The 218,674-nt window shown below is 37.8% G+C and overlaps 3 protein-coding genes across 11 annotated transcripts; all 3 read right to left on the bottom strand.

Moving 5' to 3' along the window:
* Positions 1 to 1,745: 1,745 nt before the first annotated feature.
* Positions 1,746 to 36,427, bottom strand: GALNT3 (polypeptide N-acetylgalactosaminyltransferase 3). Of its 3 annotated transcripts, XM_087949801.1 has the most exons (12): positions 36,193 to 36,427; positions 35,315 to 35,491; positions 27,122 to 27,709; positions 26,040 to 26,212; positions 24,572 to 24,721; positions 21,867 to 22,101; positions 20,705 to 20,822; positions 20,147 to 20,347; positions 10,250 to 10,381; positions 8,856 to 8,957; positions 6,005 to 6,157; positions 1,746 to 3,750 (listed from the first exon to the last, which is right to left on the bottom strand). In XM_087949801.1, the coding sequence occupies exons 3-12, from the start codon at positions 27,631 to 27,633 to the stop codon at positions 3,628 to 3,630; spliced, it is 1,899 nt and encodes a 632-aa protein (XP_087805927.1). In that variant the 5' UTR covers positions 27,634 to 27,709; positions 35,315 to 35,491; positions 36,193 to 36,427; the 3' UTR covers positions 1,746 to 3,627. The 3 variants fall into 3 exon arrangements, with proteins under 3 accessions (XP_087805927.1, XP_087805928.1, XP_087805929.1); XM_087949802.1 differs by lacking the exon at positions 35,315 to 35,491 and having other exon boundaries at positions 36,210 to 36,313; XM_087949803.1 differs by lacking the exon at positions 35,315 to 35,491 and having other exon boundaries at positions 36,193 to 36,227.
* Positions 36,428 to 43,944: 7,517 nt separating this feature from the next.
* Positions 43,945 to 87,602, bottom strand: TTC21B (tetratricopeptide repeat domain 21B). 3 transcript variants are annotated; one of them, XM_026674494.2, is made up of 29 exons: positions 87,454 to 87,602; positions 85,540 to 85,669; positions 83,599 to 83,709; positions 81,911 to 82,077; positions 79,586 to 79,708; positions 77,716 to 77,873; positions 76,238 to 76,322; positions 72,559 to 72,657; positions 70,501 to 70,693; positions 69,813 to 69,910; positions 66,946 to 67,146; positions 65,684 to 65,813; positions 64,905 to 65,062; positions 63,797 to 64,015; positions 63,089 to 63,327; positions 61,764 to 61,836; positions 60,209 to 60,319; positions 59,244 to 59,382; positions 58,429 to 58,535; positions 57,195 to 57,383; positions 56,979 to 57,089; positions 54,067 to 54,148; positions 52,016 to 52,166; positions 50,488 to 50,649; positions 49,497 to 49,692; positions 48,213 to 48,437; positions 47,395 to 47,515; positions 44,634 to 44,701; positions 43,945 to 44,464 (listed from the first exon to the last, which is right to left on the bottom strand). In XM_026674494.2, exons 1-29 carry the CDS (start codon positions 87,472 to 87,474, stop codon positions 44,387 to 44,389), a joined length of 3,945 nt encoding a protein of 1,314 aa, XP_026530279.2. In that variant the 5' UTR covers positions 87,475 to 87,602; the 3' UTR covers positions 43,945 to 44,386. The 3 variants fall into 3 exon arrangements, 2 of the variants coding, with proteins under 2 accessions (XP_026530279.2, XP_087805926.1); XM_087949800.1 differs by lacking the exon at positions 44,634 to 44,701 and having other exon boundaries at positions 44,269 to 44,464; positions 87,454 to 87,574; XR_015746523.1 differs by lacking the exons at positions 47,395 to 47,515; positions 48,213 to 48,437 and having other exon boundaries at positions 87,454 to 87,574.
* Positions 87,603 to 94,012: 6,410 nt separating this feature from the next.
* Positions 94,013 to 194,436, bottom strand: LOC113416487 (sodium channel protein type 1 subunit alpha). Of its 5 annotated transcripts, XM_026674375.2 has the most exons (27): positions 193,927 to 194,436; positions 160,592 to 160,907; positions 154,179 to 154,297; positions 150,036 to 150,125; positions 149,169 to 149,297; positions 147,752 to 147,843; positions 146,472 to 146,732; positions 144,737 to 144,800; positions 143,386 to 143,527; positions 143,032 to 143,238; positions 139,589 to 139,888; positions 138,021 to 138,401; positions 136,513 to 136,645; positions 134,911 to 135,149; positions 131,040 to 131,213; positions 129,913 to 130,269; positions 128,415 to 128,897; positions 124,778 to 124,895; positions 124,073 to 124,227; positions 123,459 to 123,632; positions 122,193 to 122,315; positions 110,004 to 110,285; positions 107,997 to 108,050; positions 107,611 to 107,748; positions 101,148 to 101,252; positions 100,271 to 100,541; positions 94,013 to 97,225 (listed from the first exon to the last, which is right to left on the bottom strand). In XM_026674375.2, exons 2-27 carry the CDS (start codon positions 160,853 to 160,855, stop codon positions 96,051 to 96,053), a joined length of 6,030 nt encoding a protein of 2,009 aa, XP_026530160.2. In that variant the 5' UTR covers positions 160,856 to 160,907; positions 193,927 to 194,436; the 3' UTR covers positions 94,013 to 96,050. The 5 variants fall into 5 exon arrangements, with proteins under 5 accessions (XP_026530160.2, XP_087805922.1, XP_087805925.1 ...); XM_087949796.1 differs by lacking the exons at positions 147,752 to 147,843; positions 154,179 to 154,297; positions 160,592 to 160,907; positions 193,927 to 194,436 and adding an exon at positions 147,943 to 148,034 and having other exon boundaries at positions 150,036 to 150,120; XM_087949799.1 differs by lacking the exons at positions 147,752 to 147,843; positions 154,179 to 154,297; positions 160,592 to 160,907; positions 193,927 to 194,436 and adding an exon at positions 147,943 to 148,034 and having other exon boundaries at positions 138,054 to 138,401; positions 150,036 to 150,120.
* Positions 194,437 to 218,674: the final 24,238 nt, after the last annotated feature.

Below are 218,674 nucleotides of genomic sequence, written 5' to 3'. Positions count from 1 at the left end.
GAACTGTAGTCCCAATCCATCTAAATTTCAACAGGTAGGGGAAAACTATAGACCAATCAGCCTAACATCAATACCCGGGAAGATACTGGAAAAGATGATAAAAAAACAGATCTGCCAACATCTAGAAACAAGTAAAGTAAGAACTAGCAGTCAGCATGGGTTTGTTAAGAACAGATTATGCCAAACCTAACTCATTTCATTCTTCAACACAGTGACTAAATTAGTAGACCAGCAAAATACTGTGGACATAATGTATTTAGATTTCAGCAAGGCATTCGACAAAGTAGGCCACAATCTACTTCTTAGTAAGCTAGAAAAAAGTGGAATAGATAGTACCACCACTAGATGGACTCGCAACTGGCTGGCAAACCATACTCAATGAGTAGTCCTTAATGGGTCTAAGTCTACATAGAGGGAAGTAAGCAGTGGGGTGCCACAAGGTTCCGTCTTAGGCCCAGTACTCTTCAATATCTTCATTAACGACTTAGATGAGGGAATAGAAGGGGAACTTACCAAATTTGCAGATGATACTAAGCTGGCAGGAATAGCTAACACCCAAGAAGATATGCTCAAGATCCAGATGGATCTTGACAGACTAGAACACTGGGCCATATCTAACAAAATGAAATTCAGTGTAGAGAAAAGTAAAGTCCTACACTTAGGCAAGAAAAACCAAAAGTATACATATAGACTGGGTGAAACCAGGCTCAATAGCAGTAACTGTGAGAAGGATCTTGGAGTCTTAGTGGACAACCAGCTAAATATGAGCCAGCAGTGTGCAGCAGCAGCCAAAAAAGCCAATGCAATCCTAAGTTGTATCAACAGAGGGATACAGTCAAGATCAAGGGAAGTACTAAAACCACTCTATAAAGACCACACCTAGAGTACTGCATCCAGTTTTGTTCACCACATTATAAAAAAGATGTTGAGACTCTAGAAATAGTACAGAGAAGAGCATCTAGGATGATTAGGGGACCGGAGGCTAATACATATGAAGAACTGTTGCAGGAACTGGCCTTGGCTAGTCTAGTAAAGAGAAGGACCAGGGGAGACATGATAGCGGTCTTCCAATATTTGAGGGGCTGCCACAGGGAGGAGGGGGTCAAGCTATTTTCTAAAGCGCCTGTAGCCAGACAAGGAATAATGGATGGAAACTGAACAAGGAGAGATTCAACCTGGAAATAAGGAGAAACTTTCTGACAGAGACACCAATCAACCAATGGAACAGTTTGCTCTCGGAAGTTGTGGGAGCGCCATCACTTGAGACTTCCAAGAAGAGATTGGACTGCCATCTGTCAGAAATGGTGTAGGGTCTCCCACTTGGGCGGGGGGTTGGACTAGATGACCTACAAGGTCCCTTCCAACTCTGATTATCTATTAAATGATATACAGGTAATCCTTGACTTAGCTTTGGTATAGAATTGGAAAATCTGATTTATTAGATTTATTGTATTAATATATTTAGTATTGTGTTTTAATTCCTATTCTATTCACAGCTTTCAGGAGACTCCTTACGCTTGTTCTCTGACTTAATATGCAGTGAAAATATTCAACTACATCTGAATTTACCTTGCAGAACATCAGCTTAGAATTGGTCTCAGCACTAGATGCCACAGGTTGTTAATGTTTTGTCATTAGTTTTTATTATCCTCTTTTCAAGTGCCTTGAGCACTATGTTGTTTTCAATATTTGGGGATGCTCGGATTAAAGACACAAATACAAGAAACTACGATTCCAAAGTTAGCTGATGTTAAAATTGTTTTTATTATTGTTACAAAACAGAATTAAAGAAGCACAATATATTACACAGAAGTAAAAACTGTTAGGAGTACAAAAAAAGAATTAACACTCTATCCTAAATTCACATTTAGACAGATATAAAACCACTGAGAAGGCAGTAGCGGAAGAACAAGCCGATTCTGGTTCTTGTGATAAAAATGCCACAATGAAATACTATGAAGGCTAATGATAGCCTCAGTTTATGGTTTTGGTTGAAAAATTCTGGAACTTCAAATGTGGAAGAAGAGAAAATAGTACTTAACTTTCTGACTTAAACACTGCAACAAACAAGAAGGAGAGTTATATAAATAGAAAACCATAAAACACACTTGTAAATAAGAACAGTGCTCTCATTTACACATCTGGCAAACCTCAAAATATATTTCTGCAAACTTCATCTAAACAGTAAACGTCTTTACTGTACTTGCAGAGCTGCAATAGATACTTTTTTTGTTGAAATACGCATGTATCTATTTAAAAAATATAGTTAAAAATCTTTTTATCTTCTGAAATTGCAAATATAATGGTATTTTGGCTGAAATATAAACACATTCTCTGCTTTCACACAAACACAAGGTTGGCAATGACCAACTATGAATCTGGTTACAGCTAATTTCATTTCCATAGTGAACCTCTGTGACTCATCCTAGACAACCACTAGGACAATGAGAGTGGAAGACATAAAGCTGCTGTTCTCAGGAAAAGCATTCCTTTAGGAGCATAATTGGGATGGGGCAAACTTAAAGTTTATCCTTGTTTTTGCAATACACTTTTGATACCATGCACAAACAAGTTTGTTTTTAATTTTGGTATAACTCATTTTAATGATACCTTTTCTCAGCAATTTGCCCCTCACAATATAGCAGAACAATTGAGCCAGCTGCATATGTTACAACCAGCAAAATTTAGCTATAATTTTTTGCATGTTGAAATAACTGTGTATTGTGCGGCTCAATTAAAATAAAAAGTGCTCCATCCTTTTGACGGAAGAAATTATTTGAACTTGCAATGTTCTTATATTAGCCCTTTATCATATAAAGTTCATATTTGATTGAGTATACAACAAGAAAATTAAAGAGGTAGGAATTGAAACTGAAAACACAGAAACCTAATTTGTACATAATACAAAAATAATGTATTTCTATATAATTATCAAACTGGTAATGTATTATTTCAAAAGAAATGCCGGACACTTTTTCTTCAGCAATGCAAGCCTTTTATAATCGGTTTTAGAATCTTAAAGGAATGAACGCTACCCTTTCAAACATAGTGAACAAAGACACAGAGAAATGGCAACAGAGAATTTCAGAGCTTGTTTCATTCTCAAGCTCCAAAAATAACTTAATCTTTTCAGAAGTAATGTTTTAAACAAATATACCATAGATTATAGACATGCTAAATAGTTAAAGCAACGAACAGGAAAAGGAAAAGGAAATAACCACAGTTTAAAATTATAAACAACTTCTATTAGGCACTCTTTGTCTACTACATAAAAAATATTTAAACCTTCATTGACAATTTTGTTTAGTTACTAACAAAAAGAATGTGTGTGTGGCTTTTGCCATGTAAAATATATGACAGACACATTGATCATCAAAACATAAGAAATTACATCCTGAAGATAGATATTTCATTAAAATGTATACTGAAAATGTAATTTCCAGTATTCTGTAAACATATTAAACAGTTAAGAAACTAACATGTTCTTCAGATTTATGCCGGGGGTGGTGGTGGTAAACTCCTTAGAAATGTTTTATAATTCAATTGATTCAACGTAAGTTAAATCAGTTAAATCTTGGAAGAACTATTGTAATTCTAATTTTTTGGTTTCATTATCATTAGCAGTACCTAATTTTCATGGCCAAAAATCCATTTCTGAAATAAGTCTGTGGGATTACATGATACCATACTTGGATGTTCTCTGTTTCCCGTAAGGCACATATTAGATGCTGCATTATACAACAACTGATCCTAGAATATAAAAAAATATCAATTTTAGTCTATTTTCCCTAAAGAGATTAAAGAAACATGTATAGTTTATCACCACAATTCACTTTTATATCAAGTAAGTATTTGGGGAAATTTGAACTTTACTGTCATACCTGCATGGGTAGTCCTTGGCTTATGACCATTAGTTCAGCAACTGACTGAAATCACAGTGATACTGAACTAAGGGACTCATAACTGGTCCCCAAAGTTATACCCATTGCACTATCCTCTGGTCATGTGGTCAAAATTCAGGCCCTTGGTAGCTCACCTGCTCTTACAAGTGCAGGGAGGCTTCAATTCCCCTATCTATGTTCTTTTGGCCCCTCTATAGTCCCTGCCCCTCCCCCAGCTGACATTCGCTAACTTCTTGCTCTGGCTGCTGACCAAGCATACTACCGCTGCTGACTGCATGCTTACCCAGGTTGCGGACAGCAATTTCTACATGTGACCTGGGGAAGATTCATCAGTCTGGAACCCACATTACGTATCTGATATTAGCACAATTGAGAAAGTCCAGAAATATTTCACAAGAAGAGTTCTCCACTCCTCTACTCGTTGCAGAATACCTTATGCCACCAGACTTGAAATTCTAGAACTAGAAAACCTTGAATTACGCCTGCCTTCGGTCTGACTTAAGCATGGTATATAAAATCATACATTGCAATGTCCTACCTGTCAGTGAATACTTCAGCTTCAACCATAACAACACAAGAGCACACAATAGATACAAACTCAAAGTAAACCGCACCAAACTTGATTGCAGGAAATACGACTTCAGCAATAGAGTGGTCAATGTCTGGAATACTCTACCCGACTCTGTGGTCTCTTCCCAAACCCCAAAAACTTTAACCTTAGACTGTCTACTATTGACCTCACCCCTTTCCTAAGAGGTCTGTAGGGGCGTGCATAAGCGCACCAACGTGCCTACCGTCCCTGTCCTATTGTTTCTCTTATTCTTCTTTTATTTTTCTTATATGTACCCATTTCATGTATTCACAACTATGTATACACTTATACTTATTATCTTGTAAACAATTGGCAAATCAAATAAATAAATAAATAAATAAAAGATGGCCTCACGTGCCCAGCAGCTGCCTCGTGAATGATCAGCCAGACATCAGGCGGAGCAAGAAGACAGTGAATATCAGCTGGGGTAGTACAGCATGGGATGGCAAAGGCCTCAAAGTGCAGGGTGGTAAGGGGGACCATGGCTGGACTGGGCAGCTGCAGCTTCCTGGGATGACAAGTAGCCCCTTTTGTGCTGAGCTGCCGATCCAGACTGAGGCTGGGCTTTGTGCTGTGGTTCAGGGGCTTCTTGTAGCCCAGAGCTGTGGCAGACCGAGAAGCTCCTTTCACTGCACTGCTGAGCTGTGGCTTAGTGCTGTGGCTAAGGGGCTTCTTGCAGAGCCAGATCCACAGCAGACCAAAAGGCCCATGAGCTGTATTCTTTCCATATCCTACATAGGCTAGCACACATGCATTCTCTTTCCCTGGCTTCCTTCAACAAGCATCACACTGCAGCGACACCTGACTTGTGTGCAGCCTGCACACAAGGCTCCCCAGGGCACCTCCAACCCCATCCCCCCAAAGCTTCCACTTCTGGGAATCCCCCTGCTTCTCGCTTAATGATCTGGAGATCTGGAGTTCTGACAGCAACCGGAATCAATGTTCCTTATGTAGTGCAATTCAGTCACATGATGTCAGGCTTACTACCATATTGCTCAGCAATGGAAATTCATTCCCAACAGGATCATAAGTTGAGGACTACCTGTAATGTGCTTCCTAGATTCCCTCTGCTCGAGATTTTGTAGGCTTAGTGCTTGTTTGAGTGCCAAAGGAGATTTGGGCAAACTCCAGTTGCATACAGCCCCAGCAGCTTCCACGCAATCTGTGAACAACCTTTCACTGGATCACTGCCTAGCTTTTTTGGAAACAGCTGAAGAGTAGACCAACCAGTAGAACTCTTGGCTTGAACAAGGTTAGAGGGGAAAGGATGAGTACATGAGTAAGAAGAGATGCATTGTGGTTGTGTGCATTTTTGCTTACAAGGATGAGAAAGTTGTGGATGTGAACCTTGAGGGATGCCCAACTCTGTCGTCTATTGTGTCCGATGGTGGGGGTTATTTAATTCTTACATAAAGCATCTCTACAATTTTGGGACAGCCACCTCGAGAATGTTTTCATAAGGCAAGTTTTGCACTAAATAAACATATTATTTTGTAGGGAAAAAAAATACCTTTCGAAGCTCCCATTTCTCTTCTTCAGGAGTCCTGCTATTCTTTCCTTTGAAACCGCATTCATGAAGTTGTGCTACTCCTTGAGAACTATGTAGGCATAGCTCCTTCTGAATATTGTGTCTAATTTCATGGTGTGCAGTGTACTCAAAATACTGTATAAACAAATGTCAGTCATCACTCAAAAGAATAATGATACAAATTCATTGCTCTAATTTCCAAAGAAATGTTAATCAAACTCCAAAACTGCATTTTGTAGGTTGTGTATTTATGTCACCAAAGAGTCATGATAAATAGAAAGGGTTAACTGCCTATAACATAATCCAGCCTTTCTCAACTGTTTTACACTGGTGGAGCCCTTGAAATAATTTTCAGGTTTCAGGGAACCTCTGCTTAAAGATTGCCAAAATAAGAAAACTTCAAAATACAATCCAGTTCTAACCTATAAAATTCACGCTTCACAATATTTATAACAAAAAAGTGGCAGATTGGCAGCTGAGTTGTTGCCTGTAAAAATTCTCACCACTGTAAGCACTAGAACTGAGTGGTGCGGTGTTTAAAAATATATTGTGTAATATTTTTCAAACTTGTGGAACCCCAGTTGAGAAAGGCTGACATCCTCTATTAAAAAGATTCTGTTAATGCTAAAATATAATTTATTTCAAGATACGCAAAGCAGAGAACTATGGAGAAGTATATATGTATCAATGGCATTATTCCCAAGAAATTTATTTGTAGAGAACAGAGTTAGCCTGAAAGTCAGTGGAATATCTAATGATTCTATAATTAACAACCTTTAAAATATAAACTTCAGCAATTTCAGAAGGAAATTTAAGATTTACTTATTGCTACTGAATTCTGAAAAAAGGACTGAGTTTTGCCAAAACCAGAGTGAAAGCCTTTTATAATACAATAGCAAACCAGAAGAGTTGGGGTTTTTTTTGGCTTTGATATTTAGCAAATGCTTTAATAGAATAATAAGGAACACTCTCATCAGGTTTCATTAGTGCAGCATATTGACACATTCATTTTAATATATTATATAATTATACTGCTCTTCAGCTTTTAACAAAAGCTGGCTGTATGTCCAGGAATGCTCATTAGATATTCACCCAAGACTCAAAATAGGAGGTGGTTTTTACTACAAGGAAGAGCTCTCTGACCTCTCAGCATGAGGTTTTAAATATGACAGGACAGATGACTCGGGCCTGGTTGTTCAATCACATAGTGGCTCTCTCCTTGACAGCAAAAACTTCTAGAGGAAAGGAAAAAAAAGCAGAGAAGGAAGAGTCAAGGTTATCAAGTTTAGAAGACAGGAAAGACAGAACAGAAAAAAGGCCAGAGTGCTGTAGAGACAGAAGCACAAAAGGAACTAGTGGTAACATGGTCAAAAAGAAATTTAAAGAAATCAGAATCAAAGCTATTAGGGCAATTATTAGAAGATATGTATTTGCTCTGGAACTACCCTGACTTAGGCAGCTAAGGGGAGTAGTATACTATATTAGACCAAGGTACCTTAAAGACTGGATTCTCCCAGTACTTTCTCCCTGTCCAATTTGGTCTAGTAGACTGGGAATGCTGTGGGTTCCATCAGCCAAGGAATGTCAGCTGGTGGGGACCAGGAGGCATTCCTTCTCAGAACAAACCTCTGCCCTTTGGAACATTCTTCCTTTGGAGCTCAGGATGGCCTCCGGCTTTTTAGTTTTTTGTAAAGCTTTAAAGATCTGGCTATGTGCCTGAAACTGAGGTCCTGAAAGTGTTAGTGGTCTTGTTACCTGGTTGCAGTGTTAATTGTTTCATAATTATGAAGAGAACTTTCAGCTGCCCATATGTATAATTTGTAACTGTTTTTGTGTTTTAATTATTGTGATATTGTTTGCCGCCGAGAGTCAAATGGTTTGACATGTCCACTATAGAAACTGATTAAATAAATACTTTAGGTGTATGGAGGTGTGTGTATATGTGTATGCTTTGCTACCATTTTTGGACAGGTGCAATACACAATCTCCTAGTTAACAAAAGATTGCCACCTATCATTTTGATTTTTTTCTGGCATGACATATTATTATTAAGAAATGGTGCATTGTTAGTTCATAAAAGCATTCTGTGGGAAGCTCAGGGTGTCCAGAACTCCTCAGGTGATAAACTCTCTTGACTTCTTTGCTAGTCAAGAAAGAAATGGGGGCTCCCCATACATTTTAGCAAAGCGTTCAGCAAAAGCCATTAAAAAATCCTTTAGCAAAGCCTTCATTAAATGACTATCATTAAAAAATCTACAACAGAATCTTGACATGTTTGCTATTATTTAAACATTTTAAAAGCATTATTGTGTTAATTACAATATCTAAACAATGGTTTACCCATGGTTAAATTCTGTAGTTCAACTAACCCAATTTTCTGGTTCACACTGAATCGGGAACTAACCTTGCCACCTGGAGTTAATGCAATACATCAGACTAAGATGTAGATGGTGAGTTGGTAAGGGATGCAAAGATGCTATTGTATAGGTAAAAATGTAATTGCATACCAACTAAGCATACGAAGTAATTTGACAATCATTCCCTATCCCTTGGGAATCCTTTCTACACCAACTTTTTTACTGTGTTCCAAAATATTCTAAGGTTGTTATCTTAACGGATAGCTTGAAGGATTTTCTGGACAGAATAGTTACTGGTTTGACTTAAAAGAGCACTGAAGACCGATACTATTGTGTCTACAGCACTGGAAAATACTTGTTTCTATAGATCTTGTGGTAACCAGACAGTGACAAGTTTAGAAAAGTACAGAAAGAGTATAAAGTTGTATGTACTATGTAGACACATACACATACACACACGCATAAAGTAATTTTACCTGGTTTCCTCCAAGCCCATGACAGGTATACATTATTAGTGGCTTGCCGCCTGAATTATTTTCTCCAACATCCAAACATGCTCTTCTTCCAACATTTTTTAGCTAAATAAAAAGTTGAAATGGAATCATATCACTAGGGTTAACTACAATACACAGATGGTTTCATCTGTGGGTGATGTGTTTCAGAGTAACAAAAGCTTGAATGAATGGAAATTGGATTTCAGAACTTATAATCATCCTTTTCTCCCCATGAAAACTTTCTTCCTCTTCCTCCCATTGAAAGTATTTGCATAATATACCTGTGTTTGCTTTTTCTTCTCCTAGTGTCTCAGCTTAGTCACAGGGCTCTACATGATTTCTGCATAGCAAATGATGCACTTATAGAACACTTTGTTTAACTGATGACTAAGAGTCTTCTCATTTGCACATGGTTCATGTCAGCTTATTTATTCTGTGTGACTCTTTTATATACTCAGTGAAGAGGCCTCTTGATTGTGCTGCTAGGCACTAGTGCTGCCTATAGCCCACACATAGCTAGCTCTGCACCATGCAGCCACTGGATGGAGGTTGAGCCATACAGCTGTTCCACAATCTTGATGGAGAATCTTCTTGATAATGCTGCTAGACATTAGTATTATCTGCAGATTACTTGCTGTTCCCAGTTATATGATCAGTTTGTGCACAATTCCAGCATCCAGTGGCATAATCAAATGAAGATCATGAAAAAATTGTGAGAAGTGAAGCATCCATGAGCATGAGTTCTGTGGGTGAATTCTTCCATTCCCAGAGTGAATCACTTTGAAGGTAACCAGCTGCTGTGAAGAAGCTACATGACTAAGCTTATCCAGTGACACTTGTGGTGACAAGCCAGGGAGAAGCAAATATAGTACGTCATGCAAACTTATTCAACTTAAAAAATTACACACACACCTAGATAGATAGATAGATAGATAGATAGATAGATAGATAGATAGATAGATAGATAGATAGATATAGATATATATATAGAGAGAGAGAGGTGTGTGTGTAATGTATGTGTGCATGTGTGTGTGTGTGTGTGTGTGTGTATGTGTATCTCTCTCTCTGTCCAATAGAAGAGGATTAAACTGTCAGATTCTTCGTGCTCTCTGAGTTGTTTGCTTGCAGACATTTCATTAGCTATCAATGCAAGTGAGTGTTGATGTTACTGTAAATTCACACTGATGTTTGTTAGTTGGGGAATGACATGTCTGCAAGCAAACAAGCTTAGAGAGCATCAAAAACTCCACTGTTTTCTCTCTCTCTCTCTTCTCTCTCTTTCTCTCCCCCCCCCACACACAGAGGGAGAGAGAGAGAGATCATTCTGTACCTTTTATATACAAAACAATAAAATAAATGCATAAATAAATACTCACAAATCCATGTAACACAGGATTCAAATCTGGTACATAGGCTTCAGGGAAAACATTGCTTAGGTACCAGGTAAAATTTTTACATTGTAATTGTTGTCTTAACTCGTATCTTTTTGAGAGATTGCCAAATGTTTTCTGTTGAAACAATGCTAAATAATTAGTATACAGAAAAAAATGATAATAAATTTCATTAGAAGTACTTTCTCCTTTATAAAAAAGAGATCTGTAAATTAAATTGGTTAAACAAATGTAAAAATACTTTCTAAGACCAAAAAGGGAGAAAATGATATAAACGAAGAATATAATAGTTAATTACCATATTTTAAGAAAGAAGTCATGGTCTTGATGGCCTGACGTAGCCTTGCTTTTATATATATATATATATAAATACTTAATAACCCTGACAACAGCCAATGTGAACTCTCTGAAGTCTTACAATTGGCCATGCCAACTATGTAATCCTGGAAACTTTAGTCCACAGATCCAGGGGTTGCAAGGCTGGGAAGCAGTCATTTCTAAAACAGGCTTCTTACCATCATGGGCCATACTCTTACTGTTTTTATTTATTTATTTATTTATTTTATTTCCTACCTTTATTATTTTTATAAATAATTCAGGTCGGTGAACATACCTCATACTCCTTCTTCCTCCTATTTTCCTGACAACAACAACCCTGTGAGGTTAGTTGGGCTGAAAGGAAATGACTGTTGCAAAGTCACCCAGTTGGCTTTCATGCCTAAGACAGAACTAGAACTCACTGTCTCCTAATTTCTAGCCTGGTGCCTTAACCAAAGAACAAATGAGATTTAAAATCACATAGTTTAGCTAATACTAACATGCTCACAATAATAATTCAACCATACTAGACAGGTCTCATCAGAGGAACTAGGTGAAGCGTGTCTCTCCCATAAACAATATGATGATGTGTGACTTGCAGAAATCTATGCCTCGGTCAACTAAGACTCCACTATGGGTTTGAGATCTCAGACATCTGGTGACAAATGGGCTGTAGGGCTCAGGACTTTGGCTGAGCAACCAGGCCCAGCAGCTACAAGACTGTTGGAAGAAAAATTGTCGCAAATATATAAAAATTGAAAATTAAAAAGGGCCAGAGATAAATTTTTGGGAAGAGCTAGCGAAGTTTAAAACTGGGGAAGACATCCAGCAAATACAGGGAGGAGGAAAGGGGAGAGGGAAAAGGGCAAAGACTCCCCCTTCCCCTTAGAAAAGAAGGTTGTTTCTGTATACATCTGGGCAAGAAACGATAGAAAACAACACAGACCACACACACACACACACACACACACACACACACACTATCTCTTTTCTCATTGCTAATGAGAAAGGGCCAGAGATAAAACTTTTTGGAATGGGGCAATGTGGCATCATTCATTTTAAGGTTGACTCTCTGAAGCCTTGAGTGTCCCCAAAGGGCCTTCAATTCAAATCCCTGGGTCGCACTGCAACGAGGGGGTGCACAGAGCTCAAGGGGTATTGGTGGGGAAGGTAAGCTGGAGCAAGGACGGAAGGAGAGAGGAAGCGAGAGACAGGGAGAAAGACAAGGAGGAGAGGAGAAAGAGATCCTCCCTCACCTCTGGCATTTAGCAAATTATCCTGAGCAATTAATTATCCCGCTTGGTGAATCTGCTGGGATGAGTTGTGCCACAGTGAATTGCCTGTGGGGGCAAACTGGGGAGTGGGGCCGTGGTGGGTCAGCTGGGGCAGGGGACCAGAGTGAGGAAGCTGTGGCCAATTGTCCCATTCCATCCTCATATCCTGAACCTATGCCATAAAGGCCCCTTTATTACAGACCCCTCACATCCCGGACATAAACTGTTTCAACTCCTTCCCTCAAAACGACGCTATAGAGCATTGCACACCAGAACAACTAGACACAAGGACAGTTTTTCCCCGATAGCCATCACTCTGCTAAACAAATAATTCCCTCAATATTGTCAAACTATTTACAAAGTCTGCACTACTATTACTGTTAATCTTCTCATCACTCCTATCACCCACCTCCTCCCACTTGTGACTGTATGACCGTAACTTTGTCGCGTGTATCCTTACGATTTACATTGACTGTTTCCTAGTATGATTTGATTGCTTATCGTACCCTATGAATATTATTAAGTGTTGTACCTTATGATTCCTGACTCTTGATGAATGTATCTTTCCTTTTATGTACACTGAGAATATTTGCACCAAGACAAATTCCTTGTGTGTCTAATCACGCTTGGCCAATAAAGAATTCTGTTCTGTTCTGTTCTATTCTATTCTAAAGGGCTTTAAAAGTAATGAGCTGTGAATTGCACTCAGAAGCAAACTGGCAACCAATGCAGCTCGCATAGCAGTGGAGTCATGAAGTTTCCATCAACTTATTTTCAGATATTTTAAACACGTTTTATAGCAAGTATAGTTACAACATTTTTCAATTGTTTTTTATTGGAGCATTCCTCCAGAGAAACGTCCTACAAGTTAAGTTACTTCTTTGTAATTTGGAAGTCCCATATTATGTTCTCCATGAGCAAACGTGGTTAGTTGAATTAAAGGCCCCTTTATTACAGACCCCGGGGAGGAGGGGGGGAAACGGGGCTTTCCATTTTAAAAATAACAGCTCATTCACAACTGGTACGCAGAACTTCTTGGTATATATATCTTCATAAGTTTATAAACTGATAAAAATTTATCTAATCCATATTATATTTAAAAGTTCTAGGAATTACAAAATATTAATGGCTTAGAGTTAAGATTTCAGAAAAACTCATTTCCTTATTTGCAGAAAGGCATTCTTGATTTACGCTGAATACAGTACTAAAGCAGTTTTTCTGGTTCCCAGTTTTGCTGATATCTTTTGTTTGTGGTATTGCTATTACCTGTCACTGCTACTGTTACTAAGGTATAAAACTTCTCCAAATAATGAAATAAATTCTTTACAATAATTTATTTCATTATTTGGAGAAGTTTTGGATTTATAATGAATACTAAGAATAGCTATTCCAATGTTTACAACTATCTTTTGTTTGAAGCAAACTGTTGCCTAATCACACTTTGATTAAAAACCACAAATTTACTCATTGTCTTATTTTAGAAAATCCTTACCTGTACCCTGGGACAGAAGAGAAATATGGAGGGAAATAGAATCTGAGAAAATTATAGCATCTAAAAATAACTATACAACTGAAAGTAGCTGAGTAATGAATGGCACATTGATAAAAGGAAAGAAAAATACAGCGAAACAGATTACTTTTTTCCTTACTTTCTCATATGGTATAGCAAGAATACATTTCAATTCTGTGATTCTTTCAACCAAATTTCCACTATCTAGGTCAGAGGTGTCAAACTCGCGTCATGGCAGTTTTACATGATGTATCAGGTCTTTTCTCCCCTTCACTAAACCGGGTATGGATGTGGCCAGCACATGACATATCCGGCCCACAGGCTGGGAGTTTGACAGCCCTAATCTAGGTTTTATTTATTTATTTTGACTTTATCACTGCTGATCTCTAAACATTGTTTGTTACAACAGAAACAAAAGCACATAATGCTCTTTTATAGTAGTACTAGCCTGATACCTGTGCTTCGTTAACAAACTATGTGATTGGGTTTAGTTTTTGGGGAGGAAAATAAGGAGTAAAATTGTGCCTCTGCATATCAGCATCCATTGGTATTCATCTGGCTAGCATCCTGCCAGTGTGTGAGAGAGTTGAGGGCTCCTTGGAACAGTATTTGCTGTGTGAACAAGAGGGAGACAGCAAGGAGCCTGGATGTGGCTTAGCTCAACTGTTCTGTACTAAAGCTGCTTGGTGCTGTGAAACTAAAACTGAAACTCCTCTCCTCTGCTTTGTGTTTTGCATTTGGAACAGATTTCTTTTCAGGTGGGGAGGGGGAGTAGAACTCCTTAGCATCAGAGCTGTTCATAATAATATACAAAATACTAATGCTCTGATAGTCATTTGGAAAAATCCTTTCTTAGTGAGCACCTAGAAGCTAAGAACAACATATGTGCCAAATTTCAAGTTTGTAGGCTTTGCAGTTCTGGAGATTTTGTGATGATACGTGGGAGGTATTTCACTTTTATAGAGAGAGAGATTCCAAAATGTTTGTTTGCAAATTTTGGTGGACGAGTCTAAATATCTAGATTAGCAATGAATATATAAATTAAAAACAGTGGAACCAGGATGCAGCCCTGCTTAATATCTCTGAAAATAGAAATTTCCTTAGCAATGGGTATTTCAAAAGATCCTTAAATATGAACTTTTACATAGTGTCAACATCAGGAGAAATAGGCAGTGATCGATTGTCACTGAAAACAATTTGTAGCTTGAGATCAGGTTAAATGCAGACTTAAAATAAACTGATGTTGCATACAGAGATAAATTTGGTTTATTTCTCAGCCAGATGGTTTGATATAAAGGCTGGGTGTAAAACAGAAAGCCAGGATGAAAGCCAAATTGTTGCTTTGCCAGGATATTTTCAGACTCCATCCAAACCACTAATCAACCATACAGATGTCTGGCATACAACCTGCGGACTATGCTCAGCAGGCTGATAGGACTACAATTTGGAAGTAACTTTTCCTCAACCTTATAAAATGTAGGGATTAATACTGCCACTTCCCAATCTTTGAGGACACGTGCAGTGTGGTTAATAAGAGCAAAAAGGAGTTAGAATTGAGGCCCACCATTCCCTGTTGCTCTTGATTGCTTTTGTTACTACAGTTGTGCTCATAAGTTTACACACCCTGGAAGAATTTATAATTTCTTGGTCATTTTTCAGAGAATATGAATGATAACACAAAAACTTTTATTTCACTCATGGTTAGTGGTTGGCTGAAGCCATTTATTATCAATCAACTGTGTTTATTCTTTTTAAATCATAATGATAACAGAAACTACCCAAATGACCCTGATCAAAAGTTTACATACCCCATTTCTTAATAATTCATATTGCCCTCTTTAACATCAATGACAGCTTGAAGTCTTTTGTGGTATGTGTGGATGAGGCTCTTTATCTTCTCAGATGGTAAAGCTGCCCATTCTTCCTGGCAAAAAGCCTCCAGTTCCTGTAAATTCTTCGGCTGTCTTGCATGAGGTCGAGACTGAGATGGTCACTCCAGAACCTTCACTTTATTCTTTTGTAGTCAATGACAGGTCGACTTGGCCTTGTGTTTAGGATCATTGTCATGTTGGAATGTCCAAGTACGTCCCATGCGCAGCTTCCGGGCATTCATCTTGCCATCAATTCTGACCAAATTTCCTGTGCCTTTGTAGCTCACCCATCCCCAAAACATCAGCGATCCACCTCCGTGTTTCACAGTAGGAATAGTGTACTTTTCATCATAGGCCTTGTTGACTTATCTCCAAATGTAGCATTTATGGTTGTGGCCAAAAAGTTCAATTTTGGTCTCATCACTCCAAATGACTTCGTGCTAGGTTTGAGGCTTGTCTCTGTGCTGTTTGGCATATTGTAGGCAGGATACTTTGTGGCATTTGCATAATAATGGCTTTCTTCTGAAGACTCGACCATGCAGCCCATCTTTCTTCCAGTGCCTCCTTATTGTGCATCTTGAAACAGCCACACCACATGTTTTCAGAAAGTCCTTTATTTCACCTGAAGTTATTTGTGGGTTTTTCTTTGCATCCTGAACAATTTTCCTGGCAGTTGTGGCTGAAATTTTAGTTGATCTACCTGACTGTGGTTTGGTTTCAACATAATCCCTCATTTTCCACTTCTTGATTAGTGTTTGAACACTGCTGATTGGCATTCTCCATTCCTTGGATATCTTTTTATATCCCTTTCCTGTTTTTTTTTCCTGTTTGACTACATTTTCCTGCAGATCCTTTGACAATTCTTTTTCTTTCCCCATGACTCAGAAGCCAGAAACATCAGTGCAGCACTGGATGCAAGATGCAAGGGTCTGTCAGGAGTCCAGGAACTCATTGACCTTTTATACACACAATTACAAGCAAACAGACCACAGGTGAAGATGGCTACCTGTAATAGCCATTCAAACCCCTTTGGGCTAACCCGTGTGCATGTTACCAGGCCAAAATCACCAGGGTATGTAAACTTTTGATCAGGGTCATTTGGGTAGTTTCTGTTGTCATTATGATTTAAAAAGAGTAAACACAGTTTAATATAATAAATGGCTTCAGCCAACCACTAACCATGAGTGAAAAAAAAGTTTTTGTGTTATCATTCATATTCTCTGAAAAATGGCCAAGAAATCATACATTCTGCCAGGGTATGTAAACTTATGAGCACAACTGTATGTGACTGTACCTGGTGGTTTTACCACGCTTTAGCTGCTTTACCAGCACATTTCCATACAGATTACTGGTGACTACTGGTCTGTGTATGTCCTTGTTTATAAATGGCTTCTTTGCCCTTTTTGTATAGTGTCTAATAGCATTTCTCTCATTTTGCTGCAAGATAAGGGAGTCAAATTGAGATAATTTTTGAAGTGAGATACAACAACACTACAAAAAAGTGCTGAATTTTCAGATTTTCAGTTGTAGTAATCAGCTCTGGCTAAGCCATCTTTGTAGCTTCCCTCATTTCACCTTTGAGCAAGTCTTTGATATTTAAAGTTCAGTGGAGAAAGGTTAATGGGTGACCTCAGTACACTTGGTATGTGTATTACAGGAAGTCTCCAGGTTATGAACCTCTGGCTTATGAACAATTCCTAATTACGAACAGGCTGCTGACCAGCATTATGAGATCTGACTCAAATGGTGGATGAGGCTTCCACCTTGCAAATTGAAGAGCCACCGAACACAGTGCCTCCATGAGAATCATGAAGTAGTGAATGAATTTTTAATATACTAAGCAAAGCGCTATCAGTGATTCCTGAAAGCACAGTGCAGCCTCAGCAAAACTTCACCCTGAGGAAAACACCGACTACTGTATCTACCATTTATTTGCCTATCATCTTCCCACATGGTTTATATTAGTGCCGAGTTGCTTTTTGCCATTCTTATATCACTACTTCCCATTGCAACCTTTCCCTGCCTTCTTTCCCTGCCTGTTTCTCTGAAACCAGTTTCTGCTATGACATTTGTTTGCAGCAGAAAACTAGACAGCAGGGGTTTTGTGGAGCTTAGTTTGAAAATGTAAAGTAAATGTAATGTATCTGTCCCTCTTACAGCTAAGCAGCATTGATTTAGGTCATGTCTGGGGGGCATGTTGCTTGCAACACCATGTTCTCTCACAGGAGACAGAGACTCTAGCATGTACTATAAGTGGTCTCCACTCTAGGTTTCATTCCAGGTTCTCAGAAATTAGAAATATACAGTTTTTCCTGGCTGATAGGAGCTTGGAATACACAAAACTTTTAAGTTTAAATAATTCAGTTTATAATCTTTAAAAATTTCCTAAGTTGCTTAAGACACAGCTTTTGTAAAAAAAAAGTACTCAAATAATAATTAAAAAAAACAACTAAATAAGTTTATAGGTTTGGCTTAAAACCACCATTGGGACCAGAATCAGCATTACTAAGCAAAGCGGTTGTTAAATGAGTCACTCCTGATTTTACCATCTTTTCTGTCACAGTTGTTAAGCCAATAACTACAGTTGTTAAGCGAAGTATGCTGTCTTTAAGAAGAACTAGCTTCTCCCATTGAATTTTGATGGTCTGAAGTCAGCTGGGAAGGTCGCTAATGGTGATCACATGACCCCAGGATCCTGAGACTATTGTAAATATAGGCTGGTTGCCAAGTGTCTGAATTTTGATCACATGATCGTGGGGATTGTTGTGACAGTTGCAAGTGTGAAGACTGGTTGCAAGTGCAAAGACTTTGTAACTCTGAATGGTTGCTAAACAATGTAGGTCAACTATTAAAGGCCCATAATAAACTCCTTCCATGGCAGTAATAAATGATTGCCACCCCAACTTCATTTGTTTAAAAGATGTGATGAATTGTCAGTGCACAATTCATCACATCTTGATAATACATTTTGAGTTTGTACAAAGGTCTTATACAAAATTCAGAAGCTTGATTTCATTGGGAGAGGAATAGCAAGGCATCTTCTCCTGTTTTTTGCCTTAAAAACTGGATCTATCCCTTTCTACTTGACTCACTGTTGTCCCATAAGCTTCCAATAACCCAAATTAGCAATGATACTTCCCCTTCTATATAGTTATCTCAAAAAATTCAAGCATGTTTAACCTTATCAAATAATCCAACATTCTTTATTAGACTAGAACACAACAGAATAGAATAAACAGAGTTGGAAGGGACCTCAAGGTCTTCTAGCCCAACCCCTGCTTAGGCAGGAAACCCCATACCATTTCAATGGTTACCCAATCTCTTCTTCAGTATTGGAGCATTCACAACTTTTGGAGGCAAGTTGTTCCACTGATTAATTGTTCTAACTATCGTGTTTCGCCAAAAATAAGACCCTGTCTTATATTTTTGCTACCAAAAAAAAGCACCAGGTCTTATTTTTCGGAGGGGAAATGTAGTCCACTGATTCACCTCACTTGCGCCCGTCACCCCTGGCCACCTTTTCACCATCCGAGGCCTTCAATAACTTCTTCTGCAGCCAACAAAGCTGGCAAGGCTTTCCTGAAGGCCTCTGCAGCCAATCGATTGATCTGGAGCTCTGTTATTGGCTGCAGAGGCCTTCAGGAAAGTCTTGCCAGCTGCAGAAGAAATGGACCCACTGTAAGGCATCCAGAAAGGCAGGTGTCAGGGTGTGAGAGGCCTAGCTACAACTGTCTGAAGGTAAGCAGTAGGGCAGCTCCACACCCCCACCCTAGCTTAATTTTTACCCGATATTGGTACACTGCTATCATGTCACCCCTAGTCCTTCTTTTCATCAAACTAGACGCACCCAGTTCCTGCAACCGTTGTTTTATATGTTTTAGCCTCCAGTCCCCTAATCATCTTTGTTGCTCTTCTCTGCACTCTTTCTAGAGTCTCAACGTGGCGACCAAAACTGGGTGCATTATTCCAAGTGTGGCCTTACCAAGGCATTATAAAGTGGTATCAACACTTCACATGATCTTGATTCTATCCCTCTGTTTATTCAGCCTAGAACTGTGTTGGGTTTTTTTGGCAGCTGCAGCACACTGCTGGCTCATATTTAAACGATTGTCTCCTAGGACTCCAAGATCCCTCTCAGAGTTACTACTATTGAGCAAGGTACCACATATACTGTACCTGTGCATTTTGTTTCCCTTGCCTCAATGTAGAATCTTTTTTCACCATTGAATTTAACTGAATATTGTACTTATATTGCAGCACTGAATATTGTATTTATCCAAAATACTTATAAACCATATACATAAACACACACACATAGACACAGATGCACACATGATGTAAATTTAAAGGCACCGAGCTAGAAACCAGGAGACTATGAGTTCTAGTCTCACCTTAGGCATGAAAGCCAGCTGAGTGAATTTGGGTCAGTCAATCACTCTCAACCCATGATATCAGACTTGGGCAATAAAGTTAGTCAATTCTTGTCACAACCAATGAATCAATACTCAGTTGATCCAAGAAAAGCAGAACCCAGACTTGTGGGAAGAATGCTAGGGGGAAAAAAGCATAGATCTAGAACTAGCTTTGTAATATTCATTCAACTGATTAGCTCTAATTTATTTAAAGCATATTCAAGTTTTCTCAGCTCTTTCATTTTGATATAATGAAATTCTTCCAAAAGATTCCTCCAATTCTAGTTGGATGGATAGACAGATGGGCCTGACTCAATCACTCAAGTTCTGAGATTATAAAATTTTAAGTAAACTATAACTGGCTATTATTCTATTCAATATTTTGCCAAGCAAAGCAAATAATACACATACATAGAGCCTAAATAAGTAATAATTTTTGCTCACCAAGAATTTCAATGAAGCAACTGATTTCTAATACCACCACCATCGCCACCTACTTGTTTAACAATTTTTGTTGCTTCTGTGTTTCTCCGATAAAATATATATTTATATTCGTCCATCCATACTTCTGCAAGGCGAACTTGATTCCTGGTAATCACTTGAGTCCCTTTTGGAAAGGTATGGGGGCTCTTGCTGCGAAACACATGACCCACAACTGAGCAAGGTATAATTTCCAACTGCCCCCCACACTGCCACACCTGAAAAATACAGAGCTGTACTCAATAAAACTTCCAGTAGCTGCTATCAGGTAAAGGTGCTGCAGGAACACGTATGTACTAAAAAGATTTAAAGTGTGGCGTTGCGACACAAATAATACTAAAACAAAGTAGTCTTTTTTTAATATGAACTAAGCATTAATTAATAATGTGTTGACCAAGCCACGGATACCACTCCTAGAATCTACACATTTTATTTTTCTAGGCTATCGTTATCACATGGTTAGGTTAATTTATCTGCTCTGTCTATAGAGTGGAGATAAACGTTTTAAGAAGTTTTAGCCTAATGCACACAGTCATGTTGCCAGTAAAGGACATGTGAATACTTTATTAACTTACTCGGAAAGACATTTCTAGATTTTCTCCTCCCCATATTTCCATTTCTTCATCATAGCTTCCAATTCTATAAAAATAGTCCTTTGATATTGAAAAGAGACCTCCTGCAAAAGTTGGTGTCCTGCCAGAGGGCGGGAGAGAAAGTAAGAGAAAGCTTTATGAAGCCAGGAACTTGTCCATCTGATTGAATAAATACACACACACACACACACACACACAAAACCTTAACCTTATCTGTCTTCAAATAAATCTAATCAATTGAACTAACACCAAGCAAATACATCCAATGTTACACAAGTGTAAAACCCCTCATACAATGAAATATCTTACTAATTATGTTCTTTTGCAGTCATATCCCAGCTTCTTGAAGAAAATTTGGAGTGTTATGAGAGAGCAGTGGAATTTATTCTATTCTAAGAAAACAGTATGTCAGTGAAATGACATCACTAAATATAATTATATATCAAAGTCAGCAACAGCAACCCATCAACAGCAGTGGAGCATACATTTATGAAAATCACTGACTGCTTTATGAACTTATGCTGTAATCTATTTCAAAATCAGAAACAGACAAGAGTTTCTCTGGGGTTAAAAATGAGGACTTTTGATATCTGAGGATAAATAATCTTAGCTGATTTGACATTTTTTCCAGCCTAACATAGTAATATTGCTACAGTAAAATTAAATCACTGAAAAGTCAACATGTTCCATAACTTTTCAAAAGTCAGTCATTACAAAGAAGTAAAATAAAATGTAAATTTCAAGTGAATATATATCTAGGATCCAATCTGGGTCAGAGGTTTAGACTTCCAAGTTTTCAGACTTACGTTGGAATTCAGCATGGAATTCTTTCAAAGATTGCATTGCAGTTATTCAGTTATATACCATCTTTATTAATTAAATTTATTTGCCACCCATTTTTCATTTCGAAGCAACTCAATTTTTACATTGAGTGGATAGAACTTATTTTTTGTTTTAATTTTTGCACACATTAAGTGGACCAAGCTCTCTTTAGGTGCAAATAAATATATTTAAGAGATGAAAATTGGATAGGCGGATACATCATATAAAAACATAGAACTTTTTATTCTTTTGTATTTTATTAAATTTTACAAATATAACAAAACTATCGATAAAAGCAATTAACTCATGTTTCATTACTTACTTAATAGGATAGGTTTCATCTTTCCTTTTTTTGTTTTCATGTTCTGGGAGAGATTCCCAGCCAAAGGATAAACTCCAGTCAAAATTTCCCCTGTTGTGGTTTTGACCATAAGGAGAAGGTTTATTAAACTCAAAAGTATTGAGGTCAATAGATGAAATATCAGGGCTTACAACACAAGTATAATTTTCAGCTATTCTGGCTAGTAAAGGTTCTAGCCATCCATAAAAGCACTCACCTAAAAGACAGAAACGAGCAAACAGTTTTATCACCTCCACAAGAACATTTCAAATATACTTCAATTATAAATACAATTTTAGTCCCTAGAAATTATTTTTAAGAACTGTTCTCCAGGATATTTTTTATCAATTTCATAAATTGATAAATTTAGTGTTATTTATTGATAATTGTTTATAAACTGTTGGTTTATAAACAATTATCAATAAATAACACTATATATGTACTGGCAACAGAAAATATAATTAATTTTAAATATTTCTCCTAGCCTGAAAGTTATTTGAAAGGGAAAAAAAGTTAACTGTGTCTGAAGCCATATATAGAATATGGTTAAAAAAAATCTTGAAATTTTAATTAACCCTGTGAATAAGCCAAATATTGTTTTATTATATTTATATTAAATTTATTCCTCAGTTTTCAAACTTAATACTGTTATTTTGGTAAATAACAGCCAACATATTAACAAAGGCACAAAGAAGGGCAAGAACAAAGATTTACACAGATATAAACAAATTCTAGATTCTTCTACATTGCTTTTTTAGTTTATGTAAGAAAATGGAGAATTAAATCTGTGAATAAACTTGGATACTTCTCTGAAATCTGCAAAGTCTAATTTCTCATTTTTAAGAACTGTTGCAGCTGCAGTTCTTTCAACAGCATATCCATCCACTGCAGAAATAGTTTCAAAATTTAAAAAGTTGTTCCAGGGAAATTTCACAAAATAATTCTATAGAAGTAGCTGCATATTCTTTTCATCTTTTTTTCCTTATACATTTTACAAGTAGATGAGTCTAAGTCCTGAGAAATGGAAATAGAACACCTTTGCCTACTACTGTACATAAAGGTAAGAAAGCAAAGTAGTAATATTAAATTACTAATTCTGTTTCCTCACACTTAACTCTCTTGTCAAAAGTCTAAGTACTCAAAAGAATAGTTCTAATACGGGTTAGATTTTTTTTTATTTCTCCTGTTTACTGGAAGGAATTTTGAATTACCTAGGAGGAACATTAATTTAAATTAAAATTGCCCTTTCAAATATAATGTTGTTTAAAATTTAGTGACCATACCTAGGAAAGAAGAAATTTTAAAAAAAGACTGTATTCCTTTTTTTGTTACTTGGGCTAATTAGAAATTGATATTCAGTCTAACCAAGATATCCTATTCTTTCCCACTTTTTTAAAAAATCAACTTAAATCTCAGAATACTCAGTATACTTCAACTTGTTCTTTAACAAATTCTGGCAATATTCACTGGTTGTTTTTGTTAAATTCTGGCAATATTTACTTGTTTTTGATACTATAAAATTATATTGGTTTAACCTTTTTTGGTGCTTGGAAGCAAACTGTTTTTGAATTTTAAATGTGCAAGGAATTGGGAGCCTGCTGTTATTCAAGGAAAGAAAAGTATTCCACGCAAGTTCAGAGATGTTTTTCTTTCCCTATTTCAAGATCCTGAGACTGGAAACGTACTCCTGGTCAGAGTTTATAAGTTTTAGAAGACCTGATAGAGCAATCACTTCTAACAAGTGAGCAGTCAGCAGCACTTGACATATTTAGGTGTTATTGGAAAGTCATGAATGGTTCTGAAAAGGGCAGAGAACACTTGTGTTTTCTAATCATGGAGATCCACAGTACCATTCACTGAGCACTGGTTTTAGTTTTATTCTAATGGATAAAAACAGGGTGAAGGAAAAATATACATGTGCTGATAAATATTTTTTATCAAATCACTATTTCTGTCTAACAATTCTCTGCCAAGAATTCACTTACTTATTTGGAATTACTCAATTATTAATAATTACTCCTTCTGAGATTTGCCTTCAACTCTATTAATGTTCAGAAGTGTACCTTTTAATTTCTGAATTGCTAGTAAGAAGTTATGACGGCAGCATCTCAATGTTCTCAAGTTTAAGAAGTAGCACATTAAATGATGCAGTGGGGGTATGGAATTCTAAATCTTGTCTATTTTCTCAGTTCTTCTGTAACACTATAAAAATCCCAACCATTTTATGCATTTTGTATGCCAGATTTTGTGATGTAACCCCATTTATTTAAATACCTACTTGAGAATCTATCTTTGACTTTTAAGAAACAAAAAACTATTTCCCATCCCAACAAGATGAAAGATGTCACCTGCAATGCTTCTATTACATTAAAAATAATTCAAAAGAAAAGCATACATTTACTATATATTTATTGTATTGCATTTCAGCATACATTTCATATTATGATTCCTTTAGAGACATGTAGCAGGTTTTGCGGTTAAAACACCTTGACCTCAGAATATTCATTCCAATCTGGAAAAGAGCTCACCAGAAGTAACTTGACCCTGAAAAGAGCTATAGCAGCTCTCCTAAGTCAATGCCTTCTAGTTTTAGATTAGATAGAAATTCAATGACAGAATAAGGATAATATGATCTCAAATTACTTAGTGCTCTTCTAGTGTTCAGTGAGCTATCTAGACATACTTACAGTGTGCATCCAAAAAAGTCAGGGTTTCTCCAGTAGCTACTGAAGCACCTAACAGCCGAGCAGTGATAAGGCCCTTTCTTTCCTTTTGTCGGACAACTTTAACTATTTGGAATTGTTTCACGTAATCATCTAGTTTATCTTTCAAGTAGTCTGAAAAGAGAACAAGTCATTTTCTATAACTTCAACAAAAACAATGTTAAAGTTTACTTTAGGATCAGTTCTTTAGTGAAGAAAATTGAAAATGATATAATTTTTCAATGACCATGGTTATAGTTCTAAAAGCTTCCTTACCATCTGATTACTAAAAAATGAACAAACCACAAATTAGGTACCACCTTAATTCAGCAAAACTGTAATTGTTGACACTTTCTAGTGAAGTTAAGCTTTGGCAAATTTTTGTGCTTTTGGAAAAATTGATTCATATATTTAGTTGGAATCAAATGAACATTATTTTGTATCGTTTAAAGAAATTTGGCTTTACAATCAATCACTTTATAACTGAATATTGTTACAGACAGGTGTTAACGTTTTAAAAGAAAAATTAAAGATTAGCTCATCCTGACTTAAAGAGACAATGGCCAATGCTTTAAAGATAATAAATTGTTGATGGAGAATATTGTTTAAGAAATATGTTCTCAATATGAATTATTTCAAGGCAATAACATTCCACCAAGTCCTATATATACGCAATCCAAAATGATAATCTTAGTTCACAATGGACTATACACAGGCACTTTTAGAATATTATTCAACTGCATGAATGGTTGCGGCAGTGTCATGCAATAGGAACAATCAGCAAGAAAGATGATGATGTTTTAATCAGAATGATGCTTTTAGAAGACAGAAGAAAAAACTGGACATGGACAACTGATATACTAGGAAAATACTTACCGATTAATAAGACAAAGAGGCATATCCTATGCCAAATTTTACTATGTATATGATTAAACATGTAATATCAGCTAGTTTTCCCCTTTGATAACAAAAACAAAGATATTGTTGATTAGCTCAGAACCAAGATAAATAACTTATTCGCCACATATACTCATTCTTCCCTTGTTTGCAGTACTGAGCCTCCCCACAATGGCTTTAATGGCTTCAGTTACTAGTTAGGTGACTACAGAAAGAATGTGGATCCTGTATTTCAACAATATGTTAAGCTGTAAAATAGCCAGTAATGGGTTGCTAAGAGCTCCAATTTTGACCACTTGACCGTGGGAATGCTGTAATGGTTGTGTGAAGTCACTTTTTCCATCATTGTTGTAATTTCAAGCAGTTGCTAAACGAATGGTCCCAAGTCAAGGATTATCTGTATGTGAATGTAGGTACAGTATATGGAAGGTGGATATTTCATCTCTTGAAAGGGCTGTTTCTTCTTTATTGAAGAAAAATGTGTATATTTCCAGGTTATATTAATTAGAAAAAAACCAAGTATGAAAATATCTAGAATTTATAGATAGCGTCTTACCATCTACACTGGCATCATCTACCAAAATTATTTCCTTCAATAATATTGCAGGGGAAGTATGCATCACACTATAAACTGTTCTCAGAAGAGTTGACCATGCTTCATTGTGAAACACTATGATAACACTTGTAGTAGGCAGTGGAGGACAGCGCTTAAATTTCTGTTCAATACATCTGGGGGATAAAACCATAGTTTATGGGAAAAAATGAATAAGACTTGTTAAATCTTAATTCTCATGGTACAGATAATGAGCTTTGCATGTACAGTAGAACTATTTCATCATTATTTAAAAAAATGCAATGAAAGTAACATGGCACAGGTTTCTAAGAATCTCATTCTAACAATAAAATGATAATCTATGTATACTGTGTGTAAAGGTATATGGAAATAACCTTGAGAGACTGAGCCCAAAAATGCTGTCTAGGGAATGTTCAGATATAAAGATTTAGAATAATTGCCCACAAAGCTGCATCATAATTAACAAATTATTCAAGTTTAAAATAGTTTAAACAGACCTCTGCTGAAAAATTGTGTTAATAGCAGCTTAATCAATGTATTGGAAGTGCTCATATCACACATAAATTTTTCAAGATTTCCTAATATTTTTTAGATGCATGATTTGCTACGATCAACTACTTCAGATGTAGGTATATATCGGTATGCTATACCTACAGATGTAAGAATCAGCAATTATTCTATTTATTTATTTTTATATATTAAAAAAAATATAGCCATCCTATTCACAGTGACACTAGGCAACTTACAAAAATAAAATCCCAATACAAAACCTAATAAACCCTTGTGACAACAATCAAACCAATCATGGGCCCCCTATCACTTTGGGGTCCCCAGGCCCACTTGCAAAATCATGTCTTCAGAAAGACTGAAGGAGAGTCAAGATGAGGGCCAATCTTATTTCCACAGGGATGATGCGACATGGGGGGGAGAACTATAATAACAATAGTCACAGTTCACATCTTAATACAGAAATGGAAGCTCAAGGCAATCTTTTTCAATGCTTTACATATGTTTAACCAAAAACTAGAATATTTGCTTTTAAATTCAAATACATTTCAACGTACTCAGGAGGTCGTGTGTCTGGTCCTAGATCTCGATGTAGAGAAATCCTATCACTTGCAAATGCATTAAAACAATGCTTTTCTTCGCCATGCTCTTTCTCTTTCCGTTCATCTGAGCTTAAACTGATCATTTTAAATGCTTTACCAGAAGCCCCTGGAGTATTAGGATCCTGAGGGGGACGCTCAAGGTAAGGAGTCAGTTCAGCAGCTGTGTAATATCCTGGTAAACAATGCTTCTGTTCAGCATTATGAGTCTGCCTAAGAGGTGCTTTAATTTGCATTTTTGGTTTTGCAGCTTTAATGTTGTTCACGGCATTTAACACTAGATCTAATACAGTTTTCTTTTCATCATGAGACGGCATTCCTGGTTCCTCATTAAATTCTTGAACACCTACTTCTCGTTGTAACAAAACCAAAAATATTAAGAAGACAAAAATAACGAAGGTAAACTTCCAAAGTTTCTTCTGGGAAAACTGTTTCATTATGAAGCGCCGCAGCATTCTCATATAAGTCATCGTGGAGAGTCGACATATAGAAGTGCTTCAGAAAAAGTTTTTCTTTGATACAAAAAAGTTCACAAAATGGGAAAACCTGCAAGATTTTTTAAAATGTTAATCATACTAATATATGTTTATTCATAAAAATAATTGCAACAATTTAAATTAATTAATTCACAAAGACACTACGTTTCAGGGTTATTGAAATAATGTTCATTTTCTAAACTTAGAGTATTTGAATCCCGTAAGAACCCTTATCTAACCCATCTGCCAATTTATTCTTATTCCTCGAGGTGCATTCTTTAATATCTTTTAGATCAGATCCTCTAAACATTTTAATTATTAGCCATAAACAACCACTTGGGGTTATGAATCTCAAGGGAGTTCACAATATTCTGTTACGTGTCCCTCAAACTTCAAAATGAGTCATTGTGTTTTGGAAGTGTTCCAGCTTTGTAAAGGTACTTCTATTTTGAGTGCTTTGGGTATGAACCAACTTTAAAGTAGTCCTTTTCAGTTAATGCCTGTTTCTCAGTTGATCACTTTTGGAACATTCCAGTGGCCCATTTTGGGGACTGAAAAGACAAAAGGTTTTGCACATCCCAAATTAAATTTCCATTTTCCCTTTCAGTATCCTATATGCATTTTCAGATATTTTTCTTTTTCAAATGAGACTTTTCTGGTTGTATTTTTGATTGCCAGGCAGTAGAAGAAAAACCTCTAGTTGCAGTATTAACCAACAGATTATTTATATCCAGTTCTATGTCATTTGAGAGGGCAGAGAGGTTAAGCTGCATTGCAATGTTATGCATTTATTTGACATGGTAGCAATTCTAATTTTCCAGATGGATGGATACTTACCAGTTTGTCACTCACATAACTTTTTTTTTTTTTTGCAATAATTTTTTTCTGTTACAACAAAAATATCCATGTGTGAATAGTGTGGTTCCATAGTCTTACATTTTGATACAAATATGACAATATTCCTCATTTAATATAGTTGACAATCTTTTAAAATTTGGTATTAATACATATATTTTATTAAATTATCAATCTTGATTATTCAATATTACAATGTTATTTTTGTGTCAATCTCTATATTCTTAATCTCACTCCTTTTACTTCCAATTATATAATCATATTTGCAATGTTTACCAGATTATATAGTTCTAATAACAATTCACAAATTTATATTAAATTATAATTTTCCACTGTTTATCCCCTTTTTAATTTCTTAATATGCCACTATTATATTTAAATCTCACATTACTTCTGAATGTGTTGATACCTGCTAGGCACTTTGCTTTGGAGAACAAGAACTATGTCTAAATCAGAATAGTATATACTATTTATTATTTGATAAGCATCTTGCCCAATCAAATATTAGAGATGATCTCTTATGTAGCACTGGAAAGAATATTGCTCTACAACAGATGTGTGCTAGCTCTTCAGCCATATGGCCTTATGCAAGCCTGGCAACCTGCTGTCTTAAATCTGTTTCACATATTAGTTTTTGTACAGCCAAAAAATCCGTCCAAACTGTATATATTCTTTACTATAATCAAATTATTTGAAGAGTTGCCCAATAGCCGTATGTACAAAATCTGTATCACCCTTCAGTATTATGTTCCATATTAAATCATTTTAAAAATTATGAACATGTAGGAAAATTCTAGTTCAGAAGTAGTCCGGAATGAGCCATACCAGCAAAGTAAAGTATTTTATATTCATTACTCAGATTTAGATTTAGATAAAGGCTCAGCAAGATGAGCAAGGGTCCAGATTTTCTAGACTCCCTAAACCACTGGCTCAATGAAAGATCACTGTGAATACGCTACTGCTCCTGGACAAAGATCTGTTAACACTACCCTTAATTTTTTTCCAATCCAAGGGAGAACATTGTTCCAGCCACACTTAAGCTCTTTCAGGCTGAAATGCTAGCTCAGCTTCTTTATGGGACTCTGGTTGCACCTCATCTTGTAGGATGTACCCTGGAAAGGGTACAATCTAAAATCAGAGCAGCTCTCCAGATACCATGCTGTATCTCAAATGCACATCTACAAATGGGGACACATATGATAAAACCTTAGTCAACTGTGTGTCTAGCTTTTATAAGCCTTTGGTTGAAATTCGATTTGTATCCTCAAAGGCTTAGCACCATTAATTCTCAAGGACAATTTTCAGTCCATTTGGATCGAGGCTGTTCAATATAATCTTTGAAATCCAAGGTTCTCTTCCATCAGAAAGCTTTCTCAACTGATCAACAGCAAGTGTGATTACCTCTATAAAAGCTGAAGTTTTAAGAGTTTACTGGTTTCCAGCATTGAGGTATGTGTTGATACAATACCAAAGAGAAAAAATATCACCAATGATCTTAAAGAAGCAATTGTTGCTGCCCATCAGTCTGGGGAAGATTATAATGATATTTCCAAACAATTTAAAATCCACCATTCTACAGTGAGGAAGGTTTATTCACAAGTGGAAAACATTCAGGACAGTTGCCAATCTTCCCAGGACTGGATGTCTCAGCAAATTCACTCTAAGATCAGATGATGCAATGCTGAGAGGTTGTAAAAAATCCAAGGGTTACATCTCAGAATCCACAGGTCTCAGCATATTCAATGTTGAATGTCTTAAATGTTATTTTGTTTATTATGCATACTGGTCTATGACTACAATAAATTGATTATTGACTAGATTGGAATGATGAAGTTTGGGGAACTTAATTAAAGATAGAAAATGAGATATGAACATAAAAGGAAGGAATTTAATCAGTTTATTAGATCCAGTTAAAAATAGATATGTTATTTCTAGTAACCATTACTGGACTTTTGCTAATTAGGATGGATGACACTTTAAAGATTTATAGAGAATGTGATGAGATGCGGGATGAAGAGATTGCTATATTTTAAGATATGGTATAAGTTGCTAAAGTTCTTTAGAATTTATAAAGGAGGGTGTTATTTTTTCTTCCTCTTTTTTCTTTCTTTCGTTGCACTTTTATCTTTTCTTGTTTTTTTTATAGTTTGTATTAGCTTTATCTGTATAATGTTACCACTGCAATCCTGACTAACAGAGACTGAAATAATCCATCCCATCTAGAACACTCTATAGCTGGAATCCAACCATTATCTCCACAACTTGTTCAAAAACAGCAGGTTGGAAATGGGGTAACAGTTACCCAAGGTGGCTGGGTCCAAATAACTTTTTAAGAAGGGACATTTAACTGCTTCCTTCAAGGTAATTCTTCTTGATCTTTGCCTTTTTGTGTCCTCTATGGCTGCTTGTATTATCCAAGAAGAGCAAGGATCTAACTTGCAGATGGCTGAGCTCATGCTAGAGGACACTGTCAACTTCTTCAGATATCATAGGCTTGAAAAATCCCAAATTGCCTGGCAAGACATTATTTCTGTCATCTCATCAGTGGCTGCACATCTACCAACCAACTGAGATCCAGTATAAGAGTGTAGAGAAGGGTGGAGATGGTCTTGAAGAAAATATACAACACCTATTGTATTATGTAAACACCAGCTTAGCCAAGTAAGATAGGAAAGGGTAAGGAAGAAATCCAGACTGATCCTTAGTATAAAACAGAGAGAGAAAAGCCATCAAGCTTTCACAATTCAATACCAAAAGAATTCTAATATTTATTGGGTGGTCCCAGCTTAGTTTACTTCCAAGAGAGAGAAAGTATCCTCAAAATGCTTAGAAATTGCTCAGATGTTGCTAGAGCCTCTAAGGGCCCAGTCATGCAATTAATACTGCTAGATGGCGCTCTGAGAATGCAGTAACCAACCATGGAAAAGTACCCATACTTCATTGCTCTTAGTGCCACAGAACAGGCGCAAGTGTGGACTCATGCCTGTGTCTGATCATATTTTACTCATCTTCTCTTCCTGTGTTCTCCCCAGTAAACCAAAGACCATCTTGAATCAGCAAGAGTGTCAGGTCACTTCAGAGCAGCCCCATCAAAACTCTTGCCTATCTTGATCCTCCATAGTTCAGCCAATCTATCCAAGAGTTATCTGCATGATGGCTGGGAAATCCCCTAAATGCCCAGTGAAAATAAAGTGGGTCCAGAAGGTGCTTGGAGCAGATCAATCCCCCTATGGAGATTGGTGCCGATTGTGAATTCCAGCAGCTGGACAACTAACTGATATTGATGTCCTTGACCTTCTGATCCTGAATTCCTCCAAGGTGAATACTAGTATCATGGGCGTACCACAATAGTTTGTGTCATGGTAACTTGGATGGATGGATTTGATTTAAGGGTGGATTTGATTTTGATTTAAAACAAGTCGATTTAAATATAATTTTTAAAGAGCAACTGTCATCTCATGCTCCTCCTCTGACCTGCTATTGACTCACCAACAATCCCAACATTGCAGAATATACAGCCTCATGCTATATAACTCAGCTCCATTTCATGCCGAATAAACTAAATTAATGTATTTTTAAATAGAAAACTATCTTTAGATAGATTTTAGTCCAAAAGCATTTTATTAAAACAAATTTGATAAAAATAAAAAAAATCCAATTTAAATTTTAAAAAATCTGATTTTTTAAAAAATTTTTTTAAAAAAACCATAGATTTTTATCCACCATGGTTGCCACGTATGCCACAAATTCCTGACAACTCATGCCTCCCATTCATGGAAGATGTCATTTCCCAGTACATAAAGAGCTGGGGAGCCAGCCACCAATGATTTTCACATAGTTGCTCTTACTTTGTTCATGTAAGTCATAATTTACATGAATAAAGTAAGATTTTTAAAACTGTAATTCATTCCTCTCATTAATAAAATTAAAATATTTCAAATATGTATATACAAATGCATATTGCATAACTGCATACAAATACTTTGCACTGCTTTTTAAGCCATTAATTTCTAAGCAACATTTAAAGTTGGAAAAATGTATGGTTGCTATTTTACTTAATAGAGATGTTACTCTGACATGCATATAGTGACATGCAGTGGTCTCTTGTTTTTCTGCTTAAAATATGTGCTTAAGACTAAATAAATTATATAACATCATTAAAATCTGCTTCAAGTCAGTTTAAATTTCAAGGCTCGTCTAATTAAATACATTAGCTTCTAGCAAAAAGATAACATATATTAAACTAGTGTGATCTTCCTCACAGGGTCTTCCAAAACTTAGAGCAGATACCAAGAAGGTCATTCTCATAATTCTGCCAGAAGTACTTTCACAGTGGCTGAGTAGAGAGCAACACCTCTCAAAGACCTTAAGTCATGAACTTTATAAAGCTAACCAATTCAGTTAAACAAATCCTTGTGATTATAGTACATTATACTAAGCTTGGTTAATTTCAATTATAGCTTTTTAATAGCCTACTGTTTTATGCAGACATTAGTGCAATTGCTTAATATGTGATTCAATGTATTGTGTGAACCAAGAAAATGGGATAAATGCAGTAGTAACTTGATCTGTTATATAAGAACTTAACTGCTCATGCAGTGATCCCAGAATACTGGATATTAAAAGGGGGGGGGGGAATGTCTGGACAAAGCATGGATTAGCTATAATTTTGAGCATAGCACTCAATTTTGCAGATGTTTTGTTGCAGATTCTACTTTTATATTACCATATTAATAACATTTCTTAAACTATTGGCTTTCTTTTAGTCAAACAGCACCTTACTATGCACACACAAGAGGGCATAAGAGTCTTAAAGAAAGCCCAAATTATAAAAATTCTTAAAAACAAAACTTAATAAAAACAAAATGTTGAAAGACTTCTAGAGCGAAAGTCAGATAGGAGGAGGAATGTAATCGCGCTGTGGATAAAAGTGATTGGAGCTATGGACAGAAAACTGCAACAATTGAAAGCTTCAGCTTTTAGGAAACAGAAAGGATCTGTTCTGTATGAATGAAGATGTACACTATTTGCATATTTTAATGAGAGCCTAACAGTTGTATAGTGATGACTGGTCTCCTGCATGAATTCTTATGATATCCCATGCTAACATCATTTTATTTACAATTAGAAGAATAATTTTTAAAAACTTACATTAAAAATGTCCAAGAGCTCATGTGAAAACAGAAATCTTTCAAGAGTAGCTATGTTTCTTTTTTAAAAAATTAATTTGATGTAAATGGATGCCATCTAGTGGCATGACAGATGCTATAGCCTGCAGGTATAGTATTGCATTACCGATTCTCAAGATACATATTAATAAACATTCTTAAGGGAATGAGCAGAAATACCAAATTGCTTCAAACTCTGGATGTTTTGGAAGAAAGCATTTTAAAATTATTTATTTCAATGTAGGATATAGATATCTTATTGTAAATAAACCAAAAATGGGGGACAAATTACTATGAATTCTAATCTCAATCCCATTTGTATAAATAGTAAATATAGTTGTCAATGCAGGTGGCAAGCCCATATGAATGGTTGAACAAGCAGCATTGACAAACACAATAAAAGTATACATGCAGAGATCCTATATGTTGGCTGTGAAACTAAATCCAAAGCTGTTGTATTGCTTCCTATTGGCATAATTTGTATTATGCCATAAGTATACACTATTCTAAAAATTTAGAGAAAAATTGCTTCAATTATACTTCTGGTTAAATTTGGGGAAGAGGAATGAGTGTTTTCAGCTATAAGAGTTCCATAAAATGTAGTTTATAATTGCTTTTCCAAGAAAAGCCTTCATTTACATTGGGAAACAATCATTTATTGTTTGAGTTCAACAGATGGGTAGAGAATGACTGAGTTATCTTGTTAAGCCTGGTGTCATTCTCCAGTTAGCACAAAAAGAAAAAAAAAGAAAGGGAAGCACAGTAGAACATCAAATCTATCTACATGGTACAATATAGGTTATAGAATACTGATAATTATTACATCTCATCATTTAACTCTTAGCGACCAGACTTATGAACAGAATACTGAGTATTGCCCTAACACAGAGGTAGACAATTAATTTCCCCCAGGACTCATATGAGAAACTGGGATAGTGGAGGGATGCTGGCCCACTCCACCATCACCATCCCCCACAGTGGACCAGACAGGGATGGAAGTGATCCAGTTCTTTGACATCTAATTTAATGAAAGCATTAATAACCCAATTAGAATGCTTTTAATAACTATTGATATGTTATTTTAAATTGTCAGATTAGGATCCATATGCATAACAAAATATTTCAAATTATATGGTTTTGGATCTGGATCCATTCAGGTGAATTATGGCCTGACAAGTACACTAGAAATGGTTTTCCAATGCTACTAGATCTGTAACAGTGCATATCAGAATGTTTCTTTAAGAGCAAAAATGCCTTTAAAGACTATGCCATAATACAGAAAATTGTGTGACTTATTATGCAAGACTTCATGATTTCTGACAGAATAGAAATATAGGATGAAGCATAGAAATATTCCCCTCTATATCTGATTCCAAATCATTTTCTAAACCTTCATATTTTAACAGAAAATTGTTTTCTATGTTGTGACCCATTATAACCATAGGGGAAAAAACATTCTGAAGATTTAAGTCTTCAATATATTTACTGATTACATACAAGGGAGATTTATGAAATCAAAAAGTTTCTTCTGCGTAAGCATTGCCATGATGTCAGTCAGACAAGTTTCAGTTAGGCAACAAAAGGAAATATTTATAGTAGTTTAGCATCAAATGTTTTGTTTTTTTAAAACCACATCTCAATGCCCATCATACCTCAAGCCTGCTTCAGATTACATCCCACATATTCCAAAATGTTCTTGCAAACCGAGCAATTGCACCTCAGACTTCAGGGTCCTACTAAAACACAGTAATCCCGAATACCATTGCACTTTGCTACTCCTCTCTTTAAGTCAACCTTCCAACCTTCCACATCACTCCCGGAAGCAGTTCCTGGAAAGATAAATGCAGATTAGACCTGCCCTCTTGCAACTTTTACATTCGCCTTCACTCAAAACCCAGAGGTTGCTGCAGACCGTAGGGTGCAAAATTTGGTGTAATATTTCATGCTAAGATCTCTCTCTGTGTGTGTGTGTGTGTGTGTGTCTCTCCCCCGTTTCTTTTACCATTCTAAAACCTATACAACTAAACATGATGGGTTTTGACAAGGCAGTGCCTGAATTGTTCCATTAAGGGAACATCTAGACGCCAAAATTTTACCTCACAACCAAGTGCTGTTAGAAGTAACCCGAATTACGAGAGGCTTCTGCACTTTTTAACAGTTTGGGGCGGCATGAAGGAATCATTCCGACGGGATAGACAAGCGCCAATGCGCGATGGCCCCCATCCCAATTCCCGTCCCTCAAAGCCTTTGCATAAACCACGCTACCAAACATGAATGCCTAAATACTGCCCGGTCTCTCGAGGTAAAAGCGAGAGGGGTGCGTGGGTGGGGGAGTCTTGCGAGGATGGGGCGCCGTTTGCTCTCCCCTCCGGTTCTCAACAGAGGCACCGCCGACGCGAACTACGAAAGGTTTCGCAGCAGCCCTTTAAAGTCTTCGAGAGAGTTGAGTGCGGGAAGCGGGCGAGAGAGGAAGAAAACAATAAAAGAAAACACGCCGTTCTTCCGAAGACAGACGCCGCAGAGCCCTTACCCCCCTTCCTCGCCTACCTGTGGCCTCGACCAGCCACCAGCGGGTGGGGAAAGCAACCTCGGGCGCTCGTTGCTGGGTGGTTTCTTCCTTCCCTTCCCCCCCTCCCGCGCAAGATCGGCGGTCAAGGGAAACGGTGATTGGCTGATAATCCGCCGCCCGCGGTGCCCAGGTGAGAGCCCAACCCGAACGCGACTACGCTCGCTTACGGCTACTCTTGGAAGTGCTCAGGTGAGGCGAGAGCTCCTCCTTCCGTTCTTTTAACGGAAGGCAAGGAGGCCACGTGCCGCTGGAGTGGCGGCGGGGGGCAAGAGAGCGAGGAACTTAAGAGAAAGTCGGAGCGCGCGGGCGCGCGCGCACCGGCGATAATTGCCGCCTTTGCGACGTTCCGTTTCTGACTCCCTGTAGAAAGCAGTCAATTACTACCGTAGACTAGGCTGGTTGTTGTATCGTGTTTTTAATACTTCCCAATTGCAAAGGCACCCTTTATTTCAGTTTGTCCCACCCCCCCCCCCGCCTGTTGAACTTGTCCCGAAATATTGCAAACTCTCCCTGGGCAAAAAAAAAGAAAAAAGGGGGTATTGATAGTTTGATGCAATCATTCGCCCCAACTGAGTCCTGGATCCCCCTGCAGGTTTTATCTTGGAAGTTAATCCAATAGCCCCTTTGGGTTACTTTGCTCTATTTCCATCCAGGTGAATGTCCCTCCAACTGAAAAGTAAAACCTATCGCTAAAGGTGCTTTCAAAAAAGGATCGGGTGCTTGGAAAAAGTCCAGGTATAAAATATCGGGATGTCATCCAATGCTTCATGGAAGACCAGGTTCTTCAATAAAAAAGGAAATTAAAAAAGGAAAAAGTGGTTGTTAAACGCTAAATTGATATGCCACCCTACTCCTAGTGACTTTAGAGTCTGTGTCAGTATAAAGATGTGTAAATCAGGTAAACTAAAGAACTCAGGCTTATGTCTACAAACTGTTTAGTCAAATCCAATTTTGGTCTCCAATTGTGGAATCGAAAATGACTTAATGGTACATAATAAAAAATTAAACACCTTTAAACATGTTGACATTTGACACAAATTGTAATTGACAAATTGGGCCCTAGGTGTCCTGATCCTTATTGCCGGATAGAAAATAGGTATAACTGCATGCCTTATCATGAGTATTGGAAAAGTCTCATAAGAAAGCGAGCAAACATGCTGCTGAACTCTGTCTTACCTTCTAAAGCCACTAGATACTTGCTGTCCACGTGCAGCTTGGCTTGGGCTTAATTTTCTTGTCCTTTTATTACCTGATAAAAATGGTGCTGCATTACTTTGTGGACATGCCAGATTGGGGAAGAGGGGTGCAATTTTCTTTGCAGTCCACAATTTCTTTGTTTTTCCTCCCCTCAGAAAAGTGGCGAACAGTTCTGTGGGCCAGCCAAAGAAGAGGAAGAGTAATTTCCAATGCTGCCTGCCAGCTTGAAAGTCACTCCCGTTCCTACTGCTTTTTGCTCATCCATGATCATTTTGTTTCTCCATTTAAATAAGGAAATACCATTAAAAGTATGATCCAACAGGTCAGGGTTTGTCTATATATAAAATTTGTGGATTTGACTCCGGATATACCTGTTGTAGACATGTGCCTGAGTTCTTTAATTTACCTGATTTACAGATCTTTACACTGACACAGTCCCCAGAGTCTCTGGGAGTATGGCGACATATAAATTTAATATATACTAATAATCCTAAGGATCACTGGCTGGCATTCTTCTTTCAGTTATTCTATTGATATAAGAGATGCATTAAAATTAATTTACTTTTCCAATCATTTCTTGGATTTGCTTATTGAAGATTTGAACTTGCTGGAGTTCTTACTCTTAATGTTTTTTCATTTGAATGGATTGGACAAGATTTTCCTGTTCTCCATTTTGTATCCTGATTATTTCCAATACACCAAATACCGAGTTTAATAAAAACTTATACCATGATTTTTTTTATTAGTCCCAATTGTATGGTATTTTTTTTATAAACATTATAATTTGTTTAGTTATTTTTCTGCTGAAATTGACAGTTCAATGAGTCATTAGAATCTTAATTTACATTCAAAAGAATGTAAAACACATATTTGCCCAGAATAAATTCTGACTAGTTTCATGTTAAATACTTTTAATGATGTGAACATGTTTGAAACCTTAGCCATTACTAGCTGGATTGTAACTATAGTATCTGTGATTTCCTTACTGTATTATGAATACTGAAAATCAAGAACACTAAAAAATAACAATAATATCAATATAAATTTGAGGAATCCATGGTGCTCTCTAAGCTTGCTTGTTTTCTTGCAGATATTTCATTACCCAAACTAGGTAACATCATTGGTGCCAGACTACCAAGCCCAGAGAGCACCAAGGATCCTCATTTCAACCCAGAACTACAAATATTCTGCTTTATCAGTATATATTTCCATGGTACTAATCTCCCATTCCCTGATTTCTTGAATAAATTATTTTATTGCACAGTGTCAGTTCCTTGCTTTATAAGGCACTGGAAATCTTTCTTTAGTATACAAATATCTGTATACAGATTTGTAATTCTAAAATATCTTTGTTTCTTAAGAACTCTGAAATCCATTCACCTGATTTCCATAAAGTAATTACATTTAACAGTTTAATTGGGATGGCATTAATTGTAAATGTGAGCATTATTTCTCATACTGATAAAAGTAATACTGTTATCAGAACAATTAATAGATGAGATTGTCCAGCTTTCACCAAAATAAAAGCCCACAAGTCAGTATGTTCAAGTATATCAAAATATACTTTTATATACTTTTATACTTTTATACTTATGGTTTTACAACTTTAGATTGCCTATATATTGCTTTATCATTTGAAAGTAAAATAGTTGCTGGAATTCTTATAAGCTTAAATTTCTTTTAAATTAGTAATATTATTCAGAGGCTATGGAAGCTGCTTGATGAAAAGAAAAATGACAGACATGGATGGAGTCACACTAATTATGAAAAAGTTCTTGGAATGCTGAAGTGAAAGACTCAGAAGTGAAAAAGTTATGCAAGAGAGTGATTGCTGCAAACAATGAGACAAAACTATTTTATTATGGGGATATAGAGAAAAAAGATAATTGCAAAGAATGTCAAAGAGAATAAGGGATTTAAGATTGGACACAGCAAGGAAAATATAGAGTGATATTGATAAAAATAAAAATCTATTTTGGAAGTAGGTAAAGACAGCTGAACAAGGACCTTCCACCAGAGTATTATTAAAAATAAAAAGGATTAAATGTATTTGTGTAAGGGAAATTTGTAATGACATTAGAGATGAATTGGTTTAGAATGTGAGTATGTATATGTTTGTGCTGTACATAGTGACGTTTTGCTGAATAAAAACCAAATGATTTGCAGTGACTGTTAATTATTTGTATGCAATTGAAAAAACACACAAAAACCTGTGTACTTTGTAGTTGAACTTGTGTACCTTAATTCAAGTTTTATTACAAATAGAAAAATGAAATTTTAATATGTGAAAATCCTGATAGAAACTTAATAGGCACTAAATAGTCTTTTGCAAGGAATGCTGCTGAAAGAAACCAAATGGCTGTGTATAAGAGCATGTTTCTGCCCAAAATTGTTGTTATATGGAAGCATGTTAGGTGAAATGTTGAACGTTGAATGCAATGGAATGGGGTAATTAAATGCATGTGGTAATACAAGAGATAGACATGAGAACACATAAGAACTGAATGTTTACGGAATACAAAAATAGGCAATCCATAAAGAGGTACAGGTAGTGCTTGACTTACGACCACAATTCAGTCCAAAATTTCTGTTGGTAAGGGAGATAAGTGAGTTTTGCCCCATTTTACAATCTTTTCTTGCCACACTTGTTAAATTAGAGACACGGTGGTAAAGTGAATCTGGCTTCTCCATTGATTTTGCTTGTCAGAAGTTTGCAAAAGGTGATCACATGACCCAGGGGTATTGCAACCATCATAAATGTGAGCCAGTGTGCAAATTTTGATCACATGACCATGGGGATGTGGCAACGGTTGTAAGTGTGAAATATAATCATAAGTCCCTTTTTCTCAGTGCCATTGTAACTTTGAACAATCACTAAATGAAAGATTGTAAGTGGGGGATTATCTGTAATATGTTGGAATGTGAAGGGAAAAACCCAAGAAAATTTCCTCTAGAATTGATGAAATTCTCAAAATGAGGGAAGTGACAAGTTTAAAGAAAAATAACCAACCATAAAGCAAGTTATGAATATTAGAATGTTTGCAAGAACAGAAAAGTGGAGACAGAGAATCGTGTTGATATGAATTATTTTCCTTGTTTCCTTTCCCTTTTGTTATTTCCTGTCTTTTAATTTCTACTCATTTGCGTCCAGATCACAACTTATTAGTGAAATGTTTTGAAATCCAGTTTCTAATTTGAATAAAGTAATATTCAGAAGGTATCCATATTGTGGCAGTTGATTAGCTGCTAACAATCTGATTAATTTTTCTTTTTTGAAGATAAAAATGGACACTTTTCAGGATTTTTTTCTTGGAAATACAAAGCAGTGAGAGCACCAAGGCTTTCCAAAAAAAACATTGCCAGCATCCAAAGTGTTAAAAATGGAAAGGGGATCCCTTGTTTTATGCGACTAGAGGTATGAAGAACTTAAATATTCTATGAAAACTGAGTGAAGCAATAGGAAATGGAAAACTGACTCCACTCCCTACTCCAAAAACAGAGTAGAAGGTGAGTTGCTAGGCAACCTCATATGGAACACTGGCCTTTTTCATGAAGATAACTGCACTTACCTCTCTGGCTCCCTCACGGGAGTTAATTCAAAGGCCATGTATTAGAAGGAAGGCTTAGGATATGAAATACTATTAAAATATTGATAAAAGCTCTAATAGAGTCTTTCTACTTCACTGGGCAGAGAGTAAAATCAAGGAAGGAAGAAAGAGATCCACTGTTCCCTCATGGAGACAGAATGGCTTCAAATGGCTTATCTGAATCCAACCAGGTGGAAATGTGGCTGAAAGGCAGGATATTAAAAGCTCTATTGGAATCAGAATTAGTGGCACAGTATCTTCCATAAATTTTTCATGCAAATTAACACACCGATGAATGGAATAAACCTTGGCTTTATTAGCTGTTAAACTGTTCTTCCTTCCTGTTTACATTTAGGGTGGCCGAAGAAAAGGGCAGGAGCTGAACGATAGAGGAACAAGAAGCCAGTCATGCTGCAATTTAGATCAATGTGAAAGATGCAGGAGATGTTGGTGTTCTCGTTGAAATCTAGCCCTTCTATCTACTTTTATGAATTATAAAGCAGTGTTACTTTTATCCAGTGCAATATCAGAAGACCAGAGTTTTATTAGCAATATCATTGTACGGGTCTGGAATATTGTCCTTCCTTTTCTTTCTAAAAACAGTCCACCCCATTTTAGTGGTACTTGGATTATTTGCTATGGGAATAAGAAGGATCCCACCTAATAACTAGAATAATCTTAGGCTATTTTCATCCGGCAAGTTATTCTTTAGTAGCTTTATTGCGCGATATCCCCTTAAGCCCTTCAATAGGAAGTTTCTGGGAATTACAAGTTTTAATCCACAAAAGAATTAAAATGCCTATTGTAACAGTAATAAGCAAAATATTGTACATAACTGGTCTTCCCACATATAACTAGACTTCAGTTCAGTGTCAAGTGAAGCAAAATTAAGTGCCTAAAATAAACATGTATAGATGAATGTAAATCTTGTCCTATAATGGTTACAGATAACAGTCTGAAAAATGGAGGGAGAATGTAAAGTTGAAGTAAAAAGTTACTTCCTTTGCTGTTAAAATCCTTGTTTAGGTATAGTTCGCATAAAAGGAAGAGTTTTTTAAAAAGCAAAACCAGCAGAACTAAATAAAGACTGTTGGTGTACTGTATAGCAACAACTGGTACAGCAACAGGATGTGGATATGACACACAAAAAGGAACCAACACTCAACCACAAGGATGAATCCTTAACATCACTCTTTGAAAATTGAAATTGGATTTAAGACAGGAAGTTGCAGGACCTAATCACAGAACCCACACTTCTGCAATAACTAAAAATAGATTTGAGAATCTATTTCTATATAATCATATACAGTAAATATTCACTTACTTTTCCAAAACAACAACCTGTAACACTGATTGATAGTTTTCAAACTTCATAAGATACCAATGAGAAAATTATTTAAATATTTTATACGGGGCCTGAGAGTTGGACGATGCAGATATAGGTACAGAGCTTTACATGGTATAGTTTTAATTCTGCTATTTCTCTTGTATTAATACCATACAAGATTGGTTAAAAACAAGACCATAAAGGAAGTAACAGTGGAATTTTCTGCTTTGCATTCCCCCTCCCTACTTCAGGTAGACTCACCTACATACCTCCTTTTATAAGAGGAGTGTCAAACTTGATCGTGTCACGTGACGTATTGTGACATTTTTTTGCCTTTGTGGAGCCGGGGTGGGTGCCAGTTTGACAGGCCTGTTTTATAGAACCACAGGCAGAATTGGCAAGTAATAACTATTTCAGGGCTAATGCCCACCTCCCCTGAAAGAACATTTAAACTTCCAGCTACTATACCCAAGATTCAAATTGTTGAACCTAGTAAACCTAATAGATGCACTCAGCTGGTTCCTTTCTGTATTGGGGCAACAGAAAAACAGTATAGCTAAAGGTTTTCATAGATTTGTCACATGTGGAAAGGTACAGACCATCAGTCCTGTTTGGTGCATTTCCCCAAAATGTTACAATAAACACTGCTAGCTATAAAAACTGTTTGATTTTAATATGTAAGCCTTAGAAAAATCCAAATGTGGCAAAAGGAAACATTGCAATGTGTACTACTTTTTTTTAAAAAAGCAATCTTACCCAACCCAGATTTTCCACAAAAAATGTAATAAAAACACTGGAAAAATGCATGATCAAGGAGCTATTCTTTCCCTTTAAAAATTACTGTATTTACCTTCAACTGATTTAGCAAATGGTTGGAAGAAAGCAGATTATGTGAACATGTTTTTGAGACAAAACAACAAAAATGGTTGGGTGGTGCATATATCCGTTTAAACTATAATATATTCAAAATAGCATAGGCATTCATTGGATCAGTAAAACCAAAGTTTCTCAGAAATAATCTTGTCTGGAAATTCTAAATCTAGGCAGGCAATAAATCACTTGATAGTTATTTGTCACAATAGCCCAAAGAATCAATTAATAGCAAGTATAAGAGCCTATTGTATCTTTACCAGAAGTGATAATAAAAAGACAGCACTATATTTACTCAGAGATATACATAACCATTTGGATGTTAATCCTTGTTTTTGATTTAAATGTTGGGCTTTAATGTAGGCAACTGAAGTTCAAATATCTCCTTAAGTTTAAGAACTCCATGGTAATTTTAGAAAAGGCTTCATTTCTTAGTTTAATCCACTTTGCAAAAGATGGAGAGATTGAACATTGTGGAAGGACAACAGAAAACAATACAGCTGTTAACATGGGGATCATCAGGAAAAGCCTGGCATAGAGATCTTTTATTTTATATCATATTCTTCATACTGTTGCATATTTATATGCAATATTGCACACAAACATGAAAAACTGAAGTCTTATTGCTATAGTAAAATAAATTTAAATAAGAATTAGGTCATTGCTTAAGGTTTCCAGAAAAGGATAGCTTAGAAAAACAAAAGTTAAAACGAGATGAGAGAGATACAAATATAACATTGTAGTATAGTACTTTATTTTCCCCTTTCTTGTTATTCCTGGGGATTCAGAGTAGGCCCTGTTTCAAAACATTGATTACACTCCAAATAAATCACCTCCACAATGTAGAAAGAGCAATAGACACAGCTGGAAGTTCTCTCTACAGATTTCTCTGCCACAGAGCGATCTTCAAAGAAAGTTCCAGCTGTGCATGTTGTTTCTTTTACTCAGTTTATCTGGATTGCAGCCAGTATCTACAGGAGGAAAGTGAGACACCAATGATCTTTTGTTTTTACTGAACCCTAAATACTAAAGCAGCCTGTTTTTAAAATAAATCTACAAGTAGTCTCTGCTGGTTTTCTCTGGGAACTAGTTGGGTGTGCAGCATCTTCAATTTTACAGATGACCTTAAAGCTCCTTTTATATTCCAAATTAACACAAATGCATTCATCAATGTTCAAGTCCTTAAAGAGGCACGTGCTTTATCAAGTATTTCTTTTTTTATCTTCGGATAATTTGGATGTGCTTCTAAAACCTGTTGAATAAAAAAAACTTGCATTGAGACTGCTTTTCAAGCTACAAGTTAACTTTAAAACAGATGTAACTATATTGTCTAGACTTGCTCCACCATAAGTTTATATGTCTGCTTTATTCTGATTCTTAACATGCAGCACCCCCATTATCAGATAGTCAGTGTAGTTTACCTTATGACAAATAGTGATAGCATCAATATGTCTCTTGGCTTTCAGATAATTAAAAGCTAGCTTGAAACCTGTAAAAGCAGAATGGTACAGATTTTGCAAAGGAATATTTTTAAAGAAATAAAGAACTAGGGTGATATGTGCATGTTTCTTTCTACAGTTTAAATTATGGTACAAATAGAAGATTTTAAAATGAGAAGGTAACCTACAGGTCTGTTATACGTGATTTCCATCTCAGTCAAAAGTTACTGTTATCCCTCAAGTTCAAAATCCTTAACAACACCAAACAGGAAAAGAAGGGACAAACTACAGTTATCAAACTCGCCGCATCATGTTGACATCACATGATGTTTCACAACCGTTTTCCCATTCAAAGAGCTGGGGTGGGCATGGCCTGCGCATGACATATCCAGCCTGTGGGCTGCCATTTTGACACCCCTGGGGCAAACCATAGGGACATTTTTCTTTTAATTTCCCACCACCCATCTCCTTTCATTCACATTTTCTGACTTTAAAAAGTTGCTTACTACAACACTTTCACTTCAGCTCACAAGCACATGATTTGAAAAGAACATCCCAATCCATTTCCCAGGCTCATCTGCATGAAATATCAAATCAAATATCTGTATCACTGTCTTTAACCAGCTTTTTACAATTTAATAATAATAAAATTACAGCAAAAGAAGGAACAGTTTAATATAACCATTAGGGAAGGGAAAAATGGGACAATAAAACAGCATGTCTAACTATACATTTTGCACAGTTGTATAACTTGGTTAAAAAAAATGGCCACCTGATGTGTAAGCATAGGGTTAGTTAAAAGATAATGAACATAACATTTATCTGATTGGCCCTTGTAGTTAGAAATTATTGGTGAAATCAAAGCACGTCTTGCGGCACCATAGAAGGGGCACCTTATTCACAGAGACGTTGGCCCTGTGGTTCTAGAGAGATAGAAACTTTCACCTACGTTCTCGTACTGTGCATGAAATAATCCTCAACAGGTCGTATGGAACTGAGGAAACCTTTGGATATAGCAAAATCAGGTATATTTATATTAACTTTGCTCAGGTTAGAAAGTGCTGAGCTATATCGTAAATGATAACAAGCTGGCTCTATGGAGCTTGGGCTTGGACAGACTCAGTACACATTATTTTTATGGAGTTCATTCTGGAGTTGATTACATTTCAGTAGTAGGTATGCAGCATTCCTCAGTGGCTTCATGGAATGAAGAATGTAACAACATGGATTTGAGCTTGAAGGCCAGGCAGAGGAAAAGGGCTTGTAGATTTAAGAGTTGAATACAGAAAGCTACACTCATCTCCCAAATTCAGGTGAATTTGCTCCTCCCAAGGCCTTACAGGTATCACAGAGGACTAGAATAAACAAGAGAAAGAGCTGAATTTCTACAAATGTTGAAGCAAGTGTCATTTTTCTCCTCTTGCAGTTTAAGAACTTTTGAAGGGATAAATGAGAGGAGAGCTTGCTGTCCTTGAAAGCATATTTGTTTCTATCCACAAGGAAATTAAGTAGCTTCCCTTCAACTAAATTCTACCTTAGTCAACCTGAGAGTTCTTGGAACCACACTGCTCTCTGCTGCCAACAATCTCCAATAGCATAAAATCAGTTACCATACATAACACTTAACCACATAAATTTGAAAAATGTAGGGGTCTTCTCTAGAAATCCAAGAAGTGATGTATCCAGGTATGTACTTTTCTATTTGGACACATGATGCCTGTTCTATGAATGCCTACTATAAGGTGTGTGTAGGGGTGTGTGTGTGTGTGTGTGTGTGTGTGAGACAGAGTGTACACATGCACAAAAATAGCAAAAGCAATAGATTTATATACCGCTTCACAGTGCTCTACAGCCTTCTAAGCGGTTTACAGAATCAGCATATTGCCCCCAACAATATGAGTCCTCATTTTACTGACCTCAGAAGGATGGAAGGCTGAGTCAACCCTGAGCCAGTGAGATTCGAACTGCTGGCAATTGGCAGTCAGCAGAATTAGCCTGCTATACTGCATTCTAATCACTGCGCCACCATGGCTCAAAAAGCTCTTCTGAAAAGTATAGTGTTCCAGGATGAAAACATGTAGTCTCCTTTAATTACATTACTGACATTCCAAATATTTTTAAAAGAGACAGGTACCAATTTTTATTTTTTATTTTTTTTTGGGGGGGAATTAGCAATTTTCTATTACATACAGAATGTTATTTCCATATGATATTACATTGCAATAAATACATGCATCATACTTATAAAAGGGAGGGATGGCATTTTTGTTTTCTGAATTACTGTTTTATGTTCTGTTTTGCTAATTTAACCACAGGCTGCCTCTTGATAAAATCAAACACAATTTGTTAGCCTGCAGCAGAGTGCCATATATACCTGCTCAAAAGTAGATTTCCAAGCAAACATATGTAGCATCTACTTGGATGACAGCATTGTCGTCTTCTAATGGGGTTGTTAATACATTTGACTAATTTTAGATACATTCAACTAGATTTCTACTATTTGAAGGAATGTATTTTCCAATTAAATTTATAATAGGCGTTCTAATACCAATTCCCTAATATTCTAATGCTAGGTCATAGCAGGTGAAAAATGATCTGGTGAAGAATAGGAGAACATATAATCTGACCTGATAGTAGGTGCATGTTTCCCATTTCCAAACTCTGTAAGATTAATAAATGATTGGCCGTGGCTGGTAATAATTATTGAAAGACCAGAAAAAGCAGAGGCCAAAAATAGACCTACCAATGGCTGGATTAGTTTGGTTCCCATATTTCCAGGCCATCTCATAGTTTAGAGCTGCATCTCTGTAAGCTTGCTCTTTTTCCATAATGTATCCCATATATTCATAAGCTTTGCAACAGGACTAAAAAATAAAACGAAACAAGGATGTTATTCCTAAAGTTAGAATCCCGTTATTAAAATAATAAGCTAGTTCTGTGGCTTTTCCTATAAAGTATTGTGTGGATGTTAGACTTAACCAGAACTTTCCCTTTGTTTACTAATACAGGTAGTCCCCAACTTACGACCTGAATTGAGCCCAAAATTTCTGTTGCTAAGTGAGACATTTAACTGAGTGTTGCTCCGTTTTACAACCTATTTTGCCGCAGTTGTTACGTGAATCACTGCAGTTGTTAAGTTAGTAACGTGTTTGTTAAGTGAATCTGGCTTCCTCGTTGATTTTGCTTGTCTGAAGGTCACAAAAGGTGATAACATGACCCCAGGACATTCCAACCGTCATAAGTATGAGTCAGTTGCCAAGCATCTGAATTTGGATCACATGACCTTGGGGATGCTGCAACAGTTGTAAATGTGACAAATGGTCATAAATCACTTGTTCAATGACGTTAACTTTGAAAGGTCACTAAATGAACTGTTGTAAGTCAAGGAAAGGAAAAAGAAATAACTTAGAAGAATTGCTTGAACAGCCAAGGACTGTAAGGAAACCTATTATGACCTATAGCTGTAGCCATAAGCCTCTTCCTCTTAAATGCTCCTTTCAAATCTCAAGAGATAAATTAACCAATTCATAGTTTTAAAATGGTTTCCGGTTTGCTAATTACCCTATTGTGACGAAGGCATCGCTTTAGTAATTCACTCGCCATGTCATATTTTGAAGACTGGATGTAAATATCTGCAAGCGAAAGCCAACTTTTTTCAAACTCTTCGGCATCAATGGGATTCCAGTTCATTTTGGAAATTCGCTTCAACTGGTTTCTGGCTCTTGGGGTTTGCTTTAAAATCATGTATGCTGTAGCCATTCCCAAAAGTGCTGGGACATGATCCTTCTGCAACAATAGATGGAACAGAGAAGATAAACTGAGAATGCTACAGAAAAATAAACTTTTGCCAACAGTGTAGATTGTGATGCACATTCAGTCCCAGTCTAAAGAGCTGTGGTGGCACAGTGGTTAGAATGCAGCACTGCAGGCTACTTCTGCTGACTGCTGGCTGTTCGAGTCTCCCCAGGCTCAAGGTCCCCAGGCTCAAGGTTGACTCAGCTTTCTGTCCTTCTGAGGTCGGTAAAATGAGGACCCAGATGGTGGGTGGCAATATGTTGACTGTGTAAACCGCTTAGAGAGGACTGTAAAGTACTGTGAAGTGGTATATAAGTCGAAGTGCTATTGCTATTAATGGGCAGTGTTCTCAAGAACCCTAAACATTTTTCTGTAAAACAGGTGCAGGAAAACAGATTCCTATAGTACGGTCTTTCTCAACTGTGGCAACTTTTAAGATGTATGAACTTCAACTCCCAGAATCCTATGCTGGCTGGGGAACTCTGGGAGTTGCAGTCCACACATCTTAAAAGTTGCCAAAGTCGAGAAACACTGCTATACAGGTAGTCCTCCACTTATGACCACAATTGAGCCCAAACATTTCTGTTTTTAAGTGAGATATTTGTTAAGTGAGTTTTGCTCCATTTTATGACTCTTCTTGCCATAGTTGTTAATCTGCAAGGGTTAAGTTAGTAACATGGTTGTAAAATGAATCAGGCTTCCCCATTGACTGTGCTTGTCAGAAGTTTTCAAAAGGGGATCCCATGACCCCGGGACCTTGCAACCGTTCTACGTACGAGCCAGTTGCCAAGCATTTGAATTTTGATCACGTGATGCTGCAACTATGTGAAAAACGGTCATAAGTCACTTATGAGCAAAAGACAGGAACATGGTTATCTATAACTGTGTTTCTCCAGAAGCCAGAATCTAACACTTGCAGCCACATGCCTGAAAGATGATTTGTATCCTATTTCCTTAAGATTCCCTCTAGCCACATCCCATCACAAAGCGCCCTTTTCTATATATTCAACTCTTAGATGTTCAACGGAACAAATGTTTTCAACAACTTACCTCATTCGTAACAATTTCTGTAAAGGCCTGCAGTGCTCGCTCAACGTTTGATTTTTGTTTAGTTGCCATTAAACAGTAATTTTCCATGATGCCAAGCTGAACATGACCTTGAGCAGTCTGGGGCTTCAATTCCTTTAGGAGTTTTTCTGCTGTTCTCACAGCCAGCTGGACTGATTCTTGCTTTTCTGTAGAACCACTAGATACAAGGGGAAAAAAATCCAAGCTTATTTTTTAGAATGCATTAGCAGCAGGCAGAAAAAGAGACATTCTTGCATGTATTTGAGATATAAATGCAAAAAAATAATAATAAAAAAATCAGAGCACTTTTCAGTTTAATGCATAGAGAAAAGGGGTGCCTCTTTTTGCAAGAATGTACCAGAATGCTCATATTGTACCAGTCCCTTGGCTCTTAAGCCCTCTTTTGAGGGTTGGGTGAAAATTGGTCTCGGAAGTAGAATTTGTTTTAGGGATGCTCCATCAGATACAATTCCACCCATAAGGCAAATCCACTCAGTCAAAAAGGGCAAGGCTACAACAGGCATCTCTAGTTCCATAATATTTCTTTTTTCTTTTTGTTCTTTGAATGTTTGGAAAGATGGATTTCAGTCTTTCTTGTTGAGCGTGGAAAAAGCAAAAAAAAAAAAAAAAAAGTTGACCAACAAAGTCAACAATTGTACAATTAGAGAAGTTATTTTCCCGTTTTATTGAATTAGCTAGATAAGCTTTGAAGCTTTTTAGACGTCTTCAGTGTAAGGTCGGACTGAAGTACAAAATCACCGTGTGAAAATTTAAGCCAGCAAACTTTCAGCATCAAATGCTTTTTATTAACACTGTTATCTAACAATCCACAGGATGACTTGTCAGAAAATTTACTACTACATCCTACACTGTTTGCACCCAAACACAAACTGGAGGGATTCTTTCAAATATGACTGATTGAATTCTTTGAACAGGATACCATCTTAAAGTAGTAGGAGTCACCATCACTTACTCTATGTCACCATCCAGATGTTCAAATACCTCACCTCCAATCGTTTCATTGTCAGGGTTTAAGCAAATTTCAATCATATTATATACTGCATTTTGTCCCCAATCATTATCCTTTCTTGCTTTGTTAAAATGTCGAAGGGCATCATTTGGTTCACCAATGTACCTAGCAAAAAGAATTAAACTTAATACCTTGTGTGGAAAGAATTTAAAAGAAAAGAAAAAATATTATTCCAAAGCTGCTTTTTCAGGAGGCAACTGGACTTTCGTGTTTTTTCTTTGAAGATGTTTCACCTCTCATCCAAGAAGCTTCTTCAGCTCTGACAGGATAGTGGGGAATGGAAGGATTTGCCTCCATTTGCCTCCTGAAAAAGCACCTTTTGGGACAACCATGACCTGGATAACTGAGAATTTCTACAGACAAAAAAGATTATTGTAGTTACTGTGTTTATATCTTTAGAAAATACGAAGTTCATATTTTACTATGATTTCATAGAGAGAAAATAGGCATAGGATAATGGTAAATACTAATATAGCTACTAAAGAAAATTAAATGCCATTTTGGTTAATGCCTCATTTAGTTCCCAGAAATTAAAAAGTAGCATGTTCAAACATAAGAGAAGACAAAAATATATTTGTAGATAAATGAAAAATAGGCTAGGGCATGAGACTAACAAAGCATAATGCAGTAAGATTACACTTGCTACTAAGGGAACTATCTTTATACACAGACGTGAGTCGGCTTTACATCAGATTCATTTTTTAAATCACATTTAGCAAATTAATTAGCTTATCTACGTAAAGCATGTGACATCCAATCTCCCTTTCAAATATGAAAATAGAATAAAAGTGCTAATTCTAAGATTGACAGGTAATCCTTTATAGAAGAAACATAATCTCTCCTACATCATGTCATTACCACCAAGAATAATCATCAAATAAAAATTTAAACATATGGGTCAACCACTCACATACATTTACACACTTATCTTCTATTAAAATATATATCCAATTAGCATTCGATTACAGCACGTCATTGTTTATCTTTACTTTGATCTGCAAAACCATGGCAATATTTTCAACCTTTTTACTAGTCTAATAAGAGTAGCACAATGTGTACTATATTATATTACTATATTACTATATTATATTACTATATATACTATATTATATTAATATATAACTCTTATATATTAATATACTATAAAGGGACACATTCTGCTACTGTATGTATAAACTCAAGAGTGGCTGAGTTTATCCAACACATTAAACAAACTTAAAGAGCCATAAAAACACCTAAGAGACAAGAGACTATGGAGGAATAGCAGCTTATAGCTCAAGGATATTGGAGATAGAGAAGAAGAAAACGTTAAAAAAAGCATACTTTGCTAGACATCAAGAATCAATCATGGTGCATATATGACACAGGTACACTAAATGAACTTGCTTGGCTAATAGTTCATAAAGGCAAATAAAAAAGACTTATTTTTCCAGATTTCTTTTATTTTTAGAACTTTTCTAGCCATACCTACCACAAATACAATCCTTTGCAATAATGAAAACCTGAATCAAGTTTTGTCCTTGGAGAATGTTTCTCAGCCATTGCAAGGAACCTTGGAACTTCCTCTAATTTTCCAGCTCTTCTCAACAGATCAATTAAACGAGAGAGTGTAGTATAATTGTCTAAGCACATGATAATGAAGAGTAATTGTTTATTAATATATTTTCAGATTACACAAGGCAATTGTCTTTTTTTAAAAGACATATGTATACAAACACACAGAACAAACCACAATACCAAAGAAAATTAATAAGAAAGCCAACATTCAAGTTATGCATTCTTTACTCTGTAAAAAAAGAGACAAGCCTACAATCATAGTCCTTGCCTCCTCCATCACACTCACACTTCTTTAATTTTGTTGCAGGGCAAGGGCAGGTAGGAGGAGAAGATGAGACAATAGCTCAGCCTGGCCTGTGCATCTAAGAACTCTGATAGCTGAAAGCAACAGAATTATAGGCACCAAGTTATTCACCTGCACTCTGTTCCTTTATACTGCAAGGGACCACCTGAATAAGGCTCAGAACGTTTGCAGAATGCTCCTAATGTATCGAACAATACCCACATCATCATTTCTAATGTACAAATATTCAGTGTATCTCTTTTTTAAAAAAGAATATAAACCTTCTTATTTTTAAAAAATAATATTTATCAGAACACACCTTTTAGCTTCCTATCCCAATCACCTTAATGACTTCAAGAATATATGATCCTAATGACAATAATGATGTTTGTATGTTAACACTTTGGACACCTAGAGCAGGGGTCCCCAACCTTTTGGACCTCAGGGACCACCAAACTCATAATTTTAAATCCAGCTGCTCCTCTATCTGGGTGCACCGGCCTGCCATGGACTGGAGAAGCTGCTTCAGGATGACCAAAGGGCCAGTCTTGTGACTACTGCGGCTCTGGAATATGGGACCGACTTTCCCACCAACATCAGCAAGCCACCCCGGGGCAGATTTTCCTCCCCCACTGGGTCTTACTTTCCATTTCCAGCTTGCGTGGCTCTACTCAAGGTAAGGTTTGCGCTCAGCCGAAGGGTGGGGGCCAGCGGGTGGGTGGGCCATGTGGGCAGCGCAGCCTTGTGTTCCCGCGCAGCCTGGATTAATTGCTTTGGGGGGATGCTTTGGCGGGGACATTTCTCCGTGGACCACCAAAATTTTCTCACGGACCACCAGTGGTCCCCGGCCTACCAGTTGGTGACCACTGACCTAGAGAGCACACTACTCAACATAGAAAGGAAATGTATGATATAAAACAATAAAAAATATTTTTTTAAAAAGAATTCATGGCAGTCCAGACTGTCTGCTACCAATGCAAAAAGATATTTATTTAGTAAAAAAGTTGCAAAATATATTCTCTTTTCTCCCATCTTCTTGTCCCCTACCCTTGGGGACTCTTGCTGGGAGCACCCCTTGATTCAGCCAAATATCTGACACTTCTCATACAGACTGTGAAAGTTATTGCTACAATAATTGTGCCAGCTTGCAAAGTGTCTGAATGTTCTTTGTTAAATTGACCCTAACATTTGAGTAATACATTGTAACACTTCCTATTCTGTTTTCCTGCAGTAAAGCAAATACAGGTGCTTTAAAGTTTAAACCAGGGGTGTCCGACCTTGGCAACTTTAAGACTTGTGGACTTCAACTCCCAGAATTCCTCAGCCAGCTTGCTGAGGAATTCTGAGAGTTGAAGTCCACAAGTCTTAAAGTTGCCAAGGTCGGACACCCCTGGTTTAAACAATAAAGGCCACGGAGGCAAGAAAAAACAGAATTTAGCTCTGCAAATTATGTAAATATATCCTCCATTCATCTACTTTAAAAAAATAAAAAATAAAAGTCCTTTATGGATTAGAAAACTTTTTCTCATTTGATCTTGAATACGGTACATTGTCCTATCTATGGAATATTTCATTTCTAATCATTTGTGGAAAAGAATCGGTTCCTTCAGCCCTTTCTCAAGAGTTGTTTGGTTTTGAACAAGGCTTGTAAGAAAAGAACAACAAAAGGCTTCAATGCTCACCGGGATGGCGATCCAAAAGCTGCTGGAAATGTAACACAGCCTGCTCGTAGTCCTGTTTCTTGAACATCAGGTCAGCCATCATCTACAAGGATTAAAGCAGCCAGGTTCGCTGATTGGAAAGCGGCACACGGCCTGCTCTGCATTGAACTAAACACCAGCCTTTCACAACAATGAGTAAAAGTTCAATTGGGCCAGATATTTCACCCAGCAAATGCTAGCGGCGTACCATAAATATTTAAGGGAAAGTAAATTACTCACTTTGATGGAGGGTCGAATTTAAATGAGGCCAATGCTGCATTTTACCACACGCCAGAGGAAAGAAAGTTAGCATCCCTTTCCCATCAATAAATCCCATTAAAAATGACCCCCCTAGCAATGATATAAATGGAATCTATTTGAAAATCTCATAGCAATAGAGGGAAGTTTTGTCCTTCATTTATTTTATTTATTTAATTATAGCTGTCCATCTCAATAAATGACCCTGGGAGGCCTACATCATAAAAATGATTAAAACAATACAGAATAAATATGTATGGTTGCTAAGTAAAACTACTGCCACATAGCCAAAAAAATGGGGCCCTTAACACACCTGGGGGCCTAGACCCAAGCACCTAACCAGGTCTTCGTGGCCTCACAAAAGACAAGCAGGGTCAGGGCCATCCTGATCTCTGAAAGGAGAATATTCCAGAAGGCAGGGGCTATGAAAGAGAAAGCCTGTCTCCCAGTCCCTGCCAGCTGACATATTTTGGTTGATGGGACCTGTAACATGTCCGTTGTCCAACCTGCTGGACTGAATTGCATGGACAGAACAACTGAGAGAAGAGAATTCCTCAGATAACTCAGTCCCAAGCCATGAAAGGTTTTAAAGGTGACAACTAGCATTTTGAATTGCACCTGGAAATGCACTGGCAACCAATGCAGCTCATGAAGTAGTTGCATTGCATGTGTCAAATATATGGTGCCATTCACGACTGTGCAGCCACATTTTGCACCAGTTGAAGGTTCTGAATACTTTTCAAGGTCAGCCCTATGCAGAGCACATTACAATAATCCAGGCAAGAGGTTATGAGGGCATGAATGACTGAGGAAAACCTCTGGATCCAGGTATGGGCACAACTGATCCATAAACTGGAGGTGTACAATGGCCTCTGAAGTCACAGATGCCATGAGTACAGGAGAACTCCTAAATTATGCACTAGGTCTGTCTCCTTTTCTTTCACCAACAGCCCTTTAGATGTCTCTTAGGTCTGTTTATTCTCTCAGTCCGGTATACCGGCCCTTCTGGGAACCATGGGCACGGAGGCGCCACTCAGGCACTTTTTGAAAAGCAGTGCAGAAAAAAACATTACTCTTGCCTCCCAAACAGAAACCAAGCTTTTAAATAACTTCCACTTCTCAAAATGCAATTTATTTTAGGATGAGAAGCGAAACATTTTCAAGGAAAAACAACGAACAGTTGCCTTTTGAAAAAGCACTTTTAGGATAACCAAGACCTGGATGACTGAGAATCGACATAGACATTTATTTTAATGCCTTGTGGAGAGGGAATTGTTTCAACTTCCAACTGAAGACCCTTTTTTTAGGGTTTCAGGATTGGGGGAGGGAATCTGCTCCTTCTTAGAGACTGAAAATCTCTAGAGGCCACAGGTTTCTAACAGCTATTGTACAGAATAGAGACAATTTTCTGTCTACTGTAGTTAATACTATGGAGTAGGAATAATACATTATAAGAGGCATTATAAATAGGCAGAGTCAGCCTGCAATACTAATTAGAATACAGTATTGTAGGGTGACTACCTACCGCCAAGAATTCGATCCTGACAGCTGATTCAGCCTTCCATCCTTCGGAGGTGGGTAAAATTAGGACCCAGATTGCTGGGGGCAATATGCTGACTCTGTAAATTCTTTAGAGAGAGCTGTAAAGCACTATGAAGCAGTATATAAGTCTAAGTGCTACTGCTACCTATTATAGATGCATTGTACACCAACAAAACTTTCCCCTCGTGTTCCTGCAAACTTCCAATTACTTGATTCTTGGACAGGTAGAAAGGATATGTCTACAATGCTTGGAAATCACTTGATGGAAGAAGTGGTGTTAATAAGCCTAGTGGTTAGTTACTAAGAAGACTATCTGCTAGCTAATTGTATATTAAGTCTTCATATATCTAATCTAATATCAGCACCTTAGCTTTGAATTGCCAGCTCTCCTCTTCCACTTACACATCCCAGCTTCTCACTGCTTTAACCCCTTTTCTTTCCAAAATACTCTCACATATTCTTCTGCATACCTCATGATCCGGGTTTCATTTCCATTGACCAAAAGACAAATTCCAACTTTCTCTTGGTTAGAAATGCTGGTAAATTCAAAATGTCATGCCCCTGGACACTTGCAATGCTAAATGAAGTGAAACTGGGGCCATGGATAGATCCATCCTTGTCCCAAACAATTACATGGCTTTCCAGCCCAGAAGATAATTTACTAATTGATGTGGTTTATGGTAAGGTTGTTGTGGGACTACTTTTGGTCAGAACAGGCCTATGGTAGCCTCTTTTCCATACAGCATAAAGGACTAACTTGTGATCAGTGGCTTTATTCTTGATGTATAATTGTAAAAGAGATTAGAAGTAGATTGTGGATACACATAGGTTTATTAATACCACTAAAAGTCCACCTACAATTTATTTTTCACTTTATGGCTACAGAAGTTTGTGGGATGAGGCTGGAAAAAACAGTAGCATTACATTTTTAAATGATTTTAAAGCTCCTAGGATTCCATTATGACTATTTGTATTGGTGGTCTGCCACTTTGAATATGTCTGAATGCAGAATATCCGCTGTGTTGGTAACAATGGAACAAAGGTTTACATGTTCATTAAAAAAAAAAAAACCACAAGAAGTCATTCTAACTCACTGTAGTGGCTGCCGCATTGTCTTGATCATTTTTTAGTAAGGCAGCACACTGGTACTGGCACGCATCCACTTCATCCAATGCAAGATATAGACGGGCAAGTTCCAGCATCACCTGAGAACCAAAGACAGATCCTTACTATTTGTCCAAATATGACCACCTCCGAGCCTTTTCAACCAAACCTGAGGAAAAAGTGGTTCAGCTTGGAGCTCAACTGACCTTGTTGTCGGTCTCACAATGCGCAAGCGCTTCTTTGTAAAATGTAATGGCTTTCTCGTAGCTCCGCTGGGTTGCCGAATGCTTTGCTATCTCAGCACAAATTTCGGCTGCCAGTTGCTTCTGCAAAGGAACGGCATCCGGCTGCTCAATCTGAATCCGCTTCAGGACCTTGGCTTGCATCTCTCGAGCCTGATGGAAAAGCCAAACAACAAACAAACACGAGCTTTTCAGTAGGAGATGATGAATAAGGACGTTGGGAGAGAATTCTGAACAGCTCTGAGGGTTTCTGTAACTTAAGATTGTACTCATTTGTGTTTTGAACACGGGTGTCAAACTTGCGGCCTGCCGGCCGGATGTGTCACATGTTGGCCCCGCCCCCACCCGGTTTAGCAAAGGAGAAAAAAGTCCCGATATGTCACGTGATGCCGCTGTGACAACACGAGTTTGACACCCCTGGTTTTGATACATTTGACACCAGCACTTGTGTTACGTTAGATTAGTGCTGTCTGTGACTTTGTACTGCCTGCAAAAGTGGCTCTCAAAGGTTCCAAGAAGGGATTGTTCTAAGCTTCTCCTCCGGATGCCAGGGATGGATCTTTGAACCTCAGGCACGCAAAGGGCACTTGATGCTGAGTCTTAGCTCTCACACGAGGGCAAAGTGACATGCAGTAGAACAGTCCATGAGGTTTCTGTAATGGGTCCACACTGAAATGGCTCTTGGGAGACCCAACTCAGCCAAACACCCCCCTTCTGACTCCCATTCCCCACCCCAAACACATAAAGAAACAATATTGTATTGACTTGACACCTTTTATGTACAATCTGCATTTACACCAGCAACTCATCCTTCTAATCACCTCAAGATTCTTCCCAAATTGTGACTTAACTGGAACCGTGATATATTGAAAAATGAATAGTCCAATTTTTCATCCAATTTTGGTGGAGTTTTAAACAACTACAGTAAAACCCTGAGAGTTTTCACACCTTTATAAAAGGCTATTTTTATATACTGTATTTACAAAAGTAAAAATCCTCCTTAAGACTGCTCCATAAAAGGGGCAGAGGAAATAGATTGAAAATTTATCCTCTCTAGGAACATCATTACGGCCATCCTCAAAGCATACAATACGTTTGGAACAGAAAGAACGAAAAACAAAAACTCAGATCATCATTAGAAAAAAAAAGCCAAGGTCATTTCAATTATATACTTTAACTGATTAAGGGTTTTATTTACTTGCTGCAATGAAAAAACAGCATCTTCAGTTCTCTCCATTTTGCTGTAAACCTTGGCAAGAAGAACCAGATAACGAATATCTTCCGTCAGAGAAGACAAATCATTGACTGTTGGAATACAAGGAGATGAAATTGAGATACATGTACACTACAGAGTGGGGCTTAAATGAAAATCAGGGTACTAAGGAAATTTAAGCAAGAGTTGGGAAAAAATTGGAGCCCTAAATAGCTCATTTAATTTGATTTGATTGAAAATGGGGTAACTGAAGTGGCATGGCAGAGGAAATTGTCAAAATCCCCTCAGTTATTATTTCTGCGAAACAGAAGGATCCGGTCCTTCTGGAGTAGTGGTGGGATTCAAATTGTTTACCACCGGTTTGGTGGGCGTGGCTTGGTGGGCGTGTTTTTCCTAACACCGGCGCACCGCTTTTCCCATACCAGCTGAGACCTGCAGCGCCAATCACCTGAGAGGACAAAGAAGAGAAAAGCGCAGGTGTGGGTCCTCTCAGCTGATGGAGGATTTTTTTTATTACCGGTTCAGTTGAACCGGTCCAAACCGGTACCATACCACCACTATTCTGAAGGCTTCCCAGGTTGGAGAAGAAAATCTAGCTATACATCAGACCACAAAGCTTCTCTTTTCTCTCCAACATCTGCTGAAAGTTTTTTTAAAATCTACTTAGCTGGTAACCATAAAGCGCTTACATAAAATATGCAATTGAAGCAAGCTGACTAGTCACATTTAAAATGCTTAAACAAGTTCTGGAAATTTTTTGCCACGTATACAAATCTGAAGCAAACAGGAAAAGGCCTTACCAGGTTCGTGATCTAAGGCTTGCCGAAGAACTTTTTCTGCTTTGTCATACTGGCTCAATTTTAGCAGTAGCTCAGCCAAGTCATGACAGAGGATATTCTGCTGTCCAGTTTTCAGAGCAGCTTCATAGTAACTGATTGCCTAAAAACCAAAGGTTTCATTTCATGTAAATGAAATTTCCAATGCATTTTTACAGATGAGCGCCAATGCCTTTTCAAAATCTCTTTGATACTTAAAGAATAACGTTATCCAACGACCCAGATATATTCTACTTTTCAATGTAGTCTTATTTTGTTCCAATTATAATTCAAGGCAATATGCATACAATAACTGTGAAAAAACAATATGTATATGCAGAAAGTGAGGGCCTGCAACAAGATACAAATGTTTACGTGTGAATTAGATCAGAGCTAAGAAACATAAAGCCCTCTCAGTATTGCAAAAGTACAACTACAATACAATTACGGCATTCGTTATCCCTGGCTGAGTAGCTGGCTGGTTGGCTGGCTGGGTTCCTGGGAGTTTCAGTTCCTCTGGATGAGGAAAGCATTATGAACTTCACCATGATTACAATCTTAAACTCCCCAACGAAGGATTTAAGATTTTAGTGCACTGTTCGCCAATCTTGAACAATGAAAAGGGTATGTGCTACTTACTTTGAAACTTTAAAAGCCCTGGGTGCTTGTGAAAAATGTACAAGTTATTATTTCTGCATGTTTGTTATATTATTATTTTTTCTTTTTATGACCCGTAATCCCTTGCTTTGGGGTGGAGTTGGGGCGGCTGAGTGGAGCTGAGCATTTATTGGCCGGATGCCCTTCCTGACGCCTACGCGAAGTTTGCAGCAGATGTTTTTTCTTTGTGCCCTGATAGAGAAAGCTCTGTTGCTGCCTAGGATTGAACCTTCTGAGTGAGAGGCAAGCATCTTCACCTCTAGGCTACCACACTCATGTTCTTCATACTATACCTTTGAATAATTGTGTGTCTTGACTAGAGCATTCCCAATTTTACGAGCCAAGGCTCCATCTCTAGGATTTTTCTTTAAAGACTGTTCATAAGCTTCTATGGCTTCTTCAGGCTAGAATTGCAATAGGTCAAAGTGAAAATTATGTATGATTGGACTTACAATACAACACAACATAACACAATTTCATAAAACTGCTATCAAACTCATTAGTCCACTCATCCCTGAAATAATTTTTCAAGAGATTCAAAAGCTCACAATTAACGCCTAATTAAAAGATTCATTAACATAGGGCATGTGTGACTCTCCAAATATTGATAAACTTCACTCTTGAGCATCTTTCACTTTTGGCTTTGCTGCCTGGGTTGCTGGGGGCTGAAACAACATCAGGACAGTTATAGGTTTGCCTTCCGCATGCTTGAAACACTTTTAAGACAAGTAAGCAAAAAAGCCCCCAAAGTCCACACTGACATTCTGGCAAAAGGGAGGGCAAATGCACACAGATCCTTTGATAATGTTTTTCAGGAACAATGCAGCTCAGAAAGCCAAGTATGACAAAACAACCCCACTTCATACCTAAAAATTCCTGCATTACTTGGATTAAAAAACAGACAACTCAGACTTTAGAGCAGGGTGTCAAACTCAAAGCCCGTGGGCTGGATATACGGCCTGTGATGTGGTCAGATCCGGCCCACGGGGCCGTCCTGGAAAATGTTAGAGGCCAGCCTACATCACTTTGGCCCAGACTACCCAATGCGAAGAGGAAACATGGGGCCAGCATGGCTTCAGCCCGGTCTATCCAATGCAAAGAGGAAACATGCCAGCAGTTTGGGGAATGGCGTCAAGTTGGCCACGCCCAGTGAGTGGCATCAAAATGACCCCACCCAACCCATTTGGCGACACCCAACTGGCCCCCCCGAGGTCAACCATAGCCCTGATGTGGCCCTCAATAAAATTGAGTTTGATACCCCTTTCTTTAGAGCATAAGCCATTTTAGTGCATGCACAGAATTTGCAGAATCTGCATATGAAGAGACACAAGAACCCATCTAAGTCCTTGCTAGCCATTATGAACTCTATACTTGTGTCACTTTCAAAAAATAGCATCATTTTACCATTCTGGGATTGTTTTGCCTTCTTACATATTAGATTTTTATGTTGCATGTTTCTAAAACTTATAAAACTATCCAATCTGGGGCTTAAAGCATCTGTGTCCAAAGAGACGCCCTTAGTATTGTTCCTCCACAGGGTTCAAAAGACATATATGTATCACCTATATGATTCACTTTACCTCCCAAAGGGAGTGACTTTGCTTGGGAACAGGAAGTCTGAGTGGCAATAGTTCAGGAACTAAAATCAACTCATCTGTCCATGCCAATGGGGAGAACAAGAATCTCTTCACTTTCATGCAGATATTTAGTGCTGTAGTATTGTGATAGAGTAGATAATCTCTTCACTTTCAGGTTACAACATTATCCTCGCCTTCTTTTTTTTTATAAATTCCCACTATCTAGCTAGCTTCATTCTAGTACTCTTAGCCTAAAATTGGAGAAACTTACCTCCTGGATATTCATATATGCATCACCAAGGAGAAGAAAGGTGTGGGAACTTGGCATTTTTTCCACCAGGTCTCTACAAAGAACAATATGAAACATTATGGCAAACATAACCAGAAACAGAAACTTTTACAAGGCGTTCAATAAAATAAGTTTTCTACAATCAGGGGTTGATCTTTAATAGTTAACCAGTAAATAGTTGCTTCTTCCTCGGAAACTTCAATTTTATAGGAATAAAGAATACTTGTCTTCTACAGAAAGAAAACTGGCATCAGATGATATCCCGGAGACCTTAGCTTTAATTAACATGCGTGGATCTGTGGGGAAGTATTTTTATGAAATGGCAGTAATTCAATGGAACATATTGAAATGGGATGAAAAGAACCCTAAAAAACATAATTCAGCCGGGGAAGATGAAGAGCGGTTTGGAAGAGTTCATCTCCAGTTTTGATTAACTATGCTAACCATTCTTAACTGAATTAAACTAAATCAAGCCAAGTTTTGGACTCATGTATGAAGCCGGTTTCTTTTCACAAACCATACAATTCATTTATGATAAAGTGCAACTAATCTAAACCGAAATACGCAGAGGAAGGTAGTGGATGGGATCACAAAAGCATAATTTTCATAACACGACTAGCTGTGGAGGCTTCCCCAGCTAATAATTTGGCCTCTGAATTCTGAATCAACAGGAGTTTCTCAGTTGCTTTTAAAGGCAACTCTGTGTAGAGTACACTGCAGTCATTCAATTGCATGGTGACCAAGGCATAACTTATTCTTACAAAAGATTCCAGGAGGCAAATCCTAGCTAGGCAAATCCTGATCGTGGCTTCCACTTGCCATTTCAGTAGGTACCATAATTCCAAGATGAGTAATGGACCATCTTCTTCAAAGCGAATGTGAAGCAACCACCATAACTGATATTTCTGGATAGGACAGATGTTTTTGCACCATTTTGGGAGGATTTAGTCTAAGCTTGTTTTCTAAATGTAGTCCCTAACAGCCTCAAAACAGGAGTTCAAGACTTTCACAGCCAAGGTCGTTGATATACCATAGAATTGGATGTCAACAGCAGATTGATAATATCTCACTAGTGATCGTTTTGTATGGATTTTTGATAAGATAAATGCCAGGGGCTCAAACCTTCATATTCTATGACTTCTGCTTGGAACTGTCCACTCAGATAGGAGCGTAAAACAATGCCCATCACTATGATTATGGTATCAATAAAGAGCAGAGAACTGATATATCAAAGTGGTTTCTTGGATATAAATTGACGATGCAATTTCTTTTGGGGGGAAAAAGATGTGGGCAATATAAGGTCTTACCTATAACAGCTTGCATACAGCTTCTTGTCTCTCCTGTACTTCAGATAGATCTCTGCCATCTTTTCTTTGGCTTGAACAAAATAAGTCTGCTCTGGTGTTATATTTCTGAACATGGTTAAAGCTGCTTCAACATCTCCTTGCATAAGAACTAAGTCTGCATTAGTAATTGTGACCCTCAGTTCTTCAGACGTACCAGAAAATTCATTGATGGCATCTTGGAGGATTTTAACAGCTTCATGCTACAAACAAACAAACATTTCGTCAAAATGCCGGCCATCACATTCATGCAAAACTTCAGCTCTCAGATTAAATTCTTTCAGGTTGTCTGCCAATTTAGTTAATTGCTAGCTATTAAGTTATTTAGTTCATTGGTTCAATCCTTCATTCCTTCCTTCATTTGATATAGCTGCCCATTTCACACATGTGATTCTGGGCATCTTATAAAGGCTTCTGTGTGAATCTTGAACAGGATATTATGGGAGCATTTTTAAGGATGATAATTGGTTCGTGCACCAAATTAGTCAAAAGGTAATTTATCCTTATTAAATTTCTTTCTCTGACTGTTAAATTCTTAGGGGCTCCTCCCACTGTCTGATTTGTTTCCCGATTGCCTTCCTTTTCCTCGTCCTTCAAGGTCATCCATACATTTAATTATAATTCATAACATTGCCATACTATTTGATATACAAATAAAAAATAAATAAATACCTGTTCACCGTTCAAACGATGAGCCTCTACCAGTTCCAGGTAGAGAGACAGACGATCGCGCCCATCAATTTCAATTGTTTTCGATTTAGAGGACGGTGTACTTGTTCTCATCCCTGGCAAATTCATTGCCATCTGCAAGGTTTTAATGGCTTCTGCTATCTCACCCATCTTTATCTGGGCTTGAGCTTTTACTAAGTGGTACACAGGATGTTCCCTAATCTGATGAAAAGTAATTTGAACAAATAATTGATATCTGCATTTTTTGACTGTCTTCTACAAAAAACATTTTAAAAACATTGAAAATCAACTATGTATTACTCAGATATTTTAAGAATACTCTTCGAGCAATTATCGTACTCATATAATTGCCAAGCTTTATAAATAATTCCCAGGAGTTCTGCCTTCAAATCATACAAGGAGGGTAACATTTGATTATTTTGAAAATCAAGAGTACAGAATACATTGAAAAGGAAAAATACTATTAAATACTGTAAAACAAAAATCAGGGTGACTTCTAAATGGCAGGCCAACTGTTATACCCACTGCTGGAAAATAAACATCTATAGAACAAACTATGGCCTTCAAATATCTAGGAATTACATTCCAATCCTCTGTAAGGCAACGACCAATACAATTTTGCTGATCCTCCTGTAATCGCCATTGCAGGCCTATATTTATCAAAACTTAAAATCGCCTGAAGTTTTCTGATCCAAACTTGTTAGATCTATCCTTTGAGCTCCTCCGTATGTATCTGGTGCTTTGCTATACCTACAATCTTCTCTTGTGGCCAGAGTAAAGTTTTGTTAAATTCTGATCTGAACTGATATTTAATTAGGAATTGTTCACCTATTTGACACTATTGGATAGTTTTAAATCAGCAAGGAGAAGAGAACTGAATTAGATCTTAGAAGCTACAGTCTACCAACCTTGCAGGCAAGGCAAGGAAGGAACCACTTTAGGGCATTAAAGGGCTAATTAACAATTCTGTGACAATCTGCAATCACCTCAGCACTCCCAAATAATAAACATCGATATTAAAAATTCAGAGACCCAATTTTAGATGACAGTCAATGGAGGTAGAGTTTCAGTACACACTCATCCAACTTGCCTGAAAGTTGTAACTTAGACAGAGCTCCAGGGACTGAGCACAGGGTTGGAAGTTGTTTTGTAGCAAATGGACTTGAGCCATAAGGAGATGAGCCTCAGCGTAGGAAGGATTCTGCTCCAGACAATGTTGTAAGATCCTCTCAGAGGCTTCATAGTTGCCTGAGCAGATTGAACAAATGAAACACAGTAGGTAGGAAAATAAAACCCCTCCAAGTTGTTTTAGGGAAGCATCTATAAAATAATTTCCCCCCTGACTGTGTACAAAATGTTTCCTTGTCTCACTCATCCCATACTAGCCAATCATAAAGGAATGATTCAATTTATTTTAGTCTGGATAGCCTGATTAGAAATTCACACACTCTCAGAATGAACATGCATGCAAAAATCCTAAATAATTTATGAGAAGATAATGCAGGCAGTACACACACAAATGCAAACATTATTTTGTTGCACAAGAAAACGCCAACCACTCCTATGGCCATTTCTGGTAACAGGGATGGAGAGAATCTCAGAAATCATGTTCTTCATCCTTTCCTTACCTTGTTTCTTCTCCAGGTGATTAAATACTCCAGGTCTACCTCAAGGCCAAGGCCGTTTTTAGTCTATTTTCAACCTAAAATGACCATTTCTCATTTATACTAAAGTTTAGCAATATATTCCTCAGAAAGTTTGTCTGTGGGGCAATGTAGCCTTCACTTTACCTAACTTCTCGGAAGCTGCCTTCTGAAACTGAGTGTATAATTGGAAAGAACAAAAATGTGTCCTTAAAGAAATTATTACCTGATAAATATTTCACTTTTGCAACCAAATAGGCAGCTTGTAAAAGACCAGGGACTGTTTTCATCACCGTTTCAAGGACGGATGCACAAGGCCTCAGAAGAGGTGAAGGAGGCTGCCCTACACCTGCAGGCTAAAAGTTAACACAGACTTCATAATTAAACATTACTGTATTCCAACTATACAACAGAGGCAGTTCAACATGATGAACACATTCATTCGAGTGAGAAGTAAAATCTAATCTGGTCTTGTTCTCTCAATGCGTAACCTTGGCATTGTTGAGGGTCTTTGCTGCTCTCTGCACTTGGATGTTTTCTTGCAGACATTTTATTACCAGACTAGGTAACATCATCAGTGCTCATCACGTTACTTAGTTTGGATAATGAAACGTCTGCAGGAAAACAACCAAGCTCAGAGAGCAGCAAGGACCCTGAGCTACAAATATTCCCCTTTATTAGTTGGCATTTCTGAATCCATCTGTTGTTGACGTCCAGCTAAGGGTACTAAGTACTAAGGGTATTAAGACAAGAGGGTGAGAAATGGACAGATCAGCTTCGTCATCTTGCTTGCCTCCAAAGAAAGCACTCCAAAGATAGAATCTTCCAAAGACAGTCTAACTCAAAAGGAGCTTTGGTAAATAAATCTTCCCGAATTAGGTTAGGATTAGGTTTCTTGCCAAATTCTTTTTTTTGTTTTACCTTATTTAATTGGCATCATTTAGGCTACACCTGCTTTCTCTCACCTCTAAATATGTTGGGATTATAACTCCACAGTTACTAGGCAGTAATTTTGTAAATAACTGATGTAAATTTCTGCTAAGAACTATAGAGGAAAAGAATATCAGAAAGGGAGTTGCACAAAACAGAACATGAGAGACCTTTCTTACTTCCTGTTTTGGTCCCAAGCAGAATAAATCTGCTTTCCATTGTATGTATCCATCGTACTAATTTGGTTCATGGCAATTTCCTCATTTATATTTTCAATGAAAAGGGTGGAAATGGTTTCAATAGTTAAAAATGTAAAAGTTTTCTCACAAATGAACTTATATCTTGTTATTTTCGTGATAACATAAAAGTACTAGCACTATCTTTTTGTCCTTTCAGTGGTTAGTCTACTATAAATCAGTGTTTACTTTCTAAGCATGGCAGGCTAAACATTTTAAGAATTGTTCTTTCCATCACTATGGAACTTTTTAAAAAGGAAGTGAAAAACAAAACATTCTATATTTGGATAACTTGAAAAATAAAATAATTTTAGCATCTTACCTGACTTGGACAAAAATTAAGGTACTCCTTAATAATTTCTATCAAAAAATCTGGGTTTAATTTTTCAAAATATTCTATACCAAGAGGTAAACCTTGGAGAGAAGAAAAATGGGCATCGAGTACATCATTCAACAAAGTAATAACTTCTTCTTGTCTTTTATTTTTCTTCATAGCCAATACCGCACGTAGATAAGACAGCTCCTACAAAACATGGTTTTTAAAAATACATGAAAATATTTTTCTATTCCATCAGTTGTTAGGCACTGATACTGACTGTTGTGGTCAAAAAATCCCTAGTAGAGATCTAACCTCTAAAGTCAAATTTGTAGCACATTCGTTCATATCTAAGTCTTAAATTAAGCGGATAAAAACTTTGAGAGTTCCATTCCGATTATGTCATATAGGTAGTCCTTGACTTAGGACCACAATTGAGACTAGAATTTATGTTGCTAAGCAAGGTGGTTGTTAAGTTAGTTGTGTCCAATTTTACAAGCTTTCTTGCTGTCAGCCTCAAGATATGCTGTCAGCCTCAAGATAGCAAGGGGAGGGGTCGTATGAATTCTTCTTTTTAACTTTCCATTTCTTGGCTAATTTCTATCCCTTTTGCGCAGCTGCGAAGTTTTATCAAAATATGTCAAGGTCAACGGACAGAGGCCTCATCACCACCTGAAGATGGCCACATGATCATATTCAGAACTTTTAATTGGAAGAGTCATTTGGACTTTGTGGGGTGGGAACAATTCCATTCCTTTGTATATGTGATCTGTGCGCCAATTCCTCAGATTCGGAATTAAATCTGTAGCTTCCACTTTGATTTCCAGTAAAAGGATAACTTTGCTCTAACCCATGGAGTCTGAGTATTTCTTTCTTGGATCTTGATGGGAGCACACACTGACATTATTCCTTAAGCTCCGCCCACCATCCCCAAACTAATGGGGCCTGCGAGAGGACTAACGGGGTGTTGGAGCAATATCTCAGGTGTTACATAAACTATCAGCAGGACAACTGGGCAGATCTACTGCCTTTTGCGGAGGTGGCATATAACAACTCTGTCCACAGCAGTACTGGGTTTACCCCCTTCAAAGTGGCAACGGGGCAAGATTTTGTGCCCATACCTGAACTTCCTCGTGAAAGACCCAATGTCCAGTCGTTGGACGACTGGATATCTCAACTCCAACTCAATTGGCCGATCGCTCGTAAAGCTTTGGACGAGGCGCACCAGTCTCATAAGAAATTTGCTGACAGGAAGAGAGCCCCACAGAAGTGTTATCAAGTGGGCGACAAAGTGTTCCTCTCAACTAAATATTTACAGACCACCCAGAAATCGAAGAAGTTGGGTCCTAAGTATGTGGGCCCTTTCCCTATTGAGCGGATTGTGAATCCTGTGACTATTCAGTTAACTGTACCAAAAACTCTTCGTTGTATTCATCCGGTTTTCCACGTTAGCTTGTTAAAACCAGAACATACCTGTACATTGAGACCGACCCAGACTGATCCCCCCGTACCATTGTTGATTGAGGGTGAACAACATTTCGAGATTAAAGAGGTTTAAGACTCTCGGAAATGGAGGGGTCGTCTCCAATATCTTGTAGCTTGGAAACATTTCCCCCCCTCCTATGCTGAGTGGGTAAATGAGAAAGACATTAGGGCTCCTGAACTGCTCAAGAACTTTTATGCAAAATACCCTGATAAACCATAGAAGTGTATGCAATCGTTAATATATTTTTATGTTATTCTCTCTTACAGGGACTAATGTCCTTTTTCTAGGGGGTCCGAATGTCAGCCTCAAGATATCTTCTACATCTTATATCTTCTGCATCCTATCTATTGCATCTTCTCTGCTGCTATGCTATGCTATTTCTTTCGGCTGTCATTAGCAACGGGGGGAGGGGGGAACTTGAAGGGGAAGAGAGCTGGAGGTGTTTTGCATTCCTTTGCTGTGGGTAGCAAGGGGAGGGGTCGTATGAATTCTTCTTTTTAACTTTCCATTTCTTGGCTAATTTCTATCCCTTTTGCGCAGCTGTGAAGTTTTATCAAAATATGTCAAGGTCAACGGACAGAGGACTCACCACCACCTGAAGATGGCCACATGATCATATTCAGAACTTTTAATTGGAAGAGTCATTTGGACTTTGGGGGGTGGGGTGGGAACAATTCCATTCCTTTGTATATGTGATCTGTGCGCCAATTCCTCAGATTCGGAATTAAATCTGTAGCTTTCACTTTGATTTCCATTAAAAGGATAACTTTGCTCTAACCCATGGAGTCTGAGTATTTCTTTCTTGGATCTTGAAGGGAGCACACACTGACATTTGCCTTGGTTAAGTGAAGTGGCATGGTGGCCTAGAGATGCAGACGCTCGCCTCACCCTTAGGAGATTGAGAGTTCAGTCCTAGGCAGCAGGAAATGTTTCTGCATCAGGGCACAAGGAGAAAGTATCTGCTGCGAACTCTATATAGGCATCAGGAAGGGCAGCTGGCCAGTAAATGCTTATTTCCATTTAGTTACCCTGACCCCACATGGAAGCAAGAGATTACAAGGTTGTAAATAGAAAATAAAATGCCATGGTTAAGTGTTAACAAACTCCAGTTGTTAAGTGAATCATAACAGTCATTAAGTGAATCTGGCTCCCCCCCATTGACTTAGCTTATCGGAAACCAACTTCATCCAGGCTGCAACCATAATAAATATTTGCTAATTGCTAAGCACCCAAATTTTGATCACACGATCCTCTCTCATGAAATCCAAGAGCTGGACATTGTAAGAACACGAAGACAGAACTGTGGCACAAAGGGCCTTATATCCTCATTAAGAACATGAGATTAGTATCAAATAGTTTTTGGGGAAAAAAATTACTCTCCACTTACTGCTGATATTCCAATAGACTGCTGAACTTCTTTCAGGAACTCCAACTGCTGCTCTACATCATCTAACTTCCCTTCCATTAACTGGCTTCGGATAATTCCTGTAATGCAAAGATGTTTCTCTTCAGCTTTATTCTCTGAAGTGTCTTCAGGGCACAGATCAAATTTCATAGATCACAGAAGGCATCAATGAGTCTTTTCTATCAAGAACTGGAGGCTAGCAGAACCTAGATCTGAAGAAGTCAGCAATAAAAAGGGCGTCACCTCTATTGCCAACCACATTGGGCTCTGGGGGAGAAATGGCCGTTCCTGGCAAAGCACTAAATCTGAATCTGCAGTAGGCAAATTCAGCCAAAGGTAACCTGAAGCAATGAAAATGTAATAGTGACTCAAAAACAAACTGGGAAAGATCAGCTTCATTCTCTTTCTCTCTCTCTCTCCCTCTCCCTTCCTTTCTCTCTCCCCCTCCCTTCCTCTCTCTTCCTCTCTCTCCCGCTCCTTCCCTCTCCCTTCCCTCCTCTCCCTCCCACTTGCTCCCTTCCTTCTTCTCTCTCCCTTCCCCTCCTTTCCTCTCCCTCCCTCTCCCTCTCCCTCCTCTCTCCCTTCCTTCCCTCCCACCCTCCCTCTCCTTCTTCCACTCCCTCTCTCCCTCTCTTCCCTATATCAATTATTCATTAAAAAAACCCCAAACCTGTTAGTGCAGGAACACTTGTCTCATCAAGAGCCATAGCAGTTTTGTAGCATTTCATAGCTTCCTTTATTTTTCCTTGGAAAAGCATCTGATAGCCCAGCTCCGTAGCAATGTCTGCATTCTGAGGAGCTAAGCTGAAAGCTCTGTCCACCAACATCTGGGTCAGCTGCAGGATGTCTGGATTGCGGCCACACTACAGTTAAAACAAACACCCCCCCCCAAAAAAAAATGTATTCTGAGTTATTTTTAGTTCTGAAAAACTATCAGACATAAATACAATATTAATTAAAAATGACCACCTTTACATCAAATCATTTAATTGCACCCATCATCGCATGCATCTATGGCCTGGTCGAAGAAACTCCCTGCAAGAAAGCTGTCCACAATTTTACTAAATCCTTTTACTAACCTCCCTATTCTGAGAGAGCAACATTTCAGAATGAGAAAAATGATTCTGGCCTGCTTATTTAGCCCATGCCCTTTGCTAGCAAGCAGCCCCCAACAAATTACTCCAAAAAAAAAAGTGTATTCCTTGACAGAGCAAGACTGACTAATGTATAGAGCAGGGGTCCCCAAACTTGGCAACTTTAAGACTTGTGGACTTCAACTCCCAGAATTCTCCAGCCAGCATAGCTGGCTGGAGAATTCTGGGAGTTGAAGTCCACAAGTCTTAAAGTTGCCACGTTTGGATACCTCTGGTATAAAGTCATCTGGAAAATATTCCTTGCATTAGTCAAGGTGACTGAAAATCATATTTTCCAATTCGGGGCAGCCAAAATCCAGAATCAAGGCCAGTAAAGGCATCCCTCAAGTTCATGAATTGCTCTGCCCCAAGCACCTCCATCTTGGACTGCTGACTGCTTTGGGCAAATGTTCTCAAGCCTCCATTTTTTACACCATTGGATGCCTCACATTTTGCTCAGAATCAGTCCTAAGCAAGTCTCTTGCCACAGAGAGCTAACCAACACAAATAAAGAGAGGAAGGGAAGGGACTATAGGAAGCCGCGAGAGGAAGAAAACTGTTCACTGTTCTTCAGGGTTGCCATAATGATAGAAATGACGAACAAACGTTATAGCTATCCCTTAATTTTGCATCCGAATAATGCTTTTCCAATTACAGTAATTTAGCATTTCTTGAAGCATACCTGGGCTTTAACTCGACCTACAACTGGTTGTTGGAAGTGGTTACTAAACAAATGGTTGTAAGTTAAGGATTACCTATAATAACAATTAGCCTTTGCCTTATCCTAAGAGGGCATGACCAGGACATAAATCGGTGCTTCTTATGAAAGACAAAGTTAGCATAGTAAAGATAAGACAATGTAATACATTACAATTGATTATAATGAAATGAATGATATTATGAATCGAGATAGGCTAAAAACTGAGATTTGCTCAAAAAGGATGACGTAATCTATAATTAAAGTCTAATAAGGAGTTTATAACAATATAATATAATATGAATATTTATGTAATATGAATTTTAATGTATTTAATGTATTTAGAAAGGAAGGACTGCTGATATTGTGCACGAGAAGATATGTACCGCCCGACACACTGTACAATGGAAAGAGGGTTTTATGTTTTGTGTTTATGTTTGTTATTAAAAAATAAAAAAGTTAGCATTATGTACATAGGTGAGATTCAAAAATTGTTTACTACTGGTTCTGTGGGTGTGGCATGGCTTGGTGGGCGTGGCAGGGGAAGGCTACTGCAAAATCCCCATTCCCTCCCCACTCCTGGGGGAAGGTTATTGCAAAATCCCCATTCCCTCCCCACCCCACTAACCTGCTTTCCAGCTCTGTTCTCCTGTGCAAGGCAATAAAAGAAGAGCCAGCCGATCAGCTGGGACTCGGGAGGCGGAGAATAGATGGGGGCAGGGGCAGTCAGAGGTGGTATTTGCCGGTTCTCCGAACTACTCAAAATTTCCACTACCGGTTCTCCAGAACTGGTCAGAACCTGCTGAATACCACCTCTGACAGAGAGCTTACCTGCTTTTAAATGAGAGTCATTGAATCAGTCATTACTGGCAATGAAAAAAAAATCTTTTCTACTTACCGTTCTGCTAAAAACCAAAGCGATCTTACAGAAAAGCGGAGGATTCTGTGGTTCCAACTGATCTAAAGCACTAATCAGATCTTTCAGCCTGGAGGAAGCCTAGGAGAAACAAAATACAGGTAGTCCTCGACTTACCACCACTGTTGAGCCCAACATTTCTGTTGTTAAGTGAAGCATTTGTTCAGTTGACTTTTGCCCCATCTTACGAATTTTCTTGCTACAGTTCTTAAGTGAATCAATGCAGTTGATAAGTTAGTAACCCGGTCATTAAGTGAATCAGGCTTCCCCTTTGACTTCGCTTGTCAGAAGGTCGCAAAATGGGATCACATGACCTTGGGACACAGCAATGGTCATAAGTAAGAACCAGTTGCCAAGCGTCTGAATTTTGTCACATGATCCTGGGGAGGCTACAAAGGTGGCAAGTGTGAAAAATGGCCATAGCTCACTTTTTTTCAATGCCATTGTAACTTTGAACATTCACTTAATTAAAAATGACCACCTTTACATCAGACAATAGTATTATAATTTAATTGCATCCATCACCGCATGCATCTATGGCCTGGTTGAAGAAACTCTCTGCAAGAGAGCTATCCACAATTTTACTAAACCCTTTTACTAACCCCCTATTCAGAGAGTAACATTTCAGAAGGTGTGTTGTCCAGACAGTTTAGAGTTAATGGGATTTGGGATAGTTAGTTAGGAATTGAGAGCTGTCCCCTTAAGGGAATGCATCATGGTAAATGTAGTTTAGGTATCCTGGGAAATGTAGTCCATGTCATGTGGTCACATCTGTAATCCTGACTGGTCACTGAACTGACCCTTGGTGGGTTGGGGGAGGTTTCTTCACTCACCCCATTGCTCCATCATTATTGGAATGAAAAGAGAACCATCCTTTTACACCATAAAGTCAGCTATGCAGAGAATTGGACATTGAGATGAATCTCAACGTAACCGTGAGTTATATTTGAGGATGCCTGATGAACCAATAAAGAGACTTTGTATGGATGCTTTTGTGGAGTTTAATCTGTCTGCCTTATAATCAGCTAGTGGTTGTAAAGGCCAGAACAGAAGGAGAAAAGGGTTCTGGCCTGCTTATTTAGGCCATGTTCTTTGCTGGCAAGCAGCCCCCAACAAATTACTCTTGAGAAAATGTATTCCTGGACAGAGCAAACTAAACAAACTGTTGTAAGTCGAGGACTACCTGTATATTGGTCTTATTATTGGGGAGTAAGGAGGAGAGAGCAAACACCAGCATTCAGGAAAGCTGAATACAAAGGCATCTGGGATGCAAAACCTGTGCCAGCAGTCAGCATCAGGGATGGGCTGCTGGAGGTTCGCAGGGGTTCGGGAGAGCCCCTAGCTAAGATTCTGTGCAGTTTGGAGAACCCCCCAATCCCACTCCTGGCTGGCCCCGCCCACTCTGTCCCTTCCCTTCCAGGAGTCCCCACGTGGCCCGTTTCGGATGCAAGTAAGTGCAGGGCGCATGCGGAGGCTTGGGGAGGGCGAAAAATGGGCCTCCCGGAAGTTTGGGAAGGCCGGAAATGGGCCCGTTTTCAGCTTCCAGAGAGCTTCTGGTGCCCGGGGAGGCCATTTTCACCCTCCTGGAGGCTTGAGGAAAGCAAAAACGTCCCCCCAGCCATGTTGCCGGAGGCCGATTAGGTCACACCCACCATGGCCACACCCACCCAGCAACCGGGCCGAGAAACCCGTCGCTAAAATTTTTGAAGCCCACCCCTGGTCATTATTTCTATGAACCTAGCCTGAAATGGTTTTATTAATGAAAGACAGTTTAAATATCTCCTTATAAAATGTTTTGGATGGAGCAGTACAAGAACATTTATATATATTTTAAATAAAATGCCCCGCAACCATTCATCTACAGACTTTTGAGTGCAGGCTAAACAATGAATGGCTATGGATTGAAAGCATGGATTTCTATGTTAGATCGTATTGAGATCTCTCAACCAAATTCTATTACAGTCCTGAAAGTGGCCATGAGCAGACGGTGTTCAAGTCCTCTATTCTCCAACCCAATGTCCATGAATTACAGAACAGAGATGTTTACATGTAGCTCTTCATGTAAAGTCTTGGGGACACGGTATTCTTAACAGAAAGGTCATCGGTTTTCAACATCAAATTAAGCATGTAAGGCTCCCCCCAACTGCTTCTGCGTGCCAGGTGTTCCTCCACTTTGGGAAAGGTAATGGAGTAGCTTGCAGGAACACCATCTATCATTGCTCTCTTCTGGCAGCCAGAAACGAAGTCAACTAAGAAAGGTTAAAAAAATTCTGCACCTGGAGGAATTTTCCTATCATGAAAATAGTTTCCTGGGAAACGCACTTTAATCCCTATGTATGTACCTACAAGCTAAATGCAGATTGTAAGCTATAGAGTTATGTTTTTCTAGACAAACAACAGCAGCAAAAGTAAAAAAGAGCAGCAGACAGAAATAGTGCTTAACTAGTTCACACAATAAAAGAAACCAGGTTTATGCTGAACACTAGTTAACTCTACCCTACATTTTTATAATGCAATTAAAAAACTCCTTGAAAAATATTAAGAGTTATAACTAAGAATCCCATTCTCAATATTACAGCTCCCCCATTCCTAGCAACCATATTTTGGCTTAAATCTTAATGGAAATTAAGAAAATACTTTGTAACATGCATAAATTGCTTATGTTTCATATAAAAAAACAAAGTTGATTCACTTAGATACTTATATAAGATTGATATAAGTAAAACATATAAGTATACTTATATGTTTTCTTTTAACTTGATTTAACATCTTGAATGAATCCAACGCATCTGGTTGTGTTAAAAACACATGGTTTTTAAACCATGGTTGCAGACATAGGTGTGCAAATCCAGCCAACAGTTTCATTGATTTTTTGTTTTTGTCTTTTAATGACCCCGTAATCCCTTGCATTGGGGTGGAGTCAGGGCAACTGAATGGAGCTGAGTGTTTACTGGCCGGATGCCCTTCCTGTTGCCAATGCAGAGTTCACAGCAGACATATTCTCATTGTGCCAGAGAGAGAAATATCTGCCTCTACCTAGACCACTGCACATTCAACAGTTTCACTGATAGCCTTCATTAAACACTTTCTGCAATGTGTAAAATCAATGTCCCTTTGGATCAATCTAGAATAGACTTTGGAGATTGTTTGTTATGGTATCAATCACAGACTAAGGAGTCTGTTGCATTGCGTCCAATTGCTACCTCCCACCAGCAAAACAGTTCAAATTCTTTTTGTAGCTTCTTGTGTGATGCCTGGATCTGCTCCATCCTGGCAGTATGCATTGGAAAGGTGATATCTTGTTCCACTAATGGCTGTTTGATAATATGATACTAGTAGTTTAAATTAGATCCATCATTTTACTGCATGTAATTCTAAAATACCTGTGTCAGGTATTTCCTGTGTCAGGGCTGTAATTCTCAAAAGACATTTTCCATCTGAAATTTTCCATCTGTTGACCTTAGAGTTAAATTAAATGGAACTTAGTTCTATATATAGACGAACAGGATTGCATTATTAAAACCAGTGTCATCCTTATCATCACTAGCAATTAGTTTACATGGAGCAATTATTTTACATGGAGGAAAATTCTGAGTAATTGTTTCCTATGTCTCTATATAAAATGCATCCAACAATGTGGAATTAAAAACTGAAGACTCACCTCAGGTATGTTTCCTTCCCTGCACAAATAGTGAACAGCCTCCATTTTTAAGGCATCTAGGTTGAGAGCATCTTTCTGCAACAGCCTAAAGGAAAATTAAAAATTCCCAGCAAAGCATTATATTTTTAGGTGTTTTCAAGGAAAATGGCTGAACTACAAGACACAGAAGCTACAAACAGAATGGCTATGTCAGCGTTCCAAGTAATGCACTCATAGAAAGCAGAACTCTGAGGCAGGAAAGTTCTTCAAAGAACAATTTATTGAATATATTGTATTGTCATAACTGGTGAAAGCCGACTCTAAACGTTCCCACAGCTTTCACCTAATTAAAAAGTAAACATTTCCCCTTTCTTCACAAGTCACCGGTCATGTGTCCAATCCAGGTGCTGGCCAGTTGCTTGGTTACTTCACTCCTCCTCTGACCAACCACCTGTGAGAATGTCCTTGGTTCCCACAAGAAAAAGTTATTGTTTTGGCTACATAACCCCATCTAACTTTCCCCCCACCCTCTATTGCGTGGCAACCTTGAAGCCTCCAAGATGGCCTCCGTCAGGTTCACTTCAGGGTTGACAGGCTAATAGCTGAGCTCCATTTGGAGAGCTTTCCTGCTTCTATTTTAGGAAAAACTTTAGGGGAGTTAAGTCTCTGGGACACTACTGACAATTAATTGCTTCTGTGGACAAATTAATTTGGGAATTTTATGTGCTTAGGACATCTTCTTGAAAATGTATTGCATTGCTTGGCATCTTTATGTCCCCCTCATCTCCAGCTTTCAAGGCAACTTAGAGAAATGGAAACAAGGCTACACTGTTCACTTTGGCAGCACGTTTATTAAAACTGAAACAAAACAAAAAGATTTGTATGGTCCCTGCACAAAGTTGGGCATACAAAGTTACATTACTTCACTAGAGCAGTAAACTGCCCATCCTTTAGTTCTCATATCATTCTCTACCCTCATTATATAAAATTTCACACACACAAGAAATCAGTGGGAACAGCTGATGCAGGCACCATTTACTTCCACTGGGTGTATGTATGTGTGCGTGCGTGTGCACAGAAAATGCTTCAGCCAGAATAGAAAATGTTTTAAGCCTTCACATATTTGGTTACCCACCATCAATCATGTACAATCCAATAATACTGAAGCAATGACTGAAAAAATGAGTTTCATAGCTACTGACTAGCTAGATCAAGACTGGGAAATAAATAAGTGAAAAACTGTATTACTCTTTTTTTTTTTTAGACCTTTTCCCACTAGTACCTTTGGCTGCTGTCACAGCATCTCTCAGCCATTGTTAATGAGATATAAAAATTTATCTTCCTTACCATCATTTTGGCACTACAAGGTTGGACGACTCTACAAGATGATCTAAGTCACCAGGGGGAGAAATCACCTTTGATCATTGTGCAAAAGCAATGCAGCTGAGATGATACAGCATTTTTAATGGATCCAGACAAGAGCAATTAGGTTGACTCACCTCTGGGCAGTCTCAACTGACTGCTCCCAATCCTGCAAAGCCAGCTGTAGCTTCATCTTTTTTATAAATGCCGGAAGAAAGCGTGGGAAATTCGCAATTATTTGATTCACAGTTTCCAAAGCTCCTGAATAATTCTGACGCGCTTCAAAATATTGGGCCTAGTGGACAAGAAAATGATCACCTGGACACTTTTGTCTTGCTTAAAAAAAAAAAAAAAGACTTTCCAACTAGAAAAAAAAAGTTTTTCTTAGATAATTCCCAGGCTGGTAGACACTGGTAGAAAAGTAGTCTGTTATAACTGCTTATCTAGAACCTGTTTCCCCAAATATAAAGATTTTGGAAGGCATATTAGGTAGTCCTTGATTTACGACTGGCTGCTTAATGACTATTTGAAGTTATGTCAGACCTCCCCAGTGGTATTTATGACCTGGTTCCAAAGTTATAACAGGCCACCCCTCTGACCGTCACATGACTGCATGTCAGGCACTCAGCAATTGCATTTACAGCTCTTTGCCACATCCCATGGCCATGTGATTGCATTTTATGACAGTTTTGCTGAAAACCAGAAGTAAATACTGACCCCATAGTGAACCATTGGTTTACTTAATGACCACAGCGTTAATGGAGTGTGATGGCTCATATGGTTAGGACACAGGGTTGGGGTTAGCAAGTCCATGTTCAAAATCCTAATGGTACTGCATGGCGGGGTGAGCTCCTGTCACTTGCTCCAGCTCCTTGATGGTGACATAAAAAGAGCCACCAGGGGCGTCCCCTCCGCAACAGTGATGTCACTTGCTAATCTTTTCAACCCAGAAGTGCCTTAAACAGTGCCTTCAACATAAACAGGATAGGGGGAGGGAACCACATTGTTTGCTCAACAACCGCCACAAAAACGTTCATAAAGTCAGGCCTGTTAGGTGGTTGGCCTTTCTTACAATTATTGCAACTTATGACCATGATAGGCAGGCTCCATTATGGTCACACAAGTCGAGGACTATTTGTATGTACTTAAAGATATCTTCCACTGAAGGTCATCTGTTTTAATGCTTTTGTATAAAATAAAGCTTTGTGACAAAATAGCAATATTCCTACAATATCCTATTATGTGCAACATGGTTTCTTTGGTCTCCATTTAGTGCGTTATGTGAATCTAGCCAATTGCTGTTTATTCAATAACTATGTTTAAACACATGCCTGAACCAATGAACTTATAACCAGGATTATAATGACTTGCAAAGCAAAACCATTCAAAGCAGTGAATATGCAAAATGCAAGTTTCTCAGCGGAATTTTTTTTAAAAATGCAGCAAAGTGATTGTAAACCTATTCATTTAAAATGCAATTCGTAGTAAGATTTTAAAAACAGAATACATTTGGCCAAATGTAATATTTAAGAAAGACCTACAAAGTTTCTTTTTAAGAAGAAACAAAAAGAACTATTTCTTCTCTACAGTTGCAAATGGTAAAACCCTTTATAGCATATATTTGATTCCCAGACTTTATGTAGATTGCTCTTCAATTCTTAAGTGTAGAATTGACTCAAAATACATCTTTTTGCTTTTCATTAAAGAAAAGCATATGTCAAAGCAAATACAAATAATTGATGATATGATGGCTAAAAGACTTACTCCGGTGAATCAAAGAACGAATTTTGACTTAACTCAGATTCTTAGAACCCATATTCATATCACACAAAATAAGAAATTAAGAGCAGAGAGAGAGAATAAATAGCATTCTGAATACAAATAAGGTTGCTTTGATCTGCTCCTTCATCCTGGTTGGCACTTGCATTAATCTGGGCAAGATCAGTCTGCATCAGCTGCAATGTTTGTTACTAATTAGGGGCATTTAAAAGCTTTTTATGCACTTACTTTACCCATCAAGGCAAAAATATCATTCCCATTTTGGAGCCCTTCATCAAAACATTTTCCGGCTTTTTTAATGCTTGCTTCTTTCCCACTAGTCACATCAAGCCATCCTTTTAGAATCCACCCCTGTAAGAACAAAGCAAAACATTAAATGCTGCAGCACTCTGCTGCTGTTACTGGATACAGGTTTTTTAAAAAAATAAAGTTCTATTTAACACAAATGCAATAATTTATACAATGCAGAAGACTGATGTAAGTTCCATGGTGTTCATACCTGCTGTTATAGCAATAACACTTAGACTTATATACCGCTTCACAGTGCTTTACAGCCCTCTCTAAGCAGTTTACAGAGTCAGCCTGTTGCCCCCCCAACAATCTGGCTCCTCATTTTACCAGCCTCGGAAAGATGGAAAGCTGAGTCAACCTTGGAGCCACTCAGGATCGAACTCCTGGCTGTAGGCAGTGAGTTTGCCTGCAATTCTGCATTCTAACTACTGTGCCACCATGGCTCATGGAATGGCATGGATTTAGTACTGAAAGCATTATGATGTTCCCTATTTATCCATCCCTACTAAGAGGCCCGCTCCAGATAGGCAGAAAGACAACTCTTAGCACTCTATAGCAGGGGTCCCCAACCACCGGGCCCCGGACCGGTACTGGTCCGTGGATCATTTTCTACCGGGCCGCCGGTTTGCTGGGTGCCACCATCTTGTTTCGACGAGAAAGTGCTTCCGGGTGAGCTTTTCCTGTTGGAAAGCGGCGTTTGGGTCCTGAAGGAATCCTCGCGGGGGGTGGCTTCAAACGAAGAGCCGTCCCGATGGCGGAGGAGATTAAGAAAGCACAAAAAGCACAAAAAGGTACAAAGGAGGAGTTGAAAGTGGTGGGGAGAAGCGGGGACGGCTGGCTGGCCGGTCGCTCGGCTCGCCTTGCCTTGTCATGCGTGCTGATGCCGGTACCGGGCCGCGGATCATTTTGTGATGCTGGTACCGGGCCGTGGCACAAAAGGTTGGGGCCACTGCTCTATAGCACTGGCACATTGATGAACTGCTCTAAAAGCTATTGTGAAAGCTAGAAGGACCAAAATCATGAGACCACAGAGACGTTACAGTGAAATCCATAGATGTTAACCGCTTCTTCCACTAAGAAGCAATCCACCTTTAGCCCATCCAGGTAGTCAGGCAGGAAGAGGAGATGTCAGGTTTGAACCTCAAGATGGACATACATAAATTTACATCTTGAAGTTTTATGGTCAGCACTGGCAAATTTTCTGTTCCAATTATGGCCTTCCTAGTATCCATAATAAAACTAGGTTATCAAACAGTGGAATCCTTGAATCTCACCCTTGGATTCCAAGTCATAATCCAGATGAAGCCTGGCATCTTTTCAAAAGCTTATGGAATATTAGCATAACAGAAGTTAATAATAAAGAAAATTAGTTGGTAAAGAAAGCATTTAGGATTTCAGGATTCTTCCATTTAAAATGGCTGGATTTTTTTTTTTTTTAAAATAACCCTTTATAGCCCCCAAGTGATCCAAGATATCTATTCCTGAGTGTTTTGCTACTCCTAAAAAATGGAATATGGTACGATACAGTGAGACAAAGCAACTTGGGAAAATCAGCAAATACATAGGGTGCTCCAAGTTGTGTGAATAGAAGACAAAACTACCACTAGTTACCACCCCTCCCCCTTATATATGCCACTAGATCTGCAGGGAACATAGCACTTGTAAGCCAAGTATGAAATAAGCAGTAGCAGAATACAAACATATTGTGTATCATTGGCTAATGTTACATTCCACTTAAGGAAACAGGCCTCCCAAACATTGAATGAAAGGAAAACTATCAGGCTATTTTGTAACAGTACCAGTGGTGGTATTCTACTGGTTCTGCCCAGTTCTGCTGAGCTGGTAGCGGCGATGACTGAACCGGTTCTCTCTGCCATTCACCTTTATCCTCTGCTCTTGAAGTGCAGCTGCTTAGCGCGGCACAGCAGAGTGCTGCGTGGCACAGCAGAATGCTGCGTGGCAGCTGCTGAAGTGACCAGGATGCCTCTGCGCCTGTGCAAAGTGCACATTTGGTGCGCGTGCGCATGCAAAGTGCGCCCACCAAGCCACGCCCACCAAACCGGTTTTTTGAATCCCACCACTGAACAGTACCAATATTATCCGTTTTCTTGTCATTTTTTTTTGTACTTCTCAAGTGTTCAGGAAGTTAGCGATAATCCGCTCTTGATATGAAAGATGACCGAGAGCGTCACAAGGCAAACCTGGGAGTGATCAAACCTTGTTTATAGCAAGTACAGCACACAACTACAGGGAATGGGTTACCTCTTTACTGCCATTTGAGATCTTGATCATTCTGTCGATGTATTCACGGGCTTTCTCATAGCGGCCTATATGCCACAAGAACAGTCCTGCAAAATATAACGCCTCCTGTCCTACTGTCTTACGATGCTCCTTCAACTTGGCATCAAGATCCATGATAACTCCCCGATCTAAAAACAAGGGAGAAGGAAGCAATAATCGTTTAGTTTGAAGGACCATCACTGAATGTTGATTTCGGCAGATTAGAGGCCTATTGCAAGATATTATATAACAGCAACCAAACCCTATTCAAAACAACAAAGTAAATGTGTTCTATAGAGACATAGAGCAGAAGAACAGCAAATGGTATCTGGTCCAACCAATGCAGGAAATTCACCAGCCTGGTGTCCTAAGTGCCCTACAAACGTCTGAAAAGCCCATCAATTTTTCACCATCATCTGCTGTTGAACAGCTGAGAGACATAATTTTAGCCATTTTTGAAGATGGCTTTTCATTTATTCTTTTCATATTTTCATATTCATATATTCTTTCCATATAATCATAGTCTCCAGAACCCATTCCATCTTTCTTGTTCTTCTTTGGACCTTTTCCATTTGCAGTATTCTTGAATGGTGTCATCCAATACTGAACACAGTGGTCTCCAAGATGTCTGATAAAGACACAGTTCCGTTTTGCTACGATGCTAGATCTATTAATCAAGCTTATACTTCCAGTAACTGGTTTGGCTGTCACACTGTATTTAGAAAACTCAGAGGACTGGGAGAAAACTGGGTCTCTGCAGACTAAAGAAGACTTTTGACCTGCCATTGTCCACAAGGAGATTTGGAAAAGCATGACAGAAATTAAACTTGAGCTTTTACCTATCTAGTGTACTGCAGACATCTCAAACTACAACTTCCATGCTTTGAATCAATGGATGTAAATTTTATTTCCTGGAAATTATGAGGGATAAAACATAGAGGGCATCATCTGAATCCAAATCAGGTAGCTAATTTAGTTAAATACACCATAAAACTGGCCAATGAGTAGTTTATAAATTGAAAATTATGAGATGGACTAGTCATCTTTACCCAAAACATCCATGTTAGGACCAAATGAAATGAAGTCATCTTCCAGGATTTGGAACCTTGTTCCTACTAATAACTGATAATTTACAGAAATCTAATTCCTAATTAGCCAATTATAGGAAGCTTATTTCATATACACTCATGCTAGAAACATAAGCTTTGCTCCTATACTGTGTGAATCTGGGCTTTATAAAGAAAAGATCTTTTTTTTTCAAGTTTGCAAAGGTAACTGGAAGCTATTAGAGGTCAGTTGCCAGAGACACCCAGTTCCTAGATGCAGTGTTGCAAAGACATTTGCTATGTTGATTGGAAAATAATGTTTACAAGAGTTCATAAAAGAATGGAGAACGCGGCGATGTAACTAATCAGCCCTCAAGGAACTTTGTGATAACTGAAAAAGATAAAATAATAATGGCATGGGAGAGAGGCCAGGGAAAAAAGAGCCTTGTTAGAAGAATACATGGTTGGTGGCTACCACAATCCCATCGGGATGGTGAGTTGTGAACATCTCTTTTGTAGCAGAGTTCCACCTGTACCTTCATATCCAAATGGAGAAATAGCATTATTACAATTCACCATGCACAAGTACAAAACTTTTCTGAGTAAAAATAAGTGAGACACTACCTGGATTTGGTCTTTTTTTATGGGCATAGATCATTGCCATCATTGTGCACAGGGACACTTCTTGTTTGTTTTTAATGGATTCAAGACTGAGAAGAGCTTCTTGGATGCGCCCTATGAGAACAAAAACAGTCAGGGTAAGTTGCATTCATTTGTGTAGCAGCCCTTTGCCTTCCCCACTGTGCCTTCTTCAATGTAATGCTGTAATGAACATGTTAGCGTGGGTGAGCAAAGTATCTTTCAAAACTTACATTATTGATTATGTAAACAATTTATGTATTTACAAAAATGATCACTTAACATCGAAAACGCAAAAATCAGGAGATTAAAAAAAGACAATACGGGTAGTCCTCGCTTAACGACTGGATGCTTAATGACTGTTCAAAGTTACGACAAGCTCAAGAAAAGTTATTTACAATCCATCCTCAAAGTTCTGACTGTCATACACAGACAGTGACAGCAGACACATAATCACATGTTTGGTGCTTGGTAATTGGCTCTATCTGTAACAAGTTGTAACATAATTTCTAAAACACTCATTCAGAAGAATGGATTCATTTAATGACCGTGTGATTCACTTCATGACTGTGGTGACTCACATTATGAAATAAAAAAGAGTCATAAAAGTGAGTCAAGTCACACAGTGACCTCTTTGATGACCACAACAACTTATGACCACAATTTCAGTGCCAACTCTGGTTGTTAAATGAGGATTACCTGTACAGTCACCAAAAAATATGCAGTGCTTTCCATACATACAAGACAATTCTGTGAAAGGAGATTGCAGAAAAAATATCTGACCACCTATTTGTCATCCTACAAATAACTTCAGATAATTTCTTGAATAGCATTAACATTATGTAATACTGCATTTGCAATTGGCATCCATTCATGAATTTATAAAACACTACTATTTTTACACACACACACACACACACACAAAATTCATTAATTGCAGCAAATACTGCATTTGGAGATTTAAAACAAAACCCTCACATTCAACCTTTCAAACACCTAAGGTAAGTCTCTTGGTTGACTAGAAAACCATGAATTGCCCAAATGATCCTAAAAGAGTTTATTTGAAGAAACAAATTACAAGGGTAATAAATCAATAATTCTTTTCCTTTGCAACAGAAATTGCAGAGACGGACCACATGGCACTTCAGATATTAAATTCCAACTAGGATACCAGATTTGAGTTGCAAAACTTAAATATCCACAAAAGATTACAGCTAGCGTGATTTTTCTGTGGTTCTTTGACATCATTAGTCTTCCCAAATTTTTCTGCCCAGATTTGCTAGCACTACCTTTACCCATCCATCACTACCAAGAGCTGAGGTTTTGCAGCATCCAGGACTCAAGACTAGTGGTGCTTTCAAATATTTTTACCACCGGTTTGGTGGGCATGGCTTGGTGGGCGCGCTTTGCATGCACACACACACTTTGCGTGCACGCATGCACCTAATGTGCACTTTGCGTAGGCGCAGAGGGTTTCTGAGTCATCTCCTGCAAGCCTGCACTCTCCCTGTCGGTTCAGCAGCTGCCACGCGGCAATCTGCTTGCCGCGCAAAGCAGCTGCGTTTCAAAAGCAGGACATAAAGGTTAGTATGTGGGCCCAACAGCAGAGTGTCGGAGTCAACCGGTTTGGTCCCTGCTGCTCATCAGCGCTACTGGCTCAGCAGAACCGGTAGAATACCACCACTGCTCAGTACCCTAAATTGTTTACCAGGCAGAGAAAGTGGCATGCATGTTTGACTTTAGAACTAAAAGATTTACTCACAGAAACTTTTAAATAATCTTTTAAGTAAGATTATTTATGATTGCAATTCTATGTGCCTCTTCCTGAAAGGAAGGCCCATGAAATGCGATGAAATTTACTTCTATACATTATCAGGTGAATAAATAACACCAGCAAATATGAAAGTATATAAAGTAAAGAATTACCTTCCATCAAAATGCCGTAAGAATGGTAGAAAAGAAACACTGGGTCATTGCCAAATGTCTTCAAGCCTTCATTGGCAATAGTCTGAACATGGCGAAAATAGCCTTCCTGACAGTAGTAATTAATTAAAGCCTGAAAGGAAATTAAGACTTGGATTTATACAAAGCAAGCAGGAGAATCACACTCCTAAAACAGAAAAGATTTAGGACTTCCAAAATCTGACAACAACCTCTTTTGCACAGCTTTTTGGTAGTTCCCTCCAAGCTGGTGCACTTCCCCAAGATGCTACAAATGCAGAATCCTCATGCAAAGAAAGAATTGATCCATGTAGTGCCTAGTCTTCTGGTCTCCTCAGTATTCAAGTATTGTAAAGTTTCTCTGAGTGGCTTGTTGATTTAGCGTATCACGTATTTTCCAAAGGCTGAGAAAAAGTAACTAGCCCAAAGTATAATTATTCCCATTGAACTTGAGTAGGGATTTTAACTTGCATCTCTCCAGCCCCAGTCCAATAACTCTAAACCCTGGAAGTTGGGAGTTGTGATCTCAGCACATTTGAAGGACAGCTTACAAAAGGATGGTGTAAGGAAGAAGCCAGTCTTGACTGATTGCCATCTGTTTCTCTGGCACTTGCCATTTATCTCTGCTTTACAAATATTGACCCCATCACAGTTTATGTTTTGCACATGCATTCTCCCCAAAAGCAAAGCATTCAAACACTTCTCTTTTCCCACAACAAAACACATGAATGCGACCAATAAGTACTATGAAGCGACCAATAAGTATGTCAGCGTCAGCTTTCAAAAACAGTTCAGACACAAACAGAAGCAATGTGGTGGTGGTGGGGTGTTTCATGCTCAGCGGCCTCCAAATTCACACACACCCTCCCGCAATTGCTGCTTCTGGAGCCCAGCAGATTTCCTCACTGACGTGCTCTTCGGATGTACAGTACATACAACTGGCATGACAACTTTCAGAATTTTAGCCAGGAATTCTGGGAGTCCTAGTTCCAAGGTAGCAGAGAGGAAAGGCTCTGTGTGTGTGTGTATGTGTGTGTGTTTTCTCGCGCAGGGGTCTCCAACCTTGGCCCCTTTAAGGCTTGTGGACTTCAACTCCCAGAATTCCTCAGCCAGCAAAAGCTGGCTGAGGAATTCTGGGAGTTAAAGTCCACAAGCCTTAAAGGGGCCAAGGTTGGAGACCCCCTGCTCTAGCGTTTCATGATGTCCTGGGTTCATGGGCCGAAGGGGTTGGACTCGCACATTCACTCACAGCTTCTTTCAAAAATCATAGATCTCTTCAGCTGGTCAGGAGGAAAACATGTCAGCGCTGGATTTTAAGGCAGAAAAGCGAAAGTGGGGTGGGGAGGAGGAGGGCAATTTCAAAGGCCCTGGAGAAAAAGAGCAAAGCTATTCTTTTCTTTCTTTCTTTTCTTTCTTTCTTTCTTTTTCTTTTTGCCGTCCGATGCGGGGGCCGAGGCCAAACCCCGCGGGAAGAGGACCCGCTCCTCCACGCAAAACCTCGGGGAAGGGGGAGCCTGCCAGGTCTTCCTCGCCCAGCTGCTGCCGGCGTTGTTTTCCCCGGAGCTTAGAGCCCTTCCCATAGGAAGGAGGAACACAACGCTGGGAAGGAGAAGCAGCGGAAAACGGGGATGCCATTTCCAGAAGGGAGGGAGGGAGACGCGAGGCGATGCACAGGGGCGAGGAAGTGGGGGAATAGCCGCGCGGTGGAAGGAAGAAGGGAGGGAGAAATGGGAAGGAAGGAAGGAAGGAAGGAAAAAGAAGGGAGGGAGGAAAGGAGGGAGAGAAGGAGGAAGGGAGGGAGGGAGGAAAAGGAAGAAAGGAAAAGGAAGAAAGGAAAAGGAAGGAATGAAGGAAGGAAAGGAGGGAGGGAGGGAGGAAGGAGCAGAATTTCCAACCAACCTGCAGGAAGGAAGAATCCATGGCCGCTGAAGAATCCAAGCGGTAGCAACACTCGTTGCCAGTGCAACAGGATGGCCCCCAAACGTCAGCAAAAGGTGGAGCTTTAAGCCAGGAGCGACGCTTCGCCTTTGAAAGGCCGGAGAGGCGGGTGGCGTCAGCTCCACCCCACCCCTCCCCTCCCCTGGAAATTCCGCAGTGCCTTTCGGCGGGCTGGGATTCGGCGCCTCCCGCAGCTTTTTTGCAGCCCGCAGCCAAAGGACGCGAGGCCGAGCTCCCCTCCACGGAGTCGTTGAGTGGGCCTGCACCCGAGCTCGGCTGCCTCGGAGCCGCGAAAAGCCCCCCCCCGCAGTCCATTCTGTGTGGACCGGATCCTCTCAATCCCGCCACCATGCCCCCCCACCCCCTCCGATAACAGAACGAAGTGGAGTCTTTCTCCCAGCTCTTCCCAGGGTTCTCGAACTCTGCGCGGGATCCTAACCCTGAAGGATGCGTCCGATGGGTTGCTGTCAGGATCCATTGCCTGATGGAGTTTATTCAGTTGGGTGCGTGTGCACACAAAGACGACGACGACACCTTTATTATTATTATTATTATTATTATTATTATTATTATTATTATTATTATTATTATTATTATTATTATTATTATTATATTTTATTATTTTATTATTTTATTATTATTATTATTTTATTAATAGCACTAACCTAGGTGATCTTGATTTCATGGGCATTTTAAAAGTATTGTTTTTAAATACAAACTATGTAAGAATTACGAAATGCCCTATCTTTTTCTCGCCTAAGAGGGGGCGCTGCATCCAAGCGGATTGATTGTGTTCCCTCAAGTCGTTGTCGATTCTTAAGCAGCTACACAGATTTTCTCCCTGACAATCTATTATTCCCTGGTCTGGTCCTTTCAACTCTTCCATTGGTGCCCCATTGAAGTTACATCTCTTTCATTCCGCCTTTCCCAGCAATGCAGCCTTTTCCAGAGATTCTCAGAATTGTCTGAAGTAGGATAATTTGAGTCTGATCATTTACATGCACTGTAAGCTCCCTTACTCAAAAGTAATTGTTCTAACTAAGCCAACTGATTGAAGCTGGAGTCCCAAACACAATGTCTGAGCATCTAATACGTGCCATCTACCTCTCCCTTGGCACACCCTTATTTCGATTCTTTGCCTAATATGCTGCTGATAAAATATTTTATTCTGATTAATTGCAAAATATAACCACTTCATAGTTACGAATTGCAATTTCCCCATTTGTTATTTTAGCATCCTCCAGAGATTTGCATGGCTCCTACTCCGCTGTTGTTCAGAAAATCTTTGAAAACCTATTTTTTCCCCTGGGTTTTATGTAAGAATGGCTATTAATTTCATTTAGGATTTTATGCCTGGTGAATGGTCTTTTCGGGATGCACACTGTTTGTGCTTTTAACTGTTTTATTATATTACTTTTTTGTAAGCTGCATGGAGTGGCATGGAATTGGGCAGCCTCTACATCTAATCAGTTAATGCACTTTGCCATATATACATTTATTTGTTTATTGGGGGGAGTTGATCTGGGTATTGTAAAGTTGGGGGGAAAGTGAGCTGATGCCACTGGTAGGGAATTTGTCCTAAGGGGCAAGGAAATCGCTTAAATGCTTAGAATCTAGGGGCCCAACTGTAGAAAGAACAGAGGGAAAGTTATGCAGTAAAGAAGGAGAAATAGAGGTTCATGGGATAAAAGAAAGAGGGTCTTCCCAGATCACGGGGAGATGTCAAGGAAATATTTATTGGGACCTTCTGATGAAAGGGGAAAGCCACCTACAGAATGGAGAAGAAGACAAAAAACTAAGAGTTTGGAAAACATGGAAAGATGTGAATGCAGAAACATATATGCAGACTTAGCGACTCTTGCTTCTCCCAAACAAGATTTGACCAAATATATGCCTTGAGTTATGAATGACCCTGAACAGGTCCATGGTTAACAAGGACGCCATGAATGTGTGCGCTGCCCAGATTCAATATCCGTTTTGGTAAATTAAATCCCCAAGGCCAAAGAGGGGCTATATTGCTTTTTGGAATTGAAACCAGAAACGGTTCAAGGAGGGATTATGTTTTGCAGCTGGAAGGACAGCGCAACAGCAGCAATCCCTATTGTCTCTAAGGCCCAACCCAACCAGTGTTACATCTGGTTATTATCTGCGAAGCAAAGCCTGTGACAGCTCTCAATGCCTTTCTCCGCCCTCTTCCCCACAGCTTCCCCTGGTCCTAAACCCATGTGAGCATATTTCTGAAAGGGGTCCACCCAGTTCTCAGTTACGCATCTCAAGTTGGTCACCTCGTCCACAATCAGATTATGAATGAGGTCAGATTGATTACAACTCCATTTGGCATTCAGAAGAAATAGCCATAGCCCAGGGCCACTGAGATCCAATAACTTGGTATAGAAGCAAATACTGAGGACCAGATCTCAAACAGCATCCCTGACCATTTAAGATTAAGGGAGGAACGGAATAAAGCTTTAAAGTGAGAGAAAGGTTTCTGGTTTTAAAAGGCTAAAGGCTATGAAAAGCATTCAGGAGAGCTAATAATAGAAAGATAAGCAAAAGCAAATGGATGATGGGTGAAGTTTTTTCTTTCTTTCTCCTGGTGTGCCTGTTAAAATTGAAGGGAGGTAGTTCATCAGGCAAGATCCAGGCCTTCCAGCAGTGCATTCGTTACCACTTAGTAACTGAGTCCATCCACCTTGCTGTTGGTTGTTGCCTTCTTCTGTCTCCTTCCCAGCATGAGAGCTTTTTCCAAAGAACTAGGTCTTCACACAATGTGTCCAAAGTAGGATAATTCAGGCCTGGTTATTTGTGTCTCAAGTGAGAACTTGAGTTGATTTGTTCAATAACCCATTGGTTTGTCCTTGGCTTTCCACAGTGGTTTTCCAGCACCAAAGTTCATAAACTACCTTGCTCTTCAAAGCCCAACATGAGCTTCCTTAGAGAGAGAAAGGTAATAACTCTATTAAAATAACACTAATGTCCTACAATAATTGCACACATAAAAGTTAGAGTTATTTGTCATGGAAAATTCAGAACAGCAGAGGACACTGAGGAGAAATAAAGTAGCTGAGCCCTAAACAATGGGAAAGGAAAAAGGTTTATGGAAGTTGATGGCCACAAGGTGGGAAACTTCTTAGCATTTAGGTTATACTTTTAATGTCCAGATGTCCACATTGACTGTATTGTAATAAATATATGAACATCTGTTGATGTCTTAGAAATATGTTAGATTTAAAGGCAGTTTATTGCCTTTTCTACAGTAGGTCTATGCTTTCTTTCCTAGGTTAGGGCTTCCCACATGTTACTTTTTAAAAAATTTATTATGTAGACCAGGGGTGTCCGGGGGGCTGGATCTGGCCCCAGGGGCTGCTTACGTCTGGCCCACAGTGCTGCTCAGGAAACAGCAAAGAACTGGCCTGTGGTGCCTCTGCAGAGGGTTGCAGGAGGCCATCGCAGCCAGAAATGGAGCGCAGGAGCCCGTTTTCGCTGGCAGAGTACTTGGGCCACCACAGGCGCTCCCGACACGAGTGACATAGAGCTGGCCACGCCCACCCTGGCCACGCCCACTACACACACACACATACACCAAGGTCAAACATAACCCTTACGCGGCCCTCAATGAAATCAAGTTTGACACCCCTGATGTAGACTGTTTAATTCACTGATCAATTCAATAAAGATTATCTCCCAACTACAGTGGCTGGAAATACAGTAATACAGACACCGGATGGCATCAAAGTGGAGAAGGCTGATGTAAACCAGGAAGGGTGCAGACATCTCTTGCACTGGAGCAAATGTATTCCTTCTCTCCTCCCCCACCAAAGCACATAACATAGTCTTCAAATTTGCCTTATAGGGTTGATGGATGCTCATTGTAATAGTAATAATGGGGAGAGGAAATTACCTTGTTTAATTCCACTGACGGACATAATTCTGGCTCATGGCAATGTATTCCTTAGCAAAGAAAAACAACAAGAACCCCGGACATAGAAAATCAAAATAATCTTCCTCCCCCCATGAATTTTCAATTGAGGGAAGTTTGTATTATTTCTTGGGCAGAGCAGAACTCCTGCTGCATGTGGTCTACAACCAGATTTTCCATCCTGAAAAGAAACCCCCATCAAGGAATGAAACTGTTTTAATTCATACTTACTGCAATATTTCCTCCCCGCTCCCCCAATCATTATGGAAATATGTTTGTCTTTGTTAATATTACCACACTATGGCCACTGCAAAGAAGGCCCAACAGCACCTGCACTTTCTGACGTTGCTGAAAAAGAGTGGTCTGGGTGAGAAGTTGCTGGTTACTTTTTACCGTTCTACCATTGAGAGCATTTTGGCATACTGTGTAACGGTGTGGTATGCAGGATGCTCTGCAGTGGATAAGAAGATGCTCCAGAGAGTTATAAACGCAGCACAAAAAAAATCATCGGTTGCTCTTTCTTTGGAAGAGATTGCGAAGTCCAGACTCCTCTCTAGAACACTAAAAATCTCCACAGACCGTTCTCATCCTGGACATTCATATTTCAAATTGTTACCATCAGGGAGGTGTTATAGGTGTCTTAAAATGAGGACTAATACATTGAGAAACAGTTTCTTTTCCAAGGAAGTAATTGTCTTGAATCAAACAGTGCATTTGTGTTTTAGTCCTATTATTATGATAATTATTTTAATTTTTAAATACTCTGTAGTGTGATTGTGATGTGGTGTTTGGGGCACTGTGCTGGAGTAGCTTTCAAGTTTCATTGTATTCATGGAATTCTATTAAATGGAATTCTATTCTATTAAAAAAAAAACTTTTAAAATGGGACAATTCCTCAGACGTATCTAGCCAAACAAAAATTGCCTTATATTTAATTTGCAAAGTGTTGCCCATTCTTTAGAGCATTTTTTAACTTAATAATTGTTATTTCCACAGTTCTAGTACAGGTAGTCCTTGACCTATGACCACAATTGAGCCCAAAACTTCCACTGTTAATGTTAAGCAAAGCAGTTAAGCCAGTTGTGCCCCATTTTATCTTTTTTTTCTGCCATAGTTGTTAAGGAAATCACTACAGTTGTTAAGTGAATCATATGGTTGTTAGGAAAATCCGGCTTCCCCCATTGACTTTGCTTATCCAAAGCTGGCAGGCAAAGTAGCCAATGATGATCGCATGATCCCAGAACATTGCAGCTATCATACATGCATGCCAGTTGCTGAGTCCCTTAATTTTGATCACATGACTATGGGGTTACTGCAACCGTTGTTTGAAAACCAGTCATAAGTTTCATTTTTCAGTCCTGCTGTAATCGTCACTGAATGGTTATATAAGTCAAGGAATACCTGTATGCTGAATAATAGCAATATATGGAGTCACTACTTTCAGGCAACCATTAAATTAGCTGTTGATATCTTGGCAAATAAAGTGAACTAGCTTCCAACACATACACAGAATTTCCAGCAGTCTCTGGCTAGGAAGAAAAGCCCTTGGTTTTCAAACCGCAATAACCATTTTTCTAAAAATCACTTTCCTATATTGCACATGAATTACACATTTCGGTTACGTATTTCACTAAACGTAGCCAAGCAGAAAAACTTAAGATAATTCAGTGGAACAGGTAGAAAATACATGATGACAAGAAAGGCATTTAATTAATCTCATACATTAGTCTCATATGTTGAATTTATGTTTACCAATAATGCTCCATCCCATAATTGGGTAGACCAGGTTGCCCTGATAGACACTGGCAACCCCCCCCCCACTTAATTAGTCTCAGATATAATGCACTGATACCCTTGTTCTAATACGTTTTGACACATTAAGCCCCAAGTCCCAAAAGTGCAGGATCCATACTCAAGTTGATATGATCTTTCTATTTTTGGGATTGATGGCCCAAAATCACTGCTCATGATGTTGACAGATACACATTTTCAGAGGATAATGTAGTGACCTTTCTCAATACACACCATATGCTTGAATTCTTGTCTGGATTTACTTTTTTTCTGGGGAAGAAAGTAGGATTACTTCTAAATTGGGCACAAATGCAAGCACCTTCCATTTTTATTTTCAAAGATGATTTTTGCTATCAGCTTTTCATTTAAAAGAACTTTTAAAACTTGAAGGTTGGGTGGTGCAAAGAGTTTGTGGGATGCCAAGAAGTCTCTTGGATAGGCTGGTATCCACAGGCACAAATGAAGGACCACAGAGATGATACAGCTTTCCATCTTGGAGCAAGTAAGTGGTGGCCTGGGACTGTTTCATGCTTGAAATGATGATCATGATCTGTGAAAATTGAATACAGCATCTCTAGCGTTGGATTCAGGGAACCACATACATGACACCAAATGCTGCCATGCCATTTCTGTGTTCTCTTTCGTAGCAAACTTTCTAATATCGGTGGAACTTTGTTCCGTGTAAGCATGTTTATTAACATTTTAGTTACATTCTTCTTTATGACAGAGATTGAATTTCATTTTTATTTTAGAGATGAAAAATAACCAAGGGAATTACAATAAAAAAGTAATCTTTATTATTTTTGCACATTGGTAATTATGTATAACATTATTGAGAATATTAGTAGCATTTCCTGCATGCAATTCAACAATACAATAAGTTGATAGTTTATTAAAAGAAAGCATCTATATTTAACATATATAAGAAACATAAAATTTCTGGATGTATTTGGTTATATAATTTTACTATTCTTTTCTGTGAAAAAATACCGATGTATTACCAATGTTTCTAAAGCATGGAATCAAATAAATATACACAGTTAGCGTTAAATAATTCCAGGAAAAACATTGTGTTTCTGAAAAAAAAAATTGCTACATTTTCTGATGCAGGCACAGCTAAAAATATTAAACCAAATCTTATATCCTTTTCTTACAGCAAAGAATAGCTGTTTGGAAGCTAGCAAAATTGGGATATTTCTTTCACAAATCATTGAATTATTGCATTTTGAAAATATTAGCAAGTACAATTTAAAAAGCAGAAAGCTACAATTACCCGTCTCTTCTTCATTTCTTGTTTTCTGATATTCTTTCATGAAAAAGTGCTATGGAAAGAATCTAACTTAAAAGGCTGCAACATCAACCTGAAGATAAAATTCTTTCTTATTTTATGTACATAATGCTCAAAAATAACACAACTTGATCTTTACAATATTTATATTTCCTTATAAAATTCTACCCACATTATTTTCAACAGGTTTAGGCATTTGCAGTATACTCTGTACAATTTGGCTATACATTGGATTTGTTTACTTAAAATGTTAAAATGTCAAACAAAAGAAAAAGATTTCTCCAATATTGCTTAATGATGGAAGGGGATGAGGTCTTGTTGAACTCTTTTTTTTCCCGCTTTACCTCTGACATTCGGCTCCCTGTATTTAAAATTCTGGCCAGTCTAAAGAAGAGAAGCGTAGGCAATATAAACATGCATTGATTGAATCCAAACTACCTATAATGGTACAGAATACATCGTTTTACCTGCTGAAAGCTTGCACACTAAACTTATTGTGGTACATACATAATGTGCTCGGATCGTTATTCATTTGCTCAAACGTGCACCACAAATAAAGGACTATTTACACAACAGAGGGCTCTTCATTAGACACACATGTTGGCAACCCCGCTGAGAGCTGAAGATGGCTAAACAATATTGCAGGAGAAAAAAAATTAAATATATTATAATGGAGTTGGGGGCCTGTTCGAGACTGGTGGGGAAGAGAGGATCGTTGGAGGTCACACTGATGTAAGTGACACCACACAAGATAAGACAAACAACCAGGACATAAACCAGTAATTTCCGACTCCAGTTCTTGTGAGATTTAATTGTCTGTGCAAAAACAATCCATTTGGTTTATTGTTGGTTAAGCACCTCAACATGGAACATTCCTTCAAGGTTAACAGAATTGTTGAAAACCTGTTGCTCTTTCTAACCAAATGCTTTCCCCCCACCCCCATGCGTGATTGAGAAATGCAGCATGCCTCCATGCAAATCATTTTGGTGTGCATATAAGAGAGTCATAACATAGAACACCTGGGCCTCATACTGGTAATTTACTACTTACCCCCTTTCCCAACATAAACCCCATTTACAAAAATAGTCACAATGTGTGAATTAGAAACAAAGAAAAGGGTGAATCCACCAACCCAGATTTTGTAAAAAGATGACAAATATGGCAGTTGAAATGCAAACAGTAGATACACTAACTGTACTAAGAGTTGTATGCTTAACACACACACACACACTCACATTCACACACGCACACACCAAAGAAAAGATAACTTTTTCCCCCTCAACTCCTTTTACTGGTCCCTACGGTCTAATTAGCCATTTTTTTCTCCTCTTCAGCAGTGTCAGCTGGTAATGAAAACAGTAACCTCCTGTCATTCTTTCTACATTTTACAGTTGTGTTTTGATAAGGGGTTGCTGTCTTGTTAGAGGCACTGACCTTAGGAATACAGTACATTTGTAAAAACTGTCTGTTTGGCAGAGACCACCTGGAGGAGTTCTGTTGACACAACTACATTACTCAACACAGGCTGTAAACAATTGGTCACCCAATCACATAGATTTTTATTTTTTCTTTTGTACATCTTTGCCTTCCTTTTCATGTTTTTCTTCAACTGGCTTGGTTACACGGTCATAGGATGGTGGGCAGATAGCTGTTGACATGGTCATGTCTGTCTTTTCGGTGTAAGAGTTTTCATTCATCTTGTCAACGAGGAATTCGTCTTTAATACGTTGGCTAGCCCCTCCTTCGATTTTGTTTTTGTTATTTAAAAATGAAGCTTGTTTTATTGTTTGTGCCAGACGATAACGCCTGTAAGCCCGTTGGATAATGACAGCTGATAGCTCCTCTTGTTTCCTTTTTAAGGTTGTTGTGATGGGCTCATAGGAGGCTTTGGATGGGTTTGACTGCATAAAGCGGTCTTCCATCTGAATGCGGAGAGCATCCATCTCTCCGCTTTCCCCCAGAACACGTTTGGTGAAAGCAAACAATATATCGAGGCAGTGAATTCTGTCACCACTTACCATGGGGAGGTCCATTGCAATAAGCTGAACCTTGTTTGGTTTAGGTAAGTGAAGAGGAGGCTCCAGAGCAGCTGCAAACTCTGAAAGTTTTTCAAATTCCATAAACTGTGTAGCGTCCGGGTCAAACTTTTCCCAGACCTCATAAAACATCTCAAAATCATCCTCGCTCAAAGGCTCAGCACTTTCTTCAGTTGCCACACCAAAGTTCTCCAAAATGACAGCAATATACATGTTGACTACAACTAAAAATGAGATGATTATGTAGCTGACAAAGAAGAAAATCCCAACCGAAGGATTGCCACAGTCTCCTTTGATGGGACTTCCTGGGTGGTCTTTTTTAGGGTCGCAGTCTGGAGGACTGCTGTTCAGGATGGGCGCAAGCAAGCCATCCCAGCCAGCAGAGGTGGTGATCATAAAGAGGCAGATCATGCTGTTGCCAAAAGTTTCAAAGTTGAACATGTCATCAATGCCAACTTCTCTCTTCACGTAGGCAAAGTTGGACATTCCAAATATGGCGTAGATGAACATGACCAGGAAAAGGAGGAGACCGATGTTAAACAAGGCAGGGAGAGACATCATCAAGGCAAAAAGCAGGGTGCGGATTCCCTTTGCCCCCTTGATTAGACGCAGGATTCGACCTATCCTGGCAAGTCGGATCACTCTGAACAAGGTGGGGGACACAAAGTATTTTTCAATGATCTCTGCCAAAAACATACCTGTTAAAACATTAAACAAAAGAATCAGAGACATTGTTTATCAGCATCAAACCTTATCTTCTCTTATTGGAAAGTCGTTGCAGAAGCTACCTTAAATTAAATTTACAAACAATTGGTTCCCAGTTTGGTTTGGGGGATAGAAGCAAGCCTTGATAACTTCCCTGGTGGAAGAATGGACAAGTAGTTGTGCCCCTTAGTCTTGGATAATCTCAGGGATATTTAAGACTATTGATCATGGCATTCTTCTAGATCAGGGATGTCAAACTCGCATCGCCACAGTGGCGTTATGTGTTAGGATTTTTTTCACCTTTGCTAAACCGGGCGTAAGCAGCATGTGACGCATCTGGCCTGTGGGCCGCAAGTTTGACAGCCCTGATCTAGATTATGCTGTTTGAGGCTGGAGTTTAGAAGGCTGTGACTTAGGACAGCCTAAATCCAGTATCAAAAGTAATGGTAGACTTCTGCTCTCCTGAAAGTATTTGGCCTGCGGACTATTACCAAGCTCTATCTTGTCTTTTATGCTACATTATTTAACATGTATATGAAAATACTACATGTTCATATGTATTTAAAAACTGGGAAAAAGTGTGATTCATCTACATCTAAATGTATTCACTCAATAGTTTAATAAATTAACATTCTAAGTTATGAAAAGGCATTTCATAACTTAGTTAATTAGCTTTACGTACTTAGATTTGTTAATATTTTTGTTTTGTTTTTATATTGTTCATATAAACTGGTCTAAACTATTTTATTAACCACTATTAATCATCTAGATCTTTATGCATTTTAATTTAAGCCCTGTAATCTCTCTCAAAAAGTGTACAAAATGCTTGTGTTAAAGATACTAACATATAATGATAATTTTAAAATTCAGCCCTCATGGAGCATGAGACTGTAAGCAGGAAAAATTGACTATCTCATAATAAACAGCAATGATGATTGAACAGAATTTGGCTATTCTTCGGACTATTATCTATGAAGTGTCTTGAAACAGGGTTGCCAGATCGCAGCTTGGCTCTGCGGCCAAACTCAAGTCAAAATACGGCCAAATTCGGCCAAATTATTTTCTCTCACGGCCAAATTTTCCGGCCAATTTTTTTTATGCAATATAACATGAGGATATATTGTTTTTTGAACTGTTTTTAAATAATCAAATCATAAAAAATAGTCTTTATTCGACAACGTGATGTGACGTCATGGGAATTTCTGCGTTTCTCTACTCACATCCAGGCTAGGCAGCTCACTTCAAATAACTGCTACTACCGTTTGGAAAGCTCAGGGCCAAATGCAGCGATCCTGAGGAGGGGGGAGCTAGGGCATGAGGGTTTTTAGGGGGATTCCCCCCACCCCCGATTGAAAAAATATAATCACTAAACAAATAAAACGACACAAAAATGATCTGACAGTCAAATTAGAGAACAAGAAGATAAACAATTCTATGAAGTTTGGGATCTTTTTTATCAATGGTTAGATAAAACAATATAATAATAGAATATATATATATTTTGGTTTTGATAATATTTTTAGAATATTATATTAAGATAGATTTGGTATGATTTTACGATTTGTTATAAATTAACTAAATTATAGTTATCTCGCTTAAGCATGAATTAGTTAAATTATAGTCAAATGATTGTTTAATAAGGATATTAGGATATATAATTGTTCATTGATAATATGAGTTATTATGTAATATAATTATTATGATGACTATGAAATAGATGCACAAAAAGAAGTGATAAACCAACCGATACACTGTCTGTAAATTTATGAAGAATGATGATGTTCTTATGTTATGTTTTATGTGTTTTTATTTGTTGTTAAAATCAATAAAACTTTTTTTTAAAAAATGATCTGACAGTCATTTTCATGCGAATATATTGTATTGAAAACCGGTATTCGGCCAAAATTTCAATTTCACAGCCAAGAAACTTTCATACGGCCAAATATATTTTTTCACGGCCAAACAGATTTCTGTACGGCCAGATTTCTCGAATTTGGCCGGAAAAACAGCCATATGGCAACCCTGTCTTGAAAGTGAAAAAGAATGAGGCAGGCATCTGTTTCCTTGTTACATAATTAAGTCTTTGTGGCAATTTAAATAAAAGGGGCAACCAAAGCTTTTAGTGATTTAATTTCCTCCAAGGCAGTTGAACTTATACAGATGTACCACTGAATCTCTCTTTCAAAAGACCCGAAGGTTAAGACTATCGGGTTAGTTAATGTCAAAACTCTTTATGTGTAGTGGGAACAAAATACTGGTATTTTGCCAATGTGAAGGGTCTTCCTATCATGCTTGAGTCATAATTTTTGAGGTAAAGTTTAGGCCTCACAGCACTCTGAATTGGCTTGGAAGGCCTCATGGAATATAAAATGGAATATATAAGAGCTAAAAGGACAAAGGTTAGACGGAAAGAGCCTGAGGCCAATAGATCCATTACAGAAATTATGCAGATCTGTCAACCACTTCTCTCACTGAGAAATGAACTCCTTTCAGTCCATTCGGACACATAGGAGGGAAAAAGATGAAAGATTTGAACCTGGGATACAGTCAGCAGTTCCTGGTTTTTTAGTTCTATTATGTCTCCTTCTATTATCCATAAAAATGATCTTATGCCAGTGCTGTGTTCCTGAGTCTTTGCATTTTACCTTTTGAGTTTGATTAATGGTTGGATAAACAAACACTTCTTGAAGAAAGCGGTTGGGGAATTTGTACTCTCAGATTGCCCCCGTTAATGTGATGCCAGATTTAGGTAATATGCTTAGGTTCCTCAAGCATATTGAGGAAAAAGAGTGATGGATATCTGATAATTTGAGATCTAATAACCTGTTTGGAATCTGCATCCTGGATTAAGATTACATTGCCAAAGGTATCATGATGAACTTTTTACTACAAATATACAAAAAAAAAACCACAGTACCCAAATAACAGGTATATCTATGTTCCGCAAGAATAATTTATGTAGGGAATTCATTTATCAGAAATTGAATAATAATAAAAGCTAAATGTGAGAAGATTCAAATTGTTATAATAGTTCTTACCTACAATGGAAAGGATGACAACCACAAAGTCAAAAATGTTCCATCCAATTGTGAAATAATAATAGCGTAGGGAAATTAGTTTGAGGACACATTCTCCAGTGAAAAGGACAATAAATATAAAATTAATGCGGTAGAGAATATCTTCTGTTTTTTTACTTTGATCATCTGTTTCTACCATCATGGTGATCATGTTAAGGCAGATAAGAATCATAATACTGATGTCAAATACTTGTTGAGTCACAAAATCAAACACCATGCCTTGATATTTGTTCTGAAGTATAGAAGAAGAAATAATATTTAATGGAGACTATGGTGGGCACATTTAAGTAGAATTTAATTGAAATAAGGAGCTATAATACAGGTAGTCTTTGATTTATAACAGTTTGTTTAGTGACCGTTTGAGGTTACAACGGCACTGAAAAAGTGACATGACTATTTTTCACACTTATGATCGTTGCAGCATTCCCATGGTCACATGCTCAAAAATCGGATGCTTGGTAACTGACTCATATTTATGATGGTTGCAGTGTCCTGGGGTCATGTGATCATCTTTTGTGACCTTCTCACAAGCAAAGTCAATGAGGAAACCAGATTCACTTAACGGCCATGTTACTAACTTAACAATTTCAATGATTCAATTAACAACTGTGGCAAGAAAGGTCACAAAATGGGGCTTATTTAACAAATATTTCACTTAACAAATATTTCACTTAATAATAGAAATTTGGGCATAATTGCCATAACTCAAGGACTACCTCTACAACAGTATGAGAATTAAAAAGCAAACAAACTAAATGTCTCCCCACTTTTTTCTCTGTCCATTAAATTAATTTAAAATTACTTTTTGGTTGTGTCTAGATTGGATCATATTACTTACCCCTGGCCTTGGTATAGGTTTCTGAGGCTTTTTAGACCCCAATTTTTTCATTGCATTGTAGTACTTTTTCTGTTCTTCTGTCATAAAGATGTCTTGGCCTCCAAAGTAATGGCACGAAATGAAAATTGGTTATAATCATGTTCTTGTGTATAGGTCTTAAATATAAATGCATTTACAACATATTACAAGCTAAAAATAAACATTGGGCCTAATTTATTTTTATAGTGAAAATGCTACATAATTTTAACCAGGTTTTAAAAAAAGTGACACATGTTCAAACTGCAGTGTATTTTTTTTCCTTACAATTTGTTGAATAATAAATGTACTTAATAACCAGCATGTTTCAATAGTTATTATTAAAGATTTTGTTTAGAGACTGCTGTGGGAAAACATTTAGGGGAAAGGAGAATAAAACAGTTCATAGGGAAAGAGGAGAACCCCCCCCCCCCCACAACCTATGGCAGTATTTTCTTTTATGTTTAAAGACAACTTTTATCTTGCATCCAGAAGCAGCCCAAGACAGTACAACAACATAAAACCACCACAACATAAAACAACCCATGAGGCCTTTCTATAGTTCATGGGATATGAATTTTCAGAAGATAATGATCATTGGCTCAGTAGGTCTGGTGTGGGTCATCCTCTCTGCATCTCTGGGCCTCCGTGGCTACTTGTGCTTTGGTTTACCTTTCTTGCACAGTATTTTTTTTTCTTTTGGGGGATACAGAGGTAAATGGCCAGGAACACTAGCCTCATGTGACTCCAAATGCAGGTGTTCTAGGAAATTGACATTCCCATTATTAAACAGAATAAAAGCAGGGGTGGGATTCTACCAGTTCACACCTATTCGCTAGAACTGGTTGTTAACATTCTAAGCAGTTTGGAGAACCGGTCGTTAGAAGAAATTACTGGCCTAATCCTGTAAGGAAGGCAGGAAGGAAACATTCTGATGTTGCTTACAGAAACTGCCTTTCTGTTAACCCTTAGTACATTCTTGGCTGGACTAGATTTCCTGTCTCAGAAACGTCTCTGGAGTTCTTTTCCCCTCCTTTGCTGGTACTTTGCTTGTGTGGAGTGACCATTCAAAGTAATAATGGCACTGAAAAAAAGTGACTTATGACCATTTTTCACACTTATGACTGTTGCAGCATCCCCACAGTCTTAAGAGGCCAGGCGAGAAGATGCGTGCCTCGATGTGAGTGATGTTGAGTTTGCCACGCCCAGCCAATAACATGACCACCAAGCCATGCCCACCAACTAAGCCACATCCACAGAACCAGTTGTTAAAAAATTTGAACCCCACCCCTGAATAAAAGCATTTTAAAAATTTTATCAGTCCAGTGAGGAATTGTATATATGGGTTCCTATCATTCATATACTGTTATTACTGTTCTTGTTGCTAAGATGACATTGAGTGGAAAAGAGAAAGATAGTGGGGATTCAGTTTAGAGCAACCAGTTGTTGCTCTAAAACTTCCCACATTATAGTGTGTAGGAACAACGACACTGACGAACCCTATTACCATGGCACAGTAAAGGTAGAGTATGAGCAGGGGTGGGATTCTACCTGTTCTGTTCAGCTCTACAGAACCGGTAGCTCTGAAGAGCAGCAAACACAGGAACCGGTTCTGTGTCTGCTGCTGTTTTGGGCCACCCGCCCGACAGGGCCCTTACCTGACCTTTATTTCCTGCTTTTTCAACCTCAGCTGCTTTGCGCGGCACAGCTGCGGTTGAAAAAGCAGCAAAAAAGGGCTTTTCCAACCACTGCACACCCGCATGCAGTGCTGCTCAGCTGTCCGGGCAGCTCAGCAGGTCATAAATTGTGCATGCGCATGCGACGCAGAGCAACAGAACCGGTAGTTGTACCAGTTGGATCCCATCCCTGGGCATGAGGTCAGTAATTTGTGTCAGGATACTTTCCTGTGCCTCAAGGATGGGACAAAAGTACCTTAGCTTGAACGACTTATCTCCAGAAGTTGTGGATGCTCCAACACTGGGAGTTTTTAAGAGGAGAGTGGACAACCGTTTGTCTGAAATGGTATAGGGTTTCCTGCCTACACAGGAGTTTGGACTAGAAGACCTCCAAGGTTATTTCCAACTCTGTTATTCTGAACAGGCCTAAGCAGTTATGGACAAATGCCCATCAACAGGAGTCTTTATGCAGCAGACCTTCTGCCGCTGATGGTTGAACACATGACCTTAGATTGTCGAACATCTAACATCACCACTAAACAATTCAGCATCAATTGCTGGACCACAAGGGTCTGACCCTTGCTAGAGGCAAACTGGGGCTGTTACTGTAACAGAACCTTAGGAGTATTCTGATAGGAGTTCTTATTACAACTGGCCAGGTAGATGAAAGAAGCTATGAAATGCCTTATAATAGTACATCATTAATGCATATTGTTATGCCAGTTTTTTATGCCTCTGCTATATACTGGACTTTTTGACAAACAGATCACAACATGTCAAGTTGAATAACTCCACTTCATCTACTATCACACTGAGTACTAGCGTACCCCAAGGCTGTGTGCTGAACCCCTTCCTGTTCTCTCTCTTCACCTATGACTGCAGGCCTGTGTATGGCTCTAACACCATTATCAAGTTCGTAGACGATACTACGGTGATCGGACTCATCAACGATGACGACGATTCAGAATACAGGAAGGAGGTGCAGTGCCTAGCTATGTAGTGCGCTGACAATTACTTATTACTTAATAGTAACAAGACCAAAGAGCTCATTGTGGACTTCAGGAAAAAGAATGGTCACACACACTCTCCTATATACATCAACGGGAGAATGGTAGAACGTGTCACCAGCTTCAAGTTCCTGGGGATCTACCTCTCTGAGGACTTGTCCTGGCAGATTAACACCACTAGACTGATTAAGAAAGCTCACCAGCGCCTCTTCTTCCTGAGATTACTGAGGAAGAATCACCTCTCCTCAGCTATTCTAACTAATTTCTACCGCTGCACAGTCAAGAGCAACTTAACTAGCTGTATCTCAGTTTGGTATGGAAATTGCACTATAAAAGAAAAAAGGCATTACAGAGGGTGGTGAAAACCACCCAACACATTATAGGGATTCCACTTCCTGCCATTGTGGACATTCAGAGGAAACGATGTCTGCGTAAAGCCCACAGCATCGTTAAGGACCCCTTCCATCCAGCCCACAAACTGTTTACTCTTCTTCCATCTGGGAGGAGGTTCAGGTGCCTGCAGTCTAAGACCAGCAGGCTAGGGAACAGCTTTTATCATACAGCGGTTTCCTTGCTGAACTCCTCAGTTCGTTTGTCCACACACATATGCTGATGCTTCCCTTGATAATATATGATGTATTTTGTATAATTCTCTGTGCATTTGTATTTATATTCAACGTGTCCATAAACATTTTGTACAGTTATATATGTTCATATATGTGCAGTCACACTTATCTTTGTGTGCTCGTGTACATACATTTTGTTGTGTTTTCCATTGACATATTCATAGATGCCTTGCATATTTGCGTACATATATTTATATTTTATTGTTGTTTTGCACTTCCGGTTGGATGCTAACTGCATTTCGTTGCTTGTATCCATGGCAATGACAATAAGGTTGAATCTAATCTAACCTAATATCACATGCAATGCCTCTCTTTGAAGCAGAAAAGATAAGGCAAGGCATTGAACATTGTTCCATATTAAATTACATATAAGCATACGTCTTATAAGTATTAAGTCTGGATGAGAAAAGAGGAACATTGGGCATCAAGCTGGCAATGCAACACCATTAAACTTTTTTTTTACTGAAACAATGAATATAATTCAACATGATTGAATTGAGTCTCATTTTGGTGTAGTGGTTAAGGTGGTGGCCAAGAAACCAGGAGATCAGGAACCAGGGCTCTCCTTCAGCTTGAAAGTTGGCTGAGTGACTTTGGGCCAGTCACTCTCTCTCAGCCCAAATTATTTCACAGAATTGTTATGGGAAAATAGGATGCCGGAGTATTAAGTGCCATCTGAGATTATTTATTAAAGTGGATCAAATATTGCTATTGTTGTTCTTGGAGTGCAATCAATGTCCAATGAATTTTACAGTATGGATGAATCTAAATAAGAATAGATTGGACAATGTTTGGAGAATCTATAGACTCAGATAAGCTGCTCAATTCAAGTTGTTTAGGCAAGATACAGAAGCTGACAGGGTGATTTAGAGATAGATTATTTAGAAAACCAGTAGAAAAGTTCAGATTAATTCTAGAAAAACCAAAGCATTGGTATGAATATCTAGGAAGACAAGAAGGATGAATATGAGAATTCCAAATATGGCATATTAGGGACCAGAGATGGCCAGAATTGGGTTTCATGTGGAAAGCTAGGCCTGGAGAATAGAAGTGGCATTATGGAAGGTCCCCAAAAGCTTGTTAGAGCTCCTAGATAGGGAATTATACAACATTTATAAACATTTTTTGAAAAACTCCCAGGCCTTGATAATTCTGACAATCCCCAAAATAGTTTTCACACAGAGAAAGAGAACATTACAAATGGTGAGCAGATCAGTGAGGCCATTTAGGAGGAAAGAGCTTTAGTTGTTGTTCAGAACTGTACAGCTTGAAAGATTAGCTGGTTCTATACCCAGATTTAAAGCTATAGCACTGAGATAAGAATGGTTGGATGCCTTTTCCTGTTTTGCTTTTAATTACCCTTTTCTTCCTGATGTGTTTAATTGTGGTCTGTTACCGCATGAAATATACTGAAGTGAAGACGTGCCTCGTGTTAACCCTCTAGCTTTCACAGATTCCTCTGGGCTCAGAGCATAGTCTCTCTTTTTTATCACATGATAGAGAAAGTAAAGTGCCCACCAGGATGGAGTAAAATTCAGCTCTGTTATTTATTATATAAATTATTAGCACTTTTTTTCCAGAGCCCTGGTGGCGTAGTGGTTAAATGCAATATTGCGGGCTAACTCTGCCTACAGCCTAGAGTTCGATGCTGACCAGCTAAAGGTTGACTGAGCCTTCCATCCTTCTTAGGTTGGTAAATTGAGGACCCAGATTGTTGAGGGAAGTATGCTACTCTGACAACTGCTCAGAGACTGATGTAAAACACTATGGCAAGATATATAAGTCTGAATGCTATTGCTATTGCTATTTTCACTCTCCGAAGACTTGTGTTTCGCTGCTGTATCAAATGATTTTTCCTTCTAAGGCTGCTTTCCAACAGCCTTAGGAGAAATGAACCACATCAGTCTCTCTCAAGCCACAATTTTCAGAACTGATCTTGTGCCACTCTAAATTCTAACAAAATGTATTCTGAGGTTAGCATTAAAAAAAAAAAAAAACAGGGCTCCCAAAATATCCAGGACCATACATCTGCACCAATGAGATCCTGATTGCTGTGTTTCCTCAAGATTTCTAAAGCAAACAAAACTCTTATTCAAACATTTGAGCAGCTGAAGAATTTATCTTCCTAAATACTTAAGTTATCAGCAATACAGTTAAGTTAGAAGCAGTGCAAATTTGAGTCCAAAATAAAAGCAATTACTTCTACAATCAGAACAGAATGATGAAATGTTATAATTTAGTTGATTAGGTTGAAGAACTCACTTTGCCAATATGTGAATTTCCTCTCATACATTCCAACAGATCTCATCAGCACATGATTCTTATATACAATGACGGCAATCAAGATAACTAATTTTATTATGGGTTCCTAAGCTCATGACCAACAACCATTTCAGACCTTTTGCATCATTCACAATAGACCAACCATTGTTCCATATTTTTGCAAAAGAATTGTCAACCTCACACTGATTCTTGGAGAACATTTTACATACTCGAATAACATCATATAAGAATTCTGCATTCTGCATAAATGTAAATGATTTTCAAACAATTTAAAATTATCTTAATTTAATGTGAAGAGATTGCAAGAATGGCTTTGGAAGTGAAGGATGTGCTGGTGTGTTTGCAATTGATACTTTTTGCTTTAACTAATCCAAGTCAAGGAAGAGAAGAGGAGATATTCAGATATCAGCTCCCCATGTCAAATTAAGTTTGAGACCAGGCATATACTGTACTTCCATCTCATCTTAACACAGATAAAATTAGACTCAAAGAAAATGGCTGAATTATTTTTAATTTAATAAATTCATATTTCATGTAAAATAATCCCATGATTTAAAAATGGGATGGGGTGGAAGGGAAATATGTGAATAAGGTTTGAGAACGAATAATAGTGATAAACACTATTTATAGCATTAAAGCTGCAGTGTGAGAGAAAGGGAGGAGATAAAACTGAATATTCAAAAGCTGAATTCAAATACTACTATTCATACCATTGAAGATTTTGCAAAGCATGCGTTCTCTCAAACGGTTGTGAATATTTAGGTTTCTCCACTTATTTATAAATCTGATTTATCAATTCACATAAGCTATGATTCCACCTTAAAAAAATAAAGAATATATGTATATAAATACTTATCTTCTTTTTTTGTTGATTGAAGTTATCTATGATGACACCAATAAATAGATTCAGGGTAAAAAATGATCCGAATATGATAAAGATAACAAAGTAAATATACATATAAAGGTTATCTTCATACTTAGGCTGTTCAAGCACCTACAAAATAAGTAACAGGAGAGCAAAATCAGAAAAAAAAATATTTGCTTAAAACATGCAAATTAGTATTATTTTAAAATACATTCACAAACACTGTATCTTTACAATGATTGTCATGGAATTCCTATATTATAACATCAGGGCACTATTTTTATACATGCATGTATTAGTTAATATTACTAGATTTTCTGTTCACATATTTACTAAGAAAAATCTAGCTTATTTTACAAGAAATCCAAAGTGCTTACTTTTCTTGAATCAACTGCCGCATACATAATATCCATCCATCCTTTAAATGTGGCCTGCATCCAAAAATATTTAAACATATAAATGATGTGCAATCAATGGTATCTATCTTAATCTGTTTCAGCAACAGGATATTCCAATAGAAATATTTTATATATACTAGCAAATGGGATGAGTTTAAAATTTTACTTTCTATGATTTGGATACAGGTGTGTACTGGCATAGAAATTTCACTGTGTTCAGTAAGGTTAAGTATGTATAGGACTCAAGAATTGTGCAATATTCGTTTCTTTCAAGCCTATGCTCTAGGAATTTAAACCACACAAAGCCCCAAAGAGGACCTATCTAATACTTATTACCCAGTCCCCAACCATATTCTAAACCTATGAAGAAATTCAGAGAAAACCAAAGAAAACTTCTTTTTCTTTTAAACTCTTAAATGAGCGAAGGAAGATGACTTCATTTCTGCCCTGCTCTCTGCAGTTTTCAGGGCAACCCCCATAGGTCAGGGATATTGTTGGGGTTCCCTGGCTTACAACTAGGCTTATTATATTGCATTTCATTTCCTGAATTTGGTTCCAAGTACAAATCAAAAAGAATGATTGCATTGTCTTCAGTTCACCTTATAAGAGATTTACATCTTTTAGATAAGTAAGGACATTTAAAATCCAATGCTTGGTATACTAATTATACAAAGCTTAGGTACAAAATATGGTAGATTTGAAAATGGGGCAATAAAGTAGCTTACTACCTCCTTATTTATCCGTTGGTTAACTGACATTTGTATGTAACCCCCTAAGATAAAGTTATCTGAGCAAATTCATAATCCATAAGGATTAAAAACAAAACATAAAATAGCAACAGATTTCCCCCTCATTAGAGAGAAATGTTTTTAAACGAAGAGATTTGGACTTCAGAAATTCTGGATGAGCAAATAGGTCTTCTTTTGATACTGAAAAAAATATCAATACGTTAGCAGGCGAGAACCTCATTTTATTAGGCAAGGGCATTTTAAGCCTCTTGAAGTATGAACAAGTCAAAAGAAAAGCAAGCCTATAATTGCTACATTTCGATTTTTGCACATTGGAAAAATCTCTCTGATCCAATGCAAATTATTGAAGAATCCCGTATATTGTGACCTACATTTGGATTGGACTGCCCTTGCAGATAAAACACTTGAAACTAAATAAGTTACAGGCTGTCTCAACAGGCTCTGAAATTGAATGAGATGTCCACAAGGAAGATGAGAAGGATGCCAGTGTAAGAATGGGTGCAAACTCTATTCTTTTTCCCCCCTCCCACAGTGTGATGTCAGAATGATTAAAATAGGGAAGTTCCTGTATACACAGATAGACTGATGGTGTTCTAAATTATCTAGTATTGGCATGATATGTAATTGCTTGAGAAAAGCATTTGAATAAAAAGAGTGAAATTGGGAAATTTTAGCTATTATCAATCAAAATTTATATGACTGTTTCCCCAGATCATCATAAAATGCTACATTGCATTAATAAAATGCTATGTTGCACTAATATATCCCCTTACCATTGTTTCTGCTAATTTCATACTCACAGCATAGAACCCTTATTAAAATCCTGAAGTTGCTCACACTGAAAAGAAGATATAAAACTGCAGAACATAAATATTTTTTCAACTTCTCCAGTAGGTAGATATAATCTGGTATATTGACCATAACTTGCTAAATTATACCAGTCAGCTGTATTGGAAGGACTAATCTTGTAGACAAAAGTCCAGGGTCAACCCTGATGAATGAGTATGAAGTTCTTTCCAAATTTAGCTGCGCTTGCTTACCATGTTTTGAAGCAGAGATGGAAAATTCATGACAGTCTTAAGAGTGGAGGCAGAAGACTATCAAACTATTGATATCAAAGGGGAAATTATATTTCAGGAACCATTATATCTGATCAAACCTCAGGCACCTTATTTGATCAAATGAACGTTTTATTATGCACTGAATAAGCAAGAAGACTTAAAGAATTTTCACTTACTACTTGCAGTAAAGAAAGATACCCAAATCCTACGTTATCAAAGTTGACTTTCACATTTTTCCATCTGGCAGTTTCATTTGCATGTATGAGATTCTCACACTCAGATTTATTGGCAACTTCATCAATTTCAAATATGTTGCCAGTTGTGGTATTAACACAGTGGTAGAATTTGCCAGCAAACAAGTTTACTCCCATGATGCTGAAAATCAGCCAGAATATAAGACAAACAAGAAGCACGTTCATGATGGATGGAATTGCTCCAAGAAGGGCATTCACAACCACCTAAGTACACAAATACGGGAGGAAAAGAAAACGGTGTAAGAATAGGTGCAAAATTGATACAATTATTCTGTTGCATGAATGCACAATTTACTACTTTTAAATTAAAGCAAATTCTAAAAGGCTGAGTATTATTTTGAGTTTGTCAGAACAACATTTTAAAATATTTTTGTATATTCGGCAAGACAAAAAATGAAAAAATCAAATTATCTAGATTAAAACAAAAATGCAAATAGTGCTAACAATAATATGAAGATTGTTATTTACTAAAAAGAAATAGGTATTAAAATTTCATAGAAAATAATATGAAAAACTAAACTATAAGAAAATAATTTAGTCATTATAAACAAAAATGAATGTATTCTTTCTCCAAAATTAAAAACAGAAATATCAAGAATATTTAAATAAATCAAATGAAAATCAGCATATATTTCCAGGAGTGAACTTAACCATGCAGTTTTATTACAAAGATCGATTTCTTTGCATAAGTAAGCCAGACACATTTGCAACATGTGCTTATCTAAGTAATCACATAGTTTATTTCAAGCTCCAGTCTTTATTAAGCAAATAAAACTATTTTAATTAAACATTTTGTGAAAAAATAAAGGGGTAAGAAATTCATAAATCAATATAGGGGTGTAATTAAAGAATCCAGAAACACTGAAGTACAGTATAACATATTATCTAATTCCTTAATTATATTAGGGGTGAAAGCTATCAAGAAACACAAGGTGGTGAATATTAAGACCCTATCAACAGAATCATAGCAGAAATATGGGTTGTTAAGGAAAAAGGAATTACTTTTGCCAATTTATGCCCTAACCACAGTTGCTGCAGGGTTGTAGGAGAGTGGGGAAGGGAAATTTATAATAGTAAAGCCTGCAATAGATTGTTTTTTTCTATTAAAAAGTATGTTAAACATCCTATGCAAAGATTGTTTTACAATCTTTATGGAATCCCTGTCCATAAAACTAAATTTTACTCTTTGGGAAGAGAAGGGAGAAGAGTCTGAATCACTATGTTTACGATTTATTACACTAATAGGAATTTATTTTTAGTTTTAATTAAAAAGGTTTCTCTCTGAACAATTCAAATGTTTCAACTAAGAAACAGAACCATGTATGTAAGACCCAAGTGTGACTTATATCTAGTATGAGGTCTAACATGCAAAGCTAGCAGGTGAATCAGCAAAATAGAGTTTTCTATAGCAAGAGCAAGAACACTTAGACTTATATACCGCTTCATAGTGCTTTACAACCCTCTCTAACTGGTTTACAGAGTCAGCATATTGCCCCCAACAATTTGGATCCTCATTTTACCAACCTTGGAAGGATGGGAGGTTGAGTTAACCTTGAGCCAGTGAGAATACAACTACCAAACTGGTGGCAGTCAGCAGTCAGCAGAATTAGCCTACAATACTATACTATCATATAGAGTGCCACCACGGCTTTATATAATTAAACATGTTTTTAAAATGTTATATTTTTCTATCTTTGATTTGGTATATCTTTGATGTAATACCCATTTGGTATATATCAACTGTATGATATGCTTGATGACTTCCAGATGTGTGGATGTCAACACTCAGAATTCTCAGTAGTTAGCAATGCTGGTTGGGGAATTCTGGGAGTTGAAGCTCACACATTTGGAAGTAATCAAGATTGAGAAACCCAGGTTAGAATGAAAGAAATCAACTAATGGGAATCATACCTTATCCTTCACAACCTTTTTTACTATGTTGAAAACAACCAAAATGAAATACTTGGTGTGGAAATCAAGGGGGAAATAGGTCTGACTAAAGTAAAAATTGGTGCATGAGGTTGCATTATTGTCCACCGATTTGCTCATTGTTGATAATTATGAAATAACATGGAAAGATCATCCCTGCCCTGAAAAAACCTACAACACTATGAATTTTCAAGAGACGCTATTCTGATGAGAAACTATGATCAAACACTTACTGAATCTAAACAGCAGTTTGGGGTTCAAATGAATCAATCTACTCTACACAGGAGGATGGTCCTAAATAGGTAAGTCTCTGTTTCAGGCAGGTTTTGGCAAGATTCTTACACCAAATAACTATGCCTAAACTCAAAAGGGCACTAACATTAAGACATTTCAATGTCTGGTTGTTTTTAATTGTAAAAACTAATAAACTGTTTAAAAAAAAAAAGACATTTCAATGTCCTCTCAAGGGTAGTTCCTGAGGGCAAATATAAAAAATTTCTTACAAGCTAAGATTGTGACCTTGTTTGGAAAAATCCATTAAATCTTTATAACTCCTGTTGGATGAAATAACTCGACAATTTTGATGTATGTATGTATGTATGTTCAATATGTAACTTTTAAACTAATATGATTTCATTTCTTTGAATATGCCAAAATTTTGTTATTTACCATCTATAAAACTAGGCATGTCCTGATCATCTTAGCTATAGTACCTATTGATAAGTTTATAATATTTTATTGTATTTGAAACCAAAATTGTTTTATTATGTACATTATTTTATTAATTAGAGGAATTCTAGTTGACCATAATAAAGATTATTACAACTAAAATGCCTCCCAAAAGAGAAGTTAACCTGTTTTTAAAAATTGTTCTTATTAGCCAACTAGAACATCAGTAAAACTGCAGACCTCCATGAAGCATATTCTGTTTTTGAAAGGCAATAAACTCATACATAACTTTTTTAGGCATTAGAATTGGTTCTGTTCATGATTTGTGAAGAGTCTATCTTAAAAATTATAATAATTTGCTGGCGACCTCAGTCAGCAGATGTTGAGAGATGAAGAATAGATAAAACCGTATTTGCCAATGCTTTGCAATGCTGAAGCTTCCCGGTGTCCTTCAGCTGCAGTTGAAGAATGCTTCCCTATTCCCAACGTTAAAACAAAATTCAACTTCAAGTATGGAACTGGACTGAAGCAAGCAAAATGCTTCTGGTGGGTCATCTTTAACCACAATCATATTGGATGCAGCATGTTTGAAAACACTGCAGTCCCTCCATCTCATCCAGTTTATTATTACAGATTGTGAATGTGAAAGATTAGATTAGATTTCTAAGCATGTAGTGGAGGAGCTGTGGAAGTATTTCCTAATTCTTCTCTACATAGTCAAAAATACACACAGACCTTCCTTACTCCAAGCCCTTCTCAGCTAACCTGTATCTGTATTTTTCTGTCTTGAAAAATAGAAAAGGTAACATGTTCTGTCTACGAATACTATTTGCAGATCTTAAAAGTCAGTGAAGATAGCAGCAATGATTGTCATCTGGACTGTATTACATAAGGATACCAGGATCCTACTAATACAAATACAGAAAGAGTCTCTATTTTTAGTTTTCAAGGCTGGCCTGTTTACCTTGAGAGGAAAAGCAAGGTTCATGTTCAACTCTGTAATGAAACTCAGCCTTTAGACAGGTAATTTTCAACTCTAGCATGTCAGTGGCTTTCATAGTTGGCTGGAAATTTGCATGTTAGCAAAATTTCTTAGGCATTCTATAATGCAAAAGCCTTCTGACACTTTAACATTGATAACAGATAACAGATAATCAGAGTTGGAAGGGACCTTATAGGTCATCTAGTCCAACCCCCCGCCCAAGCGGGAGACCCTACACCATTTCTGACAAATGGCAGTCCAATCTCTTCTTGAAAGTCTCAAGTGATGGCGCTCCCACAACTTCCCAGGGCAAGCTGTTCCATTGGTTGATTGTTCTCATTGTCAGAAAGTTTCTCCTTATTTCCAGGTTAAATCTCTCCTTGTTCAGTTTCCATCCATTATTCCTTGTCTGGCCTACAGGTGCTTTAGAAAATAGCTTGACCCCTTCCTCCCTGTGGCAGCCTCTCAAATATAGGAAGACTGATATCATGTCTCCCCTGGTCCTTCTCTTTACTAGACTAGCCAAGCCCAGTTCCTGCAACCGTTCGTTGTATGTTTTAGCCTCCAGTCCCCTAATCATCCTGGTTGCTCTCCTCTGTACTTTTTCTAGAATCTCAACATCTTTTTTATAATGTGGTGAACAAAACTGGATGCAGTACTCTAGGTGTGGTCTTACTAAGGCTTTATAGAGTGGTATTAGTACCTCCCTTGATCTTGATTGTATCCCTCTGTTAATAGAATTTAGGATTGCATTAGCTTTTTTGGCTGCTGCTGCACACTGCTGGCTCATATTTAGCTGGTTGTCCACTAAGACTCCAAGATCCCTCTCACAGTTACTGCTATTGAGCCTGGTTTCACCCAATCTATATGTGTACCTCTGGTTTTTCTTGCCTAAGTGTAGGACTTTACTTTTCTCTATGTTGAATTTCATTTTGTTAGATATGGCCCAGTGTTCTAGTCTGTCAAGATCCATCTGGATCTTGAGCCTATCTTCTTGGGTGTTAGCTATTCCTGCCAGCTTAGTTTCATCTGCAAATTTGGCAAGTTCCTCTTCTGTTCCCTCATCTAAGTCGTTAATGAAGATATTGAAGAGTACTGGGCCTAAGACGGAACCTTGTGGCACCTCACTGCTTACTTCCCTCCATGTAGACTTAGACCCATTAAGGACTACTCGTTGAGTATGGTTTGCCAGCCAGTTGCAAGTCCATCTAGTGGTGGTGCTATCTATTCCACTTTTTTCTAGCTTACTAAGAAGTAGGTTTGGTCTACTTAGTCGAATGCCTTGCTGAAGTCTAAATATATTATGCCCACAGTATTTTGCTGGTCTACTAATTTAGTCACTGTGTTGAAGAATGAAATGAGATTGGTTTGGCATGATCTGTTCTTAACAAACCCGTGCTGACTGCTAGTTCTTACTTTACTTGTTTCTAGATGTTGGCAGATCTGTTTTTTTATTATCTTTTCCAGTATCTTCCCGGTTATTGATGTTAGGCTGATTGGTCTATAGTTTCCTGAGTCTGTTTTTTTCCCCTCTTTTGAAGATGGGAACCACATCAGCTCTTTTCCAGTCCTCTGGTAGTTCCCCAGTGCTCTAGGATTGTTGAAAGATATGGTGCAGTGGTTCTGAGATGACCTCTGCCAGCTCCTTTAAAACTATGGGATGTAATCCATCAGGCCCTGGTGATTTGTTTTCAACAAGATCAGACAGGTGTTCTCTTACTATTTTTTGCTTATTTTAACTTTTATTTCTGGTCTGTCTTTTACAGTTATGTTTTTGGTGGGTTGAGCTGTAGTTTCTATAGTTTCTGATATTAGGACAATCCTCACAGCTGGAGAATTTCACCTGAGGAAAAGTTATTACTGTCAAACAGAAAACAACAAAATATAAGAGTGCTCTTATGTATAATATTCATTGGCATCATCCCAAGTTGTGATGAGCTAAGGTGGTAGAGAGCATCCTAGGTAGCAGAGATGGGAAAAAGCAACCTCACCAGGTTGCTATCTGGTAAATGGAAATAGCTGGTGCAATAGGCCCACTGTGATTGCCATTGTGGGAGAACTTCCATTTCATGCCCATTAATTCCAAAGGTTAGGGACAGCAATTATCTAAAACTAACTTACACAAATCACAGTTATAATTATAGACCCAACGCATGTTATCAAAACCTGGCTGAGTGAAGGGGATAATGTTCTCTTCTCAGAGAAAGTCTTTCAGCAACCTCACCATCAGGGCTAGGGGTGAGAGGAAGATCCATCTGTTAAGAATAGTAATGGGTGTTGTTAGTTTCTTGCAGTTCTATATTTGAAGGGGGGAATGAGGGAGCCCAGGCTGCTTTTCTGTATTGACAACAATGCTCTGGAATGACTTCTCTGTGGAGATCAGACTTCCCCATGGTGGCTTTCAGGAAACTACCAAACATGGAATGATTCTTGAAGAGCATCCTCTTCACTTATTAAATTTTCCTGTGCTTGGTTTTCTTTTTTCATTGGAACTATTGTTGTGTAATCATTTGTTTTTATGTGGTATTTTAATGGTTGTTATGTTGTACACTCTACTCCAGGGGTAGTCAACCTTTTTATACCTACTGCCCACTTTTGTATCTCTGTTAGTAGTAAAATTTTCTAACTGCCCACCAGTTCCACAGTAATGGTGATTTATAAAGTAGGGGACAAAACCCCTACTGCCCACCATGAAAGCTGGAACGCCCATTAGTGGGCGGTAGGGACCAGGTTGACTACCACTGCTCTACTCTGTAGGCTGATGAGAGTTGTTAGAATGTAGCAATGTACTGTAAGTTTAGTAATCAAGCAAGCAAACTAACTTAAGAAGAACTAAGATCAAATCACTATTATTGGTAGTTTCACAATTGCAGAATTTTGATAGGGCAGGTTGATGGCATGACAATTGGACCCCTCCAAAAAGATGGAACCAATGGTTTGAGTAAATTGCATTGAAACTTTAAGGGAATTAATTAACTTTAACAAACGGTTTTGGTAATCAAGAATTTTGAGACCCCGTGACTGCACTTTTTCCTCACAAGCAGCCAATATTTTCAAAATGGTATTGTAATAGAATTGGTTAAATCTTAAACTTTGCATCTGACATTTCTTTAAGTGCTCATAGTTTCATAAGTGATTAACAAAACATGACTAAAAAGAGAAAAAACAGTTGTTAATGTTTTTATACTGTATTATATTACATTCATATAGAATGTAATGAAGTGGATATTGTAAATATGTTTAGTCAAAAGTAAGTATTGTTGAATTCAACGAAGTTTTCTCCTAGTAAGTTGTGTTTAAGACTACAACCTTATCACTTGAAAGAGTGCAATGTCTGAATCTCAACTTAGATCATTGGAAGTTATGGCTCTTGATTTAGTAATGATTTAAGATCCATTGATATTACAGATAGTCCTTGACTTATGTCCATAATGGAGCCTGCTAATTACAATCATAAGTCATGAAAGTCAGAAAGCATATCATCATGTTACCAATCTAATTTTATAACGTTTTTTGGTGGTGGTTGTTAAGCAAATGCAGAGATTGTTAAGCAAATGTGGTGGTCGTAAAGCAAACCCATTGTTCACTATGGGTTGTTTTTGCCAAAATCTGGGAGTAACTGGTTCTTGGCACAAACATTATAAATTGTGGTCATGGGATTACAAGATGCTGCAAACAGTCATAAAAATGGGCTGGTTGCCATGATTGAGGGTTGCTATCAGAACTTTGGAATTGGCTCATATTTTTTGGGGGAAGGGGGGGGCTCTGTCATAATTTCAAATAGTCACTAAGTGACCAGTTGAGAACAACCTGTAATTTCTCATTATTTAATATGGGGTTTATGAATTAATATTTACATCCCATTGGTTATAATACTACTGTAATTATAATTTACTTGCAATTACAATGTTAAGATATTCATAATTTAAAAATACGTTTTATTTGTATAAGACGTTTAAAGGAAATTGTCTCTGGAAAATCAGATAGATAGATAGATAGATAGATAGATAGATAGATAAAATAGATACAAAAGTTATAAAGATTTTCCAGAGTATAGTTGTTAAATGGAAGGACTATAGAGCAAAAGTGTTTTGTACTATCACTAAATTAGATTAATGTTAAAGGGAGTCTAGAATATGCAGCATTTCCTCTTTCAGTTCTTAAACACCTTATTTGGTTATCAGATTTACTAAGCCGAAAAAAGTTCCTTTTAACAATCTGTTACTGCTTTTTGATGATGCTTTTTGACACAGCATTTCCCATCCTTCTTTTTGGGCTAAGCTTTACACAAAGGAAATAGTAGAGTGGACTGAGCTGCAATTAAGTCTACATCTGCTATGTCCAGTAAATACAGAAGGATTTATGTCTGTATATATTTGTACATTTCTGTTAATATATTACCATGGTAAACAGGATCATACAAACAAAACTATAGCCTGTTGATTGATTTAATATTTCTTGCTTTTTAAATGCTTTTTTAGTTTAGTTTTAGTTTTGTATGCTGCCCATTTGGAGTTGGGCAGCCAATACATTTCAATGAGTAATAATAAATAATATATCGTGTTTTACTTTATAAGGCACAACTAATTGGATTCACCAAATATGCTAAAGCATTAGCCATGACTTTAAAGCCACAGTGGCTGAGTTCACATGACATAAAGCTGAAACCAAACAATCAGACATCAATTCAATCTAATATGTGAACCAGATATGTTTTTGCTTTTCTTAACCAACATTCTTAACATCAGGTATGACACACCCTACCAGAGCAGATATCTTTTGTATGTGGAAAGGTACCTCAGGCTTTCATAGATTTTAATGTTCTAATTGTGTTTCTCCTCTTTCTTTATAATGTGAAGCAATAATGGAAAAATACTTTGGGAAAAATAGTATGCCTCATTCATAAAAAAATAAATACTTAATAATTAGGTTTGTAAACATCAAACATTTGTAATATTGTTAATGCCCATTAGTCATTACTTTATCAATGTAAAGTGTATTTTCATATATCTACATAAAACTGTATAGATGATATTCAGGGTAAAATTTTCTTTTTAATATTACTATGTCAAAAACTGGACTGGAAATTTGAAATATGATTAACTTTAAAGCAATCAGCCAGAAATGTGCGTAAGACATGCAAAACTAAAACTGCAAGGTGGATTAATTTTTTAAAAACCTTTTCTGCTTTACTGATCTAAGAGAAAGGTACCAAGCACGGCGTAACATGCTCTCTTTCAGTGAGTTTACACATAAACACATGCTTTATTGCTATAAAAAGCAATCTATAAATTTAGCAAAGCAATGGATATTGATATTGATTTTTCTATGTTAACAATAGCATACTTGAACTAAACAAGAACTTTATATTACAGTAAATATTAAGAATGATAAATAGAAAGCAAAATGCATATCCAAATCTCATTTTGCAGTGAGATTAGAATACTCTCAATCTATAGCAAATATAAAAGAAGTTATTTACTTTGCCTTCCAGCACCTATGTGGAGTTAAAGTGTTTTAAATTTAGTATTAAATATATTTGAATAACTATAAGAAAACAGATATGATTTTTAAAAAAGATTATAATTGGTTAATTTTTCTTTTGCTTATGAATAGGTATTTTATAAATATTAAAAGAAGTTTGTCATATGTCACAGACTTACATTGTCCTTAGGCCTTGGGATAGTCTTCTGCGTAGGAATAATTTTTACCAGTTTTTGAACAGAAAAATCATATAATGTTAATTTTAAAGTCCCACATTTAAATGTAAGTATGCAAATATGTAACTAGTACCTGATTTTTGGGAACAACTCAAACTAAAATTTGAATGGAAAAACTATTCTTTATTACCCATTCTGTCAATTAATTAAATGAAATACTTGTAAGAATGTAATTTATAGAATAATATTGAAACTAGATCTTACTTTCATTTAAATGCCGCTTATCTACTGTAAAAATCTATGTACAAGCATTTTCTTTGTAGTTTTTTTCTGTGAGGGCTCACTGGAAATCTCATTAGTTTCTTAACAATTTTTATATGCTCTTTTGTCTTCCAAATAATAAGACATCTCCTGAATTTGAAACTATACATTTGCTTAGTATACAAATGCAACTCAAGTCTGAAGGCTTCCAGATTTATGTGGCTCGTGAATGATCATGGCATTGGAGTTCCCCAAGCCCGTACTCAGCATCAGGCTGTAGGCTGCATTGCAGAAAAATATTATATGTTGAGGCATAATAGAAATAAAGGGCCCAAAAGACCAACAGAATTTGTGAATCCTTATTTCCCCCCAAATAGAAAACTGCTAGTACCTAATATCTAAAGATGGTCTTACTCCACAATCTGTTGCCGCACAGATAATAGTCGAACCCCAATTCTCTGATGTATAGCATTGAACCACTGCTCCCCTTGAAGAGAGCAAAGAGGTATTAATGGTTTGCAGGAGATACTTCTTCGCGATCAGCCCATTCTTCCCTTGTTCTCTTCAGAATAAAACTATTGGGGAAAGGTGTGTGGAAGCTGTTAGTGACTCCACAGAGCTGGTCAGTTAAGTATTTCAGTAGTTTATGTGAATTCATTTCCTGTTCACGAATCATTCATTAGCAGATATACTGATTTTTGTGAAAGTGTATGCTTTTAAAATTTTGGCCAAGTGCTATGGACTTGGTAAATTCTTTGCCAACTTTATCCTTGATTATTATATCTCTATAGTTCTGGCTGCAACAATTCTATCATTAGAATCAAATCTGATTTCCTTTGCTCCTTGATTCAATTAGAGGAGTTTTTTAAAGGGGGAAGACCCCTAGAAAATGGTGAATAACTGATACCAGTGTGCACACGTGACACCTCCTTTCCATCTAGAAAGCTTTAACTAACAAAATTGTTTCTGAATGTAAAAATGAAACCAAATGCATTCTTATGTCTTGTTTTATGAAGCCGATATGTATTATTTTTCATATTGCCCTATTCTTGTGCACATATTACATGAACATTAAGCATTATTGCCATTTCTGAAGATTAAATTAGGAAGGAGTACAAAGCATAACAGTTTCCCAAACAATTGTGTCAACAAAAACATATTTGCAAGAATGTTCATGAATAGTAAAGAAAAAGAAGTATGAACATGGATAAACCAAACAGTCAGTTGAAAACTGAATGAATGTTCGTGAACACTACAGGAATTGACCAGCTCTTACCCTATTCCACTGCTGACTTCTCAATTCATGAATTTCTTGTTTAAAGGAATTTGTTGAAATTAAGGGGTGGTTAGATGCACCTGAAATTCATGTATCGAGTCAGTTTCAATTTACAATATTTCTTTTGAGAAATTTTGAAGAAAAGATATGCAACCTGATGGATACAATTTGAGGAACTAAGCTCCAATCTGAATCTCATTTCATGTATTGTGATTTTTTTTTGTATTTATTTTTTAATCTAGATGCTACATAAACAGCGTGTTATTATTAGCTGTTCATCTCACTAGACAGGTTCTTTTATCATTATTCAAAAGCTGTTTCCTCTTATGTTTCCATGAAGTGGCAAAAAACATACTCTAAAAATAACGTTTGAACAACATGCAGTTTGAATTAGGTTGTACGCAGAGTTAAATTCATATTTTCACAGAAATATTTTGAGTTTCACTACTGATTTCAGTACAGTCACAAATTCAATACTAACTTTAAGAAAGACAAGAAAACGGGGATAAGACATAAGAATCTTTTCTGAGATAGGAATTAAGACAGGATCCTGACTTACCCAGAAAGCAACCGAATAATAATGCATGATTTGTGTAGATAATGCTGGAATTATTTTAACTCTATTGAGAATTATTAGCTAGTGTGGGGAAAAAAAGAATCAATTGAATTGTTTGGTTAATTAGCCACTTAACAGGTTTAGTCCAATTAAGGAGATCATATTACATTTAAAGATTATAAAAATATATCTGTACAGCTCAATTAATAATTACTTTTGAATGCTACTAATATTTAAATGGCTCATTGTAAAATAACTGAGACCTGATCTTATTTGGAAAACTGATGCTAGTCAAATATGACCAGCTGAATGAAAGCCTAAATGTAGATTGTGTATATTCCATTCATTTTGACGAGAACTATTTTTTCCCCTATTAATTTCAATACAGGTCAGATTTTTTTGAGCAGAGCATGCTGTTTTAAACAGCTGCATAACATAAACTTTGTTCATGAAATAAAAAAATATTCAGAAGAAATCAATCCAAATTGACTAACTTTTAAAGTTCCTATTAGCAAATGTGCTTTATTTAAGAACAAACTCCTCAAATTGGCTAGAAAGTAAAGTAATATAAATCACCCTGCTAATATGTAGCATTAAAAAAGGCTTATATTTAGCTAATGAAATATTTTGCTTATCTACTACTGATAAATATGCAATTGTATGAAAGGAAAGCATTTTTGCATGGATTGATCATTCTCCACAGGACATGCATGGAACATTCATTAGATTTAGGCATGCATTTTATTTATCATCAAATTTCTTCTCATTTTTTTCTTACCCTCATCCCTTCAAATCTTGATAAGGCTCTTAAAGGTCTCAATGCTCTCAGTGTCCTAAGGGATTTAATGGCACCAAGTTCTGAATAACCCAGCGCATTTGCTGTTAAACTTATCAAAGATACCTGTGGGGTGAAAAAAAGAAGATAAATAAAATTATCCTTTGCATCCATTTGTGTTTATAGCTGTAGCATTTTTAGCATTCTGAAGGAACTATAGAGCAGGAGACATCCCAAAGATAAGCAGGTTTTTCCATGAACTTGAAATCCTTCAACATCAGGTTTGTGCTAGGGTATGTAGGGTGGGAAGAATTGGTTGCTAACACAATTTGCTAAACTGTATTTTGTTTAAATTAAGATTTATTAAATGAGCCATGACAGGATTTATACAAGTTATTTTAGCCTTTCAGTATGCCAATTTTGGCATTATATACACTGGGGTGCTAATATGATTGATCTGGCTTTCGTCCTGGTAATATCAGCCAAATTATGCTAGGTTTTTTTTTTTTTAACAGGACTTGGATTCAAGAGCTAGAGTGTGGCCTCTAAGAAAATGTTACATACACTATTCTTATAAGTTGTTTGGAGAGAAGTCTATGATCTGACTCCCATTTTTTAAAATAATAGACTCTGGTCTCCTTAAAGTGTCAAACATTATATGGAAATCAAGTTTTGGCATATTGATCAAAATGAGCAATTTTGCTTAAAAAATTTGGCTTAAAAGAGAATAAGTTGTGGCAATTTTTATAGAGTTTAATAAAAAAAAATACCCTACATAGCAAGAAAATTGATTCTGACAATGGATTATTATGTAGCCCAAACAAGACTATCCCAAATAGCAGGACTAAGTGGAAACCATAATTAATACAAAGAGAAGGTCAAAAAGAGAAGGTAGAAAATTGGGAAAGTGAATGAAATGAAAAAAAAAAAAACTTTAACAGACTAACAGACTACCGGGGCATGGAAGCAAAGCTGGCTAGCTGGCTGAAATCCTAAACAAGACTACTTTATATCACAATTGTCCAACTTTGGGGCTTGTCTCAGCTGCACTGAGTGAAAAGGATTGTTTTGGGCCGCATATAAAATATGCTACAGTTAATGTATATAAATCACATAATAATGTTAAACATTTATGAACTTGTGAGGCTGCATTACTAACTGTCTGGCATCTCCGGCAGTCTTTGGGCTTTAGGCTGGATCTGCTTGCTTTATACTGTAAATTTTTACTACAAATTCTACTTGGAGACATAAATAATATGGGATACCTACATCAACAATCAAGAAATCCAGCCAGCACCAGGCATTAGTAAAGTATGTTTGATATCCATATGCTACCCATTTCAGAAGCATTTCAAGAATGAAGATGTAAGTGAAGACTTTGTCAGCATATTCCAATATGGTCTTGATGGTTTTCCTCTGTTCTATGTATATGTCTTCAAAGGCCTGCAAATAGTAACCCACAAGATTTAATCTATATTATAACTGAATGATCTGTTTTGTGGCCCTCAGAATACTCCCAGATTACATTATCCGTGGCTGAATTTGGTGGGAAATTGTCAAATAATGGTAACTGATTTCAAATAGGATATTGATACCCCCATGCAATGACTGAAATGTGATCAAGTTGTATTAAAAATGCTGAAATGCCCTTCCATGGCACTACCCATTAGTGTAGTTCTCAATGGCAAAAACATTTCTTTAAATCTACCCACAAAATTGTACCTCCCCTCCTCCAGGTATAGAGGGTGTAATCCATTCAACGGCTTCTCCAGTTTCAAAAAATATTTCATTTTATTTTATTGCAGACATTGCAAATAGTTTTATAATTATAATGTAACCCTCCCCCTTCATTTAAATGTTTTAAAATTATTATTTTCTCTTACCAAAGCACCACTACTAAGCAGAATCATAAAGACAATGAAGGTTTCAAACCAATTGTGTTCAACTATTCGGAAACAGGTTTTTCTGAGATTCCACCATTGCTTTCCTCTTCCATCTTCTACACTAACTTGACAACACTTGAATCTTTGTACACAACCTAAAATGTATTAAATGTTAAAAAGGCGATAGAGAAACAAACAAAAGTTTTACATTTCTTGATCTAAGACTGTCTGATAATGAAGTGTAGCCTCTTCATGATGATTTTCCTATGTTATTAACTAGATATATGTCCTATCAATAAGGAGGTCTATGTAGTGTAGGGGTGTCAAACTTGTGGCCTGTGGGCCAGATGCAGCATGTGCTGGCCATGCCCACCCTCTCAGTTTAGTGAAGGGGGGAAAAGTCACAATTTGTCATATGATGCCATGTCATCACGAGTTTGACACCCCTGATGTAGTGCTTTGTTCTCCAACTTTCATTTACTATACATGCATAATATAGGCTGGGCAGAGAAAGAGTGACTGGCCTAGAGTCATCTAGTTAAGCATCTGTAGCTAGGTAGAATAAAACCTAGTATCCCAGCTCCTAATCCAACATCTGTAACCACCAAACTGTATTCACCCAAAACATGCTTTGCATTATTTTCAAATGTGTATGTCTTCTAGGAATAAATTGACAAAAATGTTGGATACTTAATCTTCCCTCACCTTCTGTAAAACAAGCTTCAGGTTCAAGAGCTTCCTCAGGTTCTGCCACTGGTTGTTCTTCAGCAGGCTGTCCAATATCAACTGTGCTCCCTTCTGATGAGCTAGAACAATTTAGTTTCTGTCAAAGGGAAAAAAAAGTAGTTAATACAGTCTAAAATAACTGACTAAAAAAAGCCCAGCCAACATTAGATATCCTTTTAAGATGTTATATGGTCTCTTTGGAAAAATGATAAACGTTAATCAGAAATAGGAACATTATTCTGAAATAGATGCCAATTTAGCACATGGATGGACAAAGAAGGATTTACTGCTCAATGTAGGTCTGCATTCAGTAAACAGGTCTGTGAATGTTTAGTGATTTCTTAATGGTATCTGGTAAATCCCATTTCTGAGGCAAAGTTAATTAAAGCCTAATGCTAAGTTATGATTACACAACAATAGCATTGTGCCTTGAGGAAAATAACAGCATTTTACACAATAGTTGATAAAGAATGAGTAACCAGAGAACAATGAGGCTAACCGTGTTTTGAATACAGTGATGGTTGAATATCATATAGAATATTTGAAGGAAGAATATTTGAAAGAAGGAAACTTATTAAACTGGAAATCTCCTGGAGATAGACTGCATTAATTATATTGAAAGAACTAAGGACTAAAGAAGTAAAAGACAGATTATGAGAGGGAATCAAAAATGTAGGAGTTCAAATAAAAGCAGAGAGGAAGATTACTGGTAAAAATGATCATGGTAATTCCAAAATAATAAAGATAAAAGGCTGTGAGAAGGAAGAGAAAATGAAAAGAAAAAATTGCTGATCAGATAACCACTTTCTATCTCTGTTCAGTTATCCAGTTTTTCTTTCTTTCTTGTTTGCTTTCTTATAAAGGTGAGGAATCAAATACAAAAGAAGAATCCAATTCAAAAGGAAGGAGAAGATGGAAAATGCAACTGCAACCAGATCTTTAAAATAATCAATATCTAAGCATGCAGTGTTTTATGAAGCCCTATAAAGTGGTAAAAGACTGTTGGTTGTTTTCGGTTTTTACTGGGAAGCATGCCACACTTAAAAATAATAATACTCTCACATTCCAATAGTTATTTTTTTTAAGTAGTCATGTTATTATGGATTTCTATCATCATTACAAATCAGGGAATGCTTTGCCACAGATTTTAATAGGTTGCACTATAGAACTCAGGGGATCACTCCCACAAAATGATGCCAGTACAAAATTGGCTCTAGAGCTGGTCAAAGCAGATGATTTCAAGAATGGAGCCTGCCTTTTTGGTCTGCCTGAAATGGGAGCCCAGCTACTTTGTCATATGGGAATTTGTGGACTGTCTGTTCTCTCTTTGGTGGAAACATGTATCTTTGTTCTTACTTCCAAGCTCCTGGACTTAAACAAGCTATTCTGATTCAAGGTAGTTGCTTTATTTAAAAAATACCCCTAGTATATTGTGTATTTCTAGATTCATGCCAAAAAACAGAGGAAAACAGGACGACTGTGATCAATTTTAATATCCCCTTCCCTAATAGCCCTTGCTTTGTATGATTTTAGCTGGAAAGGGTGACAAGAACCTGAAAACAATTAAAACTATCTAGATCAGGGGTCGCCAACTTTTTGGACCTCAGGGACCACCAAACTCATAATTTTAGATCCCAGGGACCACTAACTGATTCTGTGGGAGTGGCCTAATTTGTGGGTGTGGCTTGATGGTCATGTGACGGGCTGGGCATGGCTTGTATGTAAATATTATAAATATTTATATAAATATTGAATTTTTTTATAAAAAATGAGCAACTTTTACCCAAAATCAGGCAAAGCAGGCAGGCAGATTGAGTTGCTCACAGACACACAGATTTGTTCAGAAATCTATCTATTTGCCATTGGCTAGCTCAGTCTGTCACATAAAATTTGCTTGCAAGCAAACTCATAAAATTTGCTAGCAAACTCACAAAATTAACTCATAACACACCATGTATGTAAATATTGAATTTTTTATTTTAAAAAAGAGCAACTTTTACCCAAAATCAGGCAAAGCAGGCAGATTGAGTTGCTCACAGAATCATTCAATGATCTATCTATCTGCCATCGGCTAGCTCAGTCTCTCAAATTTGCTTGCTGTGTGTCTGCACTGAATTTGCTTGCAAGCAAACCTTCAGTCCTAACGGAGGTTGCTTAGCTAGAAAGCAAGAAATCCAACCATTTCCTGCTTCCTAGCTAATCTAAATCTCCCGGCACAGCAGAATAGCTGATGGTCGGAAAAAGGAAAAATAGCAACTTAGCAGCCAAGTTTGCCGGGTAAGGAGTGAGTGGGTGGGGAGGGTTCCCGCGGGTCATGTGAGCTGAGCAGCCTTGTGTTTCTGCGCAGCCTGGATTAATTGCTTTGGAGGGGGTGCTCTAGAGGTGAGATTTCTCTGTGGCCCACCAAAATTTTCTCACGGCCCACCAGTGGATTAAATAGATTTCTGAAATCTATTTATTTCACTGAGAATTCACTGAGGATTTACTACTCTAGCCACTATAACAGTACACCATAGTTACAAATACATATAAAATTCTAATATTGTTTAATTATATATTGGAATGCATTTATATGCAAGTGGTGATGGTGACAAGGTAGCTTAGACACTTCCTTCCTTCCTTCCTTCCTTCCTTTTAATTACTATCCCTCACATAGCTTCCTATCATAGGAATGAGATGGAAGAATTAAAGATTTAGCATGAAGGAGAGAGAATTTTTGTTTCCATAGCCCAACAACAGCAAGGAGACGGAAATGATTTTTTTGTATGTGTGCTTTCCTCCTGGTAAAATGGATTAGCTGATAGTGGGTTCTCACCATGTTTCCTGGAAAACCAGGTTCATTTCAAGCAACTATTGTTTTCAACAGAGTCTTTGTCACTTGATTGTAACTAAGGTACTGAAACTAACTTGGTATTATCAAAATATTGTGGTACTCTTTTCTGAAATCCCCCCTCCCAAATAGGTAAAGATTTGCCCTGCCGGTCATGCCTGACTCATCTCTGATTCCCAGCCAAAGAGCCAGCATTGTCCGAAGATGCTTCTCTGGTCATGTGGCTGGCATAACTATAGGCTGAAGGCTACCCAAATCTCTGTGCTATTATTTCAAAGATTTCATTTTCCCATTAATTTGGATTATGGTATCAGCAAGGATAGGATTTATAGAAGCAACACTAATGAATAGATGGTAGACTCCCTTTTAAGTGTCTCTTTTATTTACTTATTATTCTTACTTACTATACGTCTATACTTTTATTGTTTAGCAACCACAATCTGTCCCTTAAATTGGAAGTGAAATGATTGCTAAATGAATGGGAGGCAGGGAGGGGGAGGAGAGGGAGAGAAAAAACAAGAGAGAGAGAACAAGTGTGAGAGATGGTTTGAAATCAAAGCTGCAGAAATTTGGTCATAAATGCATGCATTAGTCATAAAATGACTTCTTTTTTTAAAATTAGTTTTTAGCAACAGTTGCTTAAAATGAGGTAGCTGTTAAATGGGAAATATTCCTTGGAGGCAGATTTTATTTGCATGACAATATTTCATACCGTCTAATCTTTGAAATATTCTCCCCCATCTCAGAAATATTTCTTATTCCCTTAATCATGTACTTCTTACTTACTTCTTTGCTTTCTTCCAAATCAGACTCACTACTGAATTCCTCGGTATTTAAATTTTCAAAATCAGATTCTCCAACAGCGATCGGTACAGTCACTGTCAGGCTTGGATTGTTAATGAATGACATGTAATCACTTTCATCTACCACGTATCTTTCCACGCTGCTGCCAGTGCCTATGCCACTGGTTGTGGTTCCATTTCCTTCTCTAAAATAATCAATCCCTTTGCCAATTTCTATGGTGTGGTTAGAGATGCAGCTGTTCTTATTGTGGAGCTCCTCGAGAGGTTTGGTTTCATCTAGAGCTTTTTGCTTTTTGACAAAGGATTTCTGGATGAACTCATGGATTTTTCTTTTCATGAAATCTATTCCTTTGTCAATCCTCGCCATTGCAATCTGGAGATTGTTCATTTCATTATCATCATCTGTAGCAGCAAGATTATCTGCACTAAATGAGCTCAAGAGCAAGGCCAAAAAGAGATTCAGCACCTAAAGAAAAGAAGGAAAATTCATCCTTGGTTTTGATTAGTAGATGCTATACACTGAAATGTTCTATTTGACATTCATCCTTGGTTTACAGACTTACAACCTAGTTCATGAATCATGCATTATAAAAATAGAGAGAGAATGTGTACATTTAAGGCTGCGCTAATCAAGATAAAGACCAATAGGACACATGCATACACATATCCAGGCAATCTGGGTTCACACATCAAAGTTTTACTTAGGGTAGAGCAGGTACAGATATTTATGGAATCCATTTCACTTATGAAACCCTCCTCCCAAAATGGCAGCTGATTTTGACTAAATCACAGAAAACTCAGAGCTGCCTTTGAGATCATGGAAGTTCTGTAATATTGCCTTGGAAGATCACTGCTTAAGGAGTCTCATTGCATTTGCTGAAGGTTTCCTCCTAATTTGTGAAACTTGAAGGAAAGATTGACTTCATGAACAAAAATGTTCTATGCTTGTGTGTTTGTTCAGCTTTGAAACTTGATTGTAGTAATGGATAGCCTATTTATCTTAATCAGAATAAGTACCTAGTTTGAAGGAGTGTAGAAACAACAGTCAAGTTGTACAAGAGGGGAACTACAGTGGTGTTTAAAAGTTTGTAAATGTACTGAATATTCAACTTTTATGCACAGATAGAACCTAAAATGTGATCTGTTCTCCATACAAATTTAAAACTTGAAAAATTTGTAAACTTCTAAACCTAAAAGAGAACTCAATTAAACAGATGTTTTAAAATAATTGTACTACTTCTTTTATTTATCAAGGAAAAGTTTGAAAAATCAAAAAGATTCACAAGCTTTTAAGCATCACTGTATTTTCATAGGTTGGCAAATATATTTTTGTTTACCAAACACTACTAGTGTTTCAATGAATGTTTGACAATTGCATGAAAAGTCATTCCATTTGAAAAGAGGGTGTCTTCAGAGATTTAAAGAGACAATACTTCTTAATATGGTCTAGAATAAATATTTATTTTAAAAAAATTACATACCACTAAATTTCCAATCACCATAACCATCATGAAGACTGTAAGGCACATGGCTTGACCTGCAACCTCCATACAGTCCCACATGGTTTCTATCCATTCTCCACAAAGAACTCGGAACACAATCAAGAATGAGTGGAAAAAGTCATTCATATGCCAGCGAGGGAGTTCACAATCTTTTGCGATCTTGCACACACATTCCTTGTAGCTTTTACCAAAGAGCTGCATACCAACCACAGCAAAAATGAAGACAATGATGGCCAGGACCAAAGTCAGATTTCCCAAAGCACCAACAGAATTGCCAATAATTTTGATCAGCATATTTAGTGTTGGCCAAGATTTAGCCAATTTGAAAACTCGCAACTGAAAAACAAATAAGTGGCCAAAAAAGTTTAGTAAGTAGCATGACAAATTAGTTAAAAATAACCAGATGGAGCCAAATTACACTGAAATAAATTGGTATTTACATATTACAACACTGAAATACAACCGTCATTATTTAAAAATGAAGACTATTTAATACATTTTCTTCCAGTGAGACCCCATTACAATTTAAGAGTTTAAAGCTGAAATCCTATTTATATTTAAGACTAACTTTATGAACAGATTTTACTGATACAAGTCAAATAATTAGTTTCAAAGTGAACCAACTTTTACTGAACTATATAGCTCATATATGTCATTCAAGCTATTTCAATAAAAAAGCTAAGAATCTTAGTTTTATATGTATCCAGTGAGTCCCACCATTGAGAGAAACAACAGAAAATCAGAAGATGAAAATCAAGATTTTTGCTAAATGATCTTTTTTCTAGCAAAGATTTCCATTAATGGAAAATATTTGGACTAATTCAAGCTACCTTCCCATTCTTCAACAATTTTTTGTATCATTTCCTTTTTTGCCATACTACTGTCCCAATCCTTCTGGAGCAGATCTGAAGGATTTGCAATGGCTATCTTCCAGACATTTGACTCTACAAAAGATTGCCATCAGATACAAGCCTCAGAATGTTGAGCATTAAGAAGACTATTTGGTTTCGAAACTGTGGTTCAATATCAAAATCAATTAATTTTAGCATCCTGAATGGGTAAAGATGATGTACATGTACTTGTATTTGTTAAATGAAACAATTTACCAGTCTGAATGATCGGAGAACTGAGAGTCCTTCCACATTTGCTAGGCCAAGTTCGACCAAACTAAGGGTGACAATAAAACCATCAAAAATATTCCAACCTTCTTGGAAATAATAATATGGATCCTTGGCTACCAGTTTAAGAACCATTTCTCCTGTGAAGATTCCAGTGAAAACCTAAAATGTGACAGGCAGATTTATCAATTTCCAAAAGCTTACAAATGTATTTGATACATTTATTCTGATTTTCTTATTCATTATTTCTTCAAGCATGTTATGTTCTTTAATCTCATTTTAAAACAGCACCCAGGAATTGAAGGAATGATACGGGAAACTTGCATGAGGTTTTTTCTGCTACTAATTTGTTGAGATTTTGAACAAGAGAACAATGATTTATCCAACTATCCAAAACAACTTTTAATAATTATGATATGTTACATTTTAAAAATTCTTTTAAAACATTATTTCACTTCCTTTGTTATGACACTGAAATCAAACCACAAAATAAATTCTCTTATTTTGATATATATGGACACAAAATTACTGTATACTGTTTTTTTTAAACAGTACTCAATGTACAGGTGAAACTCGAAAAATTAGAATATCGTGCAAAAGTTCATTTATTTCAGTAATGCAACTTAAAAGGTGAAACTAATATATGAGATAGACTCATTACATGCAAAATAAGATAGTTCAAGCCATGATTTGTCATAATTGTGGTGATGAAGGCTTACAGCTCATGAAAACCCCAAATTCACAATCTCAGAAAATTAGAATATTACATGCAATCAATAAAACAAGGATTGTACATAGAACAATATCGGACCTCTGAAAAGTATAAGCATGCATATGTACTCAGTACTTGGTTTGGGCCCCTTTTGCAGCAATTACTGCCTCAATGCGGCGTGGCATGGAAGCTATCAGCCTGTGGCACTGCTGTGGTGTTATGGAAGACCAGGATATTTTAATAGCGGCCTTCAGCTCTTCTGCATTGTTCGGTCTCATGTCTCTCATCTTTCTCTTGGCAATGCCCCATAGATTCTCTATGGGATTCAGGTCAGGTGAGTTTGCTGGCCAATCAAGCAAAGTAATCCCACGGTCATTGAACCAGGTTTTGGTGATTTGGCAGTGTGGGCAGGTGCCCAGTCCTGCTGGAAAATGAAGTCAGCATCTCCATAAAGCTTGTCTCCAGAAGGAAGCATGAAGTGCTCCAAAATCTCCTGATAGATGGCTGCATTGACCCTGGACTTAATGAAGCACAATGGACCAACACCAGCAGATGACATGGCTCCCCAAATCAACACAGACTGTGGAAACTTCACACTGGACTTCAAGCATCTTGCAGTGTGTGCCTCTCCATTCTTCCTCCAGACTCTGGGTCCTTGGTTTCCAAATGGGATGCAAAAGTTTCTCTCATCAGAAAAGAGGACTTTGGACCACTGAGCAACAGACCAGTTCTGTTTTTCTGTAGCCCAGGTAAGATGCTTCTGACGTTGTTTGTTGTCCAGGAGTGGCTTGACAAGAGGAATACGACATTTGAAGCCCATGTCCAGGATCAATCTGTGTGTGGTGGCTCTTGATGCACTGACTCCAGCCTCAGTCCACTCCTTGTGAAAGTCCCCAACACGTTTGAATGGCCTTTTCCTGACAATCCTCTCCAGGCTGCGGTCATCCCTGCTGCTTGTGCATCTTTTTCTTCCACATTTTTCCCTTCCACATAACTTTCTATTAATGAGCTTTGATACAGCACTTTGGGAACATCCAATTTCTTTTACAATTACCTTTTGAGGCTTTCCCTCCTTGTGGAGGATGTCAATGATGGTTTTGTGCACAACTGTCAGGTCAGCAGTCTTTCCCATGATTGTGCTTCCTACTGAACCAGACTGAGAGACCATTTAAAGGCTCAGGAACCCTTTGCAGGTGTTATGGCTTCATTAGCTGATTAGAGTGGGACACTTTGAGCCTAGAATATTGAACCTTTTCACAATATTCTAATTTTCTGAGATTGCGGATTTGGGGTTTTCATGAGCTGTAAGCCATAATCATCTCAATTATGACACATCACAGCTAGAACTATGCTGCTTTGCATGTAATGAGTCTATCTCATATATTAGTTTCACCTTTTAAGTTGCATTACTGAAATAAATGAACTTTTGCATGATATTCTAATTTTTTGAGTTTCACCTGTATATTACCAGCCATATCTATCCATAATTAAGACAGTGGTGGGATTCAGCCGGTTCTCACAGGTTCAGGAGAACTGGTTGTTAATTTTCTGAGCAGTTTGGAAAACTGCCTGTTGGAAGAAATCTTCCAACAGCCTTTTGTTTTTCCCACCTTAAGCGGTTAATCCTGTCAGGAAGGCAAGAAGGAGACATTCTAGTCTGCCTCTGTGTGTTGTTTCTAGTCTAATCCTGCTTATCTTTATTGCTTAAGTATTTTCAGAAACTGCCTCTGCAGTTACAACTGTTACATTGTAACGTTTCTTAATGGATCTTGACAGTACGCCCAGACTTTCTGTCGCCTGAGCGGATTCTCTGGAGGTTTTTTTCCCGTTTTATTCAGGGGCTTGACTTTTTTAAAGTGGAGGAGTTTTTTTAAGCTTCTTACACTGCTTTAGTGGTTCCTGGCACTGTCTTTTTGGCGTGTATTTCCAACATGGCTGAATCCCCTCCCAAGTGGCAATACGGCTGAAGCCACTCCTTGCCTCTTCCATAAGAGGAGGGGGCAATCCCATAACTTCTGGAGGCCAGTTGTTCCACTGATTAATTGTTCTAACTGCTAGGAAATTCCTCCTTAGTTCTGGGTTGCTTCTCTCCTTGATTAGTTTCCACCCATTGCTTCTTGTCCTGCCCTCAGGTGCTTTGGAGAATAGCTTGACTCCCTCTTCTTTGTGGCAGCCCCTGCTAAAGGGTTACGTTTTATGAGCAAGAGTTGGCTTGCTCATAGTTATCATTGCATTTTAACTAGTTTAATTCCTTAAGATGCTCTGACAACCAGCCTGATTTGTAACTCCAGGTTGCAGGTATTGCTGATGAAAAGAAAAGTATTCAGACAGAATGGTTTAGGTTTCCATGATGGCTGTGACTCATTGATCTTCACTGTATATTCCCCCATTTTTAATCTAATGTTTGGTATTTAGGGCAGCTTTTTGCAAGCAAAGAAGCTTTTTGTATTTTTATACAGGTAATCCTTGACTTATAACAGTTCATTTAGTGACAATGGCACTTTAAAAAGTGACTTATGACTATTATTCACACTTACAACCATTGCAGCATTCCCACATGATAAAAATTCAGATGGCTGATAACTGTCTCACATTTATGGTGGTTGTAGTCTCCCAGGATCATGTGGTCCCCCTTTTCAACCTTCTGACAAGCAAAGTCAATGGGGAGGCCAGATTTGCCAGCCATGTTACTAACTTAACAAATGCAGTGGTTCGCTTAACAAATGTGACAAGAAAAGTCATGACAAGAACATTCACTTAATAAATTTCTCACTTAGCAACATAAATTTTGGGCTCAATTGTAGTTGTAAGTCAAGGAAAGGAAAGGCCGGGTGTGACAAGGACTGGCTGGGAGGGGAAGAGTGAGGCGTGGCCAGGCGTGGCAAGTAGACGCCTGGTGAGGCAAGGTGCCCCTCGACCGGAGTGATGTTGAGTTGGTCATGTCCACCCAGTCACATGACCACCCAGCCATGCCTACCCAGCTGGTCATTAGGGCAGAGAACCAGTTGTTAAATTATTTGAATCCCACCACTGAATTAAGACCACTCATTTCTTTTTTTTTAAAGAGATTTTAACTCTTTACCTAGTGCTGTTATTAGCAACATCATTAGAAGAAACATTAATTAAAGGTACAATATTCAAGCTCACCAAGTTTCCAACATTAAGGACTTCCGCAAATCTTTCTGTCATTGGGTAATGTTCCATTGCCATGAACAACGTATTTAAAACAATGCAAATTGTAATAGCAAGGTCAACAAATGGATCCATCACTATGATGTTAACAACATGCTTTAGTTTCAGCCAACACGGGCAGCAGTCCCAGATTAAGAAAAGGTTTGAAAATTTGTACCAGCAAGGTGGGCACTTCTGTCGTGACTCTTCAAGTTCTGTTTAAAAACAAAATGAAAAGTTATCATTGTAACACAAAGCAAAAAGTTATCTTTTATTGGTTTTGTTTTTTCAACTTTTAAGTATAAATAAAGAAAAAAGACGAAGATTCAGTTCTATTGGAAGTGAGTTTTGCACATGTAAGAAATATAATATAAACAGTTTTACTACTCTATTTCTACTTAAAAGAAAGTTAATTCTCAAGATGCAGGCCTAGAGTCTCATTGCCATGTCTTCAATTCAGATCACCGTATTTAAAAAAGGAATCTCTAAAATTAGAAAGCAGATAATAAAAATCAAACAATTATGTAAATATCAAGATAACTTCTTTGTTAAGAAACACTACAATTTTGGATGGGATTAGTTTAAAAAAGTTATGAGGAGAATAGATGCAAAAGTATAAGTAAACATTATTATTGTATTATTCTCTTCAATAGTAAAACCCAGGATCACCAGAGAAAACTGATTAGAAGAAAATTCAGGATAGGCAACTACAGAATTTGGTGCCATCAACATGGTCTCTAGCTCTGATGGCTTTAAAAAGGAATTAAATTTGTGGAAAATAAACTCCTTTATGTGTATTAGCCATAATGACTATTTACATGAGAACCATGACATTGGCTTGCCAGGGAACATTAGTGGGGAGAACTATTATAATCAAAACTTGGTTGTGCGCTTCCCAAAGACATCTGATGATCATTATAAAACACAGAATACTGGAATTTGGTATAGTCCAGAAGAGGTCTTCCAATGAAACCATTCACATACTATAGAAATTCATATATGATGAGGCAACTCCTATGTTAGTCACTATGGAGGTCTGTTTAAAGATTGGTACTGCTTGGAACCAGAAACATGAATTGTTCTTATATTATTGAACCTTGCTATTGTTATTACAGAATGTAGGATTCCCGCCCCCCAATAAAATCACTTGTAAAAAAATAATGGTTATTCCTTATATTTTTGCCTATGTGTTCAGTTTTGCATCTGATTTGTTTGATCATCCCGACCACGGGTGGAATTCTAACGGTTCAGACCAGTTCTTTATAGAACTGGTTGTTATGATTCTATGCAGTTTGGAGACCAGCAAATCGCTGCATGACACACACACCTTCCTGGGCCCCAGGGAAGCCTTCTGGGAGCAAAAACAACCCCCCAGGAGGCTTCCCTGAGGCCCAGAAGGCCCAAAAAGGGGGGGGGGTGCTGCAAAAAGCCACACCCACCGTCACATAGCCATGCCCACCCAGCCACACCCAGAGAACCGGTTGTTACAAAATTTTAATCCCACCCCTGATCCCGACCCCAGATTTAAAAAAGTGAACCCCTTGTTAGCTGAATCTCTTGCCATCACTACATCTATACCTTCCATGGTGTTTGTGAGTATACTAGCCACACTCATGGCTCTTTCTCTTAGTGTGGGGTCTTCCAAAAAGTCCATAGAAATATGGAAAGAACTCGACCTTCTTTTTTTCAATTCTGTTTCTGTTGTTGTGGCCTGAAAAACCAGAGGGTACAATGTAAGATCACCCTGAAAATGGCACTTCAAGATAACAAGTCATACAAAGAATCTCTTATTTTGAAGACCCACATGCACCATGCTTTTGAATTATGTTTAGTTTTTCATGCCAAACATTTGCTACTTATTGAATTATTAACCTGGTATTCAGTACATTTTTAGACAGTTGTAAGAAACGTGTTTTCATTTTGACAACTTCATTGTTATCCTTCCCAAATGATCCTCGAGAAACTTTCTATGATTGTTTCAAATTTATTTCTCAACCTGTTTTGTTTATCCTTGGTAGTTTTGCAAAATCCCACTTACCTATCCATTTCAACCTGAATTTCATTGAGATTTGCATCCACTGCGTAGGACTGTAGCCTTGGAAAACATATTAAACTTGCCAAATTTACACCTATATATAACTACAGTTGAGATTTATGCTATCTTCTATAAACATCCTCATACCTTTTCTAAAAAGAAACATGACACTTTGTGGGAGAAGAAATAAATTGCAGTTGATCAGTCATCAGCTATAAATTATTTACTTGTGAACATTTCCCATATGTAGGATTATGGCATAAATTCCAGGTTATCAATAAACATTAGATGATGTGGGAAAATAATGACATGTCACTTGCTTATTTTTTGTATTTAAGATGGACAGCAAGCTTTTCATTCAAGCTTAATCAAAGGAAATGAAAAATAATATCCAGCATTGTCATGCTTCTCCAAATTGGCATAAAAGATCTGATTTCTTGTATATAGAAAGATAAAATGTGTGTCTAGGAAAACTCATATTTGACACACTGTAACTTGAAATGTAGGTACATTAATATGGTATTTCAGTTAGATATATTTGTTTCATCAGCCAAAGATTAAACATCAGATTAAAAGACGCATGAAAATGCTCAATATATAAAGTGAAATTTTGGAGTGATTTTATCAATGTTTGGGGAACCAGAACTTTTAGCCATATTGTTTGTATGTTGTAATGATGTTCATGAGACAAAATGTAATCAAATGTTCACAATCAAGGCAGAATCCATACGGCATCAAAAGATTTAACTTCCTTTTGGTTACGGAGAAAGATGTTCCTGGCCAGACACAATTAATTCAGAGCCAGATAAATAAGATATGGCAAGGTTTTTCTGAATGTAAAACACACAAAACCATCTGCTCTTTCACTGTACTGCAAATATTAATTATTTAAGACTGATTTTATTAGTAGATTAAAAAAAATATTACAAGATGCAGGAGCATTCACAGCTTGACCAACCAAGGATCATTCCCAGGGATTCCATTCTGTAGAAACACTGGCTGGTGCATTAAGACAAGGCCACCATGCCTGAACTATTTAAAACTTCCTTACATTGTCATCAGTAGCTGGTTTATCTATTATCACCTCTGGCAGAAGCTGTCCAACAGGCGATGTAGGAACAGATGGTCCACCAACCAAGGAAACCACCCCATTGCAATCCACAGTGCTGTGCATCTTCCCATTCACTGGAAACACTGCCAGCATCCTGGATGACCTACTGGCCTGACTAATGTTACTGTTGCGCCGTTCCCCATGTCTGCGCGGCACAAAAAGAGAATCTCTTCTGCTATCATTATCTTCAAAAGTGCTGTGTTCATCATCAGCAAAGTCATTCTCTGATCCTATATCCTTTGCTCTACCTCTGAAGCTGAAAAGGCTTGTTCTGCTGTTGCGCCTTGGGGAAAATAGCGAGCCACGCATGCTCAACAAAGACTGTAAGAAAAGACAAATGGATAGAAAGTTAGCAAAACCATCTAAGTCCTGACCTTCACCAATAAAAAGAAAGGATTCTCTTCTCCATGTATACATACAGAATGCAAATATAATCTCAGACAGGTTTTTTTTACGATAGATTTTGCTCTAAGAGTTCCTATCTTTGCATTTCACTGAGTTGCTGCTACTGAAAGAGAGAAACTTGAGACAAAAACCTTCAAATATCCAACAATTCAGTATTAAAACTCTGCTTCCCAAATACCTGAGATTAAAATTAGTTAACTATCTGTGCTAGGGCCTCAAATTTTATCCATGCTTACTTGGGAATAAGGCCATTTAATTAAATGTGATTTAGTTATTCTTCTAACTAAATATCGAGCTGAATATCTCTTTTGCAAAAATAGAAAACGGTCAGGGTACTACAGACTTGTTGGATTTTAAAAAATGTAAATAAGCTTTTTGAAGAGGAAGTTTCCAGCTCATTGATATAAATTAAAATATTGCCTTCCACTATCTCTGTGAAGGCCTTGGGTTATCTTGATTCTCAATATTTAAAATTATTTGCCTGCAATACAATGTATCTCTTTGATACTAATGTTAAGGATTATAATCTGTTGCCACTGAATTTATCACCAAAGTAGACTTTGTAAGTTTCATGACTTCATGATTGGACCATAAGAAACATGACAAAATTATTAGGGGTTAGTGTAAACCCTTAGTACGGTATTTCAAATAATGTTTTCAACTACTCTGTAAACTTTTCATTTCATGAAAAATTAACTCTCTAAAACAAGGGTCTCCAACCCCCAGGCTGTGGCCCACTTCCAAGTCACGGCCCATTTGGAACCAGTCCATACAAGCGGCGAGCACGCACATGCTCACGAAGCTCCACTCACACAAGCAACGGGAGCTTGTGGTTGCACGTAAAACTCCACTTCCTGTCACTCGCACAAAGCCATCTGCTCTTCCCTCCCCACGCCAGGCCTCCAAGCCAGAAAGGTTGGGGACCACTGCTCTCAAACACTTACCCTAGACTTAAGAATAAAAGCTTTCAACCTCCCAGTAGGAAACATGAATGAACAAAAGTGTTGTTTTGTAAAAGATCAGTCCCTTCCAGAATAGAACAGTAAGACTGTACTTTTTTCCAGAGACAATAATGCTCCAGTTCTATAGTTGTCACAGTTTACCTGATGGGGAGAAGAATGCTTCCGTTCTAACGTTAACCTATTCCCTTCAATAGAGAATCGGCAACCTTTTCTCCTGATACTGTCTTCAGATTCAGATCTGTGAAATTCATCTTCATCTTTTTCCTCTCCACCAGATTGTTCTTTTTGTTTTCTCTTCTTCCTTCTATTTCTTCTTTCTTTGGCACTCTTGGAGCTCAATTTTGATGTTTCAGATGAGCTTTCTGAATGTTCCCCCATTCCACCGCCTGCGCTGGGATCTTTAGATTCTGCGGATGCAGCTGCTGCAGCAATCGCCACTGCCTGCCAGGAAGGATTAGTAGCATTGGTATATTTTATTGGTCTTATGAAAAGAGCAGCTTTCTTCATTTTAACATGAACAATCCGCAAGGAAAAAAAAAACATTGCATAATATAATATTTAGATTAAAACAAAAACAAAAAGAATATTTATTGTCTTGCACTTACACTTAAAATATTACCGTATTTCATTCGTTTGTCTCATTTAAGAAATGTATGCTATGTGGTCTTTTTTAAAACCAGATAAAAATGCAAGAAATGAAAAAGGCATTTATGACACAAAGAGTTCCAGTTCAAGTTCTCTACCTACTTAGCTAAGCCAGGTATCCCCACCCTAGATCCATATTTAGATGATCTCCTTTTTCATACAACTGAAGAACCAGGTTTCTGTCACTTAAAATGTGCACCCACCCTTTTGGCCTTCCAAAAGCCACTGAAAGCATGGCTGGGTCAACTAGCCTGAGGCCCCAATGCAGGCATGGCACTTTAGAGATGGCTAATGGATCAGAGAACCACTCCAGCTCCTTCCTGTGCACATTTTGCTGTCTCCCTCTTCATCTGGTTCGGTTTTATTTTAATCGCATTTTAAATTTAAGATTCCTCATTTACTGTTTGAATGCTTTCAGTGAATTTTAATTGCATGTCTGTTTAAATTGCCTAGATGCTCAGTAATAAAAGGAGCCACGTAGTTTTTGCTAGGAAGTAGGACAGCATTCAAGTTCTCCCAGCATCGATAGGCTTATTTGCTTAGTCAATTTATGTGGCCACCCATCCCAAAACAATGGCTCTGGGCTGCACACAAGAATTAAAACCAACAATAATTAGAACCACAAACCACATCATGAAGGGCCGAGGACACAAAAATCAATTCCAGGTTACAACAAAAAAAAAAAAAAAACAATAGTAAAGCCAATCAACCAGCAGAGCCTGTTTAACTTTATTTATTAATTAATTTATTTATTTATTTTATTTATTTATTTGATTTGCCAATTGTTTACAAGATAATAAGTATAAGCGTATACATAGTTGTGAATACATGAAATACATATAAGAAAAATAAAAGAATAAGAGAAACAATAGGACAGGGGACGGTAGGCACGTTGGTGCGCTTATGCACGCCCCCTACAGGCCTCTTAGGAAAGGGGTGAGGTCAATAGTAGACAGTCTAAGGTTAAAGTTTTTGGGGTTTGGGAAGAGACTACAGAGTCGGGTAGAGTATTCCAGACGTTGACCACTCTGTTGCTGAGGTCGTATTTCCTGCAATCAAGTTTGGTGCGGTTTACTTTGAGTTTGTATCTATTGTGTGCTCTTGTGTTGTTATGGTTGAAGCTGAAGTATTCATTGACAGGTAGGACATTGCAATGTATGATTTTATATACCATGCTTAAGTCAGACCGAAGACGGCGTAATTCAAGGTTTTCTAGTTCTAGAATTTCAAGTCTGGTGGCATAAGGTATTCTACAACGAGTAGAGGAGTGGAGAACTCTTCTTGTGAAATATTTCTGGACTTTCTCAATTGTGCTAATATCAGATACGTAATGAGGGTTCCAGACTGATGAACTGTATTCGAGTATTGGTCTAGCAAATGTTTTGTATGCTCTGGTTAGTAGTGTGATATTACCAGAGAAAAAGCTACGTAGGATTAGGTTAACAACTCTTAATGCCTTTTTGGCTATGTAGTTGCAGTGGGCTCTAGCACTTAGATCATTAGAGATGAGTATTCCAAGGTCCTGTCACAAACACCTGAGCTGGGACAATTGGACTTTAAAATGATAACTTACTCCCCACTTCCAGCTAACTGGCACTGGTAACAACGATGAATAGTTGCCCATGAATAGGCCTGTGTAAAAATGGCACTTAGTAAATTATTAGGATTGAAACCCAAAACATATATATTAAGAAGCAAGCACTTTTTAACTCCCTGTAGGATATATTTAGGTTGGAGTACATGTACATAAAGTATATCATTTTGCACATATACGTATAAAGCTATGCAAACCAGCTGCACTATTACAATCCCAGTGGACACTTAGGTAACAAAAGTTTTATTAAAACAAAGGTGATTTGCTTCCAGGGGAAAATACTGCTGTATCTGCAACTTGCACAAACTGCAAACAGAGAGAGAATACATATCTCATCTTAAGCAGGCTGAGAACACTCTCAATCCACAAATCCAGAGGGAGAGAGGAGAGTTTTGAATCATGTACCAGTCTCATTTTATCCCAGCTCCTCTCTTTCCTGGGGCTAGAAAAAGGGTTGATCCTTTTACAACCAAGCAGAAATTGCTGGACTGAGACAGGAAAGAGTTGAAATGCATAATGTCCCAAACAGCCTCCATTGCATAGCTGAATTCTCCCCAAGTCAAATATTCTTTATTTCTTTGCCCAAGCTTTGTAACAATGTGTACAGGTAATTCTCATTTAGTAACTGTCGAGTAGGGACTATTCATAAATACAATGGTTGTACATAGCAATTAAAAATCAATTTCTAATCAGTGTGTATACTTAGTTGACAATAATACCTGTTGGGGTGAGATAACCCTGGCACTGCTGCACAAGAAGACTTTATCTAAATCTAAACTAACCATCAGCAATCTTTGCAATCTCTCTCTCTCTCTCTCTCTCTCTCTGTCATGTGGTTTGCTTAGTGACCATTTTGCTAGAAGTAATTGTATTTGCTAAATGAGGACCACCTTCAGTCTTATATGAGCACACCAAGTTGTACATAGGAGAATTACTTTCTTTTAGCTCTTTTGTGAGTTATAACATTAACTTGGAACTCAGTTGAAATCTCCTATTTATTTCTTTTAATGAAGACTCCAGGCAGTAAATGAGTTAATTGTAGCCAATTTAACCTTTTAATTCTAGCTTCTGAATTATTATTTTGGGGCTTTTTCTCTGTGAGTAAACTGGAGTTATAACATTAAGTATTGTTGGATAACTCTAACCCTGTAGGCAAATATGAGAACTGTACAATTTGGCTGCATGACTTTCCAGATGTTGGAATGTAATTGCCATAGACTCTCAGCACTGGTCATGCTGGCTGGGCTGATGAATGTGGTTGAAGATCAACAATATCTGGAAAAGCATGTTTCTCATCCATGTTTTAAAGAGTAGCATACACACACACACACACACACACACACACCTGAACTGCTTCTTGATGTTTTTTCAGCTGTTCCAGCATCTGCTGGAACTCTGCCTCTTTCTGCTCAGCTTCTTCCATGGTGGCCTGATTCTGCTCTTCATAGGCCATGGCCACAACAGCCAGGATCAAGTTGATCAGGTAGAAAGAACCCAAGAAAATCACCAGGACAAAAAAGATCATGTATGTTTTGCCAGCAGCACGTAGAGTCTGGGAAAAAATAATAGTCGACATTTTAAAACAAATATATCAATGCGATTCTCAAGCAACATGCCAACTTACGCTTGAATCACTCATTTGACATTCTTTTGAAACTGGTATGCTTAAGATATTGCTACCTAAATAATTCTCTCTCACCAGCTGATAAAGATTTTCCCAGAAATCCTGAGTCATCAGTCGAAAGAGAGACAAGAAGGCCCAGCTGAATGTATCAAAACTTGTATAACCGTAGTTTGGATTCCTTCCAGCTTTTATGCAAAAATAGCCTTCTGGACATTGACTGAAATAAACAAATAAATACAATAAATTCATTAATGCTAGTGAAATACCTAAGATGCACATAATTCAAGCTTGTCTACAGCTGAGTATAAAGGGAAGAGCTAGACACACTTTTCTTTCCCAGAGGGCTGGCAGAATCCCATCTTTCTGTTCACTTTCTGCCCATTTTCATAACAAGCTGGAACCTTTAATTATATGTTTCTCTGATGCATCTGTTATCATCATCTTCTTTTAATGACCCCATAATCCCTTGGTGGAGTCTGGGCAACTGAATGGAGCTGAGTGTTTACTGGCTGGATGCCCTTCCTGTTGCCAATGCGGAGTTTTGTTCAGTAGATTTAATCTCATTGTGCCCAGAGAGAGAAATATCTGCCTCTGCCTAGGATCAAACTCACAGCCTCCTGATTCTGAGGTGAGAGCTCCAACTCTAAGCCACTGCACCACTCTGCTTTTCTCTGCTGCGTCAGTTAATGTATCTATTTCAATTTCCTTCAATTTCTTATGTTTTCATTCCTAAATTCAACTTAATCCCATTCCTATATTAGTCTGATAGATTTTTTTAAAGTTTGCCTTAATATTTATTTTTCAAATTTATTCATATTGGTTTACAATTTTAACACACATATTTTTTGCAAATAATTCAAATAATGCATTGTATTGTTTTCACAAATTGATTATTTGTGCAGTGTTTTGGTCAATAAAAATTCTTTTTCTGGCCATCTACATTCCTAATTCAGAGAAAAGTGACTGACTTTCATTTCATAAATTACTTAAAAATATAAAATTAGATAAATTCATATTCAAATATTTAATAAGCATCTTTCTCCCTATACATGCTTCTTGTTCTTTCTCATTATTGAGGCAATTTTGCATGGGAAATAGCTCCTTCAGGAACAGACTGGAATTCTGGATTTTTCATGACACAATTACCTTTTTTTCCGTCTCTTTATTATTTATTTACTCATGGAGAAAATCAATGTGGTTGCTAGGAATTGAAAATGACTTGATGGCACATAACCAATCAATCAACTATTTATTTCCAATTCTACATAATTAAATAACAATAGAGCTTACCTTAGTAAACATTAAACTTGTATCTGAGCAAATTAGCCCCAATGTATAAGGCAGAACATATGTTAAATCAATTATAATGCACAGGCCTGTTGTAAACCTGTTGTAGCTGTTTTAAAAGTTTGATAATAGGTCTTACCCTGCATCAGTACTGTTACCACAAAGCAAAGCATCATTTTGTCCTTCCAAAAAATAAAAATTATCTGTGTGAATAAAAAAAATGAAAAAGTTAGCAATCCTAACCTAATCTATATCTACTTTGCCCAATGACCCTTCATTCCTGCAATTCTTACCAGCAGTTCCTATGCAAACAGTAGTTAAGTAATAATGCCTAATTGTAACAGTTGCCTGTGCAGAAGGACTGAACAAGGAACTCAAAAATTAGATAAGGTTGAATGATTTAAATGAGGACATGATATAAAACTAACTCACAGGGACCATTACAATTTTTATGGCCTACAAGTGGTTCTACCTGCATATGTTCCATTCAAGAGAGGTCTTGCAAGCTTAATTTCATAGTAGCAAGAAGCCAATGATACCTGCACTTTGTTCTCCAACTAGAAAAGCAAAGCACTCAGAGACTAGACAAATTGATTTAAATGCAGTGATACTTAAGAGGCAAAAGAAAACTTCTCAGACTTTGCAGATCTGGTCCTCTTAACTGTTGTAAACCCATTTGGAAGATGTAACTGTTCTTGAGTTGCAAATAAGTTTGATTTTTGACTGAAAAAATTACTTTTACTAACTTCTCAATCTTAGTAGGATCCTCCAAATACTTAACTCCAAGTTGTGAGAATATAAAGAACTAGGCCAATCTCCTCCCACCATTTTTAATTTTTATTTTATTAAATTTTATTTTCAACTTCGTTAGATATTTTTCATCCTACTGTAGTATATAGAGGCAAAAAAACAAACAAACACAAACCCCAGATGAAAAGTCCCAAGAACCAAAGAATGAATATTTTTTAAAGAATTTTTCTCCCTAACCCATTTATGCAGGTAGCAGCTAGCATGGAGACCCAAAAAACCAAAGGGATTATTGAATAAATCAACCCAGAGGCCTTAATCAAGGTACAAATGGCTCAAGTTATCCTACTTCTGAAGACCTAGCTCTCTGGAGAAGGCTGTGATGCTGGGAAAGGCAGAATAAAATAAAAGAGGGCAACCAGAAAGAAGGTAGATAAACTCAGTTACAATGGCAATAGGTGAACTGTGGGAAGAACTGAAAGACCAAGGTAGAAATAGATTGTCAGAGAGAAAATATGTTTATTTATTTAGTCTATAAGAGTTAATAACACGTGTGATAGCACATAATCAAAGAAGTGCCTACAAAATATTGATTCCCTCCTAGAAATAGAGTATACCTATGGGGGAAAAGGGAATTACAACTAACCAAGACCTGGAAATTAAGTTATTTTCCTGAACAGCTGGATGAATCATCCAAATCAAATCCAGGGAGAGGGAGACAGTGGTCTTTCATTTCGAGAGTTCACTATTTAAATTCTTTTATTGCATATATATATATTCATTCTGATTTTAAGTGGCATGGCAAACTACCCTAGCATAAATGTTTATGACAGGAGAACTGACATGTCTTCCAAAATTAAAAAATATAATGTTCAAAGAGACATCACTTACTGATTCTCAAAATGGCAAATTTAAGACAATACAGGATTATAGCTTGGCTAAATCAAGCCAAGTAGCCTGGTACTGGGAGGATGGGCACGGACAACATTTTATAATTTGATAGAGTATAGCAGCTTCCATCTCATTGTGTCTTAACACTGTCAGTAAATCTGAATCATCATTATGCCATTATACCATCAACGATGCCATTAGAAGAAGAAGAAAAACCAGAAAAAGTATATTCTTACTTTCATCTTGTATGTATGCATTCCAATCAAATTGGGTAATGTTCAATGTACTGTTTTCTCCAAATGTAGCATTAAATATATCAGTATCATTAGAATCTGTAGAATTTGGTGGATTCCAAAACAAACATTTGTGCCTCAAGTTGCCCATGAACAGCTGGAGTCCTATGAGAGCAAAGACACTCAGACAAAACACCGTCAGAATCATCACATCGGATAGTTTCTTCACAGACTGAATGAGAGCTCCCACAATTGTCTTCAGACCTGGAAGCAGAAAAACATCTTGAGAACAACTGAAAAGACAGATGGGAAAAAAGGTGACGCCCAGTAATGTTAAAAAAACCCTCATGCAGAAGCTCAAATCAATGGCCCTGTTGGTTTGTGAACTTAACATTTTAAATGGTTCTGTCACTTGTGACAATGTATTTTGTGAGGATGAGGCCCAGAAGTTTATGTTCCTTGAAATTGTGGGTGAAAATGTATTGTGCTTTTTTAAACGAAGAATAACTTGTTTTAATGATAAAACAAGTGCGTGTGCTATCATGCTTTTTCCCTCACAGAGGAAATTTTCCAATCACACTAAGCCTAAGCACGTTTCACCAAAATAAGGAATATGGCTATCAATGCAGCTCGCTCCAGCATAAACACGTTTAGGCATATGGATTGGAATGGATTAATGGCTTTTTTTTAACTGCCAACTTCTCTTGCCCCAAACCATCAGGTTTATAACACTTTATTCTTCCCTTGAATCAAATTAAGGTTTGAAGAAAATGAAATTGGAAAAAATAATAGTCCCTTATACACACCCTCTGTTTCTCTCCTCTCTTACATAACTTACTCTGTTATATTTGACTGATTTCAAATATTTCATGATGCCAAATAATGATTCAGATGTGAGTTCTGTTAAAGTACTAAGGACAAACATCGTTTTCCATTTTGCAGGTAAAAAAACAGATGGCTAAACCAAGATTACATGGTTATGCTTTTGTCACAGCTTGACCTCAAAGCTTGACATTCTGTGATGCAAATCACACAGGCCGTGTTCTGCAGCATGTCATGCAACAATGTGTTAAACGCAAAGGCTGATTTCAAAAATGAACAAGCAAATGGCAAAAAGCAAAGATCACAAGATTAATTTCTTTCAACACATGATTCCTGCTTTTTTCTCCTTTGTTCTTTTAAATGAATGAGCAAGCAACGAGGCTTATGGTGAAAAAAAAAAAGTATTTTCAATTCCCATGGAGTTTTAAAAAGTCAGCCTCTGGGTTTAACCTAGCTCTCACCTGGGATGACTGATATTGTTTTCAATGCCCGGAGAACTCTGAATGTTCTCAACGCTGAGACATTACCCAGGTCCACAAACTCTGTCACATATCTGTAATAGGGGAGTTCACACACAAACACAATGACAGGATAAAAAGGAACAGTTGGACAGGTACAAGGGACCTAACACCTTACACCACTTACATCTTACCTGGGATTACAGAAATAGTTTTCAAAGCTCTCAATACTCTGAAAGTTCGAAGAGCTGAAACATTGCCTAGGTTTACAAATTCTGTTATATACCTGTAGAATTAAACCACAGTTATTCAGAATTGAGATAGACTTCAGGGTACTTACTTGGGGACTTCATCAAGACCCCTTGGTAACTTTAGGGGAAAAATAAATATCAACATCTTCCATTAAGAGCTTTTAACAATGATCAGTTTATACAGCAGGACAACAGGTACCCAGAGACCTCAGTTTAAACATCTATGCCATTCATATAAAGCAACAGAAACTATATTGGTCCATTAGAAAAACAAATGGCTTTATTTTGATCAATCCAAATGACACAACAAATGAACAAGCTATCATAGTCTCCAAAATTGTTTATTATGTCAGATATTAAAAAAATGAATGAGAAAGGATGATAACAATAGCAATAGCACTTAGACTTATATACCACTGTACTTTACCGCCCTCTCTAAGTGGCTTACAGAGTCAGCATATTGCTCCCAACAATTTGTGTCCTCATTTTACCCACCTCAGAAGGATGGAAGGCTGAGTCAATGTATCACAATTATGTTCAATCCATGTCAGGTTTGAACATTTTAAGAAAAAGCAAGGGATTGTGCCCCTTGACAGAGAAGGGGGGGGGGAATCAACAATTTTTACATCAAGAAACTTATTTCATAATCTTGGGTGCTTGAAAAATGCTATTTTTCTGTTAGAAAGATGAAATACACAGTTTCTGAAAGATTTTCTTGGACAACTACTCTATTAATGTACGTATGTGTTCTATGTTACTAGTTGCTATACCAGTTGCTTTACTGTATGAATGCACTTATATGGGTTCACAAACAAAAGAAGAATACTATTATTGTCCTCAAATCAACCAAGCAAGAAAAAAATAGCAAATGAGGCTATCTTAATTTATTGTGTATATACTGTAATTACAAATAACAATGATGACAAAAGAATATATTGTCTGCTCTGTTTTATTTTCTCCAGCAAAGATAAATTAGTTCAAGAATTGGATTTACTAATAGTATTGAAAATGTATTGGTCATAAAATTATCTTGATCCTTGATTGATTAAAGCACATTTTAATTACAATAGTCTTTATGCTCCTATATATCACGTTGGAGTACATTCACTGATATACATCAGTATATGTCAATAAAAAGTGGGTGGGAGAAAAAGGAATGGAAAACTTACGCAAATGTAATGACAGTGAAATCAAGCCAGTTCCAGGGATCTCGGAGGAAGGTGAAACCATCTATACAAAAGCCTCTTGCAATTATTTTTATAAGGGATTCAAAGGTATATATTCCTGTGAATGTATATCTGGTAAAAACAAAACAACATATTCATTCTTAATGCAAATGTTTTTTTAAAACTCAGATAAGTCAGAATTGCCACCCTAGACCTTGCAAGCCCCCCCCCCCTTTGTGGGTAATATGGGGACTTCTTCCCATATTATTGAAGAAATCAAAAGCACCCATAGAAAAAAAAAGGCCATGCTTTACTCTCCACTTCCCAGACATTAAGGTAACACATATGTGGGAAGAAACCAAATTATATGCTATCTGGAGATGATCCTGTGCATTTCATGCAACTGCAAAAACACAAGAAGACTTGATGTATTTTCCTGCATGCAGAGACTTACAGTATAAGAAGAGGCTTGGCTACTCAAACTTTACATGAGAAGCTATATGGTACAAAGGTGGTAGCCTTTTTTTCACTGACAGTCACAAAGGTACTGTTTTTGAACATGAAAATATTGCCAATCCTCCAACAATCAGCCTAGCTATTTCTTGAACTCCTTACTCTACACCATCTTGTGAAGCTAAAGAATACATTGCGGGAAGAGTTTGTGAAGTGTTAACAGGAAGGTTTTTGGAAAGGAAAATGATCAATCAGTTGGAGGCATGCAGATTTTCGCTTATTAAAGTTCACTAGATCACAGCTACACTATTGTACGGTGTGTTATATATGAGCATGCATATGAGTTTATTCTATTAGGTCTTCTACATCCCACAAAAACACATTCAAACATGCAGTTAAGAATAATATTGCACTTACTCTACATTCTTTGTCCATTCAGGGGGGTTACTTAAGGTCATAAATACGCAGTTGGTCAAAATAGTGCACATAATGAGCATGCTGAATAATGTGAGTTATATTATTAAGGAACATATAGTAATTTTTTTTACAATGATAAATAAATACGTCTTAATAGATTGTTCTGTTTTAATTAAATATATATGTCTGATAATATAGTTACAATTAAGGGATAATGTATATAAATTTCTAAAGGGCTAGGACTATATCATATATAAGTAAAATAAAAGTAATTGAGATGAAAGAAAGTTCCATTTTATTCCACAACAAACCTCTGAATATTTCCTTTTGATTTTTATTTTTAGAAATGGGCAAAAGATATAATTAATAAACTCTTGCAGGTGGAATAAAGAATCCAGTAGCTGGATACAAAAAAGCATCACAATATATAAAAGGTATGTAATAATGCTTTCCAAAATGAACAGAATGTAAAATTCTACAGAGTTTTACCAGCAGATCTAGAGGACGCCACAAGAGCCAACAGAAGGAAGAGGTCAATGTCATTTACAGCAGGGATCCCCAACCTTTTCGCGCCGCGGCCCGGTTCCGGCGTCAGCTGGCGCCGCGCCCGGTTCAGCGTCAGCTGGGCGCCGCCATCTTTTTTGACGAAAAATCACTTCGGTGGCGTCACGGAAGTGATTTCGTCAAAAAAATGGCGGCGCCAGCGCTCGGTGAGCTTTTTGGTAGAAATGGCTTTCTACCGGGAAAAGCTCACCGAAGCGCTGCGCCGCCATCTTTTTGACGAAAAATCACTTCCGGTGGCGTCACCAAAAAGATGGCGGGCGCCAGCAACCAGCGCCCGGTAAGGCTTGTTCCGCGGCCGGCGTCGCGGACCGGCGGTTGGGGACCCCTGATTTACAGGATATGAATACCAAAGAAACAGGGCAAATATTTGTACGATATCTATTACTTCAAATTTCCAAGAAAATAATATCTTCCAAATGCAGAATAGAGTCCTATATGGAAAGGGGGATGCCAGATGTTCAAGCTGATTTTAGAAAAGGCCAAGGAACAAGACAAATTATTGCTGACACCTAATGGATAATTGAGAAAGTCAAAGAATATCAGAAAGAAGCCAGTATATGCTTCACTGATTGCAGAAAGACCTTCAATTGTGTTGATTGTGTCAAGTTGTGGAATATGCTTAGGAAAATGAGAATCCCACAAGATCTCATTTATCAACAACAAAAGAACCAACGTTCAAGAAATATGCTACAGTTTGTGTAGAAACACAATGAAGGTCTTGGAAAAAATATTTTATATTGTGTCATGTCTATACAAGAATCAGAACTGTGCAGATGGGTATTATCCCCTGTGACACTTTATTGAAGCAAAGGTTGGACTTTGAAAAAGTAAGATAAAAAGTGTATTGATGCTTTTGAAGTTTGATGCTGGAGAATATTCCTGAGAATAGCCAAGAAAACAAACAAATGGATCCTAGAACAAATCACTCAGAGTTCTCACTCCAGGCACACATGATCAAGCTCAATTTACAACCATTCTTTGGACATATTATGGAAAGACCCAGCTCCTTTAAGAAGCCCATAATACTGTAAAAATTAGAAGAAAGGAAGACGATGACCATCAACAAGGTAGAGATGGATTTAATTACATCAATAGTTGGTGCATCACTAGGAACTATGGATGACCAAATTGAGGACAGATCATCCCAGAGAAGTTCTATCTACTGTATACGGCTGCAAGAGTCGACATCACACTGATGGCACATAATCAATTAATTTTCAACAAATGATTTTAATAGCAATGCATTTTGAAGGAAGAGCTATGACACATACAGACTTACTCTTATGCATTATTCACAGCCTTAGCATCTGAATACTTACGTTTACAACTAAGGAGGAATGCATATGCCCTCCAGAAAAGAAAAAAAAGGTCCTGATATTTAGACATTTCTGGTTTATGCCAAAATGTAATTACTAATAAAATTAATATTAAATCATAAGCATTTACTTATTATACTGCACTATCCTGGTTAAATAGTAGCACCAAAAACTTTGTTTTTGCACTGAAATGCTAATATCCAGTATATTTTTTTATGTATAATGTACACTGAAGATGGCATTTAATTTTGTTGTATGAGGTACAATGACAATGAAGTAAACTAACTAAAGAAGTCTTAATTGCATTTCCAACCTCTGTTTTGCCCTAGCAACAAAACACAATCGGATTCTGTTCACATAAGAAGCAATATAGAAAATATAGAAAGTTACCTGTGGTGCCAGTTATTGACACTAGAAGACCTCCTTGTTGGGACAGGCTTGGGTATGTACAAAAGCGATGGTGTGTGTTAGGGGTCTGGGATAAAGAATTGAACCAACTTCCAAATTGATTGAGTAACAAGTTGGAAATGCAATGATGCCCTGCATGGGTAATCTACAACCAAGCTATTTCTGAAGACAAGTCTACCAGAATTCTGAATGCCCATGTGTCCTAGTTTCATCAGCTACAATAATATGAAATCAAGTGCCAGAGAGACATCTCATACCACTGTGCATGCCAGCAGAAGGTGGAAAATTTCAAAGATGGGCAGAGGTTGCCCTTGTATTGGGCAAGGTTGGTTTCACAGATCTTCAATAAATAGTTGCAGGATGTTTTTGCCCTGGAGTAAGCAGGACAGGTAGGTGAGGATTTAGTGTATTTTATAATGCAAAAAATATTATTTGCACTCAGTTCTATGCAATATGTTTTGCCTAATGATATTCTATTATTTTTATCAACTAGATGATAAATGTTAATACTAGGCTCTATGTATGACAAATCTGTCCAACAAGCCTGCAAACTATCTGTTTCTGGCTAGTATCATTCATACCATTCAGACATTGAAAACATACATTGCAATGTATTATACAGAACAATTTTGGAATTTCTTACTTATATCACATGCAAAGAACTAGAATATTTAAGTATCATGCTCAATAATTTCTTTATTAGCTTTTTTCCAAACATCCATCCTGTAAAGATGTCTAACATCCAGTTTCTAGACAAGAATCCCCAGAAATAATGATTTATTATCTGACTTTATAATACAATTTATATTTGGTGAAAAAATACAACAGCATATATAGGTAGTCATCAACTTATGACCACAGAGCCCAAGATTTCTGTTGCTAAATGAGGCATTTGTTAAGTGAATTTTGCTCCATTTTACAACTATTCTTGCTGCAGTTAAGCACTGCAGTTGTTAAATAAGTAACTAGGTTGTTAAGTGAATCTGGCTTTCCCATTGACTTTGCTTGTCAGAAGGTTGTAAAAGGTGATCACATGATCCCGGGACACTGTGATTGGTCATAAATATGAACTAGTTGCCAAACATCTGAATTCTGATCATGAGACCCTGGGGAATCTGCAATGGTCATAAGTCACTTTTTTCAGTGCTGTTGTAACTTTGAACAGTCACTAAACAAACTGTTATAAGTTGAGGACTACTTGTATATATGATAATGGTTTGATGCAATCTATTCCAGTTTACCATTGATAAGTTATAGTGGACAATTTTTAAGATCTAAGAGCTTAATATATTTAGATAATGTAGACTGTGATTCTGTAATCACTTACCTAGGAATCTTTGGAATCCATTAAACTTACTAGAGTAAACTTGTACAAGGACTTTTAAAGGAGTGTAGTAACATAAAACACTGAAAACTTTTCAAACACTCTTGACTGTGCTTGAAGCCCATCAAAGAATGGGGAGCTTAACAGAATACCAAGATGAGCATTCTTGAAGGATGGCATAAGAAAACACCCAATTTTGAAAACATTTCACACTGCAGGCCAATACAGGGCCAATACAGGGAACTGCATAAAGACAAGTGACAGCAGGTATATCTTTCCATGGTGGGACCACCAGTGCTCATTCCCAGAATGCACCTGGCTCTTGAGGCCATTTGCTTATTTGAGTATTCTGTGGAGATTTGGCTGAGCATTTCCGTGATTTTTATATTTTTATTTTATAGTTAAATAGTTTGGAACAATTTTCTTTTCAACATAACAAACAATATAGAAATAAGAAATGAAATAACAAGTTATAGTTATAAATCGCTATCTTGAGAAAACTATTTGTTAACAACCACTTGAAAAGGATATGAATGTACCAAAATCTTAATAGCTACTTTTCTAAGAGGGTTGAAAGGAGTTAAAATGTATAGGGCAGGGGTGGCACTGAAACGGAAAATTGCCTTCCCTCTATTCAATACTATAAAAGTCTGGAAGAAAAAAAGAAACAGTGAAAGCAATTTAAACATATGCAATGTTAAATTAATTTTTCTGTGTTTGTTTTTTCCAAGAAGGAAAATCTAGACAACCCTGAGCCAACTTTTGTAGTAAAAAGATTTATTATTTACTGTATAAACAATATAGCATTTGCCATGGCATGGAAACACAATGTCAAAGGGTATATGAGTTAGAAGGGAATCTTATCAGTCATCTAGTCCAACCCTGCTGCTCCCATTTGAAAAATTCTAGGAAAACCATTGCTTAAAAACAGCTACTGGCAGAAATATTCTGACTCAATCTTCACTCATTTAATTCCAATCCATTGTCCTGGCTTAATTTTCAACAAAGAATAGGCTATTGCCCCCTAATGCTGTCCTTTCTCCCACAAAGTCTTCTACTACAACTTTTAACCTTTTCTCAAGTTTTAATGTTCACATTCTTTCTCATCTTGGAAGTTTTCTTGAACTTTCTCTGGCTTCTCTAACTATGACCTGCCATGATTTGGATGTAATGCTTCCGTCAAACCAACCCATTAGCATTTTAGCCCATATTCACACTCTATAGTGGTTCACTAGCATTCTAAATCCTCTTTCTGTGTACTACCACAAAACAAAGTCTCCCCATATCATTCAGTTTGATATAATCTTGTTTAAGCTTGCCGAGTTTACTTTGAATTGTGAAGTTCTCTTCTTAATGTTTAGTATTCCCTCTAGATTTGCAAATCAGCATTCTCTTCCATCTCATCCTCAGAATCATTTCAAAAATATTGAATAGTACAAAGCCAAAATGGAGGTCTACTTAATCGTTCTTTTCAGGTCAATGCAGAATTTTTACAAGAACCCTTTAAGTGGTTGTTCAACTAGTTGCAAATTCACTGGATAGCAATAACCTCTTGCTCACATTTATTTATTTTATCCACAAAAATATCATGACTACCAATTCACTTCAATTAAAATGCAGTGTTCCTTTTATTTACCAAAGTAGTCATTCCACTGGAGTAGAGTTACTGACCTTACAAGTCTAGATAAACCCATACTGGCTCTTGGTAATCGTAGCATTTGTTTCTGAATGGCTGCATGTCAGTTTATTATTTTGCTCAATGCAGGCATTAAACTAACAAGATTGTATTTTTTTTTTATTGATTCCCACACAAAGTTCCAAATTCACTTTTGGGTCAGCTTCTGTAGTTCCTTCTTTGATGGCCTTCGGTTAGCAGGCAAAACCTACTTTCTTTAGACAGACATTTAAGCTTCTTGCATTGATTATCAATTGTTCTTTGTTTAATTTTAGCAGTCTCTTGCTTTTATTTGGTCTTTGTGGAAAGTAAGTTGTATCTGGATAAAGTATTTTTGTATATTTTAAATTTATGTTGAACAGCTATTAGACTCTTAGACGGGTATAAATGTAAACAACTACATAAACTCCACCTTTATATAAATAGCTTCACCATTTTAGGAATTGATTTAATGTGAAGATTTTATTTTTTAAAGATTTGCCTGGCTACATTATTCAAAATGTAAAAAAACAGCTGCCTCTAGTGTAGTAAACATGTGTTATTGTATGAGGAATGACATTAAAATAGCGCAGTATCAAAAATCCATGAGGCACAGCCAATCTGGATCAGTCACCAGGACCAGAGGTTTAATCTTCTGAGCTTTCAGACATGTGCTGAAGTCCGCTCTCAGGGAACTTCTCTTTCGCCAGAATGTGAGAGAGAACAGTGGTAGTCTGTTTTCTGTAAACTAAGCCCTGGATCTCTGGGTGCTACAAATTTGTGTCTAAACAATAAGCTCAAGGAGAACTTCCAAAATTGAGAACCAAAACATATGAAAGACATGTTCTTTATAGCGAAGAACTATTATCAGTAAATATTTTAGCTAAGTGGCCAAAAGAATCATAAAATATTGGACATTTGAAAGTGTGATATGATCTGCATTAGGAGCAATATATAGAATTAAATGGGGGCAGGTGGGTCAAGAGATGGCCTCCGCTCACATATACTTTAAGAATATGAGGAAAGTTAAGATATGACCCAGTGTGCTGTATGTGATACTGCTGCACATTGCATCTAAAATAAAACAGTTACATAAAAACTAGTTCAACAGTCCATTTTTAATCCAAATTCAGCTCCAAATAATTGGTACTTGTATAAATGCCACCATGGGTAGAGTTAATATTAATATTAAGTATTAATATTTATATTAAGTGTCATACCTTATGATTCTCGACTCCTGACGAATGTATCTTTTCTTTTATGTACACTGAGAGTATTCACACCAAGACAAATTCCTTGTGTGTCCAATCACACTTGGCCAATAAAGTATTCTATTCTATTCTATTCTATTCTATTCTATTCTATTCTATTCTATTCTATTCTATTCTATTCTATTCTATTAGAAAAATCTAGATCAGATGAGCTTCCAGTGAAAGTATATCCCTTTCCTGATGGCCCTTGACTATCCCCACAACTATTTTTGTGTTGCTCACAAGTATTTATTTACTTAACCAAATATCCTCTTTTTCCTCTCCGTGAGCCAATGAGCTCTCCTTTTGACTTGAAGCCCCAAAACAATCAACCAACCAATTCCTACTTCCTTTTTCTTCCTGTCCAAGGTTTTACCCCTCCTGATCAGCCACTATATGGAGGTAGTGCCAATGCTGATTCTCACTGTCGTTATGAAGACCTGGGAGGGTGAAATGGGATGGCTTCAAAGTGTGGCAGGAGGGTTTGGTTGGGATAGAAATCCCTGGAGGCAGGCAATCCCATCAGTGGCTTTAAGCAAAGTGTTATAAAACTGTTTCTGCAGCTTTCTCTTTAATAGGCTACGGAGGAATATGCAATTGGTTCAGCTTCTCAAAAGCCACTTGGTGGTGTGAACAATTAAGATGACTTTATTTATTTACTTAATCGATTTACATGACTTTCAGTCTTGAAAATGCAGCTAATAACATATTTTAAAAAATAAGAAAAAAAACAGCAAGAGGATAAAACCTACAATGATAACTAAAAACACAGTCAATAAACAATCAACAAACACATCTTGCAGCAGGCCATCTACCCTTTCAACCCCTGTGCTCTGGAGCATGTACAGATATCCAACACTTTGTGAAAGACCTGCAGAGTTGGGGCCAATCTCACCTCTAGTCATAGAGTGTGCCAGAGTAAACAATTGTTAAATGAATCACTGAAGTTGTTAAAGTTAAGTGAATCCAGCTTCTCCATTGACTTGGCTTGTCAGAAGTTTGCAAAAGGTGATCACATGACTCTGGGACAGTCATAAGTATGAGACTAATTGTCCAGCATCTGAATTTTGATTACACGACCATGGGGATGCTGCAATGGGTCATAAGTCTGAAAAATGGTCATAGGTTACTTTTTTCAGAGTCATAACTTTGAATGGTCACTACATGAACTATTGTAAGCTGAGGACAACCTGCACTGCATTCTAACCACAGCACCACCACAGCTCCAGACACTGAGCCAGATCCTACACATCCTCCAGACACTGAGAGAGAACCTCCTACACTGTATCACTTGGTTGGCCTGGGGCAGAGATGTAGGTGCTGTAGTTTCATGTAGAGCTTAAACAGGAGAGAGAAGCACATCAAATCCTATGTTACCCCACAAAGGAGAGGCTGGAGAATAGATCTCTCATCCTCTTTAAGTATCAATTGAACTAATCATGAACGAAAGAGGACAGCCAGCATATAACTGTGTCACTCATTCTTAACCCCTGAAGTCAGTCCAGACAGATACCATAATCAATGATATCAAACTCTGCTGAGAGAGAAGAGTAAGGATGGATACACTTCTCCCCATCCCACTCCTGCAAAAGATCATTCCAAGTGAATGATGCCATTTCAGATCCATTTCCAGATCTGAAACCTGACTGAAAAAGGGGTTCAGATAATCCAGACAGATCAAAAGTTATTTAAAAGGGTTGGATCTAGCAATGGCATCTCTAGAAGAGGATAAGATATTCCCCTCTTTAAGTAAAGCAGGACCACACCCACTCTCAAGGATGAATTCAGTTGCATTGCTATGCAACTGCATATTGTCTAAGTGGAAGCTTTAGCTAATCAGGAGGAACATGGATTCAGTGCATAAGTGGCCATAATAACAATTCCAAGTATACCCTGACCTTGACCATCAGGACTAACAGGCTCAAATTCATCCCAGATAACTGGTAAGTTATCTTAGTTAGCTCTACAGGACTTGCCTCAAGGCAGAAGTCCAACCTGGAGTAAATCTGACCTTATTTGACAGAAGCTTCATATATCCTCATCATGGTCTGAAGAAAAACTTCAATTACTCTATATAGGAATGATGGGCAGCTACCTGCAAATTCAATAAGGGTGGGAAAATGTTGACGTTTTGCTGCCCTAAGTATTGTAAGGTAGGTGTAGTGAATAATGAATAGTTTTCTGGTGCTCTAGGCATATATTCTCACACTTCATCCCAGGGGGCTCTGGGATCCTTGAGAGGAGAGAGCTCTGATCCAAAGCCCCAGCAGACCCTTTCATTCCAAGCAGCAACTAAGGCTTCAGTTGGACTGTGCACCAGACTTCGAACCCAAGCTCCCCTGAAATCCAGTAGGTCTATTAGTTGCCTAGGATAACCAATCAAATAGAGGAATCAATCAGAATGCTCTGATTGGGGTGTGTGTGTGAAGGTGATCTCCTCCAATATCACACCACCATTGCTGTGACACACACACACACACACACAAACCAGATCTGGAAATAATCCTCAGTATATTTTAGGCTTTCGATGACCTAGGTCAGTTGTATGGCTATCATAGTGACATGAATTCCCAAGCTACCTCAGACTCCAATCTCAGGGAAAGTAAGTTGAAGTTCTCTAGACTACAAGCCTGGGGAATTGCACCATCAGTCCAGCCAATGAGCCGGGGGAGGGAGGCTGCAACACATCAGGGAGGCTGGTACAAGAACAATAATCCCATCTAATAGCAATAGAAATCGCACTCAGACTTATACACTGCATCACAGTACTTTACAGCCCCCTCTAAGCAATGGGTCCTCATTTTACCGACCTCTGAAGGATGGAAAGCTGAGTCAACCCTGAGCTGATCAGAATCGAACTCCTGGAGGGAGCACTACTGCATGCTAACCGCTGTGCCACCACTCTTGCCTGCAGTCCAAATTAACAACAGAATTTTTTTATCTATTTATCTGTAGAGCAGCACCTCTTGGAATTCCCCAAATGTCCACAGCTTATCTACTACCACTGTCCTAAGGGTAGAGTACATTTCAGAGAGGGGATCTGCCCCAGATGCACAGCCAGTTCTCAGTTAGACACACCTAGTTAGCTCTCCCATCTAGGTGGATCACAGGTGGAAAAGGCCTTATTACAGACTGCTATTAAATGCGAGGTTGTTACTCTAGCAACTTTCTGTGCCAATCTCAGAACAGCACAATAGTCATCTTGCAGAAAGGACCAACTTCACTTATAAATGATTTACTATAAAACAGATTATACTTTTTAGACTCATCTTCTAACATTCTCACACATTATGATCTTTCTTTTAGTTTTGCTGGGGAACTTTCTTAGTCATCTTTGAAATATACATTTTCTATGATTTGTTAGGATCACTTTCCTCTATAGAATAAATAAGAGCTATGCAGCATAACAATTCTTCATGTCCAAAAATACAGATGTATTTTACCAGTTGTAGACCTCTCAAAGGGAACCTTGTGCAAAACACCAGAACAACTAGACACAAGGAGTTTTCCCCCGAATGCCATCACTCTGCCAAACAAATAATTCCCTCAACACTGTCCAACTATTTACAAAGTCTGCATTACTATTACTATTAATCTTCTCAACACTCCTTATCACCCATCCCCTCCCACTTGTGACTGTATGACTGTACTTTGTCATTTGTATCCTTACGATTTATATTGACTTTCCTAGTATGATATGATTGCTTATTGTACCCTATGACTATTATTAAGTGTGGTACCTGATGATTCTTGACTCTTGACGAATGTATCTTCTCTTTTATATACACTGAAACCATTTGCACCAAGACAAATTCCTTGTGTGTCCAATCACATTTGGCCAATAAAGAATTCTATTCTATTCTATTCTATTCTATTCTATTCTATTCTATTCTATTCTATTCTATTCTATTCTATTCTATTCTATTCTATTCCATTCCATTCTAACTGTAGATTGTATATTGACGTCAGAAAACCTGAAAGGGTGACAATACCCAATAGGGGAGAAAGAGGCAACACCAACAATAATGTGAAACACTCACTTTTGTATTAACGTAAAATGGATCCAGGTCTTCCAAGGGAGTAGCGACCATTCCAGCAGGGATGTCACCATAAATAAATGGCAGTGATTTGCCAGCCTCCAAGTCACTACTTGGTTTTGGCCCATTTTCGTCATTGTCTTTATGGTCTTGTTTGGACTGCTTGGCTTTTTCTGCAGCAATGCGTTGTTCGATAGCTGCAAGAGACTCTCTAGTGAAGTAGTGAAAGCTGTCCGGACCTGGTGGTACAAGCACTGGCTGCTCCATCTTGTCATCCTGCACATTTTAATTACTAGTTATTCTCTTGCATAAGGAAGTACTGAAGAAAAGAGAAAAACAAGGAGTGAATCAACAACAAAAATTCCCATCACTTCTTCATTAAGCTAACATAATATTCAAGAAAATAATTACATCTTTAGAGCAACAAAACGAAGGCTTTCAATATTTAACTATTTACTTTTGAGGGAAATTATTATAGGCTGATAAGGTTATTAGCTATTTTAAATCCCCCCCCACTTTACTGGCAAATTTTTGTAGTTTTAATGGTGATCTAATCAATCAAAATTGATAAGAAAACATTTTTGTTGGCATGAAGGTTCAGGGATAAGAAGACATTATTTGCTGAATCTGCTTGACATGGAGCTAGGAAACAATACTAGGACTCGACCATGAAACTTTTTAGAAGGCAGCATTGGGGAGGGAAGGGGGTCATTTTCCAATAGTAGTGAATAGTAGATATGAGCCTAGTTGCTTCCTGACTATGCCTTGATCAATGGGGCAGTCTCCAAGCTGAACGTTTTTCAAACTGCAAGCAACGTGAAGGATTGTACTATCTAAAGATATTCAAAAATGCTTTCATTGCAAATAGTATTTTATTAATTATAAAACACGAGAAAGTTGTTCTAATGTAGAAGCCCAAAGGAAAGGACTAGTTAATTAAACCACAATTGTTAATTACAAAAAGGTTTCATTCAGCAATTTTTCTGTGCATTTATTTTGAGCAGGATTCATCTCAGATTTTCAGAATCAGGTCAGAAAGGAGGTGGGGGTTGGGGTTGGGGAGACAAAATCCATTGGATGTTATATTCAACAGCAGCCATAACAACAACAACAAAACAAGCACACACACAGAGAGAGAGAGAGAGAGAGAGAGAGATCAAGTTGATAAATGGGAAAGAGCAGCCTGCGAGCAGATGGTTTTATTTCATTTAATGGATCTAATATACTATTTTGGAAATGTGCCTAAGAAGACTATAACATATTATCAGAAATAGAGCATGTGGCCAAAGGTCAGTAAAGCCATGAGGTATGTGGGGAAGCTGATAACTGATAAGGAAGGACTAGCTTGCTCTGTATCTTTTATGCTGGTGAACGGTTTCTGTAGTTTTGCAGATTTTAGAGGCCTAGTGGGTAGAAAGTAAAAAATCTCATCTCTAGAGATTAAAATTCTGTGACTGCTGTCTCATCATTGGCAGTCTGCCTTGAAGTAGGCCTGTGATTATTAGCGCCAGAGCACTTATCCAGAAAAAGGAAAAGATGAGGAATAGCAGAGAAGCACAAAATTGAACCTGGTCAGAAGGAAGACCAGTTGAAAAAAGATACTGAAAGAGGGACATGAGCTCCAGAAATAAATAAATTAAATAAAAAAAGCAAAACAGAAGGCAAAGCAGAATTATAAGAGAAGGAAGAAGAAGGGGGTGGAGGAGGAGGAGGAGGAGGAGGAAAAGGAAAATAAAGTTAAAAAAAAAACCTTTCACAATTATGTAAGAGGAATAATTTTATTGATCTGATCTCTCTTTCAGTTGCCAGTGTTTGGAGGCAGAGGGGGGAAAAAACCTTAATGGAAGCGGGAAAAGCCCTATGCTGCAAAAACAGCTAATGGATCCTTAATGCACTTGCAAAATAAATAAGGCCTGGGTTTCAAAGGTCTCCCTTAACCGCATCTATTAAATGGATGCATTTCAATATAGCTCTGGTTCAATATCTGAATACAGTAAACATTTAAAGGAATATGAGGAATATCTCACTTACGACACAATTTCAAATTTTTCAGATATTATGACTATGAACCAGGTAGAATCAATTAAGAATTAAATATGATCACAATGGTCTGGAATGTCATCTATATTTTCTCACAGAACCTTAATGGTTAACAGCGCTGTGTAACTGGCAATGTTTTGCACTGACCTGTACATTTATTAATTAATGTCATTTTCAGCCTACAGACATAGAGCCTTCATTTGCAGACATAACTATTATGACTGCAGCAAAGATTGGAATTAACCACAATATTGTTTTGCAAATCAAACCAACTAAGCAGAGGCATTCCACAGAACAGTGATGGTTAACTTTTTTGTCGTTGTGTGCTAAAAGTGCATGCGTCTGAGTGCAAGAGCGCGCATGCGTGCCTGAACCCATAATGCAATGCACGTGCAACCACCCTGCGCTCCCTTCGCCACCCTGCGCATGCGCATGTGTCTCCCGCATTCACCCCACCCCCCACGCATGCACGGCAAATACCCAAAAATCAGCTGGCTAGCGGGAGGCACACATGCATGCGCAGTGGAACTGAGCTGGGGCGACGGCTCGCGTGCCATAGGTTTGCCATCACGGCCATAGAAGAATTCTGTAATTTTGCAAGCATTCCCTGGTGATAAGAATAAAATGGTTGCCCTAGATTTCTTAATTTACATTCAATTATTAAAATATTTTTTGTCATTATTAATATCATTATTATTATTATGAATAATTTCAGAATCCAGTTCATTATCAGCTAATGAAAAATCCTAACTCTTAATTCTTGCTATTTTATGAAAGGCTCATTTGGAGGTTTTACTGGACAAATGAATTATTTGTTCCAAGTACTATGCAGTTTGTCGCAGGCAGTCAGCTACTATAAAGCAATATTGTGCAGTTGTTAATCCTGACCACATTCTCCAAAGGAATTAATCAGGGCCTTTAATCATAGTATGAACACACCTTGGCCATCTCATGTTTGTTTGTTTTTTAGCATCCCGATGATACTTTTGAGAGAGACAGTTTAAGTCACGGGTGTCAAACTCGCGCCATCCCGTTGTTGTCACATGACGTTTCGTGACATTTTCCCCATTCATAGAGCTGAAGTGGGTGTGGCCTGCGCGTGAGGCATCCGGCCTGCAGGCCGCCAGTTTGACATCTTTAAGTCATTTAAATTACATATTCTAGGTTTGATCCACTTTGACTCATGCAGTAAAGAGAGGTAGTCCAGTCACCTGTTAAGACTTTGCTCTCTCTCTTTCTCTCTCTCTCTCACACACACACATACACACCAAGCTCCATTCCAGCCTCATTGCACTGATTTCCAGACAATTTCCTGCCCGTTGATAGAGAACAAGAAAGCAGCACCCAGAGGGTTTTATCTTTTGCTTTGTTGAATATGTACTGCATGAATCAAAAACAAGATGTCACCACTGAGTATCAAAACACTGAGTAGCAAAACAAATGATAGACAATGCTGGCAGGATACAGACTGGCAATGGAAAAGCAAATTTTGTGCCAGTGTAATTTTCTGCTGGAATAAGAATTAGTCCTTTTAACCTGGCAGTAAAGAAAGGCTTGTAGAAATGCCCAGCCCCATACAGCTGTGCAAGACCAAAACTTCTGGAAGATTTCTTGATTGTTTGTTTGAGGTCAGCATCAAATCTTGGAAATTGCGACAGGAATTCCCAGCCTCATTTTTAATGAGTTAATTAAGTTTGTGAAATTTATTGGAATTTGAAATGCTTTATTCTAGATTTCTCCCATTGGGGCTAAACTATCACTTGCAAACAAGCTCTCTACAACTCATCTGTTATTTCTTCTTTTCCTGCCCTAATGTCCACACAACCCAGTATCAAGGCGGAAATGGGCTCTAATTGAAATGGTAATATTGAAAATCTTAGAACAGTAATCTTATCAAATTCTGGGATAAGAGCGAAACCAACACAGAGTTTACCACCCTCCAAACCCCTAGATGTTGAAGGAACCAAAAGAAGGGCTTGCCCATTTACTTACCCATTTAACCAGCCACCAATGGATCTCACCAATTTGTTGGATTTCAATTCCCACCAATTCTTAACTCTGGCCAGGGATGCAAGAATTCCCAAAGTGTTTCACCAAAACACAGGGTGATTGAATTTTTTTGTCCATCTTCTTAAATACCCAAAGTTAACAGGTGCTATTTATTATTCAAATCCTTTAACAGTTCCATCAATTTTGCCTTGCCTCTCATTGTAACAAAGTACAGAAGAGCTGGAGAGCAACTATGGCAGAAGTAGGTAAGGATAGAGCACATAATTTAGCCTTAACTGGGAATTTGAACATGAAGGAGAAAAAAAAGATTCCCAGATGTCCTTCGCTCTTATGTGTTTATTTATACATATTTATATTTTCCTTTCAATGATCCTAGGATGAATGTAGTAAACTTGCTTTTGTTTTATGAAGGATAAGTATACAAATTTATGTTGTTCATTTATTTATCCATCTTTCCTAACAGGAATTCTAGATGGCATATACAGTGCTCCCATCTTATTTTACTCTTAAGAACAACCTTATGAGTTAGGCTGCGCTGATAGAGATAATACTCACAGTAATGGGGCTCAAAATCTGTCCCCAAGGCTTTTCCCTCTATTTTCCCCCTTTACTTACAACAAATAATTGTTAAAGTTCAGTTTCTGACGATATTTTATTAAGTCTAATTTTTACTTCTTCAGAAAAAAATCGGAGGGGCAGGTATTTCAAACATGATGCAGGATTTTATTTTATTTTCAATGTGTCACTGCAATGCCACATTTGAATGAAAGTCTTGGCTTTCTCAAAATTGCTTTTAACTCAAGGAGGAAAACTTTGGAACAAATAGAAACGTCCTTCAGAGGTAAATAGCACTTTTAGTGTTTTTTCTTCATAGTACTAAAATAGAAAAAGGAATCTTACACTAAGCAGTACTGCATTCCATTCTCATTTGGGTTTCCTACATTTGTTATTTAGATTATTTTTAAAGTTTGAAAAAGTACTCCTCAGTAGTAGAGACCTATCTCTTTTCTCTATGTAATCAGGTAAGTTTAAATAAAATAGTAAAAACTTCCAAGCAGAGCAATAGACTGGTGCCATTTATTATTTTTACTTTTTGATAAAGCTTCTGAGTCCTATGTGTGGATCTGAGATGTTCCTGGAAATAAGGATGAGACTGAAGGCTGCCTCTTTATAGCAATGCATTTTTTTAAAGAAAACCATTAAATGGGAAATTGGCATGTTATAAAATAAGAAGCAATCTCTCACTCTCTTTCCCTCTTGGTTTAAAATTTAAAAAATATGAGATGGGGGAGGGAACCAAGGAGACATCTAAGGGATGGCTACAGCCACAGTATTGTGCACAGGCATCACACTGGACTAGCTGTTGTGACTTCAATCTGATGCTGCTTCACTAAAAGGAAAAAAATATTGGCACTAAAAGCCCCTGAAAATAGTGTCTGCTTAGGCAAATAAGGGGGCTTCTCTAAGTACAAAGAAAGCTCACAGCGAGACAGGAAAAGGGCTCTTAAATTGTTTTTCAATGTTTGATTGCTTGTTGAGGAAAAATGATAAGAATATTAGGTAGGTTGGCCACACTAAGATAGATAGATAGACAGATGATGGATGAATGGATGGATGGATGGACGGACGGACAGACAGACAGATAGATCAGGCAGGCAGGCAGGCAGGCAGGCAGATAGAGATAGATACATTTGGAGCTAATTTCTCTTTTAAAATTTAAGTTGCCCCACGCTGCATTTTTAGCATGATAACTTTGTATTTCCTTTTGTATTTTAAAAATGACTTTATTACTTTTGTTCACTTTTTGAATTTTTATTTTGTCATATGCTGCTTAGCTTTAATTGTAAAAAATGATACTGATGTTCATTTGGCCAATAGCAAGAATTTTATTTAATGGAAGTCAATGGTCTCTCAAAGGGCATGTTCCTTGTAACCTACCATGTTTCCTTCAAACTAAGACCTCTCCGGATAATAAGCCCAATCGGGTTTTTGAACGCATGCACTACAATAAGTTCCCCCCCTGAAAATAAGCCCACCCCCCCAAAATATTAAAACACATGCACAGCCAGTCCTCCATGCAGGAGGAAAAATAAAGACTATTTTCAGGACACTGTTCTTCTCTTGCATGAAGCCCTCAATGTCAGGGAAAGATACCATTTGGAAAGAATTGTAATTCAAAGGTGAAGTGAGTTTTAGAAGTAAAAGTCCGTTTTAGAAAACTAAATAAAACTAAATGACAGCTTTCTGAAACAAAGAACTGTAATTTATAATAAAGGATGTATGGTCACTGTAGTTGTATTTTTAAAAGATTAAATAAAATATAATAATACTAATATTTACTTAAGTGGTAGATTACAAGAGCTTAACTGACCTACATATCAATCTACTCAGTGACGGCAAACTTTCGGGCTCAATGTCAGAAATTGAGAAAAAGTCCAAGTTAACTCTGCTAGTCTCCCTCTCGCCACCTCTTTCTACCCGCTCTCTCCCTCTCACACACCTGGACAAAAAGGAAACACTTCTTTTTATTGTTTGAAATGGTGCAATACTCTGTAAAATGAATATTTTTCTGAGAGAAAAAAGGACCACATTTACAAAATAGCCACAGGCTTTCATGTTTCCCCAAATTCAAGGGGAAATAAAAGGTGATGGAAAGAAGGTAGCTAGAATAGAAATTGGTGTTTCTCAATTTTGAAAATTGAAGATATGTAGACTTCAACTCCCAGAATTCACCAGGCAATATACATATCCACACATTTTAAAGTTGCCAAGATTGAGAAATATTAGAAGCCTGCCTTTTGATCCTGAGTTTAGTGGGAAGAAGTAACCAAAAAAGGATTGATTTTAAAATGGAACAGACAATTATTTGCTTAGTTCTACCTCCCAGATGACTTTATTATGCAGCTTTAAGGCCTTTCCAAACAGTTTGGTTAGACAGGGATAAGCATTTCTATTCATTAATTAGAAATAATTAGAAACTAAATTACAAGCTCTACCAAGATAGAGTCTTCAGATTCATTTTCCTCTCTCTTATACCCATATTTTCTGATCATTGTTTGGTCCCTCCAGCACAGCGGTTGCCAACTGGTGGTCCATGGACCACTGGTGGTCTGCGAGATAATTTTGGTGGTCTGTAAAAAAATTATTTGCATTTTTTATATTGCACTAGTATTTATCTTTTAAAAAAAATCATATTAGTGGTCCACAGGATTTAAAATTATGAATTTAGTGGTCCCTGAGGTCCGAAAGGTTGACTACCCCTGCTCCAGCAGAGTGTCTCTTTTGTATGGATACCTGAAGGAGATTCTAAGGCATGTGACTGCACTCATAGTATGGTCTCACCAACTTGACTCCATACCAGTGTAAAAACACTGTCTGAATGGAGACAACTTTGGCCACGTATTGCAAGGGATTCAGCCTGGATTGACTGTCTTGTCCACGCATTGATCAGTTCTCCATTCTTGGACCCTCCCACATTTTTGTTCCAGGAAACCAATGGCCAGTTGCTTTCCATCCTGAAGTTGGGTAATCAAAAACATTTTATATGTGTATGTACATCTCTGTAAGGCAGACACAATGTATATTACAACATGACTTTGGAATGTTTTTGATAAACTCATCAGGGTGTCCTTATTATTGTATTCTACTAAGTCAGCATGCTGGGTAAACTATCATTTGAGATATGAGCAATGAATATTAGTTATTTGACTTACTGGGCCACTGGTCCCATCTGATTCCTCCCCCCTTGCCGCTCAAGATTAATTCAGTTTGCTGTGAATATTTTCTTAAAAGGGCACTTTAAGTAGTTGACATATATTTGAAGAGTACCTCATAAATTAGTTTATAAACGCAGGTTTTAAGTGTATGGGAGGATAATCTTCACCAACACAGTATTATGTGATAAATTTAATTTATAGACACCAAGGCAGAGCATAAACATACACACAGGAACAAGCAGCTTTAAGAAAAAAATCCTTTCTTACTGACTTGTTTCTTCTAATGTTAGAATACAGGTCTGTGGCCTATTAGGAACTGGGTTGTACAAATGGCGGGCAAACGAGTGAAATTTCATCTGTACATGCATAGAATCTAGGTTGCACGCAAAACCATCCCCTCCTCCCAGTCCATGGAAGACATTTTTTCTTCCAAAAGTGGTCCCTGGTGCCATTAAGGTGTTTTAAAGGTTTCTTTTTCATAAATCTCTCATAGCACAATAGCTGTAATTCTTGCTCTGTGGATAGTAGTTTGCTAGTTCAAAATTCTGGAGATTTTTTTTTAATTATAGTATGTAATTACTTCTCTGAGTTTCCTACTTTTCATTGTAAGATTTTTAAAAATCCAGAGTTGGCAGTCTTTCAGTGCTTTCCCAGTCACCTGAGACAGAAAATTGCACTGTCAGTTCTCTAACAGACTAAATAACTGATGGTTTAATGTACAAATAAACCATACAGGCCTTCCAATTGATTTTCCAACTATATTGGAAAGAAGGCACAAAAATAACTGCATCTTATTACCGGAAGAAATATCTTTCCAATAATATATTGCTGGATGAGATTAAGTTAAATTGGCCTTTCCCATCTCAGTCAAATTCAATTTATAGGCAAAGATTGAATATATGAAAATAGGGATAGATTTGTAATACGTAATTCTTATTCCAAGTAAATTTAACAGTTATATTCTGCCTGATGTGCACTAGCACTGTTTTCAAAGCCAAGATTATATTTACTATTTAAGTTCAAAATATACTTCATTTTCTAAAACAGCACAATGTTTGTTTGATGGAGTCTTAGTCTTTATATTTTTATATATATTAAAGCACTTGTGCTGGAGACAACACATAGCAGGAGAATGAACTTTATGCACAAGATTTATTATCATTTTGTTGCTAAATATCCTTAGTTCAAAATCTACAGCTAGATGTTGCCCCAACCAACATTTGTTGCAGTCATACATTTTCTAATAAACAGTAATTTAGAAAATAGAAATAGACAAACACAATGAAATACACTATACTATCATTTATAGATGTTTTTAATATTATATGATCAGTGCATATGTTCATATAATGCCAATAATATTGTTGAATTTACCAGGGTAGGTCTGATGGCTGCTGCTGTATTTTTCTGCAGTACTCCTCCTGCACTAAATGACTGCAGTGAAAAGTGTCTGTGCTTGGAAAAAAAATAAGGTAGCAACACTGCTTTTTTTGTACATTCACAAAGCAAAACAGGAACTTCATTTACTTTGGATCTATCAGAATGGTAGGTACAATTCACCTTCCATTAAACTGAGAGAGATAAAAGGGGGAAAGGAGAAAATAGAAAAAGGGGAGGGGGAGAGAGAGAGAGGGAAACAGAGAGATTGCTTTATGTCAGGTCCTTGTGTACAAGACTTTTACTAACCCTTGTTGTATGTTGGGAGAGGATATTTCTCCATTTTTACCCAGCACTTACTAATATGTCTGTCTATTCATAGACTTTTAGAAAGAAAGAAGGAAGGAAGGAAGAAGGAAGGAAGGAAGGAAGGAAGGAAGGAAGGAAGGAAGGAAGGAAAGAAAGAAAGAAAGAAAGAAAGAAAGAAAGAAAGAAAGAAAGAAAGAAGGAAAAGAAAAGGAAAAGAAAAGGAAGAAAGAAAGAAAAGAAAAGGAAAAGAAAGGAAAAGATAGGATTAGGACCAAAGAATGAATTAAGAATATTGGATGAACCAGTACTTTGAATGTAACAATGACAGTGCATATTTCTAAAAGAGAAGCGTAGGTACGGCATTTGTTTTGACAGGCTTTGCTTTAATTCTTGCTGCTTTCTAACTGCCAAACTCTAATTCAAATCTACTATTCATTTATTTTATTTTATTTTATTTAAAATATTTAAGTAGCCACCCATCTATGAACCAATTCTGGCAAGGTAGCTCCCAATCAAAGATTTATCAATCATTTAAAAGAGATCATAGTTACTTGTGGCAAAGAATTCCAGAAAAATAGCTTAGTTGTTTAAGGAAGGACTTCCATCATATCATAGGTTCAGGGAAAGATCTTAAATGTTAATCTTGATGCTAAATCTTAAACAAAAGAGAAGATGCAAAACAAGTTTTTTGGAATGCAACTTCAGTTCAAACAAATCAAGAAATATCCTTCTGCCTCTGAAGAGCGATTGCCAATTAGTGTTACAATATTAGATCACATTAACAGAAAATCAGCCTTGCTCCATCATCAATGCTATTTTTGTATCTGGGGACTTGGGTAAGAAAGTACAAGTTCAATAGGATATAGATGTTCATGTTCAAATTAGGGACATAGTTATGAAATCTCCCACATTAGGAAGAATTCCATCATATCAATGCTTTTAACACGTAGCTAAGATAAATCTCTGCACATCACTATTTTTAAGATATTATTTCTACTTTTCCACTTAGCTAGATATTATTTCTACTTTTCCAATTAGCTACTTTTCCATTTAGCTAATATACACATATGGAGCTACCACTTTATAAAATGAGAGCAAACCCCTATTTCCTTGCTAGCACTGTATCCAGTTTGGTAATGAAATGTCTGCAAGAACATCCAAACTAAGAAAACATCCGAACTCACAAAGAACCAAGGACCTCACATTTCAACCCTGAGCTACAAATATTCTCTTCTATCAGTACACATAGAAGTCCTGGTCCTACTTGTTTGATTCCATTCAAATCTGCATACAATAAAAAGTCCAAAACTGTACACTATATGAATATTAAGGGATTCTAACAGTCTAGCCTAAATTCAAGGCCGACTAGGTTATTTCTTGAGCAAAAGAAATTGCTTTGGCTGAGAAAGATAGACAAATTGCAGCTCATCAAATCAGTCAGGTCAAACCTTAGGGATTGCTTATATTTGTGTCTTATATGCCTCAAGACTTCCTCCCTAGTCTGAGCAACTTCTCAAGTAAGTTTGCTAAAGACCTTTGCTTGGCCATGCCTTGCCTTCTAAAAGCCTAGTTCTCCATCTTCATGAAGTTATATCTCCTGCCTCTGATGCTTCAGATGAATATTTTACTACCCTTAGGGCTTCATCTTCCCCCCTTGGGTTCCAATGATTGACAGGTTTGAAAAAGTGACCCTTCTCTGAATTATACTGTTTGCCTCTGGACCTACATAACAAACCCATCAGTATCAACCCATCTAGTCTTTAATAAATGAGTGAAGAATTCTTTTGGGAAATAGTTAATTTCTTCTTACTGCATGCTCATGGATTGTGGTGCAACATATATTGATAACAAACGCAGATTTTCCTTGTAGAATCTCTGGACTTATCTTCATGATTACAGATACAGCAAGGCAGCAGATCTGCACCAAGGCTTTCCCATTTGATTCTCCAGGGTCACTCCTTAACCTGGGGATTCCCTTGCTGACCCAGGCTTCCTAGAAAAGCTACTGCTAGTCTTTCAGGAGAGCTTTCCAGAGGGCTCAAATCTTCTGCTAGAACTTGCTCTGCCCACTTGGGACTTCCTTTTGAAAATAGAGATAGCCAATACTAAACCTTGGCCTAAACCCAGGTTGCGTAAAGTTTCTTCCCTGAAAACAATCAGGATGATAAGTAGTATGAAAATGCAAACCATGCACATGTAAATTTGTGCACTTTCTAGTCCAAAAGTTATTATCCAGTTTGTGCTTGCAACCAATAGTTAAGTCACAATATGGCAAAAGACAAAGAAAGAGCCTATTTGACATACAGTACAAACACAGGGTCTCCAGGAGGGTGGGTGGGTAGCTCAGCCATGCCAAACTGGCAGGCACAATGCAATGGTAGGAGCAATTGAAGATACAAATGTTAAAAAGGACTTTAACATACTTAAAAAGGGGTAAGACTTAACTATTTGATGTTATTGATCCACCTCATAGATGCCCAGACCCCAGAAGGGTCAATTTTGAGACCAACAGATTTTTCTTGAAATCATCTTCATAGATAGTTGAAGAAGGAAAGCAGAATAAGAAGGAAAAAGGAAAACAATGAAATCAGATACTGATAAACCACTTATATTATTTCATCTGTCACACTTTTTAAGGACCAATCCAAAAAACAAGACTATGTGGATAGAGGTTGACTTCTTTGCTACTTCACACAGTTGTGTCAATTATTAGAGGTAATTTTTTTATTTTTTGTTTTGCGGTATCTATTTCTGCTGCAAAAAACTTGATGGCCCCTTGATGGCAGAAAAGAAAGATAGAAACATTTTGTTGCTACCTAGTCTTCATCTGGATTTTTAGATTGATAGTACACAAAATACGAGCCAGTTTGATGTGCTTGAGGCACCAAGGTAGAAAATGGGAAATTGTGAGTTATAATTATGCCTTAGACAAACAAAAGTCCCTCTGTCTCATCCCTAGGAAGGAGGCCAGGACAAAGAACTTCAGAAATCTTGCCAAGAAAACTGCAGGGACTAGTGTAGGCCAGGAGATAACAATGAGTCCAGGGTGCGTGCACACACACAAGGCCCGAAAATATAGTTTACATTTTCTCAGCACAGAAAAAAATAATTGGTGTAATTTATCTTATTAGTTTGGAACTTAATTATAGCTGATGAATGAAAATGATATGTAGAACACTTATTTATTACATACCCAAAGACTGCTTCAGAATCTTTTTAATACCTTTGTATAAATAGTACTGAATTGGTTTCTAACATCCTATAGTTAACCCCTGAAAATAGGAAAATGAGCTCTTTCTGTCACATCTTATGGTTGATGACATGTTTTAAAAATATCAGGTTTCGGAAGGAAGGAAGGAAGGAAGGAAGGAAGGAAGGAAGAAACTTAGCTCTTTACTCACTTAAACAAAAGCATCAAGTTGATATCAGTTGAATAAGTCTAGCAGTGGTGGGTTTTATAAGGAAGAAACACATTGTATTTTTCTTGAAGTTCTAGTGAAGTTACTGTCAATTACCGTATTTGCCGGCGTATAAGACGACTTTTTTGCCCCGAAAAACATGCCTCCAAGTGGGGGGTCGGTGGGGGTCGTCTTATACGCCGGTATATCCACTGCCGGCTTTCGGATGCTTGTTGGACGCAGCGAAGGCGCCTCTGGCTTCCTGGATCCCCTGCGCCGCTTCCGCTTCATCCCGCTCGCCTCGCTCCGCCCGAGGCTGCAGCCTTACTGCTCTTCCCACGGCCCCTGGCACTCTGCCCTGCCGCTGCAGCCCCGGGATTTCTGGAGGGCGTTTCCGGTGGTGGTGGGGGTCGTCTTATACGCCGGGTCGTCTTATACGCCGGCAAATACGGTAAATGTTTTGTGTTAAAAATCTTCAAGTTATATATCTCATTTAGGAACTTACTTAGAAGCTGAAAATTTAAATGAAAATGTAATAATGACATTGTATTATAGAATGTAAATTTTGAGAACATTCTAAGTCACAAAGTGCATGTGGACTTCTTGCTGACCTCACTTAGATCTTGGGAACCAAATACAGGTAGTCCTCGACTTACAACAGTTCATTTAGACTTATGACCGTTTTTCAGAGTTATGACCTTTGCAGCATCCTCGTGCTCATGTGATTAAAATTCAGATGCCTGGCAACTGGTTCATTTATGACAGTCACTGTGTCCCAAGGTGATGTGATTACTTTTTGCAACCTTCTGACAAGCAAAGTCAATGGGGAAGCCAAATTCACTTAACAACCCTGTTACTAACTTATCAACTGCCATGATTCACTTAACGACGGTAGCAAGAAATGTCGTATAATGGGGCAAAACTCACAACAAATGTTTCACTTAACAACATAAATTTTGGGCTCAATTGTGGTCATAAGTTGAGAACTACCTGTACTCAATAGCAACAGTAGAAACAGCAGATACTCACTTTAAATTTCACTTCTGGCCTTAGGACTCTAATAAAGATTGTTGGATATAGCTGTAGTTATTTTTTTAACCAATTAAGCAGAATGCATTTTTAGGAAAGGTGAATTTAAAATAAAAAGGGGAGGGAGTTTATAAGTCCCCCAAATCAAAGTCTGTAATATAATAATTTCTGTGCAATGCTATGTAAAGTAAAGCTTTCTATCTTATAGCATATATAGTTATTTGAAAGTCCAACTTTTTAAATCTTATTAAATTTGTATACTGCCCAACTCACAGAGAATTTGGGTGTTTACGAAGTAAAAACAAAGAAAAACTAATAAAATAAGACAAAGGAGCAAAAAGATCAGGGGTGGATTCAAATTTTTTAACAACCGGTTCTGTGGGTGTGACTTAGTTGGTGGGCGTGGCTTGTGACTGGCTGGGTGTGGCCAACTCAACATCACTCACATTGAGGCACACATCTCCTCGCCTGGCAGGAAGTGTAGTCCTGCCAAGAATGTAATAAGGATTAATGGAGAGGCAGTTTCTGGAAGCAACACCAGAATGTTTCCTTCCTGCCTTTCTTACAGGATTAGGCCAGTAATTTCTTCTAACAACCGGTTCTCCAAACCGGTTCTAGCGAATAGGTGTGAACCTGTAGAATCCCACCCCTGAAAAAGATGGGCAGCAAGAAAAACATGCACTTCAATCATTCTAACCCAAAGTGCTTCCCTCTTTCATTCACTGTTCCCAACAGTGAACAGACAGTGGAATTTTGATGCTTGTTGAAGTCACCTTTTTTAATGAATAATCAACATACTTGATTGTGATTATCAACACAATTCAATCCAAGCAGTGAACAGGTGATACACCTTTCATGCATTTTTGTTAATAGATGAAAACCAGCATATTCCTTGTTTCTGCAGCAGCAATAAAATTAGCTCTTGGCTGCCAAGCAAAGCTGGGGTTGCTTCAGACAGAACTGCAGAAGCAGTTTTACATTGAAATGCTCTGACTATTTGGACGTCTTCAATTTTCCAATGAGCCAATCAGTTAAAAGAATTGAATTTAAAATGTGCCCTGCATCTGCTAGGCAAATGAGATAAAAGGACCAAATTGGAGAGTCTGCTTCCCTAGGGAAAAAAAGGAAGCTTACTCTGAAGTACGTTCTTAATATAGCAGAAAATAGTCACTACTGGTGTTAACAGTAGTGTAGTCATTTAGTAGTGTTTTTCCTCTGTGTGAAAACACTTTAAAAAGCAAAATGGTGTAAAGGTGGATTAGTAGTTAAGCAAAAGCCTGAAATGGGTCAAAGAGTAAGTTCTTAAACTAAATTGGCCTCTAATAACACTAAAAGGCTTAGAAACTTCAGAGATATAGCAAGTAAGGGGCTAGACTTTTGTCAGGATGAAGGAGAAAGGGCAGAGACTAACTGAGCATATAAGGCCATTATGATTGAAGGAACTTAAAATAATTGTACCGTAACCCAATACACTGCACAGTTTCACAATCAACCTGTCAAATTTGAAAATGTAGCTTTGTAACAGCTAATTATGTGTGTAAGTTCTATACATACAGATCATGAATTACTTTAACATGATTTTATATTGAATATTTATAGCAATAGCCCTTAGACTTATACAGCTTCACTGTGCTTTATAGCTCTCTCTAAGCAGTTTACAGAGTCAACATATTGCCCCCAACAATCTGGGTCCTCATTTTAGCCATCTCGGAAAGGTGGAAGGCTGAGTCAACCTTATACTAGCAAATACTAGCAAAACTACCAGAGGCCTACCTCAAATATTTTCAATACTTGTTGACATACTTACAAGTAAAAATAAATATATATTAAAGTACAGCACACTTTAATTTCAACCAAAGTGAAATGTCTTACATTTAAGGCTTTTATACTACCATTTGCCTGGCCCTGGGGTTAACCACACCTAAGAAGCAAAAGGGTACAAATTCAAGTTAGCAGTATGTATCTGTGTCAGTCCCATATCTAGCAGTTTCTATAATTTCTGCTCTAGAGTCTGAGCTACCATTGCAAAGTGAATTTGCTTGTGTGTTTATTAAAATGTAAGAAGAAGATGGACCATGAGAACTGGATTCCCTTGTAGCCACTAGTGCACTCAGTTCTAAACTATTTTTGAAACTCAAAAGAAGATTAAAGCGCACTATTGCAAGAGAACCTGGGAGGAAAACAAGTAATGGGAACAAATATAATCAGTCTCTTTTTTGTTATCCCAGAAAAGATTGGGAACATACTAATTACTTTTCAAAATCCAAATTCAATAATTTCATTGGGGCAACAACATTTTAAAAACTACTCACTGCAAAAGTACTATATATGATTAAAATCATCATTATCTCAGAATTCTGGTGTTCGAATTCAAATTTTTTGTCTTGACCTATTCAGAGACAAACTATCATATCCTGCATATGAGGGGAAAAATTCTATTGTTACACTGACAAATACTGTGTATGGTCCTAGTGAGATGCAAGACAGAAACTGTAAGAAAATATCCTAACACATTTCAAAATTAATTATACTACTGGATTAAGAGATCATGCTTTCGTAATTTTTTTATTTTATTCTTTCTGTTTTACTTTGGTATTATCTGTACACCGCTTAGAATCTTTTTGGAATTGAGTGGCTTTTAAACTGCTGAAGTGAATATGAGATTAACCAGTAAATTATTCATGTCCAGTTTGACATACAGGTAAACCCTAAAGATATGACAGGCCATTTAACAAACATTTGACACTATGACCCTCCAAAAGCTATATATGATCCCATTAAAAAAGATAACAGATGCAATGGGCCTGCAGTCGCTCGTCCTTATGACCCACCACAGGGTCGCTACACGGCTCCCCTCCTCTTTCCCCCCTCCCACACCACCAAAACCCTTGGACCTCTTCGCCACACAGCCATCACACCCCACACTTACCTTCAGAAGTTCTCCAGATCTCATATTGTTGAAATAGGGTAGGCCATGTGTCCCCATGCCAAGCGGCAGTAAATAAAATGTGGACACCATTTTGTCTCACCCGTTTGTGAGCAAGACAAAATGGCAGCTGCCAGAAAAATTGTTTTATTTTGCTGCCTTAGAGAGGTCGGCACAGTGCTGCAGAAGTTTCTGAATGCTGCAGAAAACTTTTGCAGAGTTTGATAAGGCAGCAAAATGAAGCCGTTTATCCCTGGGCCATGTGGCAACAACCCAAACTGAGGCTGCCATTTTGTCCCACCCATTTGTGGATGGGGGCAAAATGGCGACCACCAGACAAACTGCTTAGTTTTGCTGCCAAGTTATGCCCTGTGTTGCAGAAGTTTCTCGGTGCTGCAGAAAACTTCTGTGCAGAGTTTGCTAAGGGAGCAGAACAAAGTACTTGGTCCCTGGGACATGCAGTGGTGACCCAAATGTGGCCAAAATTGAGATTTTGTCCCGGCTGAGACAAAACGGTGCTGCTTTCAGAACCATATCATGCGATCGTACAAAGGAGGCCTTGTAGTTTTTCAAAAGCTAAGTGAGGAGAAGGGTGTTTGGCCTGTTGTAATCAGTCCTAAGGGTTGGGAGGACCTGGTGGGAGCAGGGAAAGGCCTGTTGGGACCCAAGGTGCGGGAAGTGGAGCATGGGGAATCTCAAGAGTGAGGGAGAGGCCTTGAGAGGGCCAGGGCAGGCAGGCCTGGTCCTGTGCTAGGCCTTCCATGGCCTCCCCCATCTAGAAGGCACCCCACACTTGTTTGGTGATGCCAGGCATGTCAGTTTAACATTTCATTGGGGAGGGCAGAGATGGGGGAGGCCATTAGGTGACATATTTCACCTAACATGTCACAAGTGGGCCATAATAGACAGGCTCCATTATGGTCGTATCTCAAGAACTACCGGTATAAGGGTTGTGTTTTGCTAACTACTATTTCATTTCTTATACTGTCAGTTTGCCACTTTCTATGTTATTTTTATTTAAACTTCCAAAAGAGAATAGGAATAGAATAATAAGCCCCTCAGAGTCACCTTGGATTGTGAGATAAGTGGAAATAGATTATAAAATGTAAATAGTAATAATAAGTAATAGTAAATAAAATGAAATAAAACAGTAAATAGCTGAGTGCTAAAAGGAAAAGCAAAATTCTGAACATTAGATAAATTTACTAATATGATTTCAGTGACAATTATCTTATAGCTTTATATAAATGTTAGCCTAGACTGTAGCTTTTTTTTTTTCATTTATTAAACGGAGCCCCTATGGATCCATGACATTGGTATCATTTATTAACATCTATTTGCTGCCCTCACTTTGGCCATGTTGTGCAGGAGGATTCACTGGAGAAAGCAATTATGCTTGGAAGAGTTAGCAGTAAAATGAAACCTATTCGAAGAATACAGTGGATGGACACCATCAAAGCTGACTCCACCCAGAGCATAGAAAAATTCAAATAGTGCAAGATTGAAAGATGTGGATAGATTGGACTTGACTGCATGGATATCATCTTGGCGATTCGGACTTGACTGCATGGATATCACCATCATAATTTGCTGTCATAGGTTCAGTAGAGAAAGAGGAAGATACTCACAGCATCTTCCTTTGTATGGTTGTTTCAGCACTGCTTTCAAAATAAAATGTGCACATATAGGTTTATGAGACCAAGCTGGACTGTGGAAAAAGTAAATAAAAATTCCAAGAGGCAAATGCCATTAAACAGTAGGCTGACTATTATCAAGTGTTAAAAATATACAAGAATGCAGATGGAAGACTTGGAAGTCACTGCTACCATGCATTTTTAAATACATTCAAGGAGATGCTAGAACAAATTCACCTACTGCATTATTTATGTGAAACTCTTGAGTTACCATTTGCAATCTGAATGTGCCAATGCCTTTTCCCTTTCTTCTTTGATTACAAAGGGAATTCTTACTGCTGCAAATGATGTGGAAATGGTTTGTGTGTTTATATGTGTGTAGGGTGGGAGGTCTGATGGAATATTACATGAATGGAAGCCTGCTCATGTTAAGATATTCTTTATTTTTCTCCTCTTGTTTGTCCCTCGGCAGATTTAGAAAAAAGTGCACAAGGACCTTAAGGGAAATGGAGAATTACCCTTTCTGGTTTGGTAGCACTAGAATTATTAGATTTGCTTTTACAAATTTAATGTATATTTGATTGGAAATCTTAGAGTTTAGAAATACTTGTTTTGTGCCTTTGAATCAATTTTGACTCTTAGTGACTGCCTGGACTATGCCTTGCAGGTTTTTAAAGCAAATTTTTGGAAATGGCTTGCCACTGCCTCCTTCTTAGGGCTGGGAGAAGGTTAATGCTTCAAGGTCACCCACCTGGTCTTGTGCCTAAGATAGAACTCTCATCAGTCTCCCAGTTTCTAGCCTGCTGCCTTAACCATTACACCGACTTGTCTTTCAATCATAAATATTCAGAAACCTCACAGTGTTTAGTGGTGTTAATTTCCAGATAAGTGTAAATCAGGGCTGAGGTTGCAATCCAAAAACCATTTATGTGGATGTAAATCAATTCAGATCAAATACATGCTTGTTTTGCTAAAATAAGCAGTACTAGGACCTATAGCATCTTTAATCCTGGAAAATGGAACAACCAAGAGTACGTTTTGAAACTATTTACTTAGAAGACTAATCCAAGATAGGTGTCTATTAATTACTACATATAGAAAAAGAAACTGTATTTTGATAACACCCCTCCCCCCTTCTAGCTTCCATTAATGAAAATCTATTGAAGAAATCTGGAGAAGGCATTTTGGGCAAATCCGTGGATGTTGAATTTTTGGAAACACAGGTCTTAGCTGAGTTTTTCATAAACATAACTTTTTCCATTCATTAAAATTAATGGCCAAAGAATAACTACAGGCAGCTTTACATTAACCAGATGACAATCATTCTCTTGGTTTTTAACCCTGTGAGACACAAAAAGCTGGGATAAATTCATCAACATTTGATACAATTCAGTTCACACAAATCTGTGTTGCCAAGAAATAGTCTGAAGTGGTTGAAAATGGATAAAAGTCAAAATACTCTAAAGAAAAGGCTGAATTATTATGCAGGAGAAGAAGCAGGAGAAGCAATGCTTTGTTGTAACGCAAGGGTCTTCAAACTTGGTAAGTTTAAGACTTGTGGACTTCAACTCCCAGAATTCTGGAGCTAACATGACTGGAGGAGGAACTGTGGGAGTTGAAGTCCACAAGTCTTAAAGCTGTCAAATTTGAAGACCCCTGTTGTCATGCATCAAGGCAGTGTTTAAAATAAAACTTGACTTATACAGCTAGTCCTTGACTTACAACAGTTCATTTAAGGACTCTTCAAAGTTATAACATAACTGAAAAAAGTGACCATTTTTCACATGACCATTGCAGCATCCCATCATCACGTGATCAAAATTCAGATGCTTGGGAACTGACTCATATTTATGATGGTTGCAATGTCCTGAGATCATGAAATCATCTTCTATGACTTTCTGACAACTTTCTGTTAAGCAAAGTCAATGGGTAAGCCAGCCTCACTGGATGTTCCTTAACAATTGCAATGATTCACTTAACAACTCTTGTAAGAAAGGTTGTAAAATGGGGCAAAACTCATTTAACAAATGTCCCACTTAACACCATAAATGTTGGGCTCAATTGTGATTGTACGTTGAGGACTACCTAAACTACTTTTCCATATGAAAGTAAAGACAGTATTTCAATACATTAATTGACCCCTGAAACAAAAGAGAAAGGTTCAATAAAGCTGCAAATATTTCGACACAATCCTATGTCTTCCAGAGTTGGAATGATCTTGAATAAAATTGCAGTGCCATTCTTTCACTCTGCATGAGTATTCCAAGAAGAACTTCATGTTTGCTTAGAAGCTCATTGCTTGAATGCTTTGCCTCCCCAAGGTGCATTCAGAGATGGTAGGAAGATGAGAGAGAAAAATCCTCGGAAAGAAAAATCGTCACATTAGTAGAGATTTGGAGGGAAAACTCAGTATTTGCTTTGGTTAACTTTATGGTGGTGTTGAAACAAGAGGTAAGGAAATTGATAACCACACAAACTTTCAAAGACCAAGAGGGAAAAAAAAAGTTGTGATGATTCAGTACAATTACTTAATGAAATGTCTAGAGACACCCTGTAGAGATAGGACTTTTCTGAAAAGGAAGAATGGGATGAAGTCCAGCTGGTCAATAACCAGATTATTATCAACCAGAATTGTAGCTATGGATTCTAGAGGCTTCAAAAATTCTATAGTTCAAAAATTGAACTATAGAAAAAGTACTTTAGGATTGAAGAAGCTCTTTCTCCCACAAAATGCATGTTGAGATTGGTTAAAGTGTAGAATGGACAGCTTATATTTTTCTAAGTCTATTTTGAAATGATTTTTAAAAGACAGAACAATTTTTATGTGAGAAGTAACTCAGAAAGTAAAGGTACATGTTTATGACATCATTTATGAAGACTAGATTGAAAAATTTTACACATTACTGAACATTAAAAGGCACTACACAATGTGCTTTGTTCTTATTGGGATTCATCAGGTTCAGACAGCCAATAAGGATGAAACTGATGATATACTACTTTCTGGTGGTTAGTAATGTACAAAATCACAAAATATGCTGAAATTGCCCTGTTCCCTCCACAGAATGGTAAAATTACGGAACTTCTAGTATGACAGAAGATAACAGCTCTACCTCTCTAGCTTAAAACTTAAATAAGAAAAGGATATACCACTCATGGATCAAGGGTTGAATTTTCTGATTTAGAATATTGCATTTTCTCTCCTAATGATCCTAACCCCATGGCAAAAAACTTCCACATGGGAACTTATAACAAAGTCAGATATGACATATCAAGTCATACTTCAGGGTCAGATATCCTAGTGTGAGCCATAAAGCTGGACTTCAGTGTTAGAGAAAGTGGCCTTTTCCTGTGGTGTAGATGCTTATTCACCATGAGGCAACATTGCTTTGTTCTCACATTACTGCCCTCCTTTGCCAGCCAAGTTGCTTTTCTCTTAGCTAAAATTGACTTAATCTCAAATCCAAATCTTACTGTATTATTTGCATATATTTCTAAATGTATTTCTATTATGCCAAAAACTACTGTATTTTAAGAGGTATGGAAGGAGCCCATGGCCAAGGTCTCAGATTCTTCTAGAGCACAAGGACAGGTTCACTACTTCAATGTCCCTTTTACAGTAACTTATGATCTAGTTTTATACTTTTATCTGCGAAAGAAGTCCCTTCTACCTTGAGGACAATCTTAATTGTCTCTTGCTATCAGGCCAGAATGCTAAGACCATCAGGAGAGCTGCAAAATGTATCTCAGCTGACAATACCCCGTTAACCATTACAGCAAACTGGGTCTCAAAGATAATCTACTCTAACCTTAAAGGACAGGGCCTTGACTGAATGATTGTTTTTAACGTTTCCTATTAAGCTCACAGTAGTTCTTGCTTATTCTCAATATTTCAAAGACTGGTCTTTACAAAACTGAAGCCCCTTGCACAATGGATTTCAAATATTTTCCAGGGATTTGGCAGTGGAAACGTACTATGTCATAATGTTCAATGTGTTTCTTTGTCATTAATGTTCCTACGAGCATTTAGCATGAATTCACCATAGAGCCAGCATATTCACAAGGCAAGCAAGACAAAGTGGGAAAAGAAGTTCCAGCACATGGATGTCAGTTGCCATGAGTATCATGTATCCTTCTCTTTATTGGGAATCATAAACAATTCTATAGGCAACACAATGGCTGGACATGTTAGAGAGCAAAAAAAGTAACTACAGTGCTTAATCCAGGTAAAAAGACACAAATGTAAGCTTGTGCTAGGGCTTTGTTTTAAGCCTTTCATTTTTCTTCCTAAGGGACGGCAAGATCTGAGAAAAATAACCCTAATCTTCACAAATATTCTGCATGTTTTCTAGATGAGGTAACAGTAGGCATATCTGGAACTTGAGATTTCCAGGTAAAAGTCGTATCATTTAGAAGTAAGAGATTAAGATGTGTTCTTGATGTGTTCTAGGTCAGGGGTCGCCAACCCTTTGGACCTCAGGGACCACCAAACTCATAATTTTAAATCCCAGGGACCAGAGACCAAAAAGTCTTCAGGAAAATTCCCCACCCCGTTTTCTTACCGATTGATCATTCTTTATTTGGGATCGCAGGATACTGTCTCCAGCTCCATTCTCGGAGAGAGAGAGAGACTTTTGGCTTCCTGCAAGGAAAAAAGCAGAAGCAGCAGACGCCTTTCTTTCTCTCCCCCAAACTCCGCCAGAAATGAGTCTTTGCCGGTGCAGCCTCTTGGAGCAGAATGCCTTAGAGGGTCCCAAATACTCATTTCTGGAGGAGTTTGGGGGAGAGAAAGAAAGACTTTTGCTGCTTTCCTTGAGTGCAGCCAAAAGCAGAAGAAAGAAGTGGAAAGAAGCAGCCTAGTGGCCAGGCCAGGCATGTGGGGCACGTGGTGCAAGTTCCCCCCCTCTGCCCTTTCTCCCCTTCCCTCACTATGCGTTGTTTGCAATGCAAGTGACACAAGCCTTGTGTTCCCATGGGCCATGTGGGCAGCGCAGCCTTGTGTTCCCGCGCAGCCTGGATTAATTGTTTTGGGGTGGGTGCTTTGGGGGTGACATTTCGCTGCGGACTACCAAAATTTTCTCATGGACCACCAGTAGTCCCCGGCCCACTGGTTGGTGACCACTGCTCTAGGTTAACAATGGAAAGCAAAAACCTCTTGCCAAGATGGAAGTCTTGGGGAAAGAGGGAGAACAAATGAAAGGGTTGAGTTGTATGCACCGACCTCTAGCAGGAAGCAATGGAGCAAATCCATTGAAGCAAAAATATTGAAAGGGTCACTTGACCTCATGCAGAAAAAAAATCAGATACTGAAGTTTGGCATCTTGGTGCGTACAATATTTAGACCCAACAGTGCTCCACTCTTTATATTATCAAAGGATCTTCAATTGTGCATTATGCTTTAAATAGTTATTCCCACTAGAAAATAGAGACAGGGGCAATACTAAACAGTCCTCAAAATAAAATAAAAAAACTTTTAGGTTCATAAACATAGCTTTATTTAGTGTAGGATGGGAAAAGTTGTTCATCCCTGCATTGCCTTGATACTCAATCTCAGCTTAGGGCTCCAGCATGTCTTTCACAGTAAGGAACCAGCTGACTGCCAAAAGAAAAGAAAAGTTTTCTTATATGACAGCTAGAAGTATGCAGACTGTGACAACCCAAAGTCCTTTGGAGTCTGGTGCCTGTTAAGCAAATAAAAAAGAGCAACAACAAACAATAGGCAACTGAAGAGCAGAAGGTACCCAAATGTACCCAAATGACAGAGGAAGGCAAACTCTGCTTGCAACAACATGCAAGAATTACTGCATTTCCATCTCTATCAGATAACAAGCTCTCAAATGCATTCCATTTTTGGCTATGTCCAGGGCATGAATCCAAGGTTACATTTAACAGGAAAACAGAAAATCCTTCAGTAAAACATGATGTGGCTGCCATCCGGTTAGTGCCAAAATGTTGTCACTAACCAACATTTTTATATTGTATTTGATAAAAAAAAAGAAGAGAAAAGGGGATCTAGGAATGATAGTCCTACCTGTCAATGAATACTTCAGCTTCAACCATAACAACACAAGAGCACACAATAGATACAATTCTTTTATTTTTCTTATATGTACCCATTTCATGTATTCACAACTATGTATACATTTATACTTATTATCTTGTAAACAATTGGCAAATCAAATAAATAAAATAAAAAATAAATAAATAGTTGTCATGCAATTATCCTAACCTAATTCTTCTGATTCTCCACTGCAAAGAAAGATTTTCAAGTGTGTAAAAGTGCTGCATTTTCATTTGTAGAGTGGGGAGAAAGGGAGAGAAGAAGGGACCTCTGCAGTATCTTTTCTGCTTCAGTTTCCTGTTCTGTGGTAACTTAGGAGGGAAGGGAAAAAAAGGGGCGGGGGAATTTAAAAAGGAAGCAACAAAGAATCCATTATCTTTACAGGACAGCTCCACCTACTGGTAAAATAAATACATATGCACCAATAAAGGGGAATATTTGTAGCTTCAGGGTTGAAATGAGGGTTCCTGAGCTTAGTGCTCCCTGAGCTTGAAAGAACACTGATGATATTACTTAGTTTTGGTTCATTATAGTTGTGCTTTTAAAGTTGTAGCAACGTTTCGGCAGAATCTCATCTGCCATAATCAGGCTTCTGTACTGTGTTTGTCTGTATATATATATACTGACAGATTCTGCTGAAACGTTGCTACAACTTTAAAAGAACTACAATGACGTGGGAAAATACCCGAACCAAGCCGAACACCATACATGTAAGTACCCGAAACTTAAGAAAACAAATATATATATATATATATATATATATATATATATATATATATATATATATATATATATAAATATATATATATATATATATATATATATATACTGTCTTTAGTAGTATTTTTGGGTTTGGGCCCTTGGCCATAATAAACTATTCATTGATATCTTCATAATTCTAACAATGTTTTTTGAAAGACCAAGGAAGGTAGGCACTTAGAAAGCCCACTATAGTTAAAGAAGTTAAGGAACAATTCTATACATGCTTTACTTGTTTAATTGTGTTTATCTGGGCTTGTTAAGCGATAAGTGCACCCTGAATGCAATCTAGCCCTTTTTGTAGGAGAATATCCCACAAAGGGGTGGATCATTTTTGCAACAATTTTGGGTGGTCATGCTGAGTAAGCAAGGGAAAAGAAATATTCACTAAGTGTGCAAAAAAACTTATTTATTTACCTATGGGATTCAGCACAATGATTGAGCTGCTTATCTACCTCAGAAAATTACTTCAAATTCATGACGTAAAAGATCTCAGTGAAATGAAGTTGATGGTGCAGTTAATGGAAGAGAACCAAAGCAGTTTTGGGAAGTAGCATGACATCAACTACAGGATTGGAGCTGAAAAGACAATTGTAACTGAATAACATAAAAGGAATTTGAAACTGAATTATGTATGCATGATGAATATCTAATAGCAAAAATGTATACATTTTTGTTAAGATTTGAAATAGAAGAACAAATTAAAGGCTGCACCAACAAAATGAGCTATTAATTTTGGTATAACCTATAAATGGACACTTGGAATATAATGTGAGTAACTGGTATTAAATTTACATTGTGTCATAATTTAAGAGTTTTTTCCCCCTTAAATGATGTATTGTTGGTACACTACACCAGAGAAATTATCAAAATATGCATAAACATATTTCAAACCAGTGTTGGAACTATGAAAACATGAGGGATCTTTTTAATTGTGCATGGTTGATTTGTGGGAAAACTAAGAAATTTGGCATCGCATCACAAATTCACACTGTGACGCAAAATATTAGTACTGCAAAGAAACCGAACTGCTTTATTGGGACTTATGGACAATGAATGAAAAAAGACACACGGTAGATTGATTTTGAATATTGTACCAAGATTATTTTATGCACAAAGATGGAAGAATAATAAAATCCCCACAATGGAGAAATGGATTGTGAAAATGTCAGAATTTGTAGGAATGGCAAAATCAAAATGTTTGGTCATAGAAAAAACAATGTTTTTGAAGAGATTGGAAACCTTATATATATATATATTTGCTGAAGAGACTTGTATGACATCTAAGCAGAAGAAAGAAGAGTAAGACTGTGATTATCTGTTGAAAAGATCAGAAGTCACTTACATATTCTTTGTATATATGTCAGCCTTCCCAAGTAGACCAGAGGAAACCTGACCAGATTCTACTTTTTCATGAGGCTGTATTAAGAGAGTCTTGCAAGTCTGATAATATAAATCTGTCTCTTTTAAAGCTTGGGAAGTTAGGGAGGATCCTTTCTGAGTCCCCCCACCCGCCCCCGCAATGCATCTGTAGGCTCCCCGTCAACCCCCTTATTTGGATAGTGTTATTTCATCATTTTGTCACTAGGTGGCACTGGACTTGTTATATCTAGTCAAAGTTGAGCATTTCCTGTGACTGTCATCTTGTTAACAGTTTTTGCAACAAAATTTTACATGCTGGGTAGATGACTTGTCAGATCATTATAGAGAGAAAAAAATATGATCTTGGCAAGTTGCATTTTCTATTTCAAGATAGAAATCCTTCCATACTCGTTAACAGTTTGTACAATAAAAATACTTGCCTGGATATTCTCATTCTCTTTCTCATTCTCTTTCTGGTGAGCACTGTACACCAGAACAATTAGAAACAAGGACAGTTTTTCCCTGAATGCCATCACTCTGCTAAACAAATAATTCCCTCAACACTGTCCAACTATTTACGAAGTCTGCACTACTATTACTATTAATCTTCTCAACACTCCTTATCGCCCATCCCCTCCCACTTGTGACTGTATGACTGTAACTTTGTCACTTGTATCCCTACGATTTATATTGACTGTTTCCTAGTATGGTTGATTGCTTATTGTACCCTATGACTATCATTAAGTGTTGTACCTTATGATGCTTGACTTTTGATGAATGTATCTTTTCTTTTATGTACACTGAGAGCATTTGCACCAAGACAAATTCCTTGTGTGTCCAATCACACTTGGCCAATAAAGAATTCTATCTATTCTATTCTCATTCTCTCTCTCATTCCCCCCCCGTTCTCTCTCTCTCTCTCTCTCTCTCTCTCTCTCTCTCTCTCTCTCTCCACACACACACACACACACACAGGTGTGCCAGTTAGTTTTGACTCATGACAATTGCTTGGACTAGTCTCTTCACTTTCTTGGCAACATTTTCAAAAGTGATTTGCAGTTCTCTTCTCCTCAGAACAGAGGCCCCATAAATGAGAAGGAACCTGATAGCATCATTTCCAATTACCAAACTTTATTACAAGGCCTAAGGTTTTATGAACTGTAACTTATGTATACGAAAAGGTGTCAGGCAATCTCAGAAGAACTCAACAAATACAAGAGTTTTTCTTATAACCCATTTCATTTGTTAGTTGATAAAGCACTGTAACCTGAAATCTGCAACTGAATAATCACCCGGTCTTCCTCTCCTTTCCTAACAGTTTTTCCACCCGCATTAATTTAAATTCTACACCAATTCAAGCCATTCTTGCATCTGACGAAGGGAGCTTATGTTTTTTTTTTTTTTTAATAAAAATGTGTTAGTCAGAAAAGATAAATTTCACAATAAATGAAAAGATGCTACCAAAAGATGCCAGTGGAGACAAGCACGGCCTCCTCATACAACAGAGGCCCCAAATTACCTTCATGCCTATAGCGAAGCTAAAACTCAAAGACTCTCGGTTTACAGTTTAGTGTCTTTAGGACACTCCAAGTGTCAAAGCTGGAGGTGGAGAGGAGACATTTTCCCTCTGAATTGGCTACATCAGAACAACTGTTTTGATAAGGATGCTTTTTCCAGTTATGGCTGTTTGAATTGAATTCCATAGACTGGTTTGGTACTATGTGAAGAAGTCAGCCTCACAAGCTCCAGAGGGAGGTAACTGGTGAGAATCTCCTTCCGGTACTTTTACTCTGCCAGTTTGCTTGCCTGGGTGATCTGCCCCACAGTACTGAAAAAGAGAGCACAGCAACTGGAAGCGGCTCCTCTCCTGAATAACAGAAAGGGCCAGTGACCATGGAAAAAAATGAAAGTAGGACAAAAATTGCCCTTCACAGGTACCAAATTGCCCTTGATCATTGTCCCCGGGAAGGAAAATACTTTTGTTCAACTACTTTTAACTCACTGTTACCCCACTCATCCAAGTTATTGCTACTCCAAAACATTTCTGAAAGGGGGAAAAAGCCCCCATCCATTTGTATAAGGGGATTTAACTACTCCGAAAAGTTAGAAGAAGAGCAATTCTTTTACATCGGCAGGATAGAAATATAATAAGTCACAAACTATGGCTTAGAAATCATAATAGCCGCATTCATGCTAAGGCCCAAATCAAACAACAAACTAACCATTTATGGCACAGCATAATGTCCAGGCTCAATCTTGCAATAACTCAATGATTATTCTAAGATCACTGCTATTAAATGCTCAAAAGCGCAAATACCCGTGGCTAGCTTCTCGTATTGCTGCGAAAGTTCAAGTGTAAATTTAAGCAGGCTTAGACAGACTCTGAATACTATGGAACACTATATAAGAGGTCCATTTTATGACAAAATACTTTGGGAGGAGGTCAGAGTCATTCAGAATTAAAATATTACTACAACAACTTGCTTTTTACACAACCAAATTTTAGCCAATTCTGGGGATTCTGGTAACCAGAATTGTATTGATTACTAGCATGTAGGAATTAGCATGTAGAAAACATGGCAAATCATACGCAGTTGTGGAAGTTTGTCTTTGGTAACAGCAAATATGCTCATATGCCCATGAGATCATGTCCAAGCTCCTTTCCAAGTAGAAATAGCTTGGAATCTAGAGAAAGGTTATATGTATCTTCATAAAGTACAGAATAAAGACAGCAAACTAAGGGCCGCTCACAAAATACTTGGTAAATCAACTAAATTTCACTTTCTTTTTATTAATGTTGTCAAATAGTTAGTGATAGACTGATATTATCCTCCTAGGTATGTCATTTGCTAGAGAGAAGGAAGAGAGCTTCACTGTCAAGTGCAACTTTCCCCAAATAATGGATTCCAACTTCCACATTTGGCATCCTATGCAAGTAAAGTTTTTGCAGTATGGTAACACGGAAAGTCCTTCGTATTTAGCACAAAGTGAGAGCAACCAAGATGATGCTAGGCTGCTCAGCCCAAGCAAGTGCAGGCTGCCCCAGCCCAGCAGGCCATTTAACAGCAGTGAGAATGCATCTCTTTAGTCTAATTCAACCAACCAACAATCTCTGGTCTTTTTTATTACTAAATTAAGTCAATAATCCATCATAAAATAACAATGATCTAAGATTTAAAAGAAAATAGAAATAATGCCGTGGTTTTGGAGACACATTGGTAAATGCAGTTGCACCTATATATTCTGGTAACAATATCAGAATTTCCCTAGCGTAACTCTGTTATTGAACTTTTAAATGGGGTGTGTGTGTGTGGGGATTTAGAGTTTATAAAGCTGTTAAGATGTGAATCTCAGGTTAGCTGTCTTTTGTAAATTCAATATGGAAAAGTTAGCTAGGACTTCTTTAGGTTCAATTTATTCGGATGGTATCTAATTTAGTCAGAAAGTGATTTGCAAGAGAAAACAAATTTAAGAATAATGGGAATGTGAACTGGGAATAAAAAGGGGGAACAGAGAGATGGTTGCTGAGAACACAGTGAAGTTTATCTGATGACATTGTATTGCTTTCTCACTGTGAGATGTTATGTTTCTAGATATTATAACAATACACATATACAGACATAACAATATTAGAAGTTTTTGGCTTACAATTCTGTTGAGTTGTTTGTCCATAACTGCAGAGGCTTTTCACAAAACTCATCCATGCAGGCTATTCCCAGGCCTTAGCAATACTGAGTTTTTTTATAACTTCCTGTGGGGCATTTTGTAAGCATCTGCCCTCCTACTTCATTTGCAAACCTTTTACATGACCAACATTATATTCTACAACTTGGTTTGCTTAGGAGGCTACAAGGGTCAGGACTGAAAAACATGCAGTGGCAACCGGCAAGAAAGCAACTTAACCCAATTCTATAAGAAAAGCAGTCTAATTCAGACAAACTAAGCCATACTCTGTAAACAACAATTATCTGGGAGTAAAGAACCTGCTCAATCATCAAACATACTATTCACAAGCCATAATAGCTAGGTTACATTATGCACTAAATAAAAAGCATGTTTCAAACATGATGTGGTATGTTAATACAACCAAATAAAATTATGGATAGTGCTCCCAAAACTGCTTTCATTCCTTGTTTAAACTTTGCAATGAGTCTCACAAATTTTCCAAGCACTTCTTTATAATCATTCAAGTTTCACTGTGATATAGCATGGCCTAATATATATCTCAGTTATGGTTTATTTTAATCATGTCTTACTAATATGGAATGGCTGGTTTAGATATTTAAGCCATAAACTATGATTAATTAGTTCAACCTGTTAAGTCAAAGCCAATTAAATGACATTCTGGCTTAGCATGATAAGTGAACTCAACCAGTAATCCTGTTTCACAATCACATTGAATTAATGATAGTTGTGGAGTGTTAATAAAAAGGTTCAAAGGGATTTGTATTACTTGTCTGAGCCTAGTGCCCTCTAGAGGTTTCTATACTATAACACCCATCATTCCCTTCCCCATGTTGTCCAGAAATGAAGGCAGTTTTAACTCACTTATCCTGCTAAACTCTATGAGACCTGCTTCCAACTACACAAATATAGAATTGCACTGTCATTCTGTCTTACACCTACTATCCTATCCTTACTCATTTAGGAGAACATTCTAGGCAGATCTGTGAATTCGCATCATAATGAATAGAAATATGGCTAATGGAATTGAATCAATACCCACAATTTTCTGTAATATGCACATGTTCTTTTCAGTTACCATTGCAGAAGAATATATACCCCCCCTCATGGGGGAAAAAAGCTGTAGATCTAAACAATCCTTAAGGTTACAATCATATATTCAGAAACAAAGTTCACTGAAACAAATGGGATCTATTTCTATTAAATAAACCTGCACGTAGGCTTTAAATGGTAAAATGTGTTGCCCTGAGGATTAAAACATAGCTGCATAATAGTACAAAATATCTTCTCTTTTATCCAAAAATTTCTAGTCTCTTCAGATATGGAAGTTTTTAAAGAAAAACTTTTCAGTGGTCTTTCTGATAGATTTCTTTTAAACATCACATCTTTCACAATTCTTTAAAACAAAAATGAGAAGACTCTAAGGCTAGAATTCATTGTTCAGCCTACCTCCTGTGCATTAAACCTGTATATAAATAGCAGCAATTAAAAAGCTATCATGTCTCACCACCCCTCACTTAACAGCATCTGTTAAAGTCCCCAATAATGTTCACCCCAATAATAATTAGGCAATGAGAAACAGGCTACTTACCCTTAGATGAGAATGAATAATAGAGCTGAAAATATTCACTGCTTGTTTGGACCAAAGTGAGAGAAATGAAAGGCACAAGAAACATCCTGCAGCTAAATAAGGACAGCCCTTCCTATCTCTTATATGCTAGAGATGCTTCACTGCTTAAAGAAAGAAGAAGAAAAAAGCAGCATGTGTGAATACTGCGTTCCAGAATGCAAACAACCAGCTGGCAATTTAATGATCTAGTGTGCTGACTGAATGAATACATTGCCCCCCCACCCTGCTAGCTTTTAATTTAAATTCTCTCTCTCTCCTTCTCCCCCCTTTTCTCTCTCTCTCTCTCTCACGCACAAACCCACAAGCCCTCTCACCCAAAACACATCTGTATATGCAAGCTTTTAAAACAGCAACCTTAACTGTGCTTTTTGTTGCTCTCAAGGCTAGTCCCACGCCGCTGTCCAAGGTCCTGCAGAATTCTCCCCAGCTTTAGGGCACATTCAAAGCAATCATGCCGCCTCATTAAGCACCAGTTCTCTTGCAAACCCAGCTCTTGGGCTCTTGAAAATTCCATTCACAAGCTGCTGCATCACAACTATTCTGCCGACTGCTGGAGGCCTATTCTGATGCAGCCCATATCGGAGAGTTCTCAACCCCTCTGTTCCTCTCAATGTTGCAGTAAACTGAAACAATAGAAGCCTCTTAGGGAACCAGTATTTTCCCCTCCACAGGCTGCTTGAACAGAGTTCAGCATATTTCTTAAACCGCTGTACCTGCACAAATCATCTACCGCAACCATCACCAAAGGTGCTTTGTCTAGACTCTGCAGAGCAGTCACTCTAGAATTTTGTCCGCAGTATCATTCATTCATATATATATATATATATATATATATATATATATATATATATATATATATATATATATATATATATGCAAAGATCTTCAGTGGATTTTAAAAGTAAACACAGAAGCACAAATAACAAGTCTCTTGTGAAAGAAAAATTGCTTACACACACACACACACACACACACACACACACACACACACACACACACACACACAATATATATATATATATATATATATATATATATATATATAATCCCAAGCAATGCAAAAAGTCACAGTGAATAGCCCTTTCCATGATTATCTCTCCACACTCACAGCACACCATGAAGGAAATGGATTTGTTTAATTGCTTAATCCATCTAATCAACACCAATTCTCCCCACAGGCAGAGAAGATGTTTGCTAAGCAAATATATTATTGATTCATTTGCAGACTGTTTCAAAGCCAAAAACTAGTAAAAATATGCTATCCAAGCAAGAAAGAAGAACATATTTTTCTCTCCGGATAATTCCCACCCCCCCCCACCTCTCTTCATTGTACCGCATGACTGTAGGGAGGGGGGAGAAAAAAAAATCTCCCTGCATACTATTAAACATGCAATTAAAAATATTACCTAAGTAGATGCAGCAAAAGGTCATAATCCAACTTCCATGCTCCCATGAAGCATTAGGCTGAAGCCGGAGCTTGTTCAGGTCGGTAGAGTCTCTTTCTCTCTCTCTCTCTCTCCTACACTTGACCTAGACCGCCTTACATAATGAGGAGTCAGAACTGAATCTGGAATGTCATCCCTGGCAGGAAGAGCAAACACAGGCAAAGCAGGTGGGCTGGTTTGTAGAAAGATGCCCAAGTCTCTCCCTTTCTTTTCGTCCTGGACTGCTCTGGGAAAAGCAAGCCCAGCTCTGAAAAGCCGATGTCCTTCTTCCTGTGGCAGGAATAGCCAGCCTAGAGATGAGCATTAGAGAAGCGTGGCAGTCAGCAAAAGCTACCCTAACACAATTCCTACTATCGTGCTATACAGGACTGCATAGCAGCAGCTAGTGTGAGCCACAGCGAGGAAAGAGGCATGCTTTGCCTGGCTGTCACTGTCTCGTGCTGGCGAGTGGAAGGCAGAGGAAGAGGAACTGAAGGTCAGATTCTCTAAAATGAATTTCCTAAAAGGATGTTTAAGTCAGCAAATGACTCAGTGAACATAGGTAAACGTGTGGCTGCTTAGAGGAAAAAAAAAAACCTTTGGGTCAGCTTCTGGTGTTCAAAGACTGTGTCACATTTTCAACTAAAGGTATTTGCTACGTCTGGAGATCAATGTCGATATATATGTGCAGACTGGACTCTTGACTAGAGTTTCTTTTCATTTTTCCTAGTGAGAATTTTCATTCATTATTTTCTATAGATTATAACCTCAGAATTCCTTAGATGGTTGACTGACAAAAGGTATGAAATGCAAGTAAACATGCAACCAATGCTTGGTTTGGATGTTTTGAATTGAGACTTGTGCAGAATTCTGTTAGTGGGTGATCTTAAATCTTTTGTGAATTACTGTATAATTGTTCCATTTCTTTCTCCTCCCTCAAAGTCCTTTTTTATTTTCTAGAAAATGATGGGGAATAAAAATAACTCTCAAATGAGGTGAATATATTTTAAAATTCTTCACTGAAATATTGCATAGATTATGACTGTACAGTATATGAAATGATGTTGATAATACTATCAAACAATAAGGCAGGTAATCAGTCATCTACAATTCAGATGAATTATCCTGGGAACTTCAAAACAGATCTTCCCCTCTTCTTGTTGTTGTATTTTATCACTATAGGTAAGTTTCTTCTTAAGGAGGCTCAATCAGTTAACCATGGTGGTAATTAATATCATGAGTGTCAGTAATGAATGGAACTTTCTATCAAGAATTTAATCCATTCAGACCATATATTTTCTATTAACTACCACAATTATCTGTAAAATAGGAATAATAGGAGTGAAGAAAAAAACACTTTATTTTGGTAAACAGGACTTGATCTTTTTGATAGTTTGATCTGTGATAGTACTTTGTACATAAAAATTAATGGAAAGAACAATGTATATCCATTCACACTCTCTTCAAAAAATATTCTCTGCTTAATCCATTTATCCATCCCTTTCCTAAACTTTTTTCAGTTCTTTTTTTGCAGTTCTTTCATATATATATATATATATATATATATATATATATATATATATATATATATATATATATATATATATATATATATATATTTATATATATATATATATATATATATGTGTGTTGTTGGTATTTCACGTCATGTAGTTTTAGTTAGGTTCAGCAGAATCTCATCTGCCATCATCAGGCTTCTGATGATGATGGCAGATGAGATCTCTAATCTCAACTAAAGCTACAATGCGACCAACCACATAGTAACAAAACTTAAGAAAACATATATATATATATATATATATATATATATATATATATATATATATATATATATATATATTGTGTGTGTGTGTGTGTGTGTGTGTGTGTACACATATGATCTGCATATGCTTTACAAAATTAAGGGTATTCATTTTGATATGGAGAAATCAGAATTATATGATATTCTAATTCTGCTTGCACCATGTAAATATTATATGACTACATGATTTGGCAGTGGGAGGTGGTGTAGTATCCTTCCTATCCTATTGCTAATGTTTTTTTTCAAATGCTAATTTCCCCCTTTGCCTGTTGCAGCCTACCATAGAGATGATTTCAAGTAAAGCTGTATTCCTATTATGGTCCTAAGGTCTGTGTAATTATGTCAATTAGGTCTCACCTGCATATTCATTTTTTTCATATTCACATCTAATAAGATGCCTCAATTCCTTCAAAACCCTCCTTAAGGGGTGTGTTTTTCTGAAAAAACTTTGGCAAAGTTCTTTTGCCCTGATGCAAGGAAGCTTCAGTTGCTGTAACTGTATTGCATTATGTGTAGATTTCTCTGTCTGCCTTCAAATATTCTGTCGCTCTCTTTAACACAATTACTTAGAAGCATTTCTAAAGAGTCAGTAACATAGGACTAGCTCAAGAGGTGAAAATGGAAGTATATCCGTGGGGAAATCCCATACCAATCTATCTGTATGTGTGACTACATAGCCTATACAGGTAGTCTTCGACATACAACAGTAATCCTTCAAAGATACAATGGCACTGAAAAAAGTGACCAATGACCGTCTTTCACACTTAAGACCATTTCAGCATCCCCATGGTCATGTGATCAAAATTTGGACTCTTGGCAACTGGCTCATATTTATGAGGCTTGCAGTGTCCCAGGGGTCAGGTGAGCACCTTTTGTGACTTTCTGACAAGCAAAGCCAACGGGGAAGCCAGATTCATTTAACAACCATGTTACAAATTAACAACTGCCACGATTCACTTAATGAATGTGGTAAGAAAGGTCGTAAAAAATGGGACAATATTCACTTAACAAAGGTCTTAGCAATTGAAATGTTGGCTCAATTGTGGTCGTAAGTCAAGACCTACCTGTTCTTGACTTATGACCACAAGTGAGCCCAAAAGCCCCTCTCTTGGTAAAAACTGAACTTCTCCTCTACACATTGTTTTTGATGGGGCAAACACTCATGGTAATTTCTGTTGTTTCAGGAGAAGGACCAGAGAGTACAAAGCAAGGCAATAGAAACTGCTGACATCTTTTAGTCCTTCCACTTTCCACAGGTGAACTTCCAGGTGTAGAAACAGGAGGATAGCTGAGTAGGTGAGCTGAGGACTTTGCTGAAGCTTTGTGAAATGGAGAACGCTGCTACTATTCAGGTAGTCCTCGACTTGCATTCATTTAGCACTGAAAAATGTGACTTACGGCTGTTTTTCACAGGACCATTGCGTAATTTCCAATGGCCGTGTGAGCAAAATTCAGAAGCAGTTGGTAACTGATTCGTATTTATGACAGTTGCAGTGTCCCGGGGTCCTGTGATCACCTTTTGTGACCTTCCGACAAACAAAGTCAATGCGGGGAAAGCAGCTTCGCTTAACCACCATGTTACTAATTAAAAACTGCAGGGATTCACTTAACAACTGTGGCAAGACAGGTCGTGAAGTAGGGCAAAGCTCACTTAACAACTGTCTTGCTTGGTGTTCACTTAGCAAAAGAAATTTTGGACTCAATCAAGGCTGTAAATTGAGGACTATCTGTAATATCAGTTGATCTCAACTAGGAAGGGAACATAAGTGTGAAAAATTAATCCCGTTTCCAATATTGTTAAGAGTCTTAGAGATGTTTGCACATTCAGTGAAAAACCGTGAGAAACTTTTATAGGCATAGAAAGCTGAACTTTTTATGAAGCACCTACATTTCAAAACTCCAGTTTTGACCATTGTAAGCCCGTTTAGTTAAATACTCCTTGATTCCTTTTAGGAATTTGCTACTAAATGAGTGAAGAACTTTAAAGTATGTCGGAATCTCGGAGACAAGATTTCTTTGCTCATTGCTGCTCCTTCTAATGTAACTCTACTTCTGCTGAAGACAAAATGCCTGCTCAGAACATTGTATGACTGAACCTTCAACTGCTTTCAATGAGTGATTTGCCAACGACTGCCTAAAAATTTGCTTTTGGTTCCTGTAGCTTACCATTCTTAACCTGTGATTTGCTTTTCCTCCAGACAACCAAGCAACTATGAATGTTCAAGTGAGAGAGGTTTGTTTTTTTCCCTCCCCTAGGCTGTGCGGATCATAATGGAGGTTTAGAATGGAAAGAGAGGGAGGGGAAAAAATGAAGAGTTGGGGAAAAGCCACCTTCTTTGTTTGTAAAGACAGCCTATTCCTTTTTCCAGTAGGACTTGTGTTTCAGAGGCCAAGAGAGGGAATGCCAAACTTACTGCAGGAATTAGTATGGGGATGAAACTATGGGATCTATTTTTTTCCTCTCTTCTATTTATTTAACTTTCTTACATGCACCCAATACTATTTTATGAGCTGTCAAGCAGGTTTTATAGTTACAAAGTTCTCCTGGAACAACAGCAAAAATGATGACCCTGGGTCGTTCCATTTCTTAAATATACTCTACAGAACGTTCTTTAATGTTCTAATACAATAAGTATCCATTCATGCTCGCAAACAAGTGGGTTATTCCAAGAATAGCATACCTATAATGAAATGGGGTTCAGTTTAGCTCACCGGTATCTTAGCTAAGAATCTGCACCTCATTTAACATTATTAATAAAATGGAAAGGGGAAGAAGCTCCATTAGGAAAGTCACCCTATTATTGTTATTCCAGGTATGGGAAAACATATAGTACAGCTGCACATCAATGAATGCATGCTGAATAAGAGGATCTTCCTGAATAAGATTTTGATTTATGAGCAGGGTGGATTGTTCAAGTTAAGTTTTTAAAATGGAATTCCTCCTCCCCTTTGCATGTGCCAAGTCTTAGTTACTGCTATTCCAAATTAAAAGCGATCCAGGCTGCAAATGATGAGAACTATACTTTTCCACCCAAGTAGGTATTGTTAATTTAGATGGGCAAATCAATAGCAGTTTTGTATATTCTGAGAAGCAGCTGCGTTATATAGCATGTGCTTTGTATGATAGATATCTTGGTGTCTTCCAGGCAAATCGTTTCTTCAGAAGAACTACTTTCAGTCAAACTAGACAGGATCATAAATATCCAGGCTCTTCTTGGAATCTTTGCCCTTGATATATTGCTTCTATGCCAGTCTATTTGAGCACTGGTTAGTCCTGGTGGCCGTGGGGGCCAATGTGTCCCTGAATCGAACCCTTCTTGTATTAAGGATGCTTCTGTCCTAGTCCATTTGGGAAGGGGTAGTCAGAATATTACTGGTTTATTAATGACAGATTTATCGACTTGTGTTCCAGAGAACAAAGTGTTATTTGATCAAAGGGGATGAGGATGGAGTCACAGTACTGCTGTCTTTTTCAAATCATGCTTGCTTGCTACATCATTTATAAGAAGAGAACAAAGCTTTGGTGGCAGTCCTTAAACCACTGAACTGTCCCTTTAGAGCACATGCACAGCCCTGGAAATCAACTGCAAAAATGAAGAGAGAGAGAGAGAAAGAGAGAGAGAGAGAGAGAGAGAGAGGGAGGGAGGGAGGGAGAAGGGCAAATAAAGAAAAGGAAAAAGAAAATATATGTATAAAGAAGTGACTTCCAATCTTTGTCACAAGTATAAACAAGCTTGGTAACTCTTCACCTTTTATAAGATTACAGATATCTCTTCTTCTCATAATCCCTTCCTTATCCTATAAGCGAATTCTTAAGGCATCAACTTTTAATGATCAAACCTGGTATCACCAAAAAAAATCCATAAGAATTGCCTGAATTTCATATAAACATGTCTTATTTTAACCTTGGTCAAATAAACCAAATTTATACCCCTGCATTTTATGTCTAAGAATGTTAATGTTTTCATTCAAATGTTATTGTATGATTTAATTTCTCTTCAATTCTTCTTTGGGCCATCACATAGGCTTCTTCAAGGCTTTAAGAAGTTTCTTTTTAAAAATCTGTTAAAAACATTGTCCAATTTTGGTTTATCATTTACTTTAAAAAAAAAAACTCATCTAGCTTCTTTTGTATATCTAGTAAACAGTCATTTATTTGAGTCATTCTCTTAGACTGCCACTTGTGTTGCCATTTTAAAAACCTTCTCTGTGTTGCAATCCACGAGTTTTAAAAGATCCAATATTTCCAATTTCATTACTTTGGCGTCAGACAAGATTTATTTCACAAATAGACTTTCATTCCTTCATTAACTTCACTTAAATACAGTCTATCTAGCCACAGAAGCAGATTTTGTGGCTACTAATTTCTAACCCCATTTCTAAAGATCTCCTTTAATGTTTCAAATGTGTTTCTGGTAAGACATTCCAAAACACACATAGCGTGTTGCAGTCAAAATGCTTCATCAGCATTTAATGGTATGAGGCACTTCATTTGTGAACTTTTGATATATGCCTCACAGATGGGTAAGGGAAGAACTCTCATCTTTTAAAACAGAAATCATTATATTTCTAATAAGGTATATTGCTATAATATAATTCTTGTTGACTCCTGATGATTGCCTAGAAAGGTCACTGTGGTTTTCTTGGCAAGATTTTGAAAGTGGTTTGTCTTTGCCTTGGGCTGAGAAAGAGTGATTGGCTCAAGGTCACTCAAGCCTAAATAGAACTAGAACTCACAGTGTCTAGTCTGGGGCTTTCACCACTACACCAAACCAGCTCTCAACTTTGTACTGTGTTAATTAATAGCTAATAATTAAAATATCATTAAACCACAACTTGATGCTTCTTCCTAGAAACATTGATAATATCACAGATGCTATCATACATCCCATAAAGCAATTCTCAACCAAGTATGGATTGAGATATTTAAAAAATAATCCAAGTGGGAATATGTAACATGAGGAGATAAAAAAACAAGTATGTTCTTGAAACTTTAAAAAAATTATTACAATTAATTGAAGGCTCAAATAATAAATTAAAAGCCTTGGTTGCCATTATATGGCCCACTTGTAAATTAAATTTAAATTAACTAAACAGCTTTGTAAAACACCTAGTATATCTTTGGTAGTGCCATTAAAATGAAACCAATCTGAATATCATAGTTTCTAGCAACCAGGTTTATAGAGTGACTCTCAGTAGCTGAAACCTGTTCAATTATAAAGCCTGAAGATTTCTTTAAGACCTGTAAAATAGCAACTCCTCTTGATAATTAAATCTGTTCAGTTTCATTCCTTGGAAATAAATATTTTTCATTAGGAAGAGATTTTAAGAGATTTTAAGTTTTTATAGAAAGTAGTTCATTTATGAAGAGGATAGGGTCAGAATTTTTTCACTGATGTGCCATTTATATATTTAAAATAAATATTGGTCTGTTTTTAGATATTATGAGAAAAATGGTAAAATCAAGAAAAATGGCCAGATACATTGGTTCCAAGTCATCAACATTTAACTGATCATTTTTGGGGTACTATTGTAAAGACTAAAGCTAATAAAGAAACTAGCAAAACTTGCTTCAAATGTCACTTGGGCTGTGAACTAATTGGCCAGTTGGTCAATCCATTTGTTTTTGGCCTCAATTTTGCATTCGCAACAAGAGCAGAATACTAGTGGCCTATTTTCCAGGTTTATTACTAAAAAATAGCTAAGAGAATTTATATGAAACTCCTTGTACACTTAGAAAACATGAATGCATGCTAGATTTTATGGCTGCATTTCTACTTGTGAATGTCAACCAATCCTTGGAGCAATGTCCCCTTGCTGAAAACCCAAAGGAACTAAAACTGTTTTCTTGTGTTACGTGACAAAATGAGTATACTGGGGTATATGTACTATATGTATGAATGGATTGTATGACTGCAATGGATGAATTATACGGGATGGGCAGCTGGGCAGTAAATATTGGAAGAAGTGCGGGGCAGGCATGCAGTGAGATTAGCGCTCACTTTAAGCAATGGTCTACATCAGGGGTCTCCAACCTTGGCAACTTTAAGACTTGTGGACTTCAACTCCCAGAGTTCCTCAGCCAGCAAAGCTGGCTGAGGAACTCTGGGAGTTGAAGTCCACAAGTCTTAAAGTTGCCAAGGTTGGAGACCCCTGGTCTATATAGATAGTATTACTAAGCATATGATCTCCATGGGCTTCGGTCCAGGGTTCAGCCATGAAATGTAAGGAGGCTGGTTCTGCAATCAGTTCTGCAAATTTAGGATTAGGATAAACTTAGCAACTTTAAGACACGTGGACTTCAACTCCCAGAATTCCCCAGCCAGCTTGGAGTAACTCCCCAGCCAGCTTGTAGTGCAATTTTAGCTGTAAAGGCAGGGTTCCTTTCCAAACTGCTTCTGTATTGCCATTTCTGCTTTATCAGAGGGACTGAATGACAAAACTTGAAAAGCAAGGGCAACTTGTTCACATGGAAGAACATATGAACAAGTTGCAGAAATGTTCATGTTAATGGTTGTAAACTCAATCCAAAAATATCTGCAACAACGTTCTGTTTTGTGTTTTGAAACTCTATGCAGCTCTTAACAAAATAAATGTTTTTATCCTTTTTCATTATACTTATTTTTTTAAGGAAAAAAAAATCAGTAAGCATTTATGATGCCTCCAAACTAGGGATGAACGATCCCTACTTTTATGAGTTCTTAATGAGCCACAGTGGCACGGTGGGTAGAGTGCAGTATTGCAGGCTCCTTCTGCTGCCTTCTGGCTGCCTGCAATTTGGCGGATCAAATCTTACTAGGCTCAAGATTGGCTCAGCCTTCCATCCTTCTGAGGACCCAGATTGTTGGAGGCAATATGCTGACTCTGTAAACAGTTTAGAGAGGTATCAAAGTCTAACTGCTATTTCTATTAATAGTACTCACTGGAATAATGATAACAGAACCAAAGTCAATCATTAAAATAAAACAAAACACAAGAGCCAGTACCCCACAGATAAAAGCATTAGTTTCCATTCTGCGAGTGGAAAGTCTCTTAAGATCCATTTTGTTAATTTCTCTTGTTCTGGTGTAAAGAAAAAACAGCACCATTTTGTCATTATATATAATAAAAACATTTGGGAATCACCAGGTACCTGGCTATCTGGCAAGATCTAAAGTAATTGTTTACACACATACAGGGAGGGAGGGGGAGAGGGAGAGGGAGAAGGAGAGGGAGAGGGAGAGGGAGAGAGAGAGAGGGAGAGAGAGAGAGAGAGAGAGAGAGAGAGAGAGAGAGAGAGAGAGAGAGAGAGAGAGAGATTACTTTAAAAGATTGTTCCTAGACTTATTGATCCCGTGCCACCTTTAAAAGGTACATGCTGTAGCAGCCAAAAATCAGTGCAGTATCTTTTCCTTGTAGGCTTTGCGAAGTGATCATTCTTTCTTTTCCTACATAAATGCTTCTAAATTTGAAAGCCAAAAATATGCACCACCAGGAGGAGGCTCAGATAGTAACTGCCAGGAGTCTATTTAGAAAGCGTTCAATAGTAGGTGTGGGAAGGGACTCGGCTTTCCTCCCTTGCCTCATCCCCATCCTGACTTCTTATACAGGTTATCCTCGACTTACAACCGGGGTGGGATTCTACCAGTTCGCACTATTCGCTAGAACCTGTTGTTAACATTCTAAGCGGTTCGGAGAACCGGTTGTTAGAAGAAATTACTGGCCTAATCCTGTAAGGAAGGCAGGAAGGAAACATTCTGGTGTTGCTTACAGAAACTGTAAGGACTAGACTTCCTGTCTCTGGAACTTCTCTGGAGTTTTTTTCCCCTCCTTTGCTGGTACTTTGCTTGTGTGGAGTGACCATTCAAAGTTACAATGGCATTGAAAAAAGTGACTTATGACTGTTTTTCACACTTACGACTATTGCAGCATCCCCACAGTCATGAGGCCAGGCAAGGAGATGCGTGCCTCAATGTGAATGATGTTGAGTTTGCCACGCCCAGCCAATAACATGACCACCAAGCCACACCCACCAACTAAGCCACGCCCACAGAACCGGTTGTTAAAAAATTTGAATCCCACCCCTGCTTACAACCATTCATTTAGTGACTGTTCAACGGCCCTGGAAAAAGTGTCTTATGACCGTTTTTCACCCTTAAGACCATTGCAAATGTAAGCCAAGGAGTAGATGGCTGCCTTTTTCATACCTTGCACTACGTATTTAAAGTTTACTCAGTTAAATTTAAGAGGATGTATCTGTGCATTGCCTTTAGAAGAGAAACATGGTTTGCAACTTATAGTGGCTGGATTCCCACAATGCAGTAAATCACAATCAGACAAACCCCAAGGGGGGCTTAGTGGAATTTGTGAATGTTACTCTGGATAGAAAAACAAGGAGAAGGAAATAGCAAGAGCACCCTAAGTTAGCATGATGTCAAGCAGCCGTGTACCACTGCTTATGACTGAAGTTACTATTTAGACCATTTGGTTTACTTTATTGTCTCATGGTCAAGACTAAATTGCAAAAAAAAAAAAAAAGAGAGAGATAGATTTCTTGTCTCACTTTTCAATTATTTCAGTAACTGTACTTCTTAATTAATCAGGCAGGACTGCATTCCATATTGAAAATTAACCTAAGTTTTACGCCTCCTCTTTTCCTTTCAATTTAATATTGTATAATTTAACTTCAATTAGATTTTTTGTTTTGAGATGCTGCCCTTGGCTCTGATTGCACTAAACAGCTGTCAGGCCCAGTACAAGTTATGATGAAAAATACAACAACAACAACAACAAAAAGGGAACTCCACTCCCTTCAGTTGACAGGGAAGCTAATCTGCAGTCCACCTGCCTTTCTGAAGGCAACTATCTATTTCAGAGACCTTCTGGCTTTTACTCTCATGGCAGTGTCAGCCCATGTAGGACAATGACTTTCAAGCATCTCCAAAGGCCCCATGGTCTCTATACATTCTCTTTTCCACCCATTGGCCTATAAACTAGTTTTTGTATATATGCTAATTTTGACAAATAGATAGGCTGGTAGTTCTGTTTTTTGCAAAGCTTTTGAGACAAAAGAAGAAAGATCACCAGATTTTTAACATGAGTAGTGTATGCTCTTTTACACAACCATCTCTGATTGTGTTACATTAGGTATAATCTTCTGGGCACACTCATTGAATCAAGAGGGTTTCAATCCAGGGTTCTCCTTATGGGGTAGGAATAAAAATATAGAAAGGCCGAAGATGCTGAGGCAATGGAAAAAGTAGGGAAAATGCAATACATGCTCCAGTCCTTTTGTTGTTGTTGGCACCTTTTACCTTTTAAATAATGGATGCTGCTGCCAATATTTACCCTGTGTTTTGAGGCCTAGCAGAGGACAGGAATGTCTTTACCAACCTTTAGATCGAAAGACAAGAGGAAGCAAACCAACGAGTAGCCTAGAACAAATCTGGCATTCATTTGCAGACGTTTGGTCCCTTTAGACTTGTTTATGCTTAGAAACTGAACCAAGCCCAATCCGTAGCTCAACCGAGGCAAGGCCTCAGTAGAAAGAACATGGGTTTAAGGAGCCAAGTCTCAGGATATCTGTCAACCCTGGAGCCATCTTTGAGCGTCTTCAGGGTTGCCACAGCGAGGCTGGCTAGAGCTGTGGGAAAGGGAAGGGGGAGTAGAGATAGTTGAGGGGAATATGTAGCCAAAATAACAATCTTTCTTCTGTGAGCCAAGGACGCTCTCACCAGCACCTGGAGGGGCATGGATGGGAGGCATCCAGGAGGGAGAGTGAGTCCTGATTAGGGCATGTGATGGTTGTGTGTAATGTGGGGAAGAACTTTGGATTTGAACTGGGTGGGGAAAACCCGGGAGACTTCACATTCGAGTTTTCACCAGCTGTGCCAGTGTGACATGCTTAATAAATCTATACTCTAAGGCAGGGGTCCCACCAAGGAACAAGTCCTACCGGGCTGCTTGGTTTGGCGCCGTTTTGATGAAAAGTTCCGGTAAGCTTTTCCGGTAGAAAGCTCACCAGAAGCACTTTTCATTACTTTTCCGGGTAGAAAGCCATTTCTACCCAGAAAGCTGACATCTTTTGATGAAAAAGTGCTTCGTGAGGTCACCAGAAGGAGGTGCCCAGCTGATGCCGGACCGGGCGCGCATAAAAAGGTTGGGGATCACTGCTCTAAGGAACCCTGCCTGGAGTTTTGATTTCTATGGGCTGTTACTTAGAACCCTGACAATATCTGGGAGATCTCAGTTGATAAGATTGTGTTAACTGAATCATACCATCCTAGGATGCTGGGATTGACAGGGACCTTGAAAAATCACCTGATCTAAATCACAGAACACTAGATGTAGCCTCTTCCCCAGTTTAGGTAACCATCACTACAACATCCCCACCCAGCCTTTGTTTCTGACTACCAGAGAAGGAAAGTCCACCCCCCTCCTAAGGCAGTCTATGCCTTTGCTGAACAACTCTGACCAACAGGAATTCTTTCCTGATTATCCAGTTAAAATTTTACTCTGAATTCTTGTTTCTTGCCTGCCTTCTGGAACAACTCTGACTAAGTCTGCTTTCTCTTCTTCTACAGGACAGCTCTTATTATTATTATCATCACATCTGCACAAGTGTTATGATATATACTTAATATCTTGTTGTAAACACTGGAAATTACAATAAAAGTTTTGGTTTAATTTAACTAATTCAAAGATTTTGATTGCATCAGAAAATGCCAAGTTCGCCTGGTAATAGATAACTTGCTTTGTTTGGATCTTGAAGATGCTTGCGCTCCTTAAATCCAAGGGCATCGCCCTATACTGTAGCTGTAGATACAATTGTACAATTGAAATATCATATATATTTTTGATGATTGCATGCTGCCCCGTTTCCCTCCCCACCTTCTTGAATTCCCCGGTTATTTCTATGCATCTCTTTTAGACTGAAATATCAACCTCTTATACCAGTCCTTTATAAAACTCCATGCCTTACAATTGGTTCTATTTTAAAACAAGATCATTATTAAAACATAATCAAGGCAGACTGGGCAGAGAAGGGGTAGATAGCTGGGGAAGCCAGCGTCAAATATTTCCTTGCTGTTCACCTTGTTGCAGATCCAACAAGAAATTCCTTTCATCCTGACAACATTGTTGTTGATCAAAGGGAATGCAATGCATTTCCTGTTTTCTCTTTTCCTTAGAGGCAACATGGAAAGAAGCTAAATGTCAGAATAATGATTTTTTTTTCCCCCTTTGCAGTAAGAGAAACAGGAAGGCTATGCAAGCAAATGAACAAGTAGTTAATTTCCTCTTTTCTAGAGGTAACAATGTGGAGTTGGAATAGGCAGAAGGTAAATTAGGATGCAAAGAACCAGTTTGGTTTAGGGGTTTAAGATATCAGGTTAGAAACCAGGAGACTTTTGAGTTCTAGTCTTGCTTTGGGCACAAAGTCAGCTGAATGGGCTTGGGCTGTCACTGTTTCTCATCCCTAGGAAGGAGCAGTCGCAGTCAAGATTCTGAAATTTTGCCATGAAAAGTGTAGTATAAAATAATATAAAATAAGATGCACCTTTTGATAAACATTTTTAGGAATGGCAACAATTCAAAAGCTTTCTCACAAACTGTGTTGTTGCTAAAAGAAAACTGGGAGAAATCAGGGGGGCAATTTTTGTGCAAAAGGACTTCTGAACTTGGCTTGTGCAGTGGTCAGTTTCCTGCGCTAAACATGGGCTTAGAAATATCCTATATACCAAATCCTACAGATACCGTGAGACTTCAGCCCAACAATATCTTTTATTGGATGCAAAGTAACAGAGGACGTGGAAGCATTCGTTTGTGGGAAATTCTGAAAAACAGGCCGAAGTCTAAGCCATTTTCATTTAAAGTCAGCAAAACAGAAAATCAAAATATGCAGAGAAGTTCAGTCTACCGGCGCTTTGATATTTTTTTTTTTTAAATGTGAGGTGTCCCTGGAAATGTTTCAGCCATTGTGTCATGCTGTAATTTGCAACTTCCTAGCACTTAGCTTCATGTATATTTAATGATGATGCTGAATAATCTCAAATCATCACAGATAAAGAACAACTCTAGACTCCACTTTGAAAAGCTGTACCTCCACCAGAATCATTGGCCCAAATTGGTGAGAGACCATAACTCTTTCATTCAAAATATCCTGTACTGTGTGTCAATCTTCTGCACCCGAGTGATTTTGCATAGAGGGAAAGGTTGTCAGAATCTGGTTAAAGTCCTGGCTTGGTTCAGATCAGGTGTCCTGAGATTTACATGGCCCCCTCTCCAGCCTCCAAGGACCATTGGGAGAGGGGAATGGCAATGACGCAGTGGTATAAATGGTGATGAGAGTTGCAGTACTTTTTGTTGGTTGGGAAATTTGATCGAAGAGATGTATTGTAAGTGGAGATGTAATGGTATGTGGCAATGGCTATGAGAGATAGGGGGAAGAGCCACAGACATGACAAAGCGGCAGTCAAATGATAGGTAGCCGAATTCCCAGTAGGTAGGGAGGACTCTTCCTAGTTTTTGGGACTGTGAAGGTGAGGGGGGTAAGATGTACTTTCAGACTTGCAAGATTGATATCAAACTTCTGAAGTAGTCCAGACAAAAAGTACACCCAGAAGTACTAGCCCTAGCTTTATTGTAAAGTCGCATTAACAGAATTTTGCAAATTTAAAGCTCCTTTGTCAAAATGTGTTTAATTTCAGCTCAGTCCATGGTATATAGAACACTAAATGTTTATGGCTTCGTATTATGTAAGATCTTAACCACGTGCAACAGCCATATTTGGTTTAAACTTGGTTCATTGAATAAATTGCACTAACTTTCCTATTATGTCATCGCATATGATGATGGCTTGGCATATAGTTTAGCATAAATAGAAACCATTTCTATTTATTGTTGATTTATTGTAATATGAGTTGAACCAATTGTGGCTTACTTGGTAAGCCACAATTAAAAATTACAGCTTTGCATTATAACTCAGTTTTAAGAGTTAATTTGAGCCAGATCAGAGGGGTGATTTTATCCAATACCTGACCTGTAATATGTAGTATTTTGCATCTGAAATTTACAGAATTTGATCAGATCTTTATTAGCAAATGCAAGATAGAGAGTTTCATGACTTTGAAAGAGAATGTTCCAAAAAAAAGAGAGAGAAAAACCTACACTCTCTCCAGTTGATTTTGATTTAGTTGAGCCCAGGATTACAGATATTGAAATGAATTTAATTATGTGCTCCTTTGAGCTTGTTCTACTATTGTGTTGGGCAGTCTCTCTTTTGCTTTATCTTAAAAGCAAGTAGACCGACAGGAATTTCTATACTGCATCAGCTTCCCTGTTTTGGTATCTCCCCAAATTGTTGTTTTAATTTTGCCATCATTTATTGGAAAGGGAGGTGACAATAAGCACTCCAATTTATTTGGCATTTATGGGAAGCAGGGCAAAGATCCAATTGATAATGGAGAATCTCTTTGCCTACTTTAGCAAGTAGCCAGTGATTGTTTTAATTCTCAAACTGGAAGTAAACACTTAATGGATTAATAAGGTAACATCTTTGCTATCAGAAGCATTGATTTCATCCATTCCTGGTGAAAGCCCCCACATTATATCATTGGTAGGCAACCTCCTTTTGGGCCAAACAATCTATGATGTATTTTATATATTAAATCATAGGCAGGTTGTCGTCCAGGCACAATTCTATTGTAAAGTCTCTTAATTAGATTTCTGACATAAGAAACAGTTTTTGATGGTAAAGGGAAATTTCCCTGTCCGCGGACAGGTGGGCGCTATCACTGCCTCGGGCAGCCTCTCCCAATGGCCCCTTCAGGTTCAGGCTTTGAGGGACTTGGGAAGGAAGCCAAGCTCAGGTCAGCCCGGCTCTTTTGGTTGGCAGGCGGGCGTGCACCTGCAGCTCGCTTTCCTGGCTCTGCCCAGCCTGCATGGTTCTGGCGCGGCCCTGGCGGGATGAGCGGAGGGTCCAGCGGGGAAGCACTCACTGCCTTGGCAAGAGCTCCGCCGCCTGGCAGGAGGGCCCGCCTGTCAGCTGCACTGGGTACCCCAGGCGAAGCTCACCGCTCTTTGCCTGGTGCCAGGCAGGGATGGCGGCTGGGCGCTTCTCCTGGGGTGGGCCGATCCTGCGCTGTGGCCCCGGGAGATTCGCCTCCCCACGTGGGGTTGGGCTGCCCTCTCGGGCAGGGGAGTCTTTGTCGTACCGGTAGTAGGGCGTTTTTAAAAGAATTGGCTTTGCCTTCGAAGGCGAAGGGAAGGCAGCGACAGGAGCGCCTGAAGTCGAGTGTCTCCGCCAGGCTCCGGTTGCAGGGAGGAGCCCTGGCTGGCCGTGCATGGCTGCGCCAAACGCCGCGGCATTGCTTTAAATGCCACAGCAGCACAGAGAGAAGGGAAAGCAACGGTGGCGGAAGGTCTCCCGATATGAAGTGCCCCACCAACGCCGAGGTCAACGCAGGCAGCACCATATCCGGGTATGCAACAAAAGTACTTCCTAACGGCCAGCCCCCCTGCCATTCCCCCCCATTTCGCATGTTTAATATAGACCTTAATTTGGGGGGAGGGGCTTAATTTGACTTTATGCCTATAAAGCATGCTGGGACTTCCTATTGGGGGAGGCCGTATTGTTGGAGAAACACGGTATTTGTGGATATTCTTTTGCATATTTTTCAGTGGATCAGTTTAGGTATAATATACCCCACACCATTGCAATTTCTATTCCCCAGTCAGAACTAATAAATTCCTGTCTGACAGCCAGCTGTAGTTTACCATTGCCTCTTAACCATGGCTTGCACAAACTTTACACATTGGTATTAGAATCTCAACTCCAACTCCAGTTTGATGTATTGATTAAAAAAGTATTAAGTTAAGGAAACACACTTCAAAACTGTGTGAGCACAGCCATTGCAATTTATTCAACAAATCGTAGTCAAAATGAACCATGATTTAGTATAATATGCTAGAAATCAGGGGACTATGAGTTCTAATCCCACCTAAGACACAAAGCCACCTAGGTGATCTTGGGCCAGTCCCTCTCAGTCTGAGGAAGAAGCACTTCGGAAAAACCTTGCCAAGGAAACTGCATTGGCTTCTCCAGGTACAGGAGTCAAAAGGTGAATGTTAGGAATAGGAACACATAAACAGAGAGATAGAGACATAAAAACTAATCCCATCTCTTACATTTGAACTTCTCATCCTACTTCGATGTTAGTATGTTCATATTCCATCCCTCCAAAAGAAAAAAAAGCATTTAAAATAAAACAAAGAGTTAAAAAACCCATATGGACGTTTTGCTATTTTCAGAAGCTAATTCTATATATAAAATTGAACTTTATTGCCTCTTCTCTCTTATCTGCCTCAAATTTTACCTGGAGGTGAGGCAGAATTATTTTAAATAAATAAAAACCCTTGGAATCAAATTCAGTTGTGTTCAGTGGTGCTTGATCCTCCATCAGCATATATTAAGAAATGTAGAGCCAGGTAAATCCTTGGCTGGAAAAAAATCCCAAAATAGCTGCAAATCAACCAGAACGCCTCTGCGCTTGTTAAATATTTATTGCTGTAGCCTACCTTTGAGGGGGAATAATAATTGTGGCACATTCAGAAAGCCATTAAGCAAAATATTGATACAGGATTTGAGTTTGCAGATTTGGAATATCTATGGTTGCTGCTTAAAACTTTCCACACATAGCTTACCCATACTCGAATTAAAAGATGTATTTTTCTAAGATTTACACCAAACCATTTTAGACTGTTACAGGTAATCCTTAACGTACGCCCACAATTGAACCCAAAATTTATGTTGCAAAGTGAAACATTGGTTAAAAGCAAGTTTTGCCCCCTTTTTTACGATTTTTCTTGTCACCAGTGCAGTTGGCAGGTTAGTATCATGGTTGTTAAGCGAATTCGGCTTCCCCATGGGCTTGGCTTGTCAGGTCGCAAATGTGGGTTGCATGACCCCCGGGGACACTGCAACGGTCATAAACATGAACCAATAGCCAAGCATTCAAATGTAAGTCACATTTGATCCTGGGGACGCTGCAACAACGGGGTCACGAGTGTGAAAAATGGTCACTTTCTTTTCAGTCCCCTTGTGACCGTCACTAAGCGAACTGCTGTAAGTCGAGGACTACCTGTACACTGTTGAGGACTATCAGATAGCAGAATACTACCAGATAACTGCTTATCTTTTAGAAGATAGATAGAATTCTTTATTGGCCAAGTGTGGTTGGACACACAAGGAATTTGTCTTGGCGCAAATGCTCTCAGTGTACATAAAAGAAAAGATAAAATAGCCACACCCTGGCTTGACGAATTTAAGTCAGGGTGTGGCTATTAAAATGGAATACGGGACCCGGACCTACAAATATACCGCATAAGGGGAGATGAAAAGACTAGCGTTCTTCTACTACCCGCTCCTCGATTTCCGCAGATCAAGCTCGCAGCCACCAACTGTGAAGGACCGAGTTTAGGGGTGGGGGTGGGGAAGGAGCCGGTCTTTCTGCGGCTCTGATTGCGTGTCAGACGGGCCGTCTTTCCGCTCCTTGAATCAATTCGTCCTCCCGCAGCAGGAACTACGCGAGAAGTGGCACGCCACCTTCTCCACCCACCCCCGCGCTGCCCCGCCCGGACGGCAGAGTGCCGCAAATGGCTCGGCTTCGGCGGCACTGCAGTCTCATTTCCATCGACCCCCCCCCCCCGCCTCCTCCCAATCCCTTCAGGCTCTCCGAGGGCGGGTGGGACGGAGGGAGACAATGCGCCGCGTCTCCTCAGAAGCGCTGGGAGAGAAGAGGCGGGAGCGAGGCAAAAGCAGAGGGTCGCTGAGGAAAGGGTGGCTCGTAATGCACTAAGTCTCCAGCCATGCTCGCCTTCCTTCCCGGCAGCCTTTCCTGCGGGGAGATTTTTCTTTCTTTCTTTCTTTCTTTCTTTCTTTCTTTCTTTCTTTCTTTCTTTCTTTCTTTCTTTCTTTCTCCTTCCTTCCTTCTTTCTTTTTCTCCCGCGCCCCCTCCCCATCCCGAGTTCCTGAGGTACTTCGTTTTTGGATTCATTCTCCAGGGAAAGCAAATGAGTCATCCTGTAAGAACACACCCCGCCCAAAAAAAAAGCAAGCCTAGGTGCTTGGTGGTTGGCTTTTAGAGAGGTATTCGGCTATTTTTAATCTGGCCTATCTTCCCTCTCCTGGCAATATTAAGCTTCCCCCCCGCTTCCGCTGCCATTTTAGCACATTGCGGTTGGGTCTTGCATCGAATGCATGAGGGGAAAAAACAACGCGTTGCTTTCCACGCCAGCGAATAAAACGCAGAGCTCTTTACGCGACCCGCTTCCTGACATAAAGAAGCGAGTCGCATAAATGAATGAACCCCCCCCTCCCTTAAAAAAAAAAAAGAGGAATTGTGCAAGAATCTCGAATTAAACCCCCAAAGAGGAATTTTGCAAGAATCTCTGAAAAAAATCAAACCATCCCTCTCGTCCCCGCCTTATGCTGTATGCAGATTTCCTTCAAGACCACGTGCTGTTTGAAAAAAAAAATCTGATTTGGATGTTGAGCAAGAGACAGTCAGCAAGTTTTGCCCCTGGTAGAGTGAAATTAATGATAGTTATACGTCCTGGGATAAGTAATATATTTGAATCATTAAAAGAGATTAATGAAGGTTGACACTGATTTTATTAGAGCTGTAGGGTTCAGATTGGTGAACAAATCATGCCCCTGGGCTAAAAATACGAAACTTCCTAAGTGTACAGAATAATAAGGAACATTTAACGTTCATTGAATTCTACTTATGTTTGAAATCAATTAGGTTTACTTTTTAAAAGATTTTATAAACAGCATAAATTAATGTCCGAACAGTAATAATGTTTCCAATATTGATTGTGAGTCCAATTTATTCTTTTTCTCGTTTTCCTCTCTCTTTCCCTTCTCTTTCTGCCTTTCCTCTTCCTTCCTTCCTTCCTTCTCTCCCCCCCCTCTGTCTCTAATACAGTCTCTCACACACACATCTCTGCAGACCTCCAACAAAAATTGTGGCTGCTTCAAAAAGTCATAGGAGTTACACATGCCTTTGAAGTTTGGTACACCTTTATAACACAGAAAACAAGCTGCGTGTGTGCATGTGTGTATATTTGATATCACACATATGCATATACGTGATTCATTCCCCTCCTCTCAATCTCTGCTATGCTGAGATTATGCATGTGTGTTCCTGGATGGGATGAGTGACAAAAGCTGGGTGAATATGTCAAGAGTACATAAGAGTCCCAGCAGGCTCACACAAGCTGTGAAGGTCATCCCAGGTGCCCAGTTAAAGCAAGCAATTATCTATATTGAGCAGGAGTAATACAGGAAGATGCTGGAGGAAGATCACTTTAGGGACAATGGCAAAGGCATCAATTCATACTGCTCAGGAGAAATCAGTTCAATATTTTACCAGAAAATTGTGGTTGGACAAAATAAAGTGATTGATGATATAGTGCAGGATGATGGCCCCTCAAGTTGGAAGGCATTCAACATGCTACTGAGAAAGAACAAAGTATTTCAAAATACTATTTCTGTTTATGATGCAGCTAGCCGAAATCTTTGGGACATCCAGTTGCTGATGTTGCCATACAGAAAAATCCAAAGCTTTGACATAATTATAGTGAGAACATAAACATAAAAGGCATGAATATGGGAAAGGTTGACACCTTGAAAGACAATCGGATGTAATTTGACATCTTAGGGAACAATGAACTGAAATGGATTAGAATTGGATACTTTCATTCAAAAGATTGTATTGCTTACTACCCAGGATAAAAACAAAGAAGGACTAATGTTGCCTTTGTTGGAAAGATACAGCTGAGACAGAACCTGGTACCATGCAGTCTATCAACAAAAAATACCAGTTTTCATGGACAACCATTTAATATGACACTCATCCAAGTTTACGCTCTAGCCATTGGCGCAGAAGAAGAAAAGGGTTAACAAATACTATGTTCAATTTCAGTCTGAAATCAACACAACAGGCAAGCAAGATGTGCTGACTATGATGGAAAATGGAAAGCCAAAGTGGGAAATGCAGTTGGACTGTATGGCCTAGGAAATAGCAATGAAGCAGAAGAATGCTCTGTCCTACATATTGGCAAAAAAAAATCAGAAAATAAAATACAGGCTGAATAGTCAAGACCTTGTTGATGATCTAAACTCTGTCAAGGATCTTGGAGTACTCATCTCTAATGATCTAAGTGCTAGAGCCCACTGTAACTACATAGCCAAAAAGGCGTTAAGCTAATCTTACGTAGCTTTTTCTCTGGTAATATTACACTAATAACTAGAGCATACAACATTTGCTAGACCAATACTCAAATACAGCTCATCAGTCTGGAACCCACATTACGTATCTGATATTAACACAGTTGAGAAAGTCCAGAAATATTTCAGAAGAAGAGTTTTCTACTCGTTGCAGAATACCTTATACCACTTGAAATTCTAGACCTAGAAAACCTAGAACTACGCCACCTTAGGTCCAATCTAAGTATAGTATATGAAATCATACATTGCAATGTCCTACCAGTCAATGAATACTTCAGCTTCAACCATAACAACACAAGAGCAAACAATAGATACAAACTCAAGGTTAATCGCACCAAACTTGATTGCAGGAAATACGACTTCAGCAACAGTGTGGTCAATGTCTGGAATACTCTACCTGACTCTGGTTTCTTCCCCAACCCCCCAAAAGCTGTCTAGTATTGACCTCACCCCTTTCCGTAGGGGACATGCATAAGTGCACCAACGTGCCTACCGTCCCTGTCCTATTGTTTCTTTTATTTTTTATTTTTCTTCTATGTATCCATGTATTCATAACTATGTTTTTACTTATACCTAGTATCTTGTAAGCAATTGACAAAAATAAATAAATAAATAAAAATAATTAAATAAGAACGGCTTATCAGTTTCTGCCTCTTCATTATTTGCCTTGAAACAAGCACAGTGATGTTATCCATATAGACGTGACCAGATGGAGTACATAGAAATCAGATTTACTTTTGGTTGTGTTGACTATGTAATGCTATGAAATACCTTTAGGAATATCTGGGAATCCCAGAATAGCTTATTGTTCTTATGTGAAACATAGGGCACAGACCAGGAGAAATATGGCAAAACAGCGTGGCTTCATATTGGCAAAGGAATAAGAAGGCTTTCTTTCCTTTTATTTATTCAATCAGTGGTGACTAAAACGGGATTAGAAGAAGATAAGTATGGTTTGAAAGCTGGAAGAAGGAACATCTGTAACCTGCATTACCTTGATGATACTCTTGATAGCTGAAATGCAAATCATCTGAAAATTTTACTAATGAAAGGAGCACAGTGAATCAACAGGACTAATTTAAGTACAGAGACAAATGATAAAAGGTACAAAACCAGCATTAGAATTGATAGAGTGCAATGTTGTGTGGGACATAAATTAATGGGATATAAACATGGTCATGTACCTGTTTGTTAGAGAAGTCTCAATAGGATCCTTAGTATTACACATAAATTCATTCTATAAAAGAGAAGAGGCATATTTTTTGTTTATAAGGGATCAATAGGTCAATAGAGTCAAGGATAGTATTGTAGTACAAATACAACATCTTCATGCTTTTATCAAATTCCTTCCCACTTGTTTGCTATCGTGATGGTTGAGATATACTGTATATAGCTGAGGCGTGCATAAGTGCACCAACGTGCCTACCGTCCCTGTCCTATTGTTTCTTTTTTTCTTATATGTATTCATTTTATGTATTCATAACTATGTTTATACTTATACCTATTATCTTGCAAGCGATTGACAAATCAAATAAATAAAATATCTCCTGTCTGCCTGCAAAAATTTGATTATACCTGAAGTCTGTTAGTGTATGCTCATTTGCTGTGAATGGTTTCGTGTGTTGTGGTTTCATGATGTTTGAGAACATGCTATACTGATCATTTTGATTGGCTTTCCACATTAGGCTAAGTCATGTTTGGGTTTATTACATGAAACCAGATATTGGGATTTGAAGTCCATTGTATATGGATTTGGAATATTTTGCAGATGCAGCATGGCATTCCTAGAGGATTCTTTGTGCATAGGATTCATGATATGAATAGTATAAAAATTATCATAAGGTGCATATTGGGTATGCAATGGAAAAATTGTGTTTAAACTATGGATGGATTATTTTTAATGTAGTTTATTTAGTGAAATTGTGAACCCATTATGATTTAATGATATACATAGATGGACATAAACATAGAACATAGAATAACTTTATTGTCAATTTGAATGTACACGAATTGGCATACATTAAAATGAAATTTTATTGCATAAACCAGGTGACTATAGCTTGTTTAACATTTTTTTTAAAAAAATAATTATCTGTAATTAATTCTTGAAGTGATCATCTTTGATGAGGGGCAGAGACTCATTTGCAATTTTTTAGAACAAAACAGAACAGAATAGAATAGAATTCTTTATTGGCCAAGTGTGATTGGACATACAAGGAATTTGTCTTGGTGCAAATGCTCTCAGGGTACATAAAAAAAATGATACTTTCCTCAGGAGTCAAGAATTACTTGACAGAAACACCATCTCTTCCATATACCCTGTGATTGGATGATTGAGAAACTCCAGTTCCTGACAGAAAGGATCTGAAGGAACAAATGACTTCAAGCAAGATAGGAGGGCAGATTGTGTGAATTCACAGATGACAACTCAAAGAACAGCAGCTACAGATAAGTAACTATTTCTTGTGAACATTGTGACTGAGTAGTAAAAAGTTGCTTACCTGGAAAAGCATCCAGGTAACATAACATGACTGAAATAAGTTGGCCCTTTCAAATATCTGGAAATGGACATCTAATGTACAATGAAAGGTTGAGCCCATGCAGTTGCCAAGCACAACTACAGTCAGGGAATACTTGAAAGAAAGGCTATGATGTGGGAACAAAGTAGGTTAGAAGAGGGCTATAGCTGTTTGATTACCTCACAAACTTTATGGCTACAGCTGTATTTGCATTTGGAGGATTGCTGACAAAAAAGACCATATCCTTTAGATGTGCCTTGGAAGGGCAGGAATACATGTTGATCTACATGAAACAGTGCCATATTTCAAGATGAAAAGGAAAAAATACAACTAAAAAATGAAATGATGTTCTCGATGAGGGGGGAGTATTAAGAAAAAAGCAAGCGATACAAGGAAGGAGAAAGGATTCCAAATGTTGTCCTTAAATAAAAATTCTTTAAGAGATCTTCAGCTTGATGAGCTGGCAGCATAGCTATCAAATCAATTACCTTTCATGAGTCACAGTTAACTTGTGTGATTGCTGTAAGGCTGCATTCTATTTTACATCTTGGAATAAAGACCTTGCTGAAAATCACATTCACCATTATTTGTGACATTCACAAGACTATTCTCCTTGACTGGATTAAAAAGTAGGATACATTTGTCACTTCCTGTCTTCTGAAATACATTTTAGTTATTGAGAGCCATTATAATTGTTTAGTGCCCAAATATGCCAAGCTTCATAATTTTATCCCAAAACACTGCATATAAGTTTATTTTGCTTCTGTCTCATAGATTGAAGTTTATTTCCTTAGCCAAGAGCATGGATAATGGATTAGCACAGAATGAGTGGAGCAGACATACTTGGCTAGTGAGGATGGGACCATAATTGGGAATAGGGCATTATGATTTATCTAGCAAATCCAGGGAAAAGCAGGCAAATTAAATAAATTAAATGAATTATTTGCTGGCAAATTAATGGGAAGGGTTTGAAATCAATAATTAAGAACATTAATTGTGCATAGAGATTCCAGAGATGATACATGAGACCATAACTCTCAAAAAGATCTAGATAAAACCTCATATAATAAATCAGTGTTAAAATATTCAATAATATCAGGACAAATACTGTAGGACAAT

This window comes from Notechis scutatus, chromosome 1 (assembly GCF_049901735.1).
Source record: "Notechis scutatus isolate UNSWTSFEM ecotype Mainland chromosome 1, rNotScu1.2, whole genome shotgun sequence".
Taxonomy (NCBI): Eukaryota; Metazoa; Chordata; class Lepidosauria; order Squamata; family Elapidae; genus Notechis; species Notechis scutatus.
This window is presented reverse-complemented; position numbering and strand designations above follow the sequence as displayed.

Bases quoted from the DNA above. Each gene is read 5' to 3' on its own strand.
- LOC113416487 (XM_026674375.2), bottom strand. From the start codon at position 160,855: ATGGAGCAGCCAGTGCTTGTACCACCAGGTCCGGACAGCTTTCACTAC. The intron at 150,126-154,178 runs ATATCCTTTTCA...AATATAACTCAC, and splicing joins ATTAAGATTTTGGTACATTC to ATTATTCAGCATGCTCATTA. The intron at 123,633-124,072 runs GTAAGAGAAAAT...TACTATTTGCAG, and splicing joins TGCTTAGTAGTGGTGCTTTG to GCCTTTGAAGACATATACAT.
- TTC21B (XM_026674494.2), bottom strand. From the start codon at position 87,474: ATGGATTCTTCCTTCCTGCAG. The intron at 70,694-72,558 runs GTAAGTAGAAAA...TTTTAACTGTAG, and splicing joins CTTTGGTTTTTAGCAGAACG to TGTGGCCGCAATCCAGACAT. The intron at 50,650-52,015 runs GTAGGTATGGCT...TCTTTTTGCTAG, and splicing joins TGCAAAGGATTGTATTTGTG to GTACATTGGTGAACCAAATG.
- GALNT3 (XM_087949801.1), bottom strand. From the start codon at position 27,633: ATGACTTATATGAGAATGCTGCGGCGCTTCATAATGAAACAGTTTTCC. The intron at 20,348-20,704 runs GTAAGTTAATAA...TGTATTTTTCAG, and splicing joins ATCTAGAAATGTCTTTCCGA to GTGTGGCAGTGTGGGGGGCA. The intron at 3,751-6,004 runs GTATTTTTTTTC...TTTATATTCTAG, and splicing joins AGAAATGGGAGCTTCGAAAG to GATCAGTTGTTGTATAATGC.